Here is a 267386-nt window from a genome sequence, read left to right on the forward strand (position 1 = left end):
GCCTGGGCCCACCCGGTCTGGGGCCGCTGAGCTTGGCCCCCAGGCTCCCTGCAGCCTTCCCACCTCCCTTGGAGCCCCCACGGTGAACAGCACATGCTCTCTGCCTGCCTCCTTCTCACGACTTTTTGGGAAGGAGAATTGATAACATCAATAATGTGACTTGTATACAAGCTGCACCGTCAACAAATCCGAGTTCTGGGGACAAATTCTTTTCTCGCCCGGTAATTGCTCTGTAAGCCAAAAGGAATTATACTTTTTTTGGCAACCACAACAGAGCCTCCCCAGGATGCCAGAGCTTCCCTTCCGCTGGTGACTTCCACACACCACCCCGCAGGCCGTTCACAAGCCTCAGTCCATCCCTAAACACGGCCCCTGGGCTCAGGACATAGGGTATAGGTGCTCTCTTGGCCCCCTCAACCTGGCTGGTGGGTGGAGGTGGGCTCACTGTGCTCTTTGTCCCAAATGGCTCTTGAATGGATACACTCATCGGGGGATTCCACTAACCCAACATAAGCAGAGCCCGGGGAGGGAAGGCGGTGAGGGAGGAGGAAGAGTCAGGGCCATGAGCTAGGGTCTGGGCTTGGATGAGAGAGGAGGGGGCGAAAGGAGGAGTGTGCAGAGGGATGGACGAAGGCAGTGGGCACTGTCCTGAAGCTGCTGCTCGTGCCCCCAGGGAGGGCTGTGCATGCCAGGCGTGGGGGCAGCAGTCACAGCAAGACCGAGAAGTCGTCAGTGGGGATTAGGGCCAGCTGCAGCTGTTCCATTCCATCACAGAGATTTTTATGCCCGGCCTGGGCCCACTCTACGGGGGATCCCACTGGAGTCTTCCATGATTTTCCAAATTGCTCCCTTCCATCATCTTCCTTCTCCCTCCAGCCCCAGGCCCCCACCGCTCCCTCTTTCTCCTCCCCTTCTTTCACCATGGCTCTGACAAGTGAGGTTAGTGACTCTTGATTGGAGGCTGAGGGAAAAGGCCCATTTGGAGAACCCCGAATGGGGCATGGCTTTCTCTTTCTGGAAATAGTGGTCTCCCCGCTCCCCTACCTCCCTTGCTTTCGGGCCTGGGATGATGTGCTCTCTCTCTCCTGAGGCAGGCGTGAGCTGGTGTCTGCAGGTGGGAGATTCTCACCCTGCTTGGTGCTTACGATGCCCTGGCCCCCCACGCAGGACTCTGAACCCAAGCTGTCTGGGCTGTGTGTTCACTCTCTGGGCCCCTGGAGGTGAGGGGCCACCAGGCAGCAGAGCTGGGCCTTCCTGCTGACAGTAAGCCCGGGGCTGCAGCAGCCTTGGCATTAGCGGTGCCAGGTGACCCCGAGGCTCTCAAGCCCTGCCCAGGCTCCCCTGTGTTCAGGTGGACTGCCCAGCATCTGCTCATCATGCTGGCTGCTGCCTGCTTAGGGCCTGGACTCGAGAGCCAGGGTCCCGGGGTGTGAAGCCTTCCCCAGTGTCTCTGGGTGATCTTGGGCAAGCCTTTTGTTATGGTTTGAATGCGTCCCCCCACATTCATGTGTTGGAAAGTTTATCTTCATTGGCCGAGCGCGGTAGCTCACGCTTGTAATCCCAGCACTTTGGGAGGCCGAGGCGGGCGGATCACGAGGTCAGGAGATCGAGACCACGGTGAAACCCCGTCTCTACTAAAAAAAATACAAAAAATTAGCTGGGCGCGGTGGCAGGTGCCTGTAGTCCCAGCTACTCAGAGAGGCTGAGGCAGGAGAATGGCATGAACCCGGGAGGCGGAGCTTGCAGTGAGCCGAGATTGCGCCACTGCACTCCAGCCTGGGCAACAGAGCGAGACTCCATCTCAAAAAAAAAAAAAAAAAAAAAAAAAAAAAGTTTATCTTCAATGTAAGGGTGTGGGAGGTGGGGCCTAATGAGAGGTGATTAGGTCACGGGGGCACTGCCCTCATGGATGGATTGTCTCTATCAAGGGAGCAGGTTAGTTATGGAGACAGTGGGCATGTTATGAAAGGGAGTCTGGCCCCTTCCTGCTCTCTCACTCTCAGGGCTGCTTTCTTGCCTGCCGGCCTTCCACCATGGGCTGATGCAGCAAGAAGGCTCTTGCCAGAGGCAGGCCCCTCGACCTTGAACTTTCCAGCCTCCAGAACTGTAAGAAATAAATCTCTCTTCTTTATATATTGCCCAGTCTCAGGTATTTTGTTATAGCATCACAAAACAGACTAAGACACTTCAAGTTCACTGAGCCTCCGTTTCCTTATCTATAAAATGGGGCAACGGAAGGACTAATCATATAGATTGTTGAACAATCTATGTGATAAGAACGATGTTTGAAAAGTGACTAGCCAGGTGCCTGGCATGCAGCAAGTGTTTCACACTGTCATTATGATCCCTTCTGTTGGAACCGGCAGGCCCATGCTGTGCAGACTGGGATGTGGGGGTGCACCTCAGATGAGAAGGAGAGTGGCACAGGAGCTGCCCAGCTGCTGTTTGAGGAATGGATGTTGTGTCCACAGTGAGTTCTAGCTCAGTTCCATGTCTCTAGGTTGGTTGAGGAATAGCAAATAGCTGGTGGTCCTTTGTGCCCTGGGTAGTATCAGAAGGTGGAGGCTGGGCTGGCTCTCTGGGCTCAGTACCCTGGGAAGGGAATGCTACCTCCCTGGGGGGGGCAGGATTTGGCACCTCCAGATGAGTTCATGTTGGTACTTCCTGCCAAGAGTGAGGATGGCTGTACCATGGAGACAAAGGCCTAGCTCTCCTGCCAGTGCCAGGAGAGTGTGTGTTATCTTTGGGTCCAGGTGGTCTGGCCTGGGTCTCTGGGCTGCACTGTACAGTTAACACCCCTAGCCCCCAAGTCTGCTGAAAGGAGCCAGATGTGGGCAAAGGTGGCAGCCATTCAAGTGGATGCTGGCCCTCTGAGTGGCTGGGAGTGGGGCCAGGAGGAGGGGCTGTTGGCAGCACCGGGAACTAAGGTGCAGGGTACAGAGCTGGAAGTGGGGCTTGGGGGAGGGAGAGGTAGGCACCAGGCTGGGGGGCCAGACTCATTGGAAATGCCAGTCTCCCAGAATGGTCTGTCCAGCATCCAGTCACCCCTTGCCCAGGGTGCCTGCAGTGCTTGGGTGGGCCTCCCTGTGCCGCCCTGCTCTCACCTCCTCCACCTCATCTGTCTGGTTTCCCTCTAAGGCAGCTGGGCTCATGGCCAGGCTGGGTGGGGCTGGGCTGGGGGCACTCTCCTCAAGGTTCGGTTGTCCTTACCGAGGGGTGGTAGGAGGGGGAGACCCCCAGATCATAGTAGGGGGGCTGCAGGGACAGCTTCTGCAGCTCCTCCTCCTCTTGCTGCTGCTGCCTCCCTGGGTCCAGGTGGACAACCTGGAAGAGAAGGCGGTGAGTGCTGCACAGACCTTTCCATGCCCCTGCTCCAGGTGGCCGTCATGGACTCCCAGTTTGATTGGGACTCCTCAGTTCCCATGCACCCCCATCCTGGCATCCCCCACACTGGTGGCTGTCTTGGAGGGCACAAGTGCACCCTGAGCCTTTAGCTTTGCTGGCTCTAGCAGGGACCCAGCTTGGGGCCAGGCACCTAAGAGGTGCTCAATGCATTTTTTAAATGAAGAGAGGACTGTGAGGTAGAGGAAGAGGTCCCCTGGGAGCCCTGGGTAGGGAGAGTCCTAGGGTGTCGTCTCTTAGGGTGAGGCAGATGGATCCCTCTAGCATGGACCTGGCCTTGTGGGAACTGGACCATGGAGGCGTGGGGGCTGTGTCTTCAGCTTGGGCTCTCTCCCTGGGGCCATCTCCCATTTTTCTCCCTCCCCGCTGTCCAGGGACCTTGTCCTCTGCTGCCTCAGGCCCACCTGGATATCCTCAGGCACAAGGGAGCTCTGCCTGCTGGGAGAAGGCTCCGGCTTCTGGGAGAGGGGCAGGTCAGTCCTGGAGACAGAATGAGGGTAAGCTCAGCCCAGAAGCACACACGGGGGCTCTCCCCATCAGGTCACTAGACAGCTACCAGTCCCTGAGCCCCACTCACAACAGCAGGCCCGGGAACTCTGCTTCCCAGGCAGCCTCCTGAGAGTCCAGAGCTTGGGCTGGGGCTCTTCAGGGTCATGGGTTAGAGGCTGAGAGTGCCTGGCCACCTTTCCCGGGTGTCTCTGCCTCAGACCCCAGCCCAGCTTGGGATGGGAACCATGTGAGTCTCAGGTCTCCTAGCTCAAAGGACAGGGGGGAACCAGCAGCAGTGCTGTGCGCCCTCACCCAGGGCAGGCATGAGGCCTCAGGTGCACAGTATGCGGCACTGACAGCCTTAGCCAGCACGAGAAAGAACACGTGATGCAAGATTTTAAAGATGAAAATCAACGTAAAAATCCATGATGAACAAAACGTCCACATTGTTAAGACAGGATCCGTCACAGTGGTGTGCTGGGTGCCTGAGGAGAAAGGAAAAGTCAGTTATTCTAATCCTGTCTTTATTTACAATGTGGACATTTTGTTCATCATGGATTTTTGCTTTCATTTTGATTTTTTTAAAATATCACATTAAAATATGATGTATCCTAATGGTTGAGGGTTTTGGCTCCCCCCATATACTTCGTGCCTCTCTCTCCTCCCTGGTCCTGGGTCTGCCCTCACCCCTTGTCAACGGCTGGGAGCACGTAAACTCCTGCAAATTATTTAACCTCTCTGTGCCTCAGTTTCCTCACTATAAATCGTGGATTGTAATCACGCACCTGCTCCTCTGAGCTGCTGTGAGGATAAAATGCATCTTTATGAAGCCCCTCTGAACTGGGGCGGTGCCTGGCACGCAGCAGTCGCCACTCAGGAGGGTCAGCTCTTCCTGCCAAAGGGCTAGTTCCTGGTCCCCCAGGGTGGGCAGGCCCTGGAAAGGCCCTGAGCTTTCACAAGTTTAGGCGCTTTAAGTCTGGGGCTCCCAGGGTGGTGGGGAGCAGACCAGTGGGAGTTTAGTGGGCAGAGTCCTGCCTGGCTCACCCGGCCCCATCCGTCTCCGGTGGGCTCTTCTGCTGCCGGTTGTACAGGAAGAAGACAGTAAGCACCGCACCTAGGATGAGGAACACGGCCACGGTGCCCCCCAGGAGCCTGGCTGCACTTCCCAGACCCCTCTGGGGGTGGGGCTTTTCTGGAAACAAAAGATAGGGAAGAGAATTAGAGAAACTCAAGCGACCCAAGGAGAGTCAGAGATGTGCGAGAGTCAGACCCTGAGGCAGTACTCTGTCCTTGACATTCCATCCCCAGCTCCCCTCCCCATGGTGCTCCAGTTCTAGGAGGGGCTCCCAGTCAGTGTGGGACGGAGCCTCCTCCTCTAGTTCCCTATGACCCTGTAACCCCAGACCCTGCTCTGACCCTGGGATCTGGGGCATGGAGGTAGAACGAGGGTGAGGGTATCTCCTGGGCAGGCAGCAGGTGCTGAGATGGGGTCCCCACCCCGTCATTCCATTTCTGGCCCTGCAGGGAAAATTCCTGTTGAGGAGTTTAATTTCTTTCCCCTCCCTATGCAATTAAACAAGCAAATGAACTAATTGGTGCTTCGCCCTCCCAGCTTGGGAGAAAGGGTGAGGATCAGGAGGGAAAGGCGGGAGCTGGGAGGGTCCATGAAGAAGGGGCACCTGGCGGTGCCTCCCGGGAAACCAAGCCTCTTCAGTACAGATAGGTGAAAAGCCCAGAGGGCTGCGGTCTAAGGTAAGGGGGCTGAGCCCACCTTCTGGACCCACCTGGCCATGGACCCAGAAGATTGCTGGGCTTGTTGAGGTATTTCACGGTCTGAGCTGGAGACACTGGTCTGTCCCTGAAGCCCAGGAGGCTGCAGAGACTGACCCTGTGGCCAGGGGCACATGCTGCTTCTCAGCGGTCCAGGCTTGGCTGTGAAGCCACAGTTGGCCCTTTCAGTTCCTCCTTCTGCTGGGCTCTATTTCTCACCTCTGACCTTTACAACCCCAGCGTGGAGTGGGGGGTAGGGACTAAGGAGAAAATCACACACTTATGTACTCCTTTCTCTCCTTCTTCTCCATTACCATATTACATATAATTCAACACGGAGAGCACCTGAATAGAGATGCCAAAATTGCAGTTTGCAGTAAACATGGAGCCAATTTTCCTAAAGTGGAATTGACAGGTCCCTTCCACTCACTCACTCTCTCACTCACCCACTGACTCACTCACCCACTCACTCACTCACTCACTCACTCACTCACCCACTCACTCTCTCACTCACTCACCCTCTCACTCACCCACTCACTCTCTCACTCTCTCTCTCACTCACTCACTCACTCTCTCACCCACTCACTCACTCTCTCACTCACTCTCTCACTCACTCACTCACTCACTCACCCTCTCACTCACTCTCTCACTCTCTCACTCACCCACTCACTCACTCACTCACTCTCTCACTCACTCACTCTCTCACTCACTCACTCACTCTCTCACTCACTCAGTGAGAGAGTGAGTGAGTGAGTGAGAGAGTGAGTGAGAGAGTGAGAGAGTGAGTGAGTGAGAGAGTGAGTGAGTGAGTGAGTGAGAGAGTGAGTGAGAGGGTGAGAGAGTGAGTGAGTGAGTGAGAGAGTGAGTGAGAGAGTGAGTGAGTGAGAGAGTGAGTGAGAGAGTGAGTGAGTGAGAGAGTGAGAGAGTGAGTGAGTGAGAGAGTGAGTGAGTGAGAGAGTGAGTGAGAGTGAGTGAGAGAGTGAGAGAGTGAGTGAGAGAGTGAGTGAGTGAGAGAGTGAGTGAGAGAGTGAGAGAGTGAGTGAGAGAGTGAGTGAGTGAGAGAGTGAGTGAGTGGGTGAGTGAGTGAGAGAGTGAGAGAGTGAGTGAGTGAGAGAGTGAGTGAGAGAGTGAGAGAGTGAGTGAGTGAGAGAGTGAGTGAGTGAGTGAGAGAGTGAGAGAGTGAGTGAGTGAGAGAGTGAGTGAGAGAGTGAGTGAGTGAGAGAGTGAGAGAGTGAGTGAGAGAGTGAGTGAGTGAGAGAGTGAGTGAGTGAGAGAGAGTGAGTGAGTGAGAGAGTGAGTGAGTGAGAGAGTGAGAGAGTGAGTGAGAGAGTGAGTGAGAGAGTGAGTGAGTGAGTGAGTGAGAGAGTGAGAGAGTGAGTGAGAGAGTGAGAGAGTGAGAGAGTGAGTGAGAGAGAGAGTGAGTGAGAGAGTGAGAGAGTGAGTGAGTGAGAGAGTGAGAGAGTGAGTGAGAGAGTGAGTGAGAGAGTGAGTGAGAGAGTGAGAGAGTGAGTGAGAGAGTGAGTGAGAGAGTGAGAGAGTGAGAGAGTGAGTGAGTGAGTGAGAGAGTGAGAGAGTGAGAGAGTGAGTGAGTGAGTGAGTGAAGGAGGGGGTATCTGGCTCCCAGTAAATCTGCAACCCCTCTTTGGCCTCTCTGCAAAGGCTCTGGCCCCAGCATCCATCCATCCACAGCTGGTGGCTGTGGCCGCCTTGGGAAGGCAGTTTCCTGTGTTGCCCAGGCTGGTCTCAAACTCCTGAGCTCAAGTGATCCTCCCGCCTCAGCTTTCCAAAGTGCTGGGATTACAAGCATGAGCTACCACGCCTGGCTCCAGAGTGATCATTCTACGAATCAGATCAGGCCACCTCCCTACTTAAAATCCTCCAAGAGTTTGTGGCCTTTATCAAAGCGTCCTAGGGCTGAGGCCTTCCATGACCTGGTTCCTGGAGGAAACGCCATGCTGCCCCCAGCCTGGACCACTTGCAGCTCCCAGACAGGGAGCCCCTGCTTCCTCTCATCCTCAGGTGCTAGTAGGAGCCACTCTGTCTACCAGGGTCTCTCTTTCCTCCCCCTTCTTTGCCAGGCCAATCCAGCCTGCATGTTTAAGCTGGATGTGCTTCCTCTAGAGAGCCCTCCCTGCCTCCTCCACCCGAATGGGGGTCCTCCTCTGGACTTCCCCTGCACTCTGTTTCAGTCTCTTTTCTTTTTTTTTTTTTTAAGACGGAGTCTCACTCTGTCACCCAGGCTGGCGTGCAGTGGCGTGATCTCGGCTCACTGCAAGCTCTGCCTCCTGGGTTCATGCCATTCTCCTACCTCAGCCTCCCGAGTAGCTGGGACTACAGGCACCCGCCACCATGCCTGGCTATTTTTTTTTTTTTTTTTTTGTATTTTTAGTAGAGGTGGGGTTTCACTGTGTTAGCCAGGATGATCTCTATCTCCTGACCTCGTGATCCACCTGCCTCGGCCTCCCAAAGTGCTGAGATTACAGGCGTGAGCCACCGCGCCTGGCCTCTTTCAGTCTCTTTTCTACCGACTGTGATTGCACATCTGACTTGTCTCCCCAGCCCTGCACAGTGCCTGGCATGCAGAAGTGCTCAGTAAGTGTGGTGAATGAATGAAGGCTTGACTGAATGAATGTGTAGTGGACAGTTCTGGGAGAGGGTCCACCAGGCCTCTGGAATCTCACCTTCCACTAGGGGGAGCTCTCACTTTGAGTCCAGCCACCTCCACGCTGGATGCTACGAATTCAGTTTCCCTGGACACAACTCAAACCTATATCCCCTTTTCTTCTCAGCACAGCTGAGGCAGGCTGGCATTTCCAGAGGGCTAGGGTGGGAGGGGGGAGCAGTAGGGAAATGAACACATACCCTGTCCGGCTCACAGAGTTCAGGTTTCTCTTCTACCGTGGTTGGCCCCACATGGGATCCAAGCAGCAGAGAGAGACAGGTTCAGGACAAAAGGCTGGGATTTCAGCCCCTACTCCCTGCCTCCAGGGAACTTCTCTCAGAGGCTTTCACCCATCACCACCTCATGGACTCTGCAGCCACTTTGCCAAGAGAGGGAGGCAGCTGTCTCTATAAGGGCCCTTTCATCATCCTTACAGTGAAAACAAAAACACAGCCATTCCTCGGTATCTCTGGGGGATTGGATCCAGGACCCCTGGCGAATACCAAAATCCAAGCATGCTCAAGTCCCTTATACAAAATGGTGTAGTATTTGCCTATAACCTATACACATCCTCCCATATACTTTAAATCAACTCTAGATTACTCGTAATACCTGGTACAATGTAAATACTGTGTAAATGGTTGTAATACTGTATTATTTAGGAATAACAAGAAAAAGGCGTACATGTTCAATACAGACACTACTCTCCATTTTCTTTTTTTCTGAGTATTTTTGATCTGCAGTTGGTTGACTCCACGGATGCAGAACCCATGGATACAGAGGGCTGACTGTATAACTAGTGAGTCTGTGAATGCACTCATGTGGGCATTAGGAAAACCAAAGGCTAAACAGGGTGGGATGTGGTGGGCAAGGCCTCACACGTGCCAGGGCCACAGTGGATAACTCTGATTTCGTTCCCTCCAAATTGCCCTCTTTCCCTGTCCCACCCTCTCAACATCTGAGTGCAACTTCCATTGTTACCGTGGGCCTTGCCTGATCCACCTGGAGGGTCCCACCCTAGTGGAGACAAATTGAGACGTGGGGACAAGAAAAGGGAAATCCAAGGAGGAGAAATTGGCCTCAAGTCTCTGGCATGCAAGGCACTGTGCCAGGTGCCTTTGCTGATTTGGGGCATATTTGATCCTCATATTGAGCCTGCAAAATGAGATAATGCTATCGCTGATGAGCAAGATAAAGCTCAGAGAGGTTAAGTAATTCGTTCAGGATCGTCCAGATAGTCCGTGGCTGAGGGCACTGGGATCTGTGCCTGTATGCTGTCCTCCTTGCCTCAGGCTGTGGGGTCTTAGTATTCCTCATCCCTCACTTGGCATGGGCCTGCCATCCCCCCTTTCATCCCTTATCAGACATAGCCCTGCCTACCCCCTCCCTGAATAGGGGGGCCCTGGTTGCTTTTGTCTGTGAGCCTCCCCTTGACAGCTGTGAGGAAGGGGCCTGGTGCTGGCCCCAGCCGGAACCCTGGCATTGAGCCCCCAGACACTCTCTGGTTACACCGTGACAAATTGGTTCCCCCGCTCCCAGCTCCGCAGGCTTGAGGGCAGGCGCAGTCACCTGCAGGCAGCCGGGTCTGGCTGTGAGAAGGGCCTGGGCCAGGGCTGGAGTGTGAGGCCCGGGAGAGCTGGAATCAGTGTCGGGGGGTGGGAGGGCCCTCCAGGGAGCACTTACTGCCCGCCAGCCTCTGGGCTGGACCCCGTCCTTGCAATGATCCTGGGAGGTTGGCTATGTGCCTCTTGCTGTACTGCAAAAGGGCAGAGCAGTCAAGTCAGTGGTCCAGGTCCCACAGCTAGGGCTGCCACAGCTGGACTTGGGTCCAGTTGACCACTGAAGTCTCTCTTTGTTCTGTTAGTCATCAGGGCTTGGGCTCCTCTCAGTGGCTTCCCTGGGAGAGCCCACACTCAGTCCTGGCTCAGGCTGCAAGGATGGCCTCTGGGGGTCACACCAGTGACACTCCCTGGGCCTCAGTTCTCTCACCTGTCACATGGTGATAGTGCATCTGGTTTTCCTGTCCCTCAGACTGAGATAGTGAAATCCGTGGTTGGGGGTAAACACAGACGGGTTCATTCTGGGGGCTGCAGGCCATGTGCCGCCGGGGGCTTTTTGCTCTTCTAGGAACAGCTCTACTGGATTCACTGAGGCCTCGTGGTCGGGGAGCCCGAGGAGCTTTGGGTCACACCCAAGTAGCCAGCAATCTTCACCTGCTTCTCCGGACCACCGCCCTCTTAGCCAGATGTCAGTGTTCCTGCACCCCAGGCTTCCCTCAGGGCGGGAAGCGAGTCCAGACATCCAGCTTCACAGCATGCTCTCTTGCCCTACCTGTTGTTCCTCCTTCAGTTAGACAAATGTGTGCCTCACACCTCTATGTGCCAGGCATTGTGCCCGGTGTGAGGGGCTTGCCCCCTGGCTAATGGAGGAGTCATACACGTACACAAATAAGTACGCTATTTTGTGATTCATGCTGTAAGAGAGATCTCTTCCCACAGAGCAGGGGCCTTCTGAGCAAGGTTTTGATAGCATAGTAGGAGTTCACCACGAGAAGAACATTGTAGGCAGAGTGAGGAGTGCTACTGGGGCACGTGTGTGAAATGTGGGGTATATGAGGGAAATTCCAAGTATTGGATATGGCTGGGAAATGGGCTGCAAAGGGAGAAAGACAAGGAATCAGGGGGCTGGGAGGAAGGAGCAGAGCACGCTCAGAGGTTTAGATTTCTAATAGGTGACAGTAGGTAATAGTAATGCTCTCTTTTCTGCCGCCTCTCCCTGGGGACACAGACACTACCTTTCTCATGAGCTGGACTGACCAGGGCTCTCCTGGAGTCACCTCCTCCAGAGCTCCCCAGGGCAGCCACTTGGCACTTATGCCCCTGAAGCTGTCCCGGGTTGGTCTGCCCTCTGCTTGTCTCCTCTGATGCAGGCCACGCAGGTGTTTGCGGGGAACCAGGAGCTCAGAGCAGGCTGGGAGTTTGGACTTGGTGCCTGGAGGTCAAATTGGCTGGAGGAGGGGCTGATTTTACCACCCAGGGCCCATCCAGTGGCTGAGTCTGCCTGGCCATGTCTCCAGCCCACATGTGCCGGACTGACCTTTCCCCCAGTGACCAGAGAGGCAAGGGCTGGAGGCAAGTCATCCTGGCCAACCCTCCTGTGTTCAGAAGGTCGGGGGCAGACTCCAGCGGTCTCACTGCTGGGAGGGCTCCCAAGTCTTATCTGAATGTCATTGTTATGTTGAAACCCAACTGTGAGAACCCAGGACCCCATCCACAGGGACAGGAAGCTTCTGACTTCATGGGCTGGAGCCAGGGAACCTTGCAGGCCATCAGGACTTCTGGCACACCCTTCATGCTCAGGGACCAACAGTGGCCATCCCTGCACTCCTGTAGTGTCGGCATCCAGGCTAAGCTCCTCAGCCTGTCCCCCAAGGCCCAGTCAGGCCCACGTTTTGTCCCACACGTGCCTTGCTGGGTGTTTCCAGCTTTCTCTGTCTCCGTCTCAACATCTCATTTCCATTCCATCTTCCCAGAACTGCAAGCTGGGCTGGCTGCTGCACCGTCACACGTGGGGGTTGTGGGAATCTCCCCTCCCCTTGCTAGGAGGGGACATACCCCTCTCCTCCTCAGTTTAGCTCATACAGGAGGGGACTCTTCCAAGTACTTTCCTCTGATCCACGGTGGCGAGGGAACCCACCTACAGACTCAAAACCGAAGAAGTCACAGAGTTCTTTCCTTGGCTCAAACTCAGCCAGGCCTCTGTCCTCTCCTCCTCTGAGGCTATAGGGCTCGGAGGTTCAACCCTCTTGTTTACAGCCTGAGGTGGCCTTCGGCGGGCTCTGCTCTGAAGCTGCTGGGAGTCCCCTGCATCCAGGCCTTTTCCTTGAGTTGGGCTCCCGGTCACTTCCTCTAGCCTGGACTGGGTTGCATTTCAGCCTTGCGTCTGTTCTGGTGGGCCCCTTGGTGCAAAAAGCCTTTTCTCCTTGGCCACACAGAACTTGCTCTGGCTCTGAACTCAGGTGGAGGTCATCTTGAAGTCCCCTTCTTCAGACCTCCTGGATGGAGGCTGGAGGCCGTGGGCTCTGCAGTCCTGCCCTCTTTCCTCCCTTGCCCGACTTCCAATCCATCTCCCTGGAGCTGACGTAAAGTGCTTAGTACAGTGCCTGGCACATAGTCAATATGTAATACATGGTTGCTATTTTTGTTATGAGCTATTCAATAAGTGGAAACAGATGAAGTTGCTGCTGACCGTGATGGGGATGATGTTGGCCCATCCCCCCTCCGTGAAATCTCTGCTGCTTCACCTGTGCTGGCTCTCTGGGCCAAGTTAAATCTGCGGTCATACTATCATAATATCAACTATAGGTTTCATGTGGTTTTACTTAAATTATTTTATTTGATGCCCCCACCCCTTTGCCTCTGTTGACAGGAGGTAACTGGAGCTCAGAGAAGGTTGGTGAAATGCTCAGGGTCACACAGCTCACCTGGTGAGGGAGGTAAGGGAGGAACCCAGGCATCCTGGTTCTCAGTGCAGTGCCTGGGGCCATTTTCATGCCCCCCACTGCCTCCATCTCTCAGTTTATCTGCAGAGGAAGATAGCTCAAGGGTGAGCTGGTCACCTTCTTAGCTGTCTAATCTTGGGCAAGTCACTCAAACCCCTTGAGCCTCAACGTTTTCATCTGTGAAATGAAATAAGAGCAGGACTGTTGTCGGCCATGAGTGAGGTAATACTGCATGTTAAAGCATGGTGGCTGTGGACAGTTGGTGCCTAGTGAGCATTGGTTCCTGAAGGCAGGGACACGCCTGCTTCCGAGGCAGACCTGCCAGGCAGCCGGGGCTCGCATCCCTGCTCTCATCCTGCCTGTTGGCTTCTCTCGTCCCTGCTCTCAGCTTTCCTTAGTCCCTTCACCATCACGATCCATGGGCCACACACCCCTAACTGGTCTAGGCCTGTACAGGCCTCAGGATTAGGGGCCAGAGCTTGGGTGTGTGTGTGTGTGTGACAGTGACCCCCTTTGGGAAGGGTTGAGGATTGTCACTTCCCACTTCACCTATGATGTTCCCTCTATCTGGAATGCTCGCTCCAATGTCACCAGCACCCCCGCCTCACCGCTCCCTGCCCTCCACACCTTGAGTTGTCATTAGGAGTAAGAAGGAACCTGAGCAAGGCCGACTCTGAACCCCCTCCAAGCTCAGGCTCAGCTGGAGAGAGTTACTGGGATTTCATGCACATTCCTGAGGGGAGAGGGACTATCTCCCTGTTAGGGACCCTGCCACGCAGGGACCTGAACCCCAGTCCTCTTGGAGGGGGTGGCTGATCTGTTACACACCCAGCCTGCCCACCTCCTCTCGGTGCCCTCTTCCCTCTCCTCTGCCAGCTCCTAACACTTTCCTCCCTATCTGCTTCTCACAAAGACCTTCCTTAATGCGGGGGAGGTGGGGGCAGGAAGCACCAAATCTGCAAAAGCACAAAGTGCAGTGGGAAAGTCATGACTGGATTCTCCCCTCGCTAGCAGTGTGACCTTAACTGTGCTGAACCTTAGTTTTCTGTAAAAGGGAGAAAGGGGACTGGGCGTGGTGGCTCACGCCTGTAATCCCAGCACTTTGAGAGGCCGAGGTGGGTGGATCACCTGAGGTCAGGAGTCCAAGACCAGCCTGGCCAACATGGAGAAACCTCATCTCTACTAAAAATACAAAAAATTAGCCAGGTGTGGTGGTGGGCGCCTGTAATCCCAGCTACTCAGGAGGCTGAGACAAGAGAATCACTTGAACCCGGGAGGCAGAAGCTGCAGTGAGCTGAGATTGTGCCACTGCATTCCAGCCTGGGTGACAGAGTGAGACACTGTCTCAAAAAAAAAAAAAAGGAGGAAGGGTAGAAATAAGTGAGGTAAGCACGTGAGAGCCTGGCACTGAGCGGTGCCCAGAAATAATAGGAATAGGGTCAGGGTGGGGTGATGGTGGTGGTGTGATGGTACTGGTGCAGTGGTGGTGGCAGTGATGATGGTGGTGGTGATGATGATGGTGGTGTGATGGTGGTGGTGGTGGTGGCAGTGCTGGGCCAGCTGCATGAAGATGAGCACCAGACTCTTCCAGCACCAGCAGGATCCTCCTTCATCACCCACCATGGCTGAGGCCTCCTGGAGCCACTGTCCAGCAACCAGCGGGACAGCTGGGCAGAGCAAAGGGCCTGAGACTGTTTCTGCAGAAACAAAACATCACTGGTTTGGGGTCATTGTCCCCTGAAGAGCTCTAAAAACAGTCATGTTCTAGAGTCCCAGCCAGTGAAACCCCTGGGGCAGAGCCCAGGAAGCTGCCTGTTTAGGGAGGGCTGTGGGAGTGTCTGGGGTCTTTGTCAGGTCTCTCCAGCCACCTTCCCTCCCTCAGTTGCTGGCCACTGCACAGGGACTCCCCACACCCAGGAGGCTTCCATTTTCCCCGAGGGTGGGAATTCCAGTGGGTCTAGGTGGCTCTGAGGGAGCTTCCTCTCATCTAGGCTGGCAGGGCTCCGACACTCCTGGCCTCCCTTCCTGGGGCTTGGGTCTGGGGCTGGAGCAGGAGGGCATGGATGGCAACAGCACTAGAGCAGCTGAGTGAGACTCCTGCCTCACTGGCACTGTGTGCAGAGTCAGAAAGATGTGAGTTCAAGGCCCACGGAGACAATCCCTGGGCATCTGGGAGCTGGGCTACAGTGCTGGATTCAAAAGCAGGCTCCAGACCAGGCACGGTGGCTCATGCCTGTAATCCTAGCACTTTGGGAGACCACAGCAGGTGGATCACTTGAGGTCAGGAGTTTGAGACCAGCCTGGCCAACATGGTGAAGTCCCATCTCCACTAAAAATACAAAAATTAGCCTGGCATGGTGGTGTGTGCCTGTAATCACAGCTGCTTGGGAGGCTGAGACAGGAGAATCCTTGAACCCAGGAGGCAGAGTTTGTGGTGAGCCGAGAGTGTGCCACTGCACTCCAGCCTGGGTGACAAGAATGAAACTGCCTCAAAAAAACAAAAACAAAAGCAGGCTCCACCCACAACGCATGGTCTGGAGCTGGGTGGAGAGGAAGAGGGAACCTGTATTTGGGCTGGTGAGAGGAGGGAATAGCAGCCTAACTGCCCCTCTCCCCACCCCAACATACATACTTCCCCAGGTCTCAGAAACAGCCTGTCCCCTGACCCCTCTGCTCCCTGTTTTGGGGGCTCATCACTTTCTCCCAGTCTTGGGTGCTCAAGGAGACCCTCACCCACCCACTCGCCCCACTAAGACAGGATCTTCCTGGATGGTTTGAGGGGTGGCCTGGGGAGGGGCCACACATCCAGCTCTTTCAGGCTCTTCCCTTGCTCCCCGTCTCAACAGGATTTGGCTCTTGGGGATCCTCAACAACCCCCACGCCACACACACATACACTCAGGCCACCCTGCTCCTGCCAGCTTGAGCTTCTTGCTACGACAGTCACTGCCAACGGGGACAAGGTGTTCTTCCACCTTATTTCACCTGGGACAAGATGAGCATTTTTTTTTTAAGAGGAATGTTTCCAGGCACAGTGGCTCATGCCTGTAATCCCAACACTTTAGGAGGCAGAGGTAGGCGGATCATGAGGTCAAGAGATCCAGACTATCCTGGCCAACATGGTGAAACCCCGTCTTGACTAAACATACAAAAAAATTAGCTGGGCATGGTGGCGTGCGCCTGTAGTCTAGCTACTTGGAACGCTGAGGCGGGAGAATTGCTTGAACCCGGGAGGCAGCGGTTGCAGTGAGCCAAGATTGTGCCACTGCACTCCAGCCTGGCGACAGAGTGAGACTCCATCTCAAAAAAAAAAAAAAAAAGGCCGGGCGCAATGGCTCACACCTGTAATCCTAGCATTTTGGGAGGCCGAGGCGGGTGGATTGCATGAGCTCAGGAGTTCGAAACAAGCCTGGGCAACACGGTGAAACCCCGCCTCCTAAAAATACAAAAAAATTAGCCAGGCATGGCAGTGTGGGCCTGTAGTCCCAGCTACTTAGGAGGCTGAGACAGGAGAATTGCTTGAACCCGGGAGGTGGAGGTTGCAGTGAGCCAAGATCGCGCCACTGCACTCCAGCCTGGGTGACAGGGCGAGACTCCGTCTCCAAAAAAAAAAAAAAAAAGGAATGTTACCAGAAAAATAAGAAAAACAGAAAATATAAAAACACAGGAATGGCAGAGTTTCTGGAGCACCTATTTCATCTCCTGATATAATTGATCATCCAGCCACAGACTCACTAGAAATCTGTCAAGGTCAGCCCCGCCGGCAGAGTTGGGCTACTCAGGAGGAAATGAAGTTCTGGCCACTGAGGTTTCATGCGCATCCGTATGAAGAGACCACCAAACAGGCTGTGTGTGAGCAACAAGGCTGTTTATTTCACCTGGGTGCAGGAGGGCTGAGTCTGAAAAGAGAGTCAGCGGCCGGGCGCGGTGGCTCACGCTTGTAATCCCAGCACTTTGGGAGGCCGAGGCGGGCGGATCACGAGGTCAGGAGATCGAGACCACGGTGAAACCCCGTCTCTACTAAAAAATACAAAAAATTAGCCGGGCGCGGTGGCGGGCGCCTGTAGTCCCAGCTACTCGGAGGCTGAGGCAGGAGAATGGCGTGAACCCGGGAGGCGGAGCTTGCAGTGAGCCGAGATTGCGCCACTGCACTCCAGCCCGGGCGACAGAGCGAGACTCAGTCTCAAAAAAAAAAAATAAATAAAAAAAAAAAAAAAAAAAAAGAGTCAGCGAAGGGAGATAGGGGTGGGGCCGTTTTATAGGATTTGGGTAGGTAAAGGAAAATTACAGTCAAAGGGGGTTGTTCTCTGGCGGGCAGGAGTGGGGGTCACAAGGTACTCAGTGGGGGAGGTTTTGAGCCAGGATGAGCCAGGAGAAGGAATTTCACAAGACAATGTCATCAGTTAAGGCAGGAACAGGCCATTTTCACTTCTTTTGTGGTGGAATGTCATCAGTTAAGGCAGGAACCGACCATCTGGATGTGTATGTGCAGGTCACAGGGGATATGATGGCTTAGCTTGAGCTCAGAGGCCTGACAGAGGGTATTCTAGCTGGGCCTTGGGGTCCCTTTGGTGGAAAATGACCTTGAAAGGTCATTGCATAATGATAATCCTTTACGCTGGCACAGAAGTTCATGGTTTATGAAGACTTTTCACCTGCATTCTCATGTATTTGCTAAATCCTAGAAAACACGCCTAACATGGGTTGATAGTACCATTTTACAGATGAGAAAACTGAGGCACAAGAGCAAAGTGACTTTTCCAAAGTCACATAAGAGGAGTGTAAGCTTGCTGGGCTTTTCACTTGGATTCTGAGCCGCGCTGGGGCAGTGCTTCTCCAACTTCAGGGCACCCACGTTTCTTTTCTTACTCGGTCTGGCATGGAGAGCCCACCCCCACCAGCTTGCCCCTTGCTCATTTGTTTACCCTCTTCTTCCAGGTACATCCACCTTTGCAGGGCACTTAGAAGGCAGGAAGAGGTGATTCTGGAGTTAATGAGCCATCAGCAGGGGGAGTGGAAGCATCACCTTCCCATGATCACATTAGCAAGACAGACCCCGACACCCAGGAGGGAATGGGTGGAGGAGGGGACCTGAAAAGCTTAGAATTCCCAAAGCAAAGAGCCAGAAGCTGAGGGGCCTCCTGTCTTCCTGGAGTGATGGACGTTGATGGTTGAGCTGTCTGTCCATCTGAGCAGGAGGCCCTCTGTCCTCCCAGGACCCCACGCTGTGGCCTCAGGTCCTTGTGGAAAATCCCCCAAATCGAGTATATATTGAGATAACCTCAGCATTGTCTGAAGTAATTAAAATGAGAGGGGATTTAGATATGTAAATGCTTCTGTTAAAGTTGAACCCCGTGGAGTTTCTCCTGGCCTGGCCGAGGTGGAAGGCACAATCCACCCTCCTCAGGTGGAGTTCTGGTTCGAAGAGTGCGTGTGTTTTTTGAGGGTATCGGGGAGAGGATGAGCTCCAATACGCTGGGGTGACTGAAGCCTCAAGGCATCTGGGGAACTTCAAGACGGGAACATATTTATGGATGTGGTGGGGAGTGGGGTAGTTTAGTTCTGGCAATTTCCGTGAGCAGCACCACGGGAAGCTTCAAATCAAGGCAAGAAGAGAAATGGGGACAGCTGGCCTCCAGGTCCTTCTTGGGGAAAAGCTGGATCTGACTGGGATTGGGGGTGGCTGTGGGCTGGGTGAGGCGGCACGGACACGGTAGTTCCTGTGCACAGGCAGTGGGCGTTGCATCTCGCTTGCCCCTCACTGCAGCCCTGGGAGTCTCAGCCTTTGTCGTCTCCATCTTACACTACTTTCCCCAAATCACTAACAGACAGACTTGATGATTGAACCCAGGCCTGCATGACTCCAAGACTGGGCCCACTGACCAGCGTTTGTGTGTGTCTAGACTGTGCTTTGAGATCCTAGAGCACTACCTCAAGCTGGGCTGTGGATGCTCAATGCATTTAGTAAGATCTATGAGCCATGATGGTGCTTTGTTTCTTTCTAAAGGGCAGTTGGGGCAGTGTAAAGAGCATTTGGCTTGGAAAGACCTGGATCCAAGTTCTGAGTCTACTGCTCACCCCTCTGTGTCTCCTTGGGTAAGGCACTGAACCTCCCTGGGTCTCGGGTGAATCATCAGCTAAATAGGCTTGGGCAGACCTGCCCCTTGCTCACCTCCCCTGGGTGATGAGGATCACGGCGCCAAGATCCCCTTCCTGCAGGTCAAGGTGCTTGGTCTATTCTAGTTACTACTGGCAACATTTACATGGAGGTTTTCATGCACGTCCATGTGAAGAGACCACCAGACAGGCTTTGTGTGAGCAACAAGGCTGTTTATTTCACCTGGGTGCAGGCGGGCTGAGTCCAAAAAGAGAGTCAGCGAAGGGAGATAGGGGTGGGGCTGTTTTATAAGATTTGGGTAGGTAAAGGAAAATTACAGTCAAAGGGGGGTTGTTCTCTGGTGGGCAGGAGTGGGGAGTCACAGGGTGCTCAGTAGGGGAGCTTTTGAGCCAGGATGAGCCAGGAGAAGGAATTTCACAAGATAATGTCATCAGTTAAGGCAGGAACAGGCCATTTTCATTTCTTTCATGGTGGAATGTCATCAGTTAAGGCAGGAACTGGCCATCTGGATGTGTACGTGCAGGTCACAGGGGATGATATGATGGCTTAGCTTGGGCTCAGAGGCCTGACGGAGGTCTGTGCTCCTTCCCAGTGCTGTGTATTCTACAACTTCTCCAGATCACTTCTGTTCTACAAAATCATCTTCCATAGCATCTTTTACAGGAAGTCTTTCCTCATGAGCCCAGCCTGCCTCTGATGATGCCATTTGATACCAAACACGGTTCCCACGAGCTCAGGTTTCACCCTACCTGGGGCATTTGCTGATTCATGGGTGTACAAAAACTTGTATGGGGCCCGGGATCCCCTGTGGAGTTAGGCTGGTGCAGTCTCCTTCCTCCTTCCCTGATGCCAGGGCATATATGGCTCTGCCCTTCACAGTTTCTATGGCAGCAGGCAGAGGGTAGGGTTGCAGAGTGGTTAGAGATACGGCTTCTGGGGCCAGACTGCCTAGGTTTAAAGCCCAGCTCCTCAATGGCTAACTGCGGGACTTTGGGAAACTCTCTTCATGTCTTCATGTCCCTGTGTTGGGAATGATAGTAATAGTAATAATACCTACCTCCAGGGATGGAGGTGAGGATTCAGTGTTATAAAGTATGTTGAACAGTGCCTGGCACTTAGGGAGTGATATTGTTAGTCTTAGCTGTTTTTATTTTTTTGAGACGGAGTCTTGCTCTGTCGCTCAGGCTGGAGTGCAGTGGTGCAATCTCAGCTCACTGCAAGCTCCGCCTCCTGGGTTCACGCCATTCTCCTGCCTCAGCCTCTCCGAGTAGCTGGGACTACAGGCGCCCACCACCACGCCCGGCTACTTTTTTGTATTTTTAGTAGAGACGGGGTTTCACCGTGGTCTCGATCTCCTGACCTCGTGATCCGCCCGCCTCGGCCTCCCAAAGTGCTGGGATTACAAGCGTGAGCCACTGCGCCCGGCCTGTTTTTAAAATATCTTGAGTCGCTTTGTAATTTCCAAACATCATATAAATGTAAATAATTCTTATTGTTGTTAGGCTCCTGGGACTCAATTTCCCCATTTGAGAGTTGGGGAGAATGATCTTTGAGGTTCTATCTGGTTCCAACGGTCTGTAATTCCTGGATAGGTAGTTAGACCTCTTGCTTGGGGTTTGCATGAGTTGAACTACAGGGACAAAAGAATCAGACATGGAATAGGACACCTGTGAGCCCAGGCTTTGGAAGGGAGAATTTGACCTCTGGGAGGTGACAGCAGAAAACAAGAGGGGGCAGAGGGTTCCAGAGGGAGAGCCTTCCCAATCAGGGAACTTTGGGTACTGTCCTTATCCCAGAGCCTGCAGGAAGGCCAGCACCAGCCCGCTGGGGGTTCCAATTCCCATTGGGGCTTGGGTGTGTCTTCAGAAAGAGTATCATGTGAGAGACCTACGGTTTTCATTGATCAAGCCCCCAGATCTTCCTAGGGTGAACAGATACTTCTGTGGAGGAAATCCTGGAGACGGACAGCCCCAATCTTTCTTGGGGGGTCTGTCCTTGACACCCCACACTCCTTAAGTGGGCTGTCAGAGGAGACATGGGGAGCCTGCTCCTACCGTGGTTTTCCCTGGAGCCCCTTCTCTGCTCCCCTCTCGTGGGGGCTTGGATTGTTTATTTCGTTAGCAGGGCACCTCCTTCACTTCTCTGCAGGGAGGGCAGAGTGGGTCACTCTCACAGTGAGGGATGAGACCATGCCCACCCCAATCCCCCCACTCCCACTGCAGCTGCCGCACACCGGACTTCTCTGGAAGCTGCCCTTGGCCACTATCACCCCAGGCACCTGGGCTCAGGATCAATTGCAGTAGATCACGGAGATGGAGTGGGGTGCGGTGATTCATTACTGTCAGGGCTGTCTAAGAGCTCTGGGGCGGACCTGCTACCCAGCCCTCCTGCTTTGTCTTCAGGAGCAACTTGGGAGAGGCCACTAGGCACCCATCTTCTGTTGCCCAGGCTCTTTGTTCCACATGCAGAGAGGGGTCATGGAATCAGAGAGGCAAAGGGCCTTGCTCAAGGTCACCTGGTGAGAAGTGGCAGAGCTGGTTGCAGAGCCCAGCCCCCTGCCTCCTAGTCCAGGCCTCTTGCCAGCATATTACCTCCCTCCCGTCGGCTGCCATCCAGCCCTGACTGCCTGCCCTTCTCTTCTAACCCAGTATAGTCAACAGGTAAAATCCCATTTGGTGTGGCTTGCTGTCCACTGTCCTTCTTGTCATGAAAGCCCCAGGAAATTTCCATTGCTTAGGGTCAATTGTGGGGACCAGAGGAAGGTTTTCCAGCGAACCCCACCCAGTGTGGTCACCATGACACCTCGAGGCCTCATGCCAGTCACTCTGTTGTGCCCCACGACTCCTGTTTCTGATGGCTGGCTTGTCCTTCCTGTTCCTGTGGGATTGCCCCAGAGCACATCTCCTCCCCCTCCTCCTCTGGCTCCACCCATCCTGTCCCAGCCTCTCCAGTGCCTCCTAGGCCACTGGAATGGGGATTTCTTCTAGGAGGGTCCCCGCCTGGCTGACCAGATACACACCAACCCTTCCTCTTGAGCTCCAGGGAATGTATGACAATAGGCCTTCAAACATACTTTTTTTTTAAAAGCCTTGGAAACTTTCAAAATCCTATGTCTCTGATAGTCATATGAACAAGTGCTCAACATCCTTAGTCATGGGGAAATGCAAATTAAATCATAATAACATACCACTATGCCCTTGCCAGAAAGACTAAAAGCTAAAAGGACGGATGGCACCAACAGTGGGTGAGAAGCAGAGCCATGGGAACCCTCATACGCTGTTGGTGGGAGTGACATTGGCACAACCACTCTGGAACACTGATTGTATCTACTAACCCTAGTTCCACTCCCAGCAGAAATGAGGGTGATGGGCCCCAAAGTTACATACAAGAATGTTTGTAGCAACTTTATTCATAATTGTCCCAAACTGGAGACTGCTCTCAACCCCACTGATGGTACAAGAGAGAGGCACATTGTGGCCTTTTCACACTTTAGGATAATAATACACAGCAACGGACAACAGACCTCATGGGTGAGGCTCACAGACATCATGTTGAGTGAAAGAGCTGCAAAAATAGTATACTCGATTCTATTCTATGAATAGAATAGACTAGGTATGACTCCATTTCTGTGAAGTTCCAGAATGGGGGTCATGCCTGGGAGGGAGCATGAATGACTCACAGTCCTGATCCGGGGGTGGTGACATGGGTGTGTACAAATGGAGCTGAACCCCTAAGATCTGCGCGCTTTACTCTTGTTACCGTATTCCTCAATAAAAAAGCTTGAAAATGAAAAATAACAAAGTACCAAAATCTTACACAGGATCCTGGTAAGTAAAAATGATCACGGTTGAGACCTATCCTCTCGTTTCCCATGTCAGGCGGCTCCTGGGGCATTTCTGTGGATAAAACTGTAGAAGGCACTGGAAGCCTTTGCTCTGGGGTGAATGTGGCCTCACGTTCCTGCAGCTGGCCTCAGTGCCCCCTGCAGGAGGGTGGCCCAGTGCGGGGATCCCAACCCAGCCGTGCCCTGAGGGACACATCCCAGTTCCTCCAGACCCATGCCCCTCCAACAGGCTGGTGGGTCATGGTGCGAGATGATGTAAATCGGAGAGAAAATAAGGGAGTGGTGCTCACCACGTAGCCAGGAAGGCACAGAGCTGGGATCCTACCTGGAACTTGGCAAATGTCTTACTTCTTGATGTTGTTTCCATGACGAGTTCTGTTTCCTCGCTTAGGGCAGATACCCAGTGGTGAAAATAACAGTAAGTAAGAACACTATCCTAGTTCAACACAGCTGAGCAGTCTGTTCTAGGTGTTCTGTTGAGTGCTTTACAAGGAGTCCATTCTCCTTTAATCCTTATAGCCGTTGGTGGCAAGTATCCCTATTACCTGTTTTACAAATACTTTACTCCATATATGAACTATCTTTATTCATCCCAGTAGTCTACTCACATAGATTGAGAAATAAAATTCAGGAAAGGCAGGCACCTTGCTGAAGGTCTGCAGAGCTGATAGGTGATGGAACCAGGGATTGATCAAGGTCAGTTTGACTCTAAAGCCCTGTCTCTTTCCTTGCACCAGGTTTTCTATAAATGTCTGCCATGGACTGAACTGATGGAATAAGCATCCAAAAGGAATGCCACAGGCTGAGGCCGGGCGCGGTGGCTCACGCTTGTAATCCCAGCACTTTGGGAGGCCGAGGCGGGCGGATCACGAGGTCAGGAGATCGAGACCACGGTGAAACCCCGTCTCTACTAAAAATACAAAAAATTAGCCGGGCGTGGTGGTGGGCGCCTGTAGTCCCAGCTACTCGGAGAGGCTGAGGCAGGAGAATGGTGTGAACCCGGGAGGCGGAGCTTGCAGTGAGCCAAGATCGCGCCACTGCACTCCAGCCTGGGCGACAGAGAGAGACTCCGTCTCAAAAAAAAAAAAAAAAAACAAAAAACGGAATGCCACAGGCTGAAATGCTGATCCTCATTACCAAGATAAAACATTGCAGAGATGCATGAAAATTACATTTGGGGAGTAAATAGGCAGCCCAAGTACAGAGTGAAGAAGACCTGCTTAGAGGTGGCACACATGAAAACAACTCAAAGGTTTACTTGCCCATACAAATATTCATCCATCCATCCACATATCCATCCATCCATCCATCCATCCATCCATCCATCCATCCATCCATCCATCCAACCCCCTCCTGCCCTCAGAAGTTTAACCACCAGGATTGAGCCCCTCTGTGTCCCATGCCAACCTCCTAAGGTCAGATGGGTTTGCTGTGCCCACTGTGTAAGGGGGGGTAGGCCAGGTTCAGGGAGGACACACAGACAATTCCTCACCCCTCCACCCCCATTCCCTGCTGGTCAGACCAGCTCCAGGGATCAGTATTTAATACCTGGCCCTCAGAATGAGAGGGAGATGGCAGTGTGTGTGTGTGTGTGTGTGTGTGTGTGTGTGTGTGTTTTTCTTCAGGAACACCTTTTTCTTTTTTTTGAGATGGAATCTCACTCAGTCGCCCAGGCTGGAGTGCAGTGGCGCAATCTCAGCTCACTGCAACCTCCGCCTCCCCGGTTCAAGCAATTCTCCTGCCTCAGCCTCCTGAGTAGCTGGGACTACAAGTGCCCACCACAATGCCCAGCTAATTTTTGTATTTTTAGTAGAGATGGGGTTTCCCATATTGGCCAGGCTGGTCTCAAACTCCTGACCCTGTGATCTGCCCACCTTGGCCTCCGAAAGTGCTGGGATTACAGGTGTGAGCCACTGTGCCTGGCCCAGGGACTTTTCTTTAAAAATAGACTTAAATTTATTTTTTATTTTTTATTTTATTTTTGAGATGAAGTTTCACTCTTGTTGCCAAGGCTGGAGTGCAATGGTGTGACCTTGGTCCACTGCAACATCTGCCTCCTGGGATCTAGCTATTCTCTGGCCTCAGCCTCCTGAGTAGCTGGGATTACAGGCGCCCACCACCACGCCCGGCTAATTTTTTGTATTTTTAGTAGAGATGGGGTTTCACCATGTTGGCCAGGCTGGTCTTGAACTCCTGACCTCAGGTGATCCACCCACCTCGGCCTCCCAAAGTTCTGGGATTACAGGCGTGGGCCACCGTGACTGGGTAACAATTTTAGGCTCACAATAAATTGAGTGGAAGGTACAGACCGTCTATGGGAAATAGACTCCCTACCTCCACATAGGTGTGGCCTCTCCCACTATCAAAAATCCCATACTAAAAATAAAAGAAAAAACATTCTACACCAGAGGGGTCCATTTGTGGTAGTTGGTGAACACACACTGACACACTGCGACTGGTCCGTAGGTAACTGGGGTCGTTTGATGTTGGCGTGAGGGCTTGCTCTGAGCTGGCCATTGTGACAATGCTTTCCCACAGCTACTGATCAATGGAGTCAAGACTTGAAACCAGGTTTGCCTGACTCTGAAGCCCAGGCTCCTAACAGCTGTGTTGCCAAGTGGCCTGATGACGATAGCATTGGTTTAAATATCTGAAAAAGTGGTTTGGTGAGGAGTAGCCATCTTCCAATATTTGAAGGACTATCCCAAGAAGGCTAGATGGAGTTATTCTGTGTAGCTTCCCAGGGAAATACCTAGACCAATGGGTAAAGCGTAGGGGAGGGAAATTTTGTCCGCATAGAAGGGTAGCCCTGTGGCATCAGGGCTTACCTTCAGAGGTAATGAATTGCCCAGCACCAGAGGCTGGGCGCATTTGGAGGAAAACCCCTGTCTTGGGGAAGGTTGGGCTTCACCACCTGAAAGGTCTCTTTTATTTTGATTTATTTATTTTAAGACACAAGATCTCATTCTGTCACTTATCCTGGGGTGCAATGGTACAATTAGAGCTCACTGCAGCCTCCAGCTCCTGGGCTCAAGCGATCCTCCCACCTCAGCCTCCCAAGTAGCTGGGACCACAGGTGTGTACCACACCTGGATAATTTTTTAATTCCTTGTAGAGATGAAAGTCTTGCTATGTCACTCAGGCTAGTTTCAAACTCTCGGCCTCAAGCGATCCTCCCACCTCAGGTCCCCAAAGTGTTGGCATTACAGGCAGGAGCCACCACGCCCAGCTAAAAGGCCTCTTTTGACTCTCATTTTGATCCGTTCAATTTGGTTCAGCCTCTGTTGAGCACCCACTCTGTGCTAGCTCTGGGCTGGGTACTGGGGATGAGTAAGACATGATCCCAGTGCTTGCTTCGGCAGCACATGTACTAAAATTGCAACGATACAGAGACGATTAGCATGGCCCTGTGCAAAGATGACATGCAAATTTGTGAAGCATCACATTAAAAAAGAAAAAGACAAGATCCCAGTCCTCAAGGGGCTGCCAGCCTAGGTTGGAAGGCAGCTTGTGCCGTTCTGTTACTTGCTGTCTCTTTTTGCCCTGGATGTCATGGGGGATCTCAGGGATGAGGGTCCCAGGAGTGTTGCAAAATGAAAAGGAGCTGGCTACTGAGGGGAGGGTGGGTGTGAGCAGGAGGTCAGGCTGGGGACCCTGGCCAGCTAGTCTCTGGGTCAGTCATCCCCAAGGAAGTCTTTACTCACTGTGGAATGGAAGAGGCCTTTGTTAGGGACCTTCAGGCCCATCCTCAGGCAGAGAGCCGAGGACTCAAAGAGCACAGGCCCTGCCACCCTCCCCTTCCACCCTTCCGCCTCTCTCCAAGGGTCCTCCCTCATCTGCTTAACGGGGATATAGGGAAACTGTCACCTTCCTTCATGAAGCACCTTCACTTCTCCTAGGTTGACAGTAACATGGAGCAAGGAGCTCCACTCAGGGCTATGGGACCTCCTGCCTGGGCTGTTTCATAATCCCTCTTCCCCTTCTGACAGATGCCCAGGGAACAAGCACCTATAGGTGGTCTAAACCCCAAAAACCTGCTTCATGAGGATTATGGGTGTGGCTCCATCCTGCCCCCTACTTGCCTCAGGTGGTGACCTCCATTGCAGTCACTGTCATCCGGGATCCCAAGTTTCACAGGTGACGAATGATGAATATGAAAGTGATGGATGACAACAATAAATAGCATTATTCGGCACTCAAACCCTATGTATCTTAACTCACGGAATAACTCAACTTCCCACCCCTTCAGTCCCATTTTCTTATCTCAAGACCCACCTCTTCCTCATGACTGACACCTGGGGTGGCCTCTGCCTCCATGCTGGCTGTCTATTGGAATCTCCTGGGTAGCTTATTAAAAATATGCCTGTTAGGGCCAGGCGCGGTGACTTACGCCTATAATCCCAGCACTTTGGGAGGCCGAGGTGGGTGGATCACAAGTTCAGGAGATCAAGACCATCCTGGCCAACATGGTGAAACCCTGTCTGTACTAAAAATACAAAAAATTAGCTGGGTTGTGGTGGCACGTGCGTGTAGTCCTAGCTATTGGGGAGCCAGAGGCAGGAGAATCACTTGAACCAGGGAGTCGGAGGTTGCAGTGAGCCGAAATTGCGCCACTGCATTGTAGCCTGGTGATAGAGTGAGACTCTGTCTTTAAAAAAAAAAAAAAAAGCCTGTTACAGGGCTCAGTGGCTCACACCTATAATCCTAGCACTTTGGGAGGATTGCTTGAGGCCAGAAGTTTGAGACTAGCCTGGGTAACATAGGGAGACCCCTGTCTCTATAAAATAATAGTAATAAGACTAGCTGGGCATGGTGGCAGGTACCCATAGCCTACTTGGGAGGCTGAGGCAAGAGGATTGCTTGAGCCCAGGAGGTTGAGGCTGCAGTGAGCTGTGATTGTGCCACTGCACTCCAGCCTGGGTGACAAACCAAGACCCCGTCTCAAAAACAAACAAAAAAGGTCTGTCTAGGCCCTAATCCGAATCCCAGAGGCTCTGACCCTATTAGCGTGGGGCGGGGCCTGATTTTTTAAAATCCCCAGATGATTCTGGAGTGTAGCCTGGGTGAAGTTCTCTGCGCTCAATGGGGCCTGTGATGTATGTTGATGATGCCCTGTGGCTGGTTCTCAAGCCAAGCGGCCAGCTATATGCTTTTCTCCATGGAGCTCAAGATGAGCTTGGATGCAAAGTTGCTAGAGGCGCCAGCTTAGATGAGGCCCCAGCTCCTGGAGTGTGTATATGCTGTGTGTGTGCGGTGGGAGGCATGCTTGGCAGAGGGGAGGCTGGGGTGAGGACATTGCCTGCAGCGCCTCATCTGGGAGTTGTTCCGGGGATGGGGAGTGGAACTGCAGTCTCCCATAGAGAAGGACTTGGCCTGGCTCTGCCATCAAGCCGGCAAACCTGGGGAGAAAATAGGGTCTGGGGTCCAAGAAGCCAACAACTAGGTAGAACCCAAGGACTGCTCTGCATCATGCTGCTTGGCATAGTGTCTGGAGGATGTGGGGGCAGAGCCTCCAGCTGTGGGCACCGGTACAGAGGTGGTTTCAGAAGCAGGTCTAGCTGGCACTCCCCTCAAGCGTTCAGAGGGCTTTCCTTCTCCAACTTTCCCACCCAATCCATGTCCTTCTCATTCTTCAAACCATGTCAGATAGCACCTTTTCCAGGAAGTCTTCCCCAATGAGCCCCATCTGACTCCGACAACTCCACTTAACACAAAATATGGATCCTGCAAACTCAGTTTACATCCCACTGGGGGTTCTTGCTACTTTGTAAGGGAACAGAAGTTTGTACCAGATCTAGCATCCCACCACGAGTCAGGCTGGTGCCACCCCTTCCCCTGGGTTCCTCCCCTCCTGCTGCTCTCAGGATGTGGCCGTGCCCTTGAGCATGATTGGCGCATGCTTGGGCCAAATCATAGTTTTCTCTCTAGATTCTAGTTCTCTATGTGCAGAATGAGTGTGTTGGAGTAGGATGATCTCTTTTAGAACAACTAATGTAAGATGGTAAATTCTCAAGGCTGCCCGAAATACTCTTAACAGATCTCTGTCTGGAGAACTCCGGCACATCCTTCAAGGCCCAGGTGAAATATCACATCAGACCCTCCCAAACACAATGACCCACTCCCGTCCTGTGCTACCCCAGCGCTTTACACACAGCTCTGCGACAGCCGGTGGCTAGTATGGCACTGGCCATTTTGGAATCGGGGATACCCAGCGTTCTGAATTCTTTAGAGCTGGGATGCTGGGTGTGGCTGTCACAGCATTACAGTCCCAGAGTGGCCAAAAATGTGTTGTAGATGAATAAATGAATTCCTCAATTCATCAAGTTTATCTCCTTAACCATCTGCAACCAGGAGTGGGTAGGATAGGGTAACGGAGAGAAAGGCCTCCATAGTCTCCAGAGAGGAGCTTAGTCCTGGGCCCACCAGCCAAGATAGGGATATGGTGGGCACATCCCAGGGGGGACCTTAGACACTCAGACAGGTGCTGCTTCCAGGCCTTTGGTCCTCTGCTCTGCTGAGGGTGGTGCTGGAGGGATGGAGGCAAGGGTTGTGGTTTGGGCAGAAGGAGCCACAGCCTAGCAGAAAGTTCTTCCAAGGCCCAACTGGAATAGAAGACTAAGAGTATGCCCTTGGACTCCCAGTATCCTTTAGGCCGGGATGTCTGTAAGGGGACATACTGGCACCAAGACCTGGGGAAGGGACCGAGTCTAGCTTCTCCAGCCCAAAGCTCTGTCCAGAGGGGTTGTGCCTGAGATGAATTGGCTTGCCCTCCTTCCACTGCTGGAGAAAGTCTTGGCTAATTTGCTGGAATGCTCTAGTTAAATGCCAGTTAGGATGTTCTGTCCACTGCTCTCTTCCAATATATTAATAATGTAATTACGCATTTATTGCCTGCACAAATTAAAAATTAACCTAAACAGACAGCCTGGAAAACTGAGGAAGTGACCGCTTAAGCAACCAATTTGCATCTCATTCGAATATCAACATCTAAACACAGCCCCTTCTAGGGTTTGGCCTTCCAGCGGGGGCTCAGCCAGCTGCCAACAGCTGCTGGCTTCTCCTTCTGCACGCCTACTTCTGCCCGTGCAGCCCCAATCCTGGGTGTGGAGGATGTGGCCTTGCCCACAATGGGCAGGAGGGTTTTCTGCTAAGCAGCCATCTTGGCTCTATCGTTCCTATCCCCTCCCTTTCCCAGGGGTCGTTGGTGTGGATTTCAGTGAAAGGAGATGCTACTGGGTGCGGGGGGTGACGGAGGGATGGCTGGGACGGGGCAGTCTCTGAAGCCCCTGCCACTCCCACCCCCAGGATCGATTTGTCCTGCATTCCAGCCCAGGAGATGGGAAGCAGATGGTGCTGGTGGGCAGAGTGGGGAGGTAACCAAGGAACAAGAAGAACTTCTCTCCAAACAACCAGCCCCCTGGAGACAAATGGGAGGCACGGGAGGGGTGGGTCACAGGGAGAGCTTGCAGGGGATGGGTCTGGGCAGTATCTTCGAAATAGAAGATGAAAGGATAAAGCTCTCAGCTCTTCTCCATCCCCAGGGACCTAACACAGCAGGTGTGACACTGCTGGTTTTCTTCTCCAAACAGCCACAGGAGGGGACGTGGCAGGAACAGGACAGCAGGAGTGGGTGATAGGGGAACTGGAGTCTGGGGCAGGAGGCACCCGTACCCCCAGGAGGGCACCAGCCGGCACAGAGCTTTCCCTCTCTGCTGTGTGTACCCCCAGCCCTCTCAGGCCTTACTTTCTTAAAGGCCTCCCTCCTGTGTCTGTGGACGCCCACCCCTCCCTCTGCTATGCTGTCGTCAAAGTCCACGGTCTTCTCACCTGCATGGAAGATGGTTCTGGGGCAGCCTGTGAGCAGTCTCCCTCAAGGCACCTGCTCCTCTGGAACCCTGGAACCTGGACATGGGGTGGGGGGTCCCTTCCCCTCACTATCCCTCGGTGCCACCCCCTCCAGCTCCACGCCTTCCCCGCCCCCACTGCCATGGAGCAGGGCAGTGATGGGATGCAAACCAGTTTGTTTTGAACACTTTATTTATAAAAAAGTACATTTTTTTCCTCAGTACATTTTCAACCCATCATTTTTTTAATACAAGTAAAAGGGGGTGATGCAAACACCCCCAGGTCAGAACCAGGAGGATCTGCTGGGCTGTCCCTGGACCAAAGGCGGAAAGGGCGACAAGACGCCGAAGCAAGGTAAGCGCATCACGCTCGGAGGGGAGGGTGGCAGCTTCTCCTGGATTCTTTTCATTTATACAAAAAAGGAAAACCAATTTTTTCGACCAAGAATCCCATTCCTCACAGCAGGGGTCAGAAGAGCAGCAGCACCAAGTGGGACAGGGGCTCCTCCTGGCCTCGCAAGCTGGGCAGTGTTGGCAGCAATGGCAGCAGCAGAGGGGCCTGCCTCCTGGCATCCTCGGCACTGGGCGGTGTGTGAAGCCTCCCTGTGGGTGTGGGGACCTGGGGCACATTCACCTGCCCCTCACTAGGAGAGGGTTTCTGTTGGCATTCAGGCTTTGGCGGTCTCTGTCTGGACCCCCGAGGCCTGGGAGCACTCCTCTCCTCCCAGGAGACACCTGTGTCTGCTTGGCTCAGCAGAGCTGCCCACACCCACCTAACACAATTCCCAATTTCTCTGCTCTGAGGAAGGCAGAAAAGTTATTGCACCAGTGACTTGGGCACGTGGGGGTTGGCTGGCAGAGGAAGCGCATGCCCGGGAAACAGGGCCCCTATAAAGCTCTCTTATAGCCCAGGCACTGGGAAATCTTCGTTTCTCCTTAAGGGCTTTCAGCAGGCTCAGACCATTCCCTCTGCCACATCTGTGCTGAGTGGCCATCTGGCTGTGCATGCATGCGTGTGTACGTGTGTGTACACATGCCTGCGTGTGGGTGTGTTGGAGGTGTGAGTGTGTCCACTGTGGGCACATGTGCTGGGTCCGAGGTGGTTGCACTTGCAGGCCTGTGTTCACCTACTCTATGCTGCTGCTTTTCAGACCCTTCTGATAAAAGGGGACTCAGCTGGTTCTATTACACGTTAGAACAATATCAAAATCTGTAAGGAAACAGGGGCATGGGTGTGGGGTGGGGGGCAAGGACAGGGAGGGCAACAAGAGGCAGGATGACAACTGGGGAGGCCTTGGCACAATTAATACCAAGTTTATTTCATTTCCAGCAAAGCAGAAGCTCAGCTCATGCTGTGGACATGAAGGAGAAGCAAAACGTCCTCATCTGTCTGCTGGGCTAGACCTCCCTTTTGCCAGCTGGCTGTGTCTGTGGGCCCAGCAGTAGTGCCCACCTTCCCAACAAACTTGGGGCACAGAAAACCTCACATCCCTAGGTCCAAGTGATGATCCCTGCCTCATGCCCACCCTCAGCCCAGGCTGGCAGCTGCTCGGTGGGTATACTGAGGCTGGGCCCTGGCAAGTCAGGAGCCTCCTATGTGGCCCATGCTACATGGACCTCAAAATTTGTGCTTTGCTTGTGGGGAGGGTGTGGAGGTGTCTTAAAGGGGAACTCAGTGCTTTGGCTGGGCTTGGGGCCTTCAAAGTCCATCACAGAATGGGGAATAGAGGGTGGCAGTGCAGGATAAAGGAGATGCAGGAGGAGACAGGGACAGGAAATGCCTCTTATTAGGCAGGCCCCTGGGATTGCCTCCTGCCTGGGGGAAAAGGGGACCAAGCAGAGGGGCCAGAGTGTTGTAAGGTGGGATGGGGCAGTGATATAATGTGGAAAAGGTCCCCTGCCCTGGGGGGACACTAATACTGCTGGGAGAAGCAGCCCAGCTCCTCCACCTCCCTCTGCCCTGTGGCTGGAAAGACTCCATAATTTTCTCCCCTAACTTCACCCCATCCAGTACCCCAAATGTGTAGAGGGGAGAGCCGCACCAGGGCTGGCATGGCTTCAGACTTCTGCTACGTGGCTACTGGGCAGCCTGGGCTGGGGCCAGGGCAGTGAGGGCCAGACAACGATGACCCCCCTGCTGGGCCCAGGGTTGCCGGGGCAGAAATGGAGCTGGCTGGGGGTTCAATAGCAGCACCAGGGAGGGGAGGGGAGGGGCTGGGGGGGCTCCCTTAGGAAGCCTATGGAAGGGTAGGTCAGTGCCCGTGGGGCACAGAGTGGTCTGCCTCCCTCCTCCCCAACACTTGCCATCCTGCAGAGCCCCTGACACCCTGGGGTGAGTTAACTGGAATCCCAGTGGGCAGGCATGAAGGGCCGAGAAGCCTGCCTCTCCATCCCAGGGTCCTTCCCATAGGCATGCCTGTCTAGAGTGCCAGGGGATCTGGGAGCAGATGGAGGAACTGAGGCACTTTGAGCTGGGGGACTGAAAGAGGGCTGGGAGGGGTCTTCCTCCATTACATACATGGGAAGACCCAGTCTGGGGTGGCTGATAGGAACTCAATGTCCCATTCAAGGAGGGAATCTGCACTGAAAGGGAGGGCTTCTTCCAGGCCCTCCCCTCATCCCAGAATGAGGACCAGGGGTGGCTGAGCAGGAGGTGGCCTAGCGGCCCCACCCCCCTCACTTTCTGTCAGGCCCGAGGCTTTGACAATGGCCTTTGTGTGTGAGGCATTGTATGGACTCCTCAGTCCCTCGGACTGTGTTTGCAGAGCGTCTGCCATGTGGGCTTCCTTCTCCACTACCCTCCGTGTGGATGCTTCTTTACCTCTGACTCCTGCAGGTGGATCCCCCTGGGATCCCAGCCCTGACTAGCCAACAGAACCAAGTGTTGCTAGATAAGGGAGAAATCAGAGAAACCTCCACGCTGTAAGAAGCAGTTTGGGGAGGGCCTGAGATCCTAGGGTGGAGGCACCGGGGGCCCAGTCTCGGCTGTCTCTGGAAGCTTCTATAGGCAGACCCCATTCTCAGGTTAAAGGGAGAACGAGGTGGAAATAGACGGGTGGGCCTTGGGCAGTGTCTGGATGGGGCAGGGTATGGGACCCCAGGGGAAAGCAGGCAGAGAGGAGCAGTGCATGCGTGTGTGTGTGTGTGTGTGTGTGTGTGTGTGTGCACGCGTCAGCAGAGGCAGAGAGCAAGTGTGGGCCGGAGCCCCTAATGGAGGGGGCACATTGGGGATAAAGAGGGGATGCATCAGAGCTAGGCCAACTCCACTCTCTGTGGGCCAATGAGGAAAAAAAATGTGAAACCACCCTCAGCAGGAAAACACTGCCCAAGGCCCCACTTAACAAACAAGACTCCCTGGGAACTGGGGAGAAGCCGCACCCCTCCCCCTACCTCTTGGGCGCACCGGCTGTCTAGACCCAAGGTCCAAACTCCCGGCTGCATCAGCTTTCATCAGCGGGTGTTGTGTTCCCTCTCCCCGGGAGGAGGAGCAGCATCTGGGGGTGTGGGGAGCTTTTCCCTCTTAGAGCCCCTTGAGCCCTCCACCCCCAGTGAAGAAACACAAATTCCAGTGTTGGGGGGCGGGGGAGGCTGGCTCCCCAAACCCTGGAGGGATGCCCAGGTACACAAGGCGAGAACAGGGCTCCCTACACAGAGGGCAGGCAGGTGGGGCCCGTAAAGGGAAGATACAGTAACACTAAAGCCACAGTCGAACACAACACCATGGGGAAGGGCGGAGGAGAGGGAGGAAATAAAACACAAAGCCAAGTCGTGGCTGCCCTGGGCTCCCCTGGCCCCCCAGGAGTTCGGGGCTGGCTTTGGGCAGCTGGGCAAGTCTCTGTTCAGCTCCTGGAGTGGGAGGTGGGGGGCGGGCAGGGGGCGTGCGGGGAGGGGCTGGGGAGGAGCGGTCACAGACAGAGGCTCTGGAAGGGGGGGCTACACGTACCACTCCTTCTTGGAAATGAAAGACCCGTCGTTCTGAGAAACCATGTTCTCAGCCAAGTCCAGCTGCTCAGGGTCGTACTGGTAGCCCAGAGTCCGGTCCCCGTAGCCGTCCTGACGGGCCTCGGCCTCATCCACGGTGAAGTAGGGCCGCTTGGCGTCCTCGTCATATTTAGGGTGGGGGCCGCCCACCTTGCGCTCGCCCCCTCCACCGCCCTCCTCCTCCTCCTCCTCCTCATAGCTGCTTCCACCCAGCGGGCCGGCCTTCTTCTCGTCGTCCGAGTCGTCGGGGTACTGCAGGTTCTGCGCCATCGGTGGGTGGTGCTGGGGGATGCCTGCCTTGCTGTAGCCGTTGCCATACACGTGCTTCTTGGTGCTGTAGTCACCCTTGAAGGTGTGCCGGCGCCGACGCAGGGCGACCACGATCCCGCCGACCACAATCAGCACCAGCAGGACGCTCCCCGCCACGCCCCCAATGATGGCCGTGGGCACCGGCCCGGCGCGCCGCCCATGTTCGGGAGGAGATGGGGTGTAGGGGAATTCTGGGTGAGGAAAAGAGATGGAGGGGACAGCATCAGCGTGTGCTCCTGGGGTGTAGAGGGGATGGCGGGGGGCAGGGAAAGGAGAGGCCAGGAAGGACAGGCTGTCTGCACCCCAGGTTTGAGCAGCTCCAGTTCGAGGCCCTGCAGCACCCCACCCATCCTGGAGCCCTAACATGCCACAGCGTTGGTAGCTGGAGTGAGAGACAGGCAAGAGGAGAGGCAGAAGGCAGTACCCACAGCACCAGGGTCTTCCATCCCCACTGTCCTTGGTGTGGTGCTGGCCCAGCTCAACCCCCATTCATGGTGCAGTGAGACACATGTGCCAGTTCCAGCTGCAGCACACTGTCCACCTGTCCACTCCATGCCATTCACAGCCACAACCCTGAGGAGGTATGCCATTCATTCTCATTGGATATCCGAGGAGCTGAGGCTTGCAGAGGTTAAATAACTTGCCTGAGGCCACCCAGCAATGATGCAACGTTGCTTCTCCTGCACATAGAACGTGTGCAAATGTCACTGATACCCTTCTGCTTCCAAGACCCAGAACCAGGAGCCACCTAGGTGTTCTGCACCTGATTTTGTCTGCCTGCAGGGCACAGGGAAAACAGGTTCCCAGGCACTGGCTCAGGAGATGCCCCATGAGTGCCAATCAGCTGCCAAGGTGCCAGTAACCAGGGCTGTGGTTCTTGGCTGTGGTCTGGGCCTGCAGGGCAAGGTGGGGGCCTGGCAGTGCTGCCAGCCTGGGTTATAAGTGTAAGATACCAGCATGGCAGGGCACAAGCACAGGGCAAGGATGGCAGAAATGGGGATGAAAGCATGTGCATGTGCGCGTGCATGGCAATGTCGAGTACACACAAGTTGGCACAGGCACACACCCTTGCCGTCATAGCAAGCCCGCCACTCAGGGAGCACATGCTGGGAGGGCCTGCATGCCCGTGCCGACATGAGGAACGTGAGTGTGCAAATCTGTATGCTCCGTGGACACAGCCGAAATGAGGAGGCAGGAAAGGTGAAAAGAAGAGAAAGGAAGCAGGTGGGACGGGAGAGAAGGCTGGGTGGGTGGCTTTCTGTGCCAGTGGGGCTGGGCCACAGTACTGTTCTTTGGCCAACACTGCCCCTTCCCTTGCCTTACAGGGCCTGGGAAGGTGGCTGAAACCAGGGCCATGCCACAGGCCAAAGAGGCCCTAAGGTGAGGCAAAGGGAAATGGTTCCTGGCACCACCACAGGGTGGCACCGGAGACCACAGCTGGCCTTGGTCAGAGGCACTAGGCTGTGGGTCTAGGGCAAGCCCAGAAGGCTGACCTTGGCCGCTCAGGCCCTCCTTGCTCCAGGCCCATGTAAAGGGCCAGTTTGCCCGTATACTGTTTGCCTGTATACTGCTGCCGGCTCACTCTCTGATTCAGTATCTCTCACTCCATGGGAATCATGCTCCTCCCCTGAGCCTGCTCCCTCCTCCCGGGGCATGTGTGGGGTGCTGTCCCACTCCGCAGGCTGCAGCAGGGTGGAGATTCTAGGAAAGAGGAAAGGCCTTCCAGGAATTTGGGCTGGAAGGGCTGACGAAAACACAGGGCCCAAGGAAGGGGAGGCCACTCACTCATCCAAGGTCACGCGGCTGAGCCGGGACCACCCAGGGGCTCCTGTACACGTGGGCGCTGGCAGAGGAGCACTGCCATGGAGGACCCCGCTCCCCACCTGCCACCACCATCCTTGGTGCAGGTCAGCCAGCAGCTGCCCAGTACATATTCACGGGATCTTTGTCCTGACCGCCTGTCTCCGCAGCAGCCTCCCCGGAACTTCAAGCGTCTCCTGGCTCACCAGGTCCCATCTGTTTACCACCCTCAAAAGGGCCCCACAACTGCTCCCCACGAGGTGGGAGCAGCCTCCACCAGGGGTACACCAGAGGCAGCTGGGAAGAACCTAGCCTCCTCTGTACTCAGCCTGCCTGCCTGTCCTCGGTTCTCACCCAGATCTGAATGGTCTCTCCTGTCTACACCTGCCTTCCTCTCTCCATCCATCCTTCCCATCAGCAAACATACTGAGCATCTATCCTGCTAGTCACGGGATATGAGAAACTCACAGCCTCCCCGGGGAAGAGAAGGACACTCAGAGACAGCACATGCAGATGTTAAGGAAACTGGCAGGGAAGTGCAGGGTGCAGGGGAACGAGGTGGTGTGTCTTGGCATTAGAGAAGGCTTCTTGGAGGAGGCCGGACTTGGAGAGGCCAGGAGGATAAGGAAGCATCCAGATGGAGGGAGCTGCCATTTTTCCGAAACATGTCCCTTGCCTTCCAGTACAAGATTCCGTGGTTCTCGGCTTTCCTCTCTGAGTGCTATCTCCAGCGGTGTTGCTCCTTCTCTCTGTTCCAGCTGTCTCGCTGGATGCTTTGTCCTGGGACCCTCAGCCTTGACCCTCTGCTTTCTTTCCTAGTGACAGACTAGTATCAACTTCCGGAGTCACCCTTATCCTGCTGGCTCTCCAAATTATTTAGGGTACATAGTTCTCACCCAACTCTGGGACTGTATCTCCACAGCATCTCCCAAACTGTGGCCCATGGAATCTCAAACCATTGGCTCAAAGGGTCAGCAAAAATATGGGGGTCAAAATGTTGGCTTAGACAAAAGCATCAGACCCTGTTACCTTCTCGTGCACACCGTGAACTATTAGAGGGACACATCAAATGCCATGTTTCCTAACATACTGCAGCATGAACCCCATACCTCCTGCCTCCAAGACAGTCTCACATAACTGATACCTAGGTGGACACAGTAGAAAAACTGACCTGTAGCACATCCTCATTTGGAATTCTTACCACCACTTCAACACCCATCTGTACCAACCTGGTTTGCCATCTTCCTTCTAAACCCTCTCCATTCAACACAACTTCCTGTCTCCACTGTCACCACCATGGAACTTATGCCAGGTTTTTTTTTTTTTTTTTGAGATGGAATCTCGCTCTGTTGCCAGGCTGGAGTGCAGTGGTGCGATCTGGGCTCACTGCAAGCTCCGCCTCCCGGGTTCACGCCATTCTCCTGCCTCAGCCTCCTGAGTAGCTGGGATTACAGGCGCCCACCACTACACCCGGCTAATTTTTTGTATTTTTAGTAGAGACGGGGTTTCACCGCGTTAGCGAGGATGGTCTTGATCTCCTGACCTTGTGATCCACCCGCCAGGTTTTACTGCAGTGGTCGATTCCTAAATCTCCCACTTTTGTTTTGCCTCTGCCTGCCTTGAGTCACCCCACCCACAGTCACCAGGTTAATCTTCACCGTGTAGACACAACCACTCGCTTTCTCAAAGCCCAGCAATGGCTCCCCAACTGCCTGTTGGGCTGTGCAGTCTGGCCTTCAAAGTGTCCGTCATGCAACCGTATCTTGGGTTTGGTCAACTCACCTTCCTTGCTGTCCTTGTTATCCAAGTTGATTCCTTACTGCAAGCCTTTACACATGCAGTTTGCCCCGCCAGGAATGCCTTTCCTCATCCTCCCTCCCCACCTATTGCACTTCTCCAGCCCCTTCTTCAGGAGCCTTCTCTTCTCCAGTTTACCATGATCTTTTTCTTTTTTGAATTTTTATGTGCTAATGGTCTGCACCTCTCATTCTGGTTGCAATAATTGCTAAGGTCATTCCATGAATCGCATACTGACATAGCATAGTAAAGCCTGTATAAATTGCAAATAAATGCAAATTAGAATTTACCATGGCTGGCTCTGGTCCTTCTGCCAGTTTTCAAATGGCTAAAGTTCTTCTCTTCTGCAGGAATGAGGACAGGGTTTGAGGAAGTGGCAGCCTCGTGATCATTTGGGATTGACTCATTTCAGTGTGTTGCAGTAGTCTATAAGCTCACTATTGTTACTTTTGTGCTTTCTTCAACAGCAGAGACTCAATAAAAAATAAAGCTCTCCTACATTTTCCTCAACTAGGTTGAATTTTCTGGACCTCTCAAGCCACATCATTGCAGTATGGTAGAGTGTACGGTCTTACCTGTTTCACAAGAATGACTGGTGTCCCAACTAGTTTGTAAGTTATAATTGAAAATGCAGGCTGGGCACAGTGGCTCATGCCTGTAATCCCAGCACTTTGGGAGGCCAAGGCGGATGGATCACCTAAGGTCAGGAGTTCAAGACCAGCCTGACCAACATGGTGAAACCTCGTCTCTACTAAAAATACAAAAATTAGCCAGGTGTAGTGATGGGTGCCTGTAATCCCAGCTACTTGGGAGGCTGAGGCAGGAGAATTGCTTGAGCCTGGGAGGTGGAAGTTGCAGTGAGCCAAGTTTGTGCCATTGCACTCCAGCCTGGGCAACAGTGCAAGACTCCGTCTCACAAAAAAAAAAAAAAAATGCACCTTGAACCTGACCTCTTCTCACCGTCTCCATCACTACCACCCTGATCCAAGATACCCTCATCTTTCATCTGGATTATTGATTGCAATAGCTGCCTAACTGCTTTCCTGATTCCACCCTTTCCCTTTGTGGACTGTTTTCCACACAGCAGCCAGATAAATCCTGTTGAAGTGTAAGTCATATCTGCTCAGAGCCCTCCAATGACTCTCCCTAGAGCCTTAACATGTTCTGCGTGCCCTATGCCCTGCCCCACCTCTGAAGTCATCTGTTCCTGCTTTCCTGCAGGCTTGCCCCACTCCTGGCACACACTGCACGGGCTGCTCTGCCCCCTGGAAGCTACTTCCCTAGGGGCCCCAGGTTCACTCCTTTACCCCCTTTGGGACACAGCTCAGCCCCTTCTCATCAAGACCTTCCCCAACTACCCTATTTAAAACTGCAGCTCATAAGCCCACTCCACCTGTGTGGTCCCCAACACGGGATCCCCTTACCCTCTTTTTTTTCCTCCTCAATTTCACCTTCAAAATTACTACTTTTTTTTGTTTGTTTTTGAGACGGAGTCTTGCTCTGTTGCCCAGGCTGGAGTGCAGTGGCACCATCTTGGCTCACTGCAACCTCCGCCTCCCGGGTTCAAGCGATTCTCCTGCCTCAGCCTCCTGAGTAGCTGGGATTACAGGCGTGTGCCACCACTCCTGGCTAATTTTTATAATTTTAGTAGAGATGGGGTTTCACCATGTTGGCCAAGCTGGTCTCAAGCTCCTGACCTCAGATGAGCCACCCGCCTCAGCCTCCCAAAGTGCTGGGATTACAGGCATGAGCCACTGCGCCCAGCCTACATATTTTTTAAAAATGTATTTTATCTATTGTCTTTCCTCCTATGCGAAAACGTAAGCTCCACAAGGATAGGGACTTTCTGTCTGTTTTGCTCATGGATTTATACCAAGCACCTAGACTGCCTGTCATGTGGCCAATGTTCAAGAAATATTTGTTGAACGACAGAATGAATTCTACAATGGCAAAATTATGTCTTAGACATAAGCCTTGTTCTAGGCGGAGCAAGTATTAAGGAGAGACTCAAATAAACCTGCATGGGGCCCACTGGGACCTTGTTTCTCTGGAGTGGGTGACAGAAGGAGTGGTGTGGTGGCTTGGGACCAGATTATACTAGGTTTTTTTTCTCCTCCAGGCCTTCTGTTTAATTTTTTTTCCTAAGTCCTTTTTTTTTTTTTTTGAGACAGAGTCTCGCTCCATCGCCTGGGCTGGAGTGCAGTGGTGCGATCTCGGCTCACTGCAACCTCCGCCTCCCAGGCTCAAGCAATTCTTGTGCCTCAGCCTCCTGAGTCGCTGGGACTACAGGCACGCACTGCCACACCCGGCTAATATTTTGTAGAGACGGGGTTTCACAATGTTGGCCAGGCTGGTCTCGAACTCCTGATCTCAAGTGGTCTGCCCACCTCGACCTCCTAAAGTGCTGGGATTACAGATGTGAGCCACCACGCCCAGCCAACTTTTTTCCTTGAGTCCTGAGGAGGTTTACTCTTTCCTGGGGATCTTTTGGGACCAAAGAACCCTGGTTATTTTGTTTAGGGCTGGGCCTGTGTAGCAGCTGCAGAATGGCTGGGATGACCTTCCAGCATCAAAGACTTTCGAGTGAGGATACTGAGTGAGGGAGAGAAGAAAGGAGAAGCGTGGGGACCTAACTCATTTGCAGGCAGAAGGGGCTGTCTAGCGTGGAGTGGAGTGTCCTCCCCTCCCCCTCCATCCCTCCAGCTGTTACACTCAGCCAGTAGCTCCTGTCTCTGTGCCAGGAGCAGAGCTGCAAGGGCCGCAGCTGGGAGGAGAGAGAAGAGCCAGGCCGCAGGGTCATTTGTGTTTGCTGGCAGGGGCCCAGCCAGCCTCCCTCACATCCTCTTACAAAGGGAGCAGCTTGTCCCCATTCCTGAAGGGTTGTAACCTCTCTTCTGGGGTCCCTGGCTGGCCAGGACAGTGGGGAAGTGGGGGCTCTGCATGCCTTTGTGGTTCTGGTTCTCTGACTGAGGTAGGTGGGCTGGTGCTGGGGGCTTTGGATAGATCTGAGGTGGAGTGAAGTGTTAGGGCTTACAGTCTGGATCTAGGATCTGGAGGTTTGGGGTCAAAGAGAATGTTTGGGTTTGCCTCCAAAACCAATGCCTAGCGCTTCCTCAGGCAGGAAATGCTCCGACATCAGATTAGGCCTGGAAGCTGCAAGAACTACACCTCCCAGCATGCAGTGCAGCCAGCCACAGGGAGAGTGGGAAGGCCTGGGGTCCACCTCTGGGAAGCCCTTCTGTCCATCTGCAGCTGCAGCAGCTGTGCCTCGTGTCAGACCATCAGGCAGGACCTCGTCAAGCTGGGGGAGAACCGAATCCTCCCAGAGACACGGATGCAGCTGCCTTCTCAGACCTCCCAACACACTGCCATTTGCTGGCTCAGAGAATGGCACGTTGCCACAGCACAGCCACGGGCTCCCACGTGCACACGCAGCATGCAGACGGAGCCTGCTCACACTGATTCACATTTACATGCCCAGAGACACATGTCCATACCATGGCTGGGCATGCACACTTGCAGGCTCACACCTGCCTCCCTTCCAGGACACTGGCCTTCAAGGCCCACAACTCTGGGTCTGAAGAACTCCAGGCCTGACGGGCAGACTGTGACCCTCACCCACAAGGGATGAGCCCAGGCTTCACTGGAAATGTGAGTTGGGACAGACACCCCACACCCTGGGATGGGAGTGGGGATGGACATCCTATACCCTGGCAGCCTCCCTGTCCTGCTCTTGGGAGTGGCGAGAGGCTGGGTCCCAGCTGGAGAGGCCTGGCCTGTCTCCTCCCAACACCCACAGGGATAGAGGCTGCCTCATTTGTTTTTTTTTCAGTCTGGTCGAGGCTGCACCCTGGGCCTCTCCCCACCTTATCATTACCCCAGAGAGAGAAGGGAGGAAGCTTCATTTTGTGACCACTGGGCCCACCCCATGAAACTGCTCCTCCATGTAAGGGCCTCTGAAAGGGGCTTCTCTGGGGCCTGTGCCCACGGAAGCACACACAGATTCTGTCGGGTCCATCTCCTCAGTGCCCCCATCACCACAGCCACAGCCCGGGCCTGTTGTTTCCCACTAGGGACTCACTCATGGTGGCAGCTCCTAACAGGTGTCCCAGTGCCATCCACGCAGCCCCCTGAATGCTCAGTCTAACCCACACACCTCACCACGGTGCTTCCCAGCTGAGAGCCCTTCAGAGACTCCCTGTGGCCAACAGAGAGAAGGCCTTGCTCCTTCCTCCCTGCCCACTCTGCTCCAGCCATTTTCCTTCCCATGCTTCCCTGGCCTGGGCACCCCGCCCTCCAGCCCTGCCTACTCACTCATCTCCCAGCAACCACTCAGTGCTCCCTCCTTGGGGGCCCAGGTCCCCAAGAAGCCGTGCCAAAGCGAGTCTGCGCAGGTGTGCAGTGGCCCACCACACACGTGTCCCTCCAGCACACACCCTGCTGCCCACCTTCTGCCCTGTCCCAGTCACTCCTCATTTCCCTTTCCAGATGCGCCCAGGGCAAAGTTATTACCTGAACGAATGGCCAGAATGAAAAATTAAATTTCCACTTATCCCTCTCGCTCATGCATTCCCTCTGGACCAGTGGGGCTTAGAGCAAGGGCATGGCTGTGCCCTGCAGGATGGGCTCCCCAGAGAATGTGGCAGGCACTGGCCAATATGGGATGGAGGGTGGTGAGGTCAGCTGCTGCTTGGAAATTGCCTGAGAGCACAAGAACAAACAGCCCTGAGAAGGCTCAGGCCAACTCCCTGAGTCCTCTGGAGGGGGCTGAGAGTCCCTTCTGAGGGAGGCCAGCCGCTCAGTGCCTGGGCCTATCAATGATTCAGTGAGTGCCATGCGTCCCTGGCTCCTGCCTAATGGGGCTTTTCAGCAAGAGCCACGTTGTGTCCCTCTTCCAGCTGGGACCCTAGGTGGCCTGGCCCTCCTGCCCCCAGCCCACACCCCTCACATGTTGATAGCCCACCATCAGGGGAAGGTATCGCCACGTAGGGAGTACTGCATGATCGTGAGAAGCCTGAGACAAGTGTGAGTATCCCCATATTAGAGGTTAGGAAGCCAAGTCTCAGACAGGTGAAGCACTTGCTCAAGGCCACACAGCTAGAAAGAGCCAGTGTGTGAACACTTAGGCCAGGTCTGTGCTGTCCCCCATGTGACAGTGCCTCCCTGACGGGTAGTCATGTTCCCTATGGCCACTCCACATGGAACACAGGCCCTGCCCTTCCCACCTCCCCCTTGACTCCCCCAGTATCTCAAGGCTGGAGCTTGGGTAACCATGAGGCTCCTTTTGAGCTCTACTTGGACTTTCCCCGCTGAGGAGAAGTGTGTGACACCGGCCCCTTCCACCTGCCAACCCGCGGGAACACCCCAGCTTTCCCCAGGCTCCAACCCTGATGCTCCTCCTCCTATGACCAGTCTTGGGGCCAAGGCCAGGGATTGCAGACAACAGCAAGTGGCTCTACACTCCCGCCCCTGGGCGAGAGACGTGACAGAACGGCTCTGAGGACAGGTAGGTGCAGACCCTGAACAACTTCACATGGCTCTTTCTGCAGCTGTGCCCTAAATATACCCACAAATGAGGTCTCCCACTCCCCAGACACTGGCTCAGAGCTCATGAATCCTTATGGCTTGCAGGTGTGCAGTGGCTTTGTGGCCGGAGCCCAGGAACTGCCGACCAGTCTTCTGTGTCCCTGAGCATGTTACTTCCTATATCTCAGTCACAGTGGGACACCACTTCCTCTTTTAAGACACTCTGTCACTTTGTCACCCTGCAGCTAGCTCAGGTCCACTGTAAAAGACACTCCCCATGTGAAGCTGTGATGGCAGTTTACCCCTGTGTGGACTTGTTTTGATGCTTCCATTAATAATAATGATAATGATGGAGGTCAGGGTAATAATCACGGAGCATTGGCCATTTATCGACAGACTGATCCGTGCTAGGTGCTTGACCTACATCATGCAGAATTCTGACAACAGCCCTTCAAGGCACATCATACTGTCCCCGTTTTACAGATGAGGGCCTGTCCAGGGTCACAGCTGTCTGACATTAAGCCTATGCTCCTTTCACATCCCAGGTGAAGTCTCTCCTCAGAACATCCTACCTCTTGTCCTCCCTTTGCCCGGATAGATAAGTTGACAGAAGAAAGCTGCAGGGAAAGCTCAGTTGCAGGGCACACAAAGCACTATGGCTTTGGGCTACATCTTCGCTTTCTCTCCAGTCTCCCTGCTTGAGGTAAGCCTCACTTTCTGGCCCATGAAGAGGTCCTCGACCACAGGTGCAGAGCTTGGAGATGAGCTCCACCTGCAAACCTATCCCCACCACGCCAGCATCCCACAGCGTGTTCTGCTGGCAGATCCAAGGGCAGGCTCTATTGGCCCCCAAAACAGCATTGCTGTAAACAGCACTTCCTTCTTCCCTCCCAGAGCCTTCCTCCTGCCCCTCTCTGATTGGGGGTCACCCTGAGTGTCTCATTTGCACCCTTAAATGAAAGAAAGAGAAAAGCAAAGCAAAACCAATGGCCAGAGCTCAAGGGAGAACTAGAGAAGCAGGAAAAGGAGATAATCTTCCTGCAGTGGCACCGCTCAAAGGTGAGAGATGCAGGTGGCGAAGGAACCCGTGGGTAAGGAGAGGCTGGGGAGCATGCAGCTTCCTACCTGTGATATTGACCTCCACCTGGCCTGAGCGTGTGCCGATGGGGTTGGTGGCCTCACAGATGTAGGTCCCTGCCAGGCTGTAGTTGATGGGTCCCTTGAAGAAGAGGGTTCTGTTCTGGGCCTCCACACCCTTGGGGAGAGAGCCATTCAGCCTGTGGGAAGTGGGAGACACAGCATAGGGTTATGACTCTCCAGCCTCAAGAAGCTGTTCCTGGGTCAGCCACTTGGCTCCAGGCCCCCTAGACCTTTTGCTGAGCTTGTGTGGTAGAGTCCGTCTTTGAAGGAAGAAAAATAATAATAATAATCTCTTTCACTTGGTAGTTTTATATTATTCAGCTTTTCATATGTGATCATAATATGGGAATATAGGCAGGCTAGGTAGGTGCTGGTCCCACTTAACAGATGAAACCTGAGGTTCAAGGCCAGGGAACCATAGCTGGCAGGCAGCAGCATGGGAGCTCCAGCCAAATCTCGGGACTCCTGGTAAAGTGCTCTTTCTACTTTCTATTCACGTCTCATGGTTGTTGGTCCTTGGTCTTCTGGGCAGCTGGTTAATAATACAGATGCCAGCCGGGCGTGGTGGCTCATGCCTGTAATCCCAGCACTTTGGGAGGCCGAGGCAGGTGGATCACACGGTCAGGAGTTTGAGACCAGCTTGGCCAATATGGTGAAACCCCATCTCTACTAAAAGTACAAAAATTAGCTGGGTGTGGTGGTGCACGCCTGTAGTCCCAGTTACTCGGGAGGGTGAGGCAGAAGAACTGCTTAAACCTGGGAGGTGGAGGTTGCAGTGAGCTGAGATTGCACCATTGCACTCCAGCCTGGGTGACAGAGTGAAACTCCATCTCAAAGAAAAAAAAAAAAATAATAATAATACAGATGCCTTGGTTCTAACCCCAGATCTCCTGAAGCAGAACCATTGGGACAAAGACCTGGGAATCTATATTTGACAAGCCACTCAGGTAAGGAGACAGGAAGTATGTTCCATTCCACTACTTTGTGTTTTTGCTGGGAATGTCACAGGACCTTTTCATGTGGGAAGTGACTTGCAAATTTGCCAAGGACAAGGGATCTTCTTCCTTCCTCCTGACCCCGAAGGCCACAAAGCTATTCTGTTGAACCTAGCAGCTCCTGGGTCCGCAGAGCTGAAACTGGCCAGCAGGCTCTGCCCACTGACACCTTCAGAAGCACTTTTTATTCCAGGAAGTGGAGGATCATAGGTAGGACATACCAGTGCCCTCTGCTCCCCAGAAAAAGACGACAGACTCCTGGGCAGCTGTCTCCTGGCAACCCATACCAACCTTCTCCTTGGTTCCCCATGTCCCTGTCTTTCTGTGTGTTCCATCCAGCTCTTCTCTGGGAAGAGCCTTGGCCCCAGCTGTCAGAGCCGGCTGGAGGGGAGAAGGCGAAGGCAAGGCAAGGCAAGGCGAAGACCGTGAGGCCAAGAAGGGGGATGGCGGGCCGCAGGGCACGTGCTCCATGAGCACAGGTATTCTGGGCTGGCTGCTGCCTCCTCCCCAAGAATCTGGGGGTGCCAGAGAGAAGGAATAGGAACAAAGAAAGAGCTGAGATGCTCTGGAACACCGGCTTCCCTGGGGATACCTCGATAAAAATAAATACTGGGGGGTTGGGGTGGGAGTGATTCAGGCTGAATCACCAAAGGAAAATGACAAAACTCTTTATTAGGAAGAGGGAGGGAAGCAGATCACAAGGGAAACCCCTCTGGTGGAATGGCTTGTTCCACTGACCCTGACACTGTCACACATGGACGTAATGTATATGTGTGTGTTGCAGGGTGGGGTGTTCTCTCATGGCCCTGCTTCTCACTGAGCCCAGACCCTAATTTCTTCCCTGCCTAAACGCTCCTAGAGGTAGGGTGGTTGCCCCTCATCACCCGTGGTCCAGCCAGCCGTCTTCCAAGGTGACTGGTCAGCCCTGCAGCACTTACGTGGTCCAGTGGTACTCAGTGGCTGGGGGGTTAGCATCAGCTTTGCAGGTGAGCTTCACATCCATCCGCTGCAGGTACCAGTTGCCATCAAACCCCTCAATGGTTACCTCAGGCTCATCTGTGGGGCAAGGGATGTTTGAAGAGGGTGAGGTCAGGAGAGCGGGACTTAGAACAAGGGAACTTCAGCCAGGAAGGGATGGAAGGAGCAGTGGCATGGAAACAGCCAGGAGAGAGGGAAATGTGGGAGGGAGGGTGGCAATCACAGAGCCTGGGAGTGGAAACCGGAGGGGGACAGGGAAGGAGGAGAGAAAATGAGCAAAGGGAGGAGATACGGGAGACAGGAGGGGAGAAGAAAGCACCCCCAGAAAGAGAAAGGGAGGAGAAAGGAGAGGAGGAAGGACGAGGGACAGTGGCGCCCACCCCAGGAGGCCTCTGGCGCCACCCCTGCTCACACTGCACGTTGAGAGTGAGGCTTTCCTTGAAGCGGTCCATGTGGTAGTTGACGATGCAGGCCAAGGACTGCTGGTGGGCTTCCCTGCTGGGCACCAGGCGGTAGCGGCTGATGACCGTCACTGTGCCATTGGGGTTCCGGATCTCCTGGTACTCTGCCTCACCTTTTAGCCGAGTTTCCCAGGATACCACACTAGGAGGCTTCCCATTGGCTGAGGTGCAGGTGGCCACCAGGACCTTGTCATCCTGCCCCTTCTTGGCTTGAAGCACTGCCTGGGTACCCTCTATCCAGTTGGTGGGTTTGGCTGCGAGGAAGCAGAGAGAGTGATGGGACTAGCCCTGTTGACTTGTCCAAGATGCACCAGCCAAAAGGCTGTGGTGTACATCAGGCCTTGTCTTCAGGTCCCCTTGGCCATCCCTGCCTCTCAGCTGTGCTGCACCAAAGATTGTCCCAGAACCTCTTGCAGGAAGTTCATCATGTCTAATGTTATGTCCTCCCTGCCCTACTAGTCATATCCCTGTCATCGAGCTTAGGCCTCCTGGAGTCCCGGCATGTCTAAGGCAAGCAGTGCAGGTGGCTCATTTCCTTACCGTGGTGTTTGATGCTGCTGCCAGCACAGTGCCTTGTGGGCTTCAACCTGAAGAATCACGTTCCCCACTGTCTAGAGCTAAGCCCCTGCCCCTAGTGAATTGTAGGGTGGCCTGGCTAGAAGGGACTGGAAGCCTCATGCTTGGAATGATGGGAGCATGCCCACCCAAGAGGGACGTCTAGGGTCACTGAGGCATCCTGAGGATGGCCACACCCCGAGGTCACAGGCCTCTGGATGAACAGGAAAGGGGCCCAGGGCAGCTTACCCATCACCGTGAGATTGAGCTGGCTTTCCCGATTGCCCGTAGGGAAGGTAGCAAACTCGCAGATATAGACACCCTCATCCTCCAGCTCCAAGCGGGAGAGGCGGATGGTGCCATCGGTGAAGGAGGGCCGCAGGAATTCCACGCGCTCGCGGTAGGGAGCCAGCACGGACACGCCCATGGATGGGTTATAGATGGCCACGTTCTGCTTGGAACCATTGGTGGACTTCTGCCACGTGACCTGGGTGATCTTCACGCTGGGCAGCGGGTTGGCAAAGCTACAGTGCAGAACCACGTCTGTGCCAATGAAGCCATACATGGAGTCGTTCACCTGGACCACCTGGGAGTGGGCGCCTGGCCAGGAGGACAGCAGGAAGTGGTCAGTGTCAGGCACAGCCTCCCTCCACCCACAGAGTTCCCTGTGCTCTGGTCTTGTCTTTTATAGCAGTCATTATTGTTTTTATTCTGATTGTAAAAATATTAATTACTTGTTATAAAAACACTCTAGGCAACACTGAAAAATCATGAGAAGAAAGTGACAACATCTCATGATCCTTCCACTCAGGATAATCTTGAAGGATCTATCTTCTTTTACTTTATATCTGTGTATATCCACATAACCATCTATTTTAAAAAGTCAGAATCATGCTGTACATATTATCCCATAAGCTGCTTTTTTACTTAATGATAGATTATAAACATCACTATGTGTTAGTAAACATACGTCTGCACCCTCATTTTTGGTTGCTTTTCGAGCAGAGCCCCAGCCTAGGAGCCATGCACTGGCTGCTTTGTCTTCCTGGGCCTTGGTTTCCTCCTCTGTTAAATGGGGTGGAGAATCCAGTCCTCTCTACCTCACGAGGTTACTGGGGAAAACAAATGGTGTGATGGACGAGAAGGTGCATCACAGGCAGGAGGCTCTGGGTGAGCTCGAAGGCCCATGGTGGCTGTCATCATGGCCACCCCTGCTGTCTTCTCCCTCGTAGCTGAGTCCCCATCCCCTGGAGTGCACTAGCTGGGCCCCTCTTACCCAGCTAGGCAGAGGGAAGTGGGGACTGCATAAGGCCAGGCCTCTGCTGGCTCCCCATGGCCTTCACAGCCAAATGTAAATGCCTTCTCTTGGCAAGACCTCCTTGCACCTGCCTCTTGTCCACATCTCTCCATCAGCCACCCTTTCCCACCGTACCAGATTGGGCCCATCCTCAGAACATGCCACATTCCTGGTTTCCTTCCCTCTTCCTCCCATTTATTCAGCCACGATTTGCCAAGTGACATATTCCAGGATCTAGTGTGAGCATTTGGGTCATATCAAGGAGCAATTCAGTCCCGGCCTCCATGGAGCACAGAGCCTATCCACCCAACACTCCTAGACTCTTACCCAGGCAGCTCCCTCCACCTAGATGGCCCTTCCCCTTCTCCACCTGTGGATGGCCCCCTGAGGCCACCTCCTCCTGGGAGCTTCCTTGATCTTCCCCACCAGAGCTAACCTGGCCACCTCTAGCTTGGCTCTTTCCTGCCTTGGAAGGTGGTGGTTACACATCTGACTTCTCCAGCAGATTACGAGCTCCTCCAAGGACAGGGTCTGTCCTTTCCATCTCTGTATCCCCAGTGCCCAGCGCAGCATCTGGCACATAGTAGATGCTAGTAAATATTTGTTACTACACAAATTGCAATGGAAGTCAAGAGAGCAGACATTTGCAAGAAGGAGGGAGTGAAATTCCCTCCAGTCTCCACACGGGTTGTGTTAGACCCTTTAGAATGTCCTTTGTTTGGGCTTCCTTACCCCTGAACTTGGCTCAGCTCCCTTAACGTGGGGCAGCTGTCCTCAGCACTAGGCTGTACCCTCCAGCTCTCTCCTGAGTCCTGCCAACTCCCCACAAGCCTTGTCCTTGCTGTCATTTGTATACTTCATGTCTTTGTATTCTTACTTCACTCACTTTATGAGCGTCATCAATAGCATCAACACCAGGACCTGTACTGACCCAAGGCAGGGGGAGGGTCTAAATGACCCCCCAAGGGAGTCTGGGATCCAAGAGTGGGAATTTGGGGCTTATGCTCACTCACCTCCTCGGCATGACAGGGATATTGTGGCAGCACAGGCTCCTCTGAGGGCCCCAAAACCCATGGTCAGTGCAGTAAGTTGCTCCCCTCTCTTCCGCTCGAGAGGCCACAGGCCAGGTCTGTAGGTCACTGCAGTATCCCTGGTGCTCAGCATAGAGTGGCTACTCAAGAAATGCTTGCTGAATAAGTCTATCTTTGGCTTCAGCAAGCCAGGCCCTGCCATGTTCTGAAAGTTTCCCTGAGGTTCGCCCTTCTTTGTGCTGATTCACATCCACATAGCCCTTCAAGGTTCATCAGGCCTATCCCCACCTTCACCCCTCCAGCTGTTCCCTGTGCCAGCCTGTGGGGTGCTTCAGAGCTGATGCTCCCTGGGCAGAGGCCCCATGGGCTGGGAATACGATGGGAGAAACATCCGGCCACGAGTTGGGAGGGCTGGGCTGTAGCCTGCCTCTGCCTTTAGCAAGCAGTGGGACCGTGGCCAGTCACCTCCCCTTTCTGAGCCCTATCTTCCTCCTCTGTAAGGCAGCAGGCTGGCCTCCCGAGTCCCAGTGGTCCTCCTGGCCCTAACTGTCTGATGGCAGCCCAGTGCAGCTGTGGCCCCACTCCAGAAACAGTCCCACGGTGAGGTCAGTGGGCCACACGGTCCAGCACTCTTGCTGACGGGCTAGTTGGCAAGCAGCTAAACCCTAGGCCCTCTCCAGCAGGATAATTGGGTGCTCCCCACCCCTCCCCCAGCCTGCTGGAGGCTGCCCAGCGGCTGAGATAATGTGGGCATAATTGGGGAACTTGCGCCACACAAAGCTAGGAACAGGAAAAGCCAGTTGGGAGGGCTTGGGCCCCAGGTGAGAGCACAGGGAAGGGGTGTGGGCTCCAGGAGCCATTTCGGGATTGGTGCCATGCATGGTGGACCCGCAAGGGGACACAGCCCTCTGAGCCCCTGCAATCTTGTCTCCTCTCATCCCCTGAAGGTATGGAGGCAGGCAGGGCACAGTCCCAGGGGCACAGGCTGACATTCATTGTCTGTCTTCAGTGGTGACCTCACCCTCAGAGCTGTGTCAATGCCAGGAGGGGAGATGGCTGATAGCGGCCAGGCATGGGGTGGGGAGGGTGCTGCAAGGTGGCCGGGCACCCCAGAGGCCCCCTCACGTCTACCAATCCCTCACCAGGCAGGGGCGGCCCACGTCTATGTTGGGGTGGAGGTTGCTCTTTTCTGTGCACTGTGGCACTCCCAGAAGCAACCACATGGTGGGGAAGTGAAGGACGTTCGTAGCCTGTCTCTTACTGGGCACCAAGTGGGTGCCCCTAGTCCTGGCCCTTTTTGCCCTGGTGATGGGCAGGGTGGGGTGGGGCAGGGAGGATCTTTAAGGAGCAGGTACTCACTTTGGTGTTTGCCTCTTTGCTACATCTGACTGCTGGCAGGGTCGGGGAGGTGACCCAGGGGGTGAGCATAAGGGAGCTCTTGGAGTAAGGGGTTTGGGGTCATTGAGGGTGGGGACTGGATCCCAGAGTTCTGGAGCTGGGAGGTGCTGGAAGATTGGAAAGGCCTAAAAACTCCACTTCTCCACTCCAGACTTAGGGACCGGGAACCCAAGCCTCTTATTAGGGGCTGCCTGCCTTGGTCCAAGGACTCAGGGTTGGGGAGAAGGACCCTCATTCTTTAGATTGGGAGGTTTTCAGAGGGGAGCAGAGTCCAGGTGACTCTAACAGGCAGGGTTAGAATGTTAGAGTCAACAGAGGAGCAGGGATCACCACCGGAAAGAAAGAAAGAGCTGGATGGGGGGCAAGAATCCTGGAACAGGTGGGCCATGAGAAGGGACCAGGATTGATTAAAGGCAGCCTGCTCCAGGGACAGGCAGCAGAAACAGGGGCTTAAATACTGCACAGCCCCTCTCCTTGCCAAGCTTCTCCAGACAGTGCAGCCCTGACAACCTGAAAGCTGAGCTAGCGTCTCCCACCTTTTTAAGGGCTGTTCCGTCACCACCCTTTCAGGCAGCATGGCGGGGCTGTTAGGAGCCAGGCAGTAGGGGTTTGCATTCCACCTCTGCCATTGGTGAGCTGTGCAACCTTGGCCAAATGACTTAACCTCTCTGTAGCTCAGTTTGCACCAAGGTTGCACATCTGCAAGATGGGGATTATAATAGTTAATACCTGCCCTATAAAACTGCTGTAAGGATTAAAAGAGGGAGTCCATGGGAAACTCAGAAAGCAGCACTTAGGACAAATGAAAGGCTCATTAGATGCTATCTTCCATCATCATCATCATCACCATCATCTTTCATCTATGAAGCTATAGGCCTCCCTCCCTGGAACTTCATTCAACAAATATTTGCTGAGAACCTACCCCATACTGGACACTGTAGGGAGTGCTACTCGGCGCCCCTCTTCCAGGACGCTCTTGTGACTGTCATCTCTTCCTACTCAGCTGATAGCTCTATTCATACCCCAATAAAATATAACGCTGACTTGTACCCCTTTATTTTCTACTTCCTGGCATACGTGTCTAGCCTGTCTACTGTCTCCCAACCAATTGTAAGCCCCTGCAGGAGATGAAAGGAGCAGGCCTGGCCTTGGGTTGAGCTGACCATGTCATGCCTGACACTGGCAGGGTCCAGGGCTTGGGGAGTTCCCTGCTGACTTTCTCTGATTCCCTAAACAGTCAGGGCTGGTCCACAGAACACATCCTGTCTCCTTCCCCGCAGGTTCCCTCTTACATGAGAAGCAGAGGCTGGCCCAGATGTGGGAACTGGGACCACTAAAATGGTAGCATATTGGAGCTTAATGGATCATGCAGTCCATCACTTACAATGGCTGGAGGGATTATGTCACCTGCCCAGGGACACAGAACAGCAGCACCCAGCCCAGTGCCTTCCCACCCTGCCACAAAAACAGACTCTGGCTCAACCTAACTCCCTGGGGCCTCTTTCTGGGTGGTGTCCCTTCTAGAATATAACCTCAGTGCCTCCACTGCCCCTTGTGAGAAATGGCACAAACACCAGCTACAATACTGGTGTGGCCACTGCATCTGCAGGTCACCTGACTGGGTGTCAGGTGATAGGTCAGAAACAGGGGCTTTGGGGATCCCAGGTATGTATGTGTGTGTGTGTGTGTGGCGGGGGCGGGGGCACTTGCAGGAGGCTGCTATGTGCTGAGCAATAAGAGCCAGAGAGGTGGGGAGTGAAGGGCAGAGCCATCCATAGAACCTGTGCCCTCAGCAGAGGGGCTCTTGCATCCCACAGATATCAAAAGAATCAGTCTTATTTTTTCTGACCTCAAGCACTGCCTATATTCTCCCTGACCACCCTATGAGCTCCAGGATCTGGGACCCATGCCCCTGGGGCTTGTTCTCAAGTGCCTCAGTTTCTCCACTAGAGCTCAGGTTGGGCAGTTCAGGCTGCCTCGCTTTCCAGAAGTGCTGAGCCAGCATGACGGGCCTCAGGCCGGCCCCCTGAGACGTCACAGACCTGCGAACGCCTGAGCTCAGCAACAAAACACAAAGGCTCCTCAGTTGTGGCGGACAAACCTGCTCCCCAAGGCCCTGCCTGCCGTGGAGCTCATCCACAGGCCAGTGCCACAGGTTCCCACGCAGCGGGGTGTGGCACACTCCGCTCCCCACATACCCACTTCCAGCAGTTTCTTCTCCTGCCGTTTTAAACCCCAGACCTCTCTCTTCCTAGCCAAGCAGGCTGGAACTGGGCTCAGGGGTAGGTGAAAGTGGGTACCTAGGTGAGGCGAGGGGGATTCGGGGCTTCCTGGCACGAACCACTTCTTTTGTCCTGGCTGTGCCAGCCCACCCCAGCCCCTCCTTTCCTGAGACTCTGCCTGGGGGCCTTGAAGTGGCTGGGCAGAGGAGGCCAACCTGGCCTGGAGTAAAGTGGCGGCACATTGCAGAGAGGGAGTGGCTCTGTGTGCACCTGTGTGTCTGAGGTGGGTGCTGGGCTCCCCTATAAGGGCCTCTGTGAAATCGATATCCTTCGGGATGCATTTCTAGGGCTTTCCAGGGATGCTCCCACCCCCACCCCAGGAACTGGCAGAAGGGGACAGGATGTCCGGTGAGAAACCGGCTAATTGGTAAGTGGGAGTGACTCACCCACTGGGAGGGGCAGGGCCTCCATCTGAAACCCTGCTGAGGCAGCACAGTGACCTAAAGGTTATAGGCCCCCTCCTCCCAGTGCAGCCGCTTCCCCGAATGTCAACGCCCAGGGCTGGCCAGCTCCATACTTTCTGAAGCCAAGGCCAGCTCCACCTGGGAGAGACGCTGGTGTGGAGGAGCGTGCAATCAGGACACCCGCTCCCTTTCTGGGGTCCCCTCCTTTCACAGGTTTTGCCAATCAGTGTCACCTAGACTCCGATCATTCTGTCAGCAAAACCCAGAGGGGCAGGGCTCTCACTGAGCTTGTCCTGTCTCATTTCCCCATTAGCCCAGGAGATTAACGGGTGCCCAGGCTGCCCCCTCCTGCCTCCAGACTCCCCTCTACACTCAGGAAGGGGAGGAGGGCTCAGCAAGGAAGCAGAAGCAGACCCAGCAGACCCAGTTCTTGTCCTGGTGCTCCGGCCACCTTTCCCTGGGGCTGGGCACAGTCTGGACTTGAGTCCTGCCTGGCCTTGCACTGCTGTTAGTCTGGCATCTCTGTCTCCCCTGATGCCTGCAGTGCAGAGACTTTGGCTGGTGGGAGGTGCTAATAACATCCCATGAGCCCACAGTCAGGGGCTAATTGCTACCATCCAAGTCAGTGCCTCCACCCCTCCTTTGGGGTCACAAAAACTGCCGATGTTTTCCTCTTGCCTGATGACCCCCTAACTCCCCACATGGAGCTGTTTAATGATGGGCTGTGGAGCTGGCGCCCAGCGCCTTGGGCGGGTGAGCACAGTGCGTGGGAGAGGAGGGGGCATGGCAGCCTGGGAAAAGCCCCGAGAAGGAGCCAGCGCAAGAGCCCAGGATCTTCCAGACAGGCCAGGCTGGCCCCGCTCTGCTCCCCCAGCAGTGCAGAAGCCCCAGGGTGGCGGCAGTGATGGGGGTGCTCTGGCAAGTCCCGCCTCCCTCCAGCAGGACAGGCTGGGGGACAGAGATGAGTCAGGGAGCTGAGTTTTGCCTTCTCCTACCAGGTGGCTGAGGACACCTGGACTCTGTCCTGCAAGCCTGTTTCCTGCTGGCTGCCCCATCTCCATGGCCCATCGTGGGGCCGGTCTTGAGCCAGCCTTTGACTCTGTCGTGGCACCCCAGGAACACAGAGCCTCTCTCTTGGCCCTGCCCGCCTCTAGCCTTCAAGGCATCACCCCTTGGATCACTCTCCCGTACCTGCCACCTTTGCTCTGCTCACCTGGACGTTGGGAGAGGCAAGCTCTGGTCCCCACTACTTGGTCACTGTTTTTCTGTATGGCCTTGGACAGGGTGGTTTCCTTTGCTGTAAAATGGGAGTATTGGCTCTGATGACCTTGGGAGACTGCACTTTGGACATGATCTGTCCAGCTCTCTCTGACCCAGCTGTGCCTTTGCCTTGGATCAACTTCTGGGGACCTATCTACCAAGTGGCTGCTCTGCCTCTCTACACTGCCCAGCTCTCCAGGAAGACCTCCCAGATGAAGTGGGATGCCAGGAAAACCCAGGCCACAGCATGGCAAAGCTGGAGCACACAGGGACTCTCCTACAGTCAAGTAATCACCAGGTCTTACTGATGCCAGCTCCTAAACAGCTTTGAATTCCTCTTGATTTTCCAGCCCCACTGGTCCCGATTCAAACTTCCTAAGCCCTCTCCCAGTAGTGCACACCTCCCTCCACCTCACCTCCAGCAGTCTCCCTTTCTTATTTTCTCAATACTCCCGGGCTGGGATTTTGTACTAGCCCTTTCCTTTGAACCTTAGCACCTGCCACCTCATGCCTCCCTCCATTTCCCCAAGCTTTGCCCCTTGCCCAGGCCTACATCGTTCCTTCCCTAGTCCACTGCTACATCACGCTAAGTCTACAGTCTCCTGCCTCCAGCTCCGCCCTGAAACTCCTTCACTCAGCTGCCAGAGGGATCTCTGTAAAATGCAAATCACTTACTACCTCAGACCCTCCCATGGTAACCTGCAGCCCTCAGGATGAAGTTTTTCCAGGCTCTAGACCCTATCTCGGGCATCCCCAACCTCCAGGCACTTCCTGTCCCAACTTTCTCTCTCTTCCTTGCCACACTGAACAATCCGGTCGGTTCAGGTTCCTGCCTCGGTGAAAACCACACCACTACCCCGTTACCTGCACAAGTCCTTTTCATTCCCCCCGGAAGCACCTTAGAGTTGACTTTCAAGGGGGAGGCTTCCCGGAGCCCTCCTCTTCCCACCATCATGGGTTGCGTGTTCCTGCACCCCCAGGGTCCCAGTATCTCGGCACGCACCTGTCATAGCATTTCTCCTACTGAGTTTGGAAAAGGCCAGGACTTCAATCAACCCAGTGCCCAGCACATGGGAAACACAGGGGGCCCAAGTGGCAGGTGGAAAAGGCTGTGGGCAGCTGGGGGCCTGAGCCAGGGTTAGCCATTTCTCAGGTCTGACTGCAGCTTCCTGGAAACTGCACATTATCCAAAAGGCAGAAATGGGAAGTGAGGCCTCACACCTGCATGGAAGAGAAGCAGGTCAGGGTCCGAATCTTCTCCTTCCTTGACTGAAAGCAGGAAGCCACATCCCAACAGGGGGAAGGTTGGCCCGATCCCTCACCCACCTCCAACCCCACAACTTCTGCTTGCTTCCCCGAGACATTTCTCAATTCCTTTCCTCTCCTCTGCCCCAGTTCCCAGCACCTGGGCCCTCTTCCTTCCTCACACCAGACCATAAGGTGACAAACATTTTTCTCACCCAAGCAAACTCCATCCCCGAGGCCCTGCTCTGGAGATCTTAGCCTTGTTTGTGTCTGCACTCCCTGGTTCATCACCCCTCCCACCACTGCTGGGGCTTCTGCTGTCCCAGCCTTTCATGGTCTGGCCAACCTGGAACCCCCTGGCTCTGAGGCCAAGATTCAGGCATGTCCCATTGTCTGCCACTGATGCCAACCCTCTCCACCCCAGCTGCAGCAAACGACACTGTCTCGTAGCAGACACGGCAGCCTGGATTTCCCTCGGCAAGTGTGCATTTTTAATGACACATTTTGGGGAGTGTAGGCAGCAGCCTCTTTGGAAGGCTAGTGTGGGGGTGGGAGAGGCGGGGGGCTGCCGAGAAAGCAGAGGGAGAATTCCCCAGGCTTCCCCGGAGAATCTTTTAAAAGCTCAGTATTGACATCTGCATTGTCTCAGCCCTGCAGGCTTCATGCTGATGTTCAACACCTGTTTGGAAGCAGAGGGTTCTCGATCTGCCTCATCCCAGGAGGGGCCTGTGGGGCCACCCCAGCGCCCAACCCTCCCGATGCCCTGTCCAGCTATGGGCAGCTGCCTGCTCGGATGGCTGTGGGGGTGAGTGGAAGGCAGTGGGCGAAGGTATACAATGCTTACCTGCAGGGAACGCTCATTCTAATAGGGATGGGGTGGGAGCTCTAGGGGTTGTGTAGAAGGCCTGACAGATGAGACATTAAGAGGAACATGGGTGGGGGGGTAGAAAGTAATCTATGAGCTCTGACTTTGAATTCAGATAGACCTGGGTTTGTGTCTGCTGCTTTTTAGCTGGTTGACTTCGAGAAAGGTGCATTAATCTCTCCATGCCTCAGTTTCCTCATGTATAAAATGGGGCCAATAATAGTACTATCTTCTAGGGCTGATTTGAGGATCCAGTGAAATAATTCAGTTTTAGGCCGGGCGTGGTGGCTCACGCTTGTAATCCCAGCAGTTTGGGAGGCCGAGGCGGGCAGATCACGAGGTCAGGAGATCGAGACCACGGTGAAACCCCGTCTCTACTAAAAAAAAATACAAAAAATTAGCCGGGCGTGGTAGCGGGCGCCTGTAGTCCCAGCTACTTGGAGAGGCTGAGGCAGGAGAATGGCGTGAACCCGGGAGGCGGAGCTTGCAGTGAGCCGAGATTGCGCCACTGCACTCCAGCCTGGGCGACAGAGCAAGACTCCATCTCAAAACAAACAAAAAAAAATTCAGTTTTGCTCTTGGCATAGTGCTTGGCCCATAGCTATGCTACACAAGCAGTTGTATTATTCACTAGGAGAAAGAACCTACCTAGAAATCACGTGCTCTGGTTCCCTGATTCCCATCCCGGCTCTAAGCCCACCCTGTGATCCTGAGCAGACCCCTGCAGTGATGAGGATACTCCCCCAGGGCACGAATGAACTTTGCACTAATGACATTTTGGAGGGGGGGACTGTCCTGTTGTGGGGGGCTGTCCTGTGTGCTGCAGAAGTTTAGCAAGATCCCTGGCCTCTACCCAAGTGCACCCCCTCCACTTGTGATGACAAAATAACCACAGACATTGCTGCATCTCCCATGGCAGGCAAAATCATCCCCGGGTAAGACCACTGGCCTAGAGGAAGGGAGTAAAGCTCAGGCAGGGATGGTGGAGCTCACGATGGATATGCAGGGCTGGCTGTGGCAAGGTGGTGCAGAGAGGGGTGGGAAACATAGTTGGGGGGCACTCTGGTGGGGAATTGTCCTTGTTTGTCCAGGGACAGAGGGTCCAGAGGTGGCTGGGAACAGGGGTGTAGGTCTTCCTGTCTGGAGAGCCTGGGCTCTGTAGGAGGGGCAGCGGGTTGTGTTTGGGGGAGACAGGTAGAGAGAACAGGGCCCTCTGGGGAGCTGGCTGTCAGAATGTGGGTTATAGAGTGGCATGTGTGTCCTCAGAGGATGCAAGAGGGTGGGTAGGGGCAGCGAGGGGAGGGACACAGGGGACATGCGGTGGGGTGTTGTGAGCACCTTTAGACAGGGAGGGGAGGGAGGCTGCCAAGGTAAGCGCTGGGCTAGGTTTCTAAGAGCTGAAACAAAGTCAGGCAGCGTCTTCCTTCGGCTGGTAAACTGCTATCATTTTGGAAGGATTTTCACCTCATTTGGTTTCTGCTTAAGTGAAATCCACAACATGTGTTCTGTGCATTAGTGGAGTGTTTGTGCTTAATTAGTGGCAAATTCTTTCATATTAAAGTCATTAAGTTTTGCAGTTTGCGCTCCTCACCCTGGGCCTGGTTCTCCTGGCTTTTCTTTGAACACAGGAGGGCCTGATTGCAGACTTGCAGGTGGCTCCAGCCTCGCAGCCTCAGGAGCAGCACACACATGTGCACGCACACCTTCCCTGTGGCATTCAGACCCTACAGCACCAGCCCTTGGGCCCGTCCCACCCAAGGCTGGCATCTGGCACTCCCAGCACTTCCATCCATGCCCCAGGCACCTCCTGCTCCTAGGCAAGGCTTTGGAGTCAGAATTCTGCCTGCCCAGAGGCACTCTGCTGTGGGAGGGAGCTGCAAAGTGAGGGACTATCGGTTCAGGCTTCAGGGTGTGGGTGGGGCCCTGCTGCTGAAGGGGCAATGAGGAGAAGGCAACCTGACTGTTCAGAAGGTTGGCCCCGCACATTCCAACCAGGCAGCAGGGCTAGGAGCTCCATGTGCACTGCCAGAGTAGCAGGTGGGGGCCACTGGAGCAACACTGGGGCGGAGGGCTCTCGACCCCATCCCCTCAAGAAGGCCTTGGTCTCACCAATCCCCACTGCAGTGACCCCTGAGATAATACTTTGTAGCCACAGCACAGTGGTGACCTTGAACTCTTGGGACAGCGAGTGGCGATCAGTGACCAGGGCCCCAGAGCAATCTCTTCCCTCCACCTGCTTCCAAAGCAGCTTGAGAAGAAGGAGGTATCTGCATAGGCACCAAACCTGCTATTTCATTTCTGGGCAGAACTCACTGGTCTGGACCCAGTGAGCGATACTGTGTTCAAATTGCACATAAGGTCTGGGTTAGACATAACATTCCCAGGTGAGGCTGGGCCTTCTGCTGAACCCTTCCCTGTATGGATGATACAAGAACTGCACCAGGCCTTGGCACAAAGGTGCTCAGGGCCTCTTCTGTACCTGGACTTAGGCGGTGCCAGGAAAGGGAGCTGTGATGCTGGAGGAGACAGCCGGAGCTCCTTTCCTCGCAGCCCCTCCTTGGTGAAACCTCACCCTGCAGTGTCTCAGGTGGCACAACCATGGACTGAGACCCCAGCAGGCCAGCCTCTCCTCTTTCTGTGTTTCCTGGCTCAGGGCTGTCTCCATCCAAAAAAAAAAAAAAAGCCTTCTTTGCTCCTTACCACCCTATAAACTCTGCTCCTGAATCAGGGACCTCAGAGCCGGTGGGTAGCAGTCTTTATCTGATGCACTTCAATGACCAGGGTCTGGGGCCAGAAAAAAAAGGGGGCAGGAAACCGAACTGGCAAAGGCTTAAAGTCGAGTTTTCTCTTGACTTCTTCAGCCAGTGTGGCCCCAGGAGCCCCCACCAAAGGGTCTCCAGCAGGGCTGCTGGAGGTGGGCCAGGAGGGAGAGTCCCCCAGGCACCAGCAGATCAGGGCCTCAGGACTGCTAGGGTAAGAGGCAAAACCCCTGGCTCTGTGTTCCCTCAGCTGAGAGAACCCAAAGCCCAGAGGGAGACCCACCCATGCCCAGATGTTCAGGCTTATGTCTGAGTAGCATCTGGGTGGGGCCTGGGGTGGGGAGGGTCCCACATCACAGGATGCCACAGAGGTGGGGGAACTCAGGGACGAGGCAGGGACTCTGAGTGGCTTTTCCATCACTGCAGAAGCCACTCACTTTTCACACCACCCCCACCTCAACCTACCTTCCGGCTCAGCTACCACTGCAACCCTGATTCTCTCCCCTGGCCAATGGTCCTGTGAAAATGGGCAGTTATCCTCCAAACATAAGCAATGGCCTTTTGTTCAACTAGTGCTGAGCCTCCCAAACTCATCCACCCTTTCTGAGGACACCAGCCTGAGCTGGAATACCCCAACTCAATGTACTTGCCCCAGTGTTAACCACCAAAAGCATTCTCCCCAACCACTCACAGAAACCCCAAGAGTAGCCCCCACCCAGGTCTCAACATCAGTGCCGACCTAGACCACAACACAAACCCGGGTCGTGACCCCAACCCTAGTGTTAACCTCTTCCTGGTTTAACCACAGAATGAAGCAAACTCCAAGCATGGCCCTCAGTGCAGCAGCAGGCCTGAGCTCAGCTCCTCTGGAGCTCCAGGTCTAAATCCAGCCCCAGCTTGGGGTCACCCTGGAGGGCAGGCAGCCACAGCTCACAGTTTTCTTTCCACCTGAGAGTCCCCTATCTTGAGGTGGGCAGGGAAAGTAGGATCTTCAAAAGGTTGTGATGTGGGGTTTTGGGGAGAGGCCAGCTGAGCTGAAGGCTGCTCTGTGGGTGGTCTGCCTGCGGGGGGCACAGTGCTGACCACTCTCTGCCTTGCTCTTGCCCCACCACAGCAGGGCCTGTGGACACGTCCAGGTCCCTGGGCTGTCCCTTTCCCCAGTGCCCAGAAGGCTGAAAGGGGCGGTGGGAAGGCAGAGGCTTCCTTGTTTTTCCTAGTGCTAATGTCAGCCTTGGCACTTAACTAGCAGTAGGACCTATGAACAAGTCTCATAACTTTCCCGAAACCCAGACTTTTCACCTGTAAATGGGCTGGAGCACATCCACCTCGTTTGGGTGGAGGGAGAGCTCCTGTATAAAATGACCTCCTTGGTCCCAGGAGTCTTCTGGGAGCCCTCCTGCCTGGCCTGCCCTGCTCCCAGCTCCTGGCTGTCATCCTCCCTTCCTCCCTCTTTCTCGGCAGCACTGAAATCATCACTTGGCAAAATGCTGAGGGGAGCACATCCCTCCTCCGCTGCGGCCTGTCTTCTTCCTGCCCTGCCAGGCAGGGGCATGTGGGGTGAGGGGCCTGAGAGGCAGAAGGTAGAAGCCCTGAGCCTGGCCACATGTCCCCAGCCCCACCTGCTCCCTCCCAGCGTCCCCAGTGGTGTCAGAGTTTCGAGAGTGGGGTCTTTCCCATGCTTCCCCCGCCCGACCATCCCTCTGCCCAACACGAATCTATCAGAAGCCTCGCCCAGCCCCACTTCCAGCTCAGACTTGTCGGGGTTTCAGGAGTCACTGGGTAGGGGCTGGCGTGCCAGGGCCTGCTCCGCATCCTGCCTCACGGAGGAGCCAGCACGTAGGCTCGGAGCTCGCACCCAGCTGCGGACGCAGCTCAGCCTCGGTGGCCACCTGCTTCCCTTCCCTTCCCTCCTTCCATTCCCATGCCCTCTTGGCTCTGTGCAGAGGGGCCCCTGAAAGCCGAGGAGTGGCTTGTGGCAGTTATATGTGTGTGTGTGTGCGCGTGTGTGTGGGTGGCGGGGGGGGAGGGGGAAGTGGACCCCATGTTTGCCACATCTGGGAAGAGTGTTGCCTGCCTCCTTTTGGCCACCCCAAGGTTGGGCCCATCCCCTTAGCAGCAGCAGAAGCTGGGGCTCAAGTGCTCCCCTCCTTCCCTCCCTGGGGGAGAAAGTACAAAAGGGTCAGGTTCCCTGCCAGGCCTCTCCCAAAGGATGGCAAGAACAGTTAACACATGTGCACTGCTGATCTGTGCCAGGCCCGGGGCTGGATATTTACATACATTAATTCACTTAATCCTTACAACACTCCAGGAGCGAGATTGTCCCCTAGAGATGAGGAAACTCAGGGAGGTCAAGTCATCTGCCCACGGTCACAGTCTCCAAGGCTGATTCTGATCGGGGCAGTCTGTCTCCACAGGTGATGTTCTTCACCACACTCGTGGCTCCACGTTCTCCCTCTCTCCCCTTCCTGGGGAAAAGAGCGGCCAGCACCCTCTGAACCAGACCTGGGTGAGCAGTCCCTGCCTGCTGGCAGTGCTGGCCTGAGGCTGACGACGGGGCTGCTGGGAGCTCCTTGTAGAGAGGGCAGGCACCATCCCCCCGCCCCTGCCTCTCCTCCTTCACTCTGGGGGAGGCTGAGCTGACACCTCCGCCTCCCCCAGGACTACAGGGGCTAGCAACCCCAGCAGCTCAGCACAAGGATATGACTGAAGACTCCAGACATGAAAAGCCCCCATTCTTCCCCTGTTCCCCTTGCCTCCTCATCCCAGAGCTCAGAGACTTGACTTCCAGTCCAAACCCTGCCACTCTCGGGGTGTGTGTCTCTCTGTCTACCCCTCAGCTCCTCCACCTGTGAAACCTGGAGGTGGCACCTGCATGCTTTGCCTCCTGGGGCTTTGGGGTGGTGAGGACCAAGTGAAAAAGGAACGCTGAGCACCTCTGAAAACTAAAGGGTGAATGAAAGGTGCGTATCAAGCACCTGTGATGTCATCCATTTACATATAAAATCTCATTTAATCTTCACAACTACCCTGGGTGGGGAGTCCCCTCAGCCTCGGGCCAAGAGAGGAGAGTGACTGCCAAGCTCTGTCCTTTCCCAAGGCCCAGGAATGGAAGGTGCTGTTACTCTTTTCCTCGTTTTTCACTCAGCCCCTCCCACTCTGGGCCATGACCATATGAAGCCCAGGAAGTGGCAGCAGGTGCTCATGAAGAGTCAGCAGAGGCTCCTCACACCCCTCCCTAAGTTGGGGCACTGGGGTCCTGCGAGGCCCAGCTCAGCCTCCAAGACAAGCAGGGGGTTCCAACACACCTCTAATGTTGAACAGTGAAGCTGGGCTTCCGCAGCAGAGGCTGCTGGGATAGCACACCAAATTAGCTTAATGAGCGAGGCCCAGCTTTAATAGGGGCCCTCCGTGTTGCAGGGCTGACTCCTGCTTTCATTTTTAATGCTGGAAAAGGGTGAGTTTTCTTTTTCTCTCTCCCCTGTGCATTTTCACCCTAGCTAATGACTCCTCACTCAGAAAGGCCCCTACCACTGCTAATTAGATTTAATTACTGGAGTAATTAATGATTTGATTGGAAAACTAGAATATTGTGGGTGAATTTTGTGTATAAATAGGAAGGTCAAAGGGACAGGGAACTCAGGCTGAGACCAGTCTGGGGCAGGAGGAAAGACCAGGCTGAGCATTGGTCAGCTGGCAGCTCTGAGACAGGGACTGTCTGCTCTCGGCTCCCCATTCACAGAGGGGGAAATGGAGGGGCAGAGAAGGAAACTCTTCCAAGGCTGCCAAGAAGTTGGTGGGAATCAGAGGAAGCAGGAGCTGGCAGGGTCAGACCCAGGGAGAAGAGGGGTGGGAAGGAGTGATTTGAGCCTGGATGGCTTGGCTGGCTCAGCAGTGTGATCATGGCCCAGGAGCACCTGGGCAAGAGTCATCAACTGAACACTGGCCCATAGAAATGTACTGTGGTGGCTTCTCTTGTTGTGACTACAAAGACCCTGCCTCTGGGTCACCAGATAAGCAAATAGCTCAAGCCAGGAGGCAGCCAGGTGTGGTGAGAAGGAGCAGTTGGCAGTAGGCAGGCAGTTGGGAGGCCTGGGTCCCCTGGAAGGTCACTACCTCTCATTGCAGAAGGTTCCTGACCTTCTGTCTATTTCCTGCTTGGCTCACAGCCGCGTGCCTTGGCCTGAAGTGATGTGGGCTGAAGAGGGCAGGGTGGGCAACACATTTGCTCTTTGAACTCGATGGTGACACACCAGTTTTGTATTACCCTGGGGAGGGGAACCCTGGAGGAAGAAATAGGGGAGTGAAGGGGATGGGGATGCTGACTTGGTCCACGGTCCACTCCAGGGCAGGCCCTCAATGATACCTCTGTGCTGAGGGCCTGAACCCAGGTGTCCTGCTGCCCCCCAGGCATCTTGCCCTCCACGTGCACTGAACTCCTCTTTCCAGCTGCTCCTTCAGCCCTACCCCTCCCAGGGCCCAACCGTTGCATCAATATAGCCCCTTGACTCTCCTTCTGCTCCCCCAGCTCCCTGCAACTCCACAGGGAGGTGAGGCTCCTACTGTCTCTTATCTGGAATCACAGTACTGAAAATATGTCACCTTTACTGAGCACCCACTGTCCAATGGGTATTACGTTAGGTAATCCGTCTCCCTAGTATGCTGAGAAACTGAGGCTAAGGCTCGTGAAGTGATCTGTCCAAGCCACACTGCTAATAAGTGGATTTAAATACAAATCAGATCTTGTTACACAAGTCCCCAGTCACTCTCCACTGCCTTGGGGTAAATCTAAACTACTTATCAGGCCTTCACAATCTGTCCCTGCCCATATTCCCATCTCCCTCTCCCACCCCTCCCAGGTCCCCACCCTCCCCACCAGTCCCCGCTGCCAGTGGAAAACTCCTACCCACCCTTCAACACTCAGGTCCCACACTGCCATCAGCTCTGACCTCAGGTTCCCACAGTATCTGGCTCCTTGCTCAAACAGCTGTCCCTGGCACACAGTGTTGGCTGTGCCATGAAGAGAGATGTGCTCGCCCCTGACGTCCCAGCACACAGCCTGACACCCAGCACGCGGTAGGCCCTGGATCCAGGCCTGCTCAATGAACTGTGAGCTAGAGCCAAATCCCAGAGAACAAACTCAGGGATGGGGGTGCCTGGTGGCTTCTCAGGTCACTGCGATCTTTTAATCAAGACTTCTTAGGAAGCTGAGTGATCAAAGAAGGACCAGAATCCCTGGTGAGGGCCATGCTTATTTACCAAAAGGAGATTCTCTGTAAGAGAAAGGCTGATGGGCTGCATATGTGGGGGCTGCATTCAATTCATGCCTCCAGTGGGAAGTGGGAGCACCCCCCTTTGCTTCCCAGGTCGGTTTGCAAGTGTTGATCCCATCACTCTCCTCCAGCTCCCTTTACCAGGAGGGTCCCGGATCCTGGAATAATCAAGAGGAAGGCACTACCCATTTTGTAGATGTTGAAATTAAGACCCAGAAAAGTGAGGTATCTTACATGAGGTTATATAATAAACTAATTGAAAAGCCAGAAAGAATCCAAGTCTCTTGACCCTTCTTCTACATTCTTGGTGCCAAAGGGGTGAGGAAGAGGCAACAAGGCACAGCCTTATAGTCCTGGTGGGTGAAGGTGTCTGGGTAAGTCTATATATATATTTTATTTTTTAAATTTTTGGTAGAGTTGGGGTCTTGCCTAGGCTGGTCTTGAACTCCTGGCCTCAAGTGATTACCACCTGCCTCAGCTTCCCAAAGTGTTAGGATTACAGGCGTGAGCCACTGAACCCAGCCCAAAGGTAAGAGTCTGTCTTTGGAGGGCAGGTTGGTGCCCCCCACGCAGTGCTCAACGACCCAGGCTGCCTAGAGTCAGGTGAGGATGGGCAGCACCCCACCCCCAGTTAGACTTCAGCATCATAGAGCGGAGTGGGCCTCTTGTCAGTGCAATCAGGAGGTGTTCTGGAGTTCAACCCCGCCCGCCCCCCTGGGGTGGGGTTGGAGGAGGGAGGGAAGCTGAAGAAGCAGGTCAAAGCAAATCCTCCCCAGCTGCCCCACCCCCACTGAGAGCGGGCAGAGCCTGAGCCTGTAGGACCAGAATCAGGTGCCCTGTCCTGACATGTCCCAGAGACACAGCTTGAGTGGGAAGTGAGGAAGGTGAGTCAGGGCTGGGTGTTGGGGGCAAGAGAGAGGGGCAGGAGGTCTGTCCCATTTCTGAGGACACAGGGACCAGGGCTGGAAGGGACCAGGAAAGGGTGGGTTTCCCAGGGTGGGAATTGCACAGAGTTGGCTCAGTGGGTCTTTGGCCCAAGGCCTCCACCTCTCCTGGGTTACAGGCTCAGGCAGGCCCTGGAAAGCAGGACTGCTGGCGGCATGGGGGCGGATAGGGGCGAGGCTGGAAGGCATCTTGCCACATTGTCTAGGGAAGAACCAATGCTGAGGCCTGAGAATAGTGAGATAGCCGCGCCATGTCACCTGCACAATGCGCTAAGATCAACAGGAGGCCTGGCAGGGGAGGCGGGAGGGCATCCTGTCTCTCCAGCCCCCTCCCCGCCTCCTTTCAGGCCTGCCCACTCTGTATGCTGCCCGCTGCAGCGGGCAGAGGCCGGGCCTGGGAGGGGCAGCGTGCGAGCAGCTCAGGGAAAGGCCCTCTCACCCACAATAGATATGGGGGTGGGGAGGTCGTGGTGAGGATTAGGGCGGGGAGACGCTTTGAACCCCAGAAAGACTGGTGGGAACTGGTTCTTGACTCACAGCCGAGAGAGGGGGGTAGGGAAAGGCAAGGGCTTGCGCTTTATTATTTTTTCTTTTATGAGCTGTGAACTCAAGCAATTAAAAAATATGCATTTTATTTTTACACAATTGGCCCTGCTGTGTCTCTTCATCTCTGCTCCAGCCCTGGTCCCATCAGCACGGTTGGCATTTCACAGCAACTTTTCATCTTCAAAGTGATTAGACAGATTATGTGCCCAAGTTTTTATAAGGCTCAGCCCCTCTCCTTCGTAGGCTCCCTCAACCCTAAAAATAAATACTGGTGGTCAGTATCTGTGCTTCCTGCTTCCCAGAATTCTGGCAGCAAGTTATTTTATTTCCACCACTATTGGCTGAATACCTTCTATCTACCAGGCACTCAGAATGTCCTATTTTTCACTTCCATCTTCTGGAGCAAGGACTGATAGTCCCATTTTACAGAGGGAGAAACTGAGGCCCAGTGGTTGAGAAATTTGCCAAGTTGCATAGCTAAAGGGTGGTGGATCCAGAACCTGAACCTGAGTCTTCTGGCTGTGGTCCACTGTGCTCTCTTTCAGACCGACACTGCCCTTTAGTTTTCTGCCTCCTCAATTGGAACCCTCTCTTAAGACCAGATTCCAGCTTTCTAGGCAGGCAGTGCCTAATCACTGGTGTGCACATTATAAGTTCTCAACAAATTTGCTGAAGAGTGATTTCCCCAGAGGACAGGCAGGGTGGGCTGCAGAGGCTGAAGCCCTCGGTGTCCTGCCCAGCCTGGGTCTTCTCCCAGCTCCTTACCAGGGACAGGGAAGGGGGAAAGAAAGAGCAAACACTGGGGTTTTGGCATGGCAGAGCTCTCGGTGTGGATCCAACTGGTGCCCAGACAGGTAGCTGGGGACCACACCTGCCCAGGCCCAGGCCCTGCCCTGCCTGACATGCCGCCCCAGGCACTAGTTGGCAAAGGCTCCCAAGTGGACTTGGACAAGAAAGTTCTTGGAAAAGCAATTACCATGCCGGACCCTTTTGGCAAGGTGGCAGCAGATAGAGGTCATACCCCACCAGAGTTGGGGGCCTGAGCCTCTAGACTTTCCCAACTGAAGGGTACTGTCATATACTACCCCCGATGCTGGCAAGGTTTTACTCCAAAAAAACCCCACCCAGGTGATTAAATCGTCTCTTCCCCTTCTTTCACGGTCTTCAGCATATGAGATTCTACCATTTCCCCCTGGGAAACTGCTATACTGTTCTATACCCTTGAGTAGTGGAGAACTTCTTCCTGATATCTACTCTCAATTCCTCTTATTATAAGGGAAGCACACTCTGTCCTGTGGCATGCTTGGGCCTGTGAGATCAGGTACCAGTGCTGGGGATCAGGTAGTTCCTCCCCATAGGAGAGAGCAGTGGGGAGTAGAGAGGGAGTTCGCATGGCGGACAGACCTGGGGCTGGGCTCTTCCACTCACTGGCAAGTTGCCTTACCCTGTGAGCCTCAGTTTCCTCATCTGTAACATGAAACCCCAGTTTTTAATACTTTATCACAAAATGGTTATAAGTATTCAGTAAAATAATGTATGTACATGGTTAGCCAAGTGACTGACACAGAATAATTGCTCTGGAGGTGGCGAACTGCTATGTGGGTACCCTAGGATCATGGACAGGGCTGCAAGCTGAGACCATCCCTCAGCGTCAGAGCAAGACGCTTTCTAGCATCCCAAAGTGGGCTCCAGGCCCTCTCCAAAGGCCACGGCTACTTCCATTTGTGTGGATTCTCTAAGCTGCCCTGTGCCAGCCTGCAGAAAAGTGGGCAGCCTCAAAGCTCCACAGTGGGTGTCAGACAGCTCAATTGTTTGCTCGAAAATCAGCATCCTCACTCTGGCCTGTGGTGCCTGCCCTGGTCCTGGAGTCCTATGGTTTTCAGGTAGGGGCCCAGGAGAGCGCTGCAAAGAGCTAGGATCATCCTCTCTGCAGAGGATAAGGGGAAGTGCCGTGTGTCTCCACCAGCCGGCCTCCTGGTAGGTACGAGCACAGGCCTGTGTTTATACCATGGCATGTGATGAGCCCTAAGGATGCAGGAAAACAAGGACCAGTGCTGGAGCTTTGACCAGAGCAGAGGGGACTTTTCCCAGTCTCCTTCCTGAGTTCCTGGAGTCTAAGAGTTCTGACTGTCCTCAAGGGAACTCTGGGACTCTTTCCCACGGCTGGCCAGCAGACGCCAACTAGCCCAGCTCCTCCCTCTCCCTGCGTCCTTCTCCCCAGGCCAGCCACACCCAGCTCTGTCAATGCCCAGCCCCGAGTCCTGGAGAGCAGAGGCCCCCGTCCCAGCGGCCCGCCCCACCCCTGCACTCTGGCCCCTCTGGCGGGCAGGCGTGGCTGGGCCTCGAGGCCTGGCTGGAGTCACAGGATGACTGGAGGGTCCGTTCCATCTCTGCCTGCTCCCTCATCACCCACAAACATGCAAGGAAGAGTGGCAGGAGCCTGGGGTAGGGCCTTTTGAAAGACGCTTGGGTGCATTCCCTGGAGTGCTCATGAAGTCCTCAGCCTTCCGAGGCAGGTGTTAGGAGACGGCTGAAGACATCGAGACTAAGCAGCATTTGGGATTGCCAAGGTCACGGTTAGTGGCAGAGCCAGGATTCAAACCCAGGTTTCCTGACTCCAAGTGTAGTGTGTACCCCACCAGCTCACCCTTTCTCTCCAAGACCTCAGAGGACAGGGCTGCTTTCCAGCCCTAGCTCTGTCGAAAAATCACAGCCTCTCTGGGTCTCTGTTCCCCCTCTTACAGTGGGAACCACTACCAGCCCAGCCCCTGAGGTTTGGGGAGACCATCAGATGAAACAAACTCTGGAGAGGGAACCATGTTACTGGAGAAGAAGCACTGTAGCTACAACCCTGTTCATGATTCGAGGCCCTGAAACAGGACCCTATGTCTCCTGCTGGGGTGAGGGCCTGCCTGAGGGTTTTGCCAGGAGGCCTGGGGAGAATCTGCCCTTGTGGTCACTGAGGCAGGGAGGGGGTGTGGTGTGACCTAACACTGGACGCTGACCTTTGGTCTGACACCATTGGCATACACCCCACCTACCCTGGAAGGTTGCCCGTTCTTGGCTCTGAGAGTCCCTAATGGGACAAATTCACTTAGTTACAATGTCATTTGTCAAGTCTGGACACCTAGTTCATGAAAGGGGCCTGGCTTGGGAGTCAGAGACCCAGGTACTCATACTGATGCTGCCAAGAGCCAGTGAACTGTGTGGCTTTCTCTTTCCAAGCCTCAGTTTCCTCATTTAAAACACAGGAAGGCTGCTCAGTTGATCCTTCCTTCAGGTTCCCTCTGGCTTGGCCAGTCTAGGGGTCTCTGCTCTGCAGCCACCCTCCAACAGGCTGCCGGTGTGGAAGGCAACAAGCTCTCAGGCCTGGGGATGGGACGGTGGGTGGGGAGTGTTCACTTCCACGTTCCCAGGGTCCTGTAGCTCAGCGGAAATGAAACCTCTAGGATGTGACTGCAGCATGGCGGGATATGAAACAGAATGGATTTTGCAACCCTTCAAGGTGTTGTATGCAAGGTGTGGCTCTGTCAAGGGCCTCTTGCGCCTGTTGAGGGGTGCTTCTTAGAGCTGGTGACGCTCTGAAACCAGGGCTGGGCCCCTTTCTGGGATGGGGGACTATATGAGAAAAGGCACCAACTCTGCGAAACAAATCCAGGCTCTTGCCCAAGTCAAAGAGCAGCCCACAGTAGCACTGGAGCTTCTGTGGCTTAGGGTGTCTCCTGGGCTGAGACCTTGAACTTACACCCAGGAAGTGAGGCGTCTGTTAGTAAGTGAGACTCCCAGCCGTGAGTCAGGTCTCTGCAGTGGGGCAGATGTGGGGGTACGGGTGTGTGCTCAGGAGGGGAGGCTGGGGAGCAGGGTGCTTGCTCAGCTAAGCGCTGATCCTGCCACTGCCAGCCATTCGCTGTGTGGCCTCGTAACATATGTAACTGCTCTGTGCCTAAGCTGTGTCATCTGTGAAATGGGAACACCAATTATAGATTCTTATAGCTCTTGGGATTATTGCTAGGGTCAAACCAAAGTGACCTCATGAGTATGAAAGAACTCTGAGAACCTTCCAGAGCTTTACTGAAGTTCTGTCTCTCAAAATAATGACAGCTGACTTTTCTCTGAGCAGTGCTTGTCGCAGGCCATCCTCCCACCAACTCTGAATGAGGTGGGCACTGACTCTGTTTCATGGAAGTGACACAAACACAGAGAGGTAAAATGCCAAGGGGTGTCTGGGGCTCAGAACCCTAGGCAAGTGGACAAAATGCATTGTGGGGGCCCTCTCAGCTTGCAGTCCCTAGAATGGGACCACAGACCCCCTTTGAGTGACACCTCTTCAGTCCTTCTCTGCTCTGGGGTTGGTATTGTGGGGAGAGGCCAGGGCTGGGATTCCAAAGCCCAAACCTGGCCTCTCCCAGACTCTTCCCTTCCTCCTGGCTCTAGGGGGCATCTGGAGAGGAGACAAACCTAGGGGAGATGTTAATTAGTTCTGACAAATTAATAAAGAAAGCCTAATTTATTCTCCAGATCTCATTTCCTTCCCGGTGCTTTATTTTCCTGCCCAACAAGCTGCTGCTAGGGAAATGGAGGGGAAAGGTGGTGGGGGGTGGTCAATCTGAAGACAGGGGCAGCCCAAATCCACCTGCCTCCTCCTCACTGGCTCCCGCCCCATCCCTATCCCTCCACTGCTCCAGGAAGCCAGCCCCAGACATTAAGCTGTCAAACCACTCCCAATTATCTCCCTCTATGCCCGCCGGCTCCAGGGGCGACAGTTGTAGCAAGCTGGCGTTGACTCATTCTGTCACCGGCCTGCCCTGCTCTGGGAAAATGCAATTTAATGAAGTCCGATGGCAGGGCTGGGGCAGACAGGGTCCCAGGAAGAGGGTGGCACCAGCCTGGGGACAGCTGACAGTGCCCTCTTCCTGTGGGACAGTGTTTTTGATCTGTATGACGTGATCTCATCTCTAGACACTGGAGGGGTCATCCTGGACCTCCCCCTGCCCCACTCACCTCTCCAGCAGCTCTGAGCAACCAAAGCATTAACCTTTCCCACCAGGGCCTCCACCTCCCTCGGCTGCCTGTTTTAATAGCGTATGGTCATGACAGCTGGGAAATTCGTCCTGTGGTTTCATCTCGATCCCTTCTGCTGAAGAGCAAGTCCATTTCCCTAAGCCTTTTGATACAGAGCCTGGGAGTGGGTCAGCCACCACCAGATGCCATCAAGGCGAGTCCAGGGCTGTGGCCGAGGCCATCTGTGTACTGCTAGGCTAACTCTGCTGCTGGGAAGAAGCAGATTGTTCCTTCTGCTTCTGGTTGGGCCTAGCCTGGCCCTTCCACTTGCCTCCCTCTAGTCCTACACCTCACCAGGGGCATTTACTGAAGATCCCCATTCTCTCTAGTTATACAGCAGAGAAGCCTCTGACTCCAGGCTCCTGGGTTCAAATCCCAGCTCTGCCACTTGCAAGCTCTGTGACTTCTTTTTCTCATCTATAAAAATGGAGAGAGAATAATCACTCCCTCAAAGGCTGTAGGGAAGAATAAATAAAGCTCTATAAGCAAAGCCCTGAGAGCTGACCCTGGCACAGGACTGCTCAGTAGATGGTAGCTTTTGGTGCTGTGGCCCCCAAACCTTTGGCAGATGCAGGGCCTTCCCAGGGTCTCTTCCTTTTTTTTTTTTTTCCTCTTTCTCCATGGCCCATTCATTCTTCATGCCTTGAGTAACATCCCTGACCCTGGGAGGCATTCCTGTCCCCCAGTATGGGTTAAACCACCCTTGTTCTATGTTCCCACCAGGCTCAGGCCTTTGCCACACTTAAAAAGCATATTCAGTGTCTGGCCCCCACCAGCCTGTGAGCTCCATGAGAACATGCATGGCACCTGTTTTGCTCAAAGCTGATGCCCAGGACCTCCCAGGGCCTGCACATGGGAGGTGATCAACAATTAGGAGGTGACTGACACACAGCATGACCAGGAGGCCAAGGTGCCTCAAAGCTTCCCCAGCTCCAGTGGGAAGGGTTGGGACCCACGTGGGTTTGAGAAATGCTCCTGGCAGAGGATCTGACCATGAGTTTCTTCTGCCTGGCCCCACTCTGTGTCCCACGTGCTGGAGGCCCAAGTAGTCAGGAAGGGCCTTCATGCTGGCACCAAAGGGACAGATAAATGTCTTTCAGCAAGGGGCAGTCAGGCATCTCCAGAGCTCACAGGCTGGCTGGCCCTCAGAAGTCACAATACCACGCTGTCTTGTACCCTTCTTGGTGTTTGCCTTGGACTTGTCCAAGTGGTAGGATTATAGTAGCTGGTCCCACAAAGATCCCCTGTGTACCCAGGATGGGCCAGGAGACTCCAACAGCTCCCCAGGAGCAACAAGCCCAACCTACTTGCTGTATAGATAAGGAAATTGAGGCCAGGGAGTGCCTGAGGTGACCTGAGCCGCAAGTGGCTGAGGCAGGTCTCCCGATGACGAGGCTGACGCTCTTTCGTGAAAGCACACCCGGCCCACGTTAGCAAAGAGCCTCCTGTCTGCTTCATACCCTGAATTTCCATCACCCTGGATTATTGGTAAAGTCCTCTGCCACCCACACTCTTCATGAGATCCCAAAAGGATTGATCATGGAAAATGCAAGGTAGCTTATTGCTAGAGTAATGAGATGCACGGCTCAGCCCGTTCAGCCTGTCAACTCCACTGCATCCAGGGTGCTGGGCTCGGAACTGGCACACAGGTGCTCAGGAGCGGCGCCACAGGGAGAGGGTGGCCTTTATCATGCCCATCCTGTCACACTCGGAGTATGCCTTAGTGTGCCTTTTTGCCACCTCTTCTCCAAGACAATGGCTCCTCCTGGCAAATCTCCCCAGCTTAACCCAGGAACACGGTTCTCTGGGCAAGGAGCTGCCTCAGAAGGCTCACCCAAGGTCACATAGCTGGGTGCACCCCTCATACCCCACCATCATTTTCCTGCACACGAACCTGCGGGCAGGGGCTGTCCCCTTCCTCCTTCTGGGTCTACATCCAGGACCACCCCAGTGTTTCCTTTTTTTGTATTTGAGATGGAGTCTCACTCTGTCGCCCAGGCTGGAGTGCAGTGCTGCAATCTCGGCTCACTGTAACCTCCACCTCCCAGGCGGGCAATTCTCATGCCTCAACCCCCAAAGTAGCTGGGATTATAAGCACCCACCACCACACCCAGCTAATTTTTGTATTTTTAGTAAAAATAGGGTTCATGTTGGCCAGGCTGGTCTAGAACTCCTGACCTCAAGTGATCACCCGCCTCGGCCTCTCAAAGTGCTGGGATTACAGGTATGAGCCACTGTGCCCAGCCCACCACCATGTTTCTTGAAATGGAGAGCCCAGAGCTGGAGGGAAGGGCTTCCCGGAAAGATGCTGTGGATTTCAGCCCCTCGCCTGAGGGTAGGAAGAGGTCCATTGGATGCTCCCAGCTTCTACTGCCCCATGTGTAACTTGGTTTACTAAGTTTTGGGAGGGCTCAGAATGAGTCTCCCTCTCCTCTGTGGGGTATGAGGCAGGCCTTGGTGGCGGTGAGAATGCCCCACTCCACCCCGGTAGGCTCTCTCCAGGCAGGTGAGCAGATGCAGAAAAAGGGCTGAGAGCTCAGCCATGACTGCGCACGCCAGGGATGGGGAATCAGGTGTCCTCGGACCTGGGGCAGCAAGGGGACATTTCTGGCTAAGATCCGGTTTGAGTCCCGGCCCTGCCACTTACATGTGGTCATATTTTCAAGCAAATTAGTCATTAACCTCTGAACTTTCTTTTCTCAAATGTAAACCAGGATGATAGTCCTGACCTCAGAGAGCACTAGGAAGATAAGGTGAGAGAAGTGTGTAGATGCCATAAAGCTCTGCAGGATGATAAGGCTCTATGGGAGGCCAGCCCACATCACAGGCCAGGGTGAAACCATAAGGGAGATGCAATGTGTGCTGGCCAGGCAGGGCTCGAGATTAGGCCTTCATGAGCAGGAATTTCAGGGAGACTTCATGTGACTGCGTGCAGAAACAGGGTGTGCAGGCACAGGAGGCAGCAGCTGTCCATTAGGGTATTCATTTATTAAAATATTCCTGTTGTCATTCAGTACCTATTAGGTCCCAGGCATACAGCATTGGACAAAGCAGAAAACATTCTCTATCTTCATGGAACTTATGTTCTAGCAATGGCAACCAGACAATAAAGAAGATAAAATGTGTGTAGGATTAATTAATTTTAGATCAAAGATGTCCAGAGAAGATCTCACTGAGAAAGGAGACATTTGAGCAAAGAACAAAACAAGGTGAGCAAGCCAACCATGTGGCCACCTGGGAGGAGACATTCCAGGCACAGGCAGCAGAGAGCAGGTGCAAAGGCCCTGCGGCTGGAAAGCGTCTGGTAACTGTGGCCGGTGTAGCTAGACAGAGGAGACTGATGCAGGGGCCAGGCCTCTCCCCTGAGCTGGACTGTGCTGTTGGAGGCCGTGAGTAGAGGTATGAGATCTGTGACCCAGCTTTGTTTTAACAAGACCACTGACAACTGCTGAGAATGAACAGGAGGGAGCGCAGGCCGGGAGACTGGTGGAGGTGACTGCAATCGTCTGGGGCATCTTCGCGGCCCCTGCGGAGCTGAGGAGGGAGCCCCAAGGCCAGAGGCAGGGCAGAGGCTGCATCAAGGTCTATGGAGGCCTCCTCTCCCACCCCTCCAGGTGAGACAGCTGGCAGCCCGCTCCCTCTCCCTGCAGACAAGCTGTCTTCCCATCCTGGGCTGAGAGGGAGGCGGGGAGGGGCAGGGGTGAAGAGGAAGCCCTGCACAAAACAATGGCCTTGAGCCAAGACAAGAGAGATGCTTGTTCCCCTTTATTTATGATTGTTATTGGGAGAAATAAAGCCCTCAGCTGCAGCCTCCCCTCGGCCGCCAGCCAGGCCCTTGCTCCTCTCTTCTTCCACCTTCCCCTTCCGTCCCCACCTCTTCCCTGGGCACAGGCTTTCCTCTGACACACAGAGATCAAATAACTTTTCACTCAAAGGGAAAGATATGATCTCCTCTTACTATTCAGCACCAACACCAGCGGACCGACAGCCCAAGATTAAAGGCAATTAGACAGGTTTGTTTTTGTAGGGGCAGAAGGTCTGTTTGGCACCCTCCTTGGGAACTGGGTCCCACAGTGGGGAGGGCCAGTGGCTCCTGTAACTCCGAGTGGAGAAAGCTTTAGGCCCACACCAACTCACCCCCCAGCACCAGGAAGGACCCATTTTCCTTTGCTCTGACAACTGCTGGTTGCCTAGGAAGAGGGAGGGACCTCCTAGCCAGGCGCCACTGTATCTTCTCTCTGCACACATTGCACCCTTGGAGTAAGGGTGGAGGCTACATTTGTGTTTCCCCCCAGAAAATATAGTATTGATTGCTTTCAAGTCGATTTCAAATAAACAGCATGATATTGCCCCCACCAGGGCTTCTAATCGCTTGGAAATGTCATCAAACAGCACAAAAGAGGGCAGGGGCCTTGGTGATTCCTTCAAACTGTAGACCCTGGGCCTCTGCTTCCTTCCTTGTCACCTTGTCCTAACAGCACACAGGAGAATAAATGCTGGCACAGCCCTTTCAGAGCATTTGTATATATTATCTTATTTAATCCTCATGAACTCCCTCTAGGTTTATATCATTATCCCACTTTTGTCCTCAATGGGTCAGTATTCAAGGAAGAAACTGAGGACCAGAGTGTTGGTGTAGGGCGTCCAAGGGCACAAAGCTAGTACGTGGCGGGGAACCCAAATCTGCCCCTGTCCCTCAATTCTCCCCCTGGAGCTGGGTGAGGAAGGAGAGGGGTTAGAATCTATCATTTGCCTTCTGGTAGCTTCCATCTGGCAAAGGAAGTAGGCCCACTACTGCCCCTGCTGGCTGGGGTAGACAGGGAAACGCCATTCATCCTTAAGTGACCCTTGAAGGACAGGGAGGTTTTCATCAGACACAGGTGTAAGGGCCACCACCCTCGCCTTGTCTTAAAGCTCTCTGCGTGACCAGGCTGCTGCTCACTCCACCAGCCCAACCTCACCACTGCACTCTCTCCCCACCCCATGCTGGGCTCCACTCCTGGGTCTTTTATGCACTGGCTCTCACTTGCCTTGGGGCCTTTGCACAAGCGGTTCTGTCTGCTGGGATCACCCTCCCCTGTACTCACCACTCCCCTTTTCTTGCTAAAGGTCACCTGCACCTTCTCTTTTATGGCCGTTCCCCATTCTCCCACCCCTGCCAAACCTTCCACTCCATCTCTCATGCTAGTGACCACCATGACACTCCACAAGGCTGTCGAATGGGGTGAACGACCCCTCCCCACCGTCTCCCCACTCCAACTGCCCATGTAGGCAGTTCCCAGGTCCAGTCATACCCCACCATGTCCCTGCTACGCCAAGTTGCGGAATCCTCTCCTTCCTCCAGGTTCCTCTATAGGGTTGCCTCTCTCAGATTAAATCTACTGTCTCTGGTTCTTCTCCTTGCTTTTATTTTTTTGGATTTTTAATTGATATATCATAGTTGTACATATTTTGGGGGTACACGAGATCCCAGCCCTGATTTGATAATTACACATTGTAAGGCAGGTATCAAAATATCAAATCAGGGCTGGACTATCCATCACCTCGACACTCTTCTACCCCTGCTTTAATTCACGAAGCATTACCACACCTATACAATGTGTCAAGCATGGTGCTGGCATCTTTTGGGTGAAAGTGACAGTGGTAGTGGCAAGAGGTAGGAGCGTGGAGGAATAAGAAAGACTAAGACATTTTCTTTTGCCTTAAAAGCTCTGTCTAGCAGGGGCCCCAGACATGAAAACAAATAATGACTGAGTGATAAACGCAGTTTTTGTTTGTTTCTGAAAAATACAAACCCAAAGCAATGGGAGCTCAGAAGGGGGAGTGATTCTGTCTGAAGGTGATGGAGGCGCCACAGAAGATGTGAGATTTTTTAGCTAGCTCCTGCAGGATAAGCAGGAGTCCTTGAGACAGACAGAGACAGAGATAGACAGACAGACGGGGCGTGGGGGGGAGGGAACAGGAGGGGAAGAGGAAAAGAGGAAAAAGTGTCTTTAAAAGCTTGGATGTGGCGAAAGCCCTGGATATTTGGGGCAGAGGAGAGGGGAATACAGGGTGAATGGAAAGCAAGGTAGGAGCCAATTGTAAAAGGGCTTTGTATTAGATGAGGGTCTGAACTTCACCTTGTAGGCAACTGGGAGCCACTGACGCCTTTTAAGCAAAGTGGTGACATGGTCACATCTGTGCTTTGGAAAGAGGCATGTGGAATGCTAAGTAGAAGATGTCAGTCACAAAAGGCCACATACTGTATGATTCCATTTATATGAAATGTCCAGGATAGGCAGATCCATAGACACAGAAAGTAGATGAGTGGTTGCCAGGGGCTGGGGGAGGGAAAATGGGGAGTGACTGCTAATGAATACCGAGGTCCTTTTCGAGGTGATGAAAATGCTGTGGATTAGATGGCTGCACAACCCTGTGAATATACTAAAGCCACTGAATCGTATACTTTAGGAGGGCGAATTTTGTGGTTTGCGAATTATATCTCAACAAAGACAAAAGAAGAAAAGAGGCACATGAAGAAGGATGGATGATGGCACAGCTAGGCTGGAGACAAGTAGGCTACCAGAAGACCTCTGCAAGCCAGCAGCACCCCCAAGCGTGGGGGCCCTGGGGTCCCACGGCTCAGCGCAGCTGCTAAGAGCACCGGCCTTCTGAAGTCTAAGACTCAGCTTCCCTCCTCAGGACTGCCCAGGACTGATTCTGCCCAGGACTGATTTTGCTGGGGGAGGGGGCACCGGAGAGATCCTGAGACACTCCACCCCCCACGCCCGCCCACGTAGCCAACATATCGCACATATCCTGCATGAGATGCCTAGGACCAGAGCGACAGACGGTCACCTGACAAGCCACACCACCTATTTTTGAAGACAGGCGGGTCCCTTGGTAATAGAACAGGCACGAAGAGGCTTTGCCATAGATGCGGAAATTAGGGCAGAAAATAACACCGTGAAAACAGAACTGTCTGTTCAGAAATAAGAGACCCCCTCACTCATACCCCCAGTGTACCAGGACCTGTCTCAGCCCCTGAGAATCTGGGATCACCAGCTCCACATCCAGGCCCAGGGTGCCTCTGTCTGCCACACACTTGCCTGGGCCACTCTGCTACCTGGGGCCAGGGGAGAGCCTGCAGGGGCAGGGGTGCAGAGGAAGCCGAGACTACCCTCTAAAGAGTCCTTTCTGTAGGGCCCTGAGCGTCTGTAACCAGGCTGTGAGGAAGCACTCACTTCCAGGGGTGGAGGTTCAGGGGTTGGGGAAGGGAAGGGCTAGCTCCCTAGTCTGTAAGGGCAGAAGGTGCTCTTGAATGGAAGCGGGGAGGGAGGGGAGCCCCGTGTGGGAAGCCTGAAAGGAGCCTGGGAAAGACTGGGGCTGGGGGCTGGGAGAGGAGAGTGATGCTCGGGGACTCCCCAACTCTCAGGCAGGGAACAGCTTTAACTCTGGGTTTGTGGAGAGAGGGCAGGGCGAGGCGGAGCGGGTTTGAGGGGGAGGACCTAGCTGGTTTTTCCCAGCATCCCCCAGGCCACTTCTCTCACCACAAACCTCAGTCTCAAGCCACTTGGTTGTCATGGAAACAGGCCGGAATAGAACAGATGGTCTCCACTAGCCAAATTCCAATTAAACAGGGCAGAGATGGATAAGGAAGGGAGTGTGATATGACGAGGCTGCAGAGAGCTCAGCCCCCAGGATGGACGGGAAACCCTGGGTCACCGTTCTTGGAGGGGACATCAGGTGGGTAGAGAAAGCTGCCTGGGGGAGGTCACCACCCAGTCACCCCTTCAATCCTCAAAGGTGGGGGCGTGGTGCTGAGGGAATGTCAGCTTGGGGAGGGGCAGCCACAGCTTTCCATTTACAGAAGCGCTGAAACAGAGCCACATGCACGCACACACGCACACCCAAGCACACATGTGCAGCTGAACGCTGCGGTATGCACACAGGTCGACATGCTCAGGAACGCGGCAGCAGTGCAGGAAGGTCAGGCAGAGTCACTGCACAGACACATTCCTCTAACGCAGTACAAAGAAAATGCTTTGGAAAACCAAGAAAGCAATTTATTCTCATTTACTTAATAAATAAGTATTAAGAATCTACCAAGTGCCTGCCAGTAGGGCTATAAACTCACGCACACAAACACACACACTGCATGCGTGTGTATGCATGTGAAGGATATCAAGGACACAGGATAAAGTCACTCACATGATCACTGCTATGGTAGGACTGTTCACAAAGTGCCATGATGATACAGGGAAGAAATGATGAATGTGGGGAGGAGAATTAGAGAAACAAGAGGTGTCCCACAGGAGGTAAAATTTCACTGGGCTTTGAAGGATGAGTAGGAGTTTGCCAGCTGGTGAAGTAGGGTCCTCCAGGCAGAGGAGACAGGAACAGCAAAGGCATGGTGGACTCAAAGTTCAGAGCTTATGGAGGGGATAAGCCCAGTGTGAGAGGAGTTTGAAGTATAGAGGAGTTCATGGGAGATAAGACCCCATACAAGTCCTGGTGTGGAGAGTATAATTTCTGACTCAAACACGAACACCCCACACAATGAACCATGCCATCACACAGCGCCCGCCTGTCAATCCACACATCCACGCACAACTTCACACACACATAACCGCAGACCTTCCTGGTGCTTATAAATGTTGAGCAAATGGAAAAAAGATTATTTTGTTTACTGCAAACAAAATGAGATGGGAGGGGAGGTGTCAAGTAAAAGGGAAGCATCAGAAGTTTTCCTTTCTTGGCATGGGGGTTAAATAGGGTTGCCAAAAAAAAAAAAAAAAAAAAAAACCAGAAAGAAAGGGGCATGGGAGGCTGGGCATGGTGGATCACGCCTGTAATCCTAGCACTTTGGGAGGCTGAGGCAGGTGGATCACCTGAGGTCAGGAGTTCGAGACCAACCTGACTAACATGGTGAAACCCTATCTCTATTAAAAATACAAAAATTAGCCAGGCATGGTGGTGGGTGCCTGTAATCCCAGCTACTTGGGAGGCTGAGGCAGGAGAATCGCTTGAACCCAGGAGGCAGAGATTGCAGTGAGCTGAGATCGTGCCACTGCACTCCAGCCTGGGCAACAGAGTGAGACTCTGTTTCAAAAAAAAAAGGCATGGAGAAGGAAACCTCACAGCTTATCAGGGTTGTGAAGCCAGCCAGTTCCCATCGGTTTACTGTACATTTATGGGACACCTACTGTGTGCAAGGCACTGAGCTAGGGTCTGCAGAGATTTTAAGGCTGGGTCCTATCCTTCAAAGAGCTCAGGTGCTGGGTGAGCGGAGGAGAGAAAGTAAATACTAAATAACACAGAAGGGGAAGGGGGGCTGGTGTCTGGGAGCCTCGCATTTCACAGGTGGGTGTGTTGGGGCTCAGCCATCATCAGGAGCCAAGGCCGAGGAGTGCACTGGAGAAGCTAGGAGCAGTTTATTTTGACTGGAACCTAAAATAGATCCATGTAAAGTTGTGGGAGTGTAGAGCAGTCAGTGGAAAAGTAGTTTTGGAAGAAGAGGCTGGTTGCAGTGAAGGCCTAGACCAGTGTTTTCTCAACTGGGGTGCTCTTGTCCTCCAGGGAACATTCAGCAATGTCTGAGGACACTTTTTATTGTCACCCTGCACGGGAATGGCTGGATGGCGGTGGTGGTGCTAGGATTGGGGAGGGGTCCTGCAGAAATGGGATAAGAACTCACAGCAAATCAGAGGCAGGGGTGAAGGAGGGAGCCACGGCTCCAGTGCACAGCAGAACTGGGCTTTCATCACAGAAATGGGAAGAGCCCAGGGAGGGCTGTGTCTTGGGAAGAAGAGGACAAGGGTGGCTCTGGACAAGTTGGGCTTGGACTGCGCACAGGTCAGGCGAAATCAGAGAGAACAGATTGCGGGGTTGTTCTTTTCAAGTCCCAGTCCACAGGCCGCGGAGGCGCTGGTTTTCTTCCAGGCATGCTCATGGCTGGGTCTTCCTTGGCTGTCCTGGTCATGTCCCAGCCCACTCGTTCTCAGCCTCCAGGTTTCAGAATCAAGGCCACGGTCCCAGAGAAGCCTCTTCTCCCCTCCCCCAGTTCAGGCCCCCGTGTCTCCACCATAGCCCTGGGCATAGTTTAATCACCTAAGTAAATCTCTGGGGGCTTTGTGCAAAGATCACTTGGGAGACAGGGGCCTCACCTGTTTTGAGGCCAGTTCATCCATCACTACTGTACTCTCAGCCCCAGCACGTGCAAGGTTTAGGACGGGAGAGGGACCCCTCATTATTTTGCCTCAACCCTTCAAAAAGAGGGAAACTTCAAAACCTTCAAAAAAAGGGGAAGGAGGCAACCCCTTTCCCCTTTCCTTCCTCCCTCCCTCTCCCTGACCACCACAAGCCTTACAAAAGCAGATCTCTGCCCTTGGTGCAATCTTGCAAAAGGGACAGAAACCCGGAAAACGGCCTGACCTTTAACGGAAGCATCCCGGAGTTAGAGATGAAAAATGCCCAGTGTCCCCTTTTCTCCTTACCCTAAACTGCCAGTCCTGGAGTCACCCGGTCTTCAGGTCCCCGCTCACGTGCATCAGCCTTTAACCTCAATTCCAGTTGCTTAAAGTATTTTTTTCTTGACACATAGTGCCTGGCACACAGTAGATGCCCAAGGAACATCTGTTGACTGACCTCACCTGAAGCATTTGGGCAGTTACCCACAGGGTGCCCCATGACACCTTCTGGCCAGCAGAAAGGGCCTGCAACCAAGTGGGTCAATGGATGGGGCGGGTGGCACTGTCAAGGAGGGCACCTGGAGGCGCTCTCTGGGTGGCCATGGGGGCCTGCCCTTCCAGCAGGGGATATTTAGGGGCATCCAAGCAGCCTGTGGGGGAGGGCGGCGAAAGCAGGTCACTAATCTCTCTTGGAGATTAAACACCACGCTGGCTTGGGAGACCAGAAACCAGCTGGGGGAGGGGGCAGAGGCCTATGGAGGGCTGTGGAGGGACAGAGGGTGAATCTTGCCTGGGAGGTGACAGCCCAGGGCAGGGGTAGGTGTGGGGGCTCCCTTTCTGAGGCCTGGGCAGAGCCTAGAAAGATCTCTAGGGTTGTGGGGTAGAAGGAGAAGCTGAAATTAGGAGAAAAAAAACCATCCATGATTTATTAACCAGAGTCACTAATTATTAACTAGTTCGACTCCTGGACTTGAGGCCCCAATTCCTGGCCTCCCCTAGCTTCCTGAGTGTTGAGCCCCCTTCCCCTGCCCCCTCCCCACCCTTACCCCTGACTGTGACTGTCTCCGCCCAGCCTTGCCCTTATCTCCTCTTATCTCCAGGTGCCCTGGTGGCTGCTGCTACTGAACACCAACCCCTACTCCCAGCCTTGGGGGTGTCAGGAAAGAATGGGACCGCAGTGATTGAAACTTATTTGGGGCAGGCAAAGCTTGGCCTGGCTGACCTGAGGGGCAGTCATGTCCTCTGGCCCACCCAGTCTTCACTTCTCACCTCCTCAGCCCCCACCCTCTGGAGGGCAGCTCTCATCTCTCCTGGGTTAGCCTCAGAGTTTAGCGAGGGGAGGCACCGTTTGGGGCTGCAGTCCTGGGCCCGGCGTTGCTTGCCAGTGAGACGTCTGATGCCCGGGGGGTGCCAAGGAGCAGTAAGCCTGGGGACTTGGGGAGAAACCCTAAACAGTCTCCTGGGCTTTAGGGGCAAGGGATGCTGCAGACCCTGAGTGGCCCCCCTTGGTATTCAGGACAGAGGCTTCTGAGTTGCTCTGAGGATATATCGAAGCTCAGATTCTCCAGGGGTGAGAGATTCCTTCAGCCATTGCTGCAGGAACCCCAACTCAGTCAGTCCCATCAAAGAAGCAGAGGCAGGAGCGGCAGCCTCTGGGGTGGGCCCCTTTTGAGGGGCAGCCAGGGCCTGCCTGGGGGTTGTGTTAGTGCCTGGATGGTACTCATGAGCCACCTGTGGGGTGGTGGCCCCCGGACTTCCAACTGCAGAATGTGCCTCTGTATCCTAATGCCAACAGCGGGGCGCCTCACCCTGCCACATGCCGTGGCTCGCCCTCCCAGGGCCATGACATGCCACAGAGCCGCTGCACCATGGCATGAAGCACCAACAGGTGACACGGGAGGCTGCCAGATCACCCCACCTGCAGGATCCCTGTGATGCACCTCCTTCCACAAGTCACTACGCCCATCCCCAAGCAGCCCCACATCCATCCCCCATGACGGTGCAGGCAGGTGGGGAGCGCAGCCCAGCCCATCCCAGGGTGAACTGATGCAGGCAGAGGGACTGCTCCACATCCTCGCCATCCCCTGCCCTGTCCTGCCCTGCTCACGGTCCCTCTGCATCCTGACCCTCTGCAATATGCTCCCTCTCCCAGTCCCCTCTCTCCCCATCGTCAACTTAATTCCTTAATTCCTACTGGAGATAAGCGGATCTTTCACTGAAATTTATCATTAATCCTAAGGAAAACAGGGGTGGGAAGGGGGTGGGGGGTGGGAAAGGGATAGAGGGAGGTGGGGAAGCTTGGAGGGCCCACCCACACTGCCTCCTCCTAGATCTGGGACAGCTGTGGCGGCTGGGAATCCTAGGCTGACATCCCTGGGCGGGGCAGCCCACATCTGAAGCTGTTCCTGGGGATCTGAGGGGACCACCTGAGATGGTGAGGTGTGTGAGACTCAGGAGAGGAGAGACTCAGGAGGGGCCGAGCTGTCTGTAAATGCCTGCAGGATCACGTGAGCTCCATGCGATTCCAACACTAATGGGTGGGAGCTTCAGGGGGAAGGGGGAGCTGGGGGCAGTCAGGGCTGTCCTGGCTTCCATGGAGGGTGGTGAGTACCCTGTCAGTGGAGAGATTCAGCTGCAGCTGGAGGATGACCAACAGGCCAGAATGTGGTTAGGGGTTTTAGGAAGTGAATGGGGTGCTACAGCATTTAATTTCCCTTCCAATGCTAAGACTCCAGGATTCTCTGACATCCTCTCCACCTTCCCCTGCAGGGCAGGGAGGTACCTTCAGCTGCAGGCCCAGCTGGGAGGCTCTTTCCAGACCTGGGTCTGGGAGAGGAACAAGTGGGCTCAGGTTATTTTTTTATTTTCATTTTTTTTTTAAGATGGAGTTTCACTCTTGTTGCCCAGGCTGGGGTGCAATGGTGCGATCTTGGCTCAGTGCAACCTCTGCCTCCTGGGTTCAAGTGATTCTCCTGCCTCAGCCTCCTGAGTAGCTGGGATTACAGGCGCCCACAACCATGCCTGGCTAATTTTTGTATTTTTAGTAGAGACAGGGTTTCACCATGTTGGCCAGGCTGGTCTTGAACTCCTGACCTCAGGTTATCTACCTGCCTGGGCCTCCCAAAGTGTTAGGACTATAGGCATAAGCCACTGTCCCCGGTGGGCTCAGGTGTTTAACACATCTTTGCAGAATGAAGGAGAATGCAGGCCCCTGCCTAGTGTCACTGTCCCTTCATGTCCAAGCAGGATGGCTTAAGGAGAGTGAGGCCTGACCCACAAGGCCGTAGCTCCATCTCTCCACCATCCACCCAGGCCTCAACCTGACTAGCATTCCTGCCTGAAAGAGCTGACACCCTCAAGGGTCACCTGCTGTGTGTGAAGTCAGAGGTCAGAGCGTGGATGCCATGCAGTGCTGGGCTGGATATTATGTTTGTTGCTGTCTACAGCTCCCACCTCTGTGCCTGGCACATGTTGAGTGAATGCCGGGATGAACCTGTCTGCCTCTCCCACAACACATCCAGGGCAGTGGGATTCCTACAGGGACTGGCACTGGGCACTTAGGGCAGCCAGAATTCTGCACCTTGAGTGAAACCCTTGCTTTCCTTTCAGAATGGAGCACAGGAGGCACCTGCCCAGGTGATCATCTGGGGGTGGGAGGGATCTCCAGTAGCCCAGGGTCCTGAGACTAAGACATACCCTGCTTGCATTGACCACCCTGGAGAAGTCACAAGAGCCCAGCAGAGGGGCTCCGCACAGCGTTCTGGGACACGCACAGCCAGGAGGGTTCCTGGGCCTGGCTGCCCCAGCCCCAGGGAACGGACCCTCCTTCTCCAGACTGGGAGTCCCTCTGAGTGGTAGCTCACAACAGCCCGGTGGTGCAAAGACTTTCTCTGGATCAAGCAAATTATTGCTTGTGCTAAGCACACCACATGCATTATTCGTCCCTTCCAGACTCTTATCATCTCATCCCATTGTACAGCTAGGGGAACTTGTTTAGAGAAGACAGATACACCCACTGACACAGGTAAGTCATAAAAGGCTGAGATCATTTGACTCCAAAATAACCACTGGGTTCAGTCAATTTCTTGGGGAAAAATAGTCAAACCAGTTGTTTGTGACCCTGTAGACAAAACAATGATCTAAGACCGACCTTCGCCGGTTCTCTAACTGGCGGCTGGGGGGCAGTGTAGACCTTGCCCGGATAGTCATCATCTCTGATTGGCTCCCCCTCCTTCTCCGCCCACCCTTAGTAGCCAGGCTGTGCCCCAACCCCAGGAGTGGGGTGAGAGCCCCCCATCTGTGTGTGGGAGAAGATGGCGATCAGAGTCTAATCAGAAGCAGGCGCGTGCACACGTGCGCGCGCACACACACACACACACACACACAGCACGTGACCTCATACACGCACACACACCATAAACCTTCCTCATACACACACAGAGGACATAAAAACACTTGTAAAGAAACACATAAACCAGCACAGATTATCATTACAGCGCAAACTGTGTACACAAGTGCCGAGGGGCTAGCAGTAATGGAGTGATGGGATATGAGAGAGGGTAACGGGGATATTTCCTGGGAAGGGTGTTTGTGAGCAGAGCTTGGCGAGGAGGCCAGAAAGACTCTGCAGCAGCACTGAGAGGTGGGCGCCGAGGACTGATGCTCTCTCCCTCTTCCATCATCACTGCCCCTTCAGGACTGGCCACGAGCCCCATCATCTGACCCCTGGGAGGGTGGGGAACGGGGCTGTGGTCAGGGCAGAGGCAGGCTGGGAGCAGGGGGCTGTCGCACATGTTCCCCCAAAGGCCCATCCATCACGCCAGTGGAGATCATCAGAGTGCTCTGCCGGCTCAGGACACTGATGACTCTCCAGGCACCATAAAGACAGGGAATAAATCTGGGAAGTTGCTGGGTAGGAGGGTGCCTCAATGGCAGGGCTGGCCACCCTGCCTGGGAAGGGAGAGGTAGCCACTCCATCATTCTGAGAGATGCAGCAATCTAGACCAATGAGATCGGGACAGTTCAGGGGGCGGGGGAGGTGGGCAATCACGATAAAATAATCCATTGCGGTGTGGCTGCTCCACTCCAGTGTTATTTACACTCAGGGAGATGCCTGTCCCTGCCTCCGCTCCAATTTATGCCTAGGAGTTGCTGCAGAAAGCCTCTGCCACTGATTCAAAACCCTCAAAGGGGCCTGGTCCCAGCGGGCAGAGGAGAGGGACATAAAAGTGGCTAAGCTTGGGAGCCCGGCAGGCACCTGCAGGCCCTGGGGTAGGGGGGCTCTGGGCAATGCTGGTCCCCTTGTGCTGGCTGGGCAATGCTCGGGCTTGGATGGGAGTCAGGCAGATGCTACGCCCTCCTTCCTCCTGCTGCTTCCAAGCACTTCCTAGGTGCAGGGCAGATCCAGCCCCAGGAGCTGATCACATAGCTCTGGCTTGTGTCTGGGCCACAGAGGCCGCGCGGTAATTCAAGCTAACGGAGCATGGATAATCTAGAACAGCAGAGGGTCTAGGAGGAATTTCGCTTTGGCGTCGACACAGATCAGATGACTGTTTTGCAGCCGAATTACCTTCCTAATTAAGCAAGAGAGTCTGTGAGGCCTGAGCCTGCATGGTGACCTGCAGGGTCAGGGTGTGCTGGGAGGAGCATCGCCCTGGGTGACCCTCGAGAGGACAATCTGCACAGGGACTGTCTGGAGTCAACTCCTAGTCCTCAGCCACAACCCTGGGGAAGGGCTTTGATTTTTCTGCCCCCGTGATCTTCTTCCCTGGGATAGTTCTCTGCCCTTGCCTGTGAAGCTGAGGACGCCTGGACCCAGGATCAATGCCTCTCTCCCCAGCTTGCTGTCCTGATCCTGCCTGGGGCAGAGGAAGCACCAGCTCTTTCATCCCAGGAGATCAAAGCAGCCGGCACAGGAGAACACCCTAAATCCTTTTCCCCATCCACACTCCCTGGTAGGGGCCCCTCCCTTGCCATCTTTTGGGATCTCTGGGTGAGGGCAAGAAGGCCTGAAACCTTCCAGAAGTTTAGGACAGGCTCTGGCATAGGATCAGCTTGCTGAGCCCTGGATCCACCCAGGATCTGGGGCTGGCCTGGGAACACGCGCTGGGGGACCAGGCAGATTCTCTCAGAGGAGCTACTATACCTGCCTCTGGTCTCACCGTGAGACATGGTGTGTGTGGGGGGACCCAGATGGTATGAGTGATGCCCAAAGACTCAGGAGATGCAACAGTGATAACATCAAGACATTCCACTCTGGCACAGCCACATGAATACTCCCAAGACATAACAGTGTCTGTGGCAGGATATACCAGTAATACAGGTTGAATATCCCTTATCCCTAATGCTTGAGACCCAAAGTGTTTCAGACTTCAAATTTGTTCAGATTTTGTAATATTTGTATACATGAAATGTTATCTTGGGGATGGGACCCAAGTCTAAACATGAAATTTCATTTCTATTTCATATACACCTTATAAACATAGCCTGAAGGTAATTTTATACAGTGGCTTTAATAATTTTGTGCATGAAATAGTGTTTTGACTGCCTTTGGATTGCGACCCTTCAGGAGGATAAGTGTGGAATTTTCCACTTGTGGTGTCATGTCGGCGCTCCAAAAGCTTTGGATTTTGGATTAGGGATGTTCAACCTGTGCCAAGACTCTCTGAAGATTCAGCACTAATAACTGCCCAAATGCATCAGGCATGTACAACTACAACACCAGGTTATCACTGCACCATCGAAGGGACAGGAACGTGAATAAGAAGGTGCTATGCAGGGGTGGGAAGAGATTCTGGAAGCGAAGTCTTGTGAGAACTCCAGGCTTAGGAAACTGTCTTCCTCCATCACCTGTCTGCCACCCACCAGGAAGAGAGGCAGCTTAGCCACATGGTATAATCACGGACATGGGCCTGACTTCTGGAATCAGAATCCTGGCTCTGCCACTTACTAGCTGCGTGACCCTGGGCAAGTTACCTAAGCTCTATCTGGACCTCATTTTTCCATATATAAAACTGGGGAGAACAGAAGTACCTTCCATATGGGTTGTTATGAAGATTAAATAAGTGATTACATGTAAGATGTTTACAACAGTGCCTGGCATCCAGGAATTCTCAATACAAGTGTGTTATTATTATCCTTATCAATGGTTCAAACAAGCAACTGTCTACCCACCCAGCATGGCCTACTGGTCCCCTATGCCAGGCCCTGGAGAAACCAAGCCTCATCAGCAATGGAGCTCTCAGTCTTGTGATGAAGATAAATCCCAGGCCCAAGTGACTGGATAGCAGGATGGAGAGTAATTGGTGGCAGGGGGTGGCATGGGTGAGGCGCTGGGGGATTTGAGATGAGAGAAGTTATCCTTAGCTTGTGGGGGCGGGTCATGGAAGCTTCACAATAGAAGTGGCTCTTGACCTCAGTATTTAGATTTCATATTTATGGGAAATAAGTGGGAATGTGGGGAACAGCATGTGCAAAGGCACTGAGGCAAGAAAGTGCTGGGCATGGAAAGCATGGTGGGCAGGGCAGGACAGTGGGGGACCAGTTAGGGCGGTGCTGTGCCCCCTCAGGTGTGCTTTAGGTGGATTCACCCAAGGAGCAGTGTGGGCAGACTGGAGCAGCAGACTGAGGATGTGCCACCATCCTCCCCTGCAGTGGGACCCACATGACGCGGTGGCAGAGTTGGCTAGGACCAGAGGCACCTCCTCCACTGCCCTTGTCCTAGCAGCTGACAGCATTTGTCCACAAGACACCGGGACTGAGGGAGAGGGTACATGGGGCACAGAGAACAGTCACAGCAGCTGCCTCCCCAGTCCCGCCTGGGGCACGTACCCCAGACCAGCTGCCGGCAGGCCCTCACAGGGGCACTCCACGAGCCCACGTGGTCCTTCAGTCCCCCTTCCTCCACAGCAGGGCAGACTCACATCTGCCCCAGCAGACTGGCGCTCCCATCTCCACTGACTCATTTGGCAGGCACCTGCGAAAGCGTGGGCTGACCCGTGTGACCCCCCATGGGAGCACCCCGAGTGAGCCTGTGTGTGCTAAAAGCCAGTTATTTGGGCGTGGTGCTCATTTTCCTTCACAAGCCTGAGGCATCGAGAAGGGACACGTTTGCCTTGGCTCCTGTCTTGTTTTTCATGGCCACATCCTTCAAGCCATGGCAGTGTTGTGATGACCAGCAGGTATGCGGGCTTGCAGGGGAGGGACGCAAAGCAGAGGAGAAGGTACAGGCAGAGAGGAGGCTGCTGGTCAGCAGGCACCAGAATCTGCTAAGAAAGAAATCCTCCTGTCTTTGGTGGGAAGAACCACAAGATGGAATCCAAGGCCCCAGCACAATGACTGAGGACAAAGTACTCAAGCCGGGGAGGGGTGGGACTAGGAAGCCCCTGCCAAGGCTACCTGCTGGCTCTCCGTAGTGGCTGGCTCTTTCAGCCATCGGTGAAACTCCATCTATAGGTGAGGGGAAATGCTTCCTTTCTAGGGTACCCAACTCCCTACATTCACTTTTCAGACAGAAAGACAGGCCAAGATTCAGGCCAAGGCTGTTGCGAGGACTCCAGAGTCCATCTCTGGTGCCAGGGCGTATATCTCAGAGCACATCCAGATGTACCGAGTGTGGGAGGCTGTTCTGTCCCCTGTCCCCTGTCCCCAAGGGCCTTCCTCCATGGAATGATGATTTGCTGAACTTCCACCCAGCTCCTCCCAGAGAAGGCCGGCTCCCCAGAACAGCCCTGGAGGGAGCCGTGTCCTTCTCCTCTTCAGGCAGGGGGCAGAACTGAGCATCCAAGTGGGTAGGCAGGACACACATTTCCAGCTTTGGGAAGCAAGCATTCCAGGACTTTGTGGGGAGGGACTCCATTTAAGCCCATAGCTTGAACTCAGACTCCCAGTGGGACATTCTGGTGCCCAAGGCCACTGGCCTGTTTTGCTGCCTGGGCCACGCCCACAGCTGTGTCCCAACTCCCGAAGCTGTGTCCCTGTGGAGCCACCAGCCAGTGGAACTAATGTCCTCTAATGAGATCCAGGCCAGAGTGGCCAGGAGGGTTTTATTGTCTGTGGTTTGGTAATGAGACTTCTCATAAACTGAGAATGAAATTGGGGTCTGTGCTGACCAGAGTGGATGGGGGATTGTCCAGGAGAGGGCCAGTCCCCGTGCCTCTCTGCTGCTCTGTCTAGTCCACACCTGCTCTCTGCTCCGGGCCAGGCCCATACCCTGGCACTGTGCCTGCCTGTGCCCCGGGGCTCCATGCTCACACCTCAGGGGCCCTGCCCATGTCTCAGCCCAGATACCCAGAGAGAGATGCTCCAGGACACTGCTTCCCTGGCCCCCAGGAATGTTCCATTGTTAGGCATCCTCTATTCTACACCAACCTGGGCTCTGTGGTCAGCTCCGGCTGGGCCACCCTCCAACCTATATCCTCAACTTATTCCTCACTTCCCCAGGGAGCTGCCAGGCTCTGCCCTGCTGTGGGGAGAGTGTGAGCTGGTGGTGGCTGGTAAAGTGGAGGACCATCCCATGGACACTTTCTAACATCCTACTGGCCCGGTTCATCCTCTTCCGTCTGTCCATTCCCGATCTTTTCATCCTTCTGGTTTACTGGATTTGCAGTCAGAAGACCCAGTGTCTAATTTGGCCACAACAGCTTAAGACGGTCCGCAAATTACTAAACCTAGGTCTCACTTTCCTCATCTCTAAAATGGAACTAATACAACACTAATGCCATTCACATGGGGCTCCTGAGAGGCTCAGCTGAAACTGTGGCTATAGAGTGCCACAGACAATATTATGACAATTTGCAAAAGGATTCGGTCTGTAACAGGAGACTGAAAGGACTTTCTGCAGTGAGAAGGAGGTGACACCAGCAGGGATTCTCTACCCATCAGGCTGATACCATCTCACGGGGTGAGTGGAGTCCTGGAAGGAGGGTGCTGTTGCCCACCCTCCCCTCAAATGTGAAAGTGAAAGAAGGCAGGGGCTGAGTCCCAGGCCCTCTCTACAGCCATGGCTAGCCTCCAGACGGGCAATGGTGCCCCAGCTGGGCCACAGCCCGGGAGTGAGGCAGGTGCCAGGAGAGCCCTCAGTGACATGCGGCAGAACAAAGGCCGCACAGCACCTGCTGCCTAGGTAGCCCTCAACCACCTCGGCTGGACCTGTGCAGGTACCCACAGGCAGCCAGGCTCCCGACTGGGGGCAGGGACTCGCTTCCCAAGTAGCACCTGGCTGGGGACACGGGAAGTGAGGTCAGCAGTGTGCAGGCAGCTGAGTGGCTCTTTCTCAAGGGAACACAAGTAGCAGACTCAGAGGGGCCAGGACCATTGAGAGGGAAGGCATAGGGATAGAAGTTCACTTCACTGCATGTGCTCACGTGCCTGGCAATGTGCTAAGCACTTTTCATACAACATTCTCAATCTCATCTTCACAAACCTTTTTGGGAATCTGTATTAACAAAAACCTATTTTAAAGATACGAAAACTTTGGGAGGCCGAGGTGAGCGGATCATGAGATCAGGAGATTGAGACCATCCTGGCTAACATGGTGAAACCCCGTCTCTACTAAAAAGACAAAAAAATTAGCCAGGTGTGGTGGCACGTGCCTGTAGTCCCAGCTACTTGGGAGGCTGAGGCAGGAGAATCGCTTGAATCCAGGAGGCGGAGGTTGCAGTGAGCTGAGATGCCACCACTGCACTCTAGCCTGGGGGACAGAGCGAGACTCTGTCTCAAAAAAAAAAAAAAAAAAAAAAGATGGGAAAACTGAGGCCTATAAAGTGACTTGACCAAGGTCACTCAGCTAGTAATTGGTAGAGCTGGGATTCTAACCCAGGCCAGTGGGCCCCACTTTGCAATCTCATTATGCTGGGCTGCCAAGATGGAGTGATCATCAGGTTGTAGGGAGAGGAACTAAGCTGTCTGCTGCTCTCCCTCTACCAGCGCCTGGGACTACTGCTGCTCTGCTCTCTCCTGGGAGGCTGTGAAAGGCAGACATCCCACTAGCCCCCCGAGAATACATACCTATTGCCTCCCCCGCCCCCATCCAGGACAAACCTGGGATAATCTATTGCCCTGAAGATTCTACAGTCTGCTGTCAGAAAGTCTGTCTTTGTGTCCATCTCGGGTCTCTCCTGTTACACTGAGTTCATCTCTCCTTGTGGAATGGGGTGAGGTACAGATATTATGTTCCGTATGTTTTCTTATATCTCTTCCATTTCTCCATCTCCTAGCCCCCAACAGCACGAGAGAATCCAGAGCTTAAAGAGTTAACTGGACTAAAGGGTGTTATCTCCAGCTCAGGGCATTCCCTCTGCAAGGTGATCCCTGCTCAGATCTTAAGTTACCTCCTGCCCCAGCCAGCACATCTGCTGCTGGCTCTGCAGACCTGGTCTCTGTGGACAGGGGTGGGCATCATGGGGAAACATGTTCCAGTTGGGCTTGGGCACAGGGTGCTGGGCTCCCAGGACCACCCTCTTCCCCACTCCTCGTCCCTTATTCCCACTTCTTTTTCCAATAAGGGGGCTGCTGCTTTCTGCTGCATGAACCCAGGATGCTTCCAGGCACACGTATGTTGCCCACCTGGGCACACACAGCTCTGCAGGGCCCTCATGGAGGACCAAAGTTCATGCTCACACTCTTTAAATGCCCAGAGTATGCTACCTCCCCTCCCCCCACACACACCATGATTCTTTTTCTCAAGTACCCATGTAGGAAGCAAAGATGCCAAATTAGGAGCTGAAAAACTGCCTCCCTTCGCCCCTCCCAGCCGTTCACGGATCATGAGAACTCGTGGGGCAGGCCAGGCCCCAGGTAATGCCAGGTTCCAGTGCTGCTATGCCTGCCAGGAGGCAACAGAAGGCTGACAAGAGAGGAATATCTCTCCTGGTGTGGTCAAGGTCTTCAGCATCTCCCTGTGAGGAGGCAGAGGCCCAGTCTAAAGCCAAGGGCAGAACAGAAAAAGGAAGTGGCATAGAGGCTTCCCACCCCCAAAAAGACCTGGTAGTGTGTCCTAGAAGAGCTAACCAAGGGCAAATCCTAGGTGCCCTCCCAAAGTCACCCTCACTGACACTCTGACACATAAGATAGGCATTCTCAAGTCCGGACCACTCACAAAGTCCTAGTCAGAAAGCTCTAAGCAGTCAGTTATATGTGAATATACATTTGATGTTATATATTTATGGCCCTGGTCCCATAGTGACCCACAGACACAAGTACATACACCTCCTACTCCTAGTCCCCACAGATGCGCACATGCACAGTGAATGGCAGATCACCAACACACACACACACAAAGCCCTGTATACGTGTGTGCACACACACACTTTATACTAAAGGTGAGACCCTATGCAGACTGTCAGAAATGTCACAGCTTAAGTTCCACAGCTGGCTCATGACCGTTTTAGCCTGGCACACTGGCTAATGTTTAAAGTTTTGTTTTTTTTTTTTTTAATCAGCAAAACAGGTGAATATGCTGACACCTGTCTGTCTGTCCCTCTCTGAGGCAGGAGGCATTCAGTTCACCAGGTTAACCAGGAAAAGATACAATCAGAAAAATTGAAGATACATTCACACCTCCCTTGGGTGTTTTCTGTTTGTGCTGAACAATGAACATTAGTCAGCTGCTAAACAATGGCAGTATCATAGACACAGCAACTGGAACTGACCCTCTGCCCCCCAAGCCTGGCCCACTTGCTCAGTCATCAGCACTAGGGTTCTGGCCGGCTCAACCATCCTGGCAACATACAACAGAGTCCGGGGGTCAAACAGTAGCCAGGGTGGATTCATTGTACAAAGGTGAGTGGCTGAGAAGGGAACCGATAACACTCTTAGCCTCAGCCAGCCTCAGGCAACAAGGGCTACCTGTCCCATTTGCTCAGAAGTTCAGGTTCAAGAGATGCCTTCTGGGCCACTCAGCCAGGGCAACTGGGCCCAAGCTCTGCAGTATCTCCTCCTCCCCTCCAGCCTTGACTATGGAGGCCTAGAATCCAATTCCAAGGCACTCCACAGTGCTGCCTTATAAATGGGTAAGGAGATTCCCATTTACACCTGCTGCAAACCCCAGGCCAGCAGAATTGGTTTTGCCGTAATGCCTTGCCCAGCAAGCTGAAGCACACCACTGTATTTGAGAAATAGAGAGAGAGGAAGGAAAATAAACCAATAGCCCCGACACTTGGAATTTCAAAGACCACATAGCAGCAAGCTCTGCACAAGCTGCAGAGAGAGGCTGCAGAGAGGGGTGTGCTGTGACCCGACAGGTCTTCCGAGGGTGTGCATGACACCTGGGGTGTGTGTTCTCTTTCCAGACAAAAGGTGTGGGGAAGCCAATTAGGGAGGGTGTGGTGTAGGTGGGACAACAGCTCAACGCACCTGCTTCTCAGGCAGGTCCTCTGCCTCCTCCTCGGGCTCCCCCTATCTCTTTTTGGGATGTAACCCACCTACCCCACTGACCCTCTCCTCTAAGTTAACAGGAAGAAACCGTGGATTGTCATCTCAGGAAACAGGCCTGTGGGGCTTCACCACACTGCTCAGCAAAGTCTGTGTTGTTGAAAACATACTTCTGTGTTTACACTTCAATAGCCAGATTGGGAGTGTTTTGAAGTTGGGGGCAATTACAAACACTCCAGGCCCCTCCCTCTTCCTCTCCTCAAACCCCCAGACCCAGGTTCCCTGTCACAGCCCAGGAAAACCCTGAAAAGAGCATCAGACTGGCAAGTCCCTAGAGAGACGCTATAGCGGGCAATGGGGAGGAAGCTAGCAGGTGATGCAAAGTAGGGTGTGGGCTTGCAACTTCTGGGCCAACCAGCCTCCATCCAAGTGTCAGACTGGGCACAACCGTATCCACCTGCCTTCCTGCACCCGTGGAGCCTAGAGCAAGCAAGCAGAGAAGGCACCAGGAGCCCAGGCACTGGGCAGAGGAGCTGGGCGGTCCGGGAACTTCAGTGCACGGATGCTACCCATCAGTCAATTACAGTCAATGGAAGAGCATTTAAGTACCTCTCTCAACCCTGGTTCCTTTCTCTGCATCCCACCCTTTCACGTAGATTTTTGGCAGGGGTTGTAGCCACCTTGAGCCAGGTGAATTCACTTCCCTGCTCCTATCTCCTGAGTGGGTGGAGCACAGCAGGCCTCTAGCCCCCAGTGAAGGAATTAACCATGAAGTGATCACAAAGCTGGGGAAAGAGAATAACAAAAGGAGGGGAGAATGGGGTGAGTTCCTTCCCCTTCTCCCAACCCTTCCCACCACACTTTGTCCATCCCAGGATTACGTTAACCCCTAGTGTGCTGGACCAACCAGAGCTGTGGGAAGCTCTCCTTTCTCTGGGTTCAGGATGTGGACATATGTAATTGAAGGGTTCCTGGAAGCTCAAATCCCCCATGGCCAGGCAAGTCCTAGAGCCCGAACTTCTGTATCTCTGGCTGGCTTCCTAGGCCATCCAGTGTGAGAAGACCTCTCACTCTCACCAAGACCACCCTCTGGGGGCAGGGTGGGCAGTCACACCTGTGAGCCCTGGATTTTCCCCACCCCCCACATCCAGCAGGGCAGCACCCCAGGCTTCACGGGTAAAGGCACCCCAGTACTGGCTTTCACAAACTGCTTCCCAGACATCCACCACTCAGCGAGATTGGCGGGGCCCTCGTAGTGAGCTGGCTGGCAGCAGAAGAGGCATAGAAGGGAATGAAGCCAGGCTTCTGCCTTCCAGGAGTGCACCCTAGCCCCGGAACTAGGCAGCCAGACTGGTCCCTCGATAACAAACTGCCTGGCCATTCTGCGGCAAAGCACATTGCAGGAACTCGGGATCTAATATTCCTGCCCCACGAGGAGATGGTCTCTGTACACTGACCCCCTATTCTGCCACCCCAAGGCGGGGACCACGTGCTCCAGTCAAGATCCGCCCCCCTCCCCAAAATCCCGTCTTGCTAGAGCTGCGGGTCGTCTCTGGTTTCCACCCAGAGAGCTGGAGGAACTCCCAACACCCCTTGACCCGCGCTTGGTATCCAGTCAGCCGGCCAACTCTGCAGATTCCCCAGGGACACAAAGGGTTAAATCCAGGCGAGGGGACTCGGTCGGATTTGCCTCCTAAACGCATTTTCCAGTTCATTCCCCAGCACAATATGCCTGGGCTGGTCCCAGCCTCCGTCCCCACCCCACCGGTCAGAATGGGCCACCAGGGCCACCCCGGGGTCGGGCGCGAGGTTAACCCCTCGGCTGCCGGCAGCCCACACCTCGAGGAAGGACACGCGGGGCACCCTCGGGAAAGTGGGTCATGCAGCTACTTGGATGGCACGAAGCCTGCGGGTGTCTCCTCCAAGGAGAGCCCCCAGAGCTGGGAGCAGAGTTCCGAGGGGGAGCCAGGTCCCGCGCAGGCCAGGAGGAGGCCGCCCCGGCCTCACCCTCCAGGAAAGGAACCGCAGGTGAGAGAGGAGCCGCCTCTGCCGCAGCAGCCGACTCTCCGCGCCCGCTGTGGGGCAGTGTGGGGCGGGAGGGGGCCGGAGCGTCCTGAGCCGTCTGGCAAAGGGGCCGCCGAAAGAAACGAAGACCCCCCCCCCCCGCCATACTCCAAACCCGCAGCTCCGAGACTGACGCCCTCCCCCTGGGGCTGTTGTCTCCCACCCCGAGACGGTGATTACGGTGATTATTTTGCATTTATGTAACACGCAGTGTTTCCAAACTGCTTCCCGAGCAGAGAGCTGGTTATTAAATAAATAGAACGCTATTACATATTATTATTTTTGTGAAGAACTGAGCGGAGAAAGTGCTTTCATGCTACATAGAGACGTGCATCCGACTGCTTCCCTGCAGGGCAGGCTGTTCGGCTTCTCAACCTCTCTCTCCGTCGTGCCACCTCCCACCCCCTTTACCCAAGCCGTGACCCAACTTTTCTGGCTCCTTTCACTCCCCACAATCCAGTCGTGCCCGCCATCCGGCTCCCAGCCCCGAGGAGGCATTGGATGGGGGTGGGGACAGCAGAGGTGAGCGCTCTTACCTGGGAGGAAGAATGCGGTCAAGCCGAGAGCGAATCCCCACCAGCGTCCAGCGGCGCCCGCAAGCCCCATCCGAGCCATCGGGGGCCGGGGGTCCGGCGATAGGGGCGGCGAGGGCAGCGCTCCTCGCGCAGCAGAAAGCAGCCCGGAAGATGAGGGAAGATCGCTGGCGGTCGGCGGGCGCTCGGAGGATCCAGGTCAGCCGCAGCCGTCGGCCGGGGCGGGGTGGGCTGGGTGGGATCCGCGCGGCCGCAGTCCGGGCCCCGGGCCGCCGCCGGCTCAGAGGCTCGGCAGATGCCCGCCGCAAGTTGCACGAGTCATACCCCTTAGCCTCCTCCGCTCTCCTCCCGGAGCCGGTCCCCGCCCTCTTCTTCCACGCAGAGCGGGGCTGGGGAGACGGACCCACCCCCGGCGCGCCCGGCTGCCCGGTTGCGCGGCGCGGGCTCCTGGCCCCGGCGCGCTCACACCCTCCTGCTCGGCTCTAACTTGCAGGCGTCCATGGCCGGCCGTCCTCCGAGGGTGGCGGGACGCACCCGGGCGGCGCGGGAGGCTCCGGGCCCAGGCGGCGGGCGCGGGGCTCGGCGGCCGGCGGCCCGGGTGGCTCTGGCTGCGCGGCCGGGCGCGAGGAGAACGGGTCGGAGGCGCCGCGCGTCCCAGCCGCCGCCGCTCTGCCGGGTGCCGGCGATCCGCAACAATGTGGAGCCGCGCTCGCTGCTCTCGCTCTCTTTCTCTCACTCGCCGAGCTCCAGCCTCTCACCCGCTCGCCCGTGATGTCAGCCAGAGGGGAGGGGTTAGCGTTAACCCCCTCCTGGCCTCGATGCGCGCCAGCTGGGGCCCGGTGGGAGCCCGAGCGCACGCGCCTTCCCGACCTAAACAGAGGCGGATCGCGAGCGCGGGCCGCGGGGTCCGGCTCAGGACCCTCGGTCGGGAGCTACCCCTCGGCCGCCTTCCAGCTGGGGAGCCGGCTGGAGCGCGGGCTGCCCTCCTCCTCCGCTGACAAAGGCAGGCAGTGACCCCTAGCGGCCGGCGGCGCCGAGGCGCGGCGGGTGGGGGTGGAGTTAGCACGGGGCCGGGGGCGGCGGTGGAGGAGAGGGCGGGATGGAGAATCCCGGCTAGCAGCGTCGGAGCTGGCAGGACTCCTGCAAGCCCTCTGCTCCCACCCTGGCCCCATTTCACAGACGAGGAAACAAAGGCCCAAAGACGAGTTCCGCCCGGGGCGGAACGTGGCAGAACTCGCAACAGAACCCAGTCTCCGGAGATCCCTCTCCTCTGCACCACTTGGACATTCCACGGAGAGGCAGCGGTGCGCGGGGCGACGGGGAGCTGCCAGAGAAGTCAGTGGTGGGCATGAGTGGGTGAGACGGGCCCACTGAGGTTTCTGGTAGAGTTTCTTTTCTAATCCCTGCTCCCTTCGGGGGTTCCTTTTCCAAAAATTGAAGCACCCCGCGCCCCGCCCTTGCCCAAACATAGCCCGAAAACGAGCTCTCCTCCAGTTTACAGGACCTTAGTTTTGAGAGATTTGTGGGATTCCCGCGAAAGTGGATCGTCCAGTCAGTGTCCCTGGCAGGGCAGGGACTCTCCGCCCCATCCCGTTCACCACCCACCACATCCGGCTGTGGAAGGATTTATGCCAAGGCGACTGCGCCCTCTGGGCCTGCCCTGTTCCCCTTACTCTGGTCCTCCTATCCCCATCCCCTCCCCTGGGGGAGGAAGACAGACAGAGTTTCCCACTAAGGAGAGCCGAATTCTCCCCAGACCCTGGCCGGACACTGCTCCCTCTACCCTTTGCCCAGCCCTCTAGGCGGGCAGGAGCGGAGGGGAAGTTGCTGTTTCTGATAACATGTAAATTCTGGTTCCTCACTGGAGAAGGGGCAAAGACAGCGCCATATTCCCACTGTCTGGAATCCGGCCCTGGAGTGTCTCGGTTTCTCGCGGAAGTAGTCAGATCTGGCATTCTCATGAACACTCACCCACTCACTGTATGGTCTTTTACATTTAACAAATGTAACCTGGGCTTTCTTTGTATCAAAACACAGTGCCTGGCCTGGGGATACAGAGACATCATCGTTGCCCTGAAGGAACTCAATCTAGTTGAAGGGTGGGGGAAGACAGACATAGAAACGGATGTTGTAAACAAATATTTAATATGGGATCGTGTGGGTTTGGCGGGTCACAGAAAAAGTGCCCAGTTTAGCCCGGGGTGGGGGTTGGTGTAAAGGCTTCAGGGAAGGGAACACAGGGTCTCAGTGAGTCATCTGTCAGACCAAGGTAAGTGCTGGAAGACAGAGACATAAAAGAGACTGGATTTAAGGTAGAGGATCAGCACGAGCAAAGGAATGAAGGTAAGCGATAGTCAGGTGAGTAGGGGGCCCACAAAGGGTTGACTGGTGGCAGCCTTAGCCTAAGACTTGAGGAAAGGAGAGGCCTGCAGATTCGTGAATCATGCTCGGTAGCCGCTAGGAGGGTTTTAAACTGGGGAACACGCTATCAGATTTAGTTTGTGGCAGCTGGGAATCTCCCATCTGGCTGCTGAGTGCTTTAAGGGCCAGGATTGAATTGAATTCATTGTGGTGGCCTTCAGCTCTGTGCCAGGCACATTGTAGGAGCTGAAGGCATGGTTTGAAGGGGCAATCCCAGATGTACCAATGTCTTCTTGTTCCCTGCTCTTACCCTCCCATCCTCTCCATCTTTATTTTATTTTATTTTATTTTATTTTATTTTATTTTATTTTATTTTATTTTATTTTTTTGAGACAGAGTCTTGCTCTGTTGCCCAGGCTGGAGTGCAGTGGTGTGATCTCAGCTCACTGCAACCTCTGTCTCCCAGGTTCAAGTGTTTCTCCTGTCTCAGCCTCCCGAGTAGCTGGAATTACAGGTGTGTGCCACCACGCCTGGCTAATTTTTGTATTTTTAGTAGAGACAGGGTTTCGCCATGTTGGCCAGGCTGGTCTGGAACTCCTGACCTCAGGTGATCCGCCCTCCTTGGCCTCCCAAAGTGCTGGGATTACAGGCATGAGCCACTGTACCCAGCTGCACTCTCTCCATCTTTAAGTCAGGCTTCTTTGATCCTCTGATCTTAAATGAGCTTCCAAAGAGGGTGTGGCCAACGGGGAAGACATGGCTGCCTGGGGATTGGTTGGGTGGAGAATATGGAAGCAAGTAAGTGATATAGCATGGTTGTTCACTCATAATCTTTAAATAAGCAGGGAAGGTTGCTGGGGGAGGGGACATTTAACTGCAACCCTGAAGGACAGATCAGATTTGGACCAAAAGAGGCAGGAGAGAGAATCCTAAGTGGAAGGAACAGCTTGTACAAGAACATGGAGGTGCGTGGAGGTGGGAGAGGTGCCACCTGTGTTAGGACAGTAGGCAGTCCAGTTCGTTTTGCGTTTTAGGGATATATAAGAGAAAGGGACAGGTAGGCGCAAACAGAAGGCAAAAGGACCAGAAGGTTTCCTTTAGTGACAGGAAGAAACACAGGACCAAGCAGCAGGAAAGCAGGCTTTGGTTCCTGCTCTTAAGCTGTGAGCCCAGGAGTCACTCTTGCTTCTTAACTCTTCCTAAACCACCATGTTCCAATTTTGTTGATTCTGCCCCTGAGATATATATATAAAGTCTAGTGACATTGCTCCATTTCTCCTGTTATTAATCTAGTCCATGTGCTCATGATTTCTACCTAGTCTTTACAATACTGTCTGACAGTATAGCCAGTCTGCACTGAGGTGGGGAGTAAAATGTAATGGTCTAGCACATGGAACTCTGGAGACCTAATCTGCCTGGATTGGAATTCTTGAACTCCAGCTCTGACACCCAATAGCTATGTGTTCTTGGGCAAGTGACTTAACTTCTCTGTGCTCAGGTTCCTTCCCTGTAAAACAGGGAGAAATAAGAGCACCTACCTCTTGAAGTTGTGAGGATTAAATGAGCCTTGAGCCAAACATGTGAAGTGCATGGAACAATGCCTGGTGTACAGGAAAAACTGTTTAAGTGTTAATCATCATTATGATTGTCATCTGTCTCTCCACATCCAGTTTTCCCTTTCCTGAAAATGGTTTATATATATTTTACAAGCTTTATTTTGAAATAATTTTGGATTTGCAATAGAGTTGCAAAAATGGTGCAGAGTTTTCATATGCCCTTCATTCATCTTCTCTGAATGTTAACATCTTATAGAACCACGGTATATCTATCAAAACTAAGAAATTAGTGTTAGTATAATACTATTAACTGAACTACAGAATTTATTCAGATTTCCCCAGGTTTTTTCCCACTAATGTCTATTTTTTGTTCCACAATTTAATCCAGGATACAACATTACATTTAGTAGTGGATTATTTTCAAATGCCGATGGTCAAGTTGCAATGTCCAGGAACAATTTCTTGGCCTGCCAGACTCTGAGACCAGTGTCAAGTCCTCAACAAGGCCTAAGGGGCCCATGCCTGCTTCTGCAGCCTCATCTCACCCTGCTCTGAGGCTTCGAGGAGGAGCCACTGGGATTTCCAATCATCCCCTGCTATAGACTTTGCATACTTGGGACCACTTTCGTGATGGTTTATAGTGCCTGATTCACTCCCCATTAGACTGTCAGCTCCTCCAGGGCAGGGATCATGTTGCTCTTGTTCTCTGCTATATCTCTAGCACCTAGAACATGCCTGGTACCTGATAGGCTTGTAAGGAAAATGTGTTGATTAACTCACATCCTGTGCCACTTTCTGCCAATCACTTCCCCTCTCTGGACCTCAGTTTTCTCATCTGCAGACTGAGGAGTTTAATTTGTTCACTGGTTTTCCAATTGTGTTTTGAAAACCCTAGAATTTCCTGGGCTAAATAGGAGCCACATTTAAAGAGCATGTGTTTTCATGTGCTTGAAAATTGGGCTTCTGAGAAAGATATCTCTTAATGGATTTTGAAGATTCTGCTGCTTAAAAATGTTTGAAAACCCGACAGATTATTGTATATTATGAATTACGTATAGTTGCATGATTTTACAACTCCATTATTATTTATTTATTTATTTATTTATTTTTGCAGGCAGTGGTGAGCCATGGAAGGTTTCTGAACAGAGAAGCACTTATTGGGAGCTGTCAGAGTTGCGCTTCAGGAGATGAATCTGGCAACAACGTGGGTAGGATGGACAGATGATGATTGGTCAGTGAAGGAGGAGGGGAGTGAGGAGAGAGGGTTGTCATGGAAGCCAAGTGAGAAAAGGATTTAATAGAGGAGGTGGAGGAGGTTGCTAACAGTGTCTGATGCTGCAGAAAGCAGGTGGGGATCAGAAGGGGTCTTTGGAAGCAGTGGCAAAACCACCAGTGACCTTTGAGAGAGTGATGTTGGTGACCAGGCAGGGGCTGAACCCAGATCAAAGTGGGAGGAGGAGCAACTGGAAGGTGAAAAAGCAGAGGCAGCAGGTATCCTCTCTGCTTTTGAGAAGTTTGGTGGCGGACGGAATGAGCAAGGTGGATGAGAAGCTCCGAGAGGGTTAGCAAGACAGACCAAGAGGCTTATTTTCTCCTTTTTCATCGGAAATCAAAAGCTACTGAGCATCTTGTAGTCAGAAGGAAAAGAGCTAGTGGACAGTGAGGGAGTGGAGAAGCAAGTGTAAGAAGTGAAATAGGGTGTCATTTATGGAGCAAGCCCTGGGTTGGGGGGCACTGAGGGTGGGAAGGGGTCAGCCTTGGAAAGGAGAAGACCCATCTTTCTCTGAGCCTGGAGGGAAGGTGAAGAGAGTAGTGAAGGTAGAAGTTTTGGGGTGGAGTAGTGAAGGTGGGAGTTTATAATAAGGTCATTGCAGTACAGTGGGAGCTGAAGTTATCTGCAGAGAGAGGTTGGAAAGCGGCTTCAGGCTTCACAATTGAGAAGGCCAAAGGGAGTGTTAAGGGGGGTATGACTACAAAGCTCCCAAAATCTACAGGGAGAGAGGAGCAAGCATCATCTGTGTGTCTTCATAGGGAAAAGTCAGGACCAATGGGCATATTTTTGGGGGAGGTAGATTTCAGTTTAGTCTAGGCAAGACTGTTGAGGGATCCTAGTTGACCGACAATGGATTGACCTCCCAGTCACTTTTCAGACTCAGGCTGCAGGCCCATTCATCAGGCATGCTGTGCATGGGCTTCTTGCTCTGGCATGGAGCATGGATGCAATGAGGTCCACGTTCCCTCCTGGCCCTGAGACTTGATAACTGCAGGAATGACAGCCCACTTGAGCAGGCAGTTGGGCTCACCTTTCTCACCCACCTCAGGGCTGGAGGCATGAGGTGGGGTGACTAGACAAGAGATCAGCCCTGGGGAAGGTGCCATCCCTAGGAAACTCTCCTCTGAGCCCTCCCTTGACTTACACAAGTTCTTTCAGAGAGGCAGCTGTTGGGCTTGGAAAAGGCCCAAAGTCAATACAATAATGACTTCCCCTCCCGGTCATATCCCAGGCCCCTCTGTGTCATTCATAAATTGGCTAATAAAGTTCACTTTGATGTGAGAGGAGCCCTATTAAGAGTTCCCCAAGATTCCCCAATCCCCTGAAATCTGTCAATAGGAGAAGATATGTTGGAGTGGCATGCTGGATGGGGGTCACCCCGTTTTGTGTCCCCAGTCCTTACCCTAGTGTCAGTTAAGGCTGAGAGCAAGAGGAGAGGAAAGGAGGAGGAATCCCATGAAGAAAGTATGGCTAAAGCCTTAGCCAACCACAAAGAGGACCCACCTGGCATGGCTACCCTCTTGCCCTAACCTGAGGCCAACCTCACCTCAGGCAGTGCTCCCAGGGTTGATGGGAAGCCACAGCACCTAATTACTATGATCATCACGCTGGTGGCTGTGGTGATTATGACGGTGCTTCTGTATCCCACAGCGCTTAGCAACATTTAATTACTGTTATTCCTATGGAGATCACTGCAGAGTCTTGGCTGCCATTGCTCTTGGGGATGGAGCAACTACACACAGCTGCACCCACTCCCCGGTGCAATGATCCACTGTGTTGAAGTGCTGCCAAGATGGTTAACAGACACCAGCCTCTCCCTTGTGGGCCATGGTGTCCCAGCGATCTGCATGGCATTTGGGGCTGAGCTCTGAGCGGTGATAGGAAGGCCCAAGTTCCATCTTGAACCATCCAACTCTCCAGAAAGAAGGGAAATTGATCTAGGCCTTGTGTCTGGTCAGAAGGCCCTCAATATACTGCTGTGAATCATGACATCCCAAATCCTAAAGAATTCTGGATGTGAGTAGAGGCGGCATTCCTGATTAGGGATGGGAGCACTTAAAACTCAACAGTGATACTGAGAACAGGGTTTCATCCAGGATCCACATAGACCAGACAGCTTAGGTCATGAAGATGGGAAGGGACGGAGTGGAGCTTCTGTGTGGAGCATACCTTATGTCGAAAGACAAAAGGGAAAAGGGCTTTGAGAAAGGAAGATACTCAACCTCCCACCCACACTTTCCTCCCTTTGATGATGCTCTTATATCCAAGGATGGGTGTTATGTTCAGGATAATGATCAGGATGGACTACTTGTCTAGAGGAACCAGATTTTTCTTGCAAGTTATGTGGAAACCAAGAAATACAAGGTATTGTTAGGGAAGAGCAGAGTTCCTGGATCAGCCTAACCCCAGCAGAAAAAGCTCATGGTTGATGCCTGCCTGGGAGTGGGGAGGTGAGGCTGGGGCTGTGGAGCTGTCGGTCTTGACTCTTTGGTCTCAGACCTTTTCGGGATCTGATGAGCGCTGTGTCCCTGAAAACTGCACATACGCACAAGGACAGTGTTTGCATGGCAACCTGCTGAAGCCCAGCTGGGGCCTTGAGTTAGGAATCCCTGCTGAAGAAGGAGTGCTTTGGGAAGGAGGCAGCCCTGAGCCCAGACTCCCTGTGATCTGGGCTAATGACTGATGCTAATGACATGGAGAACCCCAAATGAGGAAAGTCCAACCCAGACACTTCTATAATGTGAAGTGAAAAGAACAAGTATTATCCATAGACTGCATTATAATTCTGTAAAAATATACACTTATAAAGAGAAAAAATGTGAAGGTGACATGGAGAAATGAAAATAATTTGTGGGTGAAGAGTTTTTATTTCATTTAAAATTTACTTTAATATCATTATGAGGCTACTTTAATAATAGATTTAATTTTTTTTCTCTATTATGTAAAGTGCTTTTCCTGAAGAAATGAGCTTTTGAATTATATTTGATTTAGGTTAATATTAATGCCCTGTACATCCTGAGTACATGTTTCCAGAAAGAGGTGATCCGGGAGGCTGCCAAGTGGCCTGCAGGTGACATCCAGAGGGTAGAAAATGCCCATGCAGGTAACTGAATTCTGAGGAACATGAGACCATGTGCTGCCCAGGAGGCAGCCAAGGGAGAGGATGCTGTGTTCTGGAGTTAGGTTTGAGTCCTGGACCCGCCATTTACTAACTGTGAAACCTGGAGTTTACCTGGGGCTGAGGAGGGGGTGGTTCCCAGGACATGGGACTTTCAGTGCTAAAACTGGGAAGGTCCTAGGCAAAGTGGGACAAGTTGGTCACCCTATTAATGAGCTATTAATACCTCTCTCAGCCTCAGTCTCCTCACTCGTAAGATGACACTGATGACTCCCAGGATCTTTGTAAAAGCATTTTGTATGCCATCTTCATACCTGTTGGGGATGACAATTATCACTGGTGGGGTGGGATGGAGGAGGGGAGTGGGGAAAGGGGTGTTTCTCCCCAGCCTTGAGATCTGAGAGACCAAGAGCCTGTCTGGATGGGTACCATGATTTGTATATGGAGAGCTTAAGACAACTGGTCTCTCACAACTGGCTTTTAACAATAATTCATTCAAGAAATGTGTATGGAACACCTACAATCAGATCTGTGCTAGGCATTTGGATATTCCGTGAATGGCTGCAACATGCTGTCTTCCTTCCTGGGACCAAAGACTAATAGGGGAGGCAAGGATCCATAAGGAAGTGGACAGCAGGGAAAGCTAGGGAATTCGGGAATGTCAGGTGTGCAGGGACCCTTCCCTAGTCTAGGGGGTCAGGAAGGGTCAGGGCATGTTCCTGCAGAGATGAGAAGAGCCCCCTTGAGGGCTGAGGACTGGCTGGCCAGGGATGTCATGTTGTAGAGAAATCAGGCACAGGAGAAGACAGCAAGAAGGCCCAGAGGCTGGGTGCTCTGAAGGACTGGGAGTAGTTCGTTCAGTCTGGCTGGTGCGGTGCAAGAGGAGAGTGTTAGGGAGGGGCCTGGGGAGTCACGTGCCCATGTCATGAGGCCCTTTGTGCTGCATTATGGAGTTTGGACTTCATCCTGAGGGTCGCAGGGAGCCGTGCATGGTAGGGCTGTAGCCCAGCAAGCGTGTTTTATACCTGGCCACTCAGCAGCCCCAACCCGTATTGTGCTCAGATGGCATTCCTGGTCCAGGCACTGGTTTGCCTGTTAGGCCCAGGTCCTCTGGGCTCTGTCTGTCTTCCTCTAAGGCTCTGAGCCTAGCCCATCTGTGGAGCGCTTCTGTAGCTCCAAACCTGGTGTAGTCAATCTGGACATTCCCCTGGCAGGGGTCTGCAGCCTGGCACAGACTGTGACTCCAGAGAGCAGAGCGGCACTCCCTCCCAAGCATGCTGCTGTCACCACAGTGTGTCTGTGTGGGTTTGATGGCTGCGTGGCAATGGCGCTCAGGGCATGCCGGGGGCTCACACAGCCCAGGCAGCTGATGATTAACAAACAATTATACTAATCGGCCTAGGAACAGGAAGGCAGGTGTGCACCCCTATGCATGTGAATGCACACACATGCATGCACACACACATTCAGATTCACTGACATTTATGCCTATCCTTTCATTGAAACTCAGGAGAGCACATGGAGAGATTCCCTGCTACCTGGATGAGATGAATAGGCATTGCATTACTTTACATGCCATTACCTTCATCAGAGACATGCCCTTCCACCACTGACACATGGATGTCACAAATGCTCTATACATAGCCTCACATAGATGCCCGCACACCTACACTGGCCCAGACCCCTTCTCATGCCTTTACAAACACATTACAAGAATTAAAAGGAAGCATCCATATTAAGTGTCTAGCACAATGCCTGGCACATAGGACTATTATATTCTATTTTAATATGCTATTATTATATTAAGACACTTTAATATGTGCACATGTACTGATACACTCATAGACGCACACACATTGCCCCATACATTCTTTTAAACCCAGGTGCACACACAAAAGCTCGACCCTTCCGCAAACTGACACATACACTTCTGTGTACACAAACAAGCTCACTCAAAGACGTGCAGGTTGCCATAATGTGCTTTCCCATTTGCACCTACACACAATCACCACCACAATAATAATAATAGCAAAACCGGGGTGGATGATTGCTTCATATTTTTCAAAGGGCTTTCAGGCCTGTAATCTCATTTGATCCTCGCAGCAGCCCTGTGAGACGGGTGGGTGGAGCAGGCATTATTACCTCAGGTTTATGGTTGAAGCAACAGAAGCTAGAGGGGTGAAGTTCGCCATCTGGGAGGCGGCCTGAAACTCAGATTTGACTTCTCAGTAGTGAGCTTCCCATGCCTATTTGACAACTTCCAGCCCTCACTGCAGAAAGCAGCAGCCAGGGCAGGGGCCTGCTAGATTCTTGATTCCTGGTCAAAACATTTCCCCGAGTCAACCCCAGCTGAGAAGTGGGAATTGGAGGCTGATAAAGGGAAACCGCCATCATTAGAAATCCCATAAAGTCTCATTTACAACTCCCTGCCAGATGAAAGGAGCAATTGACTACATTGGAGGGAAAAGCAAATACTGATTTCCTTTAGGACTGCCCAGCCTCAGACAGCTGGTCCTGGAAGGTCCTGAGGGCGGGGGGATCCTGTTCCATCACGGCTGTCCTCAACTCTGTGCACTTTCTCTCCCCTCTGTCTAGGTCCACGTGTGGGTCCTTAAGCCGCTTGAGGAAAAGGGAGGAGAAAAGGACAAAGAAGGCTCTCCCCTTCCCTTGGATCCCCTTCTGCTCCCACATGCCTAGTGGGAGCCTCCCTCTTCTGCTTGAGCCTTCAAGACAGGTTCAGGACGCTGTCTCCTACCTGGCTGGGCCGGAAATGAGGAACAGGTTGTAAGCCCTCCTCCACCTGACTTGCCAAGTCCATACAGGCTGGGGCCTTAGATCCAACAACTTAGAAAGGTAATGAGGGCAGCTTCCTTCAAAGGGCCATGTTCAGTGGGGAGGTGGCCTGATGATGAGTGGAGAGGTGGAGTGATAGCCCCTTAATCTGCTTCTGATGCTGCTGCTGCTTCACTCTGGTTTCATCATTATTGTGTGCCTTAGTTTCTCTATCTGCAAAATGGGAATAGTAACACCAAACTTATAGTGCTACTGTGAGGTATATGAAGTCCACGGCACAGCGCCTGGCACAATGCTGGGCCCCACAGGGTCAGGCCCTGTTGCCTGCCTGGGCAGCTTCTGGAGGAATACCTCCACTGCCAGGGCTGGAGGGGTGGTGTGGCAAGAGATGCCTCCCCAGCCTCCTGGGTGTGCCAGCTCTGGCTGGGAGGGAGAGGCAGGGAGGGGACATCTGTTTGACACTCTTATCAGCATCCATTACCTGGTGTGTATTTTCCCAGGAGCTGATTACATTACAGCATGTGTTGATAAACATTTGGAGTCGGAGTACAGAGGAAACTGAGCAGAATGTTAAGCGGGTGGTGCTTTGGTCAGGAGATGCTGAGAAAGGGCTGGCTGTGATGAGCTGGGAGTGGTGACGAGGGCCCCAATCTGGAGGCTTCTTCACCTGCCCAGCCCCTTTCTCTTTCTGATCTCCCTCCACCCTACTGCTCTGGCCCTAGCAGGGCAACCAGACATGGTCCTAGAGGCAGGCTGTTATAGCAGAAGAGGTATGGGACTTGGGCCTGAGGCAGTTATGGGGTCCAGTCCCAGCTCTGTCATAAACTGGCTCTTGGCACTCTGGGCCAGTCTCTTACCTCCCTGGGCCTCAGTGTCCTGCTCTGTAAAGTAGGCTTAACATCCACTCCACACAGTGGACCAAAGGTTAAAGGAGTAACCATGCACCATGCCCCGCACATAGAATTAAGCGCTTCGTCTCCAGGCTCTTTTCCTGTGGTCCCCAGTTTACCCCCGAAAAATGGTCACTCTTGCCTTGACTGTGCCTCAGATGTTAGACTACTGTTCTTATTTCTATTTCGAACTAAGAGGAAGTGATTTATGTTCTTCATAAGGCAAACACCCCTACTTCCAACCCTAGTTAGAGCTGGAACAGGCAACCCAGGGCGAGGGTTGACTCTTCTCCCCTTTTTCTACGCCTGTGCACATGCAAGACAGCTAGCTAGGGAATTATTTGTGTAGTTATCTGCCTGATGTCTTTCTCCCCCACTAGTCCATAAACTCCCCGAGGACAGGTCACAATTGAGTGTCCGAAGTCCAGCCCAGGGCCTGGCAGTGGCGGGAATGAGTGACTGTCCCCCATCTGATTGGTCTGGCGCAGAATGGTCAAGATAACCCATCTCGGGGTTCTGTGCTGTCGAATTCCACGGTTGTTTCTGAACTTAGCGCACTGGGTATACCTCTCGCTTGGCCTTTGCCATAGATGACCTTGGATTCACTTTTCCTGTGGGCTATCTCTCTCTAGTCTCTCTGAGGTTTGGGCATTTAGACCTTCAAGAGAAGGATGTTCACCTGTCCCTCTGTCCGACTGTCCAATTTAGTGGGCATGGACAAATGCACGAATGAATGAGACTGCGGGAATGCTGCCCCCAACCTCCTCTCCGCCTCCCCAGCTCGCCTCCAGGTGCCCTGGGCGCCTGGGACCCTGCGGGGCCTCCTGGAGGCGGGACGGGCACGGCGCCACCTAGCGGTCGCGGGCCGCGGAGAGAGCGTCCCGTTCCTTCCCCGTGTGGGACCTGCGACCGCCCCATAGCGCAGAGTCCCGGAGGCTCCAGCCACCGCCTCTGTCGGCCCCATTCTCTAGGTCCACAGAGGGTGGAGACCCTCGGGGGAACGTACTTTTACTGGGGTACGGGGAGCCCTGCCCCACGGCTGTCAGCTCGGGTCGGGCGCGCCAGGTGCCCAGGAGACAGCCTCCCACCCTCCCCTGCACACGTTGTTCCAGTCCTTCTGCCACAAAGAGGCCATTGATTGAGAAGAACGGCCGGGTTGCGGTAGGAAGGCTGGGGGGGACACGCACGCACACATACACGCACACACAAAGGCACACACGCGCGCACACAGAGGCATACACACGCACACACAGAGGAACACGCGCACACACAGAGGAACACGCGCACACACAGAGGCACACACACGCACACACGCGCACACACAGAGGCACACACACGCACACACAGGCACACACACCCAGAGGCGCACACACGCGCGCACACAGAGGCACACACACCCAGAGGCACAAGCACACATATACAGAGGCACGCACACACAGAGGCACACACACGCACAGAGGCACACACAGGTACACACAGAGGCACAGGCACACATATACAGAGGCACGCACACACACACGCACACACAGAGGCACACACAGGCACACCCCGCCTCCTGCCGCGCCTGACACTCCGCAGGGCCGGGGGGTGGGTGGGCAGGGGTGCGAGGGGGCGTGGGGCTGGGCGCGCTGGCCTGGGGGGAAAGCCCCGCCTCCCGGACGTCGTCTCTTCGCCCCCTACTCGCTCTCGTCTCCTCCCCAACCCCTCGCCCCACCCCCTGCCTAATTTTTGCCAATGGATCATCGGCCTTTGGATGAATCCGCAGCAAATGGCTCATTCGGGGCGGGCCCGCCTCCCGGGCCCGCCTCCCCATCCCCCCACTGTGCGGTCTCCTCTCCCCAGCAAAGATGTTCGGTGGCACTTACGGCCCCTTTTTAATACCAGGCGAAGCCAACATTGTTAGGAAGGAAGAACTGCTGTGGCAGCTGCTGCAAAGACAAATCATATGCAGTAATGCATCACGGGCTGAGGGAGGGTCTGAGTGTGCGGCCGCGCGGGCTTATCAGCGCGGAATGGCTAATGGGGGCGCGGCTCCCAGCGGAAGGAGGGCTGGAGACCGTGCGCCGAGCGGCGAGGAGAGGAGAAGGCCAGAGCAGGAGAGTTTAGGCAGCAGGGATTTTCGCAATCTCTCTTCTTATCCTACCCCTAAAAGGAAGCTGCTTGGACCTGAAGGTGGAGCTGAATTTGAGCGTTTGCTGGAGGTGGGGTGCCCGGCCCTTATACAAACGCCTGCTTGATTCCCTCCGTGATGGGCAAAGGCCTTCACTCCCACAACAGCTGAATTCTGGGCACCCTGATCTTTGGAGGCCAGGACTTTCCCAGGTTCCCTATCAGTCCACCCACATCAGAAGTACAACGAACACCCTACTGTCTAACCCGTTCCTGGCTCCTGCCCCCAGCCCTGCCTCATAGCTGGGCTGTGGTGGGTGGGGTGTGGCTGGCAGTTGGTACCCGTTAAAAGAGAGCTAGGAGTGATATCTACTTGGTACCTCCCTCAAAGCTCCCGCTCGCCACCTGGATGCCTGTGTGCACACAGGAATTGGCTGGGGGCCGGGGAGAGCATGGGTGGGGGTGCTGGCTTGCTTGGTTTATAACACTTCTTCTTGCTCCTCAATGCCAGGGCAGAGAGTGTGCCCCTGTACATGTGTCCTCATTTGCGGGCAAGGCTCTGCCCACGCAGGTGCCTGGAGATGTGGGTTTACTCACACATTCCCAGGCTCTCAGGGTTGGAAGGGACTTTGGAAGAGGCCTTCCCCCTCCTCCCTCACCTGTTCTGCCATATCTATGCCAAATGCTCATCTGGATTCTGCTTGATCACTCCCAGTGACTGGAAGCTCACTTCTTCCCCAGGCAGCCCATCTCTGCTGACTGTTGGAATACCGAGCTGGAAACTGTGCCAGCAACCTGGACAATTCCCCACCCCCTACCCCATCTGCATGAAAACGGGACCAGGACAAGATGCCAAAAACACAGCACCCTAAGATAGTTACAGCTCATGCTTACAGAATACCTCCTTAGCCAGGCACTATACTCAGTGCTTTACATATATTCACTCTAATAATCTTCATGAAACTCTGTGAGGTCATGTTTGTTGTTATCCCCATTGTGTTGAAAAGAAAACCGAGGCACAGAGAAGTTAAGATACTTGCCTGAAGTCTCACAGCAAGGAGGTGGCAACGCCTGATATACAATCAGGAAGCCTGGCTCTGCCTGAGTGTAATCACCACATTATATTGCAGGCACTGCCCAGAGAGAGAGAGAGAGATGGAGACAGAGAGAAAGACACAGAGAGAGCAAGTAAGAATGCGCAGGCATGTGTGTGTATCTTCACCACCATTTCTGGGAAGCAGAGCTCAGTGGTGTTAGAGGCAACTGGGAAGACTGGATATGAAATCAAGACATCAGGAATTGCCTTTCTTCTTCCTCCTCCCCACCTTTTCCTTCCCCTCCCATTCGCTTTCTCTTTCATCACCATTGCCCTCACCTTCATCTGAATTAAAAGCCATCTTCTCAGCACTAGTGTGTTCAGGGGTTCCTTGCAAGCTGGAAACTCCATCTGGGTGCTTCCAGGCCAAGACAGATACATTGGCCTAGACAGACATAGGGGCCATACTCACAATGAAGTAGCATGAGATTAATGTGGTTGGTAGATGGGAAATAAATAGGGAAGATCGGTATTTACGTTCCACACCAGCCAAGGGTTAGGTGGTACACGGTTCAGAAAGTTTTATGTTCAATTTTATGTTCAAGCTCAGAGCTTGAGATGAGGTTATCATTTCTCTTCTAATTAGTGCAAGAAGGCTTCCCCAGGCGCTGCTTTCACGGGTTCTGCTGTCTTGGCTTTGCCATTTGTTCCCAAGAGTGAGACATAGGTGGAGTGGGGAGAGGGAATGAGCACTGGATTGGGAGTCATGATACCTGGATCGTCGACCTTGACTGTGCCACCAGCTTGCCATGCCATCATGGATAAATTAGCCCACTCTCCTGGGTCTCCATGGCTGGGCTGTCTATCAAGACCCTTCAGTGGGTGCAGTCCCTGAGTCTGTCAAACGGGGCTGCTGTGTGCAGGTGGCTAGGTTGTGCACTGTGCAAGGACACCTGGCCAAGAAAGAGTTGGGGGCTGAAATCCAGCCTATGCTTTTCTCATCAGGCCTGCATCCACCTGGAGAAAGAGGCACGTTTTCTAATTTGTACAAAGTTATCACAGGGACTAGCAGTGGTCCTGTGATTAGAGTTGGAGTTAAGGTGGAGATGGGAAGGGGAGTTTCTTTAGCAGAAAGTGAGATTGTGAGTTTGGGGTTGGAGGATAAGGGCTATGGAGGGAGGATCAGGGAGAAGTGCTGTGGTTGGTGAACGTGGAGGTGGGGCAGAGAGCAGTGGGAATGTGTCAAGGGAGGTTGGTGGGGAGAAGGACGGGTCCATGCTGACAGTGGCCCCTTTAGCTGTGTTCAGGGTACCCCTGGGAGCGGTGGTTCTCCTGCTCCCCAGCCTTGCTTACTCCTGTGGTGTAAGCAGTGGTCTCTTTGGGGTGACTCTTTCTGCCAAGTTCCCCTCTTGGGGGAAATGGCAAGGGGTTAGGTTTTCTCCAGGGCCCTCTCTGAGAGGCTGCAGGCTCTGTAGTGTGTGTTCCCTTACTACCGTGGGCCTACTAGAGAGGCATGGACCCTGCCCTCAGGGAACTTGCCATCGAAGGGAGCTTTTGTGCACAGGTCTAATGCCAGTGGCCCTTGTCTCCTGGGGCAGGGTCTGTGGGTGTTGCAGACAGTCTGGTTTCTGTGTTGGGCTCAGTCTGGTCTGAGGCGAAGGCTCTTACCCTAGGACCGAGGACTATGAGGAGTCACCAAACTGGGCCTCACTGGCCCTTCAGAGGTAGACGATCTGTTGGGGACAGATTTCTGAGGACCCCCAGTAGCCAGGGAGGATGTGGGAGCCACTGAGGAGGAAAACTCGGGACGAAAGTCTTCTGCAAGGATGAAGGGGAGGTGGGCAGGCTGGGGCTTCTGTGGGGGCAAAGCCTCCCTTTCACTTTGTCGGGCGGTGGCAGAGTGAGGGGACCGTGGGAGTGGGCATTGGGAGGGGCTTGCTCTGTGAGGGAGACCCACAACCCATCAAGGACTGGACCTCTGGAGACCGTTTTGTCTGCCTGGCCCCACTGCCAGCCCGCCGCTGTTCAGAAGTAGCCCTTCCCATTCTCTTGGATCTTCTGAGGAATCCCACGTTCCTTCTGTCTGACTCGAAGTCCTTCCTACTGTAGGCCTTGCTCATCCCCCCATAGTCCAGCTGGCACAACGTTTGGATGGCAAACCATTTAAATGGCCAAGCCTGCCCCAGCCACTCTGTCTCCTTGGCAGTCCCAGTTGTGTGAGGATGGGGTAGGGTGCAATTAAGCCCCGGGGCTGTCCTCTGTGCACTCACAGCTATAGGAATGTCATCATGCCTGTGCCAGGCACTCCCACCGCTTTCTTCCAGGGTGCCCACACTCCTGTTCTTTAGAAGACAGGGACGGCAGGAGTCTGATCATCTGTTTGATGCCCACATAGTGGCTGTGCTGAGTGATGTGTTGTTTTGAGGATGTCCCTAACCCCTGGTCTTGCCTTTGTCTCCAGTACCCAGCAAAGCAAGCTGTGGGCTCTGAGGAGCTCACACCAGGGAGGAGCTGCCCTGGAGTGGAGCGACAGCGTGTCCTCTCCCCTGTGTGACTGCAGTGCTATAATAATAACAAAGAGCTGGCATTTCTTGAGCTCTTACTGTGTGCCAGAGACACCACTCTAAGTGCTTACACATATGTATTCGTTTTCTGTGGCTGCTGTAACAAATTATCACAAACTTTAAACATTGAACTTATGGCATAAAGCAACACAAATGTATTATCGTGTAGCTCTATGGTAGGTTAGGAGTCTGACACAAGTCTCACTGGGCTAACAATCCAGATGTTGGTGCCAGGTGCGGTGGTTCACGCCTGTAATCCCAGCACTTTGAGAGGCCGAGGCGGGTGGATCACAAGGTCAGGAGTTCGAGACCGGCCTGGCCAATGTCTGTTGAAACCCCGTCTCTACTAAAAATACAAAACATTAGCCGGGCGTGGTGTTGGGTGCCTGTAATTCCAGCTACTTGGGATGCTGAGGCAGGAGAATTGCTTGAATGCAGGAAGGGAGGCGGAGGTTGCAGTGAGCCAAGATCGTGCCATTGCACTCCAGCCTGGGCGACAAGAGTGAAACTCCGTCTCAAAAACAAAAACAAACAAACAAAGATCCAGATGTTGGAAGGGCTGTGTTCCTTTCAGGAGGCTCCAGGGGGTGATTTCACTTCCTTGCCTTTTCTGGTTTCTGGAGGCCACCATCTTCCTTGGTTTGTGACTCCCCTCCCCACTCCATTTTCAAAGCCAGCAAATAATGCCTCTCTCTCTCAGATGCTTCTTCTGTTATCCCCTGTCTCTCTAACCCAGCCAGGATGGGGTCTTTGTTTTAAGGACTCATATGATTAGGTCAGGGATACCTGGAATGTCCAGGATCCTCTCTCCATATCAAGGGCCATTCTGTAAACACATCCACAAAGTCCCTTAGCCACGCAGGGCAATGTATTCACAAGTCCCAGGGATTAGGATGCTGACAGCCTTGAGGTCCATTATTCTGCCTACCACAACATATTTGAAGTTTTTCACACAAAAGATGGATGTAAGATGGGTAGTGTTATTACCCCCATTTTAAAGATAAAGACAGCGAGGCACAGAGAAGCTAAGTAACTTGCCCAAGTTTACTTTGACAGTAGCATATTCAGGATTCAAATAGAGGCAGCCTGACTCCACAGTTGTACCTCAGTCACTGTCACAAGGAAATATCCAAATTTCACGTGGTATAAGGCCGAGTCCCCTGTAGGTCAGCGGAGTAGTGGAGGACCATGCATTTATTGAGCACCTACTATGTGCCAGGCCCTAGGAGGGGCTCCCAGAGGTACATGACAGAGCTCCAACCTGAACCCAGGTCCCAAGCACATCATCTCTCCTCATCCTATTGTGTGAAAGCCTGCGGGACCCTCCTGCAAAGGTGAAACAGGAGAAAGGACAGAGCTCCAGTGGGGGCTTGTGGCCCAGGGTTCTGGATTGGGCCCAGGTAGAGGAGGAGGGAGGTGGGTGCCCTATACCTTACAGGACCCGGCTGGGCCAAGTCAGAGCCTGCAGTGTCTGACTCACCAGGTTGACTGTGCCTGCCCATCCATCACAATGGGGAATGGGCCCTCCGTGAGCCTGAGACCTGCAAATCATAGAAATTAAGAGCAATTAGAGAGGGAACCAGCAGCCCCTGGCAGCGCTTCCGGCCACAGAGGCAGTTTGGCAACTTTATGGGATGTTTCCTCCCATTCTGTGGTCCAGCTGGGAGGCAGAAACAAGCCAGCTCAGCACAAGGCCTCCTCAAGGTGCTTTAGTGCAACTTGAAGGTGGGACCCACAGCCCCTCCATAACCTGCCGCCCACCCTGCCTTCCCATCCTGGGGCCCTGTCCCAGCCTCGCCCTGAGGGTTTCTTTCTGGCTGTGCACTGGCTCTGTCCTCTACACTAGACCTCTGGAGAGCTGTGTCTGGGGACCTGCAGGAGGGAGAGAAACAGCCAGGGTCACCTTGACGGGCTGTGGCACGTGCTGCCTCCGCTCCTGCGTTCTCTCCCTCTGCTCTACCTCACCCCGCCCAGCTGGAGGGGTCTTTCCACTTCCTGGCCAGGGGCAGCTCTTGAACAAACCTTCCTCTTATTCCCCTTCCCCCTAGGGAAGACGTGGCTTAGCTTGTGGAAAGCATGCAAGCCAAAGCAGTGGAGACCCCCATGGGTTTCAGGTGGTGGCGCCAGAATGGTGCCATCGGCTAAAAGGCAAAAGCCAGAGGAATTCTCTAGTTTCCCAAGTACTTTGCTGCCCTTAATCCTTGCCCCTTGTCCGCGTCCTTCACCCCACGCCCTTTCCTGAGCTGTGGTGAGAAGGACAGAGAAGGGCCTGTGCTCCTGGGAGAGGGACTGGCTCTGAGAAGGGCAGAGGTGTCTCTGGAGTAGGTGGAGGGGGGAGAGGAGGTGGGGTATCTGGGACAAGGGAGAGTCATGGTCTGCACCCTTCTCTGGGTGGAAGCTATGATATTGCAAGGGCACCCTTTGCACCTCTCTGGGGCCTGTTTTTTAAGGATAGGCCCACTGTGCTGGGTCAAGGTCACCTGGAGAGAGAGACCCGAGTGGAGTGGAGGGGCTCCTCTGCTGCTCTCCACCACCCTTCCTGAGGCCTCTGAGCTGGCCATGAGCCGACCCTTCTCCTTCGCCTCTTCCATCACTGTGGGTGGGGCAGCCTCGGACTCGGCCATACCTGACTCCACTGCCGAGGGGTGTCTCTTGATGTGGGCAATAGGGCTGCGTGAAGGGATACGAAGTGGGACAAGGCAGTGCCGCTGCCCTCACTAGTGTGGGCAAACTGAAGGGGGAGGGAAGGGCAGACTTCAAGGGCAGCCTAGACCCCTGCATCCTTGGAGACGGACGGGTCAGAGAGGCAGCGCATGGAGCAGCAGGTGCCGCCAGGGGTGCAGGGTTGCTCCACGACAGCCTCAAGTCTGTCCCGTCCTCCCCCTGGGCCTCTGACTGAGGGCTGCTAAGGCCGTTCCCAGCGCCACCATTCTCTGACTCTCCGCATGGTGACTCTGCCTCATGCTCCATCTAACTGGCCTTGGGCAGGTGGCTTAGCCTCTCCATGCCTCAGTTTCCTCACCTGTAAAATGAGAATAACAATAGCACCTACATCATAAGGTTATGATGAGGATTAAATGATTTAAATATATAAAGTTTATAGGCTGATACCTGTCATGTAGAAAGTGCTATAGAAGGATTGTCTATTATTATAGTCACCCATGTTATTTCAAAGATCGTAATGAAGCAGACCTGGGTTGGAGTGCTACCTGTTCCACTTAAAAGCTCTGGGACCTTGGGAAAGTGGCTTATCCTTTCTGAGTGTGTTTCCTCACCTGTAAAATAGGTACAATAATAATCACAACACTGACTGCATAAAGTTGTGGTGATAGAATGAGACACCTGGAAACATTTGCTGAGTGAACTGTAAAGCACCTCGGACAATCCATTGCTTCATCTTCCTGGCTTGGGATCAGATTGAGGATAGTCTCTATGGGAGGTAGTAGGACTCCTGAGGTGGAGCTGGGACCTTCAAGGTGGCCAAATTGTGCCTGGAAATCCCACAGGAAGAGTGCCTGTTCTTGATTGGACAACGCGAGGACTCGAAGCAGGAATCCTGGTTCTGTTCCCAGGCCACCTTGGGACCCAGCAGTGGGGTGGTAGCAGATGGCAGGTAGCATGTAGGAGCATTGGTGCTGCCTGGGCTTCTCACGCTGAGGGTGTGAGCAGACACATGCTGTGGCCAGGCCTGTGAAGGGCACAGGCTGGGCTTTGTCCCCACAGGGTGCCTGCTGACACTGATGGCACCCTCAGGATGGTCAGACATGGCAGGGACACGCGTCACCCCCAAGAGCTCCTCTCCGACCTGCAAATCTCAGTTAGTGCCCTACAGGTCCTCAGGGCCCTACGTCCTTGGTCTTTGCAGCTCTTGTCACGGTTTGTTATATGTGGACAGTTTTACAGGATTAGTGAAAGTTTGTCTCTCCCACGAAAATGTAAGCTCTATGAGAGCAGAGGCTGCATCTGGATGGTTCATTATGGGATCTGGAGCCTGGAACCGACCCTGACATATGTGCTCAATAATTTCTTGATGACCAAGTATATGACAATAGCAGCTAGCACAAGCTTAGTTTGTATTACATGTCAGCCATTATTCTAAGCACTTGACATACACATATAAACCTCACAATACTCCTATGAGGTAGCAATTGATATTGTTGCTATTTTACAGATGAGGAAACTGAGCTACAGAGAGGTTAAGTAAATTGCCCAAGGTAACACAGCCATCAGTTGGTGGAGCTGGGATTCAAGCCAGGCAGTTTGGCTCCAGAGTCCATGCTTTTAGCTGTTGAGCTCTACTGCCTCCTTAGAGGAACGAAGGAATGAGTGAAACACTTTATTTATGTATTTATTTTGAGATGGAGTCTCACTCTGTCACCCAGGCTGGAGTGCAGTGGCACGATCTTGGCTCACTGCAACTTCCACCTCCCGAGTTTAAGTGATCCTCCTGCCTCAGCCTCCTGAGTAGCTGGGATTACAGGTGCATGCCACCACACCCGGCTAATTTTTGTATTTTTAGTAGAGCCAGGGTTTCATCATGTTGGCCAGGCTGGTCTTGAACTCCTGACCTCAAGTGATCCACCTGCCTCAGCCTCCCAAAGTGCTGGGATTACAGGTGTGAGCCACTGCACCTGACCCACATTACATATTTATAATGTATGCCGCTTTTGACAAATAAGTTTTGGGGAGGAGTGAATGGTGCGGCTCCTCTGCATTAGACCACATGGTGCTGATGAGTAGGACACCCCTGGCTCCTGATCATCTCCACAGGGAAAGGAAGGCCATGAAGAGCCCTTTGGAGAAAGCCTCCTTCCCATTCCCACCTGGGAAGCCCCTGGGACTTTTTAACAGAAACTTACCCGCTTGGAGCATGACTTAAAGAGACCAGAAAGGGAAGTACCTACTTTGTGGTTGGCACAATGCCAGGGGCTTCACATTCGTTAACTCATTAGCTCATTTGATCCTCACAAGAACCCTATTCTTCTTCTTCATTAACAGAAGAAATGGGGGCTTGAGAAGGCCTAAGCAACTTGCTCAAGGTCGTGTGGTATAAGAGGCAGAGGTGAACTTTGATGTCAGGATTGTAGGACTCAAAGTCTGTACTGAATCCACTGCTTGGAGACAGAAACAGGTGAGGTGGGATTGGGGGTCTAGGGTTGGAGCTGTACCAACTGGGATGCCATCCATTGTCCCCAAAGCAGAGATTATTGTCCCAGGTCTGGGACTGTCATATTCTGGTGACATTAACCCCTGGGGAGGAAGAAGGAAACTCCCTAGCAGAGTGACAGGGTGGCAAGCGTGGGAGGCAAAGGCAGGAGAGGACCTGGGTAGTGGCTGGGGGTAGGGGGGCTGTTAGAAAAGATCCCAGGAAAGGGACAGTGGGGAAGCCTGGCCCCAGAAGTGTAGGAGCGTGCTTTTGGGGGTGTCTAGTCCTGTGGGCTGTTGAATGCAAGGGTGCCCATGGTCTTCTTGCCTTCCAGATTACTGGGGCATGCACCCACACTGTACACATGCACAGATATGCTCCGTCATCCTCTGTCATAGCCTGTCATCACAGACAAAAACAGGTCTGCACCAGGCTCACTCTTACAGCCCTTCACCTCCTGGTGCTCCCCTTGGCTCTTCTGTTCCCAGCCTTATCCACATCCAGTCTCTCTCTCTATCTCTCTCTTTCTCTCTCTCTCTCTGTGTGTGTGTGTGTGTGTGTACGTGTGTGCGTGTGTGTCTCTTCTTCCTAAGCCTGCATAATTTTCTGCTGTCTGTTGGCCTCTCTTAGGTTTGCACAAACACGTGTACATAGTCTGATAACTGTTGTGTGTCACACACACGCACCCAGGCATACACATGCGCACACAACCCTCAGTCTGTCCCTCCCTCTGCCTCTTAGCTGCTTGTCTTCTGGTCTTTCACTCCAATCCATGCACAGCTCTGGGGCCTGGAGAACCCCACTAATCTTTAAAGGGTCTGGGCTATTTCTTCTCCTGTTTCTCTCCCCACTGCCTAGTGCCCTCTGCCTTCCTGTGAGCTCTGACTGTTGAGGGGGCTCTACCAGGCCTGCTACTGACCTCTCAGTCTGTGTAGCCTTTTGGGTCCCCTTCCCAGCCTCCATGCAGGCTCTCCTAGCTGGGTACAGAGCTGGGCAGTCCCCCTCCTGGAAGTGGCAGCCGCCAGAGCAGCTGGCCAGGGAATGGCTATGTGGGTGGGGACAAGCAGGGCTGGAAAGGGATTTGTTTGCCTTGGATTCTTTTCTGTGAAAATTTTTGTCCATTTGCCATGATCCATTGATTTCAGCTGATGTCATTCTGGTACGTGGGAGAGGCTTTGACGTCCATCTAGATCAGGGGGCCAGAGCCTGCACCCAGGAGTCAGAAACCCTGGGTCTTGCTCCAGAGGAACCTCAGTTTCTTCATCAGATATATCAGTTTGGAATTAAAGGTCTTTAGTTTAGTTCTAAAATTTTGAATTTTAGACTTCTACTTTATCTAGGAGACTTCTGCTTTATTTAGAGTCTAGCTGCACCCTGATCATTCCAATTAAAATCTCCCTCTCTGTGACTTATTTGTTTATACAGACAACATATGTGCAGACATGCGGACACACACATGCACATGCAAATGCAGCTTTAGCTACTCTGGGTTTTCCAGGAACTTCCCCAACTCAGGTGGGACCTCGCCTCCTTCTCAGGATGGGGGCTGCCTGCAGTGTGTGCTCACTCCACTCCACTCCATGGCACATCTCTGGGTTGAAATGTGCCTACAGATGACAGTGACCTAGGACAATGACCCACCTCTCCATCTGTCCCCACACCCACTCCCCTAAGATTAAAGACCTGAATCCTGAGTCTTGCTCTTGCTTCACCCGCTTCTTGGCTGTGAGAAAGAAAAGGGAAGTAGGAACAGCCCAGGAGGGGTGTGGAGTGATCACGGGACCCTGGAATGTCAGCGCTCAAAGGGACCACCCTGATTTCCAGCCTAGTCAGCAGGTTTCCAAACATTTCACTTCATGCGTGGAACCTCGGCTCTGACCACGCTTACCAGGACATGCAAACAAACAAAACTGATTAAAGCCAAAATGCCTGCGTTAAGGTGGATGGGAGCTCTGCACAGCACCCGCACCCCCATGACCACTTCTGCATGCCCCTGAGTGAGCAAGCATCCTGCAGCCCTTTTTAACTCTGACAAATATGGCTTAAAATCCAGTTAGCCAGCCCACTGGCTCCTGGTGTGGTCCCCGAGACCAGAAGCATCAGCATCACCTGAAGACATCTTCAAAATGCAGATTCTTAGGTTCTGTTGAGTCAATAATCTGGGGGTAGGCCCAGTGACTCATGTTCAACAGGCTCTGTGGGTGACTCTGACGCACACCCCAGTTTGAGAACTGCTGGTCTAGTACAACCCCCTTGCCTTATAGATGAGGAGTTGAAGCCCAGAGAGAGGTGTGCCTTACCCAAGGTCACAGAAAGTACGTCACTGTCAGGTTATGACTCTGGGCCAGACTGCCTATCTGTGGATGTCTTTGTGGTGAAGCCATGGATTTTTTCACTTGTCCTTCCCCTTAGCTGGCATAAATACTCAGGGATCAGGGATCCAGAAGCCAGAAGGTAAGAGAGCCTGGGAAATGCACAAAACAGGGCAGGGAACAGCAGGCAGTGGATCTGGGAGCCACAGCAGATGATCAGCATGCTCGTTTAGGCTTTCACTCCCTCACTCATTCATTACATTTCTGGAGCACCCAGGGGCTGGGGAGAAAATGACAAGAATTCTGCGTCCCGTCCTCGCCAAGCTTAAAGCCTAGCACTGCCCATCCCCTTGGCCAGGGGCACCTGCTCACTTCATCTGGGGGTAAGGGGGAGACCTTTTCCCTCAGGGAGGCTATGCCGAGTGGCGATCAGCTGGGAACTCCTGGGCCTGGACACATGGGGAGGGATGTGGAGAAAAGCCAGGTTGAGGGCTGGTCATCACTTGTGTGTTATGTCTGGGAGGTCTTCTTGGAAGAGGCAGATTCCAGGAGAAGACATCACTTTGGGAAGCAGAGATGGGTTGAGCACAGGCCAGGGTGAGGGAGGAGGGGTGAGCTTCATATAGAGGAGCAGCCTTCAGGGGGGACCGGGCTGAGGTGAGGCTGGCGTGAGGTGGGGCGAGCAGGAACAGAGGCACCCAGCTCACTGTCCCTGCTACCAGTTCCCCAGAAGCCTGGGGACTTATGTGAATTAGGGAGCGTTTAACATCTCCCTCTGATTAGCTGCTGCCTGCTACGGTTGAGCGGGGAGAGGGGAGAGGGGAGATTGGAGCCTGGCAGCTTTGAAAGGCAATGCTGCTCCTTGACAAAGCCGGCCTGGGGAGGTTTCAAAGGCAACTTCTGAGCAGCCCGCACGTTTTATGTTCACTAGATCCTCGCTTCCCAGGCTCCAAAGACAAACAGTGGGATTTAAGGGTTTTCTTCTCTGTTAGGAGACATTGTGTTCTGAGCTGAGCTTTCAGCTGAGGAGGAGGCAGAGCCGGCTGGGCTCCTTGCTCCACCACATCCACAGCCTAAGCACAGCACAGCTCCATCTTCTCTGTGCACTGGGAGCTTCCGAGGGGCCCCCAGAACTTTGAAGCAGCCTTTGCCCCCAGGCTAGGTGAGAGGGTGCCCCTGGCCAACAGGGGTGGGCAGTGAGGGATATGGTCCAGGCACTGCCGGCCTTAAGCTTGGTGAGGACAGGACCCAGAATTCTTGTTTGTCATCAAGTCCCCAGCACCTGGGTGCTCAATAAATGCTGACCGAACAAATGAGGCAGCGAAAGGATGAATGAGTGGGCTGATCACTTGCCGGTCGCTCCATGTCTGTCTCCTGTTCCCTGCCCTGTCTGGTGTTGCTGGGAGCTGCATTTCCCAGGCTCCCTTACCTTCTGGCTTCTAGATTGGTTCAGCCAATCAGAGGAGGCACTGGAAGAAGGTGGATCGTGGGAGGAGGGGGAAAAGCCAGGACATTTCTTCCCTCTGTCTGTTTCAGGCCATGTCCCTGCAGTATCTGTGTCTCCTCTGGCTTCTACTGATCAGCCCTGTCCTGCACCGCCCAGCTCCCTGTGGGGGGGCCTGCAGTGGCTCCAGTTTCTGTCTGATGGCCTCAGCATTGAGGCTCCTAGAGACATTGCCTCCTTCCAGCCCCAGGTAGGGGACAACTTCCTGCTGTTGCTAATCTGGGTTGCTCTACTTCTTCTGTTACCCGTACAACCAAATCCCTCGTTTAAATCCCTCTGCTTGAAAGGCCTAGAGTGGTTTCTGTTTTCCCAGTGGACTCCGTGGAATGAAGAGTGAACAAACTGCTTGCTCCCTTCAGAAAGAAGATTGTGTATGAGCAGCCAGGCCTGGGTGGGTTTGATCTGCCTGGGCCTGCGAATCTTATAGATGTGTGCAGCTCTGTCCTGGACAGGACACCCCATCCCACCACCAGGGCACATGCCTCTGCATGTGAGTGCTGCTCTAGCCCTGGGGACACTGCCCACCTATGCCAGTATTGTTCATTTCCTCTGAGCTTGGCTGTACTGCGTGATGCAAAAATGTAAGACGCGGCCCACCTCACACCCATGAGGATGACTACTAGCAAAAAACCCCAAAATGACAAGTGTTGGTGAGGATGTAGAGAACTTGGAACCCCTGTGCGCTGTTGGTAGGAATGTGAAATGGTGCAGCTGCTGTGGAGAACAGTATGGCAGCTCCTCAAAAAATTAAACATAGAATTACCATGTGACCCAGCAATTTCACTTCTGGGCATATGCCCAGAAGAACTGAAAGCAGGGTCTTGAAGAGATATTTGTATACCCATGTTCATAGCAGCATTATTCACAATAGCTAAAACACAGAAGTAACCCAGATGTCCATCAACAGATGAATGGATAAGCAAAATGTGGTCCCTACATACAATAGAATAGTCAGCCTTAAAAAGGAAGAAAATTCTGACTCACTACAACATAAATGAACCTTAGGACAGTATACCAAGCAAAAGCAGCCAGTCACAAAAGGACAAACACAGTATGATTCCACTTATATGAGGCAGCTAGAGTAGCGAAAATCATAGAGACAGAAAGTAGCATAGTTGTTGCCCAGAGCTGGGAGGAGAGAGAACGGGGAATGATTATTGAATGGGTACAGAATTTCAGTTTGACAAGATGAAAAGAGTTATGGAGCTGGAGAGTAATGATGGTTGCACATTATGTATTTAGTACACTTAATAATGGCTAAGATGGTAAATTTTATGTTAAATGTATTTTTGTGTTATACTGTATATACCACAATTTTTTAAAAGTGAAAAAAAAAAGCATAAGACATGGCATAAAGGCACAGCAAGAGGCAAGGAGGAAAAGACCATTTACCACCTGTCAGACCCTGTTCAGGCCTTTTAGCTTTTATCTCTGCGAATGCCCACAATGACCCTGTTGGGCAGATCGTCTTATCTTCATTTTATAGAGGCAGAGACTGAGACTCTGAGAGCTTAAATGACCTCTTTCCTCTCTCACAGCCAAATGGCCACTCGGTTCTGCCCATTCCATGTCATGCTTGTGCCTCTCCTTGCCTGCCTGCTGTCCTCACTACTCTGCCCACTGGAAGCACCTGGGTCCCTCGCCAGCCTCCAGACTGGTGTGCCTGTCCCCAAGCTCACCTTCTCCCAACCCAACCTCCACACTCGCGCCAGGGCCATTTTCTAAAACACAAATTGAATACATATTCGATTGCTCAGCATCCTTCAGTAATCCCTGTTGCCTAAGGAATAAGGTCCTATCTCCCTGGCATGGCAGTCAGGGCCCCTGGGATCTGGACCCAGCCCCCATCTCCAGCTGTGTCTCTTTGCCTCCCTCCACCTCACATCCCCCACCCATAATTCAGCCCCATGAAGCCACGTGGAGTTTCTCCATGCACCCACATGCTAGAGGTATGTGTCCTAGCTTTGGGATGGGGTGTCCTGTCTAGGGCAGGGCTGCCACATCTGTAAGATTACCAGGCCCAGGCAGATCAAACCCACTCAGACCTGGCTGCTCATACAGTCTTCTTTCTTTCTCTTTTGTTTTTTCTTGAGATGAGGTCTTACTCTGTCACGCAGGCAGGAGTGCAGTGGTGCAATCATGGCTCACTGCAACCTTGACCTCCTGGGCTCAAGCGATCCTCCCATGTCACTCTCCCAAGTAGCTGGGACTATAGGCACATGCCACCATGCCTGGATTTTTTTTTTTTTTTTTTAGTTTTTGTAGAGATGGGGGTCTTGCTATGTTTCACAGGCTGGTCTCCAACTCCTGGCCTCAACCTATCCTCCTGCCTCAGCATCCCAAAGAGCTGAGATTACAGGTGTGAGCCACTGTGTCCAGCTCAGTCTTTTTTCTGAAGGGAACAAGCAGTATATCCACTCATTCATTCCACTAAGTCACATCTCCTTGCCTTTGCAAGGGCTGTCTTCTTAGCCCCAAGGGCCCTTCATCCCCATATCCCTGGGAAGCTACTGTTTTTTCTTCAAGACCTGGCCTCAGCATCTTTCTCCCAGGATGCCTTGCACAGCTCCCTGGATGGAGGCTGTCTTCTCATTCCTGTTGCATTCATCACACCACGTTGCAATCATCTGTTTACATTTTGCTTTCCTTGCCTGGACAGCAAGTTCCACGAGGGTAGGAGCTATGTTTTATTCAGTCATTCATTTAAAAATATCTACTGAGCCCTAACTTCGTGCCAAGTACTGTGCCATACACTGAGATACTTGGCTCATGTCATGGAATAAATGGTCTAGTGTGGAATAATCACACCAAAAATACAGATACTCTAGGTTATGAAGGAAAGGTAAAAGATGTGCTATCCCTGGTGTCTCGCACTGGTAGGAGTGCAATGCATGCTACTTTTTGGCCTCTGCCCCATCCCTGGGCACCAGTGGACCCTAAAGGCCCAGCATAGTTATAGTGCTGCTCCTCCACCAGCCTGTGAGCTTCCTATGGGAGAGACTTTGTCTCTGACTCATGTCCCCAGAGTGTGGCACATAGTAGGTGTCTGATAAATGTAGGTTGAGATAAAGATGGAATTGCCCCCTTGTGTGTGAGTCGGGATGGGCTTTGCTATCAGAACGAGCCCAGGCCACCAGACAGTGGGGTCAGGGCTTTGGACAAGGCTGCCCTTCCTCTCTCTAAATACTCCCTCCCCCCTGCTATGGGAAACAGGAAAACGGGAATCCTTTCAACTCTGTTACTTACTAGTTGTGTGACCTTGGGTGAGTCATGTAGCTTCTCCGAGCCTCAGTTTCCTCATTTGTAAAATGGACGTAATAGTAGTATTAGGTTGGTGCACATGTGATTGTGGTTTTTGCAATTTAAAGTAATACTGTGTCATAAATTTGCTACGAGCAGGTTTAAGTTAATATTACAGAAAGGATTAGCACAATGCCTGGCGCAGAGGACCTGCTCTATAAATATGAACTATTGTTATTTTACTGCGGGTTCCCAGTGAGTGCCCCACTGTCACGCACATGCATCTCCCCGGATCCCACACCCGACCCAGCTCCCTCTGGATGGGCATACCACCGGAGTCCTGTCTTTTCCTCTTGCTCAGAAGCTGTGGGTAACTGGGGTTTAATTAAGCATGCTTGGCTGGGGTATGATTAGTGGCTGCTGTATGAGTCAGCAGAGAGGGCCGGGGTGGGAGGAGGGTTGAGGGGGCTGGAGAGAAAATGGAGCGGGAAGAAGGCTTCTGGTGCTCGGGGCTGTATTTCCAGGCTCCATAAACCCACTTTGTTCGACAGTCGAGGGGGATAGGGTGAACAATCCCTCAGTCTCTTGAGTTCCTCTAATAGCTCTCAGCAGACACCCCACCTTCGCATTGAGAGCTGTAGCTATGTTGTTGTACGATTCATTCATTCTTGTCTTCGGCACATATTGCTTGCTTGCTATTGCTAGACATTGTCTGAGGTGCTAGGAACAGCGCAGTGGACAAATGGACACAGGTCATTGCCCTCATGTAACATATAGACTCGGGGAGGACACAGATAAGTACACAGAGATTGTGACACCCTTTGACCCGTGCCACCATGTGTTGGAGGGAGCACACAGAAAACCCCAGAAAAGCTCGCTTTTCTTTCCTCTGGGTGTCCTGTCCTGCATAGCCTCCCGCTATGCATTGAGGTGACATGATTTGCTTACCTGTCTCCTCCACCAAACTGCAGGCAACTTGACGGCATAGAGCATGTGATGTTTCCCCCCAGGTCTTGGCACAGTGCTTGGAGCATAGCAAGTGCTCCAAATATTGGTTGGCTGATTGAATGAACCCCAGCTCAGGAAGCAACGGGCTACATGATTTCCTAGAACAGAGTTTGGCAAACTGTAGCCTGGGGGCAAAATTCTGCTGTAACCAGCCTATTTTGTATAGCCCTTAAGCTAAGAATAGTTTATACATTTTTAAATGTTGGATTATTTAAAAAAAATCAAAGAATAATAGCTGTAGAGACATATATGCAGCCCGCAAAGCCTAAAATATTTACTCTCTGGCCTTTTACAGAAAAAGTTTGCCTACCCTGCTCTGGAAGCCTGTCTGCACTCGCTCAGTTTCCTCATCTATGAAACACGAGGCCTGAGTTAGATGCCGCAAAGGGGCGAAGTGCTGTGAGTCTGCATCCCACAGTTCCCGTCTTTGTCCTTGATTGTCCGTGTTGCACTCATCCCCATATTGCAGGCATCTTCCCCAACACCCCACGCACAGCAGGTGCTCAGGAGATGCCGGCTGGCAATATGGGGGTGTGGCCACCCTCCCTCCCTAGATCTCCCAGGAGGGGCAGAATCGCACGGCTCAGACACAGACAGAATGGAGCCCATGCTGGTCTCTGGAAACTTCACGGCTTCCCAGTCCAGATCCTCTCTATTTAGGAGGTGAAACGTCTGCAGGGCTCTGTGAGAAACCTCAGGGGCATTAGTGATGCATATGGGGTTATGGTGGCTGGAGAGGGGCTCAGAGCCTGCTTTTGTTTCTACACAGCTGTGTAAGCTTAAGGCAAGTTATTTAGCTCTCTGAGCCCCCCCATTTCCTCAACTAAAAAATGGGGATCATAATCCACCACCTACCTTCTAGGGTTGCAGTGAGAATTAAGGAAGGCAATTAAACAGGCCTTGTAATTCTGCAGGGTGTCCAAATGCTAGTAACGATTGTTACTGTTATCACAGGACATTATGGGGACTCAGCTTTTGTTACTTGCTTCCACTGGATACAGTGGAACACGTCAAGTGGTTCTGGTAAGAATGATGGTTTTATTCTTGAAGGCCCAAGTGGATTCTAAAGCTGCTCATCAGAAAGGCCCAGGGTGAGTGGGGTCGGGGTGGGGTGTTTATGGCCCTAAGTTACCACCTGCCTAATCTCTGCCTGCTCCTTCAGTTGTGAAGGCTGAGAAACACTATGGGAAGAGACTCCGCCAAAGTCTTGAGCCCCTGTAGACCTCAAGGTAGGGAATGGGGCCAGACCCACATGACAATCTCAGCAAGGCTCCCTGACCACCTCTGTCTGCTGGGAGGGAGAGTTTGGTCCTGCTGCCTAGCCCGGCTGCCCCTGGCCACCACTCCCTGGTGGCTCATACTGTCACAGGCTCCAGCTTCATCCCTCCACAACCTGGACTGACCTCTGTTTAGCATTTCCTTTTCTTTTCTATTTTCTTTTTCTTTCTTTCTTTCTTTTTTTTTTTGATGGAGTTTTGCTCTGTCACCCAAGCTGGAGTGCAGTGGCACAATCTTGGCTCACTGCAACCTCTGCCTCCCGGGTTTAAGGGATCCTTCCGCCTCAGCCTCCCGAGTAGCTGGGATTACAGGTATGTGCCACCACACCTGGCTAATTGTTTTGTGTTTTTAGTGGAGATGGGGTTTCACCATGTTGGCCAGGCTGGTCTTGAACCCTTGACCTCAAGTGATCCGCCCACCTCGGCCTCCGAAAGTGCTGAGATTAGAGGTGTGAGCCACCATGCCCGGCCAGCATTTCCTTTTCAATGAGCTCTCGTGTATATCATCCCCTTTGTTTTCCACAAGAACCCTATGTGGTGGGCATATTATTTTCTCTATTTTATAGATGAAGATACTGAGGTTCGGGGAGGTTAGGTGATTTACCCCAAGGGAGTGTCCCAGCTGGGATGAGACCTGGGCTCCTTTCTCTCAGGGCTTTTTCTATGGCACCAAACTGTCTTTCTTCACCTGCCTCGGTTGTCCCCACCCTGAAATCTGCCTTCTTGCTCCACCCACACTCCTTCCCTTTGCCCCAGCTGACTCACAGGCCTGGGAGAATCCCTTTCTCCTACCCACCTGCGCGGGTGTAGGTGCACGCCAGCCCCTGCAATGTAAACCCCCTGGACCACAGCGGGGCTTCAAGGCCATCCTTTGGCTGGCCCTGACCTTCCAGGGTCCTGGGGTAGAGGAGGCTGGGAAGGTGTGTGCCAAGGGCACCAGGGAGATGTCAGACTCAGTTACCATGATGTGGACTATTCACGCTGCCTTGGGGGCTTGGTGTCACCCTGCATCAAGTGGGCACTCAGGGGTTACTCCCTCTAGCTAAGAGATCCAGCCCCACTTTCCCTTCCCCCTGCTTGAGACCACTCAGAAGCATTCTCTATCCCTGGGGATGCAGTCAGGGCCTCCTGGATGCCCAGCCTTTGGGAGGTGCCACTCCAAAGGGACTGAGTGTTCAATGTGGGGGGCGGGGGTGGGAAGCCTTTTCCCTCAACAGTTTTATCTGGCCTCCCCCGGTGGCCAGGCTCCTATTTCATGGTTTGGTGGGGAAGAGTCCAAGCTTTGAGGACCCCTGTCCATGGGCTCAGCTCAAAGGTGGTGCTCAGCAGAAGGCCGGATGCAAGGGTAGGCTGCAGTGGGGAGAACCTCAGACCTTGCTTCTGAAAGGAGACCCTCCGAGGCCTACAGGGAGACCCGGCAGCCCATTCCTACCACAAAGGCCCCCGCTGTACCTTGCTCATCTCCTGTTTTGTCTCTGCAGCTCTTCCCATTTCCTCCATACACAGCATTAAGTTGAGGCTGGAGGTTGGGGCAGCAAAGGGAGGGCAGAAAGGACCTACATTCATACCCCTGAGGGAAGGGTGTTTTGGGCTCTGTGGGGTGCCCAGCATGCAGAGTGAAGGGTGGGAACAGAGAGCATGGGCTGGGCACAAGCTGAGCCCCAGAGTACAGGGACCAGAGCTGCCCCACAGGGTCTGCCCAGCGCCCTCCCTTCCAGCTCCATTGCTCTGGACCTCACGGTTGCCCACCAGGACACAGGTCTCTTCAGTGTCCACGCCTCCCACCTTACACCCTGGACCCCATTGCATCCACCAGGCTGCCGACACCCTAAAATGCTGTCCAGGTCTCCTCCTTGCTCCAGACCCTTCACTAGCTTCCCATTGCTGACAGAACGACATATGAACATTTGAGCACAGCATTCGCTGCCCGTCTGGCGTCATGTTCCCTGTGTTCCTCTGCAGCCCGCCTCTCCCTCCTCCCTACACCGAGGGTGGTTCTCTGGCCATGAACTTGTGCTGCCGCTGATGTACCACGCTCCCTTGGTTCTTGAGACCTTGGCCTGTGCTGACCCCTCTGTTGGGATTGGCTGTACCCTTTGGCCACTGAGAGAGATTCCATGCATTCTTTGCATCTCCTCTGAGATCCACCTCCACTGAGAAGTCTCCCAGGCTTCTGCTCCACTGAGAAGTCTCCCAGGCTTCTGCCTCACTGAGCTGGCCACACAGTTAGGCACATCTCTTTGTTTTAACAATTAACTGCTTATGGTTTGGCTTTTTCTGTTGATGTTTCTCTCTGACTCTTGATAGTGAGCCACTGAGAGTGAAGGCCATGTCCTAACCACCCAGCCCCTCAGCAGTAGCGCTGTGCTTGGCCTGCCCTGTGGATATTTCAATGTTTGGAAAATACATTTTTTTAATTAATTATTTTTTCTCTTTCTTTCTCTTTCTTTCTTCCTTTCTTTCTCTTTCTTTCTTTCTTCCTTCCTTTCTTCTTTCCTTTCTTTTTCTTTCTTTTTCTCTCTCTGTCTCTCTTTCTTTCTCTCTCTCTCTCTCTCTGTCTCTCTCTCTCTCTCTTTTTCTTTTGCTTTTTTCTTTTGTAGAGACAGGGTCTTTTGATTTTGCCCAGGCAAGTCTTGAACTCCTGGCCTCAAGTGATCCTCCTTCCTCAGCCACTGTGTGAGCCACCACACCTGGCCAGAAAATGTTTGAATTCACAAACTCATTAATGACTAAAGTCATTGGAGAGGTACTCGAGGAGCTCTTCACATCCCCTTGGTCCTTCCCCAGTGTTCCTGACACCTCCACACGGGACTTGGGAGACAGACCTCGCAGCACACAATCTAGGCTGCCCTTAAAAGGGCTTGGAAACCAGATCCAGGTGCCTAGAAGAGAATAGTGTCTCCAAGGTGCTACTAGTCCTGCCCTTAGTCCTGCCCCCATCTTTCTCTGATATCCCTGTGGACAGCATGCTGTCCAAATTTCCGGCATTTAAGCTGAATCCAGCCTCAGAGCCAGCTCGCTAAGCCTCAGTCTGAGGAGCTGCATTCTCTGTGACATCATCCTCCTCGGCTGGCTCTCAAACTAGGTCAGGGCCTGCTGGCAGGAGCTGGCTAGCACTGACTGCCCAGCAGCCTGCCACGTGGTTGCAGCTTCTGGGTAGACAGAGCAGCGGGGCTGCTGAAGTTGACAGGGAGGTAACTGGGGGTGGGGCAGGGCAGGAGAAGGGCTAACACTGAGGCCAGAGCAGGTGGGAATGTCTTCCTTACCTCCCTTGCTCCCATGAGTTAATTATTAACAGCTCATCAGCCATTCGTCCTTTCACTTGCTTATTCCACAAACAGGTGTTGGATGCATGCCTTGTGTCAGGCACTGTACTAGGTGCTGGTGTAGGAAGAAGAGATCTTTGTCCAGAGAGGGAGGAAGACATGACCAACCACAGGTGGCTGAGCCAGAGTGTTCTGGGTATGTCCCAGGTTCTCTGGGCTGCCTGGGGGAGGGAATGATGGAGAGGGTCTATGGAGGTCAGAAGGCAGCCACGTTCTGAGGACCAGCTGCACACACATATGCAGGACCAGCCTTGAAGCCCTCTTTATCCACCACACCCCTCTCACCAGTATGTGCTCTAGACCCTATCTCAAAACCAGATTTCAGAGGCCTCCTCCCACCTCCACTGCCACCACTCTGGCCCCAGCCTCCTTCTCCTGCCTGGTGACTGCAGTAGTCTTTCCTCGGAGCTTCCTGCTTCTACTCATGCATTTGCAATCTATTCTCCATATGACAGTGAGAATGATCTGGTTTTAAATATGTATTTTATTTTTAGTAGGTAATACATGCCTTTTATACAAAATAAAATGATTTTTTAAAACTCCAAATAATCAGGAACAGATCATGTCACTCTTCTATTTAGGATCCACCCAGTGGTTTTTCACCTACTTAGAACATAAACCAAATCTCCTGCCTGGTCTGCAAAGCCCCACTGTCCTGGGTTCATCTGCCTTTCTGACCCCATCTTGCACCACTTTCCCCTCCCTGGAAATGAACCTGTCTGTTGCTCAAACAGGCCTGTCTCCTTCTCACCTCCTATGGCCTTGCTGTTCCTGCTGCCTGGAATGCTGTTCCCCAGACCCCCGCTAGGCTGTTACTTCTTGTCAATCAGAGCTCAGCTTAATGTCATCGCCTCAGGGAGGTCTTCCCTGATGAATAATCTAAAATGGCCACCAGATGCTCTATCCTATCACTGCATTTGTAAAAATAGCTTTATTGAGGTATAACTGACACACAGTAAACAGACGTATAACACTCAATTGGAGACATTTTGACATATGCATATACCTGTGGCCATCACCACGATCAAGATAGTAAGCATAGCCATCACCCTCAAATATTTCTTCATCTACCTTTGTAATCTGTCCCCTTCTCTCCACCCACTGCCCCCCACAACCACTGGTCTGCCTTCTGTCACTATAGATTAGTTTGCATTTAATAGAATTTCATATAAATGGAATTGTGCAAGATGTACTCTTATTTGGGAGGGTCTGGCTTTTTTCACTCAGCTCAGTAGAGATTTATCCATGCTGCATGTGTCGATGGTTTACTCCTTTATGTCTCTGAGTAGCACTCCATTACATGGACTTACCACCGTTTTGTTTGTCCATATTCACTGGCTTATGAACATTTGGGTTGTTTCCAGGTTTGGCTATTATATATAAGGCTGCATGAACATTTGTGTACAAGTTGGTTCTCTTTGGTAAATACCTAGGAGTGGAAGGGCTGTGTTATACTTAACTTTTTTTAAAATTGTATTTTTTGAGACAAGGTCTCACTCTGTTTTCCAGGCTGGAGTGCAGTGGCACCATCTCAGCTCACTACAACCTCCGCCTCCCTGGCTCAAGCGATTCTCCTGCCTCAGCCTTCTGAGTAGCTGGTACTACAGGCATGCACCACCACATCCGGCTAATTTTTGTATTTGTGGTAGAGACAGGGTTTCGCCATGTTGGCCAGGCTGGTCTCGAACTCCTGACCTCAAGTGATCTGCCTGCCTTGGCCTCCCAAAGTGCTGGGATTAAAAGTGTGAGCCACCACACCCGGCCCATACTTAACTTTTTAAGAAACTTGGCTGTACTGTTTTCCAAGGTGGTTGTACTATTTTACTTTCCCTCCAGCATCCTTGTATGTATGAGAATTCCCATTCCTCCACATCCTTGACAAAAATTGGTATGGTCAGTCTTTTTATCTTTAGCTATTCTAATAGCTATGTAGTGATTGCTCATTGTGGTTGTAATTTGCATTTCCCTAATGACTAATAATGTTAAGGATCTTTTCATTTGCTTCTTTGCCATTTGTGTATCTTCTTTAGTGAACTGTCTATTTATATATCTTGCCTGCCTGTTTGAAATTGTTTGATTTCTTACTATTGAGTTGTAGGACTTACTTTTAATATTCTGGATACGAGTCTTTGATCAGATACGTGATTTGCAAATATTTTCTTCAGTCTCTGGTGTGTCTTGTCATTCTCTTAATAGTGTCTTTCAAAGAACCAAAATTCTTAATTTTCTTGAAGTCTAATTTATCAATTTCTTCCTTTATAGAGTGTGCTTTTTGGTGTTATATCTGAAAAATCTTTGCCTAACTCATGGTCATGAAGATTTTCTTCTAGAAATTATATAGTTTTAGTTTTAGGCTTTACATTTACACATATGATCCATTTGGAGTTAACTTTTGTATTTTGCATTTATTGTACAAAACAATTTTGCATTATGAATATATGGTGTGCTGTACGGATAGTTCTTTTTTGCATATGATAGCCAATTATTCCAGCACCATTTGTTGAAAGGTTGTCCTTTCTTTACTACATTGCCTTTGTACCTTTGTAAAACAGCAATTGACCAGACAGGTATGAGTCTATTTCTGGTCTTTCTATTCTGTTCCATGAACCTGTCTGTCTGTCTTGATGCCAATACCACGATACTGTAGTTACCATAGCTTTATAACAAGCCTTGAAGTCAGGTAGTATGAGTCCTCTAACTTTCTTCTTTTTCAAAGTTGTTTTGGTTCCTCTAGGTTTTTTGCATTTCCATATGAATTTTAGAATCAGACTGTCAATTTCAATTAAAAATCCTGCTGGGATTTTGGTTGGGATTGCATTGAATTTATAGATCAATTTGGATAGAATTGATATTCTCACAATAGTGAGTCTTTTGATCCATGAACACAGTATATCTCTTTTTATTTAGGTTTTCTTTAATTTCTGCAATGTTTTGTAATTTTCAGTGTACCTGTTTTGCACATCTTTGGTCAGATTTATCCCTAAGTATTTCATACTTCATGATGCTATTGCAAAAGATATTTTTTAAAGTTTCAATTTCCAAATGATTGGTGATGAAATACAATTGATATGTGTATTACTGAGCATATATCCTGCAACCTTGCTAAACTTGCTTATTAGTTTTTGTCGATTCTATTGGATTTTCTTTTCTTTCTTTCTTTTTTTTTTTGCAGCCCCACTGTCACCCACTATTGGATTTTCTACACAGATTATCCTGCCAACTGTGAATAAACATAATTTTACTTCCTTCTTTCTAATCTGGATACCTTTTATTTCTTTTTATTGCCTTATTGCACCAGCTAAAATCTCTAGTACATTGTTAAATAGAAGTGGTGAGAGCAGATATCCTTGCCTTGTTCTGGATCTTAGGGGGAAAGCAGTCAGTCTTTCACCATTAGATATGATGTTAACTGTATTTTAAAAAGACATAAGTGCATTTTATTGGTTTGAGGAAATTTCTTTCTATTTCTAGTTTGCTCAGTTTTTTTTTTAATCAGAAATGGATTTTGGATTTTGTCAAATGCTGTTTCTGCATCTATTGAGGTAATAATATGGTTTTTCTTTTGTAATCTATTAAAATAGCAAGTTATGTTACTGACTTCTTAAAAGAGATGGGTCTTGCTGTGTTGCCTAGGCTGGAGTGCAGTGGCTATTCACAGGCACAATCATAGTGCATTACAGCCCTAAACTCCTGGGCTCAAGTGATCCTCCTGTCTCAGCCTCCTGAGTAGCTGGTATTACAGGCATGCAACACTACACCCAGTTACATGATTGATTTTTGAATGTTAAATCAATTTTGTATTCCTGGAATATACCCCATTTGGTTATGATATATTATCTTTTTATATATTGTTGAGTTGTATTTGATAAAATTTGGTTTAGAATTTTTGCATCTGTGTTTATAAGGTATATCAGTCCATCATCTTCTTGTAGCCTTTGTCTGGTTTTGTATCAGAGTAATGCTGGTCTCATAAAATGAGTTTTTAAGTAGTTCCTCCTCTTTAACTTTTTGGAAGTGTTTGTGTAGATTTGGTATTATTTCTTCCACAAACGTTTGTTAGAATTCACTAGTGAAACCATCTGGGTCTGAGGTTTTCTTCATGGGAAGATTTTAAACTACAATTTCAATTTGTTTAATAGATATAGGACAATTCAGCTTATTTTTTCTTCTTGAGTGAACTTTGGTAGTTTACCATCACACTATTATAAATTATTTGCACAGCCCTTTGTATTATCTGACAAATTCTTGTTTTCTTAATTAATTACTTTTTATGTGTTTCTCTCCAACAAGACTGAATTCCAGGACAGAGACGGTCAGGTTCATCTTTGCATCTAGCACAGAGTATGAGCTCAATGTATAATTGTGGAGTGAATAGATGCTATTTTAATCTTTCTGAAAATACAGAAACATGGATGTTCTCAGGTTATGCCTGTGAAAGCTGAGGCTTCGAGAGAGAGGTTAAGTAAATTGCCCAGTACTGGATAACCTACGAAGTGGGTCAAACCCATGATCTTGCTTGTACATGGTTTTTCCTCTTGCTAAGTATTTACTTGATAGCAAAGTATGAGAGTGATGGCTGCAGAGAAGCTAGACAGGGCTCTCAGGCTTTAGTGTGCAGGAGGCTTACTTGGGGCATTTATTAAATGGGCCAGGAATCTGTATCTTTGACATGGCCCCCAGGAGAGTTTGATCTACATCATCAAGAGACCACACTTTAGGAAGCTCTGACCCAGCCTGTGCAAAATGCAGGGGAAGGGAAAATGCTACTCTGTTCAGAGAGGGAGGGGACATGGTATGGATGGGCCTAGGGTCACTGTAGGGGGTGGCTATGAATTCAGGACCTCAGCCTGAGGTGGGGCATTTGCAGACATGTGCAAACAAGCCCCAAGGGCACTAAATCAGCCCCAGGAAGTTCTTTTTCAGGGTCAGTGGCTTATGAACCAATTCCTTTCCCCTGTACCCCTGTTTCTCAAGTGGCCGGAGGTAAGGCCAGTGCAGTTTCTCTGCTTTTAATAAAAGGATAAACTGTAGGGGTCTTTCAAGCTGTCTTTGGTTAAGCTTTCAGAAACCTCTCTGCCCCATCTAGTCCCATTCCTTACTTCTCATCTGGCCCAATGGGGAGGTGTGACCAGGATTGAAAGAACGAATGCAGGGAAACAGAGAAGTCCTGGGCTACTTACTAGGGAAAGGTGTAATTAGCAGATGTCTCTCTCAGGGGCTTGGGGACAGCAGCCCTCTTGCCATATTCAGGGGACGGGGGAGTGGGTAGGTGAAGAGACTCCGGGCCCTGGGAACTCTGCATAGGTTTCCTCACCTCCAGAAGTTCGCCCTGCTCACCCTCAGCCTGTGTGAATCAGTGAAGGAGTTGGGCTCCACATAGGAGGAAGGGCAGGGGCTGGGGGAGGTGATTGGATAAGGGGATAGGTCACGTGCTCCACCCGCAGGAGGTTTCTTTTCTGGAAGCCTAACCAAAGAGAGCTTCCCAGGGCCTCCATACAGGACATTCCAAAGCCTCCACCGGTTTTCTGCCCCCTGCCCTCCAGTGTCACATTGGTTGAGACTCCTGCTGCACTAGGGCAGAAGCGGCAGGCAGAGGCAGAGAGGGCTTGTGTCCCAAAGGGCAGGCAGACAGGGAGGGCAGGAGGGGAGACGCAGAGGAGGAAGGGCAGAGGGCAGGCCTCTGAACTGGGTGCTAAGGTGCTCCACTGTGGAAGGTGGGAGTGGGACACCCTCCTGGAGGCAGTTGACATAATGCCTGGCTTGGCTGTCAGTTGGCCTGGAAGCTAATGGAGCCATTTGCCTGCCATCACCACACTGGCCGGGAGAAGCGGAAGGGCACTTGTGCCCTGGGGTAGTCTCTGCCATCCTGTGTTGGCACTGGGCTGGACAGATGTCATTGCCTTCATGTGGGAAAAGGCAGCCTGTCCTGGGTAGAGGAGCCACTGTCTTTGTGGCCTAGTCTCAGCGATTAGGGTCGGAGGGAGGGGTCCTGGTCAGCTCCCAAACAGCAGGCACGGCAGAGCACTTGTACTTGGCATCAGAGAGGATCCGGACAAACTCCTACTGGAAGATGCTGTTTGGGTGGTGTTTTATTTGATTAGATATTTGTGTTTATTTTCTACGCCTGAGTAAGGAATGACCACAAACACAGCAGCTTAAAATGACATCCATCACCTCACAGTTTCTGTGGGTCAGGAGTCCAAGCTCAGGTCAGCAGGGTTCTCGCTCAGGATCTCCTAAAGCTGCCGTTCAGGTGTCGGCTGGTCTGTACTCCTCTCTGGAGCTTGGGGTCCTCTTTCAAGCTCATGTGGTTGTTGGCAATATTCAGTTTCTTGTGGTTATAGGAATGAGGTCATATTCTCTTGCTGGCTGTCATCCCATCTCTCTTGGCTTCTAGAAGCTTCTCAGAGTTTCCCGCCATGTAACTCTCATAGGCTCCCACACCTGGCAGCTCACTTCTTTAAGGCCGCCAGGAGACTCTGTCTCTCTCCATTCAGGAAGGGCCAGTTCCTCTTTTAAGGGCTTTCACCTGTTTAAGCCAGGCCCACCCAGGATAGTATTCCTTTTAAGTGACTCAAAATAAACTGATCTGAGACCTTAATTACCTCACCCCATCATACTCACGAGGCCCACCCACACCGCAAAAAAGGGGATTGTGGTAGAGCATCTACACAAGGAGGCACGAATCTTGAAGCCATCTTAGAATTCTGCCTTTCACAATATTGAACTTCATTCATTCACTCATTCATTCATTTATTTTGAAAGAGAAAAGGGAAGAGAGAGAAAATAGAGAGTATGAGAGAGAGAGATAGAGAGAGAGAGAGAGAACGTGTTTGGATGTTTAAAGATGAGAGGGAGTGGCCGGGTGTGGTGGCTTACGCCTGTAATCCCAGCACTTTGGGAGGCTGAGGCGGGCAGATCACGAGGTCAGGAGATCGAGACCACCCTGGCTAACACGGTGAAACCCCATCTCTACTAAAAATACAAAAAAAATAGCCAGGCATGGTGGCGGGCACCTGTAGTGCCAGCTACTCGGGAGGCTGAGGCAGGAGAATGGCGTGAACCCAGGAGGCGGAACTTGCAGTGAGCCGAGATCGCACCACTGCACTCCAGCCTGGGCGACAGAGCGAGACTCCATCTCAGAAAAAAAAAAAAAAAAAAAGATGAGAGGGAGTGGTAGGTGCTTGCTCGCTTGCTCCTTGTTAGCAGAACAGAAGAGCTGTAAAGAGTCCACCTGCAATTCTGTGCTGCTCTGCTCTCCCCTTCCTTGCTTATAATGAAAACAGTTGATAATTCAGAATTTTTATTATAAACTGTTTCATGGATAGGAGCCAAAAAGAGCATTTGCTGTATGTGCTCATTTCTTACAGGGAATTGGTGGGAACCAACTCAACCAATGACTATTGCTGTTGGCCATCTGCTGGGACATGCAAATAGCTATAGAACCAGAGAATCACAGACTCTTAGAACCAGAAAGGGCTCTGGGGATCTTGTAATCCAACTTAGTCATTGCACAGATGATGGAACTGAGGCCCAGAGAGGAGATGTGAGTTGGGAAAGGTCACACAGCTAGCGGGCAGCAAGTTTTACTGGTAACAAATCAATGCCTACTCATTCAGCAAGCAGGTCTTGGGCGAGGATTAGGAGGGGGCACACGTGTCCTAGGCCAGCTCATGTACTTTCCACTACAACAGTTTGCCTCATTACACAGTCTCTGCTTCTCTAATGGGACTGGCTTCATAGAATTCTTAATGTGTAAAATATTAATCAGCAGTTGCCTTCCTTGTCCTCTTGGCCATGGGGAGTAGACAGAGGGGGCTGCAGCCTGAGCACAGATGGGGTGGCAGCAGGAGGAGGGGGCTCTGCAGCCTGTGGAATGGCAATGTTTGTGCGTGCGTGCATGTGTGCATGTGTATGTGTATCCAACTGAGATTCAGCCCTGAAAGCAGGACTCAACCTTGCCTCCCCCTCCCCCATGCAATCACATGCTGCCTGTGACTGTGTCACCTCCATCCCTCCAGCAGCCTTTATCAGTATCACAGATGCTGATTCACAAGATACAGGTTGCGATGGAAGGTGATTAATGATGGCAGCTCTAGTCCCTCTTACTCTCCCAGCCTCCCTGACTTTGTTCTTCCCCTCCTCTTTCCACTTCCCCTGTCCCCATCATCCCATAAGAAAAGAGATAAACATTCAAGACATGAGGGGAGTTGGGTCTTTCTGGAGCAGCTGCTATGAGCCAGGCACTGTGCCAGGCTCTTTTGTTTGTTCTCATTTAACAATGGACATAGAGAGATGCTGTGAGATGTCATGGGATGGGAGGAAGTCAGTGTTCTTCCCATGTCTCCATAGAGGGCAGTGGCAGGCTGACTTCCAGCAGACAGGTTTGCCATCCTTTGGCACACATGTTGTTCATGTTGGTTCTGATGTGTATGTTGTCAGCGTGCCAGGCTTCAGGGTTATACATGGACTTGCCCTCTGAAGCTGGGCATGCTGACAACGTGCACATCAGAACCAACATGAACGACATGTGCTAAAGGATGAGGCTGCCAGGAACCCTAGCAATCATTCACTTTACTAGCAGGGTGAGATGGAGGCCCAGAGGAAACTTGACTTGCTCAAGGTCATGCAAAACTGGCCTCTCCTGATTCCCATTCTAGAAGCCATTCTCATATCCAGCTTCCATTTCTCCTGCTGCACTTTTACTCTACTCTGGAAGCAGGGGCATGGTCACTGAGCATCTCAGAGCTTGCGGGTGATAAGGGCACAAGTCTTTAGTGAAGGAGATTTAAGCCACAAGGACAGCCTCTCCCAATACCATCTCTGAGCAGCTTTGCCCAGTTTCCTCTCTAAGTGATGGGCCTTGTTGTCATCATGACTAGAATGGATTGCTAGCCTATTGACTGGGTCAGGGATGTGGCAGAGCCTCTGACACTGAGGCAACCTCTATACCATGGGCTGTTTCCTCTGTCCCTTTCATTGTGTCCATGTGTGCCCACATGTGTGGAGGGGGGTGGGCTGCAGAGTGTGTATGGCTGAATTACTAGTATACATGCGAAACTCCAAGCCCAATTTCTGATTTGTAAGATATGACAGTGGGGTCTTGCCTTCCTCTTACATTTTTGAGACGTCCAAGGAATCATGTAAGTGAGTGACAGATTCTAACTCAGGAGGACCCAGAGGTGCTTTTTCCTGCCTCTGTTGGCTTCCTCTGGGTGAGGCTGGGAAGCTGGGGAAGAGGGCTGAGCCTGGCTCCTGTCATCCTGCTGTTTGTTGCTTGGTCCTTCAGTGAGTTTGGTTGAGGGAGAAATTAGGTCAGAGGAGATAGGTCTGGGAACCCAGATCTGGCAGATGTGAGAATGTGGGCTAAGGTCCGTGGGCTCTGTTTTCTTGAGGCATATTGGGTTGGGTAGCAGAGTCAAGCAGTATTTCTCTCCTTTGGAGAAACCAGTCAGCTCAGTGAATTCAGCACCCTGGACAGAGCCTAAGAAGGCAGGGAGGCTCTTCATGCCCTTTGGTGCCCCCACCAGGCTGCAGGCCTGGTGGTCATGGGTGCCAAGGCCCAGAGTTCCCAGGTGTGGGCCCCTAAACTACAGAGAGTATTAGGCTTTCCAGATTAGACTCTCAGAAGACTTGACTGGCTAGGACTGATCTGCAGGCAGGAGGGGGTATTGGGGGTTGGGCTGTTCCTTTGAGGAAGAATCATGGACTTGATGCCAGGGCTTAAATGGCTGGTCCTGGGTCTGGGAAGTTCAGTGCACAAGCACAGAAGCCTTCTGCCTGTTTGAATATCCCACTGTGAGCCCCTTGAGGACAGGAACCCAGTAGATCTCACTGCTGTTCCCCGCACAACTAGCAGATGGCCTGGCCGGGGGTAGGTGCTCTTCAATGACTAGTTACTGACTGAATGTTGAGGAAACAGGCCACAGAGAGTGAAGTTTGCATGGAGCTGGATGGGAACAAAGCCAGGCCCTTTGATGGGACCCCATTAGGAGCTATCCCCCCATTCCTTTTCTCCTGTCCTCACCAGCAAACTCCTTCCCCACCCAGCCCAGCTTTCTCAGTGCACTTCACTCCCCCATGCCAGAATGGCCCCCTTTTGACATTTCCCATCTCTGCCCTTGCCTTCAAGGCTTTCCCCAAGGCCATCACCCCACCCCTTCTTCACACTGCAGTGAGCCATCTCTCTCCTAAACGTCCGGGTGCTGACTCTCTGACCCGTTAGCACTAACAGGGATTTTGTCTTTGTTCCACAATGGGGATGCCATAGTTAAAATGGTTTTCTAAAAATTTAATAATATATTTTATTTAACCCAATGTATCCAAAATAGTGTCACTTCAATGTGTGCTTAATATGAAAAATGTATTAGTGAGCCAGTTTACATTATTCTTCTCAGAATCCACGGTGTATTTGGTACTTGCAGTCTATCTTATTTCACAGTGCTCCAGGAGCCCCAGGTAGGGTGGAGGGCGTGTTTAGATAGCTTTTGCATGGCACACAAAGGGTTACCCCTGGCCTCTTTTCTGGGTGTCAGCAGGTTAGAAAGCCCCAAGAGGCAGAATCTTGGATTCCTGCTTCATCTTTGCTGTTCCTCACTCTATAGCTATCTGCTGGGACTGGTCCTCATTGCTTCTGTCACCTGCTCCTGAGAAGGGGGTGAGGCGATCATTTCTGCTTCCTCTCTGTAGCACCAGAAGGCTCTAACCTGCTATCTCAGGATTCCCACAAACAGAAAGTGCTATATTTTCTTTTGCGTAAAAGATTTTAACCTATATGGCCCCACCTTCTACTTGCATCACCCTTCCCTCCTCCCATACCACTCCTCTCCACAAGCTATCCTAGAATATCGAAACGCTCTCATTCTAATTGGAACTGTGCACCCACTGATGGGTGCCCCGAGTGGTACTGAGCTCTCCATTACTGGAAGTGACCAAAGTTGATATACTCTTGTAGCTGGCCTGAAACAAAGGGGAATCCTGCATGGTTGAGAAGTTGAGCAGGAGAACTTGAGGAAGTCACTTCCCACCTTGAGATTCCATGATTCCTTCAAATACCTAGCATGGAGCTAGACAATGGGAGAGACTTTGGAGAGAATTGAAGTGCAGTCTCTGGCCTCAGAGTATATGCAGTTCAGTTGGGGAGATAAAACAAATGTGTAAGAGATCCCTAGAAAAATCTGGGGCCGGCACAATTGCCCTAGGACACAAAGGAGAAACCTGGACAGTGGGAGGGCATGGGAACCCTGGAAATAGCACAGAGTAGAGATGAAAATGAGTCAGACCCCTCCTTCCTCATACAGAGTTGAATCTGGCCTCCTCAAACACTTCCCAGTGCCCCAGGCTGCTGCCTTGGGTCACTCAGAACAGCATCTGCACATTACATCTGCAATGGGCTGCCCCACTGCTTGCCACTCTGCCTCTTCCCACTGTAGGGTGAAGACTCCCTGTTGTCTGCTAAGCTCTTCTTATGAGGGTGGCAGCAGAGCATGGGTTTAGGAGCATGTGTTCTGAAGCCAGATCTCCCAGATTTGAATCTTGACTGCACAACTTCCTAGCAGGATGACCTTGAGCAAGATTTCAGCTTGCTGTGCTTCAGCCTCTCATCCCCCCAAGTGGGCTGATAATGGTGCCTGCCTCACAAGGGTAGAGTGAGTTAACAGTTGTGCTGGGGACTTGAAAGAGTGCTCAGGATACAGCATCACATGTTTGTAAAATTAAATACAGGACATGACTTTAGCCCCTTCCCCCACATGCTTTCATTGTTCTCCTGTGGAGGCGCTGGGGGTGTCAGTGCCTCCTTTCCGGTGGGAGAGCCGGGACGGAGCATGGAACTTCAGAGGCATGAGACCTTGACCTGGCTCCTTCTGGCCAATATTTTATCAGTGCAGCCCCACCCAAGATTCTCATGTTTAGATGATAGTGACCTTGTCATGTTGTTACTGTGTCTCAAGCTGGCTTTCAACCAAACCCTGAGTCTATTTTCCATGTGTTGCAGAGAAACGGACTCCACCCCTTCTTGTACCTGTACAGCTAAACTTTTTTTCCCTGCTTTATTTTTATTTTTTAACCTTTATTTTAGGTTCAGGGGTTATAACAAATGTGAAGGTTTGTTTTATAGGTAAACAACACGGGGGTTTGTTGTATGGATTATTTCATCACCCAGGTACTAAGCCTGGTACCCAATAGTTCTTTTTTTCTGCTCCTCTCCCTCCTCGCGTCCTCCACCCTTAAGGAGACCCTAGTGTGTTTTGTTCCCCTCTATGTGTCCATGAGTTTTCATCAGTTAGCTCTCACTTATAAGTAAGAACATGCAGTATTTGGTTTTCTGTTCCTGTGTTAGTTTACTAAGGATAATGGCCTCCAGCTCCATCCATGTCCCCGCAAAAGACATGATCTCATTCTTTTTCATGGTGCAGCCTAACTTTGTAAGAATAGAATGGTCCCTTTCCCACTCTCTGCTACTATGGGACATGTGAACTGCTACCCCAGCCTGTCAAGGTCTTTTTGGGGTCCAGGTCCTCCTGTTGGCCATACAGGTGGGGTCTTTGTGCCCAGGAGCATCTGAGAGTCTACAGACAGTGGGCCACTGTGCTATCCTGCTGTGCTCACCAAGGTCTTAGACAGGGAGAGGCCTCTGGGCTGGGGTGGTACTGAGAGAACAGACCCGGTTTTTGCAGGTCTTCTCTTTGGTCCTGGTGGTCTGGAAACTTCCTTTGTCTTTGCCAGAAAGCTTTATATCACTCACAGATCTTGTTCCAGTGAGGGACAGCCCTCGGAATGTTGTTGTCCTCTTGAGGTCTTTCTGGCAGGTGATGACATGGCCCGCCTGCTTGCCACCTTCCCTGTTCCCAGCTGCTGGGCCTCGACTCTGGGCTGATACAAGTCTACCCTCTTCAGTCCCAGTCAGCTCCTCTCTTGATCCTCCAGCAGCTTTTAGGGGGCTTTGAGCCCTTGGCAGAGAGCCTCCCCAAATTCAGAGGACCATGACTAAGCTCATCACTGCCCAACAGGGCAGGCCAGGCATGGTGGGGGTAAAAAGCTCAGCTCTTCTCCTGCTGCTTCCAGGAGGTTGACATTGCTGGATCTCCCAGGCCGAGCAGCATTGAGCATGCCCATTGTACCCCTGTCTGCTCCTCCAGCCCTCACTTAGCCCAGCCATCTGCAGTGCTAGGTGTGCAGCTCAGCCTTCAGCAGGCTGTGGGGCCCGAGGCTGTCAGACGGCGGATTCTCATCCCGCCTTCAGAGGTGTTGAGGAAACACGAGATGCACCACCCACCCACGCCACGGTGACTTATGTGGCTCTTCCACATGCCAGCCTTGGGATGCTCTAGTCTGGGCACCCTGGGTGTGGGTACCGATATAGTGACTTCCCTACCTTCCAAGTGGAAGGATCTGGTGCCTGTAGGGTAGCCAGAAGACAAGCAGGGTGAACTGGAGTTTTTCTTCTGCCACTGGCTCCAGGATCACAGGCTCAACTTGACCTTGGCGGGGAAGGCAATAGCAGGCTGCTCATGTTCAGCAGGGAGTCTTCCAGCTGCTGAACATCTGCAGGGCCTACCAGATACACAGCACATTTGTGCAGGGCATGTCCTCAGGAAGACCCTGACTTGGCACGGTTGTGGCCAGGGGAGTGAGGCCAGGGGATGAAAAGAATGACCTCTCAAGGCACCTCCTTATGAGGTGCCCAGCTGGTGCCCAGGCAGATTCACGCCTGAATCTGTCTTGCTGGGGGAGTAGAAAGGTTCTGGGACAGACAGGGACACACGTTTCCCAAGATAGCACATCTGCTGTCTGAGCACTGTTCTGAGGCAGGTCGACACAGATTTATGCTGGTACACAAATTCAATAAACACCACCAGCCTCCTTCTTCCTGCAGGCAGCCTGCCTGGGAGGCTGAGGGCTCCACTGGGGTGAATTGGGACCCTGAGGCCTCTGTGGAAAGGGCACTTGAAGGACCCAGGTTCCAAGGGTAGGATCAAAAAAGCTGATGTAGCTCCTGCCTTCAGATGTCCTGTGCGTGCTTCCGAGCAGGCCCGGGTCTGGCTGGGTCACCTTGTGCCCTGTGTGCTCGACTGTAGCTCCAGTGTTTGTAAAATGAGGCTCGGCATTTACAGTCCGTTCCTCTGTGGTCACTCAGTGTCCTGGAGTGATCCCTACCCATCTTCTTGTCCGCTTTTCACCCCACAGAACCCTCTCAGCTCCTGGATGGCCAGGGTAATGATGACAGAACCATCCCGTCCTGTCCCTCTTCTGGAGATTGTCCGGGGGCTTCTGCTCTGGAAGGGGGCAGCGAGGGCAGACCCCCTTGCAGGCCCAAGCTCTGCCCATCGCCAGACGTTCTCTGTTGTGGGCTGGAGGGGTGGGGTGTGAGCAGGCCACGGAAGTATCTGTCACCCTGCACTCAGCTTGCTGTTGGTGCAGAGAATCTGTCATGTCTGTGCTGCACTTCAGCCTTGTCATTTTACAGATAATGTGATGGAGGCCAGAGAGGGAAAGTGACTTGCCTGAGGCCCCAGAGCTGTCACAGAGTGGCAGAAATGGCTCAAAACCCGGGCCTCCTGGGTCTTAGCGTGATAAGCTTGCTGCTATCCTGGGACGCTGACTGTGCCTTCCTGCCCCGGGAGGGACATAGTTCTGGCAGGGGCTCTCAGGCCTGTTCTACTTCCCACCAGAACAGGGAAGCGGGGTTCTCAATCTATCCAGCCCCCTCCGCACTCCATCCTGACATCACTGGCCTGTGCTCCCTCCCTGTCTCACCCGAGGCACCCGAGCTCTGGAGCTGACCATCTCAGAGAGGTCTGCGGGGAAAGGGTGGGTGTGCATTGCAAGGGGTGGGAAATCTGGCAGTGTAAAGGGCAGGGGTAGAAGCAGTGCCAGGGCATCAGGGCTATGGAAGCCCAGCCTGCTATGCAGAGGCTGCTCCCCCAATTCCCCTCCAGACTCCAGGGCCAAGAGCTTCAGATGCCACAGCTGCTGCCCTGCCGGGTGCCCCTCGCCTGCCACCACTGATTGCAGTATGTGCCGTTCCATTTTTAACAGTCCTGCCCGGCCCCGGCTGCCTGAGCCGATCCAGAGGCGGGCCCTGCTCTTGATTGCGGCACTAAAAATACGGGCGAGGCCTCTGATGAGAGCAGGGGCTTGGTCTGCTCTTTGCCTGCACATCAGCTCCTTGCTGCCTCCCTGCAGAGTGGCATGGGGGGACCCTGGAGGCAGGAGCTGGGGGGCAAGGAAGCTCCATTACTCCCATGACCTTTGCAAGCATCTAGATAAAAAGCAGGATGGCTATCCCGATATTTGGAGACATGGCATCTGGGGCCTTTCTGAATGTTGGGATTCCCAGGTGTTTTGTGCTGGGTAGACACAGTCTCATGGTGTTTTGAGACTCCATGTGTGTGGTTTCCTGAGTCTGTGCTGGGGAGGGAAAGCTGGAAACTTCTCCAGGCCTCCAAGCTTTTTCCTCCTCCTCACTTCTCATTTCTGGTCAGTGGCCAAAACCTGAGGGTTCCACCTCCCACATAATCCCTCCCACCTACTGCCTCCTTTCCAGTCATGCTGCCTCCGCCTGGCTCTGACCTCTGCCTGAGCTTTCCCCTAGCTGCTAGGAGCCCCTCCAATTGCCCATACCTGTGCATGTCACCTGCTGCTGTCAGGATGATTTTTTAAAGCCCAGCTCCCATCAGCCATTGCTCCAGTCCAAAACCTAACTCCTTGGCCCAGCATATAAGACCCTCTATGATCTGACCTTGACAGATTGCTCTAGTCTGATTTCTTTTCGCTCTCTTTCTTTCTTTTTTTCCTTCCTTCCTTCCCTCCCTCCCCCCCTCCCTTTCTTTCTTCTTTCTTTCCCTTTCTTTCTTTCTTTCTTTCTTTCTTTCTTTCTTTCTTTCTTTCTTTCTTTCTTTCTTTCTTTTCCTTACAGGGTCTCTCTCTCTCTTTCTCTCTTTCTGACAGGGTCTCGCTCTGTCACCCCAGCTGGAGTTCCTTAAAACCCATTGAGTGACCTCCCTGGGCCGGTTGGAAACAAGATATTCTCCCTGTGGGTGTCCAGGCCCTTGCCAAGGTATCTCAGGTTTCCCATCACTGGGCAGGGGGGTGCTTCAAGGGAATGGCACCCTGGATCCACCCCTTGTTGGATTAACAACATGTGCACAGAAAGGGGGATGAACGAATCTTACCAGATGGGGCTGCCTGGTCTGGGGGTAGTTGCTTGTCTGACCCAGGCACGGTGTTTGGGAAGCCGCTGGACAGTATTAAACTATGTAAGCACTCCACTCCCCAGCCCTCCCCTCCCCACCTGCGAGCACGGATCGTAGAATGCCAGAGCTGCCAAGGCAGCTCCTTCTTGTTGACATAAGAGAAAGTGAGGCCCAGAAGGGAAAGGGGATTTTCCTTTCTTTCTTTCTTTTTTTTTTTTTTGGAGTCTCACTCTGTCACCCAGGCTAGAGTTCAGTGGCGCAATCTCGGCTCACTGCAAGCCCTGCCTCCTGGGTTCAAGCGATTCTCCTACCTCAGCCTCCTGAGTAGCTGGGATGACAGGCGTGTGCCACCACACCCAGCTAATTTGTTTATTTTTTTGTAGAGATGGGGTTTTGCCATGTTGGCCAGGCTGGTCTCGAACTCCTGACATCAGGTGATCCGCCCCCCCTTGGCCTCCCAAAGTGCTGGGATTACAGGCGTGAGTGGGCTAGAAAGGGGATTTTCTGAGTCAAAGAACTAGAGCTACAGTGCAGGCCTCCCAGGTGCTTGTCAAGTGGATCTCCCAGCCCCACCCCCCACCATGGCCTCCTGCCTCCTTCATTCCCTTATCTAGAATCTCCTTCTCTTCCATTGAAATCCTGCCCATTCCTCAAAGGTTTGTCTGTTCTGTGAGCTACTGAAGCCCCTTTCTGTGTATCCTTTGGTAAGGGCTCTCCACTTCCCATCTCCCCTGCTGGACTGTGAGCTCCCGAGGACAGGGACTGCATTGGTTTCAAGTGTGTACCCAGTTCAGTGTCTCCATGCATGTTTCCAGGGCTGTGTGCATGTTTCTGGAAGGAATCAATGAATAATCCAAAAGTCCGTTCCACTGAACTTGCATTTGATGGCAGGTATGGTTCCTCCTATAGGGATTCACCCCACTTTAAGACCAGATGATGCAAATGCAGGCAGTAAGAGCCGCGGATGCCTCCCATCCCCTTCCACTGGCTGTTGGCATCGCTGCCTGGATGCTGCAAACACCAGCCCATAGAGGGCTGCCCTTTCTGTGAACGTGTTGTCTTTCCTGCTCACCTCTGCCCCGAGGGACGGACGGGGAGGGTAATTATCTGCGGCGGTGTGAGAACTTTTATTTCTTGCTGCTGCTGGGCTTCCTCCACAGGGAGAGTAAGATGGAACAGAGATACCAGAAGAAAACATCAGCACAACAGTTAAGTGCCACATTTTATTTCTTTGGATTCGCTAGGTGTAAAGAGTATGCGTATGAATGTAGCACCCTTAGCAGAAGGTCCTCCCTGGTGGTGTTGAGAAGAGGCCATGGTTCCTGCCGTCTCTTCTGCCTCCTTTAGGTCTTAGGCAGGGAGGTTCTGGCAGCCTGGAGAGAGCAGCAGAAGCCCTCTTAACTTGCTGAAGGCCTGGGGGATTTATCAGAAGGATGCGGGAGTGCCTCGTGGGACCCACAGCCAGAAAAACATCCAGGTCTCAGGGGAGCTGAGAGGCTCCCAAACTCAGTGAGCTGCCTTCCCTCCCTATTTTCCCCCTCCGAGGCCACACTGGGTCTCGTCCCTGCTGCTCCCTCTGCTCCATTTTCCTGCCATGCTCTGCAGATCTGCCTTCTTTGCTTACTCATCAACACACGGTCCTAAAATAACTGCCTGGGCCTCCCCCAGTCTACCCTGGCTGCCTGACCTCAGCTTCAGGCCTAGCCACAGACTGACTCCCCAGCCCTGAGCCCCTTAGTTCTAAGATCTTAAGACAGAGTATCTGATTGGCTGTTGGTCACCAGGAGGCTGTCTCCTGCTGGAGCAGGTGTCCATTGGTCCAATTGTCTGAAGCCAGCAGGCAGGAGCAGGTGGCCCTGGGGCTGCCTCCTCAGGGTGGATTTGTTCGAAGGAGAGGCTGGACAGGCAGGCCTCCCCTCTGCAGCCCTAGTGTCGCCCAGGCCCACTAGGATCCGGTGAAAGACAGCATCTTAGTCTCTTTTGTGCTGCTGTAAGAGAATACCTGAGACTGGGTAGTTTATAACGAAGAGAAATGTATTTCTCACAGCTCTGGAGGCTGGGAAGTCCAGGATTGAGGGGCTGGCATCTGGGGAGGGCCTTCTTTCTGCATCATCCCATGGCAGAAGGGCAAGAGAAGGAGCCTGTGCCCGAAAGCCCTTTTAGTAAGCCCTCCCGAGAGGGTGGAGCCCTCATAGGCTAATGACCTCTTAAAGGCCCCAGCTATTAACACCATTACATGGAAATTAAATCTCAACATGAGTTTTGGAGGGGACAAGCATTTAAACCACAGAAGGCAGTTTCCTTTTCAGACCCAAGAGTATTGGCGAGGGTACACCTCAACATGTTCCTGCAACTCATACCCGGGCAGACGTGGAGCCCTCCTCCCCCTGAGCTACAGGCAGGGTGGCCCCGTGGCCAGGAGTGTGCAATACCCCAATTCCTCCCCAACCTCATGCTCAGGCTCGAGTGAAGGCAGCCTCCTGGGATACTTGGCCCCTGATCCAGGGTAGTACAAGTGGCGTGATGATGAAGGCAGGAGTCTTGGACTCTAGCTGGGGTGAAGAGCCCTCCCGGGTGCTGTTGGGAGGGTCTCTAACATGCTGGTCTTGACCTGCAGGCTGTCTCCTGGGTCTGTTCTAAGCTCACCCATCTGAGGGTGTTTAATCCTTTTGTGGTGATTTAAAATATGTATGCAAATTATTTGATGTTCCCTTTAAAAGATGGAGCCAATTCTCCTCCCTTGAGTGTGGGCTGGACTTTGAGGCTCAGTTTTCACAAATAGAATGTGGTAGAAGTTAGGCCATGTGACTTCTGAGACTAGGTCATAAAAGTATTGTGGTTTTCTCCTGGCTCTGTGGGAAGCAGCTGCCCTGTTATGAAGACACTCACACAACCTCCTTATGAAATCTCCCCATGGTGGGGAACTGAGGCGTCCTGCCCACCCACCGCCATGCGAGTGAGCCACCTGGGAGGGGATCTTCCAACCCCAGTTCTGCCTTCAGATGCCTGAAGCTCTGGCCGACTTCTTGACTGTGGCCACATGAGGGGACTTGAGCCAGAAGCACCCAGCCAACATTCTCTCACAGCCTGTGACTCACACAAACTGAGATGATAAACATTTCTTTGTTTAAGCCAATAAGTTTGGGGGTAATTTGTTACATAGCAATAGATAATGAAGTATCCCAAACCTGTTTGTTTTCCTCAGATGTTTGGCAATTTGCAGGAAGGATTTTTAACTCACTTTCCATTTTCTGCTAGGGGGAAATCAATGCCCATGGTGGCTGGGGCCCACCCACCTCTTTCTTAAGGACCTGGGAGGCTGAGAGGGGGGCCATGTTACCACTTCCCCCTCCAGCGGGTGTCATCCTCCACCTTTCTGGCCCTGCGAAGCAGGGAAAATTCTCTGTCCTAACCCTGATGCCAGCCGCAGCCTCAGCCCTATCTCCTAGGCACATGTGTTATCTGAAGGCCTTCAGCCGTGTTCACCCCAAACCCTTTTCTTTAGTTGAAAGAAAAGGGCCTCAGCTCTTAAAGCCTCCACAAAGCCTCAGAGGTTCCTTGGGCTGCTGGGTTGCATGCTGAACCCGATGGATCCCCGCAGGCAGGGGTGTACATGGCAGAGTGGAAGTCCAGTGGGGGAAAAACATAGATAGAAGTCAGAGAGATTTAGTTATGCTGCTCACGAGGTCCCGTAGAAACTGCACAATTTCTTTTAGCCTTTTGGGCCTCTGTTATCTCATCTGTAAAATGGGGCCGATAGTATTTGTCCTGTGTACTTACAAGATTGCTGTAGGATCAAATGAGAAAATAAATGTAAGAGTGTTTCACAAATTATAAAACACTTGACAAATGTGAGGATCAAAAACAAACGATTACAGAATTGCAGGTTTATTCATCATTTGATCTAGCATTTTGTGAATACTTGTTATGCACCAGGGCTTCACATGCATTGCCTTATTTAATCCTGACAAGCTATTGCTGACAAGGTGCTATTATTTCCATCTCCCACTTTTGGATTAGGAAACCAGGGCTCAATGAGGTGAACTGACTTGCTTGAAGCCCATGCACCCATTGCCACCATTCCTAACCTGGGCCCTGACATGAATGACCACTCCTTGAAGAATTCAGAGAAATGGTGAGGCCCGTGAATAGCCCTGGGCTCTGGCCCCTCAGTTCCTCTCCCTGCCTCCTCCAGCTGTCTGGCAGCTCCTCACCATCCTAAGTGTTTCCTTGGAGGCAAGACCTAGCCGAACATGCTTTATCCTGGGTGTGTCCTGGGGGAGCAGGAGCAAGATGTCTGCATGGCAAGCAGCAAACTGGCTCAGATTCTCTCAGGAACCATAAATCAAGCCCTGGTGTAGATGTGGTTTAGAACTACAGGAGGAGGCCGGGTGGGATGGCTCACACCTGTAATCCCAGCACTTTGGGAGGCTGAGGTGGGTGGATCACCTAAGGTCAGGAGTTCGAGACCAGCCTGGCCAACATGGTGAAACCCCATTTCTACTAAAAATGCAAAAAAATTAGGCAGGTATGGTGGTGCACACCTGTAATCCCAGTTACTTGGGAAGCTGAGGCAGCCGAGATTACACCACTGCACTCCAGCCTGGGTGACAGAGCCAGACTCCGTCTCAAACAAACAAACAAACAAACAAACAAAAACTATAGGAGGAGATTTGGTCAGTGAGAAGTTAAAAGCTCAATTTGCAGCAGATAAGTTCTGGGAGACGGTCCCAGAGAGAGGTGAGTATCCATTAGCACTTGCGGCTTTGCAAGGCCTTAGGACCATTTCCCTTTTAGGCTGAGAGCTTGCCTCTCCCCTCCAGGCTTTTTGTTTAGGGATAGGGGAGTTGCTTTACCAAGTCAGGCCACACAGGAAGCAGTCCCAAGCCTCAGTTGGCCTCTTACAGATGAGCGAGTCCCACCCTAAATGGGCCCTGTCCTGTGTGCAGTCCACTCCTGTGTGCCCCCACCCCCGCCTTAGTGAGCTTGACTTCTGCGTGTATCAAAAAAGATTTCTGAGAATTTCCCCCAGACATGCTTTTCCCAGGTCCAAGGTGCCCTGCTTCTGGCCTCATCCTAGTGCTTTGGGAAGGGGTGGAAGAGCCTGTGTCCCCGGGATCATCCTGCCCCTTTGTGTTTTGCTTTTCCTCGTCTTCTGGGCCAATGCCACCCTCTCTCTAGGCAGTTCTTTCTCGGCCTTGGAGCTGCACAGAGCTGGGATGGGGGTGGAGACAGCCACTGTTGGGGGGCTTGGGAATGAAGGAGCTTTTTTAACAATGACAAAGGCAGCGATGGGGCAGGGAGGGGGTTGGTGACATTCCTTCTCTCTGAGCCTGAGAAATGTTTCTGGTGTTTGCTTATAGCAATTCTCCCTGCCTCAGCATCCTGAGTAGCTGGGATTACAGGTACCCACCAACATGCCTGGCTAATCTTTGTATTTTTTAGTAGAGACAGGGTTTCGCCATGTTGGCCAGGCTGGTCTTGAACTCCTGACCTCAGGTGACCCGCTCACCTTGGCCTCTCAAAGTGATGGGATTACAGGCGTGAGCCACCGTGCCCGATCCCAGGCAAGTGCTTTTCCTTGGCTCTGAGAGTACCTAATTGCCTCCCCCTACTCATTGGGGGCTGGAACATTTGTCCCCCTCACAAAAGAAAGGTCAAGAAGCTACTGAATTGCATTTTCCCTTCCCCTTGCCATGTGTCTCTGACGATGAGTCATTCTCTTTCCTCTCCTCCTTCTCTGCTTCCCTCCCTCTCCCCAGACACTGGGTCTGGAGTGGGATCCTTGTCCTGCCTGGCTGTCTGGGCCTCTCTCTGCAAGCTCCCAGATTCCTCAGTAGGACATGGAAGCCCCATCCTAGACCTGTGAGCCTTGGGGTTCAGCTTCCCTTGTTTAATCTCCTAAAATATCTACATGGCAGCGTCTCTGCGTCCGGTACTGTGCTAGATTCAGGAGATGAGGGGCATGATTCCTGCATTCACAGGGCCTGCAGTTGAGAAGAAGGGAGGACGAGCAAACAGCAAATCTTACAAGCCACTATGTAATTAACACCGTGATGTGCGTTATAAGGGAAAAAGCGCAGGGAGTTTTGAGAAGGTGTGAGGAATACCATGTGTAAACTGGGTGGGGGATGCTTAGGAAGCCCCCCAAAGAATGAATACTAAGATGACAGCTGAAGAGCAGAAGGGTGGGGAAAGCGTTCCAGGGAGAGGAACCAGCACGTGCAGAGGCCCTGTGGTCAAAAAGCTTGGCACTTAAAAGGAATAGCAAGAAAGAGTGTGGCTGACCTGTGGTAAGCAGGGGAAAGGGAGGGAAGGTGGGGCTGAAAGGAGAGGAGGGGCAAGAGCATGCAGGGCCTCCAAGGTCAGGCAAGTGGAGCTCAGGATTGATCCTAAGGGCCAGCCTGGCAGTTTCATTTCTTATAACATTAGACATGCCCTCACCATATCCAGCTATTCTACTCCAAAGTATTTACCCAAAAGAAATAAAAATCTATGTACAAAAAGACTTCTGCACAAAGTTCATAGCAGCTTTGCTCATAAGGGGCTCCAAACTGGAAACAACTCAAACACTCATCAACTGGCGATGGACAAAGAAATTATGGTGCATCCACACTGAGGAATACTATAGAGCAAGAGGAAGGGATTCCCTTTCCATGCATGCATGACACATGCAGCAACACGCAGGAAGTCCAAAATGTTATGCCGAGTGAAAGAAGCCAGACATAAGAGGGTGCCTGCTGCATGATTCCGTTTGTATGAAATTCTAAAAAGGGCAAACCTAATTTATGGTGATAGAAATCAGTGGTTTCCTGGGGTGGGGCATGGGGAAGGATATAAGGGAACTCTCTCAGGTGACAGAAATATTATGATGGGCTGGTGGTTACACAGGTGTACACGTTTGTCAGAATTCATTTTCTAGGCCGGGTGCGGTGGCTCACGCTTGTAATCCCAGCACTTTGGGAGGCCGAGGCGGGCGGATCACGAGGTCAGGAGATTGAGACCACGGTGAAACCCCGTCTCTACTAAAAATACAAAAAATTAGCCGGGCATGGTGGCGGGCACCTGTAGTCCCAGCTACTCAGAGAGGCTGAGGCAGGAGAATGGTGTGAACCTGGGAGGCAGAGCTTGCAGTGAGCCGAGATTGCGCCACTGCACTCCAGCCTGGGTAACAGAGCGAGACTCTGTCTCAAAAAAAAAAAAAAAAAAAAATTCATTTTCTATACTCTTAAAATGGGTACACTTTATTTTATGTAAAGTATATGTCAACAAAAGTAATTTTTGAAAAATGCACTTTTTCTCTTCTGAAATGAAGATAGTTTCTATTACTCAAATAAACAGACCCATCATTTGAGCACACACACACAAAATAAGACAAAAATGGGTTGTGATTAGATATGTGTGTGTGTTTTCTTTTCTTTCTTTCTTTTTCTTTCTTTTTTTTTTTTTAAGAAAAATCCCCTGGCCTCTGTCTGGAGACAAAATTGAATGGGAACAGGTGTGAAAGTGGGAAATTATCGCACGAGTCCAGGCTAGCCAGGATGTTGGTGTGGACTCCGGTGATGGTGTGGATGGAGAAAGGGAGACAGGAGGAACTGCTGGGACATGGAGCTTCCTTCCCTCTAGTCTAGGGACTATCCTTGGCCTTCCGCTGGGCTCAAGGTTGGAGACTGGTCCCAGGTGAGAGCAGGGGCTGCAAGGGAAGGACTCACATCCTGCCGAGCGCACATTTGTGGGTAGACACGCTCCCGGGCCCCTGCCCTTGCACTCCTCGAGCCCAGGCAGGTGACAGGCACATGGGCCTTACCTTACCTCCTGCTGCCACACTTGCTGGCTCCCTAGCCCAGCCACACCTCAGGCTTTTGCAGCCTGGAGGACTCGGGTTTGAATCTGACCCCCTCCCTTGTCAGCTGTGTGGCCTCAGTCAGTGGCAGTCCCTCGAGCCTCATTTTCCTCATCTGTAAAATGGCAACAACAGCCACAGTGCCTGCAGGGTGCTGTGTAGATTGGCCGAGCCTAAAGGCAGAAGTAATTCATACCGTTCCCGCATGTCACAAATGCTTGGCCTGATGATTTGCATTTCACATTCACTCTCACTTACACTCCAAAATTAGCAGAAGGTGCAGCAGGGAAGGTTAATTCATTTCTCTGCAGAATCAATCACTCACCCAGAGCACCCCTTCCTGTCCTGGGGTCCCTGCACCTGCTCTAGCCCCACCTCCCTTCTGGCCGGACCCTCCTGGGTTTGCCCAGGAGCCCTACTCACCTGGCTCGAGTGGGCATCAGCCCACCCTTCATCCTACGCTCATGTAGGCGGGCAGGGCTGGAGGCACAGAGCACAGCCCACCCATGGAGGGCCTGGCTCCCTCATCAGCCCATCCTGTAGGATTGCACCTGGTCCCCAGGAGCCAGGCCCGCTCCCAGCCCTCCTGGGAGGCCAAGGTAATTGGCTCAATTAATCAGCTCAATTAGCACCTTCTGGGTGAGCGAGCAGCTCAAAGCCTGCCCAGCCTCAGTCAAGGGTGCCCAGCCTGTCATCAGCTGCTGTGTGCCAGACCCAGTGCTGGGCATGACAGTAGGGGCAGAGGGCTCCCTGTCCTTCCCTAGCCCCCACCAGCCACTGGGGTAGGGGTCAAGCTACCAACAAGAGAGCACCTCAGGCCTCTGTCCTTGGAGAGGGCTCCCCACCACTGCCTGTCCTCGTCCCCACCACTCCCCTGCCAGTCCCTGCCAGCTCCTTTGTCCTGCTTGGGTCCAGCAGCCTCCCATGCTGAGTCCCCAATCTCTGCTGGTCTCTGCTCTGGGACCCTCGTTGTGCATTCAGAGGTCAGCTGTGGTGGGAAAGGTAAACCACTCATCCCTGATTCCTGTTCCCTGCCCCCTGCCAGATGGATATACAGATTTTTTTTTTTTTTTTTTGAGATGGAGTTTTGCTCTTGTTGCCCAGGCTGGAGTGCAATGGCGAGATCTTGGCTCACTGCAACCTCCACCTCCCTGGTTCAAGCAATTCTCCTGTCTCAGCCTCCCAAGTACCTGGGATTACAGGCGCATGCCACCACGCCCAGCTAATTTTTTTTTTTTTTTTTTTTTTTTTTTCAGTAGAGACGGGGTTTCACCATGTTGGCCAGGCTGGTCTTGAACTCCTAACTTCAGGTGGTCCACCTGCCTCGGCCTTCCAAAGTGCTGGGATTATAGGTGTGAGCCACCATGCCCGGCCCCAGATTTTTTTTTTTTTTTTTTTTTTTTTTTTTACAGCCTTTATCTTATTGGGTCTGCCCACAATCCTTTGAGGAAGGTGTTGTTGATATCATCATTAAATGAGGTTCTGGAAATTGGAATGACCCTTCTAAGGTCACACAACCACTCTAGCCTTGACAGGAGAAGCAGTGAGCTCAGCTCTGTGCCCTCTGTCTCTAGGGGTGAGGGAACTCCCTACCCCTCACACAGATACTACCAGGGACCCCCAATATCCCCTGCCCCCCACATCTCACACCCACCTTTGCCAGCCATGTTTCTGTCACAGGCCCAGCCCTCCTGTGCCTGGACTTCACCCCTTCCCAACTCCCCACACCCCCTGCTACCCTAGAAACAGAAGCCACAGTGTCTGGAATTCCAGCATCGGACATGAAGCTCCCTCAGTTGTGGGGGAGTGGGGGCAGGGTGCAGGGAGTGGGTGCTGAGTGACTGTGAGGTGGCCAGGGTTGTCTGGGGGCCCTGAGACTGCAGTGGGGAGCTTGATTCTGGCTCTCTGGGGCATCTGGGAGCTTGTGTGGAGAGTGAGGCCACCTCCCATGAGGCCCCCAGAAGCGGGGGTTCTCCACGATGCCAAGCACAGGGGCAGTGGAAGAGGGGCCCTGGGTGTCTGATGCTTCCTTGGAGAGGCCCCGAGGTGGGAAAGGAGGAAGAAGGGACCGGGGCTCGGGAGAGGGGAAGAGGCGGGGATAATGCTCCAGCTTTCACTCTCATTTCAAACTCCATTCCTTATACACTGAACAACAGAACAGGGTTTTGACTAAGATCCTGTAGTGGCTTTGAACATGTAGCCCCCTAAAAGGTATATCCATATCCTAATCAAAGAACCTGTGAGTGATGTGGCCTTATTTGTAGAAAGGATCTTTGAGGATGTGATGAAGTTAAGGACCTGGAGATGGAATCAGCCTGGATTATCCGGGAGGACCCTAAATCCAATGACAAGTGTCCTATGAGAGACACGTGGGGGAGAGGCGGGGAAGGCTGCATGAAGATGGTTCTGCAGCCTGCAACCCCAGGAACAGCAACAGAAGAGGAACGAATCTCCCCTAGTGCCTTAGAAGGGGGTGCAGGCCTGCTGACACCCTGATTTTGGACTTCTGGCCCCAAGAACTGGGAAAGAATACATTTCTGTTGTTGGAAGCCACCTTGTTCGTGGTAATTTGTTGTGGCTGAGAAACAGATGCAGTCATCTTGACTTAACAAAGTAAGAGTTTCAGTTCTATAAAAAAGTTTAAAAGTCACCTATTTGGTCCAAACTATGAGCCAGAGGGGTGACTGGGCCACACCAGGAGGCAGTGGCAGAAGCAGAACCAGAGCCCACCTCACACCAGGCTCCCTGGAGGTTTGTGGGGTGGGTCACAGCCACGCCTGAGTTCTGATGCCCTCAGCAGCCCCTTAAGGGGTGGGCTGGGGGCTGGGATCATTTCCCTCTGGGAGGGAGCATGGAGTTATTTTCTAGGGCTGCCCTGGAGAATTTAGGTGGTGTGTTTGGGGTTCCTGACCCAACTCTGGCTGTAGCAGGGCCTTGCCCCATGACTTGGTTGCCTCAGATGCCCTTTTGGGGCCCCCATCCTTTCTGGGGCAGTTGGGGATGGGTCAGGACTGGGAGAGGAAGACGCAGAGCCTCTCTGAAGATGGCGACACGTGCCTGGCCTCTGAGGCCCTGCTGTGCTTTCAAGCTTTGCGGCCCCCCAGATTCTCGTGGTGAAACCCTAAGCTTCCATGTGAAGCATCAGGAGGCAGCTCCTTTGTGGGGTGATCAGATCATGAGGGTGAGGCCCACGGATGGAATTAGTGCCTTTGTAAAGGGACCCCAAAGGGATCCTTCCTTTTCTCCACCGTGTGAGAATGCAGTGAAAAGACAGCTGTTTATGAACCAAGAAATGCACCCTTACCAGACACTGCATCTGCTCCTGCCTCGGTTTCGGACTTCCCAGCCTGTAGGACTGTAAGAAATGCGTTTCTGTGGTTTATAAGCCACCTAGTTTGTGGTATTTTTGTTCTAGTAGCCTAAATAGAGTTGGACAGAGCTTTTCCATTTGTGGGTGCCTTCTCAGGGCGCCTGCCTCAGGATTTGTGTTCTCCGCATCCCCTGCCCCCTCCTGGCATAAGTACCTCACCCATCCTGGAGCCCCTGAGACTCACGGGGCATCTGCTGCCCCCGGGCTCCCCTGCCTCCTTCACCCCCTGGTAATGGCTCTGTGAGGGGTGAGCTGGGAGCCCAGTTATGCTGTCCTGGGGGTAGTTCTGGGGGATGGAGGAGGAGCCCACCCCTACTGTGCCTTTTGGGTGGAGATGCCTGTGTCGTCTTGCTGTATATCCCCATTCACCCTGTCTTCTCCCAGAGGCATCTTTCCTAAACAGGCGGTCTTCTGGATTGGGAAAATCCAGGGTTCCCCAAGCAGTGAGTGAGGTGGGAGCTGTGTGCCTTGGGCTGGGGTCAGGAGGGCAGCCAGCTCTGGGTAGTGGACAGAGCACTAGACCAAGAGCCAGGAGTTCTGGTCTCAGCCCGCTGGGTGACCTGGGACAAAACATTGTTCCTCTCTGGACCTCAGTTTCCTCCTCTGTTGAATGGGGAGGGGGGCAAGGGACTGGGTGGCTTCTGGTTTCTGAGGTCCATCTTGGCCTTGTGTTCCATGGCTTAGACCAGGAAGAATGGAAAGCATTCCTGGGAGCCAGCCCAGTTCTCACACTCCCCCCATCCCCACAGCCCAGAGCCAGGTAGATTTTCTGTGCTTCATGCCGGGCCTGGCTTGGGAAAGTTGGGCAGAAGCACAGGCCCAGTGCTAATGGGAGCTGACTTGGAGTGAAGATGGCATCCTATCTGCTCTTAGGGGTTTTACCCCTTCAGCCCTGGATCCCCACACATGTGACTCTCCCCACACGGAGAGTTACAACATTAACAGCAATAGTAATGACCGTGAAAGGTGTGTCTGGATGTGCCAGGTTCTTCACAATCTCGAATTCTTATAATGATGCTGCAAGGAGATCATCTCCATTTCACAGAAAAGGAAATAGACTCACAGACATCTGACATCTCACATCACAGCACACAGCAAATAGGTGAGGGCTGGGAGGTTGTGGGGGCCTACTGGGGCCTGGAGTGCCCCAGCCCCAGGGGAAGCTGCCTGGGCCTCTGGTCAGCACCCTGCATAGAGCGCTCCCCACCATCCTCACTGGGTTGGCTGAAGATAGACACAGAGAGGAGGAGCCAGGGCCTCTGCTTGGGGTGAGATGGGAGATGGGAGAATAAAGGGCAGAGGAGATACTTTCTCCTCCGGGCACTTTCGCTGAAGGTGGCAGCCGGGGACCCCCCGTGGCTTTCGCATTTGATGACTCATTACTGGCTGCACTGGTGATCCTTTAGCAAGGCCTTCTCTCCCCTCTGAGTGGGACATAAACCCCAAGTCTGGCCACCCCTGTCTCTGATTCCGGTTTCCCCATCCAAAGAGGCCCAGATGGCCCCTCAGCCTCCTCTCCTGAAACTCGAACATGCAGCTGAGTGTTGGAGGTCTAGGTACACAGCCAGGGAGATGAGGTGGGCTGCCCCATGTGCCGGCCTTGGTCCCCGACTCTCCCCACTCCTTGGCCATGTCTCCTTTATCCAGAAGAGGGACCCTGGACCCCAGTCTGTGGAGAGATTGTGACTCCCGGATGCTGGCTGCCTGGGCAGAGTGGAGCGGGGAGCAGGCAGTCCCCAGGGAAGGAGCAGGCAGATCCTGCAGGGCGAGAGCCAACAGGGGCAGGGGTGATGACATGGGTCCTGGAGGCAAGGTCCCCTGGGGTGCCCACAGAAATGGTCCCCATGTGTCCCTGCTCTCCCAGGTGTATTCTCCATCCTCAAACCGCTGCTTCTTCCCAAACTTCAGAGATCTGCCCTAGCATCAGGACGAGGAAGCAGAGTGGCGAGGATTGCTTGGTTTCTTTTTTTATTTCCTTTTTCTTGGGGGCTGGTTGGGTGAGTTATTTCTCATCTCCTCGTGTCCCCAGGGCTCCTGCGCCCCAGGCCTGTGGGATGTTGACAGCTCCTTCGGTTGCCGAGGCGGCTGGGCTGAGCTCATGGCGGCATTGGGAGGGCCTGCAGGAAGACTCATTTCCTGACTGATTGACAAACAGAGGCGATACCATCTCTCTCATCCCTTCCCCGGGGAGCCCGCTTACAGAGGAGTTCAGCCTGAGCCATCTCTGCCGTCAAACACACCTCTCTGTCCCATGGAGATAAACTCATCACACTCGAAGGCAGGCAGGGAGGCCTGGGAGGGCTGTCAAGGCTGGCGTGTAGGGGGCACTGCCGCCCACGCACCTGCCCGCCTCTTGGCCCTGCTCTGGGTGCCTGGCGGCTGGCAGGGTGGAGGTCTTACCAAGAGCACTTCTCTCCTCTCCTCTGTCTTTCACGAAGGTCGTGGGAGGATGGCTGATGGGGGGGGGGGCTCCTCGCCCGTACTGGAGGAGTGGAGGGGGCAGGTAGGAAGAGGAGGGGGTGAGCTGTCACCCCAGGAAGGGAGACAGAGGCAGACAGCAGCTCAGCGTGTATGGGTCCACATGGCAGGACCCTCTGGTCCTCTCTGGATCCCTAGCTAAGGGTCCAAGGCTGTCCCGGGGGAACTGGACTGAGAGGTGACCTTTCTGGGCCTCTACTTGCCTCAACTGAAACATGAACATAAAATGTAGGACAGCAACTTTGAGGTTTTGGGGGTCATGGATCCTTCTGGAATGAATGTGACAAAGGCGACAGACCCCTCTCTGTCCAGAGGCTCACGGTGCATGTGCGGACACGGGCGTGTGTGCACACAGGCACTTTGGCCTCCTATCTGTGGGTATGCACAGACCCCCCAAAGGCCCGCCACAGTCTCCAGCTCAGTAGTGCTAGATTCCATGGCTTCTGGTCTTGCCGAACATGTGTGCGCTGTGTGTGTGCAGCAAGACTGCTAAGGAACCTGGGAGGCCTGGGCTGGGTGGGAGTCTCAGGTTGGCCTGGCCCAGCCTTGCCTTTGCTGATGGCATCTGTGTGTGCACAGGCTGGGGTTGGCATGACTCTGTGGGGCACTGATACTTGCCATCAGGGCTTGTCCCCTCTTTCTAGCCACAGATCCTTCCAGCTCCCTCACTCTCATTCCTGGTGGCCGCACTAAATGTCCCACGGGACACAGATGTGCATTTGGGAGGTTGAGGCAGCTGGGGGCCTGTTGGAGCTGTGCAGGAGGAGGGGCTCTCTGTGGGAGCTAGAGCAAGCTAGCATGGGGGCTGTCACCATCCTGGGTGTGTCCCTGGCCCGGGCAAGACAGGGCTTGCCTGAGCTCCCCCTGTCCTGCCCTGAATTAGAAGATGACATTGCTGGAGAGACCGGACACTTTGAAAAAGCTCCTGGCTTTCTGAGCTGAAATCTGTCCTCATCTACATCATCTCTAATCTTTCATGAAGGGACAGTAATGGAAATACTGTTAGAGAATGCCCACTGGGTACCATGTTTTTGTTTAACTCTCACAGTGACACTACAAGGGAAGCCGACCCGGAGCCCAGGCACAGAGGCGGGGAGGGGCTTGCCTGACACCATTTGGGACAAGAGTCAAACCAGGTCCATCTGATCACAACACCAGTGTCCTTAGCCGTGCACTGTCCCAGGAGCTTCTGTGGGGACACCAGGGAATGACTGGGGCCACACTCGGTAACCCCACGAGCTAGGGCCATCACACATGCCGGCAGGACAGCAGAATGATGGCATCAGACTGAAGCTGGAACATGAAGGCAGAGGCCCAGCACTGTGTGTGTATGCGGTGGGGGGCGTGCACACATGCATACACACACACGCACAAGTGCATATCTGCATCTATTCTTGCATTTGCATATGTGTGTATTGTGTGTGTGCAAATCTCACTTGAAGATTAAAGAAAATGTTAATACCCGATTCTACAACCATATATGGTGCTGCAGCTATGCCCCCTAAAGAGGAGGGAGAGAGGGCTGCCTGGATGAATTCTGGGGTGGCTTCTGGGAGGAGGCGGTGCTTAGGCAGGGCATCAGGAATTGGTGAGGATCAGGGCTGCAGCTAAGAGTCTTTTTGTGCACGACAGAAAGCGCATCCAGCAAAGCCCAGCTCAGGGCCCTTCTGGCTTTCACTTCAAGCTTGAGCTTTCTGTTTGGCTAATCCAGATCCTCCTCTTCCTGGGCCTTGTGTGTGCGCACATGTGGGCAGGGGCTGGGGTGAGGACAGGCATGCTTCCAAGTGGGATGGAGGTTCCTCCCTTGGGGTGCTGCAGTGGTTGAGGCTCCCTGCCTGGTCCTGTCCAGACCCTCCTGTCCTCTGACAGCCATTCACTGGGGCAGGACAGCTGGGGCAGGCAGGAAGGATGCATAGGAGCTCCAGGAGTGCAGGCTACTGCCCTGACACCTGCTCCACTCACTGCCTGGGGACCCTTAACCAGCTTCCTGCTGCTCACTGTGTGTGAGGGTGAGTGTGAGTGAGTGAGAGAGAGAAAGAGAGAAACGGAAACAGCTTGAGGGCATCTTGGTGTGGGGACCCTGGATGCGAGAAATGGCTGACATGGAGGCCGGATGGTGGCCCCCTGCCCTTTCCATCCCTTTCTCTGGTCTGGACTGAGTGAGGGTTGTGTGGGGACCCCCTTGCTTGCTTGAACCTCCAGAGGCAGCCTGGACCCAAGAAGGTAGCTCATGCAACCCCAGCCACAAAGCAGGAGGGCCCTTTAACCAGCCTCCTGTGTCCCTGCTCCCCCTCCCCTCCTACTGATACTCCATAACCTCTGCATACAGCAAACTGAGGGGACAGGAGGCCTCCCGTGGAGCTGAACTAAATCCCACATGCCACAGCCAAGGAAGGCACCAAGGCCCCAGGACTAGGAGCAAGATGGCAAGTCTCCCATCTCCCCCATCTCCTGTGGCTGCGTGGAGGCTGGGCTGGGCCAGCTTCCCAGCTCAGTGGGTGGCTGAGGGTTACTCAGTTTCATCTCTGAGCAAACAGCAGTGGCTCAGCAGGGAGGGCAGAGAGGGGCTGGCCCACCCTGAACTTGTGTTGCCAAATTTGTTAGTGTTTATTTTGGTTCCTCTGAATGACAAGGAAACAAATGTGCTAGGTCCCCCTTGCTCTATCCGCCTCTCAGTGGGTGGTGACAAGGGGAGCTCAGGCCTGCCCCTTTCTTCATGGAGAGATTCCCTCACTTCTGCCCTGTTTCCAGTTCCCTAAGGAAAGGTTGGGGCTGGCCAGGCGTGGTGGCTCATGCCTGTAATCCCAGCACTTTGGGAGGCTGAGGTGGGCAGATCATGAGGTCAGGAGTTCAAGACCAGCCTGGCCAACATGGTGAAACCCTGTCTCTACAAAAATACAAAAATTACTGGTGTGGTGGCGTGTGCCTGTAATCCCAGGTACTCGGGAGGCTGAGGTGGGAGAATCACTTAAACCCGGGAGGCAGAGTTTGCAGTGAGCCAAGATTGTGCCACTGCACTCCAGCCTGGGTGACAGAGTGAGACTCCATCTCAAAAAAAAAAAAAAAAAAAAAAAAAGGTTGGGGCTGCGGTGCAGGGATGGGGAGAAGCCATGTGGGTGGGGCAGGAGTCAGGAGGCCAGGGTTTCTTGCTAGCTCCCTAGGATTTTGAATAACAGGGGCTCCCATTTAATAAGCACCTACTAAGTGCTTCACATTCATTCACTGAGACAGACTTACTATTACAAATACCTACTTTCGAGCTTGGTCCTGGGAGTACAGCAGTAGCAAAAAAGGAAAAAATCCTTGTCCTCATGAAGTGTATCTTCTATTGACCCTATGATACAGATAGGGATTCTCTCCTCATTTTACAGATAAGGAAACTGAGGCTCAGAAAGATACATGGTTTACTGAAAATCACTCACCAAGGTCCTCTCTGGGTCTTGAACCCTCTTCAGCCTCCGTTTCCTCCCCCTGTAAAAATGAGGAGTCAGGTGAGAGGAGCTCCAGGCTCCCTTCCACCTTTAGTTGTCTGTGTGGAGGGGCTGAAATTTGGAGAGAGCATTCTCTAGAGGCACAGATGTGTGCCAGTGCTTGAAGAAAACGGAGGAAATGGCTTGGCACTGATTTGGAGTGGGCGTTGAGCCTGGGACAGTGCTTAGTGGCTTGTGCTTTTGGGGGCCAGGCCCTACTGCTCTGAGAAAGTCCTCTCATCCTTGAATCAACAACGAAATTCTCCCAGAGAAGAGGCTCTACCTTTGTTCTGGCCTCCTGCATTCTATGCTGTGCACCACATCACCCCTTAGCTAGGAGGGCCCAGGCCCCTGGTTCTTAGAGAGAGAAGCTACAGGAAGAATGTCTGCCTGGGCTGTCTCTGCTTCTTATCTCCAGCCTCCAGCTCTAAATCCAAGGGTCTCTCCTTCCTGAATTGACCTGGTGTGGGGTAACTGGCAGTGAAAGGCCTTGCTTGGAACCCCCATGGGAATGGGTGTGTTCTGCTCCCAGGGTTCTTCCAGCCCCCAGAGGCATTAAGGACGTGCAGGGAGCCCTCACCCTGACTCACTTGCATCCACCAGGCCCACAGCTGAGCTGTTGATTAGGGGCACAAGGGCTTAAAGAGCTCATAGACATGACTTGGAGGCTGTGGGGAGCCATGAGGAGAAAGGTGCGGCTTTTCCACCTGAGGGATGAGAAGGCTGGGACACTGAGTGGGGTGAGTATGTGGGGTGGCAGGGGGCCGGCAAAGGGAAGGCTCAGTGCTGCCCTGTTCTGGTGGCCCCAAGGTCAGCACAGAGCAGATGGTCTGAGCTCCACAGTGTCAGGGTCAGACCGGAGCAAGGGCTCCCTGGCTAGAGAGCTCCTCGTGCTGAGCTGGGTGGAGCTGTTCCCGGAAGGTCTTTAACATTGGCTAAGCCCTGAACACCTGTGGCTATGAAAGCGCAGCTCAGCTGGGGGGAGAGGGTTGGAATTAGTGACCCCTGCTCCTTTCTGACCTCAGTTTCCAGGATTTTACCTCAAAATACCATTGCCCACTTATTAGGAAGGACCAGTATTGGGCAGCTACTCCCATGGTGACGGGGTTCAATGACCCCTGTGCAGAGAAGGTCAGAGGGTCATTTCACCCACTCCTCTGCCTCTGCCTCCACTGCCCTCCAAGGCAGCCCAGAAACTCACCCCCTTTTCCAGAACCCGCCCCCCCAAGCCTTGCCACTGCTTTTCTCCTACCAGCTCTTCCATTGGGCAGTTCTTCTTCGGGTCTGCCCTGCAGCAACACCAACTAGTTGGGAATCCCCTGGTGAGCCCAGCCCTCCCCGCCCTTGGGGGCCTCGGGAAATGTATTGCTTGTGGCAGCATGTCAGTGGGTTTGGAGTGGCACGGCTGGGCAGGCCTGACAGCAGAAATTGGAAGCCAGCTGCTGTGTGACAGGTATATTATTCCCGCTGCCCTCGATTTATTTACCAAACAGCATGCGGGCCCCAGAAAGCTCCCGGAAAGAAGGAGGGAGTGGAAGTGGAGGGGGCTTTGCAAGGGAGGTCAGGTAGCCTCCGTGCTCCAACACTGGCACTGTGTAGGGAAGAGGAACAGGGACTCGGGTGGGTGTGGGAGGCTGGGGCCCCCAAGAGAGCTCACCCCAAGTTTCTCTGTCTGGCTTAGAGCTGCCTGTGGGACTTTCCTTCCAGGCCCCACGAAGAGGGGCTTCCCAAGCATCTTGGGTCCAGGGCCAGGAGTTCTCGGTCAAAGTCAAGTGAGGGGCTACGTCTCAGAGGTGGTTTAGGACAGGACCCTGCCATGCCTAGTGCACAGGGAAAGAGAGGGAGGTGCTGAGGAGGGCAGGGACCCCTCAACAGGTGCCTGGGAAGAGCAGAGCGGCTGTGCGTGCTGTATAGGTACAGGTGCCCATGGGCACAGCCAAGGGGTGAGTGAGGTCTGAGCTTGAGCCCGTGCTCTGGTTGCCAAGTAGGGCACACGGCACAGAGCTGTGTTGACCTGAAGAGAACGCCTCTTTCCAGTTGGCACAAAGGTGCTGTGTAGGCCGGTGACCAGCCATGAGGATAAGCAGAATATCTGAAGCCACACAGACAGGCATCCCGGCCCACCTTGGTTCATACAACCCATGGGACCCCAGAAAGGCCCCTGGCTGCTCTGAGCTTTCCTTTCCTCGCAGTAAATCATAATCAAAATGCCAGTTCTTGGGGCTATTGAGAGGAATAAGTAAGATAATCTGCATAAGAATGCTTTGTAAGCAGTAAAACATAGCTTTTTAAAGGGCACATAAATGAGTATTGAGAAAAGGCAGCATGAGCATTGCCGTGCGCATTCAGTTCTGGATGGTGTGAGTCACCAGCTGTGAGGCTGGGAATTTCTGAGTGTGTTTGTCAGGTCAGGTGGTGTGTATGTTGGAATGTGGGTGTGGGACAGTGTCTGCCCAGATGTGGATTTGCTCTGAGTAAGATGAGGAAACTCATCAGAAGAGTCCTTGGCTGCTGCAGGCGGATCTGAGAGTGTGCGGCTGGTATCTGAGTGTGACCACAGGCTGGTGTGCACGTGTGTACCAGTGAGGGTGTGAGGATGGGTGCCTGACTTTGCAATGGGCATGGCAAGATTGTGATTTGGCATTAGGAAGGCACAGGCCCGTGGATGCGAGTGAGTCAGGGTGTTGAGTCAGTGTGCAAGACCATCTGCAGGGTCAGGCGTGTGTTAGTGTGCACATATATGGCATGCACACACGCGCACACATGCACACACACATACCTCAGCACAACGAAAGCAGGCTTGGCAGTGTCAGCAGTATAGCTCCCACCTCTGAACCTGATGCAAAATTCATGGAGCATCGTATTCTAGAAATGCAGAGATGGAGGGGGAGGGAGGCCCCTCCGGAACAGTGAGTCACAGGACAGCGAGGGACTGAATGTAAAATCCCTTCCTCCCCTCATGAGCTCTGAGGCTCAGAGAGGCTGCCTGCCCGTCTATTTCTTCCCAGCTTCTCGTCCGGGGCCTTCCTTGGGATGTCATAATGATCCATATTCTGCAACACAACAACAGTGGAAGTCTAGCTGCCCTTGGCCGGCACAGATGCTGGGGAGTGGAGGCAGGGGAGAGAGGGAAGCACTGGGGGACCCCAATGGTCTCAATTCATACAGGCCTCTGGGCCCCATCAGATGAGCAGGTGAGGGTACCAGGGCAGTGAGGCACCAAGGCATCTCTGGAATAGTGAGTCCCCCATGGTCTGGGGATCACAGTGGTAATTGGGGAGCAGCACCTTGAGTTGGGCAGTTTCCAGGGACCTCAGACAAACCTCTGTAGGCTCAGCACCTTCTTCTCTAGGGTTGTCAGGCTGGAACGGAGACTCGGTGGAAGGTTCATCCACACCTGCCATTGGCCACTTTCCTATGATGGGGCGGGGCTCCTGGGCCTGGCAGGGCAGGAGGACTTCCGGCCCCACACCCCGTCCTTGCTCTAATGCTGGCATCCAGTCTCTGACTGTGGATCTGGCTGAGTTGTGGGGTGGGGCTGGAAGGGCTCCAAGATGAGCCAGGCGTGCTGACCCCCTTGGAGGAAGGCGCTGCGGAGGCCAGCAGGGGCATGCAGCACACCAGCTGGGAAGGAGACAGGAGCCCAGAGGGGCAGGGGCCCTGTCACATCCATTTACACTCTGTGTGCTGGAACTTGGCCCTCTGGGGAAGAGGAATGCAATGCCAGAGAGGCTGGGGGACATCTGTCTCCCCAGTTCAGGCCAAGACACACTCATTGCTTGAAGCCCCATGGCCCTGTTCCTCCTGGGTCTCTAGACCTAATGGTTCCCTGTGTCCTCTCCCTCTGCCTGGCTGCTTGGCCATAGAGGCCGCCCCCAAGCTTCCTGTTGGGCTTGGCCCGGGCAGTGCTGTATTTGTGTCTCTCCTGCCTGTCTCTGAACCAGCCTGTCTTCCCCCACCTCTGTCGCTGCCTTTCGTTCTGTTTCTCAGCCTTCATCCCTGCCTCTCTGTCCCTGCCCTCATCCTACCCTCTCTTCCCTCTTCCCCTCCCCTTTCCTTTCTCCCTCCTTTTCTAATCTTATCTCTCTCTGAACCTGAAGTGCTTTGGCATTAAATCCCATTCCCCATCCTCTCTTTAGATCCTCCCTGTGCCCCGGAAGGGTGGTAAATAAAGCGAGAGAGAGGCCGGGGAGCCAAGAGCCTTAAAGGCTCCCTCTGCACTGCCTGCAGCCCTTGTCTCCTGATGGGGACATCACAGCCCCAGAGAAAAAGGGGCTCCTGGGCCTCATGCCGTCGTGTGCACACGCACACACATGCACACACACACCATGCTTTTGTGAGGAGGGGGAGGAGGCCTTCAACTGGGAAAGAGAAGAAATCAAAGCACTCCCGGTGCAGTGCTTCGTATACATCAGGCTCTAAGTAGGTGGAGGGGAAGCAGAGGAGGGAGGAGCTGGGGGCAATGGGTCGCACACGTGGCAGGAGGACTTAGCAGCGCGGGCACCTCGAGAGATCAGCCCCCAAGCTCCTGATCCTGAGGCTGTCAGCGTGAGATGGAGGGGTTGGGACCAGCCAGGCCGACCTGAGCACTGCCCGCCCCAGCCCCCAGACTCCTTGGCTGAGAGCTCAGAACCCTTCAGAGCGGGCCCTGCCTTCCTGATCACTCCTGCCATCCCCACCCTGTACGCATGTCACGTCTATGCGCCTGTCTTTTTATCGCACCTCACTGACATAGGATGCAGAGTTTCTAAAAACCCAAAATACATGAATAAACCTCCCCCGACCAAACACACACAGCTTGGGAGTTGGATAGCCAGGTTGGACCTGGGATGGGCTGCCACAAGCATACCTGGGGAGGCCAGTGGACAGGTCCGCTCCCCTCTCTGTTTCTGGCCACCCAGCCATCTTCCCTTTGGGAAGTCAGCTCTCTGGCTGTCCCTTTTCCCATCGTGTCCTAGCCATTTCTCAGCCGTGTTGGCCCTACTTTCCTGCTCCAGGGAGCAGGGGAGGTGCTTGACCCAGCCTGGCCAATGAGAGCTTTCATCGCCTGGCCATGCAGATTGGTCCAGAGTCAGGGAAGTCAGCTTTCGGACATTTGCTGGGAATTTGGGGAAGGGGCTCTCTTTCCCCTGGCATTGCTAAGCTGGTGGAAATATGCCTGAAGCTGCTTTTTCACCACTCAGGAAGACTCTTCCTGAGAATAAAGCCAGCACAGGACAGCAGGGCGAAGCAATAGAGAAAACAAATACTCAGTAACCTTGATCGAATGAATGCCTGGATACAACCAGGCCTGAAACAATAAAACCATATTTTTTTCCTGGACTGCTCACTTATGAGAGCCAATTACTTTTTTCTTCTTGCTGAAGCCGGTTTGACTTGGGTTTCTGTCTGTTGCAAAGTAAGGAGTTAACTAATATAGAGAGGCAACTAAATTTCTTTGAACTTAAGTTTTCTCATCTGTAAAATTATCTCCCTTATGAATTCTAAAAGGACCGACTGAAGGCACTGAAGGATGCCTCGCAGGCCTGCTGTAAGGAGCACAGATTATTTTTGCGCAAAGCCTTTGAACATTTCTATCTCACGTGATCCTTTCACGAACTCTGGTAAGGTCTGAGGGCTGTGATCATGCTGTCCCACCTTCAGAGGAAGAACCTCAGAGTCAGGATTGTTACAGGTGCCAGGGAACTTCTGTTAACCCCCAGATCACATCCTCTATCCCTGGTCTCTGCCCCAGGGAGCTGATCTGCTAGGACTGAGTCCACTAGACCGTGTATCTCTGGATTCCCACTGGGTTCTGCCAACGGGAAACCCCAGCAGGGGATCCAAAGGTTGGAGGAGAAGTCAAAGCATTTCTTCCCCCATCTCCCTCTCCTGTGGTCACCTCAGGCTGGCCAGGTCCATTGACTGGAGGTCAGTGCTACTCACGTGGTGGCCTCTCTTTCTGGGTTCTGGTAGCCACTCCCTTCCTTCGGACCTTGAGGTGTTAACAGCTCTGCTTCCGCCTACACCCTGCCAACGCATTTATAAAATGTCCCTTATTAAACTCTTCCTGATTTATATGATTCGTGTGAGCCATTGATATCCCTCAGAGACTGACTGACATTGGGTCGCCCGATGTCATCAGCTATTTGAATTCAAGTGTGTAGGTTTTGCATCCTGTGTTTTTTGAACTCCCCGGCATTACCCACTGCTCCTGGGACCTCTCACAGTCCCATCTTCCTCTAAGGCCCAGGTGAGCCACACTCTCTCCCCGAAGCTTTTCCAAGTCCCCATCCTCCTGCCTCATCCTTGTCCAAACCATCCTCTCCCGTCCCTCTTTCCCTCTGTACTCTGTTCGTATCTCTATCTATGGGTGTGGGTGCCTGCCAGATGCCTGTCTAATCTTCCCCAGGTGCAGGTGCCATGAATCATTCCATCTGTCTCTGCAGTGCCCAGCACCATTTCCCTCAGCCTCTCAGTGCCCAGTCTAGGAGCTGGCACATAGTAGATGCTCAATCTACCATGAGCATCTATTCATAGTAGATGAGTTGGCTGAATTCAATGATAGAACCTAGAGTAGCTCTCTGTGATGGGGCCACAGGAGCCTCTGCATTAGTGGTGGTCTCTGCTCAGAACAGCTTTCCTTCCTGTGGCTGCCCAGGGAACCCCTCCTCATCCTTCAAAACTCAGCTCAAGCAATCCCTCCTCTGGGAAGTCTTTCCTCACTCAGAGGTCTGGCACTGGTGGTGCATTGCATGGTTCTCCAGCCGCTCTTGCCTGGCTCTCTCCTGTGTGTCCAGGCACCCCGAGAGCAGGCTAACTCACATCAGAGCTTCACACGGCACTGATACAAGTTAGCCCTGCTCAATTCATGTCACCGCTCCTTTGCTAGGGGAGTGGTGTGGCTCATGGAAAAGTGGCATGTGGATCTGGCCACAACTCTGACCAGAAGTCTGACCTCGCCTGACCTTTCTGAGCCTCAGTTTGCAGGTATTGCCCAACACTGTGCCTGGTGCATGAGGGTGATCCGTGGATGGTCACACAATGAAGAGCTGTGGCCATTTCTTTTACTTAAAAAGATCTCCTTGTCAGGGTATGTGGCAACTCCTAATGTATCCATCTGTGGTAGCTCCTGCTTGAATGCTGGGCTCACTGGGAAGTGGTCTGCCATGATAGTGTGGCCTTGGAGAGCAGCCAGCATTTCCCCTAAGAGCAGGAGACATTGCTCTTGTATCCAAAAAGGAAGGTCTGGGGCAGGTAATTGGAACAAGGAAGTCCCTCTTGATGAGTAAGACTGACAGCTTGGCCTGGCTCTGCAGGTGCTTGGGTATCTGGAAGGTGTTCCTTGATGGCAGGGGTGGAGCTGGCGCCTGCCTTGTGAATGGCCCTAAGAGCCACCACTAATTGAGCATGTCACGTGTGAGCCCTGTGCTTGGGGTTTAGCTCTCATGGCACTGTTATGAGTAAGTATTTTTGTCTCCACTTTCCAGAGGAGGAACTGCATTTTAGAGCGATGAAGTAGCTTACTGAGAGCCAGGGTCCAAATTCCAGCCTGGCTCTAATGTTTATGACCACAACTGAAGTGGAAGCAGAGGAGACCAGAGGGGGAGACCCTGTAGGCACCCGCAGCCCCGACATTGAGCCACTGTGGCTTGTAAATCCAATCACCTGGCTACCTGTGTTTCAGTTGTGAGTGTGCCTATGGGCCCCTGTGTGGCTGAGCTGTAGGGACCCAATGGGAGGCTCATGTGGCTGGGTGTGGGCCAGAGTTACAGTGAAGCAGGCCCAGCCTGAAGCCTGAGTGTGGGTCAGCTGGAGACCCCAAGGGGAAAGTGAGACTGGGGCACAGAGCTGTGGCCTCTGCTCCCCCCAGGGCCAGGTGACACAGGGCTAGTGGCCCCGGCACCCATGTGGCCCTTCTTTCCTCTCAATGCACAGCCTCATGCAGGGCTGGGCTGGAAAGGGAAGACCCTCAGAGCACGTGGGCTCAGTGTAGAGTTGTAGACTTGACCCTAAATGTTCTAATTACAGAAAAACCACACCTTGGACCCCACCAGTCCTCCTGGCCCCCTGCCATGGTAGCACTAGAGAAATGCCAACACAAGCCCGCATGAAGTACAGTGAAGGCAAATGGCCTGTTCTTTGCTCCCAGATCCATGTCAAATTATACAATTATAAACCAAACGAAAGTAAATTTCTAAATTATGTGCTATTTTAGTTCTTCTGTTTCACATTGAGCTCCAGGTTGGTTCTGGAGGAGGGAGGAGTAATGAAGAAGTCCAGGGCTGGGGAGGCAGAGGCTGGGGCTGTGCCTTGGGTTCCCATCCACACTCTCCCCTAAGACCCTGCAAAAGCACCTTGGGCAGCACAGAAGCATCTCCCTCTCTCCTGGGTAGCCCAAGGGAGAGGCTCTGCATCCCGTGGGTAATGCAGTATCGACAACTTGCTTCTCTCTTCTCGGCAACCAGCTCAGTGCATAACCGATCAATCTGCAATCACAGCTGCTTTCCAGCCTTAACACCATCGCCGGCACTCACTCAAGGGCTGGTGTGGGGATGGTGGCGCCTGTTTTCCCACCTGCCTTCTATGACGAGAGCTAAAAGTGGGAGAAGGTGGAGCTGGGAGCAGTTGAGCTATCTAGGGGTGCTCCAGATCCACTGGGTAAGAATCTCAGTAGGGGCACCCGGGTGTTCGAATGGTTCACAAAGCTTCTGGGTGATTCTAATGAGGTGTGTGGGCATGACAGGTGGGGAAACTGAGGTTCTGAGAGAAGCAAATTGCCAAAGCCCCTGAGCTCAGTGGTGGGCCATTACATGAGTGATGGGGATTAGGTGGATTCCTGGAGGAAGGGTGCTTGAGCAGGGATTGCAGGTAGGGAGAGGGGAGGCTTACAGAGGGAGAGGGCAGGGTGTTCCTGCAGGGAGAAGGTCCGGAGTGAAGGCTTTGAAGTGGAACTGAGCACATTTAATTCTCTTCTGGAAAGGAACTGAATCCATGGAGAGAAAGATGCCCCAGTACCATCCTTGGTTTTTGCCCCAGAGAGGAGCAGAGAGGCTGAGGGAAGCTGCCACTCTGTTATGCCAAGTCCAGGAGGGCTTCCTGGAGGAGAAGGAGGAGGAAGGTAGATTTCAAGGGCTCGATGAATGGCAGACAAGGTGCAGAGCAGCAGGCAGAGAGGAGGCAGGAGTTTAGTCTAAGAAGAGGCCACTGGAGGTTGGGTTTGGCATAAAAGCATTAGGAGTCAGCAGATATTCCTAGGAGTTCCGGTTCTGCCATCGTCAGCTACTTAATCATACCATGCCTCAGTTTCCCCATTTATAAAATGGGGATAAAAATACCAGTTCTCTGCCAGGCGTGGCGGCTCATGCCTGTAATCCCAGCACTTTGGGAGCCCGAGGCAGGCAGAGTGTCTGAGGTCAGGAGTTTGAGACCAGCCTGGCCAACATGGTGAAACCCCATCTCTACTAAAAATACAAAAATTAGCCCGGGGTGGTGGGTGGTGTCTGTAGTCCCAGCTACTTGGGAGGCTGAGACCAAAGAACCGCTTGAACCCTGGAGGCAGAGGTTGTAGTGAGCCAAGATGGCGCCATTGCACTCCAGCCTAAGCGACAGAGGGAGACTCCATCTCAAAAACCAAAAACAACAACAACAACAACAAAACAAAAACCAGTTCTCTGTCAGAGTGCGTGTGAAGAGAAAACGAGACAGTGTAGGTGAAACTGCTCTTGAACTGGCAATTGTCATGTAAACATAAGGGGCTTGGGTCCGGAGACCCACAGATAAGGATTTGAATCTGGTCCTGCCTCTTCCTAGCTGTACAACCTGCAGACAAGTTACTAAAGTGTTGTCATCTGTAACAAGAGGATAATGAGCCTCTGCATCACAAGATAAATATGTGTGTTCAGTGAGAGAAAGTGTCCCTGGCACTTAGCAGCTCAACTCACGTCACTGCTCCTTTGCTAGGGGAGCGGTGTGACTGGTGGAAAAGTGGCACGTGGACCTGGACACAACCCTGACCGGCAGCCTGACCTCACTTGACTTCTCTGAGCCTCAGTTTCTGTGTGTGGAAAATTGGAGTGCTAATGAGAACCTCAATGGATTGCTGTGCAAATTTAAAACCCTGAGCCATCCTAGCCTGCTGGAGGTGTTTAATAAATGATAGGGGCGGCTATCAGCCCATATGGCCAGATACAGGCAGCGATGGATCAATGGGCCATGGAACAAAGGAGCAAGAGACGCAGGATTAGAAGTGGGTACACCTCTGACCACCAGGGGCTGACCCTGGCCCGCCCCTACTCCCACCCTAGAGAGCAGCCCGGGGTACACTCCAGTCTGGACCAAGGCCCTGGGCCCAGCCCTGAGGCCAGTTTCTGGCCTCCCCACCTGGCATTGATGGATGCCCAGGCGGGCGACTGCAAGGGCTGCAGCCAGGATCAATACTCTAATCAACACCACATGGACCCCGCCAGTGTTTTTCCCTCCACCCCAAACTAGGGGGTGGGGACAGGTGCAGGGAGCTGCTGAGAGGAGAGATGAACTCCAATGCTGAGTTCTTCACTCAGTGAATAGTGGAGTCAGTGGGCGAGCAGGAGGAATGGGCTGGGGAGGACACAGGCGGGGTTGCTGAAGAGTCTCTCCAGCGGCAGATGGGGGCCTGCGGTGCACCCCCCGCCCCGAAGGCTGCCCAGTCCTGGGGAAGAGGCATCAGATAAGAGCGCAGGCTCAGATGGGGGACGATGCCTGCTTCCCAGACCTTCTGCCAACAGCAGGTCTCCGCTGCATGCCCTGCCCCTTGGCTCTGACAGCTCAGTGTCCTCGTCCTGTCACCTTCCTCTTTCAAAGTCTTGCCCCAGATCCTACATCCAGGGCTCCCATGCAGACTCCAGAAACACCTTTCCTTCCCTGTGGCCCTGCAGCATGAGGGGTAGGTGGGCTGCCCTGGGCCATGGCTGGGGGCTTCTGTCTGAGTTTGCTTCTGTATGGGGTTCCAGTTCTTCCTCCACCCAAGGTTGACAGCCTTCTGTCTTGGAGCTGACTGCTCTGTTCCCGGCCTTACCAAGCTGATGTCTAGGTCCTGCTGGCACACTTGCAGCCATGGCTCCGTCTTCCTGCTGGCTTGCTTGCCAGGTGCCAAATGTCACTCTTCCAAGTGGCCACCACAGTGCTGCATGCCCAAGGAAGAGCCAAGGCCCCTTCTACTTTTCCTTAGCAGGTGCAAGGAGAGGTGGAAGGGGCCTTGGCTGCCTTCCTGCCCTGCCCCATGACCTCTTTGGAGGAAGCCTCTATTGCTAACTGGGCTCTGTATACACTCTACCATGTCGCCAAAAGGAGGTCTGGGCATCTCCCTCCCCAGGCTGTCCCTAGTGCTGAGAGGTTCGCAGCCTGGGAATCCTGCCCTTCAGAAGTCACACCACGGGAAAGGCCTGGTCCTAGTTATGGCTCTACCAGGGTTAAGCTGCGTGACCTCGGCTAAGTCACTTTATTTCACTGAGCCTCACATCCCAGCTATACACGGGAAGGAACCCTCTCTATCCCCCTGGCCCCACAGCGTTTCTAAGGGCAGAAAATGTGATGTTTCCTAATGGTCTGCAAAGACACAGCCAGGCAGTGGGGACTGGGCTCTAGCTCTGGCTGCTGACTCCAACCTCTTGATAGCAACCCACCAACCCCATGGCCTCTTCACATGGAAATATAGGAGTAAGAGACCGGAAGGATACAGGGAGACTTTGGGAGAGGTCAGGAGATCAGGAGTACCCTCGGATCGGGACTCTAGGAACCAGACTTCATCTTCTTTTGCCATCTGTCATCCGGTTCTTGCACACCAATTCCAGGTGTCCATGGAGGCCTGTGTGTTGCTGAGGTCAGGACTCAGGGGTAAGGGAAGTGTGGCCACAGAGCCAGGCTAGACACGGTGGTGTGTCCGCAGCCCTCCTGTGCTGCCTGGCTCAAAACAGCTCCTCACTCGGCAGTAAAGGCCACTCCTGGCCAACCTCCTTTACTTCTCTCCCCACTTACCTAGAGTGTCATAGTCAGGAGAGGCCCCTTGGAGAACTTACAGGTAAGATTTCTTAAGCCCAGAGAGGGGAAGGGACCAGCTCAAAGTCACACAGCAAGTGGATCCCAGGACCCTGACTCCAGGGCCATTACTCTTTATAGTAGACTTGTGGTTTGCAAACTGGGTTTCTGGGGGCCCCAAGGCTCTAGGGATGCCATATGTGGGAGGGTAATCGGGGCTTGAGTGATTAGGGCTTTGTTCCCTCCACCTCATCTCCATCAGCCAGAGCTGCTCTCTCCTCTTCAATCAGTATTTCACTTCCAGGGAAAATGTATGAAAAACAGAACTGTGCTGCAGAAAAACAGTGGGAAAATGGCTGTGTTGTACCCTACCACATCCCCCTGACTGATACCCAGTGCCGTCTCTGGAGCTCCCAACCTTACCCCACTTGGCCCTTCCCCCATCAACTGTCCCTGGCAGCCTGTCCTCCTCTGCTTTGAATGGTTCTGAGCTCTTCTTCAAGGCCACATTTCTGTCTATGCCTCTGTCTAAAATCAAAGTCAACCTTCTAACTAACCAACCCTAATGACTAATCTCTGCTGAAGAGATCGCAGGCGAAGGCCTTCTTAGGTATCGATTGTCTTTTAACAGTGCCCTTCTGGAGATAGTGCCTACATTTGTTTAAAGGCCTGGGGGAAGCTAGCTGGGGAGATGCTTCTGGACAAGAGGCCTTTGGAGTTTCTTCCCCCTACACTGTGAACCCCAATGCCTGCTGCCCTCACTGAGCCTTGGTGCCATGAAGAGAGGGGTAGGGTGGTGGGTAGGATAATGAGAGGGGCCCAGACCGGGGCCCACTGCCTGGCTTCTCAGCCTGGCTCACTGTGATCTTCAGCAAGTGCTATGCCTTAATTCTCTGGTTGGAAATGGGGTTGATTATAGCACTGCATCCACCTCCTAGGGTGGGCTTGAGGATCAATGATGTCATTCATGTGAAGTGCAGAGAACAATGCTCGGTAGAATTCGTGCCCAGCTGTGTTGGCTGTGATTGGTGGGGTGGAAGCAGAGGCAGGTGATTGACTCTCAGCATCCCCCCATTTCACAGATGGGGGAAAGGAGGCTCAGAGCAGGTCTGTAAACGTTCCCTGGGGCCAACCCTCCAATCCCCCCCGGGTCCCACCTCTCTGAGCCATCTCTAAAGGTGCCACAGGGCTGCCTGAGTCCAGCCTGTCCCAATGTCAGACTCACACCCAGGCTTCCCTGCAGAAAGCATCTGCTGTCTCCCCAGGTGTGCCCACTCTTCCTAGGCAGATGACACCCTCCCCAGTCCCCTCTCCTCTCTCTCCTCTAAGCCCTCTTCTTCTGGAACTTTGTTGCTGAGACATTGCATCCCTCCATCTGTTCCGTTCCTCCTCATTTTGGCTAGAGGGCCTGACCTAGTTTAGGGGTGGCTGGTTAGGGAAGGCTGTGTGTGTGTATGCACACTCATACTTATGTGAAAGTGGCAGTGCACAGACAGGAGCAGGAGTGTGTGTAGATATGTGTGTGTGTGTAAGTGGGTGTGCACATGGATGCCTTTCTGGGAGTGTGTATCACAGGGAACACATAGTGGGCTGTAAACAGTACCAGACCTGGAGGCAGATCTGAGGCACCTTTGCCAGGCTCTGCTGATTACTAGCCATGTGCCTTTAAACTAGCACAGAATCTGGCAGGACTAGGCCCTCAGTAAGTGCCTCCTGCAGAGCCAAATGTGCTGCCAGTGTGGGCTCATGAGTGCAGCGTCCCGGGCAGACCAGGGCGGGGCTCTTTTCTCCTCCCAGGGCAAAGTGTCCTTGTCAGCCTGGCTGTCTGCATGGGCTACTGTCTGTGACAGTGGGAGTGGGCACCTGAAACTTTCCTGGCCAGTGGCCAGTGTGTGGACTTGTCCTGGACACGGAAGCACCCTTCCGCCTGCCTCTGGTACCCTCTGTGGGAGCCATGGTGGAAATGGCTCAGGCCTTGGGCTCTTACGGGGCTGGAGACCAGCCCCGCACTGAGCAGCTGGGGGACCCTGAAGTTGCCTAACTTCTCTGGGCCTTACCCTCCTCTCCAGCAAAAGGAGGCTCATTCTGTCTGTCATGATCATCTCTTGAGGTTTTTAAGAGGATGCAATATAAAGAAAAAGGCCTTCATAAGTGGGGACTGTTCATTCATGTGATCTGTCATAAAGCTGATGTGCTGCTTCCATGAGATAACGCATGCCAGCTCCTTGCACAGCGCATGGCATGCAGCAGGAGCACCACAAAAGCAGCAGCTTCTAGTAATTACATGGCCAGCTCTCCTCCTGGGGAGAGGGGCACCACCCACTGTGCAGCTGAACTTGGCGAGTGCTCTGTAGCCCATTAGCCACGCCCAGGAGCTATCTGGGGTGTTTTGTCTTCCAGGGTCCCTTTGTCCCAGGCAAATCGGCCCCTGATTAACTTCCCATCAGGAGTGAGGTCAGCCTGTCTTTGGGACAAACTTGTCCCCAGTACTGTCTGGGGCATTGGTGGGGCTGGGTGCCTGGGCTGGGGGAGGAACCAAATGCGGCATTTGGCTTTGGGGGATTAAAGTTAGCCTTTGGCCTTCACCTGCCACCTGGTGTGATGGAGGAGGGCCAAGGGGCTTGGTGGGAAGCACATGCTGCTGTTGGCTCCCGGCTGGGGGTGCTGGTCTGGAAGGGAAGAGCAGCTTGGCCTCAGGAAGCCTTGTCTTATTCCCATCCTAGAGTGGGGAGCTGGACCCCGAGGCTGGGGGAGTCTGTGAGTCAGGAGACCCGAACTCCATCACCGACACACACCGGTGTCCACAGGCAAGGATGAGGTTAACTGGGCATCAGTTTCTCCACCTGTGGAAGGGGGTGAGCCCCAGCATTCTTGTTAGGATCCTCAAGGGCTGAGAAGACATCAGGCACAGCAGACTCCTCTCCAAATGGCAGGTGCAACAGCCCCGGTCATCCTCTGGGGAGTGTTCCAGTCTCTTGCCTTGACATCCATATACCCTGTGGTGCCTTCCACCCTCCCTCCCTTGTCCCATCCTGATGAGGGTCCTGGGCCACCAGCCTGTGGCAGGGAGTGGCAATAGGTGGAGACCCTCTCAGCACTCCCTGTGGCCGCTCCCAGCCCTCCCCAGATAACCCATTTCTGCTCCATTAGGCCAGCCTGTGACATGAGTGCGAGGGTTCCTGGTGGAAGCAGGAGCCCCTGCCACAGAAAACATGCAGAAAATGAAACACTCAGTTTCCGCCTAGCCCAGGTAATGACTGTTATGTTCTGTATTATCAGCCATCAGAGCACGGGGCTGGGATGGAGCAAGAGCCCGTTTCTCTCACGGCCTGTGGATAAACAACCCAGCTTGTGGCAAATAAAATGGGAAAGTTGAAATATTGAAATACAGTTGCCGTTCCATTCAAGTTGGATATTAATAGCTTCAGGGACAGGCTCAAAAAGAAGGGTGGGGGGGAGGAGAAGGAAGAAAGGGAACTGTGAACACCATTAACATCCAATTTCCTCAGAGGACTGGAACCCTTTGAGGCTCTGGTCTCAAGAGCTGGCAGGTGGGGGCGAGGCGTTGCTGTCAGAAGGTGCTGACACTGCAGCTTCTTTTTCCAGGAGGCAGCTCCTACTCATGGAGTGAGTGGAGTGAGGATGCTGCTGGGACAGGGAGGCCTGGGCATCATGGGGGCACCTAACCCCTCCCTGGCACCTCACAGTGCCTGGACACGTGTCCCTGGCACCAGTCACTGCTCCATGACATGCTGATGGCACATTGCTCCCTGACCATCCCACAGATACTCCTGGCCACAGGCATGACCACACTTGCGTAGAACCATGTGACCTGCCCATGTCCTCTTTAGCAGGCTGATGTGCTCATCCGCAGCTTCCCCTTGTGCAGAGACCTGTGCTAGCCTGGGAGGTTACCTCCAACTCCTCCTCACAGCAGCCATTACCCAACGACTGGCCAACTCGAGGCTACAAAGGGCTGAGCCCCGCCGGGCGCAGTGGCTCACGCCTGTAATCCCAGCACTTTGGGAGGCCGAAGTGGGCAGATCACGAGGTCAGGAGATCGAGACCATCCTGGCTAACACAGTGAAACCCCGTCTCTACTAAAAATACAAAAAATTAGCCGGGCGAGGTGGCGGGTGCCTGTAGTCCCAGCTACTGAGGAGGCTGAGGCAGGAGAATGGCGTGAACCCCGGGGGGCGGAGCCTGCAGTGAGCCGAGATCGCGCCACTGCACTCCAGCCTGGGTGACAGGGCGAGACTCCGTCTCAAAAAAAAAAAAAAAAAAAAAAAAAAAAAGGGCTGAGCCCCTTGCCAGAGAGGGGGTAACTTTTTCAGCTGATTAGTGCCCCAGAGTGACACATGCATCAGGCCGAGGGTTGACTGCCCTGAGCCCCCATATGCTGCTTCCCTCACTTCTTTTTTTTTTTTTTTTTTTTTTGAGACGGAGTCTCGCTCTGTCACCCAGGCTGGAGTGCGGGTGGCGCAATCTCGGCTCACTGCAAGCTCCGCCTCCCGGGTTCACGCCATTCTCCTGCCTCAGCCTCTCCCAGTAGCTGGGACTACAGGCGCCTGCCACCACGCCCGGCTAATTTTTTTGTATTTTTTTAGTAGAGACGGGGTTTCACCGTGGTCTCGATCTCCTGACCTCGTGATCCGCCTGCCTCGGCCTCCCAAAGTGCTGGGATTACAAGCGTGAGCCACCGCGCCCGGCCCCCTCACTTCTTTATAGGTTTTGCTGAAGAGAGCTCCTTCAAGAAGCCACACGCCCCCAAATCTCTGCCTCAAGCTCTGCTTCTGAGGAGCCCAGCCCTGAGAGTAGCTGGGTGGCCTGGGGCAAGCCACTCCACCCTGTGAGCCTCAGTGCCTTCATCTGTGAAACGGGAAATAACACCAGATCATGGGATTGCTGAGACCATCCAAGGAGATGTTGTCAACAAACTTCTTTGCCCTCTGTTAGGGACTTGGATCAGTGTCCCCTCGCTGCTGCAACAAACTGCCACAAACTTAGCGGCTTAAACAATGCACATTTATGATCTTCTAGTTCTGGGAGTCAGAAGTCCAAATGGGCCTCACTGGGCTCAAACAAAGGTGTTGGCAGGGCTGCATTCCTTCCGGAGGCTCTGAAGGGGAGTCTGTTTCTTGGCCTTCACCAGCTTCCGGAGTCTGCGTTCCTTGGCCCTGTGGCCCCTTCCTCCCTCTTCAAAGCCTGTGAAGTCCGCCCCGGGCTGCGTCACTTTGATTCTGACCGCCTACCCTTTCCTTCACTTATTAGGGCCCTTGTGACCACCCTGGGTCCACCTGGCTAATCCAGGATAATCTCCTCATCTCAAGATCCTTAATTTAATCATATCTGCAAAGTCGCTTTTGCTGTGGAAAGTCACAGATTCCCAGGCTCTGGGGACCAGGAGGTGGATGCTTTGGGAGGGACTTTCTTCTGCCTACCACAGAACGCAGTAAGCCCAGGTCAATGTCTATTTATTTCCTCCCCTCAGGCGTGCTACCGCACCCCTTTAAGACTGTTTCTACCTCTTTAAAGACCATTGTGAGGATTACTGTGTATAATGGGTGTGGGGATTTGCAAATGGGGCTGTGGAAGGAGAGAGTCTTCCAGCTTCCCAATGCCCCCATTGGGCTTCCTCTACTGATTCTGCACCCAGCCGTGCCCTCCTCTCTCCTGAAGCTCTTCTCCCTGCTGTCCTGTGGCCAACGTTTTCTGGAAATACCTTTGTAGGAGAAGAAGCTTGATCTGCTCTTGGGAATGGGGTCAAGAAGTCAGGGCTTCCAGGCTTGATTGTGGAGAGGACTGAGGGGTCCAAGCCCATTTCTCACCTACTGCTTGCCCAGACCTTGTCCACCTGGTGCTACATTTTAGGCAGGGATGGGCATCAGAATGGAGAGGAAGGAACTGCCACAGAATAACTGGGTTCTGTGGAATAAGGAAGCACTTGGGACTGAGTTGCTGGTCTTGGCAGGATTAGAAATTTGGCCTGTGGCAGCCAGACTTCTGGTATCTTCTTTGTTTATTCTCTAAAGTTCCATATAAAAGGGCAGCCTGTGTTCATTGTGCTGATGGGAAGAAAAGCAAGGGGACTGGGTTGGGAACACGTGGGGCCAGAGAGACGGGTGGCAAGGGAAGGGTCCAGGGGAGTGGGACAGCAGAATTACAAGTGGGGTGAGCTGGGCAGGGTGTCCCCTCTTCCAGACAGTCGTGCCTGGTCTGGGTGAGCCTCCCCTACCTGTGTCAGCCTATCATGGTGATCTGGGCAGGCCTCTGCACGCCCTGTTGGATGGGGAGTCCCCGGAGAACAAGGGCGCTGTCCTATTCCACCTGCGTCTCAGTACCCAGCACGGGCCAGGCACAGCGGGGTGCTCAGTAACCACTATGAGGAGCACTGAACCCATGAGGGAGTGAGGAGAAGCTGTCCATGCTTTCACCACACCTGCTGCCCTGGTGGGTCCGTCATGGCCAAGTCTCTGTAACTTCCTGGGGACAGAGCTCAGCCTACTCTAGGGCCAGTCATATACTTTTTCTAAAAAGCTTCTTGGAACTTTGCATTTGTCTTGAAAAGCACAGCGTGAGTGCTGGCCAGGGAGATGGGATATTTAAAGTCAAGACTGTGCTCTCAGAATCCTCTGACAGACCCTGTGTGAGTCACTTCCTCTTTCTGGACTTTATTTTCGAATGACACTTTGGTCTGAATCAGTGGTTCTCAAATTGTAGCTAGTTTCAGAATCACCTGGAGGGCTTGTTAACCCAAAGACTGCTGGGGCCCACCCAGAGTGTCTGACTCAATAGGTCATGAACGTGCATTTCTATTAAGGCTCCCAGTGATGTGATGCTGCTGGTCCAGGACCACACTGAGGATCGTTGGTTTTTAAGTGCTGGGCTGGTTGCATCAGGTGTACCTGAGAAGTCTGCTGAGAAAACCTTGATTCCCAGGCTCCACCCCTAACGACTTGGACTCCATTCTTTTGGGGGTAAATCTGCATCTTCTTAATGAACTCTCCAGGTAATTCTGACATGAAACCCCATTTGGGACCCCCAGGCTGCATGCTCTTCAAAGTTACTCCTTTTTTTTTTTCTTGGTTGTTTTTGTAAAACAGTTTTATTGAGGCATAACTGACATAGTGCACATGGCACATACTTAATGTGTTCAGTTGGATAGGTTTTGACTTATGGATACTGTTGTGAAGTGTCAGCACAACTAAGAGACTGAACACATCCATCACTCCCCAAAAGTTTCTTCGTGCCCCTTGGCTATCTTGCCTGCCTGCTCTTGCCCTCTCTAAAGTTTTTAACCACATGTGGTTCTAAACTGGGCTGATGATTTCCATTCTGAAGGTAGGAGTGAGGGTATGAATGGGGAGGCTTCCCTTCTCAGGCCCCGTGCGAGTGTGCACAGCTTGGAAGCCTCTCCATAGGGAGAGGGTGGTGGTGGGTTTGGGGAAGGAGGCCTGGAGAAGATGCTTGATTGGCAAGGCTGGGAGTTTGGTCCAGTGATCAAGCTGTGGAGGATAATGAAGGCGAGAATTATCTTATATTGAGAAAGGGGACCCTGTCCCCAGGTGAAGGCAAGGAAAGGGAGGGAGTGGTGCTGAGCTTCAATGGGAGCAGACAAAAGGGGCCCAGGAAGGGGAGGAGGCATAGTGAGGAGAGGGAGGTGGTGACAGGGTCCAGGCAAGAACAGGCCCAGTAGACTAGGAAATAAAATTTTCCTGGCAGGGGTGGGGGCTCTCAGCTTTGCTTCCTTCCATTCAGGCAATTTAACAAACATATATGAAGTACCTACGAGGTGCCAGGCACTGGGCTAAGCCCTGGGGAATGCAGTCTCCTATAGGAGACAATATAGATATGGACACTGTCAATCAATGCCGTAATCGCCTTGGTAGGAATAAGCACAGAAGAGCTGGGGCACTGCTGTGCTGTGTACCCACAGCCTGGAAGTTCTGCAAAGATGTCCTTGTCATGAGTTTTGTGCAGGTATGAATATCCAATCTGAAGACGTTGAGAGATAGCTCCTCCATCACAATAACCACAGCCCCAGAGTCTGATGGTGATGGGAAGGCAGTTTGAACCCTCAGGAGTTGAGACCAAAACCTATTATATGGTGGAGGTGATGAATAGCACAAGTGTTCAGGAGAGGTTGAGATACTTGGGCATCATCATACAACCGGGAGACTAGGGGCATCCCTGGGAAGAAATGGAGAAAGACTCCCAGAGGGGATGAAACCTCCTGACTGAAGATCCTTCCTTCAGGTCCTCCCTGCATGGGATTTGACAGTCCTCTGCATCATGCTTAGTGTGTTTGTGTGTGTGTGTACATGCATGTGCATGTGTGTGTATCCATGTGTGTGTGTATGTGTGATAAACCATATTTCAATCTTTCAGCCATTCATGTTTCATTCAATGAGTCAGCTAATTCATTTACCTGTTGTAAGTGAAACACTCTGCTGGGTGGGGTAGAGTAGTGAACAAGACAGGCAAGTTCCTTACCGATGATATTCCTACTATTCTAGTAGGAACCTGACTCTTAAAAACTCTCTTTAAAGAGCCAAAGAAAGGTGCCTCTGGTGGACAGATTTTGGGCCCCACATTATATACCCTCGGGTGGAGGCAAAGGGAGAATTTGAAACGATGGTTGTACTACAATATTCCCTCTCTCCCATGCTGTCACTACATACGCATGAATTGCATTGTTATTAAAACGGAAATGGGTTGCCAGTGTTTCTCCAAGTGTGACCCAGAACAAGGAGACTCACCTGGTAGCTTGTTTCAAAGGTAGATTTTGGGACAACTCACCTCTACTCACCCCACTTTCACTCATTGATTTGGGATTTTGAGAGGGGCCATAAGTGATTCTAGAATCTGAACTTAACAACAAGTCTCCAGATTATTCTTGTTAATGGAGGCTTTTAATTGAAGGCTATGTACACGAAGGTGAACATTTATAAATGTGCAACTGAATGGATTTTTGCAAGGTGAGCACACCTGGAAAATCAGCATCTGATCTACAAACAGAAACATCTCTAGACCTCAGAAATTCCCTTTTGCCTTCTTCTAGCCTCTCCACCTCCCTCCACCAAGGGCAACTGCCATTATGACTTCTAACTTCATTTTACCCCCCTTTTTAAAAACTTTATACAAATGAAACTATACACTATGTAGTCATTTGTGTCTGGCAAAATTTCCCTTAGCACTGTTTTTGAGATTTATTTATATTGCATGTACTTGTAGTTTGTATGTTCTCATTGATGTGTAGTATTCCTTTGTATGACTATACACAATTTATTTTTCCATTCTTCTCTTGATGGGTATTTGGACTGTTTCCAGTTGGACTATTATGAATAGTGCTGCCATGAACATTCTTGTATAATATTTTGGTGCTCATATGCACGCAGTTCTGCCAGAGTGGGATTGCTAGGTCGAGTATATGCTTGTGTTCAGCTTTAAAGATGTTGTCTGTGGTAGCAGCCTCTATGATGGCCCCCAGTGCTCCCCTCCTTTTTGTCTTCACATCTTTGTGTAATCTCCTCCCCTCAAGTGTAGGCTGAACTTACTGACTCACCTCTGACAACAGAATACAGCAGAAGTAATGGGACATCACTTCTGAAATTAGGTTAGGAAAACGCTGTGGCTTCTGTCTTGTGTGCTGTCTCTTGCTTGCCAACTCTGAAGAAAGCCAGCTCCTATATTGTGAGCTGCCCCATGCGGAGAGAGGCCCACATAGTAAGGAACTGAGGGAGACTTCCAGCTAACAGCTTAAGAGGAACTGAATCCTGCCACCAACTATGTGAATGAACTTAGAAGCTGACCTTTTCCCAGTCGTGCCTTCAGATAAGACCACAGTTCTGGCTCACAGTTTTGACAGCAACCTCATGAGAAACTTCGAATCAGAGGTACCATCCTTGGCCTGCTGCATTCCTTATCCACAGCAACTGTGAGATAATAGATATTTGTTGTTTTGAGCCACTCAGTTTTGCAGTCATTTGGTATATGGCAATATATATAGCCAAACTATCTTTTTTTTTTTTTTTTTTTGAGATGGGGTCTCACTGTTGCCCAGGCTGGAGTGCAGTGGTGCAATCACAGCCCACTGCAGCCTTGACCTCCTGGGCTCAAGTGATCCTCTCACCTCAGCCTCCTGAGTAGCTGAGACCACAGTTGTGTGCACCACCATGCCTGGCTTTTTTTTTTATACTTTAAGTTCTAGGGTACATGTGCACAACGTGCAGGTAAAACTGGCTAGCCATATGTAGAAAACTGAAACTGGATCCCTTCCTTACACTTTATACAAAAATTAATTCAAGATGGATTAAAGACTTAAATGTTAGACATAAAACCATAAAAACCCTAGAAGAAAACCTAGGCAATACCATTCAGGACATAGGCATGGGCAAGGACTTCATGTATTTTTGTTTTATGTTTAGTAGCGACAGGGTTTCACTATGTTGCCTAGGCTGATCTCAAACTCTGGGCTCAAGCAATCCTCTTGCTTTGGCCTCCCAAAGTGCTGGGATTACAAGTGTGAACCACTGTGTCCAGCCCATAGACTCTTTTCTGAATGGCTTGTTCTAATTTATAGACCCACCAGAAATGACAAGTTCCAATTTCTCTATTTACTTGGCCACACAGGGAACTGCCTGCCTTTTTAATTTTAACCATTATGATGGGTGTATGGCGATATTGTGTCTTGGTTTTCATTTGCCTTTCTTTGATGGCTAATGAAGTTGAGCACCTTGTGTTAATTAGCCATTCAAATATCCCCTTTGGTGAAGTGCTCCTTCAAGTCTTTTGCCCATTTTTTTAGTGGATAATTTATCTTTTTCTTGTTTGTAGGAATTCTTTTTATATTCTGATTATGAATTCCTTGTTGGACATCTGTATTGCAAATATTTTATTCCGTTTTGTAGCATGCTGTTTCACTCTCTATTTTTAAAGTTATTTTGGAATATTTTCAAATTCACTGAAAAGTTATGAGAATAAAAGTAGTACAAGGGTTCTATTATAGCCTTTACTCAGATTCACCTTTTGTTACCATTTTACAGCATTTGCTTTATTATTTGCACCCTCTTTCCATACCTGTCTCTCTATACACACACACACACACACACACACACACAGTTTTTCTGAACCATTGCAGAGTAAGTTGCATACATGGCAACTCTTTACTCCCAGATAGATCATCGTATAAATATACATTTCTTAGGAATATTCTCTTATGTGACCATACTACAGTTATCAGCTTCAGTCAATTTCACATTGATACAATACTTTGATCTGATCTTCTGTGTTCCTATTTTTTTCAGCTGATCTAGTAATGTACTTTATCATTTTCCCTTCCAATACAGAATCCTATCTAGGATCAGGTATTGGACTTAGTTGTCATGCCTCCTTAGTCTCCTTTAATTGGGAACATGTCATAGCCTTTCTTTGTCTTTTATGACATTGACATTTTGAAGAATGCGGTCTCTCCCCCACTTCCCTTTTAAATAGAACATTCCTCATTTTGTTTGTCTGATACTTTATTATGATTAGAGGTAATACTGCATTGCTGAATGGAATAATATATAAATGATATGTTCTTCTTAGGGTCGGACACCTGGAGCCACACAATGTCCCTCATGACTGATGTTAATTTTAATCAGCCTGTCAAGGTGGTGTCCAGTTTATCCATTGTATAGTTACAATTTTTTTCCCTTGAAACTAATAAGCAACCAGTGGGGATGTGCAGGTTGAGACCATGCAAATATTCTGCTTCTCATCAAAATGTCCTCTGGATTTAGCATCCACTGATGATTCTTGCCTGAACCGATCTTTACTGTGATCGTTCCAGAACGATGATTTTCCCAACTCTGGCTCTCCTCCCACGGTTGCCAGTCGGCCATCAGCTTTACACTGGGAGCAGGAACCTTCTCTTTGAAGATTTCTTAATTTTAACATAATCTAACTTATTGGCTTTTTTCTTTCTAGTTAATGCTTTTTAGATCCTGTTCAAATTTTTTTTTCCTACCGCCATCTCTTGGAAACATTCTGTGTTTCCTTCTAAAAGCTTCATTATCAGGCCTTTGACACTTAGGTCTGTGATCCATCTGGGATTTTTTGTTGTTGTTGATGATGTGGGATAGGGGATGAAGATAAACTTCTTTCCATGTGGGAATTCAATTTACCTAAGTGTCTTTATTAACAATTATTATTTATATAAGAAATGGACGAATGCCTTCCGTCTTTTAAAAATTCAAAGAATTACAAAGAATGCTAAAAATCCCTTTGACCCCCTCTGCCCATCTTGATCATTTCCCCTTCCCTGCAGGGGGTAACTCAGAAGTAACCACTGCTATCAGCTTTTTACATGCTTTCAGACTTTCTTTAAGCATTTGCAGACGTGCATGCACTGTGTTCTGTTTCTCCCCACCCCTCACAGTGTATGAGTCATTCTGCAACTTGCTTTTTCACCCAGCAATATGACTTGCTGGACTTTTTGTGTCAGTACATGTAGACCTCCATGTAAATGGTTGCACTGGATTACATGTTATGCGTGTCATATGTGATAAACTGGGTCAGACCACATGTTTGCAGCTTGCTTAGTCATTTGTGGATTTTAAAGTTGGTTCTAATTTTCTGTTTTGCTACCCTGATGATTTTTTAGGCACACTGTGTGAACCACTTGCTGGGTTGCACCATTATGAAAATTGGGGTGGGTGCGGGATGAGAACTCGAGTCTGGAAGGCACTGGGCTCTTCCTAGATTAAGGACAAACAAAATGGCTCAAAGAGTCTGGGTGACTTACCCAGGCTCACACAGTTAATTAGTGGCAAAGCCGATCACGACACGTGTCTTGGGATGCCAAGTCCAGGCCTCTGCTCTCAACACAACCCTGCCCATGGCCCAAATGACCTCCCGAGCCACCCAAATTCTGAAGCTTCCCTGTCCTCTTCTGGCTTCTCCTCCCCATGGAGATGCACCTCCGATATGGGATACCAGGGGTGTCTCTTCACTGCTCCTTCCTTACCGCCAGGGACAGCGCACTTACTCACCTCCCAAGGCCCTGTGGTCTCCTCTGAAGAAGGAAAGATGGAACTTCAGTTCCAGAACTTGCTCCTAAGCCTCCCCTCCTCTCAACCTCCATTTATCTAAAACTCCTCCAGCTTCCAAGATCCCCCTGTAGGACAGACAAGAACAAATTTGGAAGCCAAAGAAGCTGCAGCCCTTAAATCACATGTTGGGCCAAATAATCAAATCATCTTCCCCAAATTTGTCAACGGTTGTGCTGGGCCTAGCTGCTCAGTAATGACTCTCACTTGATGACAGATCTTGAGAAAATGCGTTTTGGAAGCAATCAGTATATGCTGAATAGGACCCTATTTTACAAGCATTTTATCTACTCTTAAGGACATAGGAGATGAGGAAAACAGATAAGCCTCTCTATTAATATTGATTAGACCATTATATATCTGAGAAAGAGATTTTAGTCAGAGATGATTGCATCTCACCAGAGCAGCCTGTCTTCTTGAATCGAATCGTTTAATTTGCCACTCAGAGCTTGGGGGTGTTGGGAGGGGGACACACGCAAGCTTCGCTCCCCCACGCTGGGCAGAAGAGGCAGGAGAGGGATGCCGAGTGACAGGGCACTTACGTGCTTTCTCGCCAGCCCCACAAGGAGCTCAATAAGAAGAAGCTAAAAAAGGAAACAGCAGCAGGAAGGATTGAGGTTAGACTTCAGGAGTAAATGCTTACTTCTAGAAGAGTTCAGAAGCTGAGGCCCTTTTCTGGAACAGCTTTAAGAATGAGGTCGTGAACAGGCCTTTTTACTATCGATCACAAAAGAATACTGGTAAACATTAAAAATGTTCAACCTCACTAAGAGTCAAAATAATGCAAATCTAAGTAATCAACTATTATTTTTGCCATCAGACCAGCAAAGATTGTTTTTAAAGCATCATGCCTGATGCTGGTGAGGATTTAGTGAAACTGCATTCTCACACAGTCCTGGTGGAAGGGTAGGTAGTGGAACCTTTTTGGAAGACAATTGGATGATGTTTTCTGAGAACCTACTTTTTGCCAAGCACTAGGTTAGAACCTGGGAGGATAGCATCGACTGAAACTAAGTCCTTGCCCCCACAGAGAGTACCATTTATCAGGGGAAACTTGAAATTAACACATCAAAATGCAACTAAATATTTACAAAATGTAAAGAGCCTTAAGAAGGAGCTGGGCATCGTGGCTCACGCCTGTAATCCCGGTACTTTGGGAGGTCAAGGCAGGCAGATCGTCTGATGTCAGGAGTTCAAGACCAGCCTGGCCAACGTGGTGAAACTCTGTCTCTGTTACAAATACAAAAATTAGCTGGGCCTAGTGGCACGCACCTGTAGTCCCAGCCATTCAGGAGGTTGAGGCAGGAAAATCACTTGAACCCGGGAGGTGGAGGTTGTGCCACTGCACTCCATCCTGGGTGACAGAGCAAGACTCCATTTAAAAAAAAAAATGCCTTAAATACTCACACACACACACACACACACACACACACACACACACGCGCGCGGAGATGAGGGGAGAGGGTGAGTGAAGGGAGGTCAGTGAAGGCTTTTCCAAGGAGGCGGCTTTGAGCTGAGTCACAAATACTAGAGAAGAAACAAGCCGCAGGAAGAGACTAAGATGGCACTGGCAGATGGAACAGCATGTGCAAAGGTCCTGCAGTGGCAGAGATTTTTGGTGAGCTGAGAAGAGGCCAGAGACGTATAGCGGGTGAGGGGAGCATGACGGGAAGCAGTAGGAAAAATTGGCGGGTGGGCGATGCATTGCAAATGCTGACCTGCCTGGGGTGCTGGGGACCCTCCTGGGTTTTCAGCAGGGGCAGCACACGCAATCTGCCCTTACTGCTTTTTTTTTTTTTTTTGAAAACTGCCGCCGTTTTGTAAAATTATTATTTATTGTTATTTTAAAAACATATAACATGACATCTACCCTCTTTAAAAATTTTAAGTATACAGTATAGTATTGTTAACTGCACAGTGTTGTACAGTAGATCTCTAGAACCTTTTAATCTTTTTAAAAAAATTATTATTTTTTTAAGTTCCAGAGTACATGTGCAGGATGTGCAGTTTTGTCACGTAGGTAAAAGTGTGCCACGGCGGTTTGCTGCACCTATCAACCCATCACCTAGGTATTAAGCCCCGCATGCGTTAGCTCTTTTCCCTAATGCTCTCCCCTGACCCCACTCTTTTTTCTTTTTTTGAGACGGAGTCTCACTCTGTTGCCCAGGTATGCAGTGGTGCAATCTCCGCTCACTGTAACCTCTGCCTTCTGTACTCAAACGATCCTCCTACCTCAGCCTCCCAAGTAGTTGGGACTATAGGTATGTGCCACCATGCTTGGCTAGTTTTTGTATTTTTTGTAGAGACAAGGTTTTGACATGTTGCTCAGGCTAGTCTTGAACTTCCTGAGCTCAAGCAGTCCTCTTGCCATGACTTGCCAGGGGCGATTAATAGAGGAAGCAGGAAGGACAGGTGGGCGCCTATGGCAGCAGGGAAGGTGAGAGGTGACAGGGGCTGGGATGAGGGCTTTGGCAAGGGACATGCATCGAACACCTTACAAAACTCAGGATGAGCAAGGCCACTCCAGGAGATAATCAAATGCACGCAGCAGTTTACGTACACACGGAATTCATTATGGGCTTAGTTATAAAGACAAAACCCTGGAAACAACATAAATGTTCACCACGAGAGGGCTGGTTAAATGATGGCGCCCACAGACCAGGGCTGCCATGTAGTTATGGGAATTGTTGTTTTAGAAAAATATTGAACAACACAGGAAGATGTTTACATTGTATCTTAAGTGAAAAAAATCAGGACACAAAACTCAATGTATATTATTATGCTGGTTGAAAAAAAATGGTGTTTTTCTATCTAAAATAAACATGGAAATGTCAGCGGCAACTCTCTGGGTGACCTGTGCGTTATTTGAATTTTTTCCTACATTTCAGCGTTTCTCAAATGTCTAACAAGCATCAACTTTTATAATTAAGAAAACAGTTATTTTTTACGCCTATCACCTCAGCTACTCGGGAGGTTGAGGTAGGAGAATCACTTGAACCTGGGAAGCAGAGGTTACAGTGAGCTGAGATCACACCACTGCACTCCAGCCTGGGCAACAGAGTGAGGCTCTGTTATTTTTTAATTAATAAAGTAAATCTCTCTCAAAAAGGCAAGGGGCAGGTGTGTGAGTGAGAAAGGAAGGCGTGTGGAGGAGGAAAGGGTTAGACAAGGTGAGTGTTAAATCTGCACCTCTGTGTAGACAGAGCTCCCCGTCTCAGCTTAAGACCCTCCTGCCCTTGAAGGAGCTTCCTAAAACCAGCTCAGATCCCTTGCCTCTTTGCATGTTTCTGGAAGCACTCAATAATATGAGTATTATGCACACCCTGCCTGTGGTCAGGCCACTGGGAGGCTGAAGAATGCAGATGCCTGGGCCCCGACCCTGGGGGTTCCCACCCTGGGACCACCCCCCTCCACCCCTAGTCTTCTCTGTCTCACTAAGTGCTCAACTCTCTCAATAGAGGCCATTAGTGTCGCTACGGGGAGTGTGGATTCTGGAGCCAGACCACCAGGGTTGGAATTCTGGCTCTGGCACGGCCTTGCTGGGCTCAGTGCCCTCAACTATGAAATATTTATAGTATATAATATGAGTATAGTATATATATGTATATTATATAGCATATAATAAAGTATAATATATAATATTTTATATATATATATTGTTTTTAGTTTTGTTAAAAAACCATTCTGACAAATCAGAAATGGGGGTTCAGGAGTGGTGGTGATGCAAAAGAAGGAAGCCATGGGGTGGGGGCTGTCAGGGGTGGGGGCACTGTTGTCTCCTTCAACCCCACCCTGATGTGTCCTCTCCTGAAGGACAGACGGTCACATTCTGCAATGTGTCCTCTACCATGTCCTTTACCATGTCTGTTCAAAGCAGGAGAAGATGTCTCTCTCATCAGGCAGATCACTACCATTGACCTCAAAGCGATCCTGCATGTCACTGAGGATCTTGGCATCATTCTCGTCAGACACAAATGTGATAGCCAAGCCCTTGGTGCCAAACTGGCTGGCTCTGGCCACCCAATGCAGGTAGGTGTCAGAATCCTCAGGCATGTCATAATTAAAAGCAATGTTCACCCGCTCAATGTCCATACCTTGGCCAAATAGGTTGGTAGCCACAAGAATTCACCATTGAAAATCTTTTTTTTTCTTTATTTTTTTTATTTTATTTTTTTTATTATTATACTTTAGGGTTTTAGGGTACATGTGCACAATGTGCAGGTTTGTTACATATGTATCCATGTGCCATGTTGATTTCCTGCACCCATTAACTCGTCATTTAGCATTAGGTGTATCTCCTAATGCTGTCCCTCCCCCCTCCCCCCACCCCACAACAGTCCCCGGAGTGTGATGTTCTCCTTCCTGTGTCCATGAGTTCTCATTGTTCAATTCCCACCTATGAGTGCGAACATGCGGTGTTTGGTTTTTTGTCCTTGTGATAGTTTACTGAGAATTATGTTTTCCAGTTTCATCCATGTCCCTACAAAGGACACGAACTCATCATTTTTTATGGCTGCATAGTATTCCATGGTGTATATGTGCCACATTTTCTTAATCCAGTCTATCGTTGTTGGACATTTGGGTTGGTTCCAGCTCTTTGCTATTGTGAATAGTGCTGCAATAAACATACGTGTGCATGTGTCTTTATAGCAGCATGATTTATAGTCCTTTGGGTATATACCCAGTAATGGGATGGCTGGGTCAAATGGTATTTCTAGTTCGAGATCCCTGAGGAATCGCCACACTGACTTCCACAATGGTTGAACTAGTTTACAGTCCCACCAACAGTGTAAAAGTGTTCCTATTTCTCCACATCCTCTCCAGCACCTGTTGTTTCCTGATTTTTTAATGATAGCCATTCTAACTGGTGTGAGATGGTATCTCACTGTGGTTTTGATTTGCATTTCTCTGATGGCCAGTGATGATGAGCATTTCTTCATGTGTTTTTTGGCTGCATAAATGTCTTCCTTTGAGAAGTGTCTGTTCATGTCCTCTGCCCACTTTTTGATGGGGTTGTTTGTTTTTTTCTTGTAAATTTGTTTGAGTTCCTTGTAGATTCTGGATATTAGCCCTTTGTCAGATGAGTAGGTTGCAAAAATTTTCTCCCATTCTGTAGGTTGCCTGTTCACTCTGATGATAGTTTCTTTTGCTGTGCAGAAGCTCTTTAGTTTAATGAGATCCCATTTGTCGATTTTGGCTTTTGTTGCCATTGCTTTTGGTGTTTTAGACATGAAGTCCTTGCCCACGCCTATGTCCTGAATGGTATTGCCTAGGTTTTCTTGTAGGATTTTAATGGTTTTAGGTCTAACATATAAGTCTTTAATCCATCTTGAATTAATTTTTGTATAAGGTGTAAGGAAGGGATCCAGTTTCAGCTTTCTACATATGGCTAGCCAGTTTTCCCGGCACCATTTATTAAATAGGGAATCCTTTCCCCATTTCTTGTTTTTGTCAGGTTTGTCAAAGATCAGATAGTTGTAGCTATGCGGCATCATTTCTGAGGGCTCTGTTCTGTTCCATTGATCTATGTCTCTGTTGTGGTACCAGTACCATGCTGTTTTGGTTACTGTAGCCTTGTAGTATAGTTTAAAGTCAGGTAGCGTGATGCCTCCAGCTTTGTTCTTTTGGCTTAGGATTGACTTGGTGATGCGGGCTCTTTTTTGGTTCCATATGAACTTTAAAGTATTTTTTTCCAATTCTGTGAAGAAAGTCATTGGTAGCTTGATGGGGATGGCATTGAATCTATAAATTACCTTGGGCAGTATGGCCATTTTCACGATATTGATTCTTCCAACCCATGAGCATGGAATGTTCTTCCATTTGTTTGTATCCTCTTTTATTTCATTGAGCAGTGGTTTGTAGTTCTCCTTGAAGAGGTCCTTCACATCCCTTGTAAGTTGGATTCCTAGGTATTTTATTCTCTTTGAAGCAATTGTGAATGGGAGTTCACTCATGATTTGGCTCTCTGTTTGTCTGTTATTGGTGTACAAGAATGCTTGTGATTTTTGTACACTAATTTTGTATCCTGAGACTTTGCTGAAGTTGCTAATCAACTTAAGGAGATTTTGGGCTGAGACAATGGGGTTTTCTAGATATACAATCATGTCATCTGCAAACAGGGACAATTTGACTTCCTCTTTTCCTAATTGAATACCCTTTATTTCCTTCTCCTGCCTGATTGCTCTGGCCAGAACTTCCAGCACTATGTTGAATAGGAGCGGTGAGAGAGGGCATCCCTCTCTTGTGCCAGTTTTCAGAGGGAATGCTTCCAGTTTTTGCCCATTCAGTATGATATTGGCTGTGGGTTTGTCGTATATAGCTCTTATTATTTTGAGATACGTCCCATCAATACCTAATTTATTGAGAGTTTTTAGCATGAAGGGTTGTTGAATTTTGTCAAAGGCCTTTTCTGCATCTATTGAGATAATCATGTGGTTTTTGTCTTTGGTTCTGTTTATATGCTGGATTACATTTATTGATTTGCGTATGTTGAACCAGCCTTGCATCCCAGGGATGAAGCCCACTTGATCATGGTGGATAAGCTTTTTGATGTGCTGCTGGATTCGGTTTGCCAGTATTTTATTGAGGATTTTTGCATCAATGTTCATCAAGGATATTGGTCTGAAATTCTCTTTTTTGGTTATGTCTCTGCCAGGTTTTGGTATCAGGACGATGCTGGCTTCATAAAATGTGTTAGGGAGAATTCCCTCTTTTTCTATCGATTGGAATAGTTTCAGAAGGAATGGTACCAGTTCCTCCTTGTACCTCTGGTAGAATTCAGCTGTGAATCCATCAGGTCCTGGACTCTTTTTGGTTGGTAAGCTATTGATTATTGCCACAATTTCAGAACCTGTTATTGGTCTATTCAGAGATTCAACTTCTTCCTGGTTTAGTCTTGGGAGGGTGTATTTGTCGAGGAATTTATCCATTTCTTCTAGATTTTCTAGTTTATTTGCATAGAGGTGTTTGTAGTATTCTCTGATGGTAGATTGTATTTCTGTGGGATCGGTGGTGATATCCCCTTTTTCGTTTTTTATTGCATCTATTTGATTCTTCTGTCTTTTCTTCTTTATTAGTCTTGCTAGCGGTCCATCAATTTTCTTTTCAAAAAACCAGCTCCTGGATTCGTTAATTTTTTGAAGGGTTTTTTGTGTCTCTATTTCCTTCAGTTCTGCTCTGATTTTAGTTATTTCTAGCCTTCTGCTAGCTTTTGAATGTGTTTGCTCTTGCTTTTCTAGTTCTTTTAATTGTGATGTTAGGGTGTCAATTTTGGATCTTTCCTGCTTTCTCTTGTGGGCATTTAGTGCTATAAATTTCCCTCTACACACGCTTTGAATGTGTCCCAGAGATTCTGGTATGTTGTGTCTTTGTTCTCGTTGGTTTCAAAGAACATCTTTATTTCTGCCTTCATTTCATTATGTACCCAATAGTCATTCAGGAGCAGGTTGTTCAGTTTCCATGTAGTTGAGCGGTTTTGAGTGAGTTTCTTAATCCTGAGTTCTAGTTTGATTGCACTGTGGTCTGAGAGACAGTTTGTTATAATTTCTGTTCTTTTCCATTTGCTGAGGAGAGCTTTACTTCCAACTATGTGGTCAATTTTGGAATAGGTGTGGTGTGGTGCTGAAAAAAATGTATATTCTGTTGACTTGGGGTGGAGAGTTCTGTAGATGTCTATTAGGTCCACTTTATGTAGAGCTGAGTTCAATTCCTGGATATCCTTGTTAACTTTCTGTCTCGTTGATCTGTCTAATGTTGACAGTGGGGTGTTAAAATCTCCCATTATTATTGTGTGGGAGTTTAAGTCCCTTTGTAGGTCACTGAGGACTTGCTTTATGAATCTGGGTGCTCCTGTGTTGGGTGCATATATATTTAGGATAGTTAGCTCTTCTTGTTGAATTGATCCCTTTACCATTATGTAATGGCCTTCTTTGTCTCTTTTGATCTTTGTTGGTTTAAAGTCTATTTTATCAGAGACTAGGATTGCAACCCCTGCCTTTTTTTGTTTTCCAGTTGCTTGATAGATCTTCCTCCATCCCTTTATTTTGAGTCTATGTGTGTCTCTGCACGTGAGATGGGTTTCCTGAATACAGCACACTGATGGGTCCTGACTCCTTATCCAGTTTGCCAGTCTGTGTCTTTTGATTGGAGCATTTAGCCCATTTACATTTAACGTTAATATTGTTATGTGTGAATCTGATCCTGTCATTATGATGTTAGTTGGTTATTTTGCTCGTTAGTTGCTATAGTTTCTTCCTAGCCTCGATGGTCTTTACAATTTGGCATGTTTTTGCAGTGGCTGGTACCAGTTGTTCCTTTCCATGTTTAGTGCTTCCTTCAGGAGCTCTTTTAGGGCAGGCCTGGTGGTGACAAAATCACTCAGCGTTTGCTTGTCTGTAAAGTATTTTATTTCTCCTTCACTTATGAAGCTTAGTTTGGCGGGATAGGAAATTCTGGGTTGAAAATTCTTTTCTTTAAGAATGTTGAATATCGGCCCCCACTCTCTTCTGGCTTGTAGAGTTTCTGCTGAGAGATCAGCTGTTAGTCTGATGGGCTTCCCTTTGTGGGTAACCCGACCTTTCTCTCTGGCTGCCCTTAACATTTTTTCCTTCATTTCAACTTTGGTGAATCTGACAATTATGTGTCTTGGAGTTGCCCTTCTCGAGGAGTATCTTTGTGGCGTTCTCTGTATTTCCTGAATCTGAATGCTGGCCTGCCTTGCTAGATTGGGGAAGTTCTCCTGGATAATATCTTGCAAAGTGTTTTCCAACTTGGTTCCATTCTCCCCATCATTTTCAGGTACACCAATCAGACGTAGGTTTGGTCTTTTCACATAGTCCCAAATTTCTTGGAGGCTTTGTTCATTTCTTTTTATTCTTTTTTCTCTAAACTTCCCTTCTCTCTTCATTTCATTCATTTCATCTTCCATCAGCGATACCCTTTCTTCCAGTTGATCGCATCTGCTACTGAGGCTTCTGCAATCTTCGCGTAGTTCTCGAAACTTGGCTTTCAGCTCCATCATCTCCTTTAAGCCCTTGTCTCCATTGGTTATTCTAGTTATCCATTCTTCTAATTTTTTTTCAAAGTTTTTAACTTCTTTGCTATTGTTTTGAATTTCCTCTCGTAGCTTAGAGTACTTTGATCGTCTGAAGCCTTCTTCTCTCAACTCATCAAAGTCATCCTCCATCCAGCTTTGTTCCATTGCTGGTGAGGAACTGTGTTCCTTTGGAGGAGGAGAGGTGCTCTGTTTTTTAGAGTTTCCAGTTTTTTTGGTCTGTTTTTTCCCCATCTTTGTGGTTTTATCTACTTTTTTCTTTGATGATGGTGATGTACAGATGGGTTTTTGGTGTGGATGTCCTTTCTGTTTGTTAGTTTTCCTTCTACCAGACAGGACCCTCAGCTGCAGGTCTGTTGGAGTTTACTAGAGGTCCACTCCAGACCCTGTTTGGCTGGGTGTCAGCATCAGTGGCTGCAGAACAGTGGATTTTCGTGAGACCACAAATTCAGCTGTCTGATAGTTCCTCTGAAAGTTTTGTCTCAGAGGAGTACCCGGTTGAATGAGGTGTCAGTCTGTCCCTACTGGGGGGGTGCCTCCCAGTTAGGCTGCTCAGGGGTGAGGGACCCACTTTAGGAGGCAGTCTGTCCGTTCTCAGACCTCCAGCTGCGTGCTGGGAGAACCACTACTCTCTTCAAAGCTGTCAGTCAGACAGGGACATTTAAGTCTGTGGAGGTTCTTGCTGAGTTTTTGTTTTTCTGTGCCCTGCCCCCAGAGGTGGAGCCTACAGAGGCAGGCAGGCCTCCTTGAGCTGTGGTGGGCTCCACCCAATTCGAGCTTCCTGGCTGCTTTGTTTACCTAAGCAAGCCTGGGCAATGGCGGGCGCCCCTCCCCCAGCCTTGCTGCCGCCTTGCAGCTTGATCTCAGACTGCTGTGCTAGCAATCAGCGAGACTCCGTGGGCACAGGACCCTCCGAGCCAGGTTCAGGACACAATCTCCTAGTGTGCCGTTTTCCAGGCCCGTTGGAAAAGCGCAGTATTAGGATTCCAGGTGCCGTCTGTTTCCCCTTTCTTTGACTAGGAAAGGGAACTCCCTGACCCCTTGCGCTTCCCGAGTGAGGCAATGCCTCGCCCTGCTTCGGCTCGCACACAGTGCGCTTCACCGACTGTCCTGCACCCACTGTTAGGCACTCCCTAGTGAGATGAAACCGGTACCTCAAGCAGAAATGCAGAAGTCACCCGTCTTCTGTGTCACTGGGGCTGGGAGCTGGAGACCGGAGCTGTTCCTATTCGGCCATCTTGGCTCCACCATTGAAAATCTTTAAACTGCTGATACTGAGAGAGCCCTGGGGCATCCCGCGGTGGATGGCAATGGCTGGGAAGTTCTGCTCCACCCAGTAGCTGGGCCGAGGCAATGCGCCGCTGCACAGACTTCAAAAAGATCATTACCTGGTTGAACTCAAGGACATTCAGAAGGTCATAGAGCTTCCAGTTCTTCTGGTTGTCCTTCAGTTTCATGTAGTACTGCTGCAACCCATGCAGCATCAACTTCATCTCATTATCCACTGGATCTCCACTGGATCTTGCATGAACTTGTGGCAGACTGGATGGATCTCTTTGCTCAAGGTAGCCCTGAACATCATGACCGGCTTCTCAAGGTGGGGTCATGCGAAAAATTCCCTGGACATCCCGACGCATGTTGAGCTGTTCAAACATCTTATCACATTCATTTGAAATAAAGTGTTTAATGTGTTTGAGGTTGAGGCTCTTATTTCCAGCCAGGGCTAGGATACGGCCTGGAGTCCCCATGACGATATGCAGGCACTTCTTCTTCAGCACCTCTTCATCCTTCTTGATAGACCACCAAAAAACACAGCAACCTTGACATTGGGCATGTATTTAGAGAACTGACCATGGCTTGGGAAGCCAACAGCGCCTGTTCCCCAGAGTGGAGGAGCAGAAGTGGATGAAAACATGCATAACCTGTGCAGCAGCATGTGATGCATGGCCATCCCCTGTAAGTGGTAGCTGTTACTACTCTTCCGGTTACCAAGGCTGAAAGCCCAAGGGTCATCCCTGATTTCCCCTCCCCTCATTCCAGCACCCTCACCACCATCCCATGCAGGTCCCTCCGTTTCTCAGCCCTGCACTGCCTCCCCAGCCCACGCGACTGTCCTCTCTTGCCGGCACTGCTGTCCTCGTCTCCTTTCAGTCCAGCCTCCTCTCGCCAGCCAGAGGGACTTGTGAAGATGAAAATTGAATTATGCTACTCCTCTGTTGGAGTTTTGAAGAAAGCCCAAACTTTTTGCCATGGCCTACAGCAAAGCCCTAGCGAGTCATCCTACAGGAAAGAAATAGAAATGTAAACAACACAACAGTATTTTGCCTTCAGATTAGCAAAGATTTTTAAAAATAAAAATAAGATGCAGTGTTGGTGAGGATGTGGTGAAACTGCAGTTAACCTGAGAACCTCCTGTTCCAGCATTTTGAGGTCAGGGAAAGATGTCTGACAACGGGACTGAGAAGGAGTTGGAGAGGGGAGAACCAGGTCAGTGGAGGTTAGGGAAGCCCAGAGGACAGAGTGTTTCCAGAAGGAAGGGGGGTCTCTTGGGTGAAAGGCCACTGAGAGGTCAGAGAAGATAAGGACAGAGAACTGACCATGGCTTGGGCCATAGTGGTTCCAGTGGAAGGGAAGAGGGAAGCCATATTGCCACAAAGGCAGAGAGAGAACCCCACGAGTGGCGACGGCAGAGTGTGTGTGCATGCACGTGTGTGTGTGCATGTGTGTGCCTGTGTGTGTGCATGTGTGTGTGCATGCACGTGTGTGTGTGCACGTGTGTGTGTGTGCATGTTGGTGGTGGCAGCTGCAGCAGTTGAGGAGATGGTAAGGAGACAGCAGCCCAAGGAGAGGTCTGAAAGGTGAGGAGAGCTCTCTGGGAGGTGCAGGGAGAGGTTGGGTTGACTGAGAGGGTCCTGAGAGCCTGGCTGAAGAGTGGTAGGAAGTGGGAAGGAAGGAACTTCAGGAAGCGGCAGGCTTTGCTCAGTGTCCCAAGGGGAGCCCAGCTTAAAACTCATTAGAAAAAAACAAACGAAAGCACCTGAGTTTGATGAGTTTGGTTCTAGATGGCAATTCCTCCTGGAGCCTTCTTAATTTCCTTGGTAAATAAGATCACTTTGATCACTGCCTTAGAGAAAACTTAATTCTGATATGGAATGTCTTGAGTTGTATCAGTTTGAGGATTCTCTACGGGAAAAATGAGCTGGTGATGAAAGGGCCCCACAAGAGGAGAAGACAAACATATCTCTCTCTCTTGCTGTGCGTGTGTGTGTGTGTGTGTCTGTCTGTCTGTCTCCTAGTTCTAGTTAGAACTAGGAGAGCAGGTAAGGGTATTTTGAGTCCATTTGTTGGGACAGGGCAGTTGGGTAAGGATGGGGTTAGGGACTATTGTTTGGAGCTCAAAGACAGTAAAATGCTTTCAGTTTTGGTGACTCAAAGTGTGGGTTATGGGGAGCAGCATATAAGAAAACCCCTTTCCTTGCCAATCTGAGTTCCATATTTCCTTCCAAATCCTGCTTAGAGTTCGCCACCTCCAGGAAGCCTTCCCTCCTATCTCACTTCATTCCTGGCTGTGATTGGTCCCTTCTTTGAGCCTAAGTTGGCCTGGACAGATTTGTGTCATTGGACCAAGGGTGGATGCTCACACTACAGCATCTGGGGGAATCTCCTTCTCTCTGGGCCTTGATTTCATCATTTACACATCAAAGAGGATGGTGTGGCTCTGGCCCTTGCAGTCTCTGGTACTAAGGGCACCCAGGGAGGGTGAGAGTAGGCAGGGCGGGGAGAAGCAGCAGACATCCCTGTTATCTATGGGATGTTATGCTAGGGCTTTTTCATCCATTACCTCATTTAACTTCACAACAATCCTATGGATCTGGAACTATGACCTTTCTCATTTTACAGATGAGGAAATAGAGGCTTAGAGATGTTAAATGATTTGCCCAAGGTTGGTCTCACAGGAAATGGCCAGGCTGCATTAGACACAGTCACCTGGCCTAGGTAGGGAGGCCTTGCCAGGAACCTGGGAAGGGGCCGGGCGGACCCTATGGCACATTCCCCCAGGGTCAGCAGGAGCCTCTGAGAGGTCCCCTGCCTCTCTGATCTCTTGCTCTACTGACTGTGTGCTGTCTGTCTCAGTCTTGGCAACTCTTAGGGATCGGAATTACACACTGTCTTTTCTCTAGGTCAAGGACTGAAAAATTAAATTCTTACAGGGCCAGGCAGTAATTAAGTGAAGTGGGCAGAATAAGTTCAAATTCGTTTGTTGCCTGAGTGGTGGTAAATGCAGCTCCTGAAGAGCACTTACTTCTCAGGGATGGCTGCTTCTTAGCTCCAGCCAATTGTTACCTCCTGGTATCAGGGCTCAGTGTTATCAGAACCTCTGATCTTTAAAGAGAAGCTAAATTTCCTATTTCTAAAAGTTGGTCTAAATCTGCTGGTTCTGAGCAGTACTTTAAAACAACAAATGAATACATGAATAAAATACATTAACAGACTGAATGTTGCTCTGCCAGGTGACAGTTTTGCAACCTCTGAAGCCTGATTTCATCCTTGCCTTGTCTAGGCAAGCTTGGTTGAAAGTCTCCTCTTCTATGGTTGCTCAGGAGGTGATGCTGATGCCTTTGGGTGGGACCATGGTTTGGTGTTTGTGATGAAGTGGGAAGAAGTCTCCCAGAAGTCTCTTACCTTACCACTCCTCCATCCCCACTGTCCCCACAACCCTCAAACACACTTCAGTACTTTCCAAAAGTGGGGCAGGTATTGACAAGACTGGGTCCCAGTTTCAGACCTCTTTGAGTAGTTTTCCAACTGGACTTTGAACAACAATGTGAAATGGCATCCTGACAGGAATAGCAACCCCTTGAATTTATGTCCTCCATCCTCAAAGTTCTCTGAGGAGATTAGAGACATAGCAGCTGGGGTGAGGTGAATGTCATACACACATTCTAAGATGACCAATACATAAGGGAATAAGACACTATGACCAAGTACCAGTAGAAACAACAGACAATAGAAACAGAGTCATGCAGGCTTCAGATATTGGAATTATTAGACATAGACTATAAAATAACTATGCTAACTATGTTCAAAGAAATAAAAAACACCAGCTTGAAAACTTCAGCAGGGAACTGAAAACTATTAAATACATAACAAATTTTTAGAAAAGGAATTCTAGAACTAAAATGCAATAGCTAAAATTAAGAACTTGATGGGTGAGTTTTAAAATAGATTAAACACAGCTAAAGAGAAAATTACTGAATTGGAACTAAGGTCAGAAGAAATGGTTCAGAGTGTAGCACTGAGAGAAAAAAAGATGGAAAATACAGAAAAGAGGGTAAAAGATAAGGAGGACAAAATGAGAAAGCCTAGCATATATTTAATTGAAGTCTCAGATGAAAGGAGAAAGAAGAGAGAGAGAAAACCAGGTGGAAGAAATATTTAAATTTTCTCTCACAGAGGAAAGACATCAGTTTATTGTTCAAGAAGGGTTCAGTGGTGGATTGATCTGTACCAGACACAGGAGGGTTCAGCCATTCACTGGCTCAGAGGGGTCAGAAATGACTCGCAAATCACTGGGCCTATATGGGAATTGAGCCAGAGGTCTCTAGCCTAGGAGAAATGGGATTTGGGAGAGTAACAGAGGTGAAGCTTTCATTCATTTACTTCATTAATTTACTAATTGATTCATTTGTTCACTTACTTATCAATTCAATGTCTATTTTTTGAGCACCTAAGAGGCTTGAGTCACTATAATTGGCATTTGATCAGAAAATGAAGAGTCTTCAATTTTTTTTTTTTAATTTTTAGAGACAGGGTCTTGCTATGTCGCTGAAGCTGGTCTTGACCTCCTGGGCTCAAGCTATCCTTCCACCCCATAGTCCCAAGTAGCTGGGATTACAGGCATGCACCACTGTACCCAGGTGAAAGTCTTAGTTTTAAAGAAAATGTTTGTCCTTGAATGAGGCAAGATGTTTAGGGAGTTTAGTGTCTGGGTGCCCAAAGGCAACATGGCACCTGGAGCCTATGATGATGGGGATTAGAGGCTGGTTTGGGGACAAAGGTAGTTTGATGGGAAATGACGAAAACTAGTGCCTATGAAGATGTTGGCCCATCTGTGAAGATAGCAGTCACTCTAGGAAGAGGTAATTTGGACTCTAACTAAGCAGCTTTGCTACTTTGAGTGGAATTGGTAGGATTTTTGAGAACCTGACCAACTTAATGTTATTTTCATTTTATTCATTTTCAATAAGATTTATTGTAATAAAAGGAGCCTGCCTAAACTATACTAAAAGGAAGAATATGCTGGTATCAGCTACAGAGAAAGGTGACACAGCAGCCCTGTAAAGGCAACATGTGGGCATTAGGGAGGGCACTCCAAGGTACATCTTCAGGGGACAAAGCCAGGACTCTGAGCAGCTATCCCACCTGGAGATTTGGGAAGGCTTAGAACACTTGAGCCACATGTAAATTTGGCCACTGGCACCCTCTATGGTTCTCTCTCAACTTTTTGGGCTCTTAGACCCCTTTGAGGTTGTGATGAAGCCTGTTACCAGAAAAGCACACTTACAAACAACAGTGGAAATTCAGGGGATTCCTGGATCCTAGCCTAAAATCCTTTGATCTATTCACCCCTTTATTGTAATTTGGGAAAACTGAGGTCTTCATCGGTAGTGGTTGTTTAAATTCATGCAGGTGGTGGTAGAGCTAGGGCTCTGTTTCTGGTGTCTTGCCCTCTGATTTGCTGCTTCTCCCCACTTGCTCCTCCCCTCCCCCCTTGGAGCTCTCCCAGGTGGAGTCGTGCTGCTGTGTTCTGTGTGAGAGGCAGCACTCTCACAGGACATGGTGTGGGAGAAGGTCAGCTCATTAAGTTGCATGGGGTAGAATAAGGTTCCTGAGAGGTTTTGGGGGAATATCAGTAGGTGGAGGGCCCAGAAGGGGATACCCTTCCGGAGGAAGGGATCCTTCTCCTGCAGGACCTGGGAGTACTAGCTGCTTTTTAATCCAAAAGGCACTGGAGAGTATGCGAAAGCACTTGGATAGACTAGGGAGGTGATAAAAGTGTTGTTAAAGGAAGCTGATTCCTATAGTCATGTTCTTCCCTCTCTCATAGCAAACAGGTCTCCAGGGCGACCCGGTGCTTGGGAGACAGCCCAGATTCCCAGTGGGACCTTAGCCTCGGTTCATCCTTCCTGAAATCCACCATACCAAAGCTTTGGGGGCAGGTAGAAGGCTCTTGGAGACCCCAGGTTTGTAGGACAAATTCCCCTCTGATTTGCTCTCCTCTCTTTTCTGTGTTGCTCTTTCCTCTTGTCTTCCCTGTCTGTTGCAGGGAGAGCACAAAGAGGAGGTAGGGGCACAAGCACCACCCATCAAACTCTCATTTTCTTTCAAGAAAAAATTACAATTATGAAAGATTTCACCTTTGGGTCTAAAAATACCACAATGCAAATGCCTCTGTTCTCCTAGTCCTCTTCCCTCTCTCCTCATCATCGTGTCCCTTTCTTCATCAGCACCACTGATCGACTACACTCTGGGGGGAAAGGGGTTCGTGTGGAAGCCATTGGGATCTTCAGCAGCAGAGACGAGAAGTGAGGACGGGGAGGGGAGAGGCGAGGTGTGGTCAGAGCCAGGTGCAGCTGGGAAAGAGGGAGGCTGGAGTACTAGGAGTCCACAGCTTGCTCAGACACATGTGCACTGTGGGAGGGGCAGTGAAGCAGCCTCCGGCTCTTGCTGCTGAATGATGAGCAGTTTCCTGGCGCACTTAACTGGAGGTAGCCTTCTCCCTCTTCCTGGTGAAAGTTTGATGTGAAGTTTATTGATTCCATTTACCACAGTATTTTCCTTAAATATTTTTTGAGTCTAATGCACACCGTATGCACTCATAATGGCTCTAGCTGGCCTTGTTTTTCTGTAGAACCAATAAAGCAATTTGGAGGAGATGAAATTGAACTCAGAGGCATCAGGAGAGGGTGGCTGGAGATGTGCACAGGGAGGGAAGGATGAGCTTGAGATAAAAGACCCAGGCACTGGAGAGATTCAGGATTGATGGGCAATACAGCACTGTGATGATGTAGAGATGGGAAGGAATAGAGAAAAGAAAAGAAGTCAGGCAAGCCAGGGGATAAGGAAACACTAGAGGGGGAAAGGGGAAGGAAAAGAGAGATTGAAGAGAAAAAGGAAAGAGAAGGAAAGATGAAAGAATATATTATAGCCAACCCACAATTTTGTGTGACCTTGGGGATATGGGCGAGTTAAGTCTATGGGTGGCCTTCAAATTACTCTGGAAGTTCTAATTCTAATCTCTTCTCTCGCTCACCCAGCCTTTCATGAGAAAAGCAAAATAGACATCTGTGTTGGACTGCAGTGTTGTCTGCTTCCCCAGCATCCATTCACCCGTCTCTCACTGCAGAGCAGCCCTGTTACCTGAGTGGGACTCAACTTCTGGGTTGGTCCCTAATGAGCTAAGCCAATGACAGTATTCTTACCTTCCCTGGCCCCAGTGATTGGGTAAGGAAAAGGCATATAACCCAGCACCAAGCCAATCAATGCATAGGATTCTCTTGACCATGGTGATTGGCTTGAGAGCTACCTTGTGATGTAAGTTGGTCCAATCAGAGAGAAAGTTGGGATTTGTGGTGAAAGTTGGGAGTAAGAAAAGCCTTTTAAACCTCCTTGGTTATGAAAAAGGAAGCATGTGACCCCGGAGGTGCTAGCACACATTTTGCTATTGTGAAGGAATTCAATCTGAGAATGGGCCTGATACATTAGAAAAGGAGAGTGGAGAGAATCACAAAGAAATGTAGCCAAGGATTATAAGACATTACCAGTCTCCGGGTGAAACCCCTCCTGAAGCTGACATTTCCCCTGGGGATTCCAATTTCGTGAGTCAATAGATTTCCTATTGTTTAAGTAATTTTGAGTTTGATTTTCTGTTATATACAGTGGACGGTATAATATCTTTACATTTGATTCCTTCTGTTCTTTCAGCTACAGGCCTCGTGAAAGCTTTTGCAGAGTGTATCTGCAGGCCTGCGTTGGGCAGGGTTCCAGGGGAAGACTGGGCTTCAGATGAACTCCTCTCCCAGAAGCTTAACTCAGTCCCCAGGGTCAGGCTGGTAGGGGGAGGGAAGGAGGGAAGAGTAAAAGGCCAGAGAATCCACATTCTGGAAGGTCAGGCCCTTTCCACTCAGCTGGGCAAACTCTCCCTGCTCAGCCCCGAGTCAGTCTTCAGCGCACCTTTCAGCTCCAGGTACAGATTCCCCAGCCCGGGATCCAAGAACGACCCTCCTGGCCTCATCTTCCATTGCTCCCCTCTGTGTACCCCACTGCCAGCAGACTCCGAGCACACCACCCCTCTCCTTCCCTGCCCATCTGCTACTGCAGGTCCCTTTGCCTGGAAACTCCCACTCCTTTCTGTTTGGATGTCACTCATCTCTCAAGCCCTGCCTCGACACCACCCCTGAAGCCTCCCCTGACTTTAATAACCCACCCAACACCCTCTTCCTCCTGCGGGGGCTTCATCTGAATCTGTGTGAAGTGTGGATGGGTGGGTGGCAAGAGAAAATGTGTAGTTTGAAAAGTCATACTCAACATGTCTATTGTTTTTTGTCCATAAACTGCCAAAAGTTAGGTTAACAAACTGTTCTGGATTAATGGAATTATACTTCAGACAGCAAGAGAAAGCATTACTGGGGTCATAGGCTAAAAAAAAATGTTGAGAACTCACACTCTAATTGATGAATCCTCTTCTCTGTTCGACTTCTAAGGGCCCTTGCACCTTTCAGTAGCACTCTCTGGGCCCTGCCTTACACTGCAGTTGTTTGTGTATTGATCGTGCTCCTTTGCTAGGTCATAACCACCACTGACTGGCAGAACTGGGAGGGCCTTGAGAGATCACCGGATTCAGGGATCCACCACCTCTTCTTCACGAGTTGCACGTGAGGAATGGTTCACCTTTGCAGTGAGCTGCTAAGGTTATTTTAAAAACCGAGTTTGAAAGCTGTCTCCCCTCACCTTTCCTTCATATTCAAGAAAGCATAAAAGAAACTGAGTGATTCTGGAGCAAAGAGGTCATTGCATGGCTTTTAAAAGGCCCTTGTGAAACCATGGTCTTGACAGCTTAATTTGTAGAGATAAAATGCTTTTTGTTGCATTTATGAAACAATTCTTTGCATCAGCAGCGCCAAGCTTGGAGGCCTGGGCATAGCTTTAAGCTAGGGCTTTGTGTTTGTCCGTTTGCATTGCTATAAAGTGATACCGGAGGCTGGGTAATTTATTTAAAAAAGGAGGTTTATTTGGGCTCAGGGTTCTGCAAGCTGTACAGGAAGCATTTTGGGGAACCCAAAGGGATCCCCAACAGCAGGAAGGGGGAAGCTCTTCCTGGCTTCTTGGGAGATAGGGGAGGCTGTGAGCCTCCTTCTTTCTCCATGTCACCCTCACTGGGTCAAACTTCAGAGCAGGGACAGGTGAGAAATAAATATTCCCAGGTAGGTATGGAGGACCCGAGAATATTGGGGCTTGTGGACTGACTTCTGTGTGTGGCCTGAGATGAAGATAAACCTCCCAGAGAAGGTCCGGGTTTGGCGTGGCCCTGGGTCAGACGTGGTGCAGCCCTGGTTGAGGGAGCTGTGCAGGGCGGTTCTTAATCAGTGTTCCCGGCTGCCAATGCCCTGTCTCCACCACAGCAGAGGATCTGGGAGTTCCAGGTGTCCCAGAGGGGAGATTGCAGAAGTGTGAAAGGATTGTGGACATAGAGGCCTGGAGTTAGGATGAGGAGGTCACATGAGGGCAGGTGGTGGGAGAGGCTGGGACCTCATCTGGGAGTGCTATCTGAGGTCAGAAAAGATCAGGTGCAACCAGAGGGCAACAGGTTGGGCACCCAGAGATAGGTGGCCCAGGGGAATATCTCATGGAGGCTGACAATAACCCAGAGGACAGCAGGTGGGCTAGGGGCCCTGCCCTGGCCACCACAAGGAGACACAAACTTCCCCCATCTCAAGGCCATCCAAGGAAGGAGGATGGAAGAAATAGTGCTAAAAGGGACTTTTAAATGGAATTACTGTTTAATGGTAAGTTGATCACCACCCCCTCCACCCCTTAAGACCCCCACACCCACCAAACGATGAGCAGGGATGGACAACCTGGATCAAGAAGTGGTCAGCGATGGAAAATAAAGTAACTTTGTCTCACCAATTCGAGTTATTGTGTGTACATTCCATCCCTTATTGCAGTAATTGTAATTTTGATGAGTGATAAGGGAAGCTCAAGGTGCTGTGAGAATATATATTGGGACATCTGACCTCGTTTGGGACATCAGAGAGGGCTGCCCAGAGAAGGAGAAGTTTAAGACAAATTCTGGAAGATGTATATGTATAGGGGTTCATGGGAGTGCAGAGGGAGGGCAGTGTTCTGGGAGTGGGTGACCCTTGCTTCTTTATCCTATATGAGAACCCCCACCAGAGTCCCTGGGCTGGGCTACCCTAGCCGATTTCCCCATCTCCTGTCCAGGGCCAGGAGCAAGGGGACTCTTCCCAGAGGCCCTCGGGGTCTGCTGGAAGGGATACATGTGAAGACAGCCTGGGCTGAACCTCTGGCAGGAAGTCTGACAGTTGGTTGTCCCTGACCTCTCAGCCAGCCACAGCCCCTGATGCCTTTGCTAACTGAGCAGGGTTGGGGTAGGAGAACTCCCAGCCCCCATGTCCCCGGCTGGTCTATATGCCCTGCTGCTCAGCCAGGAGCTGTGCGTGGTGTTGGCTGCTCCGCTTAATGGTCGGGAAAGGAGGCAATCACGTCTCTTCCATCTGCCGGCTGAGAGCCTGTGCAGAGGAAGCCCATTAGCAGCCCCTACTCGTGTGCCAGCCTCAATTAGCCTAAGCGGGAGCAAAGGGCAGCACGTAATAAGGGCAGAGTAATAAAACCTGCAGCCAGGCAGCACGGGGCTGGGGATCCCTGGAAAGGCTGGGGACCCAGGAGAGACCTGGGTGGGGGCATAGATAGCGTTTGGAGGGATCTGTGAGGGTAGACAAAGAGAAAGGCACGTATCAGCTGTTTCCTTGCTCCTGCTTTGAAAGAAAATGTTCCAGATTGGAATCAAAACCTCAGGACCAGACGTTCTCATTCATTGAAAGCATCTGGACCTAGGCTGAGTGAAAGCAAATGGACTCCAGTTCAAGAGGGCAGAGGAAAGCGTACCAGGAAGTGGATTCTCAGACTGGAGGGGCAGGGATGGGGGTGGAGACAGGGCTGAAGCCTGGATTGGCTGCAACCCTCCAGGAGCAGCACTGCTAGTGAGCCGGCCAAGGACAGTGGGCGTAGGGGAGCTCCGGCAGTGGTGCTTCATGTGGGGTGGGTGGGAGCTGAGGCCACAGCCTGGGGTTTCCAGGGAGCACAGGGACCCCCTAAATAGACCTTGCAGAGCCCTGGGTGGACGTGAGGAGCTGTAGGCTGGGCCCCGGCTATTGGGGAATTAATTTCTCCATGATTCCCCCCATCCTTTTCCAGGATTCCCAACCCTCATAGAACAGCCAAGGAGCGGGTCGCCGGATGCCTCGTTAAAGTTGAATTTCAGGTAAGCAACAAATACGTGGATTAATATAGGTATGTCCCATACAATACGTGAGACATATTTACACTAAACAATGATCCATTACTTACCTGAAGTTCTAATGTAACTGGGCACTTTGGTTTTTTCCAGAGGGTGATGGGAGACCTCCTCCCAGCATGGGGTCTGCATCTCTCCTGGGGGAAGGTGGGTGTCCTGTGCTGACCGCTGGCTCTCTACCCCAGGCCCATCCTGGGGGTGTGCAGGCCGCTGTGGGAGGTCACTGGATTCCCTGGCTGACTCTGGTGGGGCCCTTCTTATACAGGCAACGGAGGGGAGACTGCTTCATGAGGGCCACCCAGAGCTCTGGTGGGCAAGACAGACAGACAGAGGAGGTCTGGGGAGAGGGGATCCTGTAGGGAAGAGTGGAGGGCCCAGGGGCATAGGAGGCCCGTCCTCACCAGCAGGGCCTGCAGTGTCTCTGGGTTCCTGTGGCTCCTTGCTCCGCTGTGCTCCCCTTGGTTAGCTGACCAGACTCAGTGATGAATTTTTAGAGCACAAATCTGACCATGCCATTTTCTTTCACAAGACCCTTTGGTGACTCCCTTTATCTTTAGGTCAGTCAAAATTTCTTAGCGTTCCCGCCCCCTGCCTGGCTCTCCATCCTTATCTCCCTCCACACTGGTGTGCCATTCTACCCTAGCCAAGCTCAGCCACTTGCAGTTCTGTAAACAAACCTTGCTCCTTCATGCTACAGGCCTCTGCCTAAGCTGTGGCCCTTCCCTGGAATTCTCGACTATACTCCTTCCTCACCCTTCAATGCTATTTGCCATTCAAGAGCAAGCTTAATGAGTATCTCTTCTTAGAATCCTTCCTTAGCTCCTCTTCATCCTGTCCTTGGGAGAACTCAGACCTGGGACCGGCTGGATATGCCCAAATCATACTCATGGATTATACTCCAAAGTGTGCCAGCTCCTACATTCCCCACATTGGTGAACAGCTTCCTCATGTACCTGGCATCCAAAGTAGAAGCCCCATACTTCTCATTCACCCTCCCCAGTTATCCTTGGTCCCCACCCCATTCAACTAGCCATCAAGTCTGGTCATTCTCACTCCTAATGATGGCCCAGGTGGGGCCATCTATTTTGTCTGCACCCTGCAATTTTCCTCACGAGCACTTTACTGACCATCCTGAAGTCTCGTGACATATCTAGCTGTCTGCCTCCCTTTCTAGACTGAAGACAGAAGAATCAGGAGGGCTGGTGTCCCAGAATCAGAATCTATCTGGGACACCACGTGTCTCCGGTGCCCTGCAGCACCTGACATGTGTGTAGCAGCTCCACGTTTCTTGGGTGAACCATGCATGCTCTTCACAGGGAGATTGTATCTTTCAGACCTCCAAAGTGCAGTCTCGGTCTTGTCACCTGATTACCCATCCTTCATCCTTCAGATCCCAACTCAAATGTCACCTCCTCCAGGACGTCCTCCTTGAGCCCTGGGTTAAGTCAGCTCCCTGGGTTACACACTCCACAGCACTAAATGACTTTCCATTGCTGGACTCACCCGAGAGTACTGTAGGTGCACACTTACACCTACACCTTACACTTACACCTAGGTGATTGTTTACGAGTATCTGCCTTCTCCACCAGGCTGTGAGCTTCATGTGAGCTTCCAGGAAACATGTCTGTTTTGAGTCACTCTTGTACTCTCAGTGCCCGAAGACAGCAGGTACTGCATAAATCTTTGGTGACTGAATGGACAATCCAAGAGTAATGGATGAGAAAGGGATTTGCAAACTGTAAAGTTCCAGCGTTCTCCACCTTTCTGAGGCCCCTCTCATGTAACGTTGGCCCTTCCATGTGGGTGGGTTCTTAAATGTTGTGTGGTGGGGCGGGGGAGCATGGCAGACTCTCAGTGGGCAAGGAAAGGGCATGTGTAGTTTAAAGACAGCCCAGAGTAAATTTGATACTTTCCCCTCCCCTGCATACATGTTCTCTCTCTTCTTTTCTCTGTCTCTCACATCCAGGGACATTGAATTGATACAGGTTTGTGTTGCTGTTGTTGGTAGTGTGTTTTACACGTGTTAGTTTCAGCATGTCTATCTTAGAGTATAAACTCCCAGAAAGAAGGAACTGGGTCTACAAGAGTCTCTGTAAAAGGTCTGAGTACTTAAACGGAGTTGGAAAATGAATCCATGACTAGCTAGTAAATTGTATGTAAAACGCTTTTCATGTGGGAGGTGGGAAGAGTATGTGTTACTGTGGCAGAGGCTGGGGGAGAGCATTCAAAGACTTTCCCCTCCAGATGGATCACACCAGGAGGCCGAATGGAGGAGGTGAAACTCCCCCGAGCCCTCCCCATGTTGTCTCTGCTTTGGGGAACAAGTGCAGACATAGATGCAGGGGTCTCATTCTTCCCAGAGTCCTGATGTTGGACCAGACTTTGGACATTGTGACTTAGTTTCTCTTTTATAGCAGGAATTCTTCCAGCAGCCTCCCTGGCAGATACCACGTAGTCACCATTGGAAGAGGCCTTGGACATCAAGGTTTGGAAAGAACCAGCTTAGTTCGAACACTCCCAGAGTTGGGGAGCTCACTACTTTGTCCAGTAGCTCATCCCACAGTTGAATATCTCATCGTTAGCTCTTTCTTTTTCTGAGCTAGTTGTACTTACTTGTTCATGTCCCTCCTGCTTCTGCCTGAAGAATAATGAGCCTGATGGCTCTCCCAGGGGCAGCTCTTCAAGGCTGGGATGCCTTTCTGGCATCATCCTGGTGCAACCTGCACTTCCTGTGGCTGGGACCTCCTGGATCCTGGATCTACCTCCCTCTTTGGAGGACAGGGTGGGATGAATCAGTGGGTCTGGCCGGGGGCTGAAGGTTCCTGTGTAGATCCTCCCCTCATTGTGTCCTCCCCCCAGATCAGGAGACTTTCCTCCTGTGGGCTCTCCTCCCCCTGCCCCAGGCCCCCATGTCTGTCACACAGCTATGACTTACCTAAATGTGTGTCACCCAGAGGACAGGAACATTTGATTGCAGGGGAAAAATACTTATTTTTTCCTAAGGCCTTTCAAAAAATGAGTCATGATTGGTCTAAAAATAGTCTGTGGAAATCAGAAGAAACAAACACACACACAAAATGATACTAAAATTCAGAGTACCTAATTATAGGAGAAAGGAAATGGTTTGGCAGAATTGGGATTCCAGTAATGTTTTCATATTTTCTTTGAATCAAACATCATGCAAGGAGAGTGAAATACATTCGGCATTACTAATAAATTTTCTAACCCAGAGACTCATCGTCCCTCTATCAAGCTATTTACAACCTCCATGGGCATTTCTGAGTTTGTGGTTTTTGGATTTACTCCCCTCTCTGCTTTTCCCCGGGCAGCCCCTGTTGACCAGCATAAACCTCACAACCGGCATGATCAATCAGGCTGCCTGTCATCGTTGCTCAGTCCAGACACTTAGCAAGCACCTTGGGTGAGAAGAGCTCTGTAGAGGGCACTAAAGAAAGATTATTTCTAACATTTAAGTCTTTAATCCATCTTGAATTAATTTTTGTATAAGGTGTAAGGAAGGGATCCAGTCTCAGCTTTCTACATATGACTAGCCTGTTTTCCCAGCACCATTTATTAAATAGGGAATCCTTTCCCCATTTCTTGTTTTTGTCAGGTTTGTCAAAGATCAGATAGTTGTAGATGTGTGGTGTTATTTCTGAGGCCTCTGTTCTGTTCCATTGGTCTATATCTCTGTTTTGGTACCAGTACCATGCTGTTTTGGTTACTGTAGCCTTGTAGTATAGTTTGAAGTCAGGTAGTGTGATGCCTCCAGCTTTGTTCTTTTTGCTTAGGATTGTCTTGGCAATCTGGGCTCTTTTTTGGTTCCATATGAACTTTAAAGAAGCTGGAAACCATCATTCTGAGCAAACTCTCAGAAGGACAGAAAACCAAACAGCACATGTTCTCATTCATAGGTGGGAATTGAACAATGAGAACACTTGGTCACAGGGTGGGGAACATCACACACTGGGGCCTATCGTGGGATGCGGGGTGGGGGGAGGGATAGTATTGGGAGAAATACCTAATGTAAATGACGGGTTGATGGGTGCAGCCGGCCAGCATGGCACATGTATACTTACGTAACGAGCCTGCACGTTGTGCACATGTACCCTAGAATTTAAAGTATAATAAAAAAAAGAAAAAAGAAAGATTATTGAGTGGATGGTTCATGAACCAGTAGGAAGAAAAGGAGTAATCACTAGGAAGCATCTTGGGTTCACCAAGTGGAAGTCCCGCCACAGTAAACCCCTTTCTCTGGCTACTGGGTTTTCTAGACTGGTAGACGTGCAGGCCACCACGAACATGGCATATCTGGATTTCAGCAAGGCATTTTGTAAGGACTTTGATGTAATCCTCAGGGACGAGATGGAGAATTGTGGATTAGACAGTAATAGAGTTAGATGGATTAGCAGACCAAGAGCAATGTGAGCCAACAGTGGGGTGAGGCTGCCAGGAAAGCAATGCAATCTTGGACTATATTAATCGAAGCACAGAGCTCAGAAGAGGGGAGATAATGGTGTGGCCCTCTGAGCTTGGCAGTGGTCAGACCACATCTGGAGACTTGCATTTCATTCTGGGAGTCACAATTGAGCAAGGACATTGACGAATGGGATGACATTTGGAGGAGGGGGCCTGGGATGCCCCAGGGTCTTGCTGCCATGCCAGACAAGGAGTGGTTGAGGGAGCTTGGGACTTTAAACTGGAAGAGAGAACACGGAAATGGATCCTGACAGCTGTTTTCAAATATTTAATGGTCTGCCCTGGAAGACTGAGTGGAAATATCAGATGCAGTGTTAGAAACTCAGCACTTGACAGCCAGGCGGATTTTGGTTCCGTCCATAGTACCCCAACAAGAAGTGGGAGGCTCTGAGCCCTGCAAGAGCCCTGGAGGAAGAATTCATGTGGTCTTGGCCTGATGCATCCTGTTCTACACTTTTCTGTCTTACCAAAAGTAAACCAATAAACCCTGTGCTGAGCCTGGAGGTGGATGGAGGGGTACGGTGGTGCATGGGACCCTGGCCTCAAGGAGCTTCTGTTTGAGTCAGAGTTGGATAAACAAACAACTGTTATCCATAGAAGGATCTAACTGTTTATAGGAGGAAGAGCACTTGATTGTAGGAAAAGAGGCCTGTTTACTGGTTCCTGTTCAGCTGCCAATTAGCTGTGTGACCTTGGGAAAATTATTGCATCTTTCTGTGTCTCCAGTTTCTTGTGTGTCAAAACAAATTTCTGGGGTGTGGCCCTCAACCTTTGCAGTGCACACTAGCCAGCTAGGAAACATGTAACATGCAGCCCCTGCCTCACAGCCTCAGTAGTCCTGGGGCAGGGTGGCCAGGTGATTCTAATACAGGAGGCTCACGGATCACTGGAAGACACCGGCAGAGTGAAGAAATAACGTGGCCTTTATGAGAAGTTTTCCATTTGTTCTTGAGAGTGAGGAGGTGGGCTGGCAGAGAGACTGACCAGTTAGGAGGTGTCCTAGTCCATTTGGGCTGGGCAGCTTATAAACAACAATTTATTTCTCATGGACCTGGAGGCTGGGAAGTCCAAGATCAAAGTGCCAGCAGATTCAGGGTCTGACACTTGCCCACTTCCTGGTTCATGGACGGTGGACTTCTGTGTCCTCACATGCTGGAAGGGGCAAGGGAGCTCTGAGGTCTCTTTTATAAGAGCACTAATCCCATCTATGTGGCCTCCACCCTCATAACCTAATCACCCGCACCTCATAATACCAAATACCATCACCTTGGGGGTAAGGATGCCATCATATGGATTTTGTGGGGGGAAATAAACATTCCATCCATTGCAGGAGGCTACAGCCCCGAACTGAGGAGGAAGGAATGTCAGCCAGACCTAGGGCAGTGGAAACCAAAGCACAGGGAAGGGTCTCATTGGAGAGCTAGAAGTAGCACGTCATGGCATGTGGGAAGAGGAAGGGGACACATGAAAGATGGCTTTGCATGGTGAAGCTTTACAACTGGCCTGGCAGGTAGGCTTTCTTCCTTAGAGGTGGGAATGATGAAGGACCACAGCTGATGACCTGGGACTGGAAATTCTGACCACTGATCTGGTACCCTCTGGGGAGGATAGTCCCTGCTCACAAACTTCCTGGCAGAGGGGATAGGTTTTTCTCTCACCATGAGCTCAGGGAAGTGGGGACCTCCGGGAAGAACCCTAGCTGAGGAGGTTCTTGCTCAAGCTGGTTCCACTGCAGGAGTCTCTCCTCTCCCACCACCCTCCCACCCCCACCTCACTCCCTTTCTTTCTTTCTCTCTCCCTCTACCTTCTTTCTCATCTTTCTCTCTCCTCCATTCCTTCTCCTTCTCCTTCTTCCTCCCCTGCCTCCTCCAGGCAGCAGCAGCAGGGAAATAATGAGGTTGCCCAACTGGCGGTGCACGCACCATCAGGGTGTAGAATGAAGACGGATGACTGTAGCTAAGAGACAATTTGAAAAGGGATAAATACAGGCAACAAGTTATTCACCACGGCAATTTGTAAAGAGCGTTAAAAACCTGCAGATGGGTTGTTTCACATCATCTCCTTTTCCATTTGCAGGCTGACAGGCCCGGGTAAACGACAGTGATGGATGGCTTTGAGCCAGGCCCCTTAATCTACCACTCTGCCATTGATTAGTTTGGCTCGCACTGCACCCCGGGGTGGTGGATGTGACCTGTCTCCTGGAATAGAGAGCCTGAGCTGGGCCTTGGACTTGGAGGGGTCTCTGTGGGGAGAGGGGGTGCAGGGCTGGTGGGAAGAATGGAGTAGGGAGCGAAGGGGCTGCCGAGGGTTTGGCACCAGAGACCCAGAGGCTGGCACAGAGCAGCAGGAGGTTTCTGCAGCTGAGGATTTAGTTGATCAGGCAGAGATATCGGGACAGAGGAATAGCAGAGGTTGGGGATCAGAGTACAGGCCTCCAGCCCCAGCTTCCAGGAGACGCCTTGCCCCGCTGCATTGTGGCCTCATCATGCCGCCCAGCAAGGGCTGGTGCTGAGCCCTCAAGGGCCCTTTTACAGACTACTTTTTGACTCTGTTTCCCAAGTTCCTTGCTGTGAATGAATCAGAAGGTAACATTGCACCAGTGTTATAAATGAGAGGAAAGAGTCCCACGGAGGAGGGGGTTATCATCATCTGGGTGGGGGCTGGTTCCAGGCTGAATTTAGGATGTCCAAAGTAAAGAGAGTGTAGACAGAAAGCCCCTTGAGATGATATGGAGGCGGGAAGGGCACAGGCTAGCAGGCTGCTGCAGAAGGGATCAAAAGATTACGAGCCATCAAAGACTACAAATTTAGGGCAAGGTGAGAATGCACAATTCCCTGTAGTGCCTAAGAAATTAGAGAGAGAAGAAAGATGTGAGGAATAGATATGCTGCTGTATTGGAAAAAGCATTAGAGTAGGATTTGGGGGACTTTGGTCCCCATACAGCTTACTGCAGGGTGCTGAGCAATGGCAGAAACCTCCCTGGGCTTCTGCATCCCGAGTTTAGAAAGAGAAATGTGGAAAATAGTAGCAGCTCTCACTCGTCGTGTGCTTTATCATTTACAGAAGTGCTTTTTTTTTTTTTTTTTTTGAGATCATGACCCCATTTGATCCTCTTAACAATCCAGAGGAAAGAAGGTAAGTTTCACTGTTTCCATTTTAAGGTTGAACAAATAGAGGCTCAGAGAAGTTAAGTAACTTGACCAAGGTCACACAGCTTATAAGTGGTAGAGCCTGAGCTCACCTCCACCACACCATGTGACCACACGGCTGTGCAACTCCAGTGCTTAAGAGAAATGGGGCTAATGAAGTGCAGGTTAATCAAACTTCAAGCAAACCCTTACCTAAGTTTTAATCTTTAGAACAAAATATGTTCTCGTAAAACCTGGGAAATCATTGCCCACTGGTCTATGAGTCTGAGTGCTCCTGAAATCCCCGGTCTTGCCAGAAGGATGATGAGAATACAGATCAGGATTAGTTTCCTTAGAAACGGACTGAACACAGAATGAGTTGACCAGTCCTGGGGTCTGGCACCCTTACTGCTTGCTCCCTATTTGAAGCCTCACTATTCTCTAAAATCTGGTTCAGGGCTCATCTCCTCCTTGAAGACCTCCCTGACCACCACAGCCACAATGAGGACTCCTCCTCTGGGAGCTCACAGCCTGTACTAGTGAAAGCAACGGTTGATCACATACTGCTTGTATTGCTGGTTAGGCCAAGTGTTCTGGGATCTGCTTAATAAATGCAGCTGCCTGTGCTTATGTTGGAGAGAGTTGGGATCAGGGGCTTTATAGCACCCCCCACCACACACACAACCCAAGCATTGACCCTGAGGGAATCAGGATTAATGAGTTGAACCCTCTCTGGGCAACTAAGTACCTGTCTGCCCTTGAACAGGTCACTTTGCCCTGCATGGGTTTGTGGATCTTGCCTATAAATTACAGGGGTGATGTTGGTATAGAAAAATGACCCAGGTCATTGGCTGTCAGCCCTGGCTGTCCATCAGAAACCCCTGTGGAGTTTCTAAAATACAGAACACTGGGTCTGATCTCAGCCCTACTGAATCAGAATCTCTCGGGAAAAAAAAATGGCCTTTTAAGAAAAGCTTCACAGCTGATTTCAATGTACATCAGGGCTCGGAAACAGTGACCTCCAAGGAGAATCCCAGCAGCCGTCATCAATTGAGTTCTCCTGTGAGTCAGGTGCTGCGCTAAGCCCTTATGTGCACCTTATCATGTTTCACTGACTACAGCCTGGCTACTTTCTGAGGTCGGGTCCCCCCAGGAAACAGACTCTGAGACAGAGTGTTGTGGGCAGGAAGATTTCTGGGGAGCCCTCCCAGAGAACAACATCTGTACGGGAGCGAGGGATGCAAGATTGGACAGAGGAAGCAGGTGAACTGTGTTTAGAGCTGTATTGTAATTAAGCATAGTTAAAGGCCTTATCCCATCCCAGCGCTGAGGCTGGGATAGTCTTTCAGTCAAACAGAGGCAGCAGAGCCAAGCCTCTGTGTCTCACATGGACCAGTCTTCTGGCACAGGCTGCTTTTGGGTGCCCACCCTGAGGGAGGATGCCTACTGCTGGGGAGGGCAGCTTCTTTCTGCCAAGGCCTTCCTGCAGAGGATTGCGCTGCGAGCCAGCAGCAGGCAGTGCCAAGCAGCTGCAGGAGGCACCTGAGAAGGCATCTGCATGGCTGACCACATCATCCGCTAGGTTATGACACTTATGGATGGAAGTGAAGGTGCAGAGATGAACTTGTCTAAGCTCACAGCATTCATATGGGGCAGAATTGAGATCTCAGCCTAGGTCAACTCCAAATCCTATATTCTTTTCTCATGGTTCAAAGCCACACAATTAGATCAGAAACATTTGCATAAAAATTGAAACACTAGTTCCCTATCCCTCCATCCTTCACACACACACACACACACACACACAGTCACACATGCCATGTTAAAGGGAAGCTAGAAGGGCCAAGCCTAAAGTTGCAGGGATAAGGGACTAAAGAGATTAAATGAAGCTACGGCAGCAATGGTAGGACAAGCCTAGGTCTGTCAAACTCAATTTTGTTCCAATATTAAATGTATCTTAATAAAAAGTATTTGCTACTTTGCCTTAGCTCACACACCACAGCAGGATTGACTGTTATTCTTCTGAATAACATGCTTTAACATTTGTGTATTTGCTGGGCCATCTCCAAGGGCATTTGACGGAGTCCTCTGAAGGCTGCCAGGGCCTTTGGTCCCACTGATGGGGGCACATGGCCTGATTCCTTCTGCTCCAGGTCCCCCTCTCCATGCCCTGGCCTGAGGGGCGATTGGGGAGTCTAGGATGGTTGGCAGCCAGCTCAGGTCCCCTTGCTGGGCCACTGATGGGGGCTTGCTGGCCCCCTGTGGGCAGGCCTGAGCAGGCTGGCTCTCAGCCCAAGATGGCGGTGACAGGGCTGCACTGGGCGTTTCCATTTGATTCAAGGCCTCTGAAGGCAGAATGGGAGAGGAAGCAGCTGGGAGCAGGGGGAGGCATCAGCTGGCCTAGTGCAGACACCAAAATAGATGTGGGGGTTGGTGGAGAAGGCAGAGGCAGGGGTGTGAACACACCTTGGTGAAAGCCAGCTCCAGGGGAGCCAGGAGAGGGGAGAGCAGGGCTGGGGGTGGTCTAGACAAGGCCTGAACCCCCTCAGCCAGGGGGACACTGTTGGGGTCCCCAAAGGCCTGTGCATTCGAGCACTGTCTGGTCCCTGCTCATTCTCATCTTCCCTGTTCCCTCACCCTTCTTTAGTTACTCACTTGTCCCAGCATGATGAGGGGCCCTGAGGACAGGGGCAGGTCTGTTGGAATCCTCTGAGTCCTCATCACCCAGCCCATGCCTGGCATACAGTACTTAGGAAGTATTTCTTAAATGAGTGGATTTCCTCATTTATTCATCCACTTTCATTCATTCACTCATTCATGAAGCACTTGAGCCTTCTAAAGGCACACTGGCAGCTCCCAAAGGCATTTAGAGCATGAATATTGGCCCCTAGGGGTTAAAGTCTGGTTGGGGAGTTTAGGAAGGGCTTGGGTGTGAGGGGCTCAGAGGTGAAGTGAGTGAGCTGCTCAGCCTGAGAGTCCAGGCACGGGTGAGGGGCGATCACTGCCAGCTTGCCTGGCCTGGGAAATTCTCCTTCATGAAGCTGGACACAGCAGCAGGCAGGATTTGGGGAGGAGGAGGGGGAAAGGGCAGCCCAGGTAGGAGTCAGCAATGAGTGGGAAGAGGCCATAGATCAGGTGAGGCCAGGAGGGGAGGATGCAGCATCTTTCCTGGCTGTCCTAGCAGACGGCAGCCTTGATCTCTGCAGACTGCCTGGCGAACTGCTTTCTCGAGTCTGCCTGAGCGTGGACTAGAATTGGGTGTGCTCACCCAGAAGCGGCACGCACCAAGCAGGGTCTGTTCTGAGGGCCTCAAAATGACCTAGAAAGTGATTTTGAAGAATATGCATCCCAGAATGAGCAGGCCCGTGGAGAGCCAGGTGTCACTGGCAACCAGTCATCACACTGGGCTGTGACTGCCTGAGAATGACTCATGGGTGACCAATCAGAAGGCAGCTTTGGAGTGGATAAAAATGACCTCCTCCTAAAATGGAAGAGAAAGCATCTGGTCACTCAGACCCCCTGCCCCTCCACCCCCTGCCCCTGCCGCACCCTGTCCTCAACTATCAGGCAGGCCTGAGCCTTTACATCCACATAGTCACTGAGGTTCTAGGAGTGCCAGGCATCCATGCTGCTGTGCTGTGGAGATCTAAACCTCTCGGTGTCTTCCCACCCTCTGCCTGGGGGGATTCTAGCCAGCCACCTACTTCTCATGGAGGAGGGTCTGTGGGGTCCCTGACTGAGCCTGCTGGAACGCGCCTGTGTCTAGGTGAATTCTAACCACGCAGGTGAGGGGCTGTGCAGCTCATGTCCTCACCCCCTTCTCATCTCTTCCACCTTCTCGGGAAGCTAAGTCACAGGGAAGAGGGTGGGAGATTCAGACCCCTTCACCCCCACTAGTTGGCAGCCCTCAAAAAGGGGCAGGTTTCTTCATTGACCTCTGGGGAAATGATTGCTTATCCCCAGTGAATAGGAGAAGCAACTGGGCATGAGCTCCAATTCCAGGCTCCCAGGTAGGGGTTTGCAAAGGGCTATTCTCTATCCTGGGCCCCTGTTTTGGTCTTGCCAGGATGCATGGACAGGGTGGCCTGGCGAAGGAGGAAGCCTGAAATTCTCAGGGCACCGTACTGCAGAAGCACCTGCCCAGGAGGAAAGGGGCACTGTTATTCTCTCTCCACCAGAGCCAACCCCATCCCCCACTGCCATTTCTCTTCCCTCCAACCCTATACACTGGCTGAGACCCAAGTTTCCAGCAAGGGCTGAGCTTGCCTGGTCCCCTGAGCAGTCGGGATCATTGCCTGGCTGTGTTTCTTCCATAGGAGGCAATCCTGTCATCAGGCACATTTACCACCCCCAGCGAACCCCCTGGGCCCTTAGCCTGAGGGGGAGGTGGAGAATTTTATCACCAGAGCAAAGGCCACCCACAGCAGGAGGGGAGAGAAGGGGAAAGGTTTCTGGGACACACCATTCCGAATAGCTTTGGCAGTTTTGAAGGTCACTTTTCCCCCCTTCCACCAAAGAATTTAATTAGGCTTCCATAAAGCAGTTAGATTTAGGAGCAGAACATTTTTAGCTCCCCTGCTAGGAGTGCTCATGAATATTGAAGACCAGGGAAGAAGGCAAGAGGCAGGAGCGTCCAGCTCACACCCCTGCCTTGATTCCCTGGGGACTGGGACGCTTGGGCACAGGAAGGGGGCAGCTGGGTTCCTGGGTTGGGGGGCCCATGCAGCCTCCAGCAGCCCCGTGTCCTTAGGCATTGGGGGTCACATCTTCTTCCATCAGTCAGGACCTAGGGAGGAGCATCCCGCAGTGTGGCATGGCTGGTGAAGGCAGGGTGGTGCAGGCCTGTGGGCACAGGTGGCAGCAGAGTGCGCCAGGCCTGGAAAGGCCACTGAGGACCTGCTCCAGGCCATCCCCTATTGATCCCACCATCCTGGGAAGACAGGGCTGTTTGCCGTTAGCAATACCAAATGCCAAGGGCAGGCTTTGGTGGGGGTTCCCGCAGCAAAGAGAACCCCCCTTCTCCAAATGGGGCATGGCTGGGTCACTTCAGAGAGCAGAGGGTGATCAAGTCAAATTGACTCCAGAGGACACAAAGATGGACCCAAACATGCCTTCTAGAGGTTTCTGGCGGAGCCCAGAAACAAGACACGCTTCCCAGAGGTGTCTAACAAAGCAAGTGGACAGGCCCAAACTTGCTATAGACAGTGGGTGGATTCTTAGGTCCGAGGAATGTGGGTGGGTGGGGAATGGTAGAGAGAAAACTGCTCCAGGGCTCGGAGCTCTACACTGCCAGCCTGAGGAGCCTCCTCCAACAGGTCTGCTGTGAAGCCGGCTGGACCTCAGCTTCTCGCACATTCCCACAGTGCATTCTGCTTTCCAGGCACATACCTGCACATGGTCCCACGGGAGCCTCACTCACAGTATCCCTGAGCAAAAGATGGGGAAACTGAGGTCTTGTGGATGTCATCTCTGGTGCAGTCTGATTTCATCCCTTGCCTGAGGTCATGGAGCTAATAAACAGCAGGATTGGCTCTTGAACCCAGGTTTTGGGCACCCACCCAGTGCATTTTCGCCTCGGTAGTCACAGTTCTGTTCACAGACAAGGCGAAGACTCTGGTAATATGGCTTTAGGATATGTCAGGGTGAAGTTACCACTGTGTCTTACAGCGGTAAGACCAGGCTGCTGTAGCAAAATACCCCATACCAGGTGGCTTAAACAACAGACATTTATTTCTCACAGTTCTGGCGGTCAGGCAGTCCAAGATCAAAGTGCAGGATGATTCAGTTCCTGGTGAGGGGCCACCTCTTGGCATACAGATGGCCATCTTTTCATGGCAGAAACAGAACACGAGCAAGCTCTCTGGTCTCTTCTTACAAGGGCACTAATCCCATCATGAGGGCCCCACCCTCATGACCTTATCTAAACCTAATCACCTCCCAAAGGCAAATACCGTCACATTGGAGGTTAGGGCTTCAACAGATGGATTTTGAGAGGGAAACCATTCAGTCCTTAGCTGTCTACTAGATCCCGACCCGCTGGCCAGCACTGATTCCTTGTGATAGCAAATAACACCCCTGCCTCCAACCACCCTCCGCAGCAGGAAATCGAGGCTCAGAGAGGGGCCAGGGTGCAGGGAGCCCGATTCACATACATGTTTAGTTTTATTTAGTCAGCAAATCCTGAGCACTTGCCAAGGCCAGACACTGCCAGGTGCTTGGATCCTAGAAGTACAAGGAGCCCAAATGACATGCAATGGGAACACAGTACATCTGTGAACCTGGAAAAGGGGGAAGCCTTCCCAAAGGGATGGCATCCAAGTTGTTGGTTCTGATGCACGAAGCTCAGGCCCAGCATTGGCGGATGAGGCGAGGGGAAGGGAGGCAGCACATTTCTGGACTCAGAGTTGGGGCTGTGCTCCCAGGTGGCTGCCTCTCCCTCCTGATTTTACTCACCTGCCCACAGGGACCCTCCTGATCCCCAGCCCAATGCAGCACGGCAGGAGCCAATGGTTGGGTCACTGATCCAGGGCTATAGGAAAGATGGCTGGTTTGCTGGGGCGCTATTTGCGAGTTCAGCTTGTTGGTAGTGCACTGAAGGCCCATGCAGTAATAAATCTGTCCCTCTGCTGAGGCTAGATTTGAACCACCGAGCAGTGTGTGCAGGGTGTCTGAGCTGGCCAGGGGCTGCCCAGCTGCTGCAGCCCAGTGGGGCAATGGTGTCCAACCAGTTCAATTTTTTATTTGGGAAATGGAGGCCTCACCAAGGTCTTGGGATGTATTATTCGTGAATGTCAAATAGAATATATTTTACCCTTGGTTTCTTCATGGCCTTGCTTTATGACCTGGATCATAATTCCTACCCTCTCTGGGCCTGTTGTCACTTGATGACGGGATGATGACAAGAGCCCCAGCAACACCTGCTTCTGAGCACTTGACATTTTTCTGCAGTCTTGGTTTCTTCATCTCAGTGAGGCCTTGCTCCAAAGGCAGCCCTGCCATTTGGGCTCAGGAGCCTGAGGAGCCCTGAAGCTCCACCCAGGTCTGTATTCAGGGCCCCACCTCTCTTCTCAGAGACATGTGTGACCCTGGGCCAGAGGCTTGCCCTTCAGGGTTTCCTCCAGCTCCTGAGCCTTCTGGGCAGACAAGGGCCACACCTGCAGCTGTGGACATCCCTCTGGGTGATGTTGGGAGATTCCTACAGCTCAAATTTGCAGACAGCAAACAGACCTCCATAGCACAGAGGGCCCTTTGCCCACCTGGGAAGCTGCCTGTGGCTCCTATCCAGCCCTCCCCCTCTGCCCTCCCCTTCTCCTGCTCACCAGCTGCGCTCCCTGGCCATCCGGCTGTCTTGCCTATGGAAGAGCCCATGACACATGCTCCCAACCTTGTCAGTTTGAAATTAAAGACTTGCTCCACGGAGCTGGTCCTCTCCAGAGACCTGCACTTTGATTATCCCCTCGGAAGGAGCAGCTGATTTGGTTTCCGCGTAGTGCTCCAAGGAGTGGTGTTGGAGGCGGGGGAGGGAAGAGGCAGAGGCGTGAGGGGCTGGGCAATGTTTGCCTCCTGGAGCACAATACCTTGCAGAGCTGAGGAACTTCTGCAGCAATGCCAGGCGTTGCCAGGAGCAAACTGACCTCATGTTTTTTGATGAGTTTTGGGCCGGCTTGAAGGAATATTGCTGCAAAGTGTGTTATGAGGTTGATTAGAATGGACTGACTCGATGATCCTAAGAGAAAGGCCGGGCGCGGTGGCTCAGCCTGTAATCCCAGCACTTTGGGGGACCCAGGTGGGTGGATCACGAGGTCAGGAGTTCAAGACCAGCCCGACCAAGATGGTGAAGCCCTGTCTCTACTAAAAACACACAAAAAATTAGCCAGGTGTGTGGCGGGCGCCTGTAATCCCAGCTACTCAGGAGGCTGAGGCAGGAGAATCGCTTGAACCTGGGAGGCGGAGGTTGCAGTGAGCCGAGATCGTGCCATGGCACTCCAGCCTGGGTGACAGAGCGAGGCTTTGTCTCAAAAAAAAAAAAAAGAAAAGAGAAAAGATCTCGGCATACATGTGTTTGTCAAGGAGGCTGACCTCCCATCTTTGCCCTATCTTTGCATTTCTGAAAAGTTTCTTTAGAGAGTAAACACAGTTGTCAAGAGCCACGTCCTCTCCCCACACATGTGGCTCACAGCCCCAAGAGGTGGGAGGGCCTTGCTTTAGGGTGCAGTGAGGAATGGCTGCAGGTGCTTGGTGCTGGGCATGTGTGTTTTGAGTGCCCAGGTGTGTTTCTGTCTGTGTACGTAACACACGCGTCAACTGGGACCTATGATGCTGGCTGGAACTCCCTTTTGATATCCTAGGGAAATTCAAGGTTTTATCCTGAGATTTCTAAGAATTTCCAGAGAGGAGAGTGAGCTTGAGTTCTCATGAGGGTCTTGGCTCCAAGCTCATGCTCGTGCTGAATTTGTTCAGCTTGTGGATACATTTCCCCATGCTGGTCCACAGCTGCAGTTTTGACTTAGATGTGGATTCAATCTCTCCTTCACATTCTACCCCAACACCATTCCCATAAGGCATTAACATCAGTGTCAGACTGGACTGAAGGTGTGGTGTGGGACAGAAGAAACTGTTTTGTGGGGTCGGTATCTGTTGAAAGGTGGGTAAAAAATAGCACATGTAAAAGCATGAGGAACAAAAATATTTGGATTGAATCGATATAAACCACTTTTTAAAACATCTTAACAGTGTATTAAGGTATAATTTAAAAAACTGTCCATATTTCAAGTGTTCAATTTGCCAAGTTTTGACATCTAGATCTAGATGTCTATTTAGATATACACATATAGATATACACACATTCCTGTGAACCTGAGTCAAGAGGTGGGAGGGCCTCACTTTAGGGTGCAAGGCAAAGAGGAGAGGCTGCAGGTGCTTGGCGTTAGGCGTGCGTGTCAACAAGGGCACCGTCCCCAGAAGTTTCCTCCTCCCCTCACCTTGGGCAACCACTGATCACTATGAATTGCTTTGCGTTTTCTAGACATTTCTATACAAATGGAATCATGCAGTCTCTTTTTGAGAGAGAGAGGTTTCATATCTCAAAACCTGCAAGCAGTTCTGTGTTGAATAGTTGACACACTCATCCTTAGAATGTCCTCTGCTTCTCTCTTCCACCTTGGTTCTCTGCAGCACCCACTCTGCTGGGCTTTCTTTCTTTCCCCTGCCCCCAAATTTTGTCTCAATTTTAATGCAGAGCAGTTCAGCCATCTTTTTGTTTCCTTGACTTTTGCTAATCCATATCCTTAGAGGCTTATCAAGGTAATTTCCTGAACAAAAGACACTTCCCTCCCTAAGACCAATTCCACTGCCAGCTGTTAGGATAATATTTTTTATCCTCTTATGCACTGTGTGAGTGTGTGCACTTGTGTATAAGTGTGTGCCTGAATGGGCACTGTCAGAGAGCGTGTAGGAGTGTTTAGTCTGTGAACATTTGGGGGTATAAATGTGGATGGGGCAAAGGGAGGCTATTTTTTTAAACATTTATTGGTGCCCACCTATACCAGAACTAAGCTAAGTGCTTTTGTATATTATCTCATTTAGTCCTCATGGCAAACATGTGACATAGGAATAATGATTCACTTTAACAGATGGGAAAATGAAATTCAAAGAGGCTAAATAAATTTTCCACAGACACACAGCAACTAAATGACAGAAGCAGAGCTAAACCTGAGTCTGTTGGGCTCCAGCCTCAGTGCTCATTCCTGTGCACTGGGAATGACGAATAGGTTAACCCTGTGCCATCACCAGGTGATTGGGAAGGGCTGCCTGGAGAACTACTTTAGGAAAGGCAGTGAAGCTGAGTCTGGGCTCACCAGAAGGAATGGCATGATTCATTGGTGATGTCTGCCACGGGTATGGGTGTGGAAGAGCTGTGTGCATGTCATCCTTGCCTTATACCATGCTTCCTTGTCCTTCCTGTAGTGGAAAAGTGAGTTATTATTCCTCAGCAACAGGTGATTGAAAGCCTGGGTCTCTCTAGGGGCACTCACAAGGGTGCTCTAAGTTAGCTGGCCCTATTGGATGGCTTAACTCCAACAGGGTTTCCTCCACCCTCCGTCCTCACCCTTGAGGAGCTATCCAGGGGCTGCTGGTGTGAAGGGTCTCCTCATGTTCTTCTCCTGCCCTTTCTCTGCAGCTCCCTGAGACTGCCCTCTTGTTTCTCTCTCCAGCTCCCATGCCATCCCCCTAGTTCAATCACCATCTTCTCTTATCTGCCAGAAGCCACCTTCATTCTTCCTTCCCTCCCTCCCTCCCTCTCTCTCTCTTTCTCTCTCTCTCCCCCTCCCTCCCTTGCTCTCTCTCTCTCTCTCTTTTTCTCTCTTTCTTTTTGAGATAGGGTCTCTCTCTATCACCCAGGCTGGAGTGCAGAGGTGCAATCTCAGCTTACTGTAACTCTGCCTTCTGGGCTCAAATGATCCTCCTGCCTCAGCCTCCCAAGTTGCTGGGACCACAGGCACGCACCACAACACCCGTCAAATTGTTGTATTTTTGCAGAGATGAGGTATGCCATGTTGTCCAAACTGTCTCCATTCTTGCTTCCCTATGGCCCATTCTCCAGGCAGCAGGAAGTATTCTTCTAAAATGTCCTGGGATCCTGCCAGTTGCCCCCTCAGACCTCCCATTCTACTAAGTATACACCCTAACTGCTCACCACGGAGCTCTCCAGAGTGGGCCCTGCCCTGTTCTCTCAGCTTGCACTGTTCTCCCCTCGCACAGCACCTGGGCCACTGGGCACTTCTCCTTGTAGTTTGAACACACCAAACCCAGGTTTGCCTCAGGCCTTCATGCCTGCTTAGATGCCACCTCCTGAGGCCAGGTTCCCCTGCTCGCTAGTACCGTTACTTACTCACTTCCCTGCACAGAACTTACCACAGGAGTACAATATGCCAGACCACAAGCTCTCCAGAAGCAGAGATTCTGTCTGTCCTCATTCTCCTTGGAGTCTAGGACACTGCCAGGCACACAGAGAGCACCAAATGTCTGTGGAAGGAATAAATTCAAAGCATTTTGATACAAGCTTCCTCAAATTGCTTGTGAGTCAGAGGAAAATATAACTAATAAATAGAAGGCCAGGCGCAGTGGCTCATGCCTGTAATCCCAACAATTTTGGAAGCTGAAATATGAGAATTGCTTGAAGCCAGGGGTTCGAGACCAGCCTGGGCAACAAAGCGAGGCCCTATCTCTAAAAAATTAAATTAAATTAAATTAAATTAAATTAAATTAAATTAGGCTGAGTACAGTCACTTACTCCTGTCATCCAGACACTTTGGGAAGCTGAGGTGGGAGGATTGCTTGAGTCCAGGTGTTTGAGGCCAGCATGGGCAACATAGTGAGAACCTGTCTCTATAAAAAATAGAAAAAATCAACTGGACATGGTGGTGAGCACCTGCGGTCCCAGCTACTTGGGAGGCTGAGGCCAGAGGATCACTTAAGCCCAGCAGGAAAATGCTGCAGTGAGCCGATATCACGCCACTGCACTCTAGCCTGGATGACAGAGCAAGATCCTGTCTCTCTCTCTTTCTCTGTGTGTGTGTGTGTGTGAGTGTGTGTGTGTGTGCGTGTACACGCGCATGTATGTCTAGGTGACCTTGGGCTAGCTGTTTAATCAGCTTGGGCTTTGGTCTCCTTATTTGCCAAATAAGACATAGTGCTTGTCCTGCCCACACAACAGGACAGAGGGCTGGTGCCAGGGCATAGGAAGCCCTGTACCCGGGCCTGGATCACCATTAGGCAAATCTTAGGAATCTGCCTGGGGGTGGGGGCAAGGGTCACTTTCTGTTCCTCAGTAACTGTGGTCTGGTTCCAAGTGCTCCAGCTTTGGGCCCCTGAGCTGCTTCTATCCTCCTTCCCTGCCCTGGGGCAAAACCAGGGGCTGGAGTAGCATTTCCCGTGCCCCAGCCAATCTCCCTCTCCACTCTCCTTGTCCAATTCCCAGCTTCAGCTGAGAGTTTCTGTCTCCTTCATGTGCAAGAGACTATTCCTGGGCATCTCTGAGAGCTCAGATCAAAGCTGCCCGATGCTAGCACATCCAGCACTGCGGTGGGGGAGGAGGGCTGGGTTCTGTATATTTAGGAGAAGAGTCACCACCTTCCTGGAACCTGAGGAATGGAGTTTCGGACCCTCAGGCTCACAACCTGAGAACTTCTGGGCTCTTCCCCCCAGAGCAGCTCAGTGGGGGCACATTCCCCCTCCTCCCAGGGTCACCTCTATTGGCCCCATGGCCCACCACCTCCCACCCGTTCCTCCTCTCTCCTTTGATGGGAGGAGGTAGATTTTACGTCACAGAGAGGCTCCCAGTAGGAACTGTAGATGGTTCTGTATCAGGCGGGAATGGCTTTCTTCTGGGGGGGCTTCCCACATACTAATGGTTTCTTTTTGATTTTGTTTGTTTGTTTTAGAGACAGGGTCTCACTCTGTTGCCCAGGCTGGAGTGCAGTGGCATAATCAGGGCTCACTGCAGCATCAATCTCCTGGGTTCAAACCACCCTCCCACCTCAGCCTGCTCAGTAGCCGGGACTACAGGTGTGCACCACCATGGCTGGCTGAATGATTTCTTCTTAAACAACCCCTCTTTGAGCAATAGTCTTTGGACCTCGGAGGATTCCCCAGAATGTGGTCTGGAGAGACAGGCTGGCTCAGGGAGCCGGCCCACAGAGCCCTCATCACTCCTGCTGACGGAGTCCCTGAGGAGCGGCTCTGCCTCTGTGGCCTGTGAGTGGGAGCCAGTGTAGCCTGTGGCTAGGTGGCAATGGGGTGTCAGAGACTTGAGGTTCCACCGGGGGACAGGGTGACCGTGGGCCAGTCGCTGCCCTCTGTGGGCCAATCGCTGCCCTCAATTCCGTCTGCTGGTAAATGAGGGGTTGGAACACAAGGTCTTGGGATTATGTGCGGCCTAAGAGACCAAACCCCACCTAGAGAGAAGTTTCTATCGATTGCTCCTCGTCTGACTCAGGTGAGCTGCTTTTTGAGCAGTGCTTGCAAGGTGAGGACGTTGCGGCTTCTTCAATTCCCTGGTTCTCAGTGCGGGCAGGGCCACTCTGACTTGGCAGCTGTCACCACTGCTACTCTGCTACAAAGTCACTATTCACTAGCTGTTTCCATGCCTTCCTTCACTCCTCTGTGCAGTAGATAAAATCCACTTTCCAGAGGATGAAATTGAGCTGCAGAGACATAAATAAAGTTGGGAATAACCAAGCCAGGGTTTGCCCTGATGCCAGGTCCCTGCTCATTCCACTCCATTCCTGCTCATAATGCCAGATAGGACGACTCGTCCCCGGGGTCTCTGCCCTGCTAGTCTCAGAGACCCTGCCACAGGGCAGGACTTTGCATAAATGATCCACAGCGGGTAACAGATAAGACTAAGGGGCTGCCTTTCCCTAGACACCTTTGAAGAAATGACTGGCAGCTCCCTTTGCCTCCTCCAGGACAGTGGGCCCAAGACCCCAGTGTTGCAGAGACACAGGTGCTGTGATGGAAAATGTTGTCAAAGAGCAAATTCGCTGGCAGCCGTGATGTGTTCCTTGAGGTCAAAGGGCTGGCGAGACAAGCACGATCCAGAGATGCCGTAGGGACAGGCCTGAGCAAGGATAAACAACATGTTGGTTGGTGCAGCCGGGCAAGCAGAGAAAGTGAAAGTAAATAAGCAGACAGATGCTGTGCGCAGGTACCAGGGGACCGAGCTGCAGCAGGAGGGCGCTGGGGCAAGGAAACTTGCCTGTGGAAAAAGGTGGCATGTGATCAACTAGGACAGGTATGAAAGGGGGTGGGATGAGCTCCCTAATGCTTTCTCATTGCTTGGAGACAAAGGGAGATGGGGTCTCTGAGGCTGGTTAGAACCATTCCCCAAACCGTTACAGCTCCCAGATCCTTGTTCTGAAAAGCCTGAGAACCAGAAATAGCCTGTGCCCCTCTTGGAAGCAGAGGCAGGGTCTCTAGCCATCACATGACAAACACAAACTTCAATATCTAAAGGCAGGGGATAAAGAAGGCACTCAACCAATCAGAAGCCAATAAACCAATCAGATGTTTCTTTCTAAGGCAGCCTTGCAAATAAGAACAAAACGCACCAGCCTAAAATGTCTTCCTCTGCCCTCCACTGTAGAGCAAGTGGGAGTCAAAACAGTGACATGGGCCTTCTTCGCCTGGTGGAGTTTATGGAAACTTAATAACATGCCAGGGTGTGGGTCTGAGTGCCAGCCCATTCTGCAGCCTTTGAGTTTGATATTGTGGTGGCCAATATAGTGTTTCCAAAACATCCCTTAGGACTCCAGCTAGACATGGGAGAGACCAGGGAAGAGAGGCTCTTTGAGGTGACACCAGAGTTCCCCGACAGGGAGGTGTCACTCAGGGGTCTCCAGGGACCTCTCCAGGGACAGCAGGCTGGGTGTCAGCTAGGGCAGGAATTCATCAGCTATAGATCTCAAGAAAACGCCTCCATCTGATTGCACTGCCAGTTCATTCGTATCCATTTAGTGTCTCCTCAGATCCAGGGATTTATCTTCATTAGGGAGGGAAAGAGACACTTTTTCTGATGAGATCTGAGGGATTCCTTCATCTTCATCCTGTCTCACTCCAAAGCTGGGGCAGTGGGTGGGGTATTTTGCAGAGATCCAGAGGGAGATGAGTCCTTGTCCCTCCCTAAGAGGAGTAAAGAGTCTCTGGAAAAAACGCTGTCTGGCCTCAGTGTCTCCAGGGCTTTTCCTACATGGAGATGAAGAAACCTTAGAAGAAGCCAAGAACTGTCCAGCCCTTGGCCTGGTGTCTCTGCCTAGGAGGCTATGAAAACATGAGTGCCCTGTGTCTCAGGGAGGGCAGATCTATTAGCTATCTATTGCCATGTAACAAATCACTCCAAAACGTAGTGCTTAAACCTCCAACAGTCATTGATTATCTCTCACAGTGTCTGGTGCTCTGGGGCAGCGTGGCTGGGGCATTCAACTCAAGGTTTCTCAGGAGGTTGCAGTCAAGATCTTGCTGGGGCTGAAGTTATCTGAAGGCCTGATAGGGGCTGGTGGGTCTAATTCTAAGGTAGTCCATTCATACGGCTGGCAAGTCAGTTCCTCTCGTGTGGGCTCTCTGCAGGGCTGCTTGAGTTCCTTCCTAACATGGTAGATGCTTTCCCCAGAGCGAGCAATCCAAGAGGCCAAGGCAGAAGGTGCAGTGCTTTCTATGACCTAGCCTTGGAAGTCACACGCCATTACTTGCACTGTATTTTATGGGTCACACAGTCCATCCCTGATCCAATGTGGGAGGGGACTACGCAGGTCTGGATTCCAAGAGGATTAATAAGGGCCATCTTGGAATGTGGGTACCATGGCAAAATGCTTAAGGTAGGGGTGACATCAGGATTGAGAACTCCAGGGAACAGGGGTAATGGAAAGAGCGCCGACCTTAGAGTCTGAGAGACCTGGGATTGAAACTCAGTCACTTACCAGCTGTGTGACTTTGGGCAAATAACCTGATCCCTCTTAGCCTCCACTTCTGTATCTGCTAAAAGGATGTGGTTCCTGAATTATACACCTGCCCGAGGCTTGACTGAGAGTGTTCAACGTGTGGTTAACCTCAAGTGATCACCCCTTCTTTCCAGGGTTCTATCCTCCCCATGCCAAGAAGAACCCCACGAGCTTTTTGGTCACCTGTCATCCACCTTCTGGGGCCACTCACCAGGGCCAGGGGATTCATAAAAGTTTCCTGGCACCTCCCCAGGAAAGCTCGGTGGAGCCCCAGGGGCTGGGGGCAGAGGAGATGTGTCTTCTTCCTCTCCTGGTATGGTCAAAATACCTTAAGATGAACCCCAAATTCTTCCCTCTTTGCCTGTGAGGTGAGCCCCCCACCCCAGGTGACCTCAGGCTCCTTCTCCACCATGAAGCCCTGGTTAATCCATGGAATGCTAATGCCTGCAGAAGCAGCTGCTTACACAGTCCCGGAAGAAGCTGCCAGGCAGTCAGCCCCAAGTGAAGGCACTGCAGGCTGCAGGGGTTGCAGGGAGAGGAGAGGGCAAGGGAGAGAGGTGGGAAAGAGTGGAGAGGGCAGACTCCAGGCCCCAGGGCCTAAGCTTGTGCCAGGCAGCAGAGGTGGAAGGAAGTCCATGGGCTTTGATTTCAGGGACCCTGTGCTCTAGTCCTTCATTTAGCCCATCCATTCAGTGCCCTGTGCCCTGGGCTCTGCGGAAGGTGCAGAGTTCTGGGCACTGATTATTCACTGATCCTAGCTCCAGGGCCCAGCCACAAATGATGCCATCCTATGGAGAGAGCTGCTGGTTTCTGGGGGACCTCTATATCAGAGCAGCTTGGTGTGTGCCCAGACCCTTGCTCCAGACTCATCCAAGTTCCCGTGGTCCACATCCATGCCTCAGCAAAGTTAGTGTGTGCTAGAACCACTGCAAATTCTGACCTACCTCCTTGGGAGAGTATTTGTAGTGACCCAGAAGACTCCATTCAAGTCTACTTGACATACTTTTCCTGAGTACCTCCCTGGTGAATAAGACCTAGCCTGTTCTTGCAGAAGCCGGGGATGCAAGTAATTATCATTTTGTATAAAGAATTGTGGGAGCTCAGTGAAGAGAAGATTTAGCTCTGCTCTGAGCTAGTGCAGGCATGGGGCCTGCCAGGGACGTCATCCCAGAAGGGATGATATTGGAGTTGGTCATTGAAGGATGAATAGGAGTTTTCCAGGTGAAAAATCGAGTGAGAGGTGGGGAGGAGCACACTAGGCAGGGAGAACAGCATCAGTAGAGCAAGGGCCTAGGGGTGTGGAAGGAAATCATTGATAGCCAGTCCTGTGCATCTGCAGTGGGAAGTTTGTGGTTCTAAGACAGTAGGCTGGGGATGAGGCAGATTGGAGTGAGGCTGTGAAGGACTCTTCCCCAGATGAGCTTCACATCCTTTGTCCGGGGGTCAAGGGGAACCACAGGAAGTGTCTAAGAAGGGGAACGCAGCACAGTCCCAGCTCTGCTTTAGAACACCCAGTATGAGGAGAGCCTGGCTCCAGATCTCTTCTCCCCTCCTCCTGCTGTCATTATGTGCCTGTTCTCGGCCACCACCCAAACTCACCCCATCACAGAAGGGCTGATGGAGCTGCACTGCCAAGTTAATACAAAACCCCGGCCTCGGTGCTACACCAGCCCAGGAGGGAAGCAGCTGTAACAAGAGAGGAAATTACAGATAAGAGTGGAGAAATGGCCACAGCAAGATGAAGGGAAGGCAGGCACCGGCAGAAAACAAACCAAGGTGTCAAGACAGAATCAATAACCATCACTGAGAAGAGAAGAAGATGGGATTCATTACAGAGAGGGTAAAACAGACATTACCCAGCCTGCCCACGTGGCTGGCTGCACAAGTGGAAGAACTTTCAACTCGGCAAGTGCTGACGGTGGAAATACTTGACAACACAGCAACTTAGGGGAGAGGCAGGGAGGGAGGGAGACAGAGACGAGGAGGAGCAAGAGAAAGAGACATACGGGGAGTCTGAGAGAGACAGTGAAGCACACAGAGAGAGCCGGGATCAGAGTCAGATGGAGGTGCGGAAACTGGCAAGCATGGGCTTGAGCTGGACTTATTTCGTGCCTAGATTATGAAGCCAGAGGTATAGGGAGACGGGGACCTCTTATTCCACAGGGAACTAGGACAGATCTAAAACTGCTGAAGGCATGGGAGTCAAGGAGGAAGATAAAGGCACAGAGAAAAACAGAGCAGTATATCCAAAGAGAACTCATGTCTTCTTGGTTGAGGGACCAAGAGCTGAGCAGTTGGCTTCAGCCCCACGTATCCTAGAAGGGGAGTGAAGAATCTGACTCACAGTGAAGGACATCAAGTGTGAACTCATGCGAATATGTGCAAAGGAGGGGAGTCCCCCATCCCAGTTCAGGGCCTCATGGTCCTTCTCCCCCATCCATCCTCCCACTTAGATGGGAGACTCACACTGAGCAAAGTCTTCAGACCACCTGAACTGCGAAGGGGAAGACACTGCCAGGTTCCAAAAGGGCTGGATTCCAGGACAGTATCCTCTGCAGCTGGACCAGACAGTGGAGCAGGGTTAGGATGAGGGGGCAGGGACAAGGTTTTTGGGGTAGCATCCAAGATGCAGTAGCAGGTATCCTGACAGGTGGGTAGAATGATAGAGGGGACAGCAGGCAGCCTCAGAGGTGGGGGGTTCTGGTACTAATGGCAAGATTCTCAGACCTCCCTGGAGAGGGGATCTGAGACTAGCAGGGCAGAGGCCCAGGTCTTGGAAGACCAGGGTTTTGGGAAGTTTAGCAAGACTGGGTCTCGCACACCAGCAGTAATGCAGACACTATGTTGTCAGTCCCAGGACCCCCCAGACCAGCACTGGGGACCATGATGGGGTAATCCAGAACATCAGGGCAGAACAGCTAAGATCTCCCATCCCTAAAACTAGACCTGGGTATAGGACAGAGCCTTCAGGTGGGAGAGGAGGGGAGAGTGAGAGGTCCCAGCCTTGGGAAGAAGAAGGCTGCAGAGGCCATGACCCAAGCAGGTACAGGGACTTGAGGCACCACCCTGGGGTGCTGAGGCTGGCTGGCTGAGTGCTTGCAGAACTGGGAGCAGGGCAGCTGTGGGTAGGGGTTTGTGCACATTAAAGACCAAGGGATCCAGGAGGCAACTCTGGCTGGAACCCTGTTCCCCCATGCTTCCTGTCCCCAGGAGGTGTCACCTGCTATGGCTTGCTGGGAGGATCCTGGAAGCTGCACTTGGTGCCAGTGTTTAAAGCGTGTACCTGTCAGGGCCAATCTAGAGTGTGAGCAAGATGCAAGCTGGGAGAGATCCAGGCCCTTCCTGGTACACTCACACAGGGAGAGGACGAGGTCCTGAGGCAAGGACTTCTCTGTTCAGTCATGGCTCTCCCAGGCAGGGAGGCCAGGGAGCAATAATGCCACCAGCCGATGGTGACCACGGTACACTTACTGCGTGCCTGTCACTGGGTGCAATGCGTTATATGCTTTATCTTATTTGAGCCACACAAATAATGTTATGTCCATTTTAAAGAGGAGGAAACAGTTTCAGAGAGGTGGTGGAACTGGACCAAGGTCACACAGCTTTGAAATGGTAGAACTAGGATGTGAACCCAGACAGTTTGGCTCCAAAGCTGGACACTTCGCCTCATCATGTTGTCCTTGCCTAAGGGTGACTCTCTAAATTCTTCAGATGTCTCATTCTCAAAAATGTCTGTGGAAGGCTCTTCTGAGCTAGCCTGGTCATATTCCAAATTCACCAGGTCTCCAACGCCCAGCATATAGCTTCTCCGCATAGGCTTGGGGTGGCAGGCCAGCTTCCCCTCGGTGCTCCAGGTCTCCCCTCTCCTGGGTAGTTCCCATTCCCTGAAAGGAGGCTGTAGGGCTCTATGTCCACATGAGAGTAAGGGCCAGCTGGAAGCAAATTAAGTGAGCCCTGAGTCCCCAACCCATCTCTGTCTCTGTCTTTCCACCTGTGTCCCATCTGTGTGTCCCTCCCATGAGGCCACACAAGTCCCTTCATCCATCCTTGTCTTGATCTCTCTCCTTGTGTTCTGGTTCCTCCTTCCTTTGGTCAGTCTTTCTGTTTCCCTGTCATTGTCCGCTGAGTCTTTCTTCCACGTTTTGCCCCTATCTCCCTGTTTTCCTTCTGTGGTTTCTACATGTCTAGATCAGCCCTGCCTCCTCCCATATGTGGTTTGCACACACTTTGCAGAAAAGCCATGGCTATCTGGGGTGATTTACCTGGCAGAGCTTCTAGACCCTGGCATATCCTGCAAGCCATGCCCCACTCCCATGGCCAGCACCCTTCTTGTTTCCTGATCTGGGCCCAGAGCTGGTGAAACTGGCAGGGGCAGCCTAGCCAGAGCAGGTGGAGGCAGCAAAGCCATGGACTCGCCAGAGAAGCTTTCAGCAGGGTTAAGGGCTTTTAAAACAGCCCATCAGCATGGAGCCAGCATCCTTGGCCTTTGGAGTGATGGACTGGGAAATAATGGAGGGTAGTTTAGTTGACAGCATATTGATACTAACATAAATCTCATTAAAATAATGAATTTGTCAAACATAACCACGTCTGTCCCCTTAACAGTTTAGGGTGCAATGGCTGTGCCCCTTTATGTCCACGCAATAAGGATGCTGAAGCCCAGTCTCCAACCCATGACTGCCCTGAGATGGCATATCCAGACACACCCTCCACATCCTGGGCCCCAGGAGGCCCTGGGCCTAACGAATGTTTGGAGGGGCAGGACCAGATTTGCTGGCACTCAGGGCCCCTGCACTTGCCTGGCCCCTGTCTGGACTGCTCTTCCTGAGATGTCTACATGGCTCACTCCCTCACCTCCCTCAAGTCCTTTGCTGGGATGTTACTCTTGCAGCCTGATGGTCTCTGGAAAGACCATTTAAAATTGCCCCGATCTGGCCATCCCTCCACTCCCCCTCTGCCGTGCATCTCCCTCCCCTGTTTAATCAGTCATTGCTGTGTCCTGACACCTGCCTGTAATGGTCATGGGGACAGGGATTTCTGTCTGTCTTACCGTACTCCCGAACCTCCAATGGTATCTGGTACATAGTAGGTGCTCAATACATATTTGTTAAACATTCATTTGCACCTGGGTTGGGAATTTTGGTGTACCACAAGGAGGGTTTTGCAATCTTTATCTGTTTTTAGACATGTTTACTTTTCAGAATTTATCTCCTTTTGTGTTTTTGATTTCTAATTCACACTCAACCTCTTATTTCTACTCTGTACTGTTTAGGATAATATAAATGATAATAAGAAGTGGGAAATAACCTAAATATCCAATAACAGGGATTAGTTGGAAACATACATAGTCTTACGAAACAGAATGTATAATAAGATTCTATTTTTGTAAACTAAATCTGGAGATATATAGATATTTATTTTTCATTATTTGGCAAGATTTTTTTTTTTTTGGAGACATGAGTATGGACATTAATAGCTACTTGGTGAAAAAACAGCTTCTGGATTCGTAGAGTTTAGGGAATGGCAAAGTTTAAATGGGTTTCCTAACTGAGGCTCTCTATAGAGCTTTACATTCATTTACAATGAATATTACAATAAGTATTCATTACAATGAATACTACTACGAAGCTCCAAGAAGAGGGTAGAATGTACAGTACTTTTTGAAATTTGACCAGGTGTGTTGCTGCTGTATGTGTTCTTGTTTTATAGCTCAAGGGACTGAAGTTCTAGAACCTTCTTTGGGAAGTGGTAACAGGCACATGCTGGAAAGAATGCAGAGGTGCAGGTGCCCAGGTGTTCTCAGTGGCTGTGTCTGAATGGGGGCTTACACTTCTTTATGTTCTTTGTGCTTGTCTGTATTTTCTATAATGTGCATTTTATAAGTTAAAAGAAGCACAGCTGGGCGTGGTGGCTCATGCCTGTAATCCCAGCACTTTGGGAGGCCGAGACGGGCGGATCATGAGGTCAGGAGATCGAGACCATCCTGGCTAACACGGTGAAACTCCATCTGTACTAAAAATACAAAAAAAATTAGCTGGGCGTGGTGGCGGGCACCTGTAATCCCAGCTACTCAGGAGGCTGAGGCAGGAGAATGGCATGAGCCCAGGAGGCAGAGCTTGCAGTGAGCCGAGATCGCGCCACTGCACTCCAGCCTGGGCGACAGAGCAAGACTCTGTCTCAAAAAAAAAAAAAAAAAAAAAAAAAAAGAAGCACAACCCAAAGACAAAACTATAAAAAAATTCTGGAATTTTTCAAATTGGTTTCCTCCTCCCTTCTTTTTAAACATTTCTAATTTGTTTTCAACCTGCTCGGCTCAGCTTTCTTGGCCATGCTTTTATAATTTTTTTATTTGAAAATTAGTTGTAAATGAACATTTCCAACCAACAGCTCGTGTTTTTTTTATGACCAGTTCATCATCTTGGCCAAATAGTCATTTCTGGACCAAATCAGGGAGATAGGAGGAGGGACTTGGAGTGTGAGGTAAGAGAGAGAATGGGAATAGATAAGGTGGGAAAAAGACAGAGAGCAAGACAAGGAGAGGCAGAGACGAGAGAGGTGAGATGGAGTGGGAGGAAGACAGCGAGCAAGGAGAACTCAGAGAGACCAAGAACTCAGAGAGACCTTGGAGCAAATGAGAAGCAGGATGAGGAGGATGGACATTCACCAAACACTCATTCAGCCCTTCCCATGGACCGAACACCAGGTGAATGGGGCCAGGACGCTTGCCCTTGCAGAGATTACAGCCAGCGTCAGGGAGAGGAGTAATAAGCCATTTCCAAAGAGGTTTTCGTGTTGTAATGCAGGCTGCCCGCGGAGCTCTGGGGCAGCTCTCCAGCACAGCTCCAGGGTGCGGCAGGTCACAATGCGGCTGCAGGAGCCACTCTCTGATCTGCCTTTTTTCCTAGAGGAGAGGAGCTGAGGCCTTGGCTCCTGTGTTTCCACTGGAGAGGCTTTGGGGCTGCCCAAAGGGCAGGAGTTCCCTGGGTGGGGATGGGGAGGGCTGGGCCTCTTGTCTGTCTGGAAGCTGCATACGTGTTGTATGCATCGTGCACAGGCAACACACACTGTTTTTGCAGAGAATGTTTGTTATAAACCGACAAAAATAGATTTTTTTTTAGAAATGCTCTTATTCACATGCTTTTCATAAGATTGAAAAATGTCAATTGCCTACACCAGAAAATATATATTATTACTTCGATGTGGCGACTGGTGGAGATTACGCAGGGGCAAAAGCAGCCCCCATCCCTACCCCTGGACACAGCCTGAGTTAGGAATCTGTGCAGTCGTTTCCTGCTGCAAGCCAGGAGCAGGGATGAAAATGGCCTCTGGAGGCCCCTTCCAGCCTGCACGTCCTTTAATCTGCACGATTTGACGGTGGCCAGCGCCCAGCCTGTCCTGCACCCCCGCCAGGCCCCCTGCCTTCCTCCTGCCCTCATCACAGTTTCTGGGCTGCACTCCTGGTGGGAGGATGAGCAGCCTGCGGCTAATCCCCGATTAATATTTCATGCTTCTGATGGAGAGCCTGGGAGGGGAGGATCACTGAGGGCTGAGTGTGGAGGGAGAGCTGGAGAGGTCTGGGAGTTGCTTTATGTCTGAGGATGAAGGAGGGGCGTTGATGAGAATGGGGAACTGCAGCCTCTCCCATAGACCACCCCAGGCTCAGGGAATCTTCAGAGGCCATAAGGCAGCAGCTGCTCCTGCTCAGCACCTGTGGGCGGAAGGGAGCAGGATAAGCGACCGAGCCGCTTTCAGCCCTGCGCAGCGCCTAACACCACCACCTCCCCTAGGAGCCCCACCCACCAGCTCTTACTGACCTTCGGAGTTTACAGTCCAGATGGAAAGGCATGTGTTAAACAAATGCACGGAGCAATAAATACAAATGTGGCAGGGACCTTGCTCTGAGGAAGTGGAGCATGTCATAGAGGAGCCAGGTGAGAAGGGGAGGGCTCAAGCTCCCCAGGGAGGGGCAAGCCTGTGCTCGGACCTGAGATGAGGCATGTGGCTTAGGATCCAGGCTCTGGAACCAGACTTCTGTCTTCAAATCCTGGCTGCATCATCCCCCATGACCTTGGCCAAGTTCCTTTTCCATACCCTCATGCCTCAGCTTCCCCCTCTCTCAAATGATCATAGTCGTGTCTGTTTCACTGGGTTATCAGTTAGGAGTAAATGAGCTCATGAAGGTAAAGCGGCTGGACTGGTACTCAACACATAATAGGTTCTCAGTAAATGTTAACCAGTAATACTGTTATTGATATTATTTTACCTGCCAGGAGGAAAATGTTTGTGTGCCTAACAAGAGGACCTGCCCCCTGAAAAACTGGGCTGGAGATACCTGCTCCTTCTCCCCTGCCCGGTTCTCACCGCCCCTTTCTGCTTCGGGCGGACCATCAACTGCTCATGGCCCAGGGGCACCAGGGAGGATGTATTGGAAACGGGACAAGGGCACAGCACCCACCTTCCCATCCTGCCCGGAGGAGCCCCAGCCAGCAGCTTGTGACGGATGGCAGTGCTTTGAATGACTACTTCAATTTTAACTCTTTTCGATAATCCAGCGCCCAAAAGCCACATACTTTAAAACTGTCCCTGGATCATAGATCAGCCCAAAGAGACCAAGTCCAGCTCAGTTAATAACCTCTGGAAACACCATCAATCACTGGAGAGCCTCTCCTTAGGGCTCTCCATACCAACTCCTGGCAGAGATGAATGAATGGGCCACTATGCTTGGCAGTGGCTCTGCCTCTTGGGCTGTTTGCATCTTGCCTTCTTGCACTAGAACTTGGACTTTTTGGAGCTGACCCCAGGGTGGAGATAGGAGTCAGGCCGCTGGGCAGGAGCAACTGAGTGACTGTCGCCTGGAGAGAGGAGGCTGATGTCTCTCCCTGCCCTGCTCAAGGGAACCCTTCCCCTTCTTCCTGCTCTCTCGTGGCCTGGTGGCCTCTGTGGCCTCAGGTGGGCTGGCCACAACCCCAGATGGCCTCAGCCTCTCCTGCGGGAGCCCCTCTAAGAGTCTGCTCCCTGGGGAGCTGTCACACAGGAGTCATATGGAGAACACAGCGTGCTTGAGCAATACCTGCTTCCTGTTGGATGGGAGCTGCCACAGGCCGACAGCCACACTTTGGACAATTTTGTTCCACAGAGGCTGGGCCCTCCCCTGGAAGCTGGCTGACCAGGAACTACATCCTCTCTGATGGCGACACCCTGAGGCCTGTGAGTTCCTCCTTCTGCTGGCTCTCATACCCAGCCCTGCTGCCTGCCACTTAAGTACCCTGCCCACACACCCAGCCTCCTAGTCTGTCACCTCCTGCTTCTCCCTTCAGTCCTCCCTGCACGCCCTGCCAGAGGCCTCCCTGAAGCCTGATCACATCACTCGTGTACCTAAATCCAAGCTTCGTGGCCTGATGTTCAATTCCAAACCAACCCTGCCAGGGACACTGTCCCTGTTATTTACTCCTCAGCCCAAATTCTTGGCTCAGGCCCAATGAACCATTTCTCCTTCACCCACCCCAGCTTGTGTATTTCAGCCTTGACTCATAACATGCATGAAGCCTCCTCTCTGTCCTCTCCACCTATTAAAATCCTACCCATTCTAGTTTTTTTTTGTTTTTTTTTTTTTTTGAGACGGAGTCTCACTCTGTCATCAGGCTGGAGTGCAGTGGCGCGATCTCAGCTCACTGCAACCTCCGCCTCCTGGGTTCAAGCGATTCTCCTGCCTCAGCCTGCTGAGTAGCTGGGACTACAGGCATGTGCCAGCATGCCCAGCTAATTTTTTGTATTTTTAGTAGAGACGGGGTTTCACCATGTGGGCCAAGACGGTCTCAATCTCTTGACCTCATGATCCGCCCACCTCAGCCTCCCAAAGTGCTGGAATTACAGGTATGAGCCACCGTGCTCGGCCTAAAATCCTACCCATTCTGTAAGTCCCAGTTGAAGTCTCACCTCCTCCATGAAGTCCTCCTTGACCACTCCAGTCCCTACTTCTGGAACTAATGGCATGGACTGTCACTAATATAGCCCTAGGCACTGGGCATTGGCAACTTTGTATTGCTAGGTTCATGCTTGACTTGGCCTTATATGTCTTTGAATCCTGCACAGACATCCTTTTCTTTGTATTTCCCACCCCAGACCTATCTTCACATGTCCAGGTATTTCCCAGGCTTCAAAGCTGCCTCCTTTGGAATCCATGCTCTCGGGAGGGTGATGGAACCAGATGAACAGCTCAAGAGGCAGGAACCATGCTGTCCTCTTCACTCCTGTGTTCTTAGTGCCTCACACCCAGCCTTTTGTTCAGAGAGCAGATGAAAGTTACTGGCTGGATTGAATTGCTTTGGACTTCATCTTCACCTCTTCAATGGCATGTGTTACTTTCTGACTTATGTTGTAAATGATATTCTCACACTCATCCTATAATCTACTCAACATCTTGTTTCCCCAGCAACATCTATCAAGGTACCTTGCTGCAAATGCCAAACACTTGGATGAAAGCCTGGATGAAGTCTCCTCCAGCCATCCTGGGAAGTGCTCTCTGGCCTATGGTAACCTACAGGTGGAACTTGAGGTGTGATGTGCCACCTGGGCTTGGTAAACAGCCCCTCCTTGTGTGTATATACCACATTTTCTTTATCCACACATGCAGGTGGACATTTAGACTGCTTCCTCATCTTGGCTATTGTGAATAACATTGCAGTGGAATATTACTCAGCCACAAAAAAGAAGGCAATCTTTTCACATTCAACAAAATGAATGAACCTTGAGACCATTATGCTGAGTGAAACAAACCAGTAACAGAAAGACAAATACTATATGATCTCACTTATATGAGGCATCTAAAGTAGTTAAACCCACAGAAGCAGAATGTGGAGTGGTGGTTACCAGGACCTGGGAGGAGGGAGAAATGGAGAGTTACTGTTCAAGGAGAATTGATGTTCATCGAGTCAGTCATGCACGATGAGAGAGTTCTAGAGACGTAGATCATTGTGCTTATTGTTAACGATAATATATTGTACACAGAAAATTTTGGTGAAGAGGGCAGATCTCATGTTATGTGTGTTTTTCATAATAAAATAGTTTCTAAAGGAATTAAAACTATATATATTAAAACTATCCCACACTGTACCCCTCTGGCCCCAGGATTCTTCTTCCCTTAGTTCTTTCTGCCCAGAACCACCTGAAGACTGGCAGCTGAGTGTTCTGAAAAAAGCTCTAAGCTTGGGGAAGGGAGATCCAGGTTTCTTGACTGTACTCCTTATTGACTGTGTGATGCGTGCAAAATACTTAAACTCCTTTCTCCACGTTTCCTTATCTTTGAAAACGGAGCACATAGAAATACCAGTCCTGGCTACCTCACAGAGTTTCTGGGAAAATCTAATGAGCTCATGTTTGAGGAAGCGCATTGTGAATAATAAAACATGATACAGGTTGCTATTATTATTCCAGCGAAGTTTCTGGCCAGATGGAGGCTGGGGGGTCAGAAGCTGTAGATCCTCTTTCTGTTTGCTCATTTGAATTAGGAACCATCAAGGTTGCTATAGAAAGGGGTCCCGGAGCTTGAGCCACCTGGGGTGTTGTGCTTCCATTAGGATTTGCTTCAGCTACCAGTGACCAACACAACAGGGGCTTCTATAGATGAGAGTCGAGATTTCTCTCTAGTGAACACCTGGAGGCAGCAAGGAACGTCAGGGCTCCATGATCCTGCCCACTGGCTATTCCGCCATCTCTATGGTGTAGCTCTGTCTTCTTGATTCAAGATGGCCGCCATCATATCCATGTCCTGGGTGGCTTCATGGAGAAAGAGACAAGTAAGAAAGGGCAAAGGGCACATGCACCAGCTGTATTTTAAGGGGGACTCATGGAAGTTCTGATGCAATACTTAGGCTTGCACACCGTTGGCACTTGGTCACATAGCCGTGCTTAGCTGCAAAGGAGGCTGTGCAGCCTTCCTCTGGTGGCCACGTGCCCAGGGAAGTTCTATTGCTTTAGAAGAAGAGAAAAATGAATATTGAAAGGAAAACTAGCATGTCTGCTGTGGGATGTAGGGCAGTTGGGAGGGGAGGAGAAGCTGGTCAAAATTCCCTTGTTTTTCTATTGGATTGTAAAGCCCTTCATGACTGTGTTTCTTTGAGCCAAAGACCTGACCAGAAGGTGACAGTTTAGACACTTGGTGTTAACAACTTCCTGCCATTCTCTCCCTGCCCACAGGCCAAGCAGCCACCTGGATGCCCCAATTTCAGGACTGAGAGTTTAGAAATGAGCAATTTCACTGTTTTCCTGCCTCCGAGGAAAAGGTGGCCAAATTATGTTTCCTGATAAAGTAGGAAATAAGTAAAGGTGATAAGCATTGTTTGGACACCTATCTCTAGCTGTCTGTCTCTCTCTCTGCCTATTATGACAGATAGACTGTGAACTCATAAGGCTACCTGAGCCCTAAGTTATGAGTTGTGGAACAGATGCCTGAAAAATCATAGCACCAAGTACTTTACATGTTATGATCTCCATTTTACAGATGAGGACACTGAGGCACCGAAAAATTAAACACCTTGTCCAAAGTCACACAGCCAAGCTGTAACTGAGCCAGGTGTGAACTTAGTGTCTTGCCTTCATAGTTCCCATTCTGACCACCACCCTGGACTCCCTGTGTGCACCAGCCTGTGTGTCTTACTTATCACATATGGCTCTCTGTACCTCCCCCTCTGCCTGCCTTGACGGCTCCAAACCAGCCCTTCTTCTAGACCAGAAGATCCTTTCCCAAGCCCTGTATTTTTCACTCTTCTTCTTACAATTTGCTTCCTCCACAAAGCCTCCCTTTACTAACCCACTTGGTCTGAACCCCTTTGTCATCCCCTTCCACACTGTGTCACTCTGCCCAGCAGCAGCTGTTGGGCCCTAGTTCACATGCTTCAGTTGTAGGTGTCCTGTGTATTTTCATGTGTCCCTCCCCTGGTCTTCCCACCCTGGTGGGCGTCACTGGGCTGCAATTTCAGTGTGAGCTCTGGTCTCTCCTCTCTCTGCCCCACACACATCCCTGCTCCACCGTGTGCATCTCCCTCCTGCTCCACCCCAAGGGCTACACTCCTCTAACCATCCTCTCTCTGCCTAGACCTAGAGCCCACCCTGGCCTCCCCCTGGCCCTTTCCCTGAGCCCATAAAGATGCTCAGGTCATCCCATGTGGTGAAACAAAGCTCTTGACCACCAGGATTCCTTTCTGGTTAATGCCCTCTCGTTTTCTACCCCTTGCTCAGCCAAGTTTTTTGGAAGAGTGGTCTGTACTTGCTGTTGCTTTTCTGCTGTTTCCTGTATCTCCTCAACCAACACAGCCTGGTTTCTGCTCTTGCATGACACACTTGCATCCAGCCAAGGCCAGGGGTGGTAGCCATATTACACACCAAATGGGCCCTCCTCAGCCCTTATCTTTCTGTTACTGCCCCCGGCATTTGACACTGTTAACTGCTCCCTTCTTCTGAACAACTGGATCCTGCCTTTGTTACCATGACACCCTTGTCTACTTGGTTCTCTTTAAATGTCCCTCACCAGTTTTTCTTAGTCATTATTTCTTATTCTCTTTTCTTACATGTCCACATTCCTCAGGGCTCTGACCATTTTTCCTCTTCTCTTCTCACTTTACACCATCTTCCCAGGTGATTTGCTACACACGCATTACTTTAAATGGCACCATCGGGCAGCAGATCTCCATTTCTGGTGTGCTGCTGAGACCCACACCTGTGTATCCAGCTGCCTGTTGGTCACCTCCTCCTGGATGTGCACGTTGTCTCAACCTCAGCATTTCTAAAACCAGCTCCTCACGTTCGCCCAAACCTGCTTGGCCGGCTGCATTTCCTTTCTCAGTCAGAGGCACTAACAGCCACTTGGCCATTGAGTCAGGACCTGGAGAGCCATCTGGTTCCTTCCTGTTCCCCTTCCCCCCACCCAGTCAGCCTCCAAGTCCTACCAACTCTGCATCCCCATCTGAATTTTTTTTCCATCACCCCCAACTTTGCCTTCCCGAGTGACAACATGAAGTTCCCAGGTCACCCACTGTCCCCATGGCTGTCCCTCTCCATTTCTTTTTCTACTCAAAGTGACCCCTTTACAAATTCAAATTCAAACATTTATACATTCAGTGAATGTTTCTTGGGTGCCTCTTAGGTTCCAAGCATAACACTTATGTCCTAAGTGTTAGCGATATAGAAATGAATGATACAAATAGACTGTCTTCCTGATGGAATTTACCTTCTAGCTGGGGAGGTAGGAGTGGGGGAGAACAGACAGGAAGCAAGTAAACAAGTAATTCTATGTCAGGTGATGGTAAGTTCTAAGAAGGAGAATAAAGAAGGATAAGGGGATAAGAGGTGACCGTGAAGCAGCGCTATTGTGGAAGTGCTTGGAAAAGATGTCTCTCCAAAGGTGACATTTGAGCAAAAGACAAAGGAAGTGAGAGCGTGAGCCTTGTGAGTATTTGGGGTGTGGGGGGGAAGAGCATTCCAGATGGAGGGAACTGTGTGTTTTCTGTGTTTGAGGAGCAAAGGGGCCAGCATAGCTGGAGAGGAGGACGGACAGAATGAGGGGCACAGAAGTGGTGGGGAGGGCAATGGGCAAAGGACCTTGTAGGCCATCGTGAGGACTTCGGCTTTGACAGCGAGTGAGGTGAAAGCCATCTGAAGGTGGGGAACAGAGGCCGGCAGGATCCAGCCTTCATCTTAGGTGGGTCACTCAGGCTGCTACTGCAGAATAATCTGCAGGAAGATCAGTTAGAAGGCAGGTGCAAGAATTCAGGTCACACAGGATGGCAGCTGGACCTGGGCCACAGCAGTGGAGTGGTGAGAAGGGTCAGATTTGAGAGATGTGTTTTGAAGGAGAGTTGATGAGGAATTTGTGACAGATTGGATATGGAATGCAAACAGAGAGGAGTCAAGACTGATTCCAAGGACTTTGGCTGGACAGCTGGAACTGTGGAGTTGCCACTTTCTTATATAGAGAAAACAGAGGAGGGTTTGGCCAGTGGGCAGGGAGAGCATGGTTTGGACAGGTTAGGCTTTGGAGACCTTAAACTCAAATAGGGATGAACTTGGATACTCAGGGGAGGAATCGAGGCTGGAGATGTCCCCTGCTGCTGAAAGTCCCAGAATGGCCCCCCTTTGCCCCAAGGTCAGCATTTACCCTGAGAGAGTGGGGTAGAATAAAGGGCTCTCCCAGCAAGAGAGAGGGAGGGAGTTAGAAAAGTCAGAGGATCAAGTAAAGCCACTAGGAAGCCAAATCTAGCACCAACGAAGGGAGTTGCCATAGGTTATCAACACCACAGGGGGCAAAAGCAAGCATAATATTTATTTCTATTTGTCTAACAGTCTCAGCTTGGTTTTTGTGACTTCTGGAAAGCTTTTCCCACCTCTCTAAGTAGGTTAAATCTCTCTGTTATAAGCTTTTATAGCACCAGGTAGGTAGCACTTGCCATAATTTACACTAGATGTTTATAATTTTTAAAAAACTACATTGACATTACATTTGATATTTGTAAGTTACCATTGCACATTTAATTATTGGATTCATGTTTGGCTCCTCCATTAGACTAAAGCTACATAAGGGCAGGGACTATTTCTGTCTTGTTTTTTTGCTGTGATGAGAGAATGAATGGATTCCTGAGTGCCCAGAGCCTGGAATTCCAGAGGCAGAGGGAGAAAATCAGAGTGGTCGAGGTCAGAGGCAATTGTCTGGAACTCATGTCGTGGTCAAAGACTAGTTTTTATGGGCCAGCCAAGGCAGAGGGCACGGGTGGGGATGGGGTGAGTGGAGAGAGGCCCCCAGGCGTGGCATTCACTACCCTCCATGGCCAGGCTCCTTCCTGCCCTCCAGCTTCATCTCACCCCTTCTTTCTCTCCATCTCTGCATTAATCTTTATAACCCCAATGGACCACTTGTAGCTCCCATGTATTTGCTATTTCACACCCCCAGCCATTACTCATGCTCTTCCCTCTCAACCTTCTGTTCTCATCCACAGTGAATTATTGCTTATCTTTCAAAACTACACTCAGATGTCAGCTCCTTCAGGTGGCCTTTCTTAATCCCCCCAGACTTCCTCTCTTTCTTCTGCTCTACACATGACAGGGTCATTATGTGTAAACTAACAGGCTGCTGTCCAAAGGCAGGGGCCGTATTCCAGTCATCACTACGCCCCCAGCACCCAGCATAGTGCCCAGTACATAGTAAGCACTTAACAAATGAGCAAATGAGTGATGAATGAATAGCCATCTACCCCAGATTTCCTGAAACAGTATAGATGTCATCCGGCCTGTCCCATCACCCCCTACATCTATTCATAGTTGTCACACCATGAGTCCTGGCTTTTCTCCTGAAAATTGTGGTCACTGCAGAATAGTGCAGTAGTTCCCAACCCAAAGTCCTTGGACCCCCAGGGGAAGCAGTAATAAGGCTCGGAGAGCTTCTGTCGATGTCTGAAATAGCTCACAGAAATCATACTGTTATCTGCACTCAGGCTGCACAGCCTATAACTAAAACATCGGGCTTCTCTGCTTTTAGCTGGGATTGTGTGGACTCGGCGGCATGCTAACGGTGGTTATCTTGTGCGACACAGGAGCGCAGATTGGCTGGGAATGATATCATAGGAGTCCCTGGGGCTGCTGGAAGGAAAAATAATAAATGGGGTCCTGGGAAGTTAAAAGGTTAGAGCCATGATGATGGGGGATGGAGCTCTGGGCTCAGAATTAGGAGACATGAGAGCCGGGTGTGGCATCCGTTCAGCGAGCCACCCAACTTCTTTGGAAAGTGGGAATAATCACATCTACCTCGAGGATCAAATTAGGTCAAAACATTTCCAAAATGGTGCAGTACCAAGCAAGGGACAGGCTTACGCCTAGGACCTGGGAGGTCCTGGGAGGTCCTCAAGTGGTACACCGGCAGCGGTGGAAGGAGATGACGTGTCTGGAGAAATAAGCTGTTTGCTGAAGTTGGAGAGGGGTATATGGAGAGGAGAGGAGTTGGGTGGGAGTTGGGGCAGTTGGGGCAGTCAGGTGGGCACCAGATTGTCAAGGGCTGTGAAGTTCATGCTAGGAAATTGAACCATATAGTCCTTTTGGTATCAAGAAATCCGAAGTTGCTATTGGCCCTCAACTAAAATGGAAGAAGGGACTAGAAGGTGTGGATCCCAGTGCCCCTGCCCCCGTGGTTTTGAACACAGACTCCATGCCTAGCCCACCTCCTTCAGTGTCACTTTCGGCCTGTGGCTCTGAAGGTTCCAGCCTAGCTGTGGCTTCCCGCAGGTGGAGTGCCCTTGAGTCCTGGCTGCTTGAGAGTACGCGTTCCTGCTGGGTGATGCTCCCAGCAACCGGCCAGGTCACTGGGTTCAGACCTTCGCACCACGGTAAGGAGGGCCAGATGGACGCTGAGCCAGACAGAAGCCCCTGTGGGCAATGGGAGCCTTTGGTGGGGGCATGACTGTGTCCCTGCTGAACCCCAGAACAGGGCCAAGGTAATATTATGCTTGAGGGCTGCCACCTCTGCCACCACCCCCACCGCCTCCCAGGCTCCTCCTGAAAAGCCTCCATTCCTCAAGATCAAGGGAAAATGCTGCCTTTGGCGGAATCTCTGCCCTCCCCGAGTCCCAGCTTGGAATTAATTCATCGCCTCTCTGTGCTCACGTGACGTGTTGCAGACACCTCTACTTCCTACTTATTTCGTTGGGCTTCACGTTGTGGTGATTTCCTTTCTTGCCTGTCTCCACCAGGCTGTATGTGAGATCACCTCTCATCTACAATCGCTCTCCTGCCCCGATGCCAAACCTGACTCCTGCAGTGGGGGCCCCAGAAATGTTATTGACCCAGGGAGAAAGCGTCTTTGATGGCCAATTCTCATGCCCAGTTCGATCATGCCCTAGTGTTCATTTGTCTGAATTGAGTGCCCCGCTGGCCCCTTTGTGTCCTCTCAGTGTGAACAGGGATAAAGGTTGAAACAGTACCCAGAGGGCTCCTTGAGAGAGAGTTTCCATCAAAGCATCCAAAGATATCTCTGGGGAAGACACAAAGTGGAGGCAGCCACAGAGAAACGAATGTCCTATCACTAACATTTCCAGAAAAGGAGATGATGTCAGCGCTGCCCTTAGGCCCTGTTTTGTACCTATCAGATTTTTGGAGACAGAAAGCTCTTCGAAATGCTTCTCTCCTACTCAGCCCACTGGAGCCGCCAAATTGCTCTCCCCTCTCCACCTGGAGTCAGAGGAAATAAGCACAAGCCTAGAGCGCTCCTTCAGCAGGGTGGGAGCCTGTCTGCCACCCCCTCCGTAGGTGGGGCCAGCTTCCAGCCCCTTCTGCTGGTGACCATGCTGCGCTCGTTTTTAGCAAACAAAGGAGCGTCTGGCAGCTGCTTTGTCTCCCTGCGGCCCCTCCAAGTTGCTGCTCTGGAAAACACTTGCCTCTGTCACCAGGCTGCACCTGTAAATAAAGCAGAAGATAAAAGAGGCCTTTCTGTTTTTCAAACTGTGACAGGCACATCCCGGCAAATTACCTTCGTGTTTTTTTAATAGAAGTAAAAAGGTTTGGGTGGCTTGCGTTGCCTGATACAGAAGCACTTTTCTCTCATTCAAGCCGCCACAGATGGGATAATGAACGCATTTTTATCTCCGTCTCTAAACAAAACGCAAAGAACCTGGAGTTAGACAAACTTTCCTTTACGGCATTTCGAGGACAGAGCTGGGAGTGGTGAAAAGCTCTTGGTGCTTGGGAGCTAAAGGCTGGGGACTTGTTCAGGCTAGAAGCGTATTTGCTTCCTGTATGCAGAGACCCACTTGTGTAATTTCAATTTCAGCTTATTTATCTACAAAGTGGGGGTAAGGGACCCTATTTCCAGGTTTGTTGAGAAAACCCCTGGCCCAGCCTAGCCCCAAGGAAGGTGTTCAATAAACCTCACCGAAGCCCATCCTGGTTGTTATCCGGACGTTCATACCACTTGGCCAAATGTGCCCACCAAGAAGCAGCCATTCAAGGGCCCCCTTCCCAGTGAGGAGAAGCCTGGGGTTGATCACCACAGCCTGCTGGACACATGCCTGTGCGTCTGGCCACTGGGGCCCCTGCCATGCCCTGAAACCCTTCCCATCAGTCCCGCCTCCGGGCTGTCACTGTGCCTGTCTCATGCTGCTGTGCAGTTATTTATCCATACATTTCTCCTTCCTCAAAAACTAGGAGAGAAAAATCACAGAGGGCAAGTCTCATCCCCTGCGGATGTTCTTATCCTCAGTGCCCTGTGTGATGCCTGGTACACAGTAGGTGCTCAGAGCACATTTGTTGGTGAATGAGTGGCTCAGAGAAGCTTGACCCTCACACACCTGGGCTGAGCAGAGAAGCAGGCTCCCAGGAAGCAGGAGGCTCCGCAGCCGAGAGCAGTGCTGAGCCAACCCCTCACCCAGGCTCCCCACCTTCCATGTGGCTGGACTGGGCCAGGCCTGTGCCTGTGTTTCCAACAAACCTGGAAATAGGCCTCGTACCCATATTTTGCAGATAAAAATAAGTTTGTGAAACTGGTTTTGTAACCCTTGGCTCCTCAACCACCTCAAGGGTATAAAAATACCACAGGAGAGGCTCAAGAGGCTGGGGGAACCCCTCTGCAGTGAGCTGTCTGTGGATGGAGGAGGCTGCCTCCCACCCCCTAATCATGAGGGACCCTCAAGAGAGCTTGGCTGAGGTCTGAGAAAATTTGAAGGAGAGCTAGACTGCCCGAGAAGGCAGGGCAGAGAGGATGGGGAACCACAGGCTTCTCTCCTGGAGTTTGGCAAGGCAGGGAGGAAGGCTGTGTCCTTCTGGCTGGGGTGGATCTCCCAGAGGGACACTAGGAAGTCTGAAGGCCTCATGCCAAAGCCAGAGGCAGGGGCGTGCCCTCTTCTTCAAGACTGGAGAAGGTGGATGTTCCTCAGCAGCCTTGCTCACATCAAGGGAGGTACAGATGAGAGAACCCACACAAGCCCAGGACAAGAGAAAGACTTGGCATGTGCAATCTGCCAGGCCCAGAGGGCACAGATGCCCTACCACCATCCTACAAGTCAACGAGCACCTTCCCTGGCCCGTATTTCTCCCCCAGCCCCACCTTATCTGACCTGGGGGGAGGGAACAACGAGTCAGGAAGAGTAATAGAACTGACTCTCCCTCCTCCAGTCCTCAAGGTTCCAACTTAAGCCAGCCCAGGCCGGGGGGTGGCAGTTTCAAATAGGATAGGATGGAGGCTTTGCTAGTAGACTGGCTTGGGACATTTTTTTTCTTTTTTAAATCTGACAGTAGCCCCCAAAGCTATGAGATATTCCAAAGAGGTCCTCCAATGATCAGGGAGGAATGTGCTGGAAGGGGCTATGGCAAAAGAACGCACTTGTATCCTGTTTGTGCCCAATCAAGTCCAGCACCGCCAGTGGACGGATTCTATTTGGATTAGAGCTGTGTGCCCCTGGGAGCCGCAGCAACTCCTGAAGACGTGTGCTAAGGCTTTTGGTCGTCAAGCCGCCGTTCCTCATCTGGCCTAACTCAGAGTTCGGCGATAGAGGAAAGGGGGCCTTCTGATTTCATTCTCATCGAGGTATAGCACATTTGAACCTCATTAGAAGATAAGTCAGACACCAAGAGAGTTTAGAGGGAGAGGGGCACATCCATTCAGGCTGCTCCTTTCGTGATTACTACCTGGAGTCACCTCCCAAAATGAAGTGGCTTTTACTAAGGGGGAGGGAAGGACCGCTGGAAGATTAGGCTTTGAGTTGCAACTTTATCCTTTCTTATTATTTATTTTCTTTTAAATGTTCATTTTAAATTTTCTTTTAAATGTTCATAATTGCTGGATAATCCAGAGACATGATTGTCTTTCTATTTGCATATGGAAAGGCCCCCAGCTCATTCGAACACCAAAAGCCCTTCTCTTTAAATCAACCAGAGTTTCACCCCTTGAAGTTGTTCCAGAAATTGAGATCTTGCAATCTTTACTTACTGGGTTAGTTTAACTCCTTCTGGGCTGCTCCTCCCTTTAATTCTCTTCCATGATGAGGAGGCTCTAGGATAAGGGAGAAAAATAAACCCAGAGAAGGCTCCTGTGGCTGGGCTGGCTGTTCGCTAAAGTGGAAATGTGTTTACGGTGTGAGAAAAAAATGATCTTGGGCAGTGAAGTTGGCAAAAGGAGATAAAAGGGATTTGGTTAGAAGCGAGAGTTAAACGATAGTAAAGGTCTAGAGAAGCCATGATCAATAAATATAAAGTTCAAGCTCATTGCTTTTTGCCTCCGAAAAGGGCTGAGCCCCGCCTGCCTCCCCTGCCACGGGCCTCGGGCTGCAGACTCTGCTGGTGGATTCAGCGATGAGGTCCTCAGACTCTAACTCACTCTGTCCGAGAGAACTGTCCTGAAGGCAGGGAGGGGTGGATCCAGCCCTCCTGCTCCTCTTGCTGGGTGCATACAAGACGGGCACTCTGCGTGTTCTGTGGCTGCCCAACCAGCCCAGGGCCTCCAGTGGGGGCACCATCCAGAGAATCCTAAGTACTTGCATTGGACACCCCATTTTCAAGACAGAATAATCTCAAGAAGAAACCTGTTTATTATCACTATGGAATGTAGGGCAAATCACTTGCTTTGCGAACAACAAGTACATACTTTGAAGAAAAATGGAGTGAGAGAGTCTCAGAAATGATCTTCAGCTCAACGAAGGGCAGATGCCCACTCATGTCCTGCCATCTTAATGCAGGGCTGTGTATGCAGAGGAAAGAACATTGGTCTCTGTGTAGACCATCACGGTGGGATTCTGAACCTAGGTCTATGGATGCCTTTCGGTGCCCTTCAGTAGTATCTGCAAGCCGCTTATTAACAAAATTGTACACTTGCACACTTTTCTGTGCACAATTTTTTTCTACTCTCAAAGAAGCTTGGGTTCCTCCAAAAAGGAGAAGAACCGCTGGCCTATCAGGTGCAATGATGTCTATGAAGATTCTCTGTTATGTTTATTTTATTTATTTATTTATTTTTGAGACAGAGTTTTGCTGTTGTTGTCCAGGCTGGAGTGCAATGGCATAATCTCGGCTCACTGCAACCTCCGCCTCCCGGGTTCAAGCGATTCTCCCGCCTCAGCCTCCCAAGTAGATGGGATTACAGGCATGCGCCACCATGCCTGGATAATTTTTTGTATTTAGTAGAGATGGGGTTTCACCATGTTGGTCAGGCTGTTCTTGAACTCCTGACCTCAGGTGATCCACCCACCATGGCCTCCCAAAGTGCTGGGATTACAGGCATGAGCCACCACGCCTGGCCAATTCTGTGTTATAAATACATACATAGGCCAACAGAGTTATGACGGTTGAAAGAGTAGGCAGCAGGAAGAACTTGTGTTGCATTACATCTTAGAAGCTGGGGAGGATGAGCAAGGGAGGTGTCTTAGTCCATTCGAGCTGCTATGACAACACCATAGACTGGGTGGCTTATAAACAACAGAATTGATTTCTTACAGTCTCGAGGTTGGGAAAATCACAATCAAGGCACTGGCGGGTTCAGTGTCTGGCAAGGGCTGGCTTCCTGGTTTATAGACAGCTGTATGCTCACTGTGCCCTCACATGGCAGAAAGGGTAAAGGAGCTCTCTGGAGCCACTTTCAAATCCTATTCTTGAGGATTCTTCCATCATGACCTAATAACCTCCCAAAGGCACCACCTTCTAATACTATCACCTTGGGGGTTAGGATTCTAATACAGGAATTTTAAGGGGACACAAACATTCAGTCCTTGGCAGGAGGCTTTCCATCCATCTGTCCAGCCAACCATCCATCATTCATTGACATGTGTCTAACATGTGCCATCATTGTGTTTTAGATACAGATGACACAGTGTGGTGGGGGAGATGGAGATGTGACAAAATGCAACCCCATGGAGTAAGTTCTATGACTGATGCACTTTCACCAAACAGCCAGAGACACAAGGGAAAAGCCTCCATGGGGAAGGAGGGGGTGCCTCTGGAGGGCTCCACAGAGGATATGATGCTTGAGCCAGGTCTTAAAGGATAATTAAACATGATGAAATCTTTGCTCTTGGGTGTCTTTAAAAATAAATGTAGGTGCAAGTTGTTGGTTTGCATGAATTTAAAAATAAATACATAAGAATAAGAATAAGAATAAATAAATGTAGGGAAAGATTCAGGTGCCCTCTGGGCCAAAGGCTGGAGAATAGGACTCAGAGCAATCCTCTAGGTCTGCAGGGTGAACGCTGGAGGGCATGTGCACGCTTGTTTGCACACATGGCTGGCTGTGGGTTCTGGTACCCTTCGAGGAGCAGAAAGGGGAGGAGGACTGGAGAACAGGAGACTTTGCTCAATTTTCTCAGGCTTCCTCTGTCCCTGGGTCCAAGCAGAGAGAGAGAGAAAAGCCTGGGGCTCACAGATGATGGACACGTTTTTTGGAGAGCGACAGGCGAATGGCATGGAGAGCAGCAGGAGTGATGTGGGCAGATATTGCTCCCTCATCTCCCATCTACAGCTGCGTCTCGGGAGACAGGGGCCAGTGACCTGGCTGGCCAATAGACTGGCAATGGTCAGAAGTGATTTTCCTCTCCTACTATCTCTGTCCGCCCTCCAGAGGCAGGGCCTGGCCTATAGGAGGGAGGATCTGAGTAGTTTACTCCTCCCTGAGAAGCAGGTGTAAAGGCAGGCCTGGGCCCAAGGAGGAGTAGAGGCAAAGTGTTGCTAACCTTCTGCTCCTTTTGGTGTGGTTCAGAAGTCATTTCCCAGCTGGCTTCTAGGAAGCTGCCAATCCCATGCTAACAAAGACAGCTCAGGGAAGGGCCAGCTCAGCCCGTAGCAGGCTCAGGGCCACAGGGGAGCTGCTGGCTGCCCAGAGGCAGGGGCAGCCTTTGCTACTTGCTAACATGTGTGTGGATGGGGACTAGGAGGACAAAGACTTAATCAAAGAGGTTAACGGGGGTCATTGTTCACCTGAGTGCCAGCTCTAGGGAGCACACACAGACATGGGAAGGCAGAGAGGAGAGGAGGGGGTAGGGAACTCGTACTCAGCGCCGTCCCTCCTGTAAGGGAGGGGTCACTGCAAGTGTTTGGAAGAGAGGTGATCCCTAAACCTGGTGTTAGAGTAGCATTTTCAAACTTAAAAAATATATTTTAATGCCCAGTGAATCTGATGTTCATTCAGTTCTCCCAGGAGCCCTGCAAGAAGGTATTCTTACCAGTTAGCCCTCTTTACAGATGGAAACACCATGGCACAGAGGGATTCTTTTGACCAAAGTTGCATAGCTAGCAAGAAGTGGGGGCAGAACTCAGGCTTTGAAGTCCTCTGGCTCCAAAGCCTTTGTGCTTTGCAACCACACCATGCCCAGCCCTTAGGGGATTCTGGGAATCCGGAGCCTTCCTCAGGTTCGCCAGGAAGCCCTGGTGGGGAGGAACCAGAAACGTGTGCTTCCTTCATCCAAGGTGGTAGAGCACAAGGTGGGTGAGCCAGAACAAGCGAGTGGCACACCCTCAGCAAGTGCACAAAGGAAAACTAAATGTTTACATTTATTTTTAACTATAGGAGGTATATATAGCTATGTTTTAAAAATACACATAGTACCGGTAAAGCCTAAGCGTTCCCTTTCTTGCTCCTTCCCAGCCCCCTTCCTAGTGGTGACTAGGGAATGAGTGAAGCCTCACAGACAGCTGCCTATGCATTTTACATACACATACAAATAGAAACATGTAAGATCTTTTGTTTGTTTTTTATGTAAATGTTAAAATGTGGTACATATGGTTTGCAATTTGCTCTTTTTACTTAAAATATGACTTGGAGATATTTCAATTCCACTCCCTATAGATCTGCCTCATTTTTATCTGCTAAATAGTATTCTATTATGTATGTGTATGTATGCATTTGTATATACATATGTCTGTATGTATCTTTAATTATTTTCCCCTCTGGACATTTGAGTCACTACTAGAAACAATATAACGAAGAACATCTTTGTCAATGCTTTTCTGTAAACATAAAGGAGTATTTCTCTAGGATAGACGTGAAATGAAATTCCTGGCAGAATTAGTTGAGTAAAGGTATATTTAATTTGAACAAATACTCTTTGCCAATTTACAGTCCCAACAGCGTATCAAAATTCCCATTTCTCCACACTGCCTGGAACCCTGATTATTACCAATATTATAATTTTTACCAAAATAAAATATTTGATTTAATTTGAATTTCCCTAATTTTAGTAAGCATTTTCATACTTACTAAAAATTACATCCACTCACTGCTTATTTATGCATCCTTTTCTATGAATTACATGCTCATTTTTTTTGCCTATTCTTATCATTTTGTAGAAACTCTTTCTATATCCTGGATATTGATTTATATGTGTTATGCATATTTCATCTATTTCTCCCAGTCTTTACATTATTTTTCAATTGTTCTTATAGGGTTTTTGTTTGTTTGTTTGTTTGTTTTGGTTAGACAAACAATTTTGGCAGTCAGTGTATCCATTTTTTTGTTTATGGGCTTTTGTGTGTGTGTGTCTCCTTAAGAAGGTCTTCTCTATCCCCAAGTTGTAACTGTATTTTCTTCTAACAGTTTTATAGTGTTCACCTCTCTATTCAGCTCTTTAGTCAATTTGAAATTTATTTTGTGTATGGTGGGAAATAGGGCCCAACTGTATTTTTTTCCAAGTAGACAGCTTTGGCGCCATTATTAGTGGCCCACTTCTTGTTTATTCCTCCCTTCCCTGTATTTTCATTTAGGCTTTCACCTTGTGCCCATTTATCCCTCAGGCTTTAGGGCTGGGCTTTATTGGTTTAAGGGTAATCCCATATACCTCGCCTAAACATCAGAGCATGGCATGAAGTTGGTCACGGTGATTAGTTCAGGATCAGTGCATGACCCAGTTAGGGTGAGGGCAAGTTTACTGAGTGCATCTGGGAAAAATATTTTGCTTACTGCTAAAAGATGATCCCTGGGGAAGAGAGGAGACCCCTTCCTTCCTTTGGACATGATGCTTTGTAGATGTGGATCCAGGAGCTGCCATGGCTCTTTTGCCACCATGAAAGAAGCCCGCCTGAAGGGGAGGCTGATGTAAAGAGAGGGTCCTGGCTATGCATGAAACGTCAAGGGATGGAGCTAGGGCCATGGATTAGGGCAGCCTGGAAGCCTCCTTACCTCCTTATCTGTCTTGGCCTTCCTTACATGAGCAATGTATTTTCTTATTATTAAAGCCTGGTTGAGTCAAGTTCTCTGTTACGGGCAGCAGGCAGCAGTGACTAAACTGATATAACAAGTAACTGCTCCTGTGCTATCTATAGATGGTCCAATCCTTGGTCATTAATTAGAAATACTATCATATACTCCTGTACACACATGATCTGTTTCTTATCTGTTTGTCTATTCTTAGGCTAACATCTTGCTGTTTTAATGACTATGACTTATGTAATTGTAATATATTTTATGCTGGTTGGGTAAATCCTTCTTCATCATACTTCTTTTTCAACATCTGCCTGGCTATTCTTGTTCCCTTTCTCTTCCAGATGAATTTAAATTACCTGCATTAAGTTCCATAAAATTGAGCTGGGATTTTGACAGAGGTTGCTTTGCATCTGGGGAGAACTGACATCTTTACAATGTTGATATTTCCCATCTAGGAATATTAGATGTCTCACCATTTATTTAGATCCTCTTATGTGATACTCAGTAGAGTTTTATAGTTTTTCTATAAAAGTTTCGTTCATATTTTATTGGGTTTATTCCTTGGGACCTTAAAGGCATTTGTTGTTATTATTTGTTCTTTTTTTATGTTTGAATGTATCTATTTTTAATTGGTGGCATGGAGGGAAGCTTTGAGTTTTGGTTGTTGCTCTGTTAACTCTACCACTGCGCTGGAATCTTATTATCTAACAGTCTGTCATTTCATTCCGCTGGATTTCATAGAAGATGATCATATAATCTGAAAATAATAGTTTTCTCTTCCATCCTTCTTTTTCTTCTCTTAAATCGTGCTGGATAGGAGGGGCATTGCTATATTGTTTCCAGACAGAATGGGAAATGTTTCTAAGGTTTTTCTGAATGTTATATAATTAAGACAGCTTAATTTTCCTTCCTGCTTTGTTGAGGCATCTTTTAAAATGGGAAAAACATATAGAATTTTATCAAATGTTTCTTGATGTGTAGTGACATAACCATATAGAATTTTCCTTTATCATCCAGTGACCTATTTTAATATATATTATAATGTTGAATCAGCCTGTGTTACTGGGATAAAGTAATCCCTGGCGAACCCTCCAAGTTTCCTGCCCAGCCGGGGCCCTCTCTTTACATCAGCCTCCCCCTCAGGTGGGCTTCCCTCATGGTGGCAAAAGAGCCATGGCAGCTCCTAGATCTACATTTACAAACTGCTTATAAGATTCTGTTCTTTTAATGCATTGCTTATTCTGATATGCTACTATTCTCATGTGGATCTGGGCAGCTGTATTCAAATGGGGGATGAGTCTGTGGTTTTGTTTTTGGGCCCTCCTTGTCTGGTTCTTCTGCCTCACTGGACACTGCTTCTCAGTCCCTTATGCTGGCGCCTGACCCAGCCCCCATTGTGGCTCAGGCCTCTACCTCCTCTCCCCTTCTTTCTTTCCCCAATCCCAGTTGGTCTCCCCCAGACCCGTGGCTTTCATACCATCTAAATGCCAACAGCGCCCAGATGCCTCACTCAGCCCAGTCCTTGCTCCCAAATTCCAGACCATGCGTATCTATCTACTCAGCACATCCAAGACAGCATTCCTACTTTCCCCTCTCAAAGCTGCTGCACCCGCCATCTTTCCCAGCTCCGTAAGCCACACCACCATCCTTAGTTGCTCAGGCCCTGCAGCCTTGGAATCAGTCTTAACTCCTCTTCTCTTTGTCTTTCATATCTCACATCCACCCCATCAACAAATCCTTTGGTTTCCCTTTCAATAGATGGCCAGTGTCTGACCCCTCAGGACCTCCAGCTGGTCCAAGCTATCACCTCTTCCCTCAGCTACTGCAGTAGCTTCTGACAGTGCTTCCCACTTCCCCCCTTGCTTTCCTTCTGCTTATTAGCATGGAGGTGTGGTTCCTGCTCCCTGCATCTGGGCCACTCTTTTCTGTCCATGCATCCCTCCATGCGTCTTCTCAGACATGCCCAGTGTGCCTCAGCCTCAGGGCCTTTGCACTTGCCGTCTCCTCTCCCGGGATCTCTGCATGTCTCTATTCCTTCAGGCCTTTGTGCCAAAGATTTCTTATACACCTGTAATCCCAGCACTTTGGGAGGCCAAGTTTGAGGCCATGAGTTTGAGACCATCCTGGGCAACATAGGGAGATCCTCATCTCTACAAAAATAATAATAATTAGACAGGCATAGTGGTGCACACCTGTGGTTCTAGCTACTTGGGAGGCTGAGGCAGGAGGATTGCTTGAGCCCAGGAATTCAAGGCTGCAGTGAGCCATGATTGCACCACCGCACTCCAGCCTGGGACAGAGCAAGACCCTGTCTTAAAAAAAAGAAAAAAAAAATTTATCTGAAGGTCTTCCCCAACCACCCTACATACAACTGTAATCCTCACTTCCAGCACTCCCTACCTGCCACAACTCGTATCAGACAGCTGTCTGCAGGCAGCTGGGCTCTTGCAGAGACAGTACCTGCTCCTTCTCTTGCTCCTCCAGGCCCACAGTGAGGGAGGGGCCCTGCTGTCATCCTGTTCTTTTCCCCAAAGCACTTATCTCCTCTTGACATTACTGTGTATTCCTTTGTTTGTCACTGTCTGTCTCCTCCAACTAGACCGGAACCTCCATGAATGCAAACACCTGCCTATTTTGTGTGCTGTTGTGTCCCCAGCACCAGGAACAATGGCTGTACTTTGTAGGTTGTTCAATAAGAATTTGTTGAACTAAAGAACGATTTTTCTCTTGCATTTATGGGTTGACTTTAATGCCAAACAGTGTCATTTGTGTGTACATGTGAATACTTATACTTTAAAACTATTTGTAATGAAAACAGAGAGATAATTATTTTTGACCATTTTATTACTTGTTTTCCCCCACAGATGAAAAACTGAAGTCCAGAGAGCCTAAGGCATTTCTTAAGGTCAGGAGCCAGTTGATGGCCAAGCTGGGCTAGAATCTGTCCACACTGTAGACCTGAGGGACTTTCAGAGTACCAGAGGCTAGGGAGCTGCTGGAGCTGGAAGCTTGGATTGAGTGGGCTACACGGACCCTATGACCTGTCCTCTTTTACCTCCTGTCTTACTTTCTTGGAGATAAGCGATTTGACAGAAGACATTAGTAAGAGCATGGCCATAAAAATTGGCTTCATGATCAGCTGTTGACTTTGGGCCCTTGTAAAAGGAGTCACTCCTATCTCCTGCGTGCTGGCCACCTGCTGCCTACCTCTCTAGGTCTACTGACTACCTGTTCTGCTCCTGGCCCCACACCCAAGGCTTCCCCAGCTGGATGGCATCAGTGAGCTCCCTTGCTCTCTGGCTTCTGTCTGTGTCAGGTCAGTGGGTAGCACTAGCAGAACATGGGGGAGAGAAAAACAGGAAAATTGGGGATTTATTTCCCTAATTCTTTCCCTGCAGGGTCCTCACAAGCTGGCTGCATCCCTGGATCAGACAGCTCCCCAGGCCTCCCCAGAGACCTCTCCTGCTGGTCTCTGCAGGGGCAGTACCTGCTCCTTCTCTTGCCTCTCCAGGCCCACAGAGGGGTAAGGGCCCTGCTGTTGCCAGGCAAGGACATGGCACTACCTTTGGCTGGTTTCCTTAGACTCTGCCCACACCTTTGTAAACATTTCTAAACTCTGTTCATAGTATGGGGTGTGAGTGTGTCATTGTCCCCTAGGGTCCCTGTCTCCCACCATGGATGAATAAGGGAGCTTACATGGCTGGCGCAGTCCAGTACAAAGCAGGGGCTTTCCAAGTGTTCATTCCTCTTCTTCCCAGCTAGGAGAACAGAAAGGGGCTGTCAAAAGACACGACCCAGGAGATGAGCTCTCAGTGGGGGACCCCAGCCCTGTGGCAAACGTGAGCATCTGCA

The 267386-nt window shown here is 51.6% G+C and overlaps 1 protein-coding gene, 4 long non-coding RNA genes, 1 other non-coding gene and 1 pseudogene across 8 annotated transcripts; 5 read left to right on the forward strand and 2 right to left on the reverse strand.

Annotated features, from left to right (window-relative positions):
• Positions 1-3172: 3172 nt before the first annotated feature.
• On the reverse strand, positions 3173-99660 carry NECTIN1 (nectin cell adhesion molecule 1). 3 transcript variants are annotated; one of them, XM_055273484.2, is made up of 8 exons: positions 98677-99660; positions 48421-48771; positions 47568-47870; positions 47116-47233; positions 45168-45319; positions 4936-5083; positions 3807-3882; positions 3173-3324 (listed from the first exon to the last, which is right to left on the reverse strand). In XM_055273484.2, the coding sequence occupies exons 1-8, from the start codon at positions 98753-98755 to the stop codon at positions 3190-3192; spliced, it is 1362 nt and encodes a 453-aa protein (XP_055129459.1). In that variant the 5' UTR covers positions 98756-99660; the 3' UTR covers positions 3173-3189. The 3 variants fall into 3 exon arrangements, with proteins under 3 accessions (XP_055129459.1, XP_063492658.1, XP_055129458.1); XM_063636588.1 differs by lacking the exon at positions 3173-3324 and having other exon boundaries at positions 3660-3882; XM_055273483.2 differs by lacking the exons at positions 3173-3324; positions 3807-3882; positions 4936-5083 and adding an exon at positions 30805-35110 and having other exon boundaries at positions 98677-99651.
• On the forward strand, positions 26132-26237 carry LOC129479911 (U6 spliceosomal RNA). The gene has a single exon (XR_008656840.1). It is a non-coding gene; the product is annotated as a U6 spliceosomal RNA (small nuclear RNA).
• LOC134736251 (uncharacterized) lies at positions 70759-76574 on the forward strand. The gene is made up of 4 exons (XR_010120150.1): positions 70759-71676; positions 75548-75742; positions 75968-76147; positions 76469-76574. It is a non-coding gene; the product is annotated as an uncharacterized lncRNA (long non-coding RNA).
• LOC134736252 (uncharacterized) lies at positions 80074-86690 on the forward strand. The gene is made up of 3 exons (XR_010120151.1): positions 80074-80261; positions 86315-86341; positions 86657-86690. It is a non-coding gene; the product is annotated as an uncharacterized lncRNA (long non-coding RNA).
• Positions 99661-99829: 169 nt separating the features above from the next.
• Positions 99830-114180, forward strand: LOC134736253 (uncharacterized). Its single transcript, XR_010120152.1, has 5 exons — positions 99830-100055; positions 103705-103798; positions 106855-106966; positions 109577-109834; positions 113904-114180. It is a non-coding gene; the product is annotated as an uncharacterized lncRNA (long non-coding RNA).
• Positions 114181-121364: 7184 nt separating this feature from the next.
• LOC129478410 (uncharacterized) lies at positions 121365-136458 on the forward strand. The gene is made up of 3 exons (XR_008656428.2): positions 121365-121468; positions 129879-129982; positions 135696-136458. It is a non-coding gene; the product is annotated as an uncharacterized lncRNA (long non-coding RNA).
• A 59835-nt stretch (positions 136459-196293) lies between these two features.
• LOC134736133 (spliceosome RNA helicase DDX39B-like) lies at positions 196294-203520 on the reverse strand (annotated as a pseudogene).
• Between the last annotated feature and the right edge of the window lie 63866 nt (positions 203521-267386).

This window comes from Symphalangus syndactylus, chromosome 3, assembly GCF_028878055.3.
Source record: "Symphalangus syndactylus isolate Jambi chromosome 3, NHGRI_mSymSyn1-v2.1_pri, whole genome shotgun sequence".
NCBI classification, from domain to species: Eukaryota; Metazoa; Chordata; class Mammalia; order Primates; family Hylobatidae; genus Symphalangus; species Symphalangus syndactylus.

Excerpts from the sequence above, each read along its gene's own strand:
- NECTIN1 (XM_055273483.2), bottom strand. The coding sequence starts at position 98,755 with ATGGCTCGGATGGGGCTTGCGGGCGCCGCTGGACGCTGGTGGGGATTC. Across the intron at positions 47,871-48,420 it reads GCTCAATCTCACGGTGATGG|CCAAACCCACCAACTGGATA; the intron begins GTAAGCTGCCCT and ends GCTTCCTCGCAG. Across the intron at positions 35,111-45,167 it reads GGTGGAGGTCAATATCACAG|AATTCCCCTACACCCCATCT; the intron begins GTAGGAAGCTGC and ends TTCCTCACCCAG.